Consider the following 288,358-nt stretch of genomic DNA (forward strand, 5'->3'; position numbering starts at 1 on the left):
ACATTTAGCTACCAAGCACGAAACACTACACTGTAACACTGCAAACGCGCGTTACAGGGGTCTTAAAAGGGAGACCCTGTATCATGCGTAAGCTATGATGAAAAGACACACGTGGTGCTCCGTGCAATGCATTTCAATTTAGGTTCATTGTGACTGCTATTTAAAAAAAAAAAAAAAAAACATAAATCAGCTTGAGAGACGCGTAAGTAGAGAGGCCTTATAGCGACAAGTTACATTCCTGAATTAGCCAAATCAATCATAAAGTAAGTGAAAAGGCTCTTGTTACGTATGCAACGAAACTTAGAATAAAGCTGACAAATAATAGAAACCGATTATATATATATATATATATATATATATATATATATATATATATATATATATATATTATTAATAATAATAATAAACAAAAGCGGGGATAAAATATGAAAAAGAAATCTCTTGAAACAAATGTCTCAAAGTTTTCTCATAGCAGCTCACTGCTGTCACAGATAACCCAACCCCTTCACTTCAAAATAAAGACAGCCCTTTCACCAAACACTCCAATGAGAACGCCGGACTTTATCGTGGAAGTGCTGATTAGTGAATACACCTGTCAGTCTGCTTTAGGTGGGCCGGCTGATTGAAACAGTGAATGCAGTCTTCAGAGTCTCAACATTATTGCTACTAATACGGTAGTAGCATATTGCCTACTGTCTACAGTGGGAGAGAAAGTGTATCAGTGACCATGGCTCTATCAGCAACCCCTCCGGTTATCTCCCCCACCTCCAGCCAGGGATCGGGTGGCTTGTTCCGGTCTGATCCCTTGTACACTAGCCCTGCGGAGTCCCCGAGACTGACCAACAGCATGATCAACTCTTTCATCAGCAGCAGTAGTAACAGTACCAGCGGCAGTAATGAGTGTAAAATGGTGGAAGTCCATGGGGTCAAGGTGGCCTCGTTCTCAGTAGATGGACAGGAGCTCATCTGCCTCCCCCAGGTTTTTGATCTCTTCTTGAAGCACCTGGTTGGCGGACTGCACACGGTCTACACCAAGCTGAAGAGACTGGATATATCCCCAGTGGTGTGCACGGTGGAGCAAGTCCGAATTCTGCGGGGTCTGGGAGCAATCCAGCCGGGGGTCAACCGCTGCAAACTCATCTCCCGAAAGGACTTCGAAGCCCTGTACAACGACTGCACCAATGCCAGGTTTGTTGTAAAGTATGTTTCTGGGTTAACTAGTAAATTGTTTCTTGAATGAGACTTAAGTTACCAATTTCAAATACAAATGAAAAAGTTCGAACTTTTTTTGTGCGTATTTTGTTACATTTCTGTTAGCATGTAAGAATTGTTGTATGTTTTTAGACATCTAAGAAGGACTAGCAAACTTTTTTTTTTTTTTTTTTTTTTTCCACTTTCTGGACCCACTAACCTGTCTGAAAGTTTGTGATTTCACCTGAACTACAAGTAACAACCTGGACATATTAAAGTCATAATGAAGTCATTATGAAGCCATGTTTTAGATTTCCCATACATAAGATATTGCCTACCCCAACAGTCAATACCTAAGAGTCAAACTGATATTTTAAATTGGTAAATCGGATTATCCTGTTCATTGTAATATCGGCATTCATTCATGAATCCACTTGTAACACTGTCTGGTGGTACAGTAATTCTGTTATGCAGCGCGAGTTAATCTAATTTAGATACTAGGCATTCGCAGTTGCCCGATTTAAGATTACAGTAATTTTACTCGTGCAGTAAACTTGGACACTAGTGTGGACAATGTAATGTGCGTTTATTACAACTTAACCCGAAAATTAGAGTTTATAGTTTTTGATTTTATATACATGTATGTTTCGGATGTTTCTTTTTAGCTTTTTATTACAATAATGAATCTGTAATATAAAAATATGTAAAATAGATAATAACTAATGAATATCAATTTAAAATACTGTGTTCAAAAAATAGATGTTAGTTATTAAATAATCTATGCAATTTTATATATAGATATTTTTTTATATAATTTATATTTTATGTCTGAGCAGAAAGTTAAGAAACTATATTGTGGGATTGTATTCCTCTGCATGTTATCAAATATAACCACTATTGTTACCAAATCAGTTTATTTATTTATGTATTTTTTTATATATATAATACAACTGCAATTGCCTATAATCGCTGGTATTTGCAGATCAAAATACATTATAGTAGATAAGAGAACTTTTAACACACGTTCAACTTTTTTTGATCAGAACAATGGATAATAAATGTGTGCCGCGTCTGCCTACAGCGCACTTGTGTTCAGTGTCAGTTTACCAGAACAAATGGTTTGGAATTACAGTAAGTTGCACATTTTCAAACCTTACTGTGTTACAGCTATCTTATTAATTGCATGAACTGTCCAAAACTATTGCGTATTGTATTTGTAGGAATCATGATTGCGTCAACACCTGATACGTTTTCAAATCTCAGTTTGCTACAGGCTGTGTTTCTATAAATTCGGGTGATCTTTTAATCCAATTTCTTTTTTTTTTAAATGGAAATACACACTTAAAAGGTGACACGTCATTCAATTCTGTATTAGTTCCAATCTGTTTGCAACGATATTTTCTGGGCAGCATTATTCTTTAGACCATTAAATGTACACTCATGTTCATTAGAGTTTTAACACAAGAAAATACTTTTTCCTTAATCGAAACACATTCTGTGGTAATTTGACTACCAGTAAACTTGTCAACCGTATACGTTTTACCGTATAGCGACATCACATTAACACTTAAATCGGGTTGCTTTAAGAAACGTATAGCAAACACCCATTCAAATCTGCTTTTACTTTTACAATTAAACATTTAATTGCAAATACACAGCATTTGCTGACAATCAGATTCCCCAAATAAATGGAGGGAAATGTAACATTTGCAGAAAATAAACCCGATTGTGGAACTGCATGCAAATTGTGTTTTGATTTATCTCCCTGCACTTTCTTTCCATTTGAATTGATCTTGAATTAATTTTTGCAGAGCGGCTCTGTGAGGCTGCAGATGTTGCCGTGTGTTTAATAAATCAATGAGACAGATCTGAATGAATCACTTCAGATGGATTCTCTGCTCGGTTTGATGTCTGGATGTTATTCTTAGCTTCTTATCATGACAGATGCATTAATGTTCCCATGCACTGCCAGCAATGTCAATGAGAAAATAACTTTCCAGGCTCCACTTAAACAATGTTAATCTCCGGAGTGTTGTTCAACTGTCAGTTAGTTCATACTGTAATTGCTACGTTTTGACCTGCGGTTTTAGTAAACTAAAATGATAACAGTGTTAGGAGACGTTTATGTTTTGGACGTTTTGTAACTGTAAAAAATAAAAATAAATAAATAAATTAAAAAAAAAAAACCTCAATTATTCTATGGTATTAAATGATGGGGGAAAGTGAAAGGAAATGAATATGTTAAGTAGGCCTAAATTGTATTCAGTTCGTGCCCCACTATTACTTCAGATGTTTACCCAGAAACCAGGAAATTAGTTTATTTTACCTATTAAAAACGTACTTTGTTTAAAGTTAACCAGTGTCCAGTTTTGGTGCCAATACATTTTGAAGGCCTTATTATAATAGTGCCTGAAAAAAATGCAGCTTATTTGTTTCTTAAATTAAAAGTCAGTAGACAAATTAGCAAGTATAGTACCCATAACATAATCCTCACGTGTGCAGACATTTACCAAACATAATAGAATTTGGAAAACTGGCACACTACAGTTACAAAGATTTGGTTTGGCACAGCCCAGCAATGTTGACTAGTCTGGTCAATAGCCTATATATCCGGTACCTTTCAGCAGTGCCTAGACCAGTACTATACAGCAATATCTTCTACATTCTTTGCATGTTGTAGCAGCAATGCAGTTGTATATTTCTGTTCAAGATATTATCATCTGTTTGATCAGGGCTCAACCAAGTATTTCTCATGGTCCTGTAATCTTAAATAAATAATAATAATAAAAAAGCAGCACAAGAGATGTGAATCATGGTCTTAATAGAGGGAGAAAAAATGAGTAAGTAAAATAAAAGACTTCTCAAGCAATTAAGTTCCAAAGGGATCAGAGATATTATTTTTTTAAGGCTGTTTTACGATTTTATATTCATACCAGGAATTGTAAAAGTACTGTTAAGTTAACATTAAGAACACTAAACAAATTTGTTCATTGGTGGAAGTGAATGTTTAGAAGTTAGTGCTTAAGTACTGTTTTTTCTTGAACAACAAAACAAAGCCTTTTATGAATGTCTTCAGTTCATTGACTTGTAAAATCTGGACTGACGTAAAAGGCAACTGTATTGCCAAAGAAGATTACATCCCTTTTCAGGGATTCTACGTGCAAATTACAGATGGCGCTTCTGCAACAAAATGTATTTCATTTGGCAGAATCCCTCCCCCTTTATTTCTATGTACAAAGCATACGAAACCCAGGTCTTGTTTTCTTACATTTAGAGTTTTTGGTCGATCAAAAATTAACACCATTACTGCAGTTTAAAATTCAACTTCATTTGTAGAAAAAAAAAAAAAAATCTAATGTTTCATCACAAGAAAGCAAACACGCTTGCTGAATCTAATGACCAGATGGCCTCTTTTGGCACAGAATTAACCTTTTACATTTAGCTAGCGGCAAATAAAACGCCACAATGCTGCTTCTGGCAGGTCTGGTCATCAAGCTGCAAAGACAGTTTTAGACACAGTCAGTGCAACAGTACATTGTGTTTATTGCTTGGGGAATCTTTTTTGTGTTTCACCAGATCCGTACACGATAATAGAACAGAAGATATATTTTAACAATGAGCCTCTAATGAAGTGTACCGCCAATTATGTTTTTTCAGACCCCCACATAAATTGTCCCATCAAGAAACAATTTTTTTGTCATATTTAATCCTACTCCACCTCAGGGTATCCAGATGTTTATTTATACTTTATTTGTAATTAAGATTATCCTATTTTATTTCAGAGAAAACAGAACACAACACCTTTAATTAGCAATCTCATTTTAACCGATGATAGACATATAGAATGGGTCCTGAAAGGAAACTAAAGACATCAGGAAAGTAATCAAAACATTTCGACATGATCTTTAAAACTGACAAGACCAATTTGAATAAAGGAAACTTTCTGAATCAGCAAACATCACTGAACACAAAGGGCTCTTTTTATGAATTCTCAGCTTGCAATTGATCTCCTGGTTTTATTGCATTCATTATTTATTAAAAGAATTTGCAAGCTAAACATAACGTTAAACTAGTTTGCACTTGGGGACTGCACTTAGGAAATTGAATGGAAATTGCATTAGAGATGAACATCTGTGCTGTTTTTCCACTCCTGTGTTTATAGGCTTTTTTTTCAAAAGGTGTATTGGATTAGCAAATTTAACTGTTTTGACTCTGAGCAAAACATGTCAGTTCTGGCATTTTAGTTTCTACTTAAGAGTGATCTACAGCTACTGTATGGCCAAACGTTTAGCATCACCTAGAATTTTAGGATTCAGACATAGTTTAAAAATATATATATATAAACATAATTTAGATATTCTGTTTAACATCATGTAATCAAACAAACTACGAAATGATATTGCAAAAGACTACGGAAGCCATAATAGTAGTACATTATTTCATGTTAGATTTCAAAATGCCATATTTTTTAACATTTGTCAGTTTTTCGTTAATTGGCGCTCAGCCAATTGTGTGCTACCCAATGGGAGCTCCCGTCCACGGTTGGCAGTCCAATAACCTGGACTTGAACCGGCGACGTCCAGGCTATAGGGGGCATCCTGCACTCCATGTGGAGCGCCTTTACTGGATGCGCCACTCGGAAGCCCCCCTAAAACTGATGTTTAAGATAAAACCCAAATGTTTAAGATAAACCCAGTTCATAATAGACATACATTTACGGAAGTGTTTTACTCCTACGGAACCATAGAGTAGAAAATATTAAACTAAGAAATCACCCTTTTCTCCTGAGAAATATTTGTTACCAAAATGAGCCGCTTTAGTATCTTCTTGTATTCTTGTACACTTTGTACAGAAGGAGGGTTAATCTGTCGAAAGTCTTCAATATAGATTGATGCCTGGTTGCAACAGTAGTCATCTGAGGGGGAAAAAGGCAATTGAAAGTCCGATAGTTAGAGTAGCGAGTTCCCACTGGCTGACAGGTGGTCCCCATTACCACTCCTCGAGGCTTTTCAGACTCTTTACAATATACCCGTCCTCAGCACCTGCAATACATTGTATCCCACTCTACAGCTATTTCCACAATACCTTGCCATGTTAGACATTAATTATCAAATTTTAGCATCGCCTTTGGCTAATTCACAGTTTAAATAATAATGATTTAAAAAGCAGTACTCTGAAAGGCAGTGCTGCTGAGAGTTCAATTACATATACATTAGTTATTTAACATTTAAGGTACCATTTCTTTACATAAGCTACTATACTAGCTGTTATTTTATGTTCATGTTTTTAAATATTCTGCAGGATTTGTCTGTAATCATTTCACAGTTGATCTACATTTTTAGAGCCTATAGACCAATGTCCTTTTTCTTGTATTGTATCAATGATTCATTTACTGTATAAGGGGACTTGTAGCAATTAATTTGAGCAATAATGTATCTATTTTGACTTGGCTATATTTGAATTGACAGTTCCTAAAGATGAGAAGATCAGAATAACCCTGTAAGTGACAGGAGAGATGTTATTATAAAACTCATTTTAAGCAAATGAGCTGACACAGTATTTGTTTTTCTGTGGAAGACACAACACACCATTTTGCATATAGTGACCTTGTGCTCTGTATTATTTATTACATTACAACATTGACTCTTATGTCTCAGCTAACATATGCATGTAGATACTGTACAGTACATTTGAATTGGCATCCCTGTGGTGCAAGAAAAAATGAATTAATCTTAGAACCAGCTTGTTTGTGCACCACATTTCAAATGAATTAATCTTAGAACCAGCTTGTTTGTGCACCACATTTCAAATGAATTAATCTTAGAACCAGCTTGTTTGTGCACCACATTTCAAATGAATTAATCTTAGAACCAGCTTGTTTGTGCACCACATTTCAAATGAATTAATCTTAGAACCAGCTTGTTTGTGCACCACATTTCAAGTTACAAGTCCCACACACAGCCTATAAAAAGTAACCAAAAATAAACATGTGTTCCATTAAAAATTGTAATAAGACACACACAACATGTAAAGCAATTTCATTCATTTTGTTAAAATATATTCGTTATTTGTATAAAGAATGCTCAACATATGTTAAAACATTGGTATTTATTTGTGCTTTTTATTGGTAATTGGGATATTTTTGAGAAAATATCTTTATATTTGTGAAAACAACGCATTCTCCCATTATAAGCTTACAATTTACTGTGTGTATGAATTTAGACAAAATACTTCAAATTATTTGGAATATGTATTGGATTGAATAAACTAACATAAATGTCTGAAGTTTAAAGCATTTCAATTGAAATAGATGGAAGCATGTATGCCATGTTTGGCATATTAATGACAAGCCACTGAGATGTGCTACAGACAGTGTTGGACAAGTGTGTGTCTATATTTTTGAAAGACTGCTGGACTGAGCAACAAAGAATACTATTATAGCAATGCTGAAAGTTCAGACAATCTCTTAACAATAGTCCTTTTTTGAAAAGAGACTATTTCTAACTAGTCCTGATAGGAGAACATGCAGGAAAAATATTTTGGAGAGTAAAACACGTCAAACAATAAAGGCAAATCATGTCCCTCTTCATCTAAACTCAAGCCATTAGTGTCATTTTGACTTTGGTAAGCTTACTCTCTGAGATAAATGACACATCTGCAGATGGGCTATATTTATTACAGTCATGTAGAATAAAATTGATTGTCTCTGAAAATTAATTTTTCGTTTGCCTGTAGCACTGCTTAATAGAGGACACACTCATCTGTGTGCAGAAGTATTGTTTAATCACATTAATATCACAGCCCCCAGGACAGCAAAGATAATTGTACAAACGAACATTGAAATATGTATCTCTAACTTTTATGATTGAATTATGCAAATGACTTATCTCCTGGCCTTCCAAGCACTAATCATCTAATTAGGAGTGATGTTTTAAATGGTTGGTTTTGGATAGGGATGTATGGAAGCAGAAAATTTGAAATTACATTAAAAATCGTCAAAGTAGTTTGTACCAGAAAGAAGAGCTGGTATTTTGTGTTTTAGTGCTGAGATTAACCTAAAAGACCATTAATGTAATTTTGTTTAGCATTTCACTTCATTGTTTAATGAGACCCTTAATCTTTAATTTTCCAGCTTTGACAAACTAGGTTTATTAGTCAAAATATTGAGTTGGCATTGCGTGTATAAGCCTCCTTCTGTATACATTGGGAATGGAAGCTTGGTGCACAGGTGCATAGCAACAGTGTACCCATGTATAAATACTAACTTCTCATTAATAGAAGTTAATATTTTGTTATGCATTCCACAGTGTGTTTTTTCAAAAGGGTGATTATGATGGCTTCATTAGTTACTTTGAGCAGCATGGAATTCCAGAATTTAAAATAATATTGTAGTTCAAGAAAACACTTATCATAAAAGAATGTTGTTCTGTTCAAGAAAAAGTTGAAAATGAATGCAATACCAAAATGTGTAGGTTGGTGTTTTCAAGATAGCTAAGGATTGGTTAAACAAGCGAAACTAAAAGCAATATTTTAAAATAGTAAAGTTATATTCATAGAAGATTTCTTGACTAAGAAATTAGCATAACCAAGAGCAGCCTTAGCTGTAACTACCTTTTCTGACTTATTCCTATTCCCAAACATAGGGGAGAATTAATTCAAACTGAGAATACATATGAATAGATATCTTAAATATTTCATTTCAACTTCCTGTCAATTCATATTTGTAAGTGTGATTCTCATTGCAAATTTTAAATTGTTTCTGCTCTAACGTAAGAGAATAGATGACGATACTGTGCAAATTACTATTAGCGTAGCTAATGGTAGAATACAACATGTACAATTGTAAGTAATGTTCTTTCATTTACGTTATTTGCAATTAATTAAGGATACAAATCAAATCCTAATTGTTTTACCTGTAAGGGAAATTAGTTTTACTGAAATATACAGAATCATAATAATGTATTACACATTTTAAAGACCTACTGTATTTGTGTTCTTTTGTGGCTGTTTATCTGTATGTATTATTCTGTAACGTGTTAATTCATATATGCCCCAGATGATACTTCCTAGAAAACGGGATGGCAATTATATTTAAAATAAATTAACAAACATACATACAAATAATTGGTTCTAGGTAAATATGTGCTAAAATCAATGTCTACTGACACACTTTAACCCTGGCTGCACCGTCTGCTAAGAAATAAATAATAATAATAATAATAATAACCAATATTGTTACATCTGATTGTCTCGTGCTACTGCTCAATAGGGTCTAAGGTTGAGAGAAAGGTTGGCAAAACTATTTTTATTACAGGAGATTAAAATAAAAAGCAAAAAAGCTGACTGCGTTTTTAAAAGTATTTAGAGGAGAAAAACTGGAAGCTTATAGGACAACCATAAACTAGTTTATTGTGCACATCAGTCTTTTAAAGAACCCTCTTACAATGGGTTTTGGTGAAGGCATTACAAGGTGCTGCATGAGTTCCATTTGCCTACAGTAAATAGAATGTCAGAAGTGTCAGGAGGAAATAAATATCTGGCCGGTTAAAAGGGAGCAGAGATGGCTCAAAGCATCGTTGAGTGGATTGATTTATCTGGCATGCAGTAATGACTGCAGATGTGGATCTGTTATTTTAGATGAGCAATGAATTTGATGAGCTGATAACACAGGGCCCAACCAGCCTGGTTTTAATTACTGATGAGGAATTTATTTGTGAAGCGCAGTGATTTACACAGTTATTCACCCCACCTCCCCTCTCTGTTATAGGCAGGTGACCTTGGGTTTTGCCTTGTTTTATATATCGGACTATACTTTTTTTGGAAGCCTTTAGAATTAGTTAGGTGTTAGGGCTGTGAATGCTGTTTTAAGCAGTTAAATAGGTTCAGAAATCCAGTTGTTTTAAAAATGTTTTTACTATGTCCATATTGTAAGCTGTGAAATGCAATTTTGTGTTAAACATGTCTATACTACACCATATATCTTTATATTGTCTACAATTCAGAGATGCTAGTGTTACTGCAGGTGTGCTTGCAGATTGCTTCCTTGGCCCCCTGTGTATTGTACTGTTGCATTTTCAGTAATGCTCAAGGCTCAAATTATTCAAAGTAGACATGCCGTAAAAAAACATTTTACCAAGGCACTGTAGGTTTTGTGGTACTCTAACTGTTTGCAAATACAAGCCAAGGAAAATAGTTCTCTTGTATTTGTAAAAACAAGGCCCACCATTAATAAAGTCAGTCTGTACAATACTACTAAATGTATCTTTGCAGACAGAGTAAGTAAGCAATGTTCTTCTGGTGGTGGAAGACAGGTTTGGGTACGTTGACCATATTTCCAATTAAGGTTTACCAGACCATATTCTCACAATGTGCCATGTTTAGACAGGTGAAGAGATATCATGCTTGTGTGATATGCAGTGTAAATGGGAAAGCAATTAGGATAACACATCTCTACTTCTGAAAATGAAGGCACACCAGAAACAGAAAATGGAAAACACTCCAAAGGTAAGGATTCCTGATATCACTGTCTTTTCATTAACTATGCGGATTTAAAATAATAGTAATGTAATATAAGAGTGTAACATTGGAATTTGTAAGGTGGCACAGCATGGGTAGAAATGATCTTTATGTGCCAACAGAAAGGGTTGGTTTTATTAATTAAAGCTGCCAAAACAGGGCTATAGCAGCCAGGTCTGATTTTATACTTGTAATTCCTTGGTCATTTACCTCAGTAATGTGACATTCTACACATTCTTTCCTGTCATTAAAGCAACTAGCTGGTTCGCCTTAATACTGACCTGCTTTGTTAGCATTTACCTGAGAAGTATAATAGCAGCCTTTAAAAGTAAGGTATGCTAACTGTGAGCTTTCTTTAACATAGGATGATATTCTCAGGTATTTACAGCATTGTCACTGTCCTGGAGATTCAATGTTTAAATTCCACCATATTTGTTGCTCCCTGTTCTATAATAAAATTGGATGTGCTAGCCTGGAAATATTAATATTCCTTATCTCAGGTCGCGGCACCAAAAATTGCTACGATGGTATGTATCAATACCTCATACTCAAAGACCCTAAACATTGTACAGTGCCACCAAGGATCCACAGTTAAATCCCTAATTCCAGTAATATTCAGCTGACACTTTTAAGTTAATTTGCTGATCCATTTAAAGCAATCTTGCTTCTTTTGCAAACGTGAGTCGTCTCACATCGTAATTGTAGCTGTCTGTAGCTTTTATCTGGCTAAAAGCTTAAAGTAGAAGGGGGGGGGGGGGGGGCTTATAAAAACAATCAGCCACTGTGAGGTTTCATTACAGGCTAATGTCTCACGAAATTGTTCTGGGTTGTTAAAATGAAATGAAATGAATTAAGGAACATGAAGGAGAGCATGCAGAACACTTTATTGCTTTCCTTTGAAGCCACAATAGCAATAATCTCCTTTAGCTATAATTCTGTCTTAGATAGCATTTCACTGTGGGAAGATTTAAGGTGAGAGGGACACTTTGTTTATGTAGTTTAAACTGCCAATATATTTTTTTCTATCGTCACTTATTCGCCACATTGACTTTTTTTAATTTAAGGAGACATTATATATGTTTTTCAATACAATTACCCTGTTAGAAAAGTGTCTCATGCTGCCAGTATACTGTATACAGTAATGCTTCTTGTTGATTATTGTTGCACTCTGCTGCAGTGCCATGTTTGCATGTTAGGATAAATATTTATACAGATTTCTGGGTGGATTTCCGTGGCCAAAATTATAAAACAATTTGTAATACGATTTTAGTTCCCAATTTAGTCCATTTATGGCTTCCATCACACCTTTGTTCTCGACTACATATTATGACCTATTAACATATTTTAAACAGTGAGGCATTGCTTTTTGCCTTATCTTGTCTCTTTATTCTTAATGTCACAGAGGTCAGTTCTCCATTGATTTTGCCTGACAGTTTTTAAGTAATGGCTGAACTGTGTGCTTCATCAGCACTTGCCATTCAGAGCATCTGTTCACCACCTTTACTCACCACAGTGGGCTGTCAAATCATCCTTCTTGAAAATAGTCATTGAAGATTGTGGCATTATTCATGTGGCCATTATTGTTATTTTTTGAGTTTTGCCACAGTGCATCATGGTGTCCAGATGTTTCAATTAATTCAGATTTATTTTAATCTTATATTTTTGCATCAGATGAAAAAAGTGCCTCTATTTAAAACTTTAAAATACATTGGTTTTCCCTCTGTATCCCTTATGGGGAGTGAATATCAAGGCAACAAAAATTATGTTGACTTCATTTCTTCTAAGTTTCATTGAGTGTTTTGTAGTTGTGGATGACTTAGTGAATAACTCTAGAAGGTAGAAGCAACACGTTAGAGTTCAATTATATTGTCTGAATGTATGGCACAGATAGTTTACAGTGCTGCGAAAATGAAGATTTGTGGCACCCAGAATGGAACGCCATTTTTCTAGAATTGATGTCATTGTACCGCCATCGTACCGTACTTTTCTGTATTTTGGAAATGCACCTTCCAAATCTGGAACGCCTGGAGGGGGCAGGCCAATCTGATATGATCAACATTGTAGCAATAGCCTTTTGCACAGCACATTAACACATCTCTTTTGTCCTACGATGGACACATTTAACCATCCTCGGATAATGCAATGCACATTTACTTAACGGTACAGCTCTCGTGATGAGCAACTTCTGAAATATTAGCATAGCCCTTCCTTAATTACCATAAAATGACACACACTGGTGCAGCACTTAGCAGTTTATTGTGAATCTATGTCTTAATAAAAAAGGACAGGAGGCAAGTGGATTTTCTTCAGGAATAGTAACGCTACAATCATAGCATTTACAGTGCCTCTGTTTGTGTTGTAGCTGTTGACTACAATTCATTGATACTGGGTTTTAGCTTTCCCTTGAGGGTGTTGGGGAGTGTGGGAGCTGTAGCAGTTTATTCTCCACTGGATTTGAACCTTAGCCTGCAGAAGGGAAAGGCTTGTGTGTTAACCAGCACCACCAAACCCGTCCTGTTTCATGACATCCAGTAATACCAAATGACATTTACTTTCCCCAGTCAGTAAATCAAACACACTGTAGTGTATAGTGAAGTATGTGCATGCTCCCGTCAGCAGCAGTCAGAAAGATGTTTGCATCTCTGTTGTTTAACAGAAGCTTGATGTTGCTGACAGATGCCCAACAGTGGCAGAGGGGCAGTGTCTGCCTCCTGGTAATGGATGGCCCCCTTTTCATTGAAAGATCACTGTGCTGGGCTGCATTTTCACTGGGTTATAAATCAGGGACTTCGGTCTTTATTTTATCCACTGTCTGGTTTAGGGCTGTTGTCTTTTCCTCTTCCCAGGTTCATGTACTGCCAGTGAAATCTTGTGCAGAAGCTTGAAACTGCAGCTTTTATGATAACTGGAGACTTTTTATTAAGGAGTAGATTCAATCCAAAAATATACCACATTATTTTCATTTAATGGTGTTGTTCAAACAGCATTCCAGACAAGGAAGGATACTCCTCCAAATACACCACAGCATTAGCTTAAAAGCCAAAAGCTTACATTACAATTCTTGAACCCCTTAAGCTAAAACAAATATTGTACTAGTCTTTGACTGATTAATGCAGCCATAGAAGAAGGGAATAACTTGTGTGCTGTATTTTTTATTGACTAACCGGTAGTAGAGAACACAGATATAATGACAACGTTTACATTAAAAATGATAAAGCACAAAACACAAAAAGCTGATGTGAGATACAGAGAAGACTATAAATGCACCTCCATGAAAAGTAAAATCATTACATTTTAGAAGCCATGTTGTCTGGAGGTATGACTTTGGCATGCTCTCCATTTCTTTCTGTAATTTTAGCAATTATCATAACTAAACAAGTTTGTTAATGATTATTTTTGTACAAATTTGAGTGATCCAATTACATAGAACAGTGATGATGCATTGTGTTTTTTGTTTGTTCAAAAAAGCTGTATTAGAAAACAAATCAGTACCATCAACCAATCAGCTTCCAGCTCTAGCAGGCTTCTTTCAGACGGTAGATGTCTGCTGCTACTGTATGTCAAAGCCAGTACTGGCTTTTTCATTTTGACTTGCTGTCATGAAAGCTCAGTTTGGACAGCAAATACTAAACAAAGACACAAAGACACAACCAGCCAATCAATACTTTTCAACTACGAAAGCAGCCAGTCCTGTACCCGCCACTGTCACTTCAGTCAATCCATAGCCTGTCAGCTCAACTGGAACTCAGCATCTTACAACAAACTGAGACAGTTCAGTAATATTGCTCCATTCAGGTATCCGGACAGTGAAACGTTATTTGTTTAATAAAGTTCTTAGTTTTTTTTTCTCTCATTATGTATGTGATCCTTTATGAACATGTTCAAGACTGTTTTCCTAAAACTTTTCTCAGCGGAAGGGAACCCGACGAATCATTACAAGTTTAAGGTAACTGAGGAAAATAATGAGAAAATCGTGTTGTATTGTGAAAGTGCCCTCTCGATGAAGGCTCTGCCTTGTGGTAGTTGACCTTGACTTTCATTAGAGTCCTTCAGTTTGAGATGCATTACTCTAGTCACAGTCAGCTGCCACATGGCAGAGCTTCATCAATGGGCACTATCGCTTAAGCAGTTTCCCAGCTTATGCTAGTGGAGTTCTGTATTTATATATTGTTTTGGTCAGTACATTCATACTGTACTCTGTACATACTGGATGGTATAGTTCCCTAGTTGCAGTAGTCCTTGGGAACAGGGATATTAAACATACCTGTTATCCCTATAATTTATGTGAAATGGGAAAGCATTTTATGGTGTCTGCAGTAAGACACCGACTCGTCTCTACGCATCACATTAAACAGCTGATACAGCACATAAATACCATTTTCTCACCCTGTACAATGACTGTTAATGGCATAGTTGATGTAGTTGAACATTTAGTTAATACATATGCCTACATTTTACCACAGTGTGTGTGTGTGTTTGCTGTGTTATACAATTGCAATTAGTTTTAGATTTATGCTGTGATGACAGACAGTGCTGTATAAATAGAGGTTAAACACACAATTTACATATTAATTTCATGATTCATTTAATCAATGATTTATGTGGATATAGATTGCTTTTAATCTCTCTCGGCTGTAGTTTTTTTTTTTTTTTCAAGCATGACAGAATTAACTCGTCTACTTCAGTGCTGCAGTAAAATGTCTCTTATGGTGCAATGAATTGTAGAAAATTAGATCAGAATTAGAAAACACTAGTCTTAATTTTTCAGATCTTTCCAAAATGTATGTACTTATATCAATGTATAAGTAATTACCTTAGTTAATAGCATGTAAAATATCTGTTCCAATACAATCGATTACTTAATAAATCATAGGAATATGTGATAAAGACCAATTATACACAACACTGTAATTATTATTAAATTCATAAATTCAATAAATAACACATGATATAAAGTAGCAAACATTTTTGTTGAAATAGAAAAGTCAATGAATACCAAGTGTGACAGGTATTCAAATGTGTTATGGAGGGGCCAAGCAAGTCCAAGGTTTAGACAATGCTCAATAATTCATTCATTCATAAAATAATAAGTGCTTCAGATCACAAGTTCATAGCATGGTAATGTCAATTTGAAAGTTTTAAAAGAAACTGCATTAAAAACAGTTTTTTTCCATTTAAAATAAGGAACATGTTGTATTTTAAATGGAAAAAAGAGAAACTATAGAAATAACTGTCAGAATGTCACAAATACATTTTTACATATACAGTATCTACAGAATCCTTTATTAAATTATGAAGAAACTTGATTTGGACATTCTTTCGCATCATAATCTGGGGGTACATGTCCCCATCATACTTACATTTTTTACGCAAGTACTTTTAGAAAAACAACAAGCGACATAAATTTTGTAAGAAATGACCTCAGACACATTCCCTGTGTGGGATGTTGACAGTGTAGACTGATGGCCCTCAGAAAGCAGAGGCTCTTAAGTAATGGGAAATCATCCCACTCCACCCTCTTAGTAATAGGACATTAATTTTTCCATGCTCTTCCCCCCTCCCTTATTTAAAAAAATAAGAATAACCAAAAAAAACCTGAAGTTTAAAATGAATTGTTAAAAAATAAACTTGTTTGAAAAAAAAAAAAGATTCTGTTTTCCAGTGTTATCCTCAACACGTCTTCTTCAATTGTAGTTCTACAATTTCTGTCTGGTACGTCCCCATGTGTTATAACAAATAATAGACGCCAAAACTGTACATATAAGGCTGTAATACTATCTTGGGTTTCTGGTGGCATGTAAAAGTATGAATGTCACCAGAAACCCAAGATAGAATTACAGTCTCATTATGCAACGTTGGGTCTACATTATTATACATGTTAAAGTTGTTATTATTTTTCTCCGTCATTGTGAATACTCTTAGCATTAATATAAAATATGAGGTATGGGCGCCCTCTCACAGACACCAACTGCACTACAGGGTTAACCTCTGGTTGGATTTCTGGAGCCAGATTGAAAGATGATTCAATAAATTAGCAGCTATTTGCAATTTAAGATAAAAAAAATATATATAAAACCACTCTGTCTCATCTCTGATCGAGTAATGGCTCCCTGAAAAGCAGGATCCCCGCTCATTCTAAACCCGCTTTGACATTTGTTCCCAGGGAATTATTCACACTTTATCTTCTGAGCTAGAGCGTTTTTTTTTTATCAAGACAACAATTGGATTGTGCAGCAGCAGAGAAAAAAAATGGTAATTGAGTATTTTATCAGACGCTTCCGCCAAACGGACTTTTGTAAGTCGTAAAATGAAGATTAAAGCCCTTGTTGGCAGAGAAGGAACAAATTGGAATGATTTATTTATGGTGACATCAATATGTCACTGCTGTGAAACTAAATGAAAAGAGGGAGGATGAGGGAGAATGAAAAAAGCTGCTACTGAGCAGTGGAAGGTAAATAACTAGTTTTAATTATTTGTACCCAGAGCAGTAAAATGGTGAAATGAACTTCTCATTAAGATGGCACATCTGTTACTGCGAACTGCTGTGTAATTTAAAGAACTGGTATTAAAACAATCACGTCTGATCCAAGGAACAATGAATACCAAATGTAATGATTTCGAATCATGAAGCAAGGGTGAGAATTAAGATGTTTAGGCAGATTGGGTGTGATTTTCCAGGTCAAACCTTGTTCCTTTTCAAACATTTCAGTGTCTCTTGTAAACATGTAGTGTATGTGTGTGTGTGTATACAGATGCACCAATATTTATTCAGATAGTTTCTGCAAGTTTTAACATGTTCAACTGTTTAAAAAGGTAGACTTTTCCAAATTGCTTCACAGGGAATGTTGCATGCATGTGTTACAAAATTAAATTTTAAGAAGCATCACTGGCTGATTGAAGTTGTCAATGCAAGTACCAGATTTCCTCTTCCTTTGCCAGAGCAAAGTGGTCAGCCTGAGCAAAGTTCAAGGGAAGTATCTGTGGCAACAAAACACATCACTCACCATTGCTGCCTGTTGTGTTGTATGTATTACTTCAATGTCTTTTTTCAACATAATCACGATCATAATTACTGTCATACATCTGTTTTGAACATTTGTTTTGTTTTTGCATCTGGTCCTTTCTATTAAAATATCTATGCATCACAATATTTGTGGTTTTTTTTCCCCAATGAGAAACAGTTCCCGACTCTTGTCTTTCCAAATCGATTTCCTGTAATGGAGTTCAGTGTTTTTATTGGTTTGTCTGGCTGACATCTTTGCCAGGATTCCTTGCTGGGACATGCTTTTGAATTTGGGTCAAATAGTAAGAAACCAAAAGTTGGTATGCGAACAGAACAATAAACTAAGCAAGAACTTGACTAACTAAGCCACACAGCAGTGCTTAGCTAATCAGTGAATTTCTATGTGATAGTAAAATTGTATGGGCAATTTGAAGACACACATGAATATTCATATTGGAGGTATGCCATCTGTGCCAAGCATACCCGGACTGGGTGGAGTTTGTGATTACTGTGTTGCATCAAGAATTTTTAATGGCAAGGGACTCAATGTGTTCAAAACTGATTTATTACAAAGGACATGTAAAAAAAATATTGCAGGAATACATACAACACAAAGGGCAGCAAAGTTAAGTGAGTTTTATTGTTTACCATAAAGCCTGTTTAGTAACACTTTACATCCAAATCATGTAATACTGCCTCATTAATGAAAGCATGAATTGGTTACAGAAGTTTTAAAATAAATCCTAGTAAATAAGAATCCTTGTGAGGGAGCTTGGATGTTTTACTCAATCCATTTCAGATGGCGAAATCATATTTTAGGGTTATGGATACTGTGGTCTTGTGACTTTCTGAAGGGTGAACTGAGAATAAACCCTATTTAAAACAGTTGAGAAACCTAATTTAATTAATCATTTTAAAAACATTCCAAAAACTAAATAGTCCTTAAAGCTTTGTGAATAGGGCCCATTTGCTTCATATTCTGTATACGTTATGATTCTCATGGCCTAGTTTGAACCCTTATGTACCGGGGTATGGGTATGCTTTGTTTTGGTTCACCCAAAAAATAGTTTTTTTTTTTTTTTTTGTTTTTTTTTTTAATGATATCTTTTCAGATATCATTAACTATTCACCAAGTTACAGCTGCTGTTCAGTACTAATGCATATTAAAACACAACCTCACTCCTTTATCTGACCATGCCTCTAAGTAATATTGTTTTAGTAAAACTGTAGTTACTTTAATCTGCATGGCTGACGTGGGCTCTGTGAAGTAGTGAATTTAAAGACTACAGGGATAGTATTCTGCCCAAATAGTTGAGACCATTAATCAGTGAACCATAAGAAAATTTATGACCATTCCAAAACCAATCACACTTTTTATGAGCTTATTCCTGCTTTATGTGTGTGCTGCTGAATATACGTGGACCCACATGACTAACACACAAGATTTGTGACTGTGCCTGCTGTTTCAGAATACCTTGGGGCACAGTATTTGTGTGCTGGAGCAAACTGTCTCCTATATGTACACAATTAATGCAGACTGCTTATACCTAAATCTACTTGTAAATGTGACTGGGTCTGTTATTAAAAGCATTATATATAACATATTTTGAGTATTGGACCTCTTGCATACATTCAGAAAATAATTAGTTTTGTTTAACAGACATATCTCAGAACAGCATTTAAGAAAAAACAAATGCCAAGTAGATTCAAAGTGACATTTTGTGATCAGTCACGTCTGTATATGAAGAGAGATGGTTTGAAAATTACCACTAGGGTCGTGCATCAAAAATGTCTATCCCCTCTGAAACAAATTTTGTTTAGAAATGTTCAGTTTACTCAGTTGCATGCCCCTACTGGTCATTTCTAAACCCACCTGTTTGCAAAGGACATTATTTACAACAACCACAGAGATTGCAATTCTGCAATAAATGGCTAAGACATTAAATATTGAGAAAATTCTTCAGATGGTTAACTGAACCATAAGTTATCTGCTGATAGCGTGTGGTTAGATTTGTATCACCATAAATTGATGCAACTTATTGCTGTATGAACCCATGTGGGTAAGAAAGTAATGTTGCAAGCAGCGTTAAGAAAAAAAAAAAAAAAAAAAATTCCTGGTATTCATGTTCACTTTTTGATGTGTTAATGCTTTGAAATAGAATTGTATGCACATACAGCAGGGCTCTGTGGAGATACAGGAGCTTTGCAGGGGGGTATCGTAGGCTTCATCATTTTTTTTTTACTTTACTTAATTCATTTATTATAATGCACATTAAATAGGTGAGGGTTCACAAAGCCACCCATAAATGAACCATCATCTACACCTCTAAGCCTCTAATGTCTTACTGAAGTGCTGTTTTTTTATTGTTCACACTACTTCAGAGATCTGGTCTGAGATCCTCTGCAGTTCAACTTGCAGCAGGTACTGCCGCGCTCTCTGTTAGAATCTTTTTATAACAAATACGTGCTGATCCCAGGTGAAATCTTTGAAATCAATTGCTTTTATAATAGGCGTGATAGGTTCTAAACACAGGGAATACATTTTTCATTATAAAAATAGCCTTAAACATTTTTTTTTAAATGAAGCATAAAACGTTTAATTATACCTCTCTTATTTCAATCAGTCAGTTTCATTTTACCAGGTATGTCAACCGAGAACAAATTAGCATTTTGAATAGTTATGAAAGCATAATCTTAATGCTTAAAAGAAAAGTCATGAAACAATTTAGGTACATGAGAAGTCATATAAACCAAAAGCAAGCCGTGCGTGAGTTCTACATATATTTATTAAATACATAAATAAACAGATGGGTATGTTCGGACCCATGACTGTGGGATTATAAGGTTGTTATGTTACCACTGTATCAAAGTGGGTCAGAATCCGAAGATGATTGCTGCTGTATTCCCATTCACAGCACAACACAACACAATATAAAATGTAATAGTGGATGGTTATAAACCAAATATCTTTGTTCCATATTGGGATAAAGCGTTTGACAGAAACTGATTGCTATGTCAAGTTAGCTTCTGTGGTAAAGGATTAACCTCCTGCGAAGTAAGAGTTTGGGACAATATTAGACATTTTAATACCTCATTCATAATGCTATCTTTAAAATCATAATTAAGTTATGAAATGATAAATAATAAAGTGAATATGGGTCATTGTTCTTTCTTTTTGTCAGTTTAATGTAGTTTTCTATCTATTTTTTCTTACACATTTTCCACAGATGACACAACATTTCCTCTTTACAGTAGATAATGAATTAAACTCCATTTACAACTGGGTGGAATTTGAACAGGCTGGTTATAACAACTGTTAATCTGAGAGGTTTTAAATTGGTTGCAAATTGACCCCAATTTGCGATAATGAAGTGCGATCCCCACTGAAATATTAATGAATTCTTCAGATTCTGTTGAAAACATACTGTACGACTGATTCTGATAAACAAACATCCTTGAATAGACCATTATGATTATTAACACAAATGGATAAAGATTACCAGAATTAATTGAAATAAAAAAAACACAGGGTATGGCTGTCGCCTAACAGAAAAAAAACTTGTAGGTTTGTTTTTCCCACTCAGGAATCTGTCTATTAAGCTTTAATCACATCTTTTAAAACTTCTTAAATACAGGTAAAAGTGATCTTCAGTCAGTGGCAGGCAGTGAAGTACTTGTCAGTTTGTCAGGCTATTTAATTATAAAATAATGTAGCCATTAAGTGTGTTGTCGTGGTAACTGACAGCTCATTTTGGACTAAGAAACTCTCAGCCACCTCTTTCAGAATGAGAAAAGCTCTTGCTTAACTCGATAATGACAAGCTAGTTATTATCACATTGTGTGACTGAAAACAAAATTACAATAATATGAAAACTAATAACAACAATAGAGTGGCAGCTATAATTGCTTCACACAGAAGTTGTCAAGTGCCTTTCATGTCCGTTGACGGAGTTTTCTTTTCATAATTGTGTTTTTTTATTGTACTGCATTTAGTGTCCTCCTTATTTAGCTGTAAATTGAATGTTCTTCACGTTGAGCTGTGTCCTGTATAATCATTTCATGCTGATCTGTGCAGAACTTTAATTTAACTATGCAAGTTAATGCAATTCAAAGGAGAAACACGTCAAGAACTTAAACACTTTGAAATTGTTTGTTTCTCAGTTTTGTAACATATATTTTTTCCTTTTAAAAACAGAGTGTCCTGTATCACCAGAATTACAGTAGAAACTCCATGATAAACTCTGGCAAAAAATCAATCCAACGCCATGTTTAAGCAATAGCACTACTCAAGACTGGACCTTATTCTGGTGCCACAACCTGTTTGGTTTCATTAGTATTTCCACAGCAGCAGCACAATGTGGCAAGTGCCTTCGAAACCATAACATTTTGTTGAAGAAATATAACCTACTATACTATACAGGGCATGGAAAATGTAGCCAGGCAAGAACGTTTTAATCTAGTATAGCTTTAGAAATCCCAGATGAGTTTCTACTGGTGGATACGCTTTTGTTAACACAGAGTTATCACAATAGACTCTGAGAATATGTCTACTGGCAACAGATTAAATGATCTTGTTTGATAACTACAGGTTAACAGGATCACTGTAACCCAACACCACCACTGGATGCCTGCCCAGAACCTGAGCTCACAGGTCACATCAAAGAAGACGAGGTGTTGGTTGTTGATTACTGTTAGAGAACCAAACTTCAGTTAACCTAGAAAAAGACATTTAACCATAAAAGGAAGTCAGTTGTATATTTCTTGTCTTTCTGATATTAGCTGCTGTGGTGGAATGAAGGGCATTGTCTTAGTAACTTATATTATATCCCTAACAAAGATCTTATTGTGCTCGGGTTAGAGCTTAGAGCTTTTTTACAAAGTGATATTCTAATACAAAAAACACTGTTAGCATTTTTCCATTTCCATTTCTCTGTTTGGTCAGTACAGTACTAACAAATAATTGCAAATGACTAATATTAATTAAAATATTCAACTGTAATTTCTAATTCTGAAAAGAAAGTTTGTAAGTGTGGTTTAATGGTCAGAGCAGTGGACCCCTTGAGTGTTAAATCCCAGGTCTCAGACTTATTAGATCTCAATTAGGTCATTCTACCTAATAATACAAATTAATAATACAAATACATGGATCAAACTAAATCTAAAAGGATGCATATCACACTTTTCTCTAACACTTTTTTGCATTAGTTTAATTAAAGCTAACTGTAAGAATTCATTTAAATACTGTCATCACTTTATTTTAATAAGAACAATTTTAAAATAAATGTATTTTAAATGCAAAACTACTAGTGGAATAATCTGCATTACAGTGAGATTAAACATTGAAGATTAAACAGTTGAGATTAAACACTGGAAGTCCCTGCCTGTGAAATGAAAGGAGCTTATTGAATTGGCTCTTTTATGTCTCATGAGATCAGCCAATGGAAGTGTTATAACAACTGTGACTGGGTGGCATACTATACTGGAGTATAGATGAGAAGTTAATTAACTAATTAGCGGCATATTTCAAAACAAAATATATCCATACACTTGTAGTGTCCATTTAATTGAAGCAGATTTGTTTCCTTGACATCAGCAGTAGCCCATTGAGCATTCTATTTATCACATACATGCGTCATTTCAATTACAATTAAAATAGAGGTAGCACGCTATGATTGTAGTGCTGTTATTCCTGAAAAAAATATTCTTGACCCTGTCCTTTTTTATTATGACTTGGGTTTACAACAAACTTCAGTGCTGCGACGATGGGTGTAATTTTATGATAACTAAGGAGGGGCTAGGCTAGTATTTTGTATATTGCGCAATATGAGAACGTATCATTAATTAAACGCGCACTGCATTAAAAAGAGTGTTTACCGCAACTTGGTAAGATTTTAGAATGATATTACAGAAACGAATTTGACGTACCTAATCGTGGTCATTTGGTTTTATAGCAGATCTGGAGCATCAACTCTGCCTTTTTTTTATGTCCGAGGATGGTTACATATCATTAATTGTTCAATGTTTCCATTAAGATTCCCACATAGCATAAATACATTTGTTAATGTGCTGTGCTAAAGTTGTGCCATTCCACTGCAGTTTATTTTTTTAACTATGTTCTATTAATATGTGTTTCATGTAGTTACCCTTCCTACCCACTCGGCAATGCGATCATCAGCATCAGTAGCTTCACTTTAAAGTGAATTTCAAGTTAAGTACATTTTTTGTATTAATACTTTTTCAACAGAGGAATCCGATGCTATGGTTGGTTGGTTGGTTGGTTGGATGGTTGGTGAAATGAAATGCTTATCTAATTTTTAACTAAAACACAGTGAATACTTTTGGATCTGAAAAAAATGGTTAGATACTGGGTAGTGTGAGAACACACCTAGTATCTGAACCATCAAAACACCAGTTAAAAAAAAAAAATTACAATACAATATAGGATCTATTCACAAATCACTATTTAAAGCCTTAATTAATGTTAATGTTTCTGAACTGTTTAAAATATTTAATTTCTACATCCCCACAGAGTGTAGGCTCCTTTTCAAAGGCCTATAAACAGCTATTATGAAGGTCACAACTGCAGCCTGCATCACTCAAATCCATGGCGCGCGACTCCTGTTTTAGGGCATCTTAGGATATCTGTAGAGAAAGAAAAAAAAAAAAATGCATGTGGGAGTTGCATCTGCAGCTGGATTCATCGACAGCTGTATACTTCTGGGACTACAATTCCTGTCTACAGCTATGGCTGCATTAACAAATTCTGCTTCATAAAGTTGAATGAGACCTGCTGAATAATGTTAGGTTAACATATTGAATTATATATCACTTTGTAGTTTTCCATATACTTAATGAAAAAATGACAAAAAGCTGATGTTAAAAGCCAGTCAACAAAATTGTGGAACCAACAGGTTTTTGTTTCTTTCATGCTTTCGTTGCTCAATGAATTAGGTTTAAGAGATTTTATTTAAGCTCTATAGGTGGTCACTCAAGCCTGGTGCTGTCGGTAGCTCGCAGGAGATCACTGGCACCAATTCCCAGCTATGCTAATTTAATACATTTTGGAGTAAAAACGTGACTTTTTTTGTCCTTGGTAGGTACCCGTGATGGTTACTTCTACATTTTAATTCATATTTCCCTGAGCTTTAAACAGAACCAAAAATATAATAAGTGTGTTGCGCTTTCGAGCAGAGAGGCCAATATGTAATCACGTTAATGCACATGTAGTTATATCCACTTTCTAAGTGTTTATTGCCATCTGTCTCTTTGTAATCTGCTGCAAGTGGCCTTTCTGAACTCTCACCCTGCCTTTCAAGAGTTTCTATGGGAATAAGATGAATGTTTTTACATTGTTGGCAGTATGAGTGGGCAGACACCAACAACAGAGATTAAAATACCCCGCAGTGTAAGGCTATATGTAGTTATAAACTTACATTTGGTATTATTTATACATATAACAGACTCCTTGCACAGTTTATATTTTCATTTTTGTATATATTTTATTTATAAGTCATTAGGAACAGAAAAATAATAATCAAAATCATGAAATGCTTTCTGATTGTTTTCAAAAGATGCATGTATGGGAAACTATAAAGTAGATAGCGTAATAGCATGGGTATGTTAAAACAATAGAACTAAAATAAGTAAGGGTTTTACAAAACCTTCCTAGCACACATGCTTCAATTGTTTGTCTAACACATTGTAATGCAAATATATTTAACCACAATATAACTTTGTGATTCCCTGCTTATGCACTCCATTCCAGAGTAACTAATTATTACAGATAAATTGCAGATTACATTAGTTTTAAAGACCATGATCAATATAGACCAATTTATTGAGTACCAGCAGTAGTATTCCAATATGAAACCGATTATTTAAGCATCATATTTGATCTTAGATTTAATGGCATGCCAATCCTCCAAGTACTTTCCCTACTTAGACATAAAGTGACACCACTTTCTGGTGTTAAAGTGTTACGCTTTAATCCTTCCCTGTAAACACACATCCTGTAGATATTTCATAATTTCATATTAAACCTTGCATTTTTCCAGCAGACTGGGTATTTAATTACGTAGCTGTACCTGTTCCAGTGTTTTTGAGCAGATACATTTTAAAATGTTTATCAAGATAGATGCGCTTGAATATTTTTCATGTTCATGTCTTTCAGTATCTACAGGACATTTTAATAATCCTGTGCCGCCTGCTGGATGCTACAACTGTATGAATAAAAATTAATATTTAGTTGACATTTTGGTCACACATCATGCAACATAAGATAGATATTGTAACAACTCCTAATTATGAATTTTGTGGGATAGAGGATGGTATGATTAGGTGTACTGTAAAGAATGGGCCCAATTTGTGTTCAGTTTGCACCAGTAAAAAGGCCCACAGTTCCTACTATTAATTGTGTGTATATGAATATGTGTGTTTATACACTATTGTCTTCAAGTAGTTGTGTGTGAATAAGACTTTTGTGTATGTGTCTTCCAAGACTTTTGGAAATTAAAATAAACCACATATCTTACCACATGAACATTGTTTACAGTCCAGTCATATTCAAGTAAATTGTCACAACATTATGTAGAAATGTATGCAGGTAATATCTGTCCTATGTAGTTTTCACTGTAGGATTGAATTGTCTGTGTGAATTCCTGATTCGGCATCTACCTATAGTGTAACACTGCGTGGGGTGTGCGCTGCTTTGTTAGAGCTGCTGTCATTCAGCTTCATATACAAGGGCTTGTCTGCTTTGTGGACACTGAAAATGCTTGTTAAACAAAGAACATAGGACTATTGACAAATGCTCTGTTGGGGGACAAGGCCTCTGTGAAAGTGAGCACATCTCTAACACCATGTTGAATTGTTGGTTGATACAATATTACGATTTAAATATTTAACTCTGTGACAGTCTGGCTCAGAGGATAGAGAAATCAAAAAATATATAAGATCCTTTACAGAATTGATAAAGATCAGCTTATTAATAGCATGGCAGTGTCATTATTGAAACCGATTCAAAGAGATGGCAAAAGGCATGCAGTCACACAGGTTGTCTGCCTCTGCAGTAGAGCACCCACAGCAGCTAAAGAAAATCGGAAGACAAGATAAGAGTAACAGTGGTTGATTTGTAATAACAAGTACAGTGTAAAGAGAGAGATAAAAGAGATAGTTTCACATGGAGTTGCATCAGGCAATTCTTTTCATAAGAAATGAAGACATCTGAGTTGTCAAAACCACCCATTAGGGAACACCTGATAACAAAGCCTTTGGTTTATTTCTTCAGCCTTGATGATAAGAACAAGTGGATTCTTGGGTACTGTAAACTGAAAATAATGCATTGGGACAAACCTTATTTTTAATATAAAGGCCACTAAAAAGCCAGTCCCTAAACATGAATTACATTTTTTGAAACACAGGTTGGAACTTGTCAATACGAGTGTGGTCAGATGAAAAAAAGAAAACGTGTCTGATTGCTTCTCTGTGGGCTTGGACTGTCATCTCTGAACTTTGTCTTCATCTGTGTAATCAAACGGATGAGCCCCGCTTATATACTATACATTCAAATAGGAATTACCTCAAATAAAATAAACATTTTTTTTATGGGCAAGAGTGTATATGTTTTCTAGTATGGATGTTTGCTTGTTTATTTCTTGTGAATGACTTATTTATCAACAATTAATAGATCTATGAGCTTCATCAATAGACCTAGTAAGCTGATAGTTCACCAGTACCCTTACCAGTAATCTTACCAGTATATATATATATATATATATATATATATATATATATATATATATATATATATATATATATAGGCTCTAAGAGCCAGATGGACCTCGTCCTGGCTCACTCCTGTGGCCTTCTGGGGGATGTAGTCTTATATCCAGCCCCAAGACTACATTTTTTTCTCTCTCCTCCCCCTACTCTGCCACAGTATATTTTGATTTAATTTTTAAGTTAGTGGTCCTGACAAGGCCAGTTAGTTCCATTTGATCTAATTCTGCTAACCAGGCTTTACAGACCTGTTAAATGATGGATGGAGCTGTAATTTTTTTTAACCTTGCTCCTATTCTTGCTCTTTGCCCCGGAGGACTGCCACATTAAAACTAAAAGAAAGGTTCATCCCGATATTGAAAACTCCTGAACAAATATTGAGTAATTGCTTTTGGCTAGCAAGGTAATTGGCTTGTACAAGAGAGGGGAAAACATGTTGATAGTGCACTGTTAACATGATGACATCAGCAGACCAATATTACAGACACTGCACGTATAAATAAATAAGCATATCATTAGCAGGATCCTTACACTAAATATTCACAAAGACATGAGCACAAGCTGAACACTCAGTTCTGCCGAGAAGGGAAAGAAGACTGGATTACATACAGCTGAATAAGCGCTTCTTGTCTCTGAGGTCACTTGTCTCCTGCTGGCCGTGGGGGTCTCGGTGTGAAATAATTACTGAACAGCGTGTAAACAATGCGAGTTGTGAAGTTCGCTCTTACAGAGGCAGACACAGACATTTTATTCTTTTTCTTGCGTTGGTTCCACAGGGACAGACAGCAGAGAAATTTGATTAAATGGATGCCCAGGGGTCACGACCCTGTCTAAGCACACTGCAGCTCTCAGCATTAATCAAATAATGTTAAAAAATGTTGACCTTGCAGTGTTTGAAAATTGAGTTGATACAGAGAAAACCTGTTGGCTCTGTGTGTGTGTGTCTATATGTGTGTCTAAGCATTTTACAGACCAAGCTATTGCACCCTCATAATTGTGATGCTTTTTAGCACACTTCTCACATTCTTGATTAAAAGTTCAAAGCCTTCTGCTTTCATTTTCATAATAAATGCACTGTGTATATGTTATTTGGACCTCACCTAGAGTTAACCAAGCTGGATGTAACTCAAGTCAGTGTTAAAAAGCCTGTTTCTCCTCATTAGCTGGTGGGGCTCATTGGGATACACAACACAGCCCCATTGATCATCCTCAGAGCAGATCGAGGACTCTCCACCCAGTATCCTAATCAATGGCAATGACTTTATATGCTGATGGGTTTCAAAGTAGCATTGAGAAATACAAAATGTCTGCAGTTGTTGCAGCTCTTTACTTAATAGTTATGAACATTGTCATTTTGAGTAAATTATACTTCATTATTTCAATATAGGATCATTTTAAATCCATTTTAAAATCCCAAACTGGATTTGGGCCTACCCAGCTGGACACCAGAATCTCCACTGAACATATTCTAACTCAGTTTTTTTTTTCTTACAACCAAGAAATGTCATGCATTTATAACTCAAAATTCAAGATTCAGGATTTCCTGTGCTGTTACACCACCTCAGCTTGCATGAGTGGAACCCTCACAACACAGCAAGTGAGTTTTAACAAGAAACATTTATTTTAAAGCGAGATAGAGTGACAGTTTATTTTGGTCCCTATGACAAAGAGTCCCATGCTGCACACCAGTCACATTGCTTTCTTTGAGTTGTTACAGTACTGTGTTTGTACATTTATAGTGTTATCTAAGTGAGACACACATATTATTTTATAGTCTTTGGAGAGTAAATGCAGATGCATATATCACCAGTTTACAGGGTTGTGGTATGACTGCCGAACAATTCTCTTACCAAGAAAACACGTTATCATAGATACAATATCTTGAGAAAGGGTACTGTTTCGTAATCCTGAGGTGCAATAAGTGACCTCAGTAAAGTGACCTCTGATTCCACCATCTCCTCCCGTATCTCTACCTGTCTGTCTGCTATTTCCTCCTGGATGCACTCGCATCACCTCAAACTCAACCTCTCTAAATCTGACCTCCTTTTCTTTCCCTCCTCCTCCCCCTCCTCTGATCTCTCTATCTCTGTTCCTCTGGAATCTACCACACTCTCTCCCTCTTCCTCCGCTAAGAACCTCAGAGTCACCCTGGACCCCTGCCTCTCTTATTCCCAGCACATCTCCACTCTGGCATGCACTTGCCGATTCTTCCTGAGCAACATCCGAAGAATCCGACCCTTCCTCACCAACTACTCCACCCAGCTCCTGGTCCAGGCCTTGGTACTCTCCCACCTAGACTACTGCAACTCCCTCCTGGCTGGCCTCCCTGCGTCCGCCGCCCGTCCGCTCCAGCTCATCCAGAACTCCGCTGCCCGCCTGGTGTTCTCTCTGCCACGCTTCTCCCAAGCAACTCCACTACTCTGCTCACTCCACTGGCTCCCGATCACCGCTCGCATCCAGTTCAAGACTCTTGTACTAGCCTACAGATGCCTTGACCAGACTGCACCCAGCTACCTCCAGACCCTCATCTCTTCCTACACCCCCACTCGACCTCTCCGCTCCGCCTGCACTAGAAGACTGGCTCTACCTCCGCTACGCTCCCCTGTCTCCAGAGCCCACTCCTTCTCCACCCTCACTCCGCAGGTGGAATGACCGCCCAGTCCCTGACCACATTCCGGCGCCTCCTTAAGACTCACCTCTTCAGACAGCACCTGTAGAACTCCTCTGTTTTTCCCCTGGGACACTATCACCCTTCCCTAAATGCGCTTTATTTGCTCTTATCTGCCCCCTATTTTACTGCATTTAATCCTGTACTTCAGAGTACAGTAATTTGCCAAGTGTTTAATCTGTAGTATTTTGTAGTTAATCATATCCTGATGTAACTACCACTGTCACTGTTATCTGCTGTACTATTGAATTGTACTGTCATACTTGTACTTGCTTGAACAAAAGTCATTGTATTTATCTTGCTCTTATTATATTATTACTTGTACTGTAACACTTGAAATGTATTTGCTTACGATTGTAAGTCACCCTGGATAAGGGCGTCTGCTAAGAAATAAATAATAATAATAATAATAAAGAACCTCACATAGTGGACTGTCTTTTGTGAACCTATGCACTGCTTGTGAAATTATCATTTTATGCATTTACCTCTATAGATGTGTCATACAATAAATGCTTGATAGAGATTGTGTTAAACAAACATCTGAAGGATTTATAATAGTTTATTTACAAAAAATAACTTGAAAGATATGTTCCATTTTTATTTCTTCTCTGTAAAGTTGCAACATTAGATTTAACCAACATAATGGTCACCTTTATATATGTATATAGCCATACCATTACAACTGAATTTAGGAACAAAAATGAGTGGAATGTTCTTTGAACAATAAGCCACAACTGAACTGCAGAATACCTGGAAGCAAAACCACAACAATGTGATAAAAAGGAAGTAAAGCCACTTAGGTTTTTCCATGGGGATTATTCCAAGCACACTTTTTTCAAATGGGGGTTTAGCCTTGATTATAACAGGAGGGAGGGATGCTTTTCAAATTAACTTTTCAAGAAGCTGCCATTCTCTGCAGGTTATTTTTTTTGTTTTTAACAAAAGACTATGTTAGTAAAATAAGAACTGCTACTCCAATGCTTAATGGTTCTGTTTGGTTTTAATCTATTTTGCAGTTGTTGTTTTTCATTTGCACTACCTTGTAAACCAGGTCCTTTGTTTTAGAATATAAACTGTTTGATTTAACTGGACGCCTCCATTTTCAGGTTTTTAAAAGAAGGTGTAGTTCAGAAACAACTGCTGAAAATGTACATACAATAAAGGGCTAAGTACAAATGTCTTTGGATAACTAATAGCTACCACAACAAGGTTATTCTTCTGGACATTATTAGGACATATGTGTTCTATTTAAATAGCTTGCAAATATGCTGATAAAAGCAGCAGTTAATTTATAGTACCATAAAGTTAACTTCACCTTCACTTATTATCTGAAAATATTTATTGCTTACTGTTAAAAAGTCTGGAATTAAATTATTTATTGCCGTTTATTCAAAACATTAAGTAAGCAGCCCCAAGCTGTTATTTTGAGTCAAATGTTTGTTAAAAACAAACTGAAATAATACAGATAAGAGTCTAGCATTGGAAACAGGAACTGTCAGCGTTCTTGAGTAAACATGCTGCTGGCTGAATGAATCTCAGGAAACACAATGTGCTGTGGGCTTTCTTTTCTGATCATGTATGTATAGTGTTTGATTTTTCCATTATCTACTTATTGAATACAATTATAATTACTTTTTTCAAAGGCAGTCTGTATTTAAGGGTGTTATATTCTAGAAATGATTGATATCTTGCAGATCTTGAAGGAAACAGAAGAAACCCACCTGTACCCTATTACTGTACAAGACAATAGAAATATTTGTCTAACGATAAGCACTGCTGTTTGTAAAACAATAATTGAAGAAATGAGACTTAGCTAATTATTCAAAGTTATCCCACTTTCTATCAACACATCGTTGCCAGCACTCTTGTCCGCTCCTTAATGTTTTTGGTCATGCCCTCAGCGCCAAGTGGTTTGATGCACTGTATAAATGAACCAAAGGCAAACCTGTGGCTGCAAATCAGATGAGCTAAGTTGATGTTCTTCCAGTCGCACATCCATGATTACAGCTTGCACATGTCGAAGTCACTACAATAGATCTGCCTTAGGGTCAGTCATACACCAGCAATGAAACCATCAGGTGTAGAGGCTATGCTATCAGAAAGCTGCCAAAAGTGCTTACTTTTTATATACTGTTATAACAAACCCAGTTTGAATCACCTTCATAGAACACAGTTTTAAGGTTTTATTTCTCCCAGAACTACAGGCAGAATATGTTAATCAGCCATATATTTTGAAACCAGATCCCCAGGGTATTGCAACAATAATATTTGCTCCTCAAATCATGCAGATAACCCTGAATGTAATAGTACAGTAGCACAATATATCATAGGATTTCTTTCTTCTGTAATCCTGTTCCCACCAGTATATATTTCTCCTTGTTTGAATAATGAGCTGTAAAATTTAATAATTCACTTTGTTCACAATGTCTCGTGCTGCATAAAAGCAGCACCTTTTATAGTTTAGTAGCCCCTGGGGGGAAAAAAAAAAAGAGTTTTACAAATATGTCTGTAAAAACCTTAATTTTAATTTAAAATTGTATAATGTTTAATAAAAATAGATCAAACTGCTATGTAGCAAAAGCTTAAGCCGAGTTTATCTTGAGAAATAGTAAAGATTTATCTTGAGATAACAATTCTGTGTACAGTGCTTCTCTTTTTTTACCATAGTTTTAACTGAAAATATTCTGACTTCCCCTATATTGAATATCGTACATAAAAACATGTTTTATTTCTAATACGATTTAAGCTTTCTGGTGCAATGTAAAAGGAAGCAAAGGGGTCTTATTTTAATGTTGGCAGTCTCTTGTTTGTTTGAAACCATTAGTTTCCTCTTTATAGATGCCTTTTTTTTTAGCACAAGCAACCCTTTCCTGGGATACTATATTAATATTAAGTTATAGTTTCAGTTTCTTTTGGGGGGGAGGCAACAGCAATACTTATTAATGTTTATGTCTGTCCACTATTTGCTTATTCAGTCTCATGGAGTGTTTTGTTCCAATCAAGTGCGATTTAGATTTTCCCAGGCCCATAAAATAAGCAATGAATCAGCAGGCACACACAGAGAGAGGACAGGGCGACAGGAACTCTAAATGATGATGGCGGTAAATGTACCTAATCCGGTTAAAGACCTCGGCACATCTCCTTTTACATCCCAGTCCAGATGTTTGGCTCTGGCTAATTGGATATTTGTAATTAATCCATGTCATCTCTGAAGTTCACAAGTTGATTGAAACTGCCCCCCCCCCCCCCCCCTCCTCTTCCCCCACTTCTTGAACCCAGACAATGAAAACAATGATACTGTAGAGCTCATTTTCTCCTTTCTGATTTCATGCACCAGCTGCTGGCCTCTTTGTTACTGCATTTTATTTAACCCTGTGGCCAACTTTTTAAAATAATAATTTTCTCTGACCATCTGGTTAATGTTAAAAAAAAGTAAATGATGCCATGCAACCCGGTTTAACACACAGACACAAACACAAACACAAACACACAAACACACACACACACACTCACACACAAACACACACACACACACACACACTCACACACTCACACACACACACACACACACACAAACACACACAAACACACACACACAGACAGACCAAGGTCAAGTTTATAACCTCCAATTTGAGGACTGGTTTGCCAGAATGATAAGCAAAGGCCAAAGTATAAGACTTCTAGGGCTGTCTAGGTAAAACTTGAATATGCATTTGCATTGTAATGAAAACAACCAGCTTCCAGGTCTTATTCTTGCAGCTGCTTAAAAGTAAATACAAATGGTGTTTTTACATGGAAAGGGGCTAAAAAAAAATGTGAATTTGAATTTAATAATGAACATATTGTTATCTAGTTCTAGTTTACCAAGCTGTTGTCTGTGTCTGTCTGTCTTTATTTATTTATTTATTTATTTATTTATTTATTTATGTGTTTTTAATCATTTATTTAGGCTTGTTTCATTGATTTGAGTGGCAGCATGGATTGTTCATGTTTAAATTTGTAAAAATATACAACACTTTTAAAATGTCATAAACCTGTGAATTGGTTTACGTTTTTGATTCTTGCGGGATTGTGAATAAAACTCCAATTGGATGTTCTGTAATAGCGTGTGCCAGGTTGAATGAATACAAAGCAGGTGGATTAGCAGACAGATACTATAGTGTAGCAGAATTAGAAGAGTGTACTGCACTTGAAGCGCCCATGACTGTTTATCTGAAACAAAACCCCAGTTTAATAATTCAGGATCTCTTACATGTGGTCGTCATTATTCCAGGGCCCATAGCTGCGGTTATTTGTTTTTTTTTATAATGTAAACATTAATAATAAAAGATGCAGTATTACTTTACATGGGGTTTGAGTTCTCACAGTGAACAAAGGCAAAGGCTAGATAGAGAAGACAGAGCCTTCAGAAGGAGAATAAATTAGAGACAGAAAGAATGAAGTTGCTCATATTAAATGTGTGGTTTGAAATTGTACTGCGTGAGCAAACAGTTAAAGATACGTGTTCCATAATTAATGAAAAGTGTTTATTTAACTATTGATTTTTATTCATTACATTTTTTGAATATGTGCTTCTTGAGCGTATAATTATGACTATTTGCTTTGTATACCAATTGTTGAGGCCCACTTATATACCATGGCTTTCCTTTAGGAACACGTTTTATAAACTGATGCTCTCAGTTTATATATGTGTTTATATGAGTTGGGAAGCTGTTGATTTTTTCTCAAGACATTTCCGAATGATGGGTAGTAAAATTACTTTGGTAGCCACACCCCTGTTAAAAATTGGCCCAAGACTTGTGGATAAAAATGGCAAAACATTTGTGATTATGTTTAAAAGCCATTTGCCACAATGTGTAGTACACAGGAGATAACAGTTGTCAGTAAAAGTAAACCAAACAGATAGGTCAGGTTTCATTTTTTTTGGTGAACAGTTTGGCTTGCTCGTTCTACTCTGCAAACTCTGTAATGGCAATACAAGACATGCAGTACACAAGAAGCCATTACAAGCACAATCCCAGCCTCTTGCTGCCTGGTAAAGAATCCTGGAATGTTGCAGCATAATGATAGCTGTGGTATTTTGGGGGGCAGTTATCATACTTGCAGACAGATTCTCATGCTGCTAGTGACTTACTGCAGCATCACGCAATATACACATCTATATAAAAACGTTTATAATTAGTTGATTGTTGGCCATTGAAACTCAACACTGCACAGCATGTGGCTGGCCACGTATAATGTCTATCCCCAGCCCGTAATCATTTTTTGAAGATGAATTCCTAGATCTTATAGCTGCTTTAAATTATTAAAGTTGTCTCTCCTTGTTGTTTTATTGAACTTGCAAAGCACACTCCAGATCCCAGGGGACCCAAGCAGTGCACATGTTAGGGTCTAATGATGTATTGCATTTATCTTCATTCATCCCACTAGGGAGACACATTGTTGCATTTGCCTTTTCTTTTCACAATGATCAAATGAATCGAGGTGGCCCATGCAATTTTAGTTCCATGGTCTTGTGAAAGGTCAGATGTATCTCCATGGAGCACGGTGAGTAGATAGAAGATTATCATAGCCAACTGTCAAGGCAGTTGATAAGAACATTGATTAGCAAAGTGCATGAGTACAATGGAGGAGCCTGATTTTAAGAGATGACAGCAGCTGATTCGTAGATGAGTTTGGTAATCCGACTTTGTTACTAGCAGGATGTTAGTATCAGAACTGTATGTGCTTTCCCTTGGCTATTTATTTATATTCTGGTATTGCTTTACAGTGTGCTGGAAAAATACACACACACACACACACACACACACACACACACACACACACACACAAACACACATAATGTTCACAATTTGGAAAATACCCTTTACAGAAACATTTTTGTTGTGTACGTTGAAATGTGTCATACTTTGATTAACAGTCTAAGCTAGAACGCTACATGGTAACTTCAGAGTTGTACTTTGTTTAGTTTTCAAGAACTTTGTTCAGTGATGGTAATATATTCAGGGTTCTGTTTGACTGGAATCAACAAGAAAAGCCAAGTTCGCACAACGAGACAGTGACTAAGCTGGCATTCGAGTTATATGAAATAACAACAAGTAAACAAGAACACTCCCCCCCCCCCCCCCCCCCCCGAATGTAAGATTTAAATGTAATAAAAATAGTTAAAACCTCATGCTTCCCTTTTCTAGTTATCAATAAATATAGACAGTATTAGTGTGTCAGGGAAACATGCAAACTTTCTTGGAAAAAAGCTGAATAATTACAAAATTGTCCCATCTATAGTTGGAAGGCATTGCGGCATTGATCAGACAAGTTGAGTGCCACAATGCTGCAGTGATACACAATAGTGGTTATCAACTGATTGAGTGCACTGGACTGTCAGTGTATAAAGAACTGCTCCCCCCTCCCACTGCTTGCCCACCCTGAGACCCGAACACAACCTCCCCTGCAGTGAGCCTGCGGTGACCTAGAGATGCCCTCTTCATTAACAGCATTCCAACACAATATTTGTTTAAAAAGGAATCAATTAAATTCAAATCTCTCTGAAACCTGGCTTTGGAAGGAAAACACAAAGCAATCAATGTTTAGATTGTGCAGCAACAGCATCTTTACAAAAACACACACCGTTAATTGCTTTATGCAAAAGCTTCAGCTGGCGGAATGTATGGTGTCCAACTTTAATGTTTTTTTTTTGTGGTTGCTGTTTATTTTTGAATATTTATAAAACAAAAAAAATTAAAATGTTAAAAAAGAAGAGATTTTTTTGTGATTTAAAACAAAAAGTGATTTTTTTTGTGCCACATTAGATATGTGCTATAGTACTGTACATATAGTAGGGTATATAGCTGTATAATAGCTTTGGACCCAGTGAATGCATGGTTCAGTAAACATTCACACGCTTGTATTGTATTACCTTTAGAAGTGATTCCACAATTTACATCAGCATTAGCAGTGAAACGGTTCCCATTTTTTACGAGGTAAGAAGGTCATTTTTGAGCAACTATAGTGTTATGTACACAGTACGCTATTCTGTTCCAAACAAAACTAATGTAGTATGTGCAGTGGTATACATTTAGAAAGCAAAACTGAGTTGGTTACAATACCCAAAGCTATTATTTTGACACTACTGTATAGCTAGTATCCCTATATTGTTTGTAACCAGAAATACTTTTTTAAATCTTTTAATTTATCTTAGGCTTCCTTAAGAATGCCGTATAATAATGGTGATGGAATGTGTTTTTTTAAATAAATTAAAGCTTGCCATACACACATTGCTGATGGTCTAATCAGCAGTAAAATGATTACACGTTGATACCAGTATCTCCGCCGTTATGTATGGAACTAACATTACTCTCTCTTCAGCCTAAGAAAGTGTTTTTGAAATGCACAGAATGAAAAGAATGCACTTTGCGAAAAGGGGGATGCTTTGTTTTTGTTCGTTTGATCACAAGGGGTATTTTCCCCAGCTTATAAAAACAAATCTTGACTGCTGCTTACTGTAACTTACCCCTCACCGAGTCCCCAAGGCAAGGTGCTCAGTGTGTCTGGGAATTCAACAGATTGCTGTTTGCCACTTTGCTGCAGTGGTGTGTCTTCTGGATTGAGCCATCAACCTGCCTTTTTGCTTGTAGGACAACACTGCCGACACTGACTACATTCTGTCCACTTTGACCTTGAAGCTCTGCAGCACAGTTGGTAAAGTAATGCACTATGACTAAGATAATGTTGTTTACATATACTTTAAGTGGAGTGACATTATACTGAAGCAAGTGTCACATCACCCCAACGTGAAGAAGGACCTAATTACCATAATCCTCTGAATACTAAAATGTCTTGCTCATGTTCGGAATGATAATTGAATTGTTCTTGTCATTGGGGCTCTTATAGGAAGTGTGTTTTTGTATGAACATCAGATTTCAGGTACATAATAATTACTACTGGATTCTCATACTGCATTACAATTAAGCAGTAAAGAACACTGAGGTGTACAGCTATGGCCAACAGTTTTGCCTCACCTACAATTTTTGGATTGAGACATTCATTAAAAAAAATGATATCTATATATATATACACACACACACACACACACACAATGGTATGCAAAAGTCTTAGACATGATGCTTTATGAGCATCAACAATTTACTCCACTAGTGTTTTCTACTTTTATAACAACCTTGACTTGCATAAAGATGGAAAAACATTGAGTGATATAGCTTGCATCACTTGATTTTCAAGCATAATCAACAAATACAGAGAAACATCATCTGTAATTGACAAACCCAGGACTGGAAGATCCAAAAAGCTGTCTAACAAGGATGAGAAATACTTGAAGATAATATCCTTAGGGAATAGAAAGAAGACAACTATTGAATTGACTTCGGAGAAAACCGCTTCAGCAAGTACAGTAGAATCTGCCAGAAGATAATATCCTTAGGGAATAGAAAGAAGACAACTATTGAATTGACTTCGGAGAAAACCGCTTCAGCAGGTACAGTAGAATCTGCCAGAACTGACGGACGCTGTATTTACTAGGTTTACAAATACAAAAGAAAAATGAGGGAAACACAGATCTTTTCAAGAAAGCTGGGAGACTTTGTATAAATGGATTTTATATTTTTAAACGCTGCAATAACAGTTCTGCTTGTGAAGCATCCACACTATAATTTGACAGAACAGTGATTTATTTGCACTGTGCGGGACCTTATTTTCCCCCATTGGTGCTTGAGCCCCGGAGATCTCACGGAATGTCCCCCTGTGCACCTATTATCAGTGATTAAAGCCTGGTTTTCAAACAAACTAATTATCGCTCACCAATACTGTATTGGTATAAGAAAAGTGTGTTTTAAAAAAGTAACAGCACAGGGAGAACACAAACGTAAAACACCATTAAATGGGGTTGGCATTGCAGGGGAGATGAAGGGAGGTTTCAGTTCCGAGTGACTGTTTTCTAAGCATTATTTGTCAATGCTTATTCACCACTGCTACACCCGTTAGAAAATTGACTTCCTTGCATTTTTTTAACACAGGACTGAACGTGAGAGTATGTGTCTACATTTGTTTTAAGTATTCGCCCAGAGGACTACTGAGACACAGACATCAACTAGTCCTCATCAGATTTAATTTGCCACGGCAAGCGTGTTTCTAACCCTACTTTATACAATTTTTGCAAATATTCGAATCAATAAATGCATGCAGTTTAATACTACTTGTTAGTAAAAAAAACAAAGATTTATATCAAGCTGGATGGTTGAGCAGGTTAAATTGTTGTCTATTCATGCAAGTGCATCCAAACGATCCATGCACAATCAAAAATAAGTTCTACAGCCCCATATGCTTTTTATGTGCCCATATGGCAGATTTCTCTAATTGAATCCTGTTTTTAAATACAGTTTTAGGTGACAGTGAGAAGTGTTCCTCTCATCACATCTTGAGCTATAGTACACGCAGCTGGCTTCCACAAAATAGAAACTCAATTACGCTGAACTGGCAGTTTTTACATTTATTGGATTCCTAATATTTGGTAAGAATGCACTCAGCAAAGCTGGAGTGTCCTTGTGGTGACTGGAGTAGGTTAAACAGATCAATTGCACATGATTTGCATTTCAGTACAACATTAAATAGCATTGTTTTGATTACAAGTCTCAAATGTTTAAGCAGATGTTGTTGCGAATACTAAAAGACTTTGGTTGTGCCGAGTAACAGGTTTAACGTTTATTCATAACGAGTATGCTGACTTCCTGTTTTAGCCTAATCTAGTTTTATAAAGGCTAGATATTTCTTGTGATTGTTCAATTTCTATTAGCAATGCAATTTAAAAACTGTAGGAGAAATATATTATTTTTATTTCATTATTGCTCGTTTTGATATTTTTATGATGGTTGTATTTTTTATCTTTGTAATGTGTAAATATATGCTTGGCTATTACTGCTGCTTCTAATAATAGACCTTGCTCATATTTCACTATTTTACCTTGTAGGGGCACAATTATTTTTTACTACCAGTACCTCACTACACCACTTGTTTTTTACAGTTTGAATGTTACCTTACTGAGGATATTATTCTTTTTATAAAGACCTTGGTGTTGTAATAGACTCATCGTTGTCAGCAACCAGAGCAGGGAAGCAATACAAAGGCAAACAGAATGCTTGGGTATCTAGCCCAAAGTGTATACAAATCCAAGGAGGTTGTTATGAGGTTGTGTAATACACTGGTAAGACTACACTTTGAATACTGTGTCCAATTCTGGTCACATTACCAAAAGGCCCCAGAAAGAGTCCAACAAAGAGCAACCATAAACCCAGGGCATAAAGGAATGAGCTAAGAAGATAGGCTGAAATAACTGAATCTGTTTAGCCTAGAACAGATACAAATTAGGGGGGGGGGGGGGGGGCATTAAACTGGAATTTACATAGTTAACCCAAACCAATATTTTAAGCGCAGCACAGTAACCAGGACCATGTTTTATATAATCCATTGTGCAGTCATTTTGACTGTATTATGAATTCCACAGAAACTGGCAAGGACAAGGCCACATTAGTCAGAATGAAGCTTTATTTCTCAGTCCCAGTGTGGTAGTAATGTATCTCAAAAAACACCTGACATGAGATTTAAACTGAAAAACTGCCTACCAGTAACCCTGACCACTTTCTGGATTCCCCCCTACATGTCTGTGGGAATCCTGTGTGAAAACTACAGGCAATATTACAGCAGAAGTTATCAGCTGGAGTCATTGTGCAGTGGGTGTTAAAAGTGGTCAGCGGCCATACACTTAGAGGCCTAAAGCAAATATAGAGTCTGCACTTTAGCTTTGAAATGGATACCATTGAGAAATAGTCAATAACGTCAGCCATCAGATTATCCACAGGCTAAAGATTTCATATGATACTGTTGATTATTTCAAAGTATTATTAAAATGTACTGTACCAGAACAGGTGCAATGTGGCTGTGCTGGAGGGATGGTTGCTATGAGACAGCCACACCTCTATGGGAGTTATACTACCTCAACGGCATGTTTCCAGGAGCATGTACACATCAATATATTACTAACCTTTAATCATAATTAACTTAATGCAATCATTAACTTAAAGTCACTATAAGGTTGCAAAGTTCGTATTCAGTCCCCCTAGTAAGTCAATTAAAATATTATTTTTTGTACAACAGCCATCTAGACAACCCCTTATCCAATTGGAAATGAGATTGGTAAGGACATTCTTTTGTATACTAATGTAAACAAAATAATGCTATCTAAGCAAGGTAGTTACAGTATATAATTATTATATTCTTTGAGGTTTTTTTTAATTTAACAATAAAGTACTTTGTGGTAATTTTGTTCAGTTGTCTGCAGGTGGCTGTGTAGTTCTCTATTTTCTACATAATCATGCCATAATTCAGTATCTAATACAATAAATTATTCTAGTATGTGCTTAATTTAGTATTGTCATACTATTCTTGTTATTTTGGTGATTGAAAACAAGGCCTTGAAGAGGCCTGGCTATTTGTATCCCTATTTATTCCAGTATATACTGTATATTTATTACATATATTGTTGCAAGACAGCTGGGCCCTGCTTGGTTGATGGGAGTGCTGCTTGAATTGTTTCTTGGATAGGGCATTCTTGCTCTGCTAACAATTCATGCACTCCTCCTCCCACCAATCCGCAGCGCTAAACCTGCACAATAACTGAGATTTATCATGTCATCTGGAGCATAAATCTAATCTAATTTGATGTGCAACAGAAAGCAAGTGCAAACTCATCAAGCAGCAGCCCTGGAAAGCCTGGCCCACACTACTACTCAGGTCAGTTTGGAGGACAAACTTTGAAGCAGCCTGCAATAAACAACAACAAATAAAGCACTGAATCCAGAATGGTGTTGGTTTTTCTGTTTGTACAAAATTTCCTCTGAGAGTTAGCAAACTGCAGAGGTTGGACTGGTTTTAAGTCGATCAAAACTAGTGTTTGGACATGTTTCCTGCTGACCCTGTTAGCTCAAGCAAGACCTGGTTGAGACAACAAATGTAAAGTCGTTTTCTTGGACAGCACATCTGGAAACCCCTGTCTGCCTTGAGGAGTGACACACCTGTGAGTGCAGGCTGTCGGGCTGATTGCAGAGCCCCTGGAGTCTTCCTGCTGCAGGTGCTCCGTCCACAGGACCTCTTTCTTCTCTTTGCTAGATAGATCATGTTGCAGCATCGAATTCCTACTATGTTTTACATTATATTGTTGTCATTTCATCACATTGCATTACTTGTTTAGAATCTGATGAGCATTTGTAAATGCACTGTGACTTTGCACATTTGTGGTGGGCGGTTGGCAAGTTTTTAAAATAGAAATATTCAATAATTTCCAATTGTTGATCAAATTCAATGTTACTGGAGCCCTTTGCGAATAGAGCAGCATTTTTGCAAAAGCCTGCAAATAATAGAAAAGAAAATTATGCTTCTGACAGCTGTTCTGTGCCAAAGCACAGAGAAGCACTGAAGTACAGCAAATGCAATGGGAAAAGAATACAGTCAAAGTGAGCTTGATCATTGTAAAGTAGAGTAAAGCAGGCCAACTTATTGAGCTAGTCTGTCACGTGGTAGTTTAAATGTATTGTTTCTGTACAGTATTGTTTAGTTCAGTGCTTGGATTAAAAAAAGATCCACTATACAAAATATGTGCACAAGACATCAATGTACCATAAGAACCGGTGTATAAGTCGAAAAACACTATAAAATTATTAATGGAATAAAATGTTGCAAACAAGGGTTATTTCAAAACTAAACCCATGCTTATTTCTTTATTTATTGGTGTTGAGCATGCAGGGAAAAAACATATATATTGTAAAAAAGCTATTTTACACAAAAATTGTGTTTTTCTAAACTTGAAGTCTCAAAAAGGGGGGAGCGACTTTTACGTCGGTGCGACCTATAAAACGATTTTTACAGTAATATAATATATATATATATATATATATACATACAAAAGTTTTAGGCAGGTGTGAAAAAATGCTGTAAAGTAAGAATGCTTTCAAAAATAGACATGTTAATAGATTATATTGATCAATTAACTAAATGCAAAGTGAGTGAACAGAAGAAAAATCTAAATCAAATCCATATTTGGTGTGACCACCCTTTGCCTTCAAAACAGCATCAATTCTTCTAGGTACACTTGCACAAAGTCAGGGATTTTGTAGGCATATAGTCAGGTGTATGATTAAACAATTATACCAAACAGGTGCTAATGATCATCAATTCAATATGTAGGTTGAAACACAATCATTAACTGAAACATAAACAGCTGTGTAGGAGGAATAAAACTGGGTGAGAAACAGCCAAACTCAGCTAACAAGATGAGGTTGCTGAAGACAGTTTACTGTCAAAAGTCATACACCATGGCAAGACTGAGCACAGCAACAAGACACAAGGTAGTTATACTGCATCAGCAAGGTCTCTCCCAGGCAGAAATTTCAAGGCAGACAGGGGTTTCCAGATGTGCTGTCCAAGCTCTTTTGAAGAAGCACAAAGAAACGGGCAACGTTGAGGACCGTAGACGCAGTGGTCGGCCAAGGAAACTTACTGCAGCAGATGAAAGACACATCATGCTTACTTCCCTTCGCAATCGGAAGATGTCCAGCAGTGCCATCAGCTCAGAATTGGCAGAAAACAGTGGGACCCTGGTACACCCATCTACTGTCTGGAGAAGTCTGGTCAGAAGTGGCCTTCATGGAAGACTTGCGGCCAAAAAGCCATACCCCCGACGTGGAAACAAGGCCAAGCGACTCAACTATGCACGAAAACACAGGAACTGGGGTGCAGAAAAATGGCAGCAGGTGCTCTGGACTGATGAGTCAAAATTTGAAATATTTGGCTGTAGCAGAAGGCAGTTTGTTCGCCGAAGGGCTGGAGAGCGGTACACGAATGAGTGTCTGCAGGCAACAGTGAAGCATGGTGGAGGTTCCTTGCAAGTTTGGGGCTGCATTTCTGCAAATGGAGTTGGGGATTTGGTCAGAATTAATGGTCTCCTCAATGCTGAGAAGTACAGGCAGATACTTATCCATCATGCAATACCATCAGGGAGGCATCTGATTGGCCCCAAATTTATTCTGCAGCATGACAACGACCCCAAACATACAGCAAAAGTCATTAAGAACTATCTTCAGCGTAAAGAAGAACAAGGAGTCCTGGAAGTGATGGTATGGCCCCCACAGAGCCCTGATCTCAACATCATCGAGTCTGTCTGGGATTACATGAAGAGAGAGAAGCAACTGAGGCTGCCTAAATCCACAGAAGAACTGTGGTTAGTTCTCCAAGATGTTTGGGCCAGCTTACCTGCCGAGTTCCTTCAAAAACTGTGTGCAAGTGTACCTAGAAGAATTGATGCTGTTTTGAAGGCAAAGGGTGGTCACACCAAATATTGATTTGATGTAGATTTTTCTTCTGTTCACTCACTTTGCATTTTGTTAATTGATAAATATAAACTATTAACATGTCTATTTTTGAAAGCATTCTTACTTTACAGCATTTTTTCACACCTGCCTAAAACTTTTGCACAATACTGTATATATATATATACAGCAGGGGCGAGTACCTATCCATTTTAAGCATTGGATAAAAAAGCATTACTCTTTGCAATCTATGTATACATTTAAATGAGTATACTGATTTTCACTGATAAATCATACACAGTGGGCTTTTAGGAGCTGTCTTTGAATATGTGATGCCTAATGATAATGACAACATCCATTTAAATGGATATTCAGAGTTAGATCCAGCTAACTATATGAGGCAATTATATTATACTACTGAAGTACCAGCAGCAGAAGTAGCCACATCAAGAAATGAAGCTCCTGTTTGCAGAGAGGAGGAATAAAGTGCGTTTAACCTTGACAGTACCCTGACTTGAAATGAAGACAGTAAAGCTGATGAAGCTTCAGCTGCGAGGAGTGACACACCTGTGAGTGCAGGCTGTCGGGCTGATTGCAGAGCCCCTGGAGTCTTCCTGCTGCAGGTGCTCCGTCCACAGGATCTTCCACAGCCTTGCGGCCACTCCCTCACTGGAGCTCCCCCGGGCTCTGCTGAAACGGGGATATGAATCCGTCTGTGCGTTTGTGAGACATGCCAAGCCCCCTGTTTTGGCCAAAATGTTTGGTTGAACTATTTACCTGTTAATATCATATCTCCCTAAAATATTAGCACATATTTAGATCTATCAAGTGTGTCAGGGTCTGGTGCCTTCCTAAATGACTTGCTGCTACCAAACAACCCGGGTTGTTCTTTACAAATGTTGGAGTTTTGTGTAAAAAAAAATATCACATTGATTTGGATGACAAATTGATAATTGAATTGTTGAAAAACAGTCACACTGAGAGATTGAGGTTGTCATATAATATATATGATAGAACATATGTTATTTGGCTCTCGGTTTGATATGCATGAGTGTCTGCTGCATGTACATTTCTGACTTTTATTTTGCAGCATACTTTGTGTTGATTAACTGGAGTGCTGCACTGGTGAAAGGTCCCATGCGGCGTGCTTATTTTTTTTTCTCTTTGGGGAAGCAGTGACAGGAGTAGCAGCCCGGAGGGCAGGGACAGTCAAGCGATCCCCTTTGAGAGTATAACAGCCCTTAATATTAACCAGGGAATAACAGTCCCTGATCTCTTACTGTCCTCAGGGCCTTTGAGAGCGCAGTGTTTGCTGACCTTGATAATACACAGTACTGCAGATTCCTCATATTGCTGCACAGCCCTCGCTCCTGTGTAGGCATACTGGTAAAACAAAATAGAAAATTGAAACAAAATGATACAAATATCTCACTGACCTACAGAATTAAATAGAACATACAAACAACATTAATTTCTCTGTTACACTACAGTGTCAAGCAGAAACTTACATTTACTGTACATGTGATTTTGAAGGGTAGTAGTTGAGGTTACAAAGACCTGATTCTCACAAGCCTGGCTGTACTTGCCTGGGATTCAGGGAACCAATAAATGTGCTACAGAAGGTGGAGATCACAAAACAGTCAAGAATTACAACCTGTGGTTAGCTGGTATTTTAATGAAGAATATGCTTTAGAAAAGCCATATCACAATGGAATATGTTCATTTGCTCTTAGCTGATTTAGATTTGCCATTGTTTTGATCATTAAAGCAGGTATTAGTGTACCAATGTCATGAAAATGAAATATCTAACATACAATGTGCATCTCTTCAGTGTATTTCTGTCAATAAAAATGCATAAAACTCCAATGGATCCACCACCAGAAACAGACCCCAATGTTTTATTGTTATTTTACATTATTTTGATAATAGTTTAAATACTCTAGTTGGAGTCATTCAGTAAATAGTATTGGTTCATTCTGATGCATCTTCATTCTGATACATCTCTGATACATGATACATTCTTTTCAACCTAATATTTGATTTTACCAAGTGCTCTTTAGTGTGTCAAAACAGGTCCTTCATTGTGACAAAAAGCCTTCACTGGCTAGTGGGGGTAAACAACATGGCAGGAGTTTTAAAAGGGAGAATATAAAGTGTGGGAGACCCTTTTCTTTAGTTTGGTTCAGAGGAATTTTACAGCTCAAGTCTAGTTCTGAACAAAACCAATACTTTCTCCCTCGGGCTGCTTTTGCTGCAAGCCTGCCATAGTAACTTTGTTTATGGAGATGGAGCAAAATAAAGGGGGAATCAATAGGGGGACATTCGAGGTAGTGCATCTAGTGACATCACGTGACACACGATTAGCAGTTCTAGTTTAAGCCTAAGCTAAACTAATGCACAATCAATATATTGAAAAAGTCTAGAAAGGGTTTCTAGTTTTGCTGCTCACATTATATTTAAAGGGAATTTTGAAGAAATGGTAATGAAAAATGTGTTCAGTATGTTTATAGTTATTTTTTTAAATTGTATTCATTTCAATTTGTTTGGTTTTACAGTGTATTTCTGTACAGCTGAGGAAAACATTTTTTATTCATACATAAACTACATTTCCTAATCAGTATAATGCAGTCAATAAATATTAATAATCTATCCTTCACTTAAACTGATTGTGCCCATCAATTCTATTTAATGGATCTCAGAAATGTGTTTTGTCATTTTTCAAAGGATCCCAATGATTCAACATGGTAACCCATTCCATATACTCACCACTCTGTCTCTGTCTCCATTTAATTTCCAACTATGTCCTTTGGTCCTGGTCTCCGTGCTACACTTAAAATATAGGCTTGGGTTAACAATGTTAACTATTTCTTTCCTTTTTAATATCCCATTACTGTATGTGTGTTTTTGCTTAGATTAAATGTAAATGTTAAGGCATAAAAAGTGATGATGATCTGCAGTAGGACAATTTTTGTCCTACTTTTTTATGGTGTGATTCTAGAGCCAGGAGTGGGACCCTCAGTCATCTCATATTAGTTAATAAATCAACCAATTGGCCTAATTATCCACTTGATAAGATTCTAAAGAAATTTCATTCACACACTACTCGGAGTGAGCTCAGAGGTTTTTATAATAGTAACAGGCCTCAATCATTAAAGCTTAATAAATCTAATGTACAGGTTTAGGTGGTTTTTTCACTGGAAAATAAACTGAAACTTATGAAATACAAGAGGACTAATGTTAAATGATAAATTAGTTATGCACCACTTTAATCTGTAAACTAAATACGTCAGCAAATGGCCAACATTAATAATTAGTATTTATGGCCACAGAGACTGCCTTGGTTAGAACAGTGACAGGAAATTGATCAGTTTAGGTCACCATGGCAACCAGTGGGCCTTTGGATTCCTTTGCTGCCTTTATCCTCTTATGCTCAAGCCATGTTTAGAAAATGCACAGATAAACTACTCAATAATGCAAAGAGGCAGGGATGCTTGAAATGCCAAACTGAGGGGGTCCTAATGAACGCCTGAGTGCCTGATAACAAGCTTAAGTGTTCCGTGGTCGTCATGACATTTATTTTACAAAACAATTGATGTATGAAAACACCTTAAAATTAGCGGAGAAATCCACTGAGCACAAGGGCAGTGTGAGGCCGTCACGTTTATAATAATAGAAAATATCCAATGATTTATGAGGTGTACCCATGACAACAAACTATAAAGACACTATTTTGGTTACTTTATAAAAGAGTTTTTTTTTATGGACATCTTGTGTGCTGCTTGGATTTTTGTCAAGAGGCCCACAGCAGCTGCAGTTAACTTCCATTAGATCTCTGAAAAAACAGGGCAAAACTGTCAGTCATACTCAAATGCTGTCCTAAGGAAGAATGAAAAAAACATGTAGTGCAATGTTGCATAGGGACTCTGTAATTATCCATTTAGTAGTCAGAAACTCTTGCATACAATTAAATAATCGTGCCCCCCTTCAATCTTTTGGCTATAGTATGTATGTATGTAATTAAAGGTTGGGAATTGTAGTTTTCTAAAAAAAAAAAAAAAAGTATTTTCACCCCAATAAGAGATCCCCGGCCCTGATATATGTATTTACATCTACTTACTTAGACAAATATAATTGGTCTTTTCCTGTTGCCTGTTGGCAATAATGACAATCGTTTGACTCTAATGTATATGAAAATTATTCATAAAACTAAAGTAGAGCACTGAATTCACCAATGGTACAGTATTGGGCTTATACTTCAGCACATGAAGAGAGTAGTGTTTCACCTTTTTATATTAGGACAGTGGTGTTTTCTTTATTAAAGTTGTTCATTTGGTAAAAGCAGGGCCACGTGGTGTGCAGGGTGAGTCAGAAAGTGAGGGGAGCTCAGGTTTGCATCCTGGCAGTCTTTGTGGGGATCCCAGAGGAAGGCTCGTATTGGCTGTGGCGCTCCCAGGGGGTTAGGAAGGCAGCGACTGTTTCTTCTCATCACAATACGATGGACCCTACTAGCCAGGCGCCTGGTGTGCTCAAGCGGACACCTGCATGGCTGGCCTTTGTCTTCTAGAGAGACTTTACAGAGTGCATATCGATTATTATGTTTAAAAAAAGGTTTGGAAGAATGCTATACATTACTCAATGTACCAGGGTTTGACAGAAAACATTCAACAATATGTTGCACAACTTCTGTAAATATTCTACACAACACTAGTTATTCATTTTAGTTGATTTGAATTTTTTAGAGATTTTTTGGTACTTTTGATTCTGAACTGATTTCACCAGACCTTTCCGTCGTCAGTTTCAGTCTGAGTTGCATGTAAACCCATAACAATAGGTGACCCATTAGAATATTCTGTAAACCAAGCATTCCGTAGAGAGTATCATACATAGAAATGATAATATTCTGTATAATTGTTTAACTTCCAAAATATTTTCTCATGGGAACTTTTTAAATGTATTTATTATAATCTCGTAAATAATTAAACCACAAGTTTTGAAGTGTCCTCTCTCTGAAAGTTGGATTCAGGATTTCATTTCAGTCAGTTTGTAGGTACAAGAAGTAATAAACTGGATGTTTATAGCTTCCCATGACATTTCCCTCTGATGCTGTTTTTAAACAGATTACTGAACAGAATATTAAACAAATAAAAGAAAGTCGTTCATGTTTCCCAGTTCCCCTGGCGCTGAGTGACAGTAATCCGCTCTGAGATGCTGAGAAACAAGGTTTGTTGCCATTAGTAAAATCCTGTTATGCAGTCCTCCTGAACAGTTAGTCAGACAGGTTGATAATGTCAATTTAATCCTGCAGCTGCATGCCAGCACTCTTATTGTTTGAAGATGAACTAGCAATCTTGTGTGTCAAATGGGATGCCCATCTACTTGATACCTAACTTGAGTAAAGGAGGGACACAGAAAAATGGATTGCTGTCAGCTTTCCTTCATGTACCTGATTGGATTTAATTGAGAAGGACTGGAGATATTAAAGCAGCTGTACTCCTATTGGGGCCCTAATTTAGACATAATAAAATATAAACCTTGAATATAAAGCTGTTGATTTCTAGTTCTCTTGAAAAATAACATGTACGTAGTGCTTTGGGATCCATGCTTGTTTTGTAAGAGTAATGGTGACACAAAGAGCATTTTGCCTACTTGTTCATTTTCACACAGGGAACATCACAAACAACATGTGTTACAAGCTTCTCCACACAATTGCAGGGATCCAACGTGAGGCTGTGTTATGGAACGCTTCGCACTGAATTATGGATTCCAGGTTTCTTTTAAACTCTTGAGCCTGTTAAGAGTTTAAAAGCTTGTTTTTATGAAATGGCATTTTTATCTTAATCGTAAACTTTTTTTTAATTTTATTTTGGAATGGTTTATTTTAATAGAGGGTCTTGATAAATACCGGTATATTGTATTATTTTCAATTATTGTGAGGTGCCTTTGGAGATTCAGAAAAGTTTTTTTTCAACACAGTGTGATGTGACAGAAGGACCTAATAACCACTGTGGCTGTATACAGATTACTGAGTTAGTGTTGCTTTAACCAAAAGACCTGTCTGTAGCAACACTACAGTAGAACTGTAAGAGGGTGTGACAGGGATGGCTGAGGTGGTGACATCATACCAGAAGCAGGAACAAAAACAGGCAAGGTACTGCGGTGCAAAAAGGCGCTGCAGCGACGTTTATTTTTAAACAAAAATAAATCAGTGTGGAGTAGTGGTTAGGGCTCTGGACTCTTGACCAGAGGGTTGTGGGTTCAATCCCCAGTGGGGGACACTGCTGTTGTACCCTTGAGCAAGGTACTTTACCTAGATTGCTCCAGTAAAAATGGGTAATTGTATGTAAAATATAATGTGAAATAATGTATAATGTGATATCTTCTAACAATTGTAAGTCACCCTGGATAAGGGCGTCTGCTAAGAAATAAATAATAATAATAATAATAATAATAAAATAAACAGTTTTAACAAAAAAAAAACAAAAAAAAAACACTGCTCACAGAGCGCAAAATAGAAGTTTTAAACAAAACAAAATCACGAACACAAAAACCACACTGAATCGATAACTAAGGTCAGGCTGGCAGTTGCCTTCACTGTACCTTTTTTACTTTCAGTTTCGCGCTCCTCTGTCTCTCTCGTTCTCTCTTTCTGAAACACTCCCACCCAGAGCGCTGAAAACTGCAGGCTTTTATACAGGTGACCATCTCCCGATTAGCAACAATGAAATCAACTAATTAACTCGGGAGATGGCCACCTTCTGCATGAGGTTTTTAAAATAAACAATCAAAACAAAACACACAGCTTTTCGTCGTCATTTATACCTAAATAAATCATAACAGTAATAATAAAAAGGCGTGTTTTGAACTAAACACAAAATACGTTCAAATCATACAATACATTAAATCACCCGTTTAGAATAACCAAAACTATACATTTTACAGGAGGGCTTTGCTCTGCCCCCTCTAATAGTGTGCAGGGCTCTCTCCTGCTGCCCTGCTACAGAGGGTAAAAAAAAAACAATCTTAAAATGGAGTTACCCTGCTGAGTCTGGGTGTGTTGCAATATGATTAATGAAAAAGATAATGGACTGCAGAAATCCACACAAAGAACATCCAGCACTACCCATCTGGACATTAAGGGAAGAATATTTGACATTTATTCAATACCATCAGCAGCTCTGAAATGCGTAATCTGACCAGGAGATATTATGAGCATAGGCTACTTAAATTAAAAGCTGTGCACTGTCCGTATACAGTGGCATTTAGGCCACTCGGGCACTGTTTCTTTCCCAATTGATACAGGCAGCATGTTTAGTGACTAACAGGCAAGTACAGTTCCACCAATGTGTTGGTCATTTATCACAGCCTTTCTGCATTATTCATGCATCCTGTAAGGGGGTATCGCTTATATTAAAGAAAGTGGTCTAAATGGATATTTACTTGTTATTATTGCACCTTGTGAAATGCAATCAGCTGGTAATAAGTTTATAAAAGACATCACAGAAAAAAATAACAGTAGAGTTTCATTAGTTCTTCAGATATACTGGAAGGGTGACATACAGTCCTATAGTCAGTCAGACAGACAGACAGCCTCCATATACCCCGAATTATGCATTCCCGGTGAGGGATATTAATGCACTAGCCTATTTCTTCTCCAAAAAATGTAATTCACTACAGTAGCTGACATCATACTTGGTCATAGCCTATTAGACAGACAAATGCTATTATTTAAAATTACTAATAGTTTTAACACAGTATTAAATAATAAATCAGGATTGGTACATCAAGCCCTGTAATAGTGACATTACAGGGACTTTAATATCTTACTGCTTTCAGATGCTTTCCATATTCAAAATGGCTTAATCTGATTTCAAATTAAATTGCTTTAAAAATCCAATTCAATAGCAGACATGACACGGCTTAAGTAACAGTAATCCCACATAAAGGAACAAGTGATTTCAAAGCTGCACTGTTGCTGAAACTACAATGAATTAATTGAAATCCTTTCACCTGTAGGTACTGTAGCAACCTTGTGCTTTATTTAAATGAGAGGTGTCATGCATTTAGCAGTTTACAATAGCATATCATCTTCCATGCATTGGCAAAATCTGTGAAGGCATTTTCAAGTCTATATGTTAGAGTGGTTTATTGATATTTAAATTTCCTCTGTGTATGAACATTTTATCTCCTGTGTTTTCTTTTCAAAGATGGAAGAGTGTAGTAAACAGTTTGGTTTTAAATACATGCTAGAAATACACTTTTAAATGTGTATTCTCAAGGTGACATTGTTAGATTGCTATTGGAGATTTTAATTGAATAGATTAAAAAAAGAAGAAAAAAAATGCATGTAAGGAGAAAGCCTGACATTTTTAGTGCTAAGATTGATTATTTTACTGGAGGGTAAATGTTTCCCTTTATTCACAGAAAATAAATGAAAACTTCAATGAAAACCTGGTTTTAATTACAAAAAAACCATACTGCTTATAGACAGCACTGGAGAATGAAGACAGGTGTGTCCACAGCCTAGTCCTCTTTTCTGGTGTCTACGGGGTCCTTACTATAGAGAAAACCTTTCAGGGACTCAAGACCGGATCATCTGTGGAAAAAATGAACAATTGAAATAGTTACTAGTTATTAATGTTGATTTAAGGGTTACCATTATAATGAAAAGGTTTTTAAAAGCATACAAATAATAAGGTACATTTTTAAATAATAAAAAGAACAGAAGTATGGGAAAACAGCTTAGCCAACCAAAATTCTAGCAATATTATCATAAATCTTTCAATAAAAACGAAACTGTAACTTTTAAACTTGGTTTTAACATTTAGCACTTTTTTTATATAGTGAATTCTGTTACACTTGTGGTTGTTTCTGTAACAGCAATTAGCTTTTTGGCAAATGATCTGCTGTTTTATCTTGTGATGTAACTATCCTAATGCTGGGATGGATATGTGAAACAGACAGTATCTGTGTCCAAAATGGAATCAACTTTATTTAGGTGAATATAAAAACAGGCACAGTATTTCCTGCATTGTTTCCCAAACTTTCCAGAGGGGCTGTAATTTTTAATTAGTTTTTGGGAGGGGGTGTTCTCCAACATCTGCAATGTAATTACCTGTTGTGGCAACTTGTCTTGTTTACCGTCATTTAGGGGGGCGAATACCAGTCTTCTAGAAGCAAGAATAATACTCAAACAACAGAGTGGAATTCAAAAACAGGGCGGTACCTGTGTGTTTATTTATATACAGTGCGTCCTTGTTCAGAGGACGCAAGTTCAATTCTTAAAGAATTTAAAAAACAAAACAAAATAAAATCCTAACTCTCTCACGGAGTACTAACTAAACAGAAAACAACTAACTAATAACCAGGCAGCTAAGCTGCTTGCCGGTTTAGCACAATTAAAACATTAAATGCAATGATTTAATACCCTTAGGGCCTTGTTTACGAAACGTTTACCGTACACAAAACATGATTACCGCGTGCAGTTCTGTCCCTGTCCTATTTACTATTCCCATTTCCATTAAAAAAAAACTATCACATCTGCCAAAAATTCAGGACATGTCATAATTTAGAAAAAAAAATACTTTGTATTTTCGTTTTGTTTGGCAATGCTGGTAAACACATTTCCATACTCACACATACGATTTCCATTCTTAACTGCAGGACCAAAAACTAATAAACTAAAAAAACTAAACAAAAAAACACTGTAGGAAGACATTTGAATAATACTGTAATTCTAGTAGTAATAATAATAATAATAATAATAATAATAATAATCATTTTGAAAACTTAAATGCTAATCTTACAAATTCTCAACTATTATTATTATTATTATTATTATTATTAATAAACCCCGCTTAAAGCAGGGAATCAGTCGGGCGAGTTTATGTTTATGAATCAGTGAAAGTTTCACACCGTATTGCACATTGTACACAAAATGGATCGTTTTGTGGTGCACGGAAAAAACAAAAAAAAACACTCCCTTTCGAACACTGATCGTGCCTTCGCACTGAGGCTCGATCAGTGTTTTTTGCAATACCAAGCAAGCCCAAATTTCCCACCGACTGCAGCACTGGTATACTGTATATTGTAACGCTCCATGAAAATAAACAGGTTCACAGGCAGTATTCATCCAAACTGTTTATTGTGAACACAGGTAAAAGAAGTAAAAAGAAAAGGACCGCTGTCAGCCACGGATCACGGCAAAGAAATAATAATAATCAAATAACTGTCTCTCACTTGCTCTCCGCTTCACAGCACTGTTTCAAAATGATTATTCTGGAGAATATGTTCTTGTGTGAGTATATATTTATATTAAACATGTTCCTTCATATAAAGCTACAGATTTTTTTTTTTCAAAATAGGCAGTGTTAATCACGGGTATGCCAAACTGTATAACAGAGCAAGTGTAGTAATAAAATAGGTCTTTAAAAAATAATGTGCCAAGGCTGTCGTTAGTTTAGACATGACTAGAAAGCGTTCACTAACTCCTAGTTATCGACAGCATTTTGCTGTCGTTCACTCTTATGAATAGCAGGTTGACGCTCAGGACCGATAAAAACTTTCTGCTAATGAAGTAATCGTTAATGTTTCTCTCAATTTGTTAAAAACATGCCTTCATAGACGAAAATCGTTGGGGCTTAACGACGCATCTGAATGATCTCTTATGAATAGCAACTGCCGTTAAATCTGATCATGTGCTCCTGTTTTCTCATTTCGACAGGCGTTAACCCTTTATTTATAGACCCCCCTGTCCCTATTCATAATACTGGAAGTTTAGTCTCGCACAATGTATTTGTTGGGTCAAATTGACCAATAAGGTTATCTACAGTTTCCAAAAGTTTGTACTTTTTTATATTTTTATTACATTGCATTTTATGTAACACTTTACACTATAGTTATAAATTAAACTATAGTATAGATATGCTTTTTAAAATTAAGTTTAAATTAGGTATATATTTTACTGGAAGCACATGTAATATTATAGTGTAGTATTTTTCATGTATTTGTTTACATGTTTTTCTGATGTGTTTTGTTTTTACAACTACAACCTGTGTCAGAGATTGTGTTTTCAAAGCATACAAGGTTCATATTCAGACTATCTATCTCCAACAGCAGATGTGTGCTCCATAAAAAATGTGTCAGGGGCTCTGAACAGAAATCAGAATTATGTATTTGAAGTTCGCAGCTCACCACTGTGAAAATGTGACCCGGCAGCAGAGATGCAGGTAATTAAAAAGGTTGTGACTGCTAAGCATGAAATTATGGCCTTTTGAAAGACTTTATTGATGCATTATCCTATTTATACATCATGAAAGGGTTTGAAACCAGTGTAAAACCATAGCATTCCCAAAGCTGTTTGCAGCTATTCTGAATCGCCCCATTGTGAATTGAATTGAACATCTAAACAATATAACAGTCAGGTGCTGTGCTTTTTTCTTGAAAAGGTGCAAAAAAGCAAGAGCACTGGATTTTTCTTATTTTTATCTGTGCTTAGATATACATATATGAATCTACTGTTTAGAACATGCTTTCAGTTTGACAGTAAATTTAGAGAAGGAGACAACAACCGCACTACTGTGGTAAATCACACAGCTGCTAAATGTCAAAATGTTACCAGGGTGGACGCTCACAAAGAAAACAGAATCTCTGAGGAGGACTGCTGGCAGAGCTGTTAAGGTGGCAGGTTATGCAATATCTGAATGTTTGGGTCAGAAAAAAAGTTTGACTGTTCTATGCCTATGTGGCAGTCTGGCTCGCAGTGGTGAAGTGGATGACGTCACGGACCAGGAAGTAACTGACACCAAAACAGTGGATGGGCGGGTGAAGCTGAATGCTATTGCACTCAGCGTATTTAATAACAAACAAAACAAAAGATTTAAACAAAACAACAAAACACAAAACAAAAGGGCACGAGGGCCAAACGAATAAACAAACAAACAAGTAAGTGTCGTGCTGGACAATCCAGCACGTTTTAGCAATTGTTTTTCGAATGTTGCTCGCTCTCTCCGCTCCCCGTACTCTCCTCTGTACACCCAACCTCGAGTGCAGAGAGCTGCAGGTTTATATACTCTGGCCGAGGGATTAACTAGTTGTTAATTATCTTATTATCCCTCGGCCAGAGTCTGCACGCGTTTGGTAAGGATGCATGACTGTCAGCTAGTTAAATAATCAGTAGCTGATCAGCCATGCATCCTCACAGGGTTTTTAAATATAATAATAAAAGACGCGGCGCTTTTACCCGCGCCACAAACAAAAATACAAATAATAATAAATAGGGGCGGGACACTCCGCCACAGCCACTTAAAGGTATTTCTTATAGATTTAGAAGGGCAAAGAAGAAATAGATTATTTTTAATCATTTCACATCTGCCTTCTTTATACACAGTAAATGCGTACAAGATTAAGGTCAGTTAAGTTGTTTTTTAGCCTGTAGTACTACATAAATGAGATACAGTAAATGCTGATCCCAAGACTCTGAAGTCAGAAGTGTCCAGCATAGATTTCAAATACAATATAGCTAATATTCACCTTGCCTAAATAAATGTACGTATTTGCCAATAAGAACAGTTAACCTTAGCCATGGTAGGGATATGAAGACTGAATATGTAACAGTAAACTGATTGTGTATATCCCAAGCTAATATAACCCCCTAAAAAGAAAGAACCTGTTATATATTGTAATTAATTTAAGAAAACTGGAGCACCAATTCAGGTTTGGAGTATGGAACATTATATAAAACTGCTCACTAAGAACAGTATCCAAAATATTATTTAGGGTTCCTGTGTTCTCTTGTGTGGTATAATTTTCCTGACCTGTAGTGGCAATTTTATAAATTGACCCGTTATCTGGTGTATTTATAAAGTTACTGGATACTATTTGTTTTAGAAAAGTAATCATTTCATATGCAATTAATTGAGATATGATAGGCTTGTATTGATTTGTTGTGTTATTCCCAACACACATAGGAATTATGAACCTTAACTGTAACAAAAGCAGTTTTTTTGGCAGCATGCCCAGCCGGGAATAGGCTCAACAGCTTCATTTCTCGTTTAAAAATAAGAGTTTCCATTTGAGAAATCAAATCTTAGGGTTGAGAATGCCTGAAGTTAGTTGCACTCACCCATGACATTATTACAGATATTAATAAGACGCACAGAATAGTTCCCTGTGCTGGTTGTATTATCGTGTCTAAGTTTCTGTCAATTTTTATTATTGTTTTTCAAAGCCCAATGCTGCACATTAAATGTTCCACCTTCAGCTGACAGATTGAGATAAAAAGAGTGCATCAGATTGTTGTCAGTAATCCTGAGTGCAGTATATGGTGCTGGAGGGGGGGTTGTGAGGAATGGACATATGGAGGCAGCCTTCTCCTGGGTACCAGTGGGTACTGCATGCTTCTCATTCCGCTTGCTGGCACAGTGGCAGCCAGCTCCCTGGGAAAGGCAGTGCTTTCAAACATGAGTAATTGATGAATTGTATGCAATATGCAAATGTGAATGCATAAATCTCCTGAATGACAGCTTAATTTATGTGAGCCTTTAAGAATGCGGGATTAGATTTTAATTAAATATCTTCAAAGGCATCCTGACTTGTACAGTTTTTTTGGCTGCAGCCTTTGTTGTTTAAACAATTTCCCATTTAAAATTTTGAAATGGTGTTTTTTCAAATTTTCCAGACCCCCCCCCTCTCTTGTTGGCTGGGTCTCTTCTAACCTGAAGGGTTTTAACAGGTGGACTGTGCAGGTCTTCCACTGATCACCAGATTAATGTGTTTGTACTTCTGAGGAAATATTCTTAAGAAATGGTTCAAATGTAATTTGGTGTGAGGGTAGAAACTTACACTAAGGTGAAGCTGTGGCACCAAATATAAACACGAGAGATGTTCTACCGTAGTCTTTTTACTCTGTTTTAACAGTAGTCTTTGTGGCTGGTGATAACATTCTGAAATATGTTGTTGTTTGAGATATTACATTCTCTAATCTAGCACAGCAAGTTTCCTATATTCATGTTTGCCTTTAAACGGTTTGAATGTTTCTGTGTGTATTTACTGCAATTGTATCCTACAATATGATGCCTGAAGTAGATGTGGGGAGGGGGCAGGATTATGGAAGTCGGTGGTTGTAGATCGTGAAAAAATGTAAACTTTAAAAGATCCTGTGATAAACATATAATACTCCAAAACACAAGCTTGTTTTGTAAAAAAAAATGTATTTTACAACCTGTTACAATTTAAAATGTTGCTGCTATCGTCATTGTATTGTAGACAATTTTGACTTAATTCAGACAAGTTTTGTCTCTGTTCAGATGCCTATCCTGCCCTCAGCTGGCTTGAGGTACAGTGACTCACAGTGTATTTGTGTGTTACCTGTAATACAAAAGACAACAATTGGAATTAAGGAGCCTTTTAATCAAGTCCAAGGGAAGCACCTGTCCATATAAAGGAAGAAACCCCTTAAGGTTGAACAATAAGCATCCAAATGTAACAATATAAGTAAATAGGATTATTACTCCTAAGGGAAACGGCAAGCTTGTTACAGGCACCTTATGGAAAATATTCAGTAGAAAATATGCACTCCAAGGTAAATGTCTCCAAAGCTGTGTCAGCAGAGGGATACATTTGGCTTAGTCATTCCACAACAAATGCATTTGTATTACTACCACATGAAGAACAAAGGACCATCATTACGTTAGTAAAGAACACACAGCTACAGAGAAGCCTTCAGCTCTAATGTGGAGTTTCAGGAAGAGTATTGTTAAATATCTAAAAATAATAATTTGACAGTATCCATATGAAATGAATTTTAAAGTAAACAAGCTGGCCAACTATTGAATTAATTGTAATATTTAAACGTACTGTAGTCCTTTTACTTGCTGTAGTCCTCTTTTTAACATTGTGTCCTCTGTGTAAAATTAATGGGCATAATTGGGGACACAAGTCAGCCTAGCCATTTTCTGTGTAAATTTGATCTTGAAGAAATATTTGTCTTCTATCTAAATTGTTTTTAGAGTTAGATTTTAAAAACAAAAAAGTCGCAGCTGTTTTATTCCTGGGACTCACACATGTTTTTTTGTTTTTTTTTACTGTTAGCACCTCATTTACAGATTTCAATATGTTTATTTAATCACTATTGTTCTGTTTTGGGCACCTGCTAATCCTTCTTCCACAATTAACACCCACTGTTTTCAAAACAAACTGGACAGATTTGTTGCCACGCTCAATGTGTGAGAGTGACTTGTGATGTCACAAAGCAGTCTTTTTGTAATAATGGAAGACAAAGAGAAGGAGATGTGATAGCTTTTATTGGACTTTATAGACTTTTGCCAAGATAAACCATGCTAGTGTTTCAAGGGTTAACTTAATAATTTTCAGCTCTAGGCATTTATGTAATTTTGTTTAATGACGTTTTAATTATGTTGGCTAATCTTAATGTGCTTTCCACTTTCCTTTTTTGCTTCTCTGAAGCGCAATGGCATTATGCATGGCTAGGAATTTCAATAGATTTCAAATGTTTATTTGGCACAACAGAAAGCTGGCAGGAGTGAGCTTGTTTAAAAAAAAAAACTGTGATCCTTCTAGCGCGGTCAAGAGGACTGTATCTTCAAACAAACATACATTCGATTAAAGTTCAAAGGAATAAGAACCAAACGATGCTTAAAGGTGTGTAGTAAATGGTTTCATTGTAAGAGGATACAAGATGTATTTGCTAGTGTGCTAATTATTTAAAAGATGTAACATTTATAATAATAAATAAAGACAAACAAACATGTGGCATTCAATGTAGCTTAGGAAATATTTCTTATTTGAATCTTGCGATAGAATTTGCCTCAGATAATCTTTTCTTCATCGGTAAGGACTCAAATTCACAGCCTTTATCGGCATCAGCGATAGCAATTTAAACATGTAGCAACTTCACCTCTAGTCAGGAGTATGAACGGAATCATCTTGCCTTCTGAAGAAGCATGTGTCAGAATTAGTTAAACAAGGCACTGTAGCGGTTGAAAACATTTCCATAAATTAGTCAAATTTTACTCTTTTTCCAATCATTGTGTAGTTCAAGATATTATTTTCGATTTTGTTTAGAAGGTCAATATAAAGCAGCAGTTATGGTTATAGTAAATATGAATCTGAAGTGTAACAGTGAAAACCTGATATGCATAAGGCTACGAGCTGAATAAAACACAGCAGTCTATGAATAACAGGTTTGTGTATACAGTGCAGTTAACAACGTGAAGGTTCCAGTTACAGGCTAGAAAACCACAAAAGTGATTAATGTTGAATGCTCTTTTTACATGGGTGGCTGTTCAAGCTGTTAATTGGATTACTAATGTAAAATTGTGTGCTGGTTCTGTCCTCAGATCAGTTTACCGTGAGCCAGTCACAGAGTGTCAGGTTGCTACAGGGGATAGTAATATGTTTCACCTGAGAAACACCAAAAGGTCAAGTAAAGTTTAACGATCAAAATTGTAGACGTTAGATATTGAATAGAACAGTAATTGGATAATTGAATTTGTTTAATGCAATATCAATTGCTTAAAATGTAGCACTGCCATCTGTAGATTAGAGCACATGATACTGTAGCCAGTAGACTAGGTTTGTGGTGTATATAATAACTACTGAGCTGTTTTACTGCAGTATACGCCACTGGATGCTGTTATATAAATGAGCTAATCATTGCAGAGTAGAATTGTGCTCCGTAACACTTGATATAATAGTAATTAGAATTCCTATAACAAATTACTTTTAATTAAGTAATTGTAATTGGTATTAGACAAGTGGGCAATAAATACCGACCATTCTTATTGCAGACCAAGGTATCAAAATAGAGGGTTAACTAAATTTGCTATGGTACCAAAGGATAATGTATTTTATTTGTATTCATAAACGCTTCCCCACATGAATAACCTTAAGAAAATTAAACTGCAAGTTGCAGACAACCAAATTCCTTTTTAATTACCTGTACATTTAAACAGATGTATTTTTACTTTGAGGTAAAATGTATGTTGATCAGCCTATACATTGGGGAACCAACTATCTTTGGTTAAATTGCTCATATAAATAGTTGTGGCTCAGCAGGGTACAGGCATATCAAATCAACCTCTAAGTCACAGAGAAACTTTTCTACTAATGACTGTTTTACCTCTAGTGTTATAGTATGTCTTCCTTCCATTGACCAGATACTGTATCAGTGGTGGGTTCACATTTTGCTTAAGGTATATTGTTATTCAAGGCTCTTCTACAGTAAAAGTATATATATATATTAAAATTCTCCTCGCTTTCTCACAGCTCAAGACCTGGAAGACCCCCGAAGCGTTCGCTGGGTGTTGCGATGCAGGAGAACTCCCGCCTGCTGCCCCACAGTGTCCACGGCCTTTTATCACCAGGACTTATCTCCCCGTCAGGTAATGAAATCTATCAAATCATCACGCTCTCTTTGTCTCCCTCTCTGTTTGAAATGAACTAATATTGATTTGACCAGCTTGTCCTTCAGGGCCTTTTTTATGTTGTACCAGAGGTTGGAATATTGGATTTTTAGTTTTTTTTTTTTTTTTTTTGTATTCATTTAAAAAAAAAAAAAAAAAAGATTTTGTGTGTTACTGACCAAAATCAAATGCAGTTTAGATTTTGCAATTCAGGCTTTCTGTAACAAAAATTGCTTAGTGTTTTAACGTGTTATTATCGGAAAGGGTGGATTAAAGGGCCAATCTTTCTAAAAATGGATATCCATCTATCTATTCATCTATCATTCACATCTGTAATAATTGTATGCACAAACTGTTGTTTAAAATCCTCAAAGCTATTCAAGCAAAAGTGTCACAGGAACGCACTGTTAATAAGGAAAATACTGCTAGTATTAACAAACATACAGTAGCCAAAACAGGGGGCAAAAATTGGGCAGTACTTGGAAACATGTTTTTGGATTAGCTAAACCAGCTTGCTTTCAAGAGGGAACTCCTGTTATTAGAAAGCCATTGATGATACTGTTTGTCTCACTTCAGGTTAATTGTGTTAACTCTTTATGTCTCATATCAGAGATTAATTTATTTTTGCAGTTTTAATTACACATAATAACCCATACAGTATGTTATGCTTTATCACAGTTAACAGTACGTGCACATTTAGAGTACAAAAATGCACATCTTAAGCATAGAAGGCAATGGATAAGATTAAAATATCAATACATGGATCACATACGTATTAGCTTGACAGTGCAAAACCCAGCAGACACTTTGAACAGCACAGTCAAATCTAAAATACCAGTACTGTAAAACCTTATCCCAAAGTTTTATAAACCTCTCTCGATAATCATTTGTCGCACAGAGAAAATATTTCAACCCTCAGCCCTCCATGTCTGGTATTGACAGTACAACTGTACATTAGAATATATTTAAATATATTGGCTCATATGGTAATTATATCTGGAGTTTTACTGGAATGCCATATTAAGAAATCCATTTCCCCAGCGCTGAACCACTGTAATTCGGGTATATACTGTAGGGCTGTGCTGCTATAGGCAGGGGAAAAGGGGATGCAGTAATATAGAGTTATAGGATGGTGAACGCCTGTGTGTGGCATAATATCGGCATCAGTAGAAGTGAACGAACCAAGGCTGAAAGCTGAGGTCAGTTTAAGCACTACGAGTGCTGATATAACCCATTGACAGACACTCACAGTCCTGTTCATCTGTTATATACAGCTTTATTAATACGTTCAAATCCAGCTACATTTGTTTTTCTAATCATTACCAACCTTTATTTTATCCATTGTTAATTGAGTTCGATGAGGAGAATACTGTAAAGTGGCTAATGTACGAGGCCAACTGCAATGTCCCTGTTTTGGATGGACTTTGCGGTTGAATGGAATTTCGAGAGGTGCCTCAGGTATGATTTTTTTAAAGCGGGTGACGTCAACTGTGCTGATCTGGAGAATGCAGCACGGTAGAACCTGAAAGTGGCACGGTTGATGTCATGAATAGGGTTTCTCTGTGATGTGTCGTGGAATGCAGAAGGCAAAATGTGCTCTCTGATTGGCTGAAAGATCCTGAGCAGTCTATAATTGTAGAATACAGAAGGTTCTCCTCCCTTATTGACTCATATAATGCCTTTCTCCTGCTTGTGCAGGTAAAATGTGCCTTGCTTTGCTAGATTTGTTATCAGGATCTGGCATAGAAACAGATGTCACCCGCTCCCGAGAGGGGCTCGCTTTCATTATTATGTGCGTGAGCTTGCAGCTCAAAGACTGTTTTTATGTTCTTACATTTGGATGCTTGGATGTTTACCACAGATAATCGAATGTTTGACAAATACAATTCCAAAGCGATCCCCCAAAACACAGCAAACACCCATCCAGTTCTCTAGTTTTCTAGAGACATTTTTATATCTACAACAACTGCCTTAATGTTTAACAAATAAATTCTGATTTTTGTCTTACTACATTGTGTATAGAGAATCTTTAATTACCTTTCCTAAAAGTCAGTCATTTTAATCAGTGCTATTCTGTTCCATAATAATGTATTTATTTTATTGAAAGAATTAAAACTCCATAGGATACATATTTTTGATGATATGGGCCCAGTTCATTCCAGAGCTGTCAAAAGGTACCCTCCAATGTCTGTTCATAAAGCAGAACAAGAGGGTGGAGTTAAAGGTCATGACCTTGACCTTAATACCAAAATGCCCACAGCCTACACACTACAAAAGGATGAATACAAAAAGAAAACTTGGAGGACTCATCATGCAACTGTTGCAATTTAAGATTGTGAAATATTTTACATGACACACAAAATAAATATTCCAAAAACATATTTCACACTAACATGTGAACATAACCCCCCCCCCCCCCACACACACACATTTTCTAAATACAACACAATCCTTTTTCCTATGGTTCGGTACTGTTATTTTATCTTTTTTTCTCGTGTTTGTATTGATTCACACAATTCAGAATGGTAAATTCACTTTGCAGATCTACCTTTTAATCTGTATATTCCTTTGTTTGTACATTTACTATGCTTGTCTACCAGGTGGGAGTTTAAATCCTTCTCTTTGTGACAAGGCCATAGTAACTTGATGTGATGTATAAGGCTAATAAATTAATATGATGAAGTTAATGAGAAGTGCAAGTGTTGCCAAACTGCACTAGTCCAACTCTAATGGGGCTGTGACTTAAATGCGGTAACTCTCCCTGTAGCGAGCTGAGCCCTGCTACCTAGCGACTGTGACTATGATAAATGACATATCCCACAGTGCTGTGCATCCCATCTGCTCTGTCCCCAAACCAAACCTAAAGAGAATTGCTCTTTCATTCAAATACATTCTGACAATTTGTTTTTAACATCATTTTGAATTTAAAAATGCAGGTATTTATCTTTGTGTTTTATAGCTGTCGGGCACATCTCAAAATACGTTATACATTCTACATTATTTAAGGATTTACTTGTGAAATGTGACATTTAGAAATACTCAAATAAACTTAATAAAATCAATGACAAACATTTCAACTAGTCAAAACATTTGTCATTTTAGTATTTCTAAGTTCAGCACTATTGAGCGTTTCAATAGTTATTGGTAAAATGTGACATGAATAGATATTTACTTATTTACTTTAAATGTAATAAGAAATCGTTTTTTTTGTTCATATACTATTACACTGAAACTATTTTTTGGCACAATAATTCATTTATATAAAGCTTTGTTTATAATATGTGTCTTGCTTATAAATAATACGTATTGTAATGAATATTTACTTTTCTGTAGTTTAGTTGTATTATTTTTGTAGGCTAGCATATAGTTGTCACCTCTAACCAGATTGTTAATGTAGTAATTCAATGTATTTTTTACATTGCTTATTGTATTTGATTGTTTGCTGGAATAGTGTTTCATAGACCCCTGCTCTTTAAAGTATAAAAATAAATCCTTGGGAAAATGATCAGAAGAGATGCAGTTACAATGCACATGAGCAGTCATACACAGTCTTCAATATTATTGAACACATATTTGAATATGAAAATACAGACTGACATGCATTTGCATTGCTATGTAGCTTCAGTTAGAAAGAGAAAAAATAATGTTTACACTAAAAGTGGATCTGCAAAACACGTCATTAATTAAGGCACCTGGGATAGAAAAAAAAAAAGAAACTACAGCAATTCCTTACTTTGGGTGGCCGTTACATTTAATTGCAATATCTACTTTCATCTCAAACTTTAACATAAATAAAACATAGAAACCTGGTGGCATATGGCCCATCACACTTGCCCTGCATGTAAATGAGCATTGCACAAAGCAGCAATCACAGCATACAGCTCTGTACATACTAGAAATACAGCTGTGACTAATGTTTAGTTAGCAGGTTGCGTTTTAAATCATTTTCACCAGCGAAATCCCTTTATTTAAGAAGTTACTGTAAGATGAAAATCTTGTGTCTTACCTATATAGAATGGCTACTATTCATAGCATTACTACATCTGATATGAAAGTAGTGGTATACAGTATGAAGCACAAGACAATTACTTACCAGTTGCTGACAAATACACATGCAGTCAATTCTGCATTTCTCAAGTGTTATTGGAAAACACCTCTGTCATTAGAGGTTGTAGTGGATACTGGTAATCTTTTCTAGTGATAAAGAGCTCAAACTGCAAAGAGTACAAAAACAGTAGGTGGCCTCAATCCTTATTTAATGAAACTATTGAAATCAAACAAATATTTTAATTTGACTGTGAAGTTCTTTACCGAGGATAGTCTATGGTGGAACCTGCCCCATGTCCCACTTCCAACCCAGTAGTCCCCATTCAAACCAGCAGGGGACCACCGTAAATCAGCATATTAAAATGTCTACATCGTCCGAGCCATCTGTGCCAGCAGTCGGTACTGTACATGGGATCTTCTACATCAAAACATAAAATATTACCTGTCTCACTGCCTACTATAATTCAGGTCAGCAGATCATGTTTTGTGCCCTTACCTCAGTCCAGTGTTATGACTGATGGTGTTATAAGACTATTACAGTCAATGAAATACCCTCCAGATCACACTGCCTCCCCAGTATGTATGGATCGTTACAGCACATTGTTCTAGTGACTGCTTGCTACACATAGCCAGATGTATTGTTTTTCTGAAGGTCTGGGTTCCCCCTTTTCCCCACTTTTGCTCCCTGTAGACAGTATTTGTTCTTTGTTGTGGTGCTGCAGCAATTAGCAATGTCAGTCTTTAAATCCTATCTGAAGATAGCTTTCTGCCTGTTACTTCTGGAGTTGGTTTGGGATTTGCTGTTTCCATGAGTGGGAGCATCAGGTAGTGTTTCATCAGAGCCCTATTACCCAAAACTCAATATTAATCCCCTTCATCACATGCTCCCTAGTGATAATGCAATAACATAACATAAAGGTAGGGTCTTAATTTAGCAAGGATACCCCCCCCCCCCCAAAAAAAAATAAAATAAAATAATGACTTTAAGCATAGATAATGATACTGAGATGTGATGGGCAGGATAGCATTCAATGACAAGAGTAGCATTGAATATGGCAGAGTAAATGTTTTCTTTAGATATTCAAGGTTATTTTTATACTGTAGTTTGAATGTATTGGGAAAAAATAAAATGACAAAAAAACAACAAATGCTAGAAATATTACTACTTACTTCCATGTTTTATACACTGTGGTAAGTAAAGTTGATGTTTGAGATCACTGTTTCCCTAGTCCAATAATCACACTGCGTACCTTTATTTTTATTCTTTCAAACATGCTGTCTGCTTCTCTTCTCAACACAAGTATAACTTTTCCAGTCAGACAGACAGGGAGGAAGTCATTATAACACATGCTGCCGACTGCAATTACTGTAATGTATTTAACACTTATACCACATTTTTAAAAATCTTTTTTTTTTGTTGTTGTTTTTTTCATACGCAGTCCTTTGTTATGAAGATCCAGCTGTCCACCTCAATCAAGATTTTGTGATTTTAGATAACAGATTTTAATTTTCATTTTATACGATTCTTTTTAATCCCTGTTAGTGTTTGACTATGAAAAATGCTAAATATTTAAGCAGCCTGAAAGCCTTAATGAATGGGGACAGAAATCCACACCGGGAGGCCCGCAACCCGAAAATATTTCCAGGAGGTTGGCCACAGAGAGCCAATATCCCCATGTCGACAGGGCCAGTTCAAAGAGTTTAAGCCTAGTGTTCTTCCATGTTGTTGGCTTAATATTCTTTCAAATACTCGAATGTACATGCCTCAAAAATTGAAATTAAATTCAAAGTAACTTTAAAACTACAACTCCAATCAAATTCTAACCACCGTAGGAAAGTCAGTAGAGATTATCGTGCCGCTATAATGAGTGAAAATACTGACTGCAATTAAATTTAGTTCATAACAAAGAACAACATTGTATTTATGTTAACCCATTAGATGGTGGTTTGCACTTACTGGAAACGTGATAACCAGTTCTAAACCATTCTCTACTCTCACCACTAAAAAAGTGTCTCATACGCTATGTCTTATGCCTGTCTCCACTCAATTTCCAATGGTGTCCTGGTCTCCCTGCTTCAGTAAATGTTTTTAGGTTAACTTTGTGATCTGTTTTTGAAATAATAATAAAAAAACTTCAATCAAGTCTCCCCTCATTCTTCTTTGTTCTAGTTAAATAGATTCACTTCTCTCAACATATCTTCATAACTCATAACTTCTAGCCCTTACATTAGTGCTCTTTGCTGGACTCTCTCCAAAGATGCAGTGTCCTTTTTGTTATGCAGGGACCAGAATTGGCCATAGTAATCTAAGTGATTGGTTGAGTGGTTTTGCCAGTGCATAAGACAGTCTTGTCACACCCTCCCTTGAATTGCTCTCTAAACTTTATAACCAAGCATTATGTTTACATAAGGCATTACCTGGCATTAAGGGCTGTTTTTGTATATGTAATACCCCTCAAACTGTTCTTCATACCTTACTATCTTTTCCTGAGCAGCACTGCTTCTACTGGCTATAACATGCTGTGAAAAACCCTCCAGCTGCTACAGATTTCTAAATCCTATCCGAATCTTTGTTATCACGGCACTGGAGTATTTGTCTTTGATCATATTAATAAGTGGATGTTGCATGCTTATAAAATGCTGTAATGTTGGTAGAATGATGTTGTTTTTACTGTGGCACTCTAAAGGATAAAGGGTTGCTTGATTACCTCTTTTTTAAAGCCGGATTTGTTGAACTAAAGTTAAACTACCTTATATTTTTCACAGAAAGAAGCATTTGAGATGCAGATTCCTATAGGCAAAATTAGTAATTATTTTTCTATTTAATAAATACATTACAATTTGATCTCCAGAATGCCCAAACTATTTCATGAATATCAACATGCACACCCAGTTCCACTCAAGTACCTAAAAATATATCCCTTTGAACCAAAGTTTAACAAACAACAACTGAAAAACAAATACTTATTTATTTAAATGAGGAACGGGGGTGGTTGGTGTTTGCAGTGGATTAAGAGAAATAATCCCCACCCCCCAATGACATTGCCCCACATTTGCCTTTAGGTTGTGGATTAAGTAAATTTGGCATCACAAAATGGATTAGCTCTTGTTGCACAGCTAGGATGTTGTATCCTATTCAACTAGTCTGACAGAGGGAGGGTCCAAACTCAGCAGTGGTTGAGCCAGCCTGGAGCCAGTCGGGATTGTGGCTGATTTATTTACTGTCCTCACTTTCTCAGTATTCAAGCACACAATTTGGTTGACTTTTCCAGGTTTAAAATGCACAACTCTTGTTATTGTGTGTATTCATTCTCCCCACATATCCATGCAGCTTGCACACACGTCGACTGTCTCTAAAAGGAAAACAAAATGTTCCGTTTTAATTATACAATGGCGAGGATAGTGTTTTGTTTGTCTGTTATCAATAACTTTACTCATTCACTGGTGGTCATGCCAGATTAGAAACAGTTGATTCTGAATTTAATAAGGGAATGGGCACGTATGCCGAGGGCCATATTCACCAAGCATTTACCAGTGTGCTAAATTTGCACCATTTTTTGTAAAATGAAAAGAAAACTGCATCTGTTGGCAAGAAACACCTAAGCTTTATATTGCTTGTTAACATTTATTTTTTCCTTTTAGGAAAACTTGATAGTAAATGCTTTGTGACTGTAGCCCCAGCTGTTTTTCTGAAACATGTGTCAGTACTATGAAAGAGGTCACACTGACCTAGTACAATACATGCAAGTCTTGTAGACTAGAATATTACAATAACTGCCCATGCAAAGTTATATTACAGTTATTCCCAACATAAAAACCTTTAATAGTTTAGCCGGGTATCTGTACTATGAGAAGAAATTAAGGGCACTATAATCTGAATCATCCAATCACAATGACATGCTTGTTGTTAGCAGCTGTAGAAGTCAAACTTCATTATCACAATCAGGGCCGGATTAAAGGACGAGGGGGCCCTACGCTAACCCATATTTCGGGGGCCCTATGCACAAGAGCTTGTGAAACGGTGTTGTAATTAACAGCCTGTAGATAAAGTGTATCTGCAAGGACAGCTTTCAGTTCTACGTCAGATGTATGTTCACCATTTAGACCTTGCAAAACAAATACAATGTGTAAGTGACCACTGACAAGCAACCAGACTGTTTTTTACCAATTCCATAATCTCCTGCTTGTGATACTCGGTAACTTTAGGTAAGTATTCCTGTCTCAGCTGGGCTGATGAAGGAATCGCTCCACCATTTGCTACCCTCAACTTGAAGAATTTAAATAACTTTTGGTTGTCCAATTTTTCAAAAGGGATATTTGCACAAACAAACGCCTCTGTCACGTCAAAATTTAATGTGTTTCGTGCTTCACGGCTTTCAGTGGACTTTTGGAACATGGAAATCACCGTTTTTTGTTTCTTTGCAAGTAAAGCAGTTGCAGTACTGCTCTAGATTTCCGCCTTTCTCTTTCTGTGAATACTTGAATCTAACTGCATGTCAACAGACGATTTTTGGTAGTGGTCTACAGTAAGGTTGCAGGACGTACAGAAGAGCTTACCTCCATCGCTGTGTAAAACTCCTGCTGGATACTGCTTTACGCAATCTGCTGCAGACACATTTTTAGAGACATCCATTTTCTTCTTTACAGTGTGTAGTATTTAAATTTCTTGCCTAGATTGCATTTACTGTAGACACATGACATAATCACTGCACAGCACTATGTGCATGGCGAATGTTACACGCAGACACACAGCAGAGCTGTACAGTTTAGTTAATGTGAATTTTTCGGTAGGAAATGCAAATAATAATTATGAATATTGAAAAAATCACAGTATTGGGCTAATTTCACGATTTCCGCGCAGCATATAAAGGGAGAGAAACAAATGGTATGGACTTAAACTCCCTAATTAAAAAAAAAAGTTTCTAAAATGTAAAGAGGCATACTGTGTACATTTGAGACAGGACAGGTTTTTAAATTGGCCCTAAACTGAAATAAATGAATGCGTAAATTGAACGTGATTCATACATTTTATCCTGCACAGACTGACGACTCTGACATAGGACTAGGGACGGGTCTCTCCCAGGAGGTAGAAGGCGAGTAGCATTTCGTATTGTGCCTTAGCAGGAAGCTGCTTGTGTGAGAGACTCAGACTAGGTATGCTGTAATCGAGAAGGAATGTCTAGCCGTCATAAAATAAAATAAATGAACCGAAAGCAAGTTTCTGTGCACCTCTCTTCCTGTGTGTGTGGGCCCGGCCACCCGCATTCAGTTTTTGTAAAATGTCCCAAAAATGTCGACCTCGCGGGGGCCCTACTCTATAGCGTAATTTTCCTATAGGTGAATCTGGCCCTGATCACAATTCTATAACAATTGTGTAAAACATTTGCAGCTTCGTCTGTAGTTGCATTGCTACTTTTGTATTAAATATAATTGGTGAGAGTATCAAAAAACATAAAGGCATTATTTTACTATGAAAGAGATCTGCACTTTGAGCAAATCACTAATCTGAGCAGGGTTCGGTCCTAATTGGTCTGACATAGCAAGAATCTACTGTACTTAAATTATATCTAAACTAATAGTGTGCTTTCTAGAAATTACAATAATAGATTACATCTTGTTTTAAACCGTGGCACACCGTGTTTGATTGAGCTTACTAACAGTAACCTTTTATCTGTCAAAAGGGCTTGCAAGATCACACCAAATCAGCAAGCAGCTTTGTGAATTGCTTCTGCTATGACCCGACTACTCTTGGCTGGTGCTTTTTTTTTTTTTATCCCTCAGATGGGGGTTGAGTTTTTCTAGAGAGAATTGACTTAGTCAGTGCTATGGAGTGGGAGGTAAATGGGTTGAAGAGTAACCTTTCAGTAACCTTTTACATGTTGAAAGAGCATTTCTGCACTGATTTATTAATTTAGACAAGGTCATCTTTTCATTTTAATACCAGATTAGCTGTGGCGGATCTTGAACTTTGATGTAGAAAATGTGCATATGAGTGCAGATCATTGGGGCTGTATTTTAAAAAGGGAGAAAAAAAGGTTTATTGATATATTATTGACATTCAAAAAAAAAAAAAATCAGTCAGGGAAATATAGGGAGTAGCATAAAATATACGGCACATAGGACATACAGCATAGGATATACGGTGACACGTGTCTGTTATGTATGTAGGAAATGCATTTTTGCATCTATCTAGAGAACTTCTTAATGTGGAAAACATTTAAAGACATTCTTAAGCACAAGTTGTTGATAGAATCATGATCTGGGGGGTATATTGAGGTGCCTAGGTCTGTCTGTCCCAGGGTACACCCCAAGATTTATTTGAAGGCGGTTTGCTTGGAAAGCAATATTGTTCATGGCTTCAGAGTTGTCAGAGCTGTAGCAATGATCCTCGCACCTGATTTCCATTTCCAGGTGTAATAATAGATTTCTCAAAACATTGGGTCTACTCTGTTAAGCATTTAACAGTATCACAAGAAAAGATGCAACGTTTCAACTTGTTAGGATACCCATCCTCAAATGTATAGCTGTTTGGGCATTGAGAGCAAAAGTTATGAGATTCAAAATATTTTTTGACTGAGATCAATTGCATTTCTCAGCTTCTCAGTCAGCAGGAGCAACACTGCATACCAGTTTTTAGATATACTATAATGCAATCATCATATGACGTCACAAGTTGTGTTCTCAATATAATAAGTGGGTACAATATGTAGACAGTGCACAGTGAAACGTGTTATATAGTTCCAGATAAGAATTTGGGTGCTCAAGAGTTAATTTGTTCAACATTACCGCTAACAGTTGAGTAATTTCTGCATATACAAGCAGAACACAAGCTAGCCTACCTCGGTACGCTCAGTACTCAGCAGAGTATGGTTAACTTGGCCTGGTAATCACTGAGCAGGTGACTTGATTACATTGAAATCAGGCAGAAAATGTCCACTTCTGGCCACTCAAGTGAATCAGTCAAATTATCGATGGCTAAACTAATTCTGTGCCTTGGGCCACTGAAGCTGCCACTTCCTATAAGTCAGGCTTTCACTCAGTGTAAAATTGTTTTTATTTTATTCTCAGTTTCATTTATTATGGCTATTCAAGCTAATCCAGGCAGTAAACTGGAGCCAGTCAGCCTGTCAGTATTGTTTCAGTGCTCTGCTTGCTAGCCTATACAGAGTTTCCACAGGGAGCTGTTTCATATAGGCCTGGAGTGCTGAAGACTGAATTCCGAGACAGAACATCTCAGTGTCTTGTTCATCAATCATATTCAAATCTTTCTACTAGAGTAATTGTTTCCTCTTTTCCTCACCACACCTGTATTTATTTGTAATTATCAATATTACTGTAATACACCATAGTATGAACGGTACTGTATTCTTGTACAAGTTACTGAAAAAAAAATAAAGAGTGATCGGTAATCAAGGTTGTTATCAGTCAAAAAATAACGTGGACAAAGGTGCATTGGACATATTTAAGAACCATTTAGAATATGCTGAACTTATAATAGCCATTATGGAAAAGTGAAAACTGGGACACACATCTGTGAATACTGCAATTAAAAACAAAGACACCCAATCTGGTTAAATATAAATAGTTGTACAATTAAATAAATAACAGTCTCAGATTTATCGGAAAAAAATAACAAAGTAATATGGCCAAAAGATGAACCTCAAATAAATATTGTCATAACAGATAATATATATTTGTATTTGAAATTTGCACACCTCTCAGTCAACCCCTCACCCCTCTCATTTTTTAAACAGTGGAAGGCATGCCAACACAAATATGAATTTAAAGGTATCATAGATTAGATCTTTAAACATATACACTGATATCAAAATGATAATATGTGAAATGTTTTGTTTTTTTCCAGTACTGTCTATTCAAAAACTTTCAGGGCAGAAATGCTGATGTGGCCTCTCTTTTCATCAGTCTCTCTTTTGTCAGGTGATGCTGGGGGAAGGGGACAGGATAGAACCATCTCTACCTCCACCCTGCCCACAGTTTGTAGTTAAACCCTTGTAAAAGCGGCCTACGAAAACCGGGCCAACTGCCGTTACAAAAAGCTGGTGCACATGAAACAGTAATCACCGTCTTCCAGTCTATTATTAGATTAACTTCACAGGGATTGCTTTTCCTCTCCTGTGAGCTGATGCATAAATGACATGTTTTACCCTCCAATAAATCTAATAGCGACACAGCTCTGACATGATGTTCCTACCTCTCAGTCTCCTGACAGATTATTTCTGATTGCTGCAGGCGTTTACAGCATTTCCAAACCATCTGACTTTTAAAAACGCTGATACAATTTCACTGAGTAAATGTCACTTCCTCTATTAGTACTACAATAGATATTAAAGATGAAGTTGTTTAGGTTGCTTGTCAGCACTGATATAAAATAAAGCCACCTGTGTAGTAGGAAAATAAGACAGAGTGTGAGAGGAAATGCGAAAACATCCCATTCAATTAAAAAGCTTTTTGCAGATCCACTGAAATGTTCATTTGTCAACCTGGATTCATATGGCATTTTTTTTCCTTTTAAACCCTAACAAGATCATTCAGAAAATATGACATGTTTTGAAATCAGGAACATTACTGAGAAATCACACAAGAACCCTTTAATAAGATGACATTTGTTGCATGGATTCAAACAACTGGCTTGTAAAAACCTTTAGAGGTACAGTATGCTGTCAAAGAAGCAGGAATAAATCTCTGTCATGAGTTCAAATTGCGGGCAATCGTACCCATATGAACTGAACAGAGCAGGCACAGTTCATCAAGAAGACAACAACATGCCTAATGCCCATATCAACACGATGGGCAATTCATTTAACATGGCAGGTGTACCCATGGGTTTCCTGGTACACAGAAGTGCAGGTCAACTGCAACCCTATTGCAAAACACTCCATGTTTGAAAGGTGCAGAGCATGCATGGACATGCACAATACTTCAGTTTTTTAGAAGAAAACATGTTTGCATGTGTAAATAACGTAATTACAAATATTATCGAACTTCTGTATCGTCAGTACAATAAAGAAATACTACTAAACCTGGGGCATTGGGAGTTGTTTTGTGTTCTACCTAAATATATTTAACAGTTCTTGGGCCCTAGTCATGACATTTGAGGGCTATTCAAGGAATGTTTTGTTGAGGCTGGTTTTTAATGCCCATTTGATTAATTCTGTCCAATTTTTTAAACCCCTTTCAGCTGTTTGAAAGAGGGTTTATGAGTTCGTTGACGTTCGTACTGTTTACGCTATATAAAATGTAAACAGTCTTCAAAAAACTATCATCAAAGAAAATTCCATGTTTGAAATAACAATCAAATGATCTCTAACTAGCTTCCCTTGGGTTTAAAAAAAAAATAAAAAATTGGAAGCAGTCTATTGTGTGTATTGACTGTATAATCCACAATAAGGTTTATGTAGACTTCTACATAACTTAAATACCTTCTGTCCACTCTCTACTGGATGTGCGTTAGGCAACCAGCCCTGCAGGTGTCTGCTTCAGCTTACCAGGTGCCTGACTAGTAGGGTCTGTTGCAGCACAATGAGGAAAAACAGTCCCTGCCAGTTTTGCCTCCCTAACCCACACAAGAGAAAATCCCTGTGGAATCCCAAGTGTAGACCAGCAACTTTTCACAGCCAGGAACGACTCGGGGACTCCATGGCACAATTCCTAAAAACACAACAATTTCTATCAGGATCTGGGGTATACTTCATGAAGACATCTATTGACTGTAGGAAGAGGGTCACATTGAAAGATCTTATACCACCATGTTAAGCTAACATTATGTTAATTTAAGAGCTCCTTCATAGATTTTTCTATAACACATAGTACAAAAAAATGCAAACTTTTAGTAGCATGGTGCTAAATGCTTTGTGAATATGACCCAGAATCTGCTGGGGTTTGAGAACAGAATTTTGAAGAAACACAACTTTGTTTCTGTTGGAAGATCTCCAAAGTAAAAAAAAAAAAAAAAAGCAAACAATTGAGTCAACTGCTTTATTGACGTAGTCTTTTCCTCTTGCTATTAGCATTAAATGCTATAAGTGCCTGTCCAATTGTTCAGCACTGTGTCGGCTGATGGTTGACAATCGTTGCAAAGAAACAGCCTGCTAATTAAAGCCAGGCTATTATACGTTATCTCAGTTGTTTACCCTACCATGTTAAGAAACATAAACGATGTGTGTTTTTTCAATTTCCCCTTCAAACCACTGCCAGGTAAATTAAAAATGCCTAAAATAGTAAGTAAGAGGGAAATTAATTCAACAGTTTAATCTAGAGCTAATAACAGTTGCAACCTCAAAAAATATTACAACAGTGGGGAGTTACTTAACAGCTTATTCCCCATTTGATAAAAGTAATCCACTCTAATTCCAGTGTAATTTTACCTTGATGTAATATAAAACCACAAGCTGCTGAAGTTGCTAGTAATTATTAGCTCTGTCCTGTGGCCACACTGACAATAAAGTCAGCAGTGAATTAATGCTAGATTGCTTGCTAAATGCACACAATTAAAGGCGTAACATTAAATCGAAATGTGGTGCTTTGCAGCCAGTGACAAATGTATTGACACAGTTGCTCAGCTCTGGTGGCTGTTAGTTATAGGATCTGTTTAGTTTTCTCTGTCTTTCTTTTCCCGTTTTAAAATTGTGTTTATGAGGAGTTTGTCTGAGCCCCTCATGAATTTTTCAGGTTAAGTGCCAGCCTGCTGATTTCTAGAAATATTTACTGTATAGTCATTTGGCGGATTTTGCTCTGCAGATATTAATTTAGATACTTTAACATGGTTCAACAGTTCAACAAGTGTCAATTGCTGCCAATGAATACTTCTGTTGTCACCTTTATTTGCTTTGATATTAAAAATGTCTGTGACAAGGTCATCCCACACATTCAGATTTTGTCAAATATATTTTGTTAATTATATCCAGCAGGTAAATGTCAGCTGTCATATTTGAAGAAGTCAGACAGAGCATTAGATAATGTAAAAATAATAATATAATACTCTTTATTTTTATATAGCACCTTTCATAAGTGGACCACCATCACAAAGCGCTTTACAAGATACAAGACTAGGGTGTGTGAACTATGCATCAGCTGCAGAGTCACTTACAACAACATCTCACCCGAAAGACAGAGCACAAGGAGGTTAAGTGACTTGCTCAGGGTCACACAATGAGTCAGTGGCTGAACTGGGATCTCCTGGTTACAAGCTCATTTCTTTAACCACTGGACCACACAGCCTCCTGTTGTCCTTCTATCCTTTTAATAAGTACTTACTTTGAACAGGAGCATATACCTTTTTATTCACAAGTACTCTATTAATCAATTACATTATTGCTGGTGAAACATATTTCATTATTATGAATGTAACATACAGGGGAGTAACAAAAAAAAAAAGAAAATCACAAAAGCTAAGGAGAACAAGCAAGAAAGAAAGCATGTCCAGTATCCAGTGAATATTCTCTAATCCTGTAGCCTGCAATCCATTATCATGTATGCTTGCAGTTTCTAGCATGCAACCTATATTTTGTGCTGCAAAAAACACAAAAAAACAGGCTAGAAGGTGTAAGTATGTTAATCACTGAGTAAAACACCTTTAAGCAAATGTAATTTAAACCATTTATAACAGGTACAAAGTTTTTCATCTTGTCCTAATTCTCATCATTTAAAGTCTGGGGGATACAATTACAGCTTGCAGCGATACTCTTGTGTTCGGAATTCATTTCAGCCTCTTTTTTGGAGTAGTGAATCAAACGCTTTTCTAAAATCTCAATTTACTGAAAAAGAATAGGGAAGTAATATGGCTGTTCACAAACCAAGACCCCCCTTTCTGAAGTTTATAATTCGTCAATGTACATTCTGTACACTCGCATTGGCTTATTGTCGATACACAATAGAATCCATTTTGAAAGGGAAAAAAGTATGCATTGTTTAAAAGTGCACACATGATAATGGTTGCATAAAAACAAAAGAACAACACAAATGACAAACAAGCTGCTGTGACAGTTATGAGTTTTTGTTTTTTGGTACATAAAGGTCAGCAGAGCTGTACGTTGTTAATCACCTTACTTGTGGTACATTTGATCTTGAGTGTGGACTAAAATGATATTTTGTAATTATTTTGACTGAAGTAATCATGTATTCATAAGTAAAGTCCATATATTTATGTGAACAGTCTTATTACAACCCCTATGAACACAGCATGCTATTGTAAAGTGTTACTTTAATGGTATTTGGAATTCACTCGGTGAGAAATAAGTTAATTAAAATATTTGCTCTATGAATCTGCTCAAAGGGCTTTGAAAGGAAATACAACTCCTTAAGACATGGTAGAATGCTTTTGGTAGACCACAGAGATAACTGAAACCTTGAGTCAGAGCCCAGCAACTTTAAATATGGCTGATATTAGCTGAAATTGAAGTATTATATGAAAACTAAACAATAAGCAATCTATTTAGCTTGGCTGGAAAGCTGCAGCTATTCCTTCCCTTTCATCTTCTGTGTTCCATTTCCTAGGGTCATGACTTCAGTCAAACATCAAGTCCTGTGACTGTTTGATCTTGGTCCCTTAAAAAGAGTACCTTTAAAAATTCTTGCAGAGACAATGACACTATTGTATATTTTTATGCTCGTAAAGGGTTGGGAGTAAATAGGACTGTCTGATCTATGTGATGGAAGTGGGCTGTAATGGTACAATCAGTTTTGTTTCAGTGACAAGAATCAAACAGAGTCATTCTTCAGAGTCTCTTAACTGTAAACAATACCCCCGAGGTCAATAGAAATGTGTTAACGACTACTCAGTTACTGGATTTTGTCCTTTAGATGAAAAGGGTCTGTAAGTTTATACTTGACATTACTGAAATACATTTGCTTCTAATAACTCTCAGCTACTCTGTAATTAATCATGTACAATAGTTGCCCTTTTATCTATACATCTTGCTGTACTATTCAGTTGCCCCTTCTGACTCATTTCAGCTCACACATCTATTGCAGTCACAACAACTCCCTAGTATGACCACTTTTGTGTTGTTTTAATTAAATGTATTAATTCTACAGGGAGAGTCTAGAAGGGTCCTTAGTTGCTTTATCATGGTCACACTGGCAGCAAACAGACCTCTTACAATTCTGAACAAACAACAGCAAAATAACTGCATTGCAATTGACTAATGTATACCTGCCAAATATTAATACATTAGACTGAGAATAAACTGATTTTAGGACATTTTTGGCCTCAGTTTAAGCAATAACTCCAAGTATTGTACAAGGCTAAATGATAAATAGATGGTAATACACCCTATTGAGCTTGATATGAAAATATAGTTTCCTCAGAAGAGCCACCTACCCAACAAGAATCATAAATGTCTTTTGCCAATTAAGTTTAACAGTTTGTTCAGTTGCCAGATACATCATACAGTACAGATGAATAGCCTTGAGATTGGTTGAGGATGAGAGCAAGTAGCCTAGAATAGAGTGTTAGCAGTGAACTGACCTCTGGCTGTAAAACTCAGAATATCTAAGTTGTACAACAGAGTGAAAAAAAAAAGAATCCTATTCCTACTTTTTCAAATCTCACCAATGTTGATCTTCGAACCATTGCATATCTGCTAATGTTACAGTGGAATATTCAGAAATGCTTACTGAGCACAGGCTACAATTGAACGTTTTTCAATGAGCTGGGAATCGCCTGTATCTTCCTAAAGATGGTGCCAGATTTAAGGTGCATATTCAGCAATTGTTATGCACAAAATTGTAAGTATAATGTAATGTAATGAACATTATCAAGCTTTATGATGCCTTTGTATACCACTAAATCTCAGATGTACAGAGCAGGGGTAGCTTCCCAAAGGAACTGTGCATGTCCATGCTTGTCCAATCTTTGACCTCCCATACTGGTTTGTACCAAGGCCTCCAGAGGTTAAAAGTTGGTACATTGTGGCACTCCTGCACATTTACTGGTTTATTCAGCGTATCCTACCCATTTACTGGTTTATAATATGAGATATTTATATTTAATTTTGGAATCATTCTTGCATTTATTTTAATCAAATGACAGCATGACCATGCAAATCACACTGTTTCAAATGACTCTACATTGCTAAGCAGATGCGGAGCTTGATATAAGGAAAGTCATTCTCAGAATTAAGCTGTTTAAATTTAGGTTCAACATCTTTACTGCGCTTATTGGTTAGGGTTAACTTTGTCAACTCCTTTTAAGATTTTAAAGTTCTTCAGTCATATTCCCTCGCCATCACACATTTCAAAAATGAAAAACGACAGCATAAGCACAACCTGACCTGCAGTGTCTTGTTTGCAGGTCTTACAGCGGCCGCCATGGCTGAAGCAATGAAACTGCAGAAGATGAAGCTGATGGCAATGAACAGCTTGCATGGCACGGGGAGTCAGAATGGAACCGAGTCTGAGAATGAGGAGCTCAACTCCAATGCAGGTAAGGCTACACAGGGGCTGGAAGGTAAACGGGTGACACTTTCAGATAATGGCTGCTACTTTACACGACTTCAAACACTGAACCAGAGTAGTAAGCTCTTACAATTTCAGTTATTCATCTTTGTTGATTTTGTGGCCATTATTAAGTGTTACTGGTTTATTACTTTGTTTAATTCAACTTATTTGAAAGTTGCAAATACTAGTGTATTACAATAACTATATTAATTACTAAATTATTAAATGTTTTATTTATATTTTTTCACAAATAAACTGTATCAGTACAAAGCACAAACATATTATTTTCTCAATATGGTGTTGTGAATATGGGTTTTAAAATAGTGCAAATGGCAATTTACATTGTTCTTATTATATAGTAATCAACCTGTAGTACATGTAACCTGTCTGAAACTTCACCACAAGAAAACAAAAGATAAATACAATGCTTGCTACAAAGATATATATATATATATATATATATATATATATATATATATATATATATCCATTGACATATAATCACAATTTACTGAGTGTTCCATGATTTGTAAACTGATTCTGTGTTGGATTATATTGCTTGAGTAATTTTATGTTCTTGGCGAAACAAAGAGTTTTACCACAGAACGGCCTGTTTCTCCAATTACAGAAATGTATTGTAAAGGGACTACCGATTTAAGGTGTTGTATTTCCTTAGAATGTATTCTTTTAAAAGTAACATTGTATTGTATATATATATGATACTCTACTAACCTGTGTAAGATGTTACTGTATTATTATTTTGTAACAAACAAGTACATGTCTTGATAATAATTAGAAATTGACATTATTTTACTCATACAATGGGATTTTTCTAATGGAGTCATTACACGCCTATTAATATTTATACTTTGACTTTCAAATCAATATTCTCTATATAAAACCCAACTGGCCCTAATAGGTATTGTCACTTTAAAAACTCAGGCAACTCTACCCCATTTTGAGGACATTTTAATGTCACCTGTTGGTAACCCGTAACGATATCTCTTTGACAACCTAGGAATCAACCCACAACTTCTGAGGGCTCTACAAAACAGCCTGCAGATGCAAAGATGGCTTCAGATGGCTGATGACTCTTTGCTGTTAAGCAGCGGTAACCAGCTGTCATTTTGGGGGGGATCACTTTGTGTTGCTGGATTTTCTAAAGTCCACCATACACTATAACCGTTAATATGACTGAAAGAAACGACCACATTGCTTTGAGCAGGATTTGTGCTAAATGTATGGTTCTTGCTGTATTTCCGGACAATATATATGACAAGGCCCGCTATTCATTATTCATTCCACATGGTATCACAAACTGTAAAGATAGAGCATTGCTGTATTTGGATGCAACATACAATTAGCGAATTACTGAAAAATTTGAATGCAACAAAATATATCAAATAGTGTATGGTGGGCTTAAAAGGGAAAAGGCTGAATTTATCCAGCCTATATGCACCACATACCAGACCGTTAATTATTGTGTTGCCATATTGTAGACATTAAGATATAATTCAGGCCACACTGGTGGATAATTCAGATGGGATATTTTATAATAACAATTTAGAATGAAATATCTGATAGTTAAAAACAACAATGCTTGGAATCCCTATTGTGTACATTAATTCAGATTAATTGTTCAACTGACAACCAATGATACATTGGGACAACATGAGGTTCAACCAATGGTTACAGTAAATTACAGTAGCTTTTGGTGTCCCTAAGCATTCATGCACTGAATAAGGGAAGGGAAAACTGTTTGCACAGCTAAAACCTCTGCACAGCCAGCTTAAAAGTAGTGCAGGCAATTGCTGTTGCTTTTTATAGTCACAATTTTACGAAGGCCCGAAGTTTCAAAAACAGGAAGGAGTTGGCATTTGTACGCACAGCTATACAGCATTGTGCATTTTCTTAAGCATACCGTTTATTAGGCATACGCTATTACACATAAGGGACATTTAGGCATTTGCTGCAATTTAGAAAAGCTAAATCAGAACCAACAGTTTACTTAAAAAATCGAATGTGTTTACATATAAATCAGTCATGGCTTGTCTTACGCTGTCATTCCAGTTAGGAGTGGTTCCAGGTAATTGGTTTGGGCTATGTGTTCCTCAGCTTTGATATTGTTTTATTGAGGCTGATAGCCTTCTTAATAGCTGCAACCTGACTCTGCATCTAGATTGCGCTGTAACTAACTACCTGCTTCAGTTCCATTCATCTTATAAATGAGAGATGCAGTCTTTTATTGTTCTGAAAAATGGGTTATGTCCTGTTGCATAGTGAGCTCTAAAATAATAAAAAATATCTCATTAACAGGCAAAGCTAACTGCAAGCATTAGTCAAACCTTATGAAACCATGGAGCCCAGTATGTCAGTCTCAAAATGCAGATAGCTGGAGATGTCTACAATTTGATATTTTTTTTACTTGCTTTGTTTGGGTCTGCTTACTGGACTGGGGTTTCATACGTTATACAGTGTATGCATTCAGATACTAGTAGTCTGAGAAAATACATTGACTGCATGTGATTGGGGGGTGGGGGGATTCTTATGAACTAAAAAAAATGTGTATACATTATTTTGGAAGGCACTTGAAAATGTCTTGTCATTGGTTATTTGCATTTGTTTTAATTCAACAGTCACCTGATACGATACAAACACTATGGTGAAAAAAGAATGGCCTGGTCATTTTATGCATAGCACAAAACACCACAGGTGGCCAATTGTTGTAACTGCAGTTTTCTTAGAATTACTGTACATTGCCACAAATTATGCAGATGGATTGATTCATTGATTAACTCCAGTGCACCGATTAAATCCTGGCAAACACTCTGGAGTAAATGTTGAGAAACATATTGCCTAGATGTTTTATGACATATCAGGGGTGATTACAAATGTCAAAGAGTCCGCAGCATGTTTAAAAGTATAATGCTGCGATACAGACAAAACAGGCAAATTGCCCAATGTACTATAAACATGATTTTACTTTTGCTAACTAAAACTGATGCTGTGTAATTTTGAGTTAAACTGTGGATATTGTATAAGGGTTTTTAAAGTATACATATGCACTGCCCTTGGTGTGGTATCTTCATTGAAATGTATGATGCAGAGTATAGGTCAAGATACTAGTATGAGCTTCTGATCTCACTGCTGCCGAGCGTTCAAAGCGGTCAGATCTGTGTTCAATTTATTCCTGGTTCTTATTAGTAGATTTAAAATGAATCATATGTGCTGCATAAATAAAACATGTTACTCTGTAAATGCAAAGTAAGTTCAGGCGTTAACTCTTTGTGCATTTTAAACAGCTGTGGCTGTCCAAAGATGCCAACTGCAAATGCAAGCATTTCTGAATTTACTTGGGGCTATTTTTCTAACGTCACACATCCATGGCAAGCAACATAAAAGAACATCAAAGTAGGTCTAATCTCTGTACGCTAGAGATCAGTGCACACTCTGATAAGTAAGAAATATAACTGATTCCAATCTCCCTTTTCACACTGCTAGAAAGTCATTTTAGAAACAGCTTTTACTTTCGTTATTAAAATATGCATGTTATAGTCTAATTATTAACTTGACATTATAAGTAAAAATGTCATAGCTACAGTATAGCCAGGACTAGGTGCTGATTCAAGAAACGAGTAATTTTATTGTAAATTCTGCAGAGGGCAGAGTAAAGGTACAGTATATCTGAAGTCCACACTAGCCATAGTATCAGTATATTGGAAGAGGACCTACAGTATAATATAACAGGTGGTCCTTAATGTAACTTTTGCTCTATTCAATTATTTTAAATACTAGTAGCTGTACTGAATTTTTTTTTGTTAGTTTTACAGTATTCCTTAAGTGCAAAAACTATCTTATAAACCTTCTGTGAAATATAAATATACCTCTAATATTCTATTAAAAAAATCAACATCGGGTCACATAAGAATTGGACTGAAGTGAAAAGCGCATTGGTTTAATGGAGCACTGTCAGAGAAAATCAGCATCACAACTGACACCAGAGAAGAACTGATATTTTTTTCACTGACATGTTAAAAGAAAAATCCCATGCATTATTTAAGAAACCCTGCAGTCTGTCAGATGCATGATTGCCGAGTTAGCAGAAGCAGGTGCTTCTTATGCTGTTGAAGTTAACAGGACTGCGGAGGCACAGATCCATATTGTGTAACCTTTTATGTTCGACACCCACTACGAATCACTAGCTATTACTCAGTCAGCATTTTTCTTGCAGCCACTTCTCTCTGCATTCATGAGGCCTGCAATGTCAGGACGTGCTGCTTTGTTTCTTAGAAAACCTGCTATGTATTTCTATGGCACAAAGTTAAGGATAAATGTTGTGGAACTGGTTATCTTTTTTTTTCCCTAGAAAGAGCAAATGTTTTTTTCAATATCGACCAGTAAGTACAAATCTATTTTGACATATCAACAAATAATATCTAAAGTTTTTAAAAGCCATTGTTTTCCTAAAATAGGTTGACATATATCTGGGGCAATAGCCCTTTTAAGGTCTCTAAAGCTATATCTGAACTAGTCATACTTGTATACGGAACATTGGGACATTTGCTTCAAGTTCAAGTATTTTAGGTCATTATCTGACAGTAACGCTTGTTAATGTAAAAAACAAAACAAAAAAAATCTGCATTAATTACATTCAACACATTGGTCAGTTTAAGAAGCTTTGAGGAGGATAACAATCTGCAATAGCTAGGAAGCCTAACTACTATCAACACATACCCAATACACTAAGAAGCAACAATGTCTCAGATAAGAAAAAGGCAGGATAGACTGGCAGTGAACGTATTTACAAGTGGCTCTGGAAACATCTTGCCTAATTAGCTGCCCAGGACCAGATCATTCTGAATTATCGCTGGTAAGCGATGAGCAAGATGCAAATGATGCCAGAGAGTAAATTAAGCAGAGCGTTACTCCTTAAACAGGCCTCTTTAATCCTTGTTAGCGTTGACTCGAGCCTTCTGCAGATGAGATGGAATATCTCTGTTAGGCGTATCTGTCTACTTGCATGTGGTTTCTGTAGGTTAGTTATGCAGGCAGTTGTTTGACAATATAATGGTGTCATTTTAGATAGCGGAGGGCAGGACTGAACTGCTGCCAGTTGCCTATAAGACCCCGAATTGCTGTTTCACAGAAAGCTGCTGGTATTTTGTGCTACCACAATCAATCATTTGTTTTTGTTAGATGCATCTTTTTTTTAAGATCTTATAATAATAAAAAAAATCCTTAAATACTGATAGGATACTTGTTTTAAAAAAATAGAATACTGCTAAAGATAAAAAAATAATCAAAGAATACAATCATTCTTACACAAGCCCCGTTCACACTTGCATTTTTATACCGGTATCGTTGTGGAACAGTATCGCAATGCCTGTTCACACTGGCGTTGTTACCGCCGTTGTACCTGTATAACTGTATCGATACGAAGCCCAGACAAGAGCATGTTTTGTACCGGTAGTTGCAATGTGACTCGGAACAGTGAAGTGTGGACAGGTGGGTCGCTATGACAACGGAATGGAGGAGTCTGAAGCATGCGCACACTTACACCAAGGATATTCTATTACCAAGATTCTCAACTCCGCCCTTTACTACAGTCATGCTTGTTTAATTAATATGTTGTGTTTTATATTTACTACTATTACTACTACTATTTATTTCTTAGCAGACGCCCTTATCCAGGGCGACTTACAATTGTTACAAGATATCACATTATTTTTACATACAATTACCCATTTATACAGTTGGGTTTTTACTGGAGCAATCTAGGTAAAGTACCTTGCTCAAGGGTACAGCAGCAGTGTCCTCACCTGGGATTGAACCCACGACCCTCCGGTCAAGAGTTCAGAGCTCTAACCACTACTCCACACTGCTGGCCTTTTACAGGTAAAAACATAGACTAAAGACTAAATCCAAGTTTTATAATTGCACCCTTTACTCTGGTACTGTGTGAAACGCTCATCTCCGTTTTCTGGTACTGTGTTCAGAAAAGTGCATTTTTCATATAGATTACGGTATGACATCATTACCACGGGTTATGTTGTTCGTCAAGACACCCTGGGCAAGAGAAGTATTTTTAAACATTGATAAAATAAGCTCAAAGCAGCTCAATCCGACACCGCTCCATTGACGGTCAATAGAGAATCTTCTCCTGGTCCCCTCAGAGAATCAGTATCTTGGTGTAATATACAGAATATCTGAAGCAAGTGTATCGATAGAAACCATTTTAAATGTAGACAGGTATATCGTAACAGTATCGGTCTTGTACAGGTGTTGGAAATAGGACAGAAAGTGTTATCGTATCGGTATATTCTAAACCGAAACTAATTTTACCAGTATCGTTCCGATACAAGTGTGAACAGGGTGAAATTAAAGCTAGTTTCCTGCCTTTGCATTTGCTCTTCTGCTTCAAAATTTAGTCCAGTGACTTTAAACAAAGTTCTGTTGTTACAAATACGTTTGTTGCACTGAGAAACCTTTTTCCATAGCTTGTGTTTGTTTGCAAGACTGATTCTCTTTCTGTAGGTTACATTTTAATAAAAGTATGAACTATGAATACTTGTATCTTGGGTATAACACCCACAACAGCAATTGGAAAACTAAAGAAGTTACATACAGCAAAGATATTAATTATGGATAGAATAAAGAACATTATTGATGGCTCTGAGTGGGTAAAATAAATAAATAAATAAATAACATAATCAAAATCAGTGAGAGAATGAAAGGTTAAGACAATATCAAGAGTGTGGCATCCCAAAGGTGTCATCAATAACCCACCTACTAAATTCAGGCTTTGAGCAAGCTCTAGTGACTAGAACAGTGTGTAGGGATTCTTTCAGTATACTCATTTCCAGTACATGTTTTCTTGAATTATCAAAGTGTAAAAGTTAAGTGAATTAAACAGTAGGCATATCATTTTGCCTCTGCTAGTTGGAGTAAAAACCCGATAATTATTATTAAATCACAGCGCATTATAAAATGTAAATACAGTTTTAATAAAAGTGGGACTTAACAAGTACACTGACGGCTTCAATCAAGAATTGTTAAAAAATAATTGCAAGATAATCCAGTTTTGGCCCTTTGGTGATGGATGTATAACTTTTTGATTTTAATTTGTGTGTCTGTGTGTAGTGCATGGAACTAAATGTGAGCTGACAGGGATTTAAAATGTGTTTTTTGGATTGAGTACCAGCCAAAATTCTAAAATAGCTTTTAATACACATCATTTGGAGAAGACTTATTTCATTTTAATGCAATCCCTCCAGACCGAAATCATTCCTGCTAGTTTACACCTAATGCAGATCTATATGTGCGCACTTGCTTGCTTTCAGCAGAGCGCTGAGCACTGGTTTCACCAATACCATCAACTACTTAATGAGCTTTGAAGTGCAGTCTCGTGCTTTCTGTAATTAGCCTCATGTCACAGTGAACCAGGCTACAAAGAGGTATGTGTTATTTACTGTATACAGTATGTTTTCACAGAATATGTGTTCTTAGTGTTCTCGTATGTAAAGCCTATGGGATATAACCATTTGAAATAAAGCTTATAGGATTGTTTCCCTTAGTAACACTTTCCACACTTTCCACACTTAATTATACTCAACTATAGTAGCAGGTAGGACAACTTTAAATAGTTTTGTGGTCATAAGGGGAATTTAAACACTTTCATTGAGTGATTTACATTTTTACAAACGTGTGATGGGATTCCAGACTTTAATAATTTTGTTTAGTGTGTTAATTCAGTCGATTTATTAAAGAAAAATGCACAGTTACACTGAATCGCCCGGTTAGTTAGTCCCTGTAAAAATAGTTGTGTAAGTGCAAAGGCAATAGGTTTTAATGAGAGCTTTGGGTTAATACAACAACAGTCTGGTGAATAGCTTATTGTGTTTCTTTAAACATGTGTTTGATTGATGTGTGGAATACATTCTAATGCTATCTTTTTTGTTGAAGTAATGATTGGAAAAAGCAGAAGGAGGCTTATGAACGAGGAAGAGTTTATGAGTAAGTCTGATATTTAGTCTGTGTTTTCAGCCAGACTAATGGAAATGTGTTTTGTTTAATGACCCTGAATTCCTGTTTGTAATTAGATGTGGGAATTGCTTATACTTTGGAACAGATGATACTGTATTAACAATGTGAGTGGAGCTACACTGAGACTGTTATGCATCACAACATGTATAATTTTTCATTTTATTGACATGTGAGTGTGCGATTGCACCAAAGGAGGCTAAAACAGATTGGTAATGAAAACTTGAAACATGCTTTAATTTAAAATATGAAACGATTTGTTAATTAGCAATTCAAAGGATGAATTAACTTTCAATATGCAGTGTTTTTCTTTGGAAATCTGATCATTTCCCCCTTGCTACTTCAAAATGGTCTCTTTCAAATGTATTGGAGGGAAGATATGCTTAAGTGGTGAGGGACTGCTTCTTTTGCATTGTATACTATAAGTATACATTTTTTAGCTACTAAATGTTAACACTTCATAATGTGAAAGGGTACTTTTTATAACAAATCTGTAAATATAACAATTGTAAAGTCTGTTTTGATGGATTAAATAGTTTTGTACACATTAATCTGTTCTAGACTGCTACATAAATCAATAGTCTAGTAATAATTAAACTGGAACAGTTCACTTACTATCAACAGTTTTGTTATAATAACTTGTGGCAATGTGCCCCGCCCCTGTGTGCATTTGTGTGTTATGTGTTGTATGGTGCGTGTGTTAATGTTGGTGTATAGTCATTGGTACACGGGATATAAACGGGTCTGTGTTTCACGTGTATTTAAAAATGTATAATTGTATTTAGGCACGGGATTGCACATCACTGCACGTGCATTTAAAGTAAGTAATATGAGCGCACGAGGTTGCACATAATTAATTCACGTGCTGGGATTCAAGTGAATAATTAATTAGTAATTGAATCCCAGCACAACAGTATAAATAGATGCACGTTTCATTCACTCGGGGTTGTGTGTTCAGGGCGAAGGAACGGGAGAGAGTGAGGAGATAAATTAATAGTGAACAATTGCTACGTGGTACGTGTTTGTTTAGTGTTCGTCCCTGTGTGTCAGTGTCTGTTCGTTTTGTTTATATATTTATTTTGGCGTAAGTGCCGTGTCCTGTTTTGTGTTTAAAACCTTTTTATTTTGCAATAAACCTTCTGAACGCTACCATTGGGTCTCAGTTTCACTCATCACCACCGTCTGTCTGTGTGTTTCTTCCGGGTCTGACGTGTCACTACCAGCCAGGCTTGTGACATAACTATACATGTATTTATGTGTTGGGCCCAATATCATGACCAAGGTTACCAGAAAAAAACATTTTAGTAATCATAAATGTTTGGAGTGCAGCGTGAGTCATGCGATAGAGCGTTTGCTGGTTACAGCACTGAATTGGGCTGGGGCACACAGGGAGCATTGCGTTGGCTTTTGCGCTACAACAGGCTGAGATGGAAAATCTTCTGGGGTTGGTTCACCTCACCACACCGCAGTGACCCTAGTGGCCAGACAAAGACCTGTCAAGCTGGACTCCTTTAGGTCTCAGTTGCTTGACAACATCAGCTCCTAATGTTCAGCAGTTCAAATAAGTGAAAAGAGGCTAGATAGCAGGCATGAGATTGCTGGTCAGTATGGTCAGCGGTCAGATGACACTCAGGTTGGACATTTCAAATTGGAAAGAAAAAAAGACTGTAAAATCTGTAACAGGTCTGTCAGACTCACGCATAATAAAATAATAACCGATTCAAATGCATATAAAACAAGAAATGAGTATCAGTATGTTAAAAAAACTTGTAATACATCGGACAATAACAGTTTTATATTGTATTTACAGTATTATTCTGTACACATGTTGCCTATGTACTGTGGCAAATTAGTGAGGATACTACATTCCAAATGCAAAATCTAGTACATGAAAAAATTCTTCCTTAAAGCTATATTGGCCAAAACCAATAGTTTTTTTTATAGCCTAACTGTGTCTGCTTTTGTTACTTGTTGTGCTTTCCTAGGTGCTTGTACCATGATTGGACTCGGTCAGTCAAGTCTAGCCTGGAGACCGGTAATCCAGTTATGGGTGACGCTAAGTGAAATGGATGATAGGCCATAGGGATTTGTGTTTCAGGGATGAGGGTATTGGTGGGATGCTACAGGTTATTAAATGTATACTGTGTCCTGTGTGTTTGTACTTCAGGAACCTGATGTGTTGGACTGCACCTGGTGGAAGGGACTCCAATAGTATAGTGTAGTGTATAGTGCTGGGGGAAGACAGCTGAAGCCAGGACTAGCAGTGTGCAGCTGTGGGTGACCCTGTTGTAACGCTGTATCCCCTATGCTGAAATACAAGCAGTCCAGTGAATAACATCGTTTCTAGTTATGATTAAAAGATTGAGGGTTTTCCATTACCGTTACTGTTTGCAGTAAAGTAGCCTCTTCTTACATGTGCTGTGTAAGCACCTCTAACTGAAGCATAATAAATAATAATAATTGTTCTACTTGTCTCTTTGATCAGTTTCATTGATATGTAAAGATAAAATCAAAGAGACTTTTTTGAGTAATACTGGTTTATGATCAAAGCACTAAATCATTCAGGGTAAAACCTTCTGATGTTTAGCATGTTTCTGGATAAGGTTAAGCAGTAAAACATTAGGTATGCCAGGGAAAACAATCAAAAGCAGTTTAGCATAAAAACCATACAAATGTGTGAGCTGAATATGAAATAGCAGTATGATGATGCCATTATTACAGATCAAGATTGTTTTACAATTATTGTTTTTACTGCTTTTGTACAGTTGAATGGTTTAAAATGTTACACAGCCAAGTTGTGTATGCTATCAATTCACACGCTCATTTTCTTCTGTCAGTGGAGGCTAACTTGTCTTGTACGCTGAAGGATTTGGTGGGAATTACAGTAGCTGACTGGTGTTTATTCATTGAGCATTTTGCACTTTGTTGTCCATTGTTTAACCTATTGACCTTAAAGGATTCTTTTCCCAAGGGGTCATGGTAATCTTTTCTAAAGGTCAAGTGGTGTGGAGCTTGCCTCACAGTTTATACCAAACTGGTCTTGACTTTAGGCAGTTGTCTTTGACTGGCATTGTGTAAAATTATCCTAAAACCAAAGCTGTTATATTTACAAGTAAATCAACCTAAGATAAGCAATGTGTCAATAAGGTCAATACAGTCTATACTTCTGCCATCTTGAAGCATTCTTGTTAAGCTGGGTTTTCAATGATGCATAACAATTGTTTTTTGGCATCATTGAACTAAGTCTGCTTTAAAGGAAGAATTACATTAGAACTGAGCTTTAACCTAAATCAGGTTTTTCATTCTTCCCTGTGAAACAAGTACATAGGGGCACATAGCTTTGCAAGTAAGCATTTATCTGCAACTAACCCACGGCAGATGTCATATCACTGTGGGTTACTGTGATCTGTAAGCCTTAGAATTTGTCTTTTTTGTAAGGACTAACTGGGGTATACAGGGCTATTGTGGTCATAAATTAGCTGTGCACGTGTGCCTGATAATTATATAAGCGGAAAAAGGGTGTGTGTGAAGAAAGTCATCTGTGATTGGTTTGTTAGCCCCTGTCTAGGGGGAGGGGAGTGGTAGTAGTTTTTTATTGCTTGGAAATATGAACCCTGTGAATGTGTACTGTAGCATGCTAAGTCCATGCAGCCAGACAGCAGAGACGGAATATGGAATCAATTGATAGAATTGTGTCTGGATCTCCTTACCTTGTTTATTGTGGTTCTTTCATTGATTCCATGTGAAGGTGGCTAAAAAGCAACACAATTATTACAACCCAGAGCCAAAAGTCTAGTGTGCTCTGCTCAGTACTTTGGAGCTTAGGCCTAGTTACTTCCATGTGGTCAAACTGATCGTGCTTGCCACCCAGTGTTAAGCTTCCTAATTGTCAAGCATGTTAAATCATAGAGAACTGTTGTGTACTGTATCATGGTTAAAACATTGTAAATTAGTAAGTATGGAACAATTATACATTCGGTAGAATTAAACAGCAGTCCACGGCATTGCTGTTTTTGTACCAATTATAGCACAGTCATTGCAGTTGTTTGTCATAAGTGATGTTTACTGTCTCACATTTCACCAAGGAAGCAAAACCAGACCAGAGCAATCGAGATCTATGTTCTTATGACAATTCCAACCCCCTCTGTGGCCTGAATCACATGTCAGTGGGCACAGAGGGACTGACACAGTTTTATTAGGAAATCTGTTTTCTTTTCATACGTTTTCTTTTCATCCTTAGTACCAGAACCGGAATGAGCATTTGATCACCAAAGGCTATAAAAGCCAGAGAAGCAGCCATGAGATGTCACCTCTGATAATGTCCCTGCATGGATTGTGTACTGATCCATTTTAAGACATTACAGTGAGAAGTAACCTTTTGATGCTTTTGTAGGCTAAAACTGGCCATTATTACGGAAGCTATTTTAACTGGCTGGATTGTAAAAGGATTGTATGAGAGGGGGGGAGTTTAATAAGGACAAGGTTTTTGTATTTGGTTAATACCCATGCTCATTTTAAAATGCGTTTCATGGGATCATAATGAGCACAAATCATCAGTAGTAAAACATGGTGCCCCCATTTTAGGACAGTTGCTGAGTTCTGACCCCCAGAAATCCACATCCACAGTAGTTTCTGATACAGTTTTCTGAGGGTATCTCTCAACGAAGCTTTATAAATTGTATTGGCATTAATTATGTATTTGCAAATATTTCTGAACCTGTATTTTACGATATTTAAAGGAGACATCAATTTGTACAGTTTGAGAAGCCAACCTTTTGTATCGGCACAATACGTGTTGTTCAGGTACTTTAAGTAAATACATACAGTACACAATCTTATTTAGCAATGATTTTTTTCCAATTGATATTATATTTAAGTTCATTAACTGTGGAAATGTGAGATCATAATTATTTATTGAGACAAGATATACTCTTTTAGAAAAATATAATCAAATACTCTGTATCCCGAGCAGTCACATTTCTACAAATACTCTTTATACTTGGAGGTGGGCAAGGCTCAAGATACAAGTGTAACACATTTCTGGTACTGAGAAAGTGACCAGACAGTGCTTTTAATGTAATTTGATTTTGGTTTAATTTGGTTGCGTTCCCAAAACATAAGAGAGAGCCTGTATGAATACTGCATTTCCAGCATTTATTGAATGATGTTCATCTGTATATCTATATATTTTCTTATGTGTATATTGTTACAGATATGACACCAGGCTTTACAATGGGTGTTTTTAAATTGCTCAATGAACCCCATTGATCACGGACCATGGTGTAATAATGTATCTATGTTTCAAAGCCATTCTGCACAATAAATAGATATTTTTTGAAATACTGCCTTTAGTTCAGGAGTCCTTCCTTGGCATGTGAAACCTTGTCTTCAGGCCTGACCCCTCCCTCCTGCAGGAACAAACAGTGTACCAGTATCAAAAATGTTATTAATATGAATATGTATACAGCTTGTAGTATGGTATTGTTTGTTGGTGACAGTGGTATGTAAGGTTTTCCATTAATTTCCAGTAACTCAGCACTGTGTGCAGTACGACAACAGACCCTAAGGGGTCATATTTATCAATGACAGTGATAGAAGTATATTTTAGAAGTGACATTAATTAAGAATATTTTTTTTCAAGCACTTTATACTTATTTCAAGTTCTTGACTGCTGTAAAGCACATTTTAATATAAAAAGGACTGTACACAATGTTCTTTTGTTGATAAGGATGCAAAAAGGGTTCACTGAATTTAAAGCTGGTGCCACTTCATTGTTTTGTTGTTATTTCTAATTTCAAATCCTAAAGTCCCTTATTCTTAAAGGACAGAAATAGAACATATACGTTTGGTTTCCAAGGAGTCCCATGCTAATACACGGTAGGCAAAGTTTTAATTCCAATTAATACCCTCATGGGGAGGGGGGACCCTGAGGAGCTGGTGACAGCTGGGTTTTCTTGGCTGGACCCATGACAAACCTGCCAGTCTGTGTCAGTTGGGATGGCAGCGCATGCACAACACTTTTCCTCATAAACATTATCAGTGACTGATTTATCTGCCTAAAATAACAGATACTTACCAGCTACGTATCTTTTACTGCATGATATTCCCTGCAGGAAAAAATAAACACTTTTTTCTTGATGTCACTACCTTTTATTACCTTTTCCAGAAGTGAAAGTATTTCCAACTTTTTTTCAATTGTAAGCACGACTCGCTTTCACTTTCGCTCTGTACAGTGGGTGATTTTTGTCTTTTTTCTTTTTAAACCGTATAATTTTGGGCAAAATTACTTATAACAAAAAAAACCTACAAAAAAAAACGTAATAGGTTCCTGTTTTTTGTTGTTAAATGAACGTTTAAAAAACACACTATTCTAAAAACATTATACTATCGGAAAATGTGTTTAAATATGTATATAGTATATGGTTATATCTTCAGTAGCAACTTTAATTACAACCAAAAATATAAACTTTCAATATATACTTTGATGTGTATGTGTTTTATTTATTTATTTATTCATTTATTTATTTATTTTTTACTTTGCAATGTTAAAACTTTATTTGCTTATTTAAGGTTTATTTGCTTAGAAAATACTAACCAGGGCTGTCAGTGTCAGAATGTAATATAAAGGGTGTGTATGTAGATTTGGTTAAAACGTTTAAACGCTGACATTGTAAAGAGTTTAAACGTTCATACAAATTTTCCAAAAGCACATCCCTAATTATCAGACTCAATGTGGCACTGATCCTGTCTCATGGAGTGGTGCGGTAGCTCCTCAGGTTGTCCTGGCTTGTAGGCCCATTTCCTCATTGAACATCCTCTGCCACAGGTCCAGAAGTCATTACATCAGTGGAGGCTCCTAAAGGAGGCAAGGAAGACAGTGCCTCCTCAAAATGTATTTATTGTTGTGTAGCATTATAATATAACATTATTATAATATAATAATGTTCAATAAAACTAAAATATTGTCTACAATGCAAGAAAAAATGATATTTTAACCTAAACCCTAGATTCAACATTCCTATAGCAACAGCAGTTCTGACTCCTCAGAGGAGGCAAGGCTCTGTTATAAACGCCTATCTGCTATTAACCACAGTACTAGCAGTAGCAGATCACGTGATCTGAGCACAGGTTTTAATTGGACGGGTCCAGAGATTTTTTTCAGAGAAGACATGCCTCTAACTTCTGTCTGCTATACCCGCACACAGTACAGTACTAGCAATGGCAGATGACGTAGTCTGATCCCTGGTTTTACTTAGAAGAGCAACTCAAACCCTCCCACCCCCTGCTGAAGCACTGCTTTTCTGAGTATGCACAATTATTAGTTGAAGGAGATTTTGAACAGAAAAAATACACCATAACGGTAGGAAAATTTAAAAACATCTGGGACGGTAGACAAAAAATAAACTGCATCGTTGCTCGATAGCGTAGAAAATCCCTTGATTGTTTAGTCCTATTAAACCAAAGTTTAAAAATGAAGACAGCATTGGTGACATGCGTGGATTATGGGAATTGTAGTTTTCCTCTGCATTTCTGCATATACCAGATAAACTACTATTCCCAGAAGACACTGCATGCCTGTATGACCATATTTTCCCCAGCGCAGGCAAACTCTCACCTGTACGGTCGGTATAATTATTTTCTCGGTCATTTATTTAGGTCAATATAAGGTGATAGGATGTGCATGATTTTTTTTGTCTGCCTTTCTCCTGCCTTAACAACTTTGTTTAGAAAATATTGTATGCAAAGTGTGTTAGTGACGTGGTCTTGAAATCTAAAAGGTATATTCATGTTGCATTTTTCAACATACACTGGCAGTGCGTAACAGTTACGTTATTAGAATAAACTATGATGGGCTACTGTTTTCTTTTCTCTCTTGGATAGTGGAGAAAATGTGTTTAACAGCCGAATTGGGGTAAAACCTGTTTAGACTGTACTTGTAGATCTCTTGGTCTACTATGGACTGGACTTGCCTGACCTCAGCACCACGTTATTGGTTCCTCAGCTGATGCACTATCCTTGCACTATTGCACTACTAATATGTCATTGTAGATATGACTTGTTGTAATCCTAACTTATTGCATCCTTGTTAGGGTTAGCATTTATTGTTCATATTGCATTTTCGTAGTATTATTTGCATTTACTGTAAAATATACTGTATTTAAATATTAATCTTGCATTGTAACCCTGTACTGTACTGTCCTGTAACACCTTGGATAAAGGTGTCTGCCAAATAAATAAAATAAATAATAATAAGAAGAACATTGATTCTACTGTTGCTGGGGGCTTTATGTAATTTTATGAATTTCGACTGAATACCGCTGGAATAACACCTGAATATCTTATGCACTTCCTACAGTAATTCATTATAAATTCAGCCCTGTTAATTCATCATGATTTAAAAAGCATTTAGGATCTCCTTTCCCCTCTATCCATTCCTAATGAATTCACCATTCTTCACTTATTCATACCCACTAGGGGATTGTGAGAAGTGTTAATTTATTCATCTGCTGTTGCACCCCTATTTGGACCTCTCTAGTCTCGCACTTGACCCCTCTTTCAACATCTTTCATCTCCTAACTCTTGCTAGACCATGCCACATTCCGTACAAATCGTCCTCAATCTTGCCCCCCCCCCCCCCGATTGAACTGTCCTCAGTATTGATTTTCATCTACATAAGCTTTCCTTTGCCGCAAGCACAACGTTTCCAAAGCTAAATACACATTTTTCCTGGTGTTGAAGTAACTGCTGGGCTCTCCAGAATGTGGGTGTCTGCACTGCATTTCATCAAGCTGTCATTTCCTCTCTCCGACATCACTGATCATCAAGCACTTTACTCACTCTGACACCAGTTGTTGACTTGTTTGGGGTTTGTACGGCTTGGAAGTGATTGTAGTCCTTTCATGTATGAAATATTCAAAACAGCTGAAAAAAAGTAGTTTTGGACACACAATAAATATATTTTTCATTGAAAATATTTTCACTTTTGCTCTGTTGCTTTATATGAGGCTGTCATGCAGTTGTGTCTTCCATGTGCCCCCATATAAAGACTAGAAGAGAGTTTGTTTTGTATCCGTCCCCATATGAGGTCGTCATGCATGAAAGGGTTAAATAAACTGATAAAATAAATGTGACATTTGCACTGGATTTATTTTTATGAAATACGCTATAAAAATATATATTTTTAGTGAACATTGGAGATATTTTGTATGTTTGTTATAAAAAAAATAAAAAAAACACCTAACTGTACAAAAAGCATCATTGGCATTATTTTCTATTTCATTGGACTAGCAAGACTAAATGCATGTGTGTCTGTTTCGTTATGGGGATTGGTAAAACTGTGCATTGAATGCAAGCTAAAAGTTCTCTAATCTACAAGGGCTCTGGATAGCATATTTGTCATTAGCTGGAATTTGCATGTACCTTGTTGAGTAGAGGGCCAGGGGAACTAGGCCAGAAGCACAGCTGTAGAGCCTGCTGAACTAATTGCCTCTCCATCCTCAGCCTCATTTATCTTCATTTCTTCCCAATTACACCAAATTATCAATAGTCTCAGTTGCATTACCATCTTAATCCCCCTTTTTTCAGGCAGCATTAGGCAGTGGCAGATGATTCCTTGGCAGGAGTCAGGGTAAACAGCCATGAAAATGCCACCTCTGGCAGATGGCATGGCTCATAAGAAATATGACAAACAGAGGCAAATGTGCAACCGAGCACTGGTACATGAAAGCAAGCTGTCAATTTTTTTCTTAAATAGTGTTTAGGTAAGGGTTTTTACAAGATGTATTTATGTAAAAATAGAATTAAAGATGTGTGCCCTTCGGGTTCTCGAACTGAATGCAGTTTTAACATACTAGTAAACTTGAAATCTTTTTTTTTATGTAAAGAATAGTAATTAAGCTGTCCTATTATTATTATTATTATTATTATTATTATTATTATTATTATTATTATTATTATTATTGTATTGTTTTTGAGCAGTAAGCCAACCATTCCAGTTGTGATCTTTACATAAACACATGGTCTCAATTTATAAAAATACTTTCTGCTCTAGTAAATTAAATAAAAAAACTAACCAAAGTCTTCTAGATGGATATTCATAATTTGATATATACATGTAATGACAATTTGGGCTTACTTAAACTTTTCTTTTGATGTAAAACACTTGTAAATGTAGGTAAGTTGTACGTTAACGGCTTGAATAAAGGCATCTGCTAAATAAACAAATAATAATAATAATAATAATAATAATAATAATAATAATAATAATAATATTTGAATGTTTGCTGTCCTAGTGTTTTGCATTATCAGCCTCACTGTAGGTAGTTAGCACCCATTTTGACATCAATGCTCTGCCTGATTCCGAACAAAACTGCTGTGTTTTTCTTTAGTTTAAACATGTAGTTTGTAGGTTATATGCCTTCACTATCGATATGCAGCTTTTTATCTACATATCCCAGTATCTCTTTAAATAGATTTGAGGATTTGTATTTGTTTTCATTATTATGGTATGTCTTTGCGCCAAATAACTATTGTGCTTGAAATCCCAGCATCCCTGACAATAGATACATTAACGAAAGAGGGTATATCTAATGTTGCTTTGCTTTTTGTTTTTATTATAATTACTTTTTTAAAGGTTGGATTTAAAGTTTGCATAATCTGCATGGACCCTGCATCCCGTTTCAATCTCCTCAATAATAATAATAATAATAATAATAATAATAATAATAATAATAATAATAATAATAATAATAATAATAATAATTTCTTCTGAAGAGAGGTTGACTCTGTTAGTATCATGCCCTGTTTTCGGGGTTAGTTTATTATAATTAATGCAGAAGCAATGACACGCTCCTTGTTATAAACCTGTTGGTAAGGGTTAGGGCTGCTAAGATTACATCAAAAATCGATTTTTCGATCAATTCAATTCCTCGTTATATACCTTGATATAAATACTGGACAATCGATTCAATAATTACATTTTTGTAACATGCATAGTTAATAACATTATTTAAGTTTATCAACGAAACTGCACTGAACGTCCTGCCTTGCTATTTACAGTTTTTCTGCCAGACAAGCAGTGGGCGTGCTCTTCTTTTCCTGCTTGTGTTAAGTAGCATCTGATTTGCTGGTCCCATCCTACCAGCGAATCAGTTTTGAAAAGTTTTGTAAGTACGCCCCTCTTTGTATTCGATGTAAAAACGCGCCGCCTTGAATCCAGAGCAGGACGACAGGCTTGTATTCTTGGCAAACAACCTGTAAATAAATTGCGCACATTGAAGAAAACTGACTGTATATAGTTTACACTTCTTTGGAGTTTCAAAATGAACTGTTATTTTATGAATATTTAACAATATTCAATAACGTTAAAAGAAAAAAAGAAAAACATCAGTGATGTTAAATGCAATTTTGGAATAACGATCAGTTTGACCTCTATAGCGGGTATGCATTATTATTATTATTATGATGATGATGATGATGATGTTGTTTTAGTCAAGGATTTCCGCATTGTGTGTTTCACAGATAGTGAAGGTTAGGTGGTACAGTATTATGCAAATACGGTTTTCATAAACTGTTGTCTAGTTTATATAGATTACATTCCAAAGTACTGTAATCTGTTTGGAATAAATATTTTAGTAACACCCCTGCAGTATTTTAAACTTGCTTTAGGCTTGTTGCGAACGCTGTTGTGTTTTTTGTTTCTCCTGACGCTACCAAGGTGTAATTACCCCTCGCATTCACAAGCTTTTTATTTAACTGCAATGATATTAAAATAATCACGTCGGGGGGAGAGGAAAGGAGCAAAAAAAGTATGTGGGCCATACAAGCATCGATATTTATTCGAACGATTCGATTTTGTTTGCCCAATTAATCGATTGCAATTTGGAGGCTTAACTGACAGCCCTAGTAAGGGTCTAGTGAAGCAAAATTTCTTAACATGATGATAAAAAAAATGTCACAGACAGTTTCAATCACTCGCTCACTCCTTGCCTCAGCTAATGTGACTTCTGCCACTGAGTCGCTCGTCCGGTGTGAGGAGGGCTTTATACTGTAGTTCCGACCTGTTCCATGACTAGTAAAAACAAAGCAGATACCAAATTCACGATACAATCTCAAAATTGTATAAAATGCCTTTAAATAGTTTCTCAATGGAGAATCCTTTGTCATAGAGAGGGTCATTTGAGCTTGCCCATTAAGCTCTGCCAAGTGCTCTATCCTTACCAGAACAGTCTTCCATTTAGTCTTGAATAAGACCTTTAAATGGTGACCTCATGGAAATGATGTACCACCTCGACCATATGGCAGAATTTTCTTCATTGGACCTCATGGCTAGGGTCTACACAGTGAAGTGCCTCCCTGTGGTCCAGATGCAGAGGTCACCTGACTGCGCTGACACCTGCGTGCTCTCCTTATCTCCTACCAGGAGGCATATGCGTTTACATCTTTAAATGTAGCAGGACCATAGTGAAAGGCAGAGATGGTCTGAACACAGTGAAGTGAGAAAGAGAATGATTTAACTATTCATTCTTTCAGTTATTGATTAGAAGGAGGTTATTTACCAAATGGCCCCTAAAAGCCACCTACACAGATTAGATATTTTATACAAGGTTCATCCAGGCTGTGAACATTAACAACAATCCCAGCTCTCTGTATCCTGAATTAGAATGACACATGGTAATATACTCAGTTATTTGTCAGATGTCTTAGCTGCATCAGATACAGCTTATTCACCCAGGTGACTTTCAATTACCCGAAGAAAAATTAAATGTTTCTCTTAAAGTGCTACACCCTTACAGTGTTTACAACAATCACACAACAAACCATTGCTGTCTCTGGTGCTAGATATTGCTGAAATATAATTTTCAATATAATATCCTGTGTTTTTATATTTTTATTCGCATATCTGGGTCATAAATCAACTGGTGGAAAGAACTTCTTTGTCAGTAAAACGGCAAAAAACACTGTGAGCATTACATCATACTTCGGGCAAAACAGGGATGTACCTATTGCGGATAAAGTGCACTGATGTTATTATTATTTGTTTATTTAGCAGACACCTTTATCCAAGGCGACTTACAGAGACTAGGGTGTGTGAACTATGCATCAGCTGCAGAGTCACTTACAATTACGTCTCACCCAAAAGAAGGAGCACAAGGCGGTTAAGTGACTTGCTCAGGGTCACACAATGAGTCAGTGGCTGAGGTGGGATTTGAACCGGGGACCTCCTGGTTACAAGCCCTTTTCTTTAACCACACAGCCTCCTTAGAGTTGCAGATCCTTGCTGTACGCTATGAAGATTTTGAAAAATAATTATAATATTTTAGTTGTACAGCCATTTAGTTTAGAATTGAACATCTTAAAGTGGTTCACAAAACTGTAATGGATGCTTGTAGACTATTATTATTTTTTGTTATCTATAATTCCGTGATTCAGGACCCCATTGCTATTTGTACTGTCGCTGACCACTGACATAAACCGATACAGACCTCATTGTATTTAATTATATGTAAATATAGTGTTGTATCTGCATGTTAATATCCTTGGTTAATAAGTTAATATCCTTGGAATGTCTTGATTTAATCGATTTATGCTGGTGTTAAACAATGCTAATGATGATTTAAAAGCTGGTTGTAATTGTATTCAGATTTAGAAAAGCTTTTTAAATATAACTGTCAGCATGTAACCATGCCCTGTTCAATGATGGACACATTTTCAAAGTATGACTGACTGATGGACAGATCAGGGAATTGCTATATTAATGGCTACATCTCACAGCTTTGGCAGTACTGTTCACTAATTACATTGGCAGGACCATTTGAGAAGTTCTTGGAAAGGACCCAACAGGGCCCTCAGTAGAAGGCTTAGATTTTAACACTCCAGTCAACATGATTTACTGTTAACTTGACCAGAAAATATGATCCGGATAGATACCAAATGTGACAAAAACACAGAAATTTGAGTTATTACTCCTTAAATATGTTAAGACACCAACTTATAGTTTTCTTTTGAATAAGAACATATAACATAAATTACATCAACAACATGGCTTGGTAACCCATTCCATACACTTTTTTTTTTTTTCTTTGGTGAATAGATTTTATGCAAGGTCAGGAAATAAGACTGGATTGTTTAATAATGAACTGGAATGTACTGCGTTTCTGTTTATTGCATGTAACATATCGACAAATGTGTTTTCAGTACCCCTGCCAAACAAATTAAGGATTTAATATACGTTTACTATAATGTTTTACACTGAAGATCACGGTGTGTGTGTGTGTGTGTGTGTGTGTGTGTCTACATATATATATATATATATATATATATATATATATATATATATATATATATATATATATGTGTGTGTGTTTGTGTGTGTGTTTTTAGTTTAAAAGAAATGACTTGACTAACCATTAACAAACAATCAAATAAGACTAATTTGGTGTAGAGGTAGAGTTCCTTAATAACTGTGACTTTTTATTTAAAAAAGAGAATCTCTGTAAGAGACCATCCTGTTTTAAAAAGCCCCTTGAATAAGGTAGAGCACTGTAAGCCATAAGGGCCTCCTTTGTGTCTGTATCAATGCATTTGAATAATGGGTAAGATTCTTAAATAAATTGTGCTCAAGATTCATTATTAGCACAATTTATTTCTTTAAAAAAACACACACACAAATTACAATCCAAAAAACGAATAAGAAAGAACCTCAGACTACTTTCAAGTGGCTGTACTGAGTCGTGTGAAGTATGTTAAAAATAGTAAGGGACTAATACAGTATAATAAAAGCACCAGGTCATGATGAAAGAAAATAACTCATTTCAGCGTCTGTAATAAACAATTCTGCTAAATTCAAGATTGATTTTTGGTCTCGTCTAAATATTTACTCCACAAAAAATTCAGTGTCTAAATTGTGAATGACATCCATCTATTATACAGTATAACACAATATGATGACAGTAGAGTCACTACGGGTTCTAATTACTTGAACAAGCTCTGTTCCACCATCATGCAGTGCCACTTGCAGTCATTACCTAGTGAAATACCTTGCCAGTTTACCTCTAACAATAGGCTGCTATAACATGGTAGGGGTATACTAGCCTCAGGTGTTTTAGTAAACCATTAGTAAAGTTGCATTTTTGTTTTATTGAAATTATTCCCCAATGAAAAAGTCAGAATCCTACAGAGGAAGAATGTAATTCCTATTATTATTAAATTAATCAGTCATAGCAATCTGTTACAAAAACACCATCTGTTATTTCACTCGCAGGACTTCATATGCTTATTAGGAGGAATTATACACATTTTTTTTATTCATTTTGCATTTTACCTTAACCCGTTTTATGATTCTGTGTAATAGAGTGCAATTTTTGATCTAGTGTTTACTATTAAAAAGGCTTTCTCAATGCACCTCTTCATCCCACAGCTGTGGGTGTTGTACCACCTGCAACAGGACATATTTTCACTGTACAACTCAACAAAAATGCTGGATGTGAAAAGCCTTTTAAATAAGACTTTATTTATTTAAAAATCATATTTTCTGTGCATCAGCATTTCTACCCAGAGTGAGATAGGTGTACATTATAGCAATTATTTTACCCCTAATTTTCTTCCCAATTTAGAATATCCAAGTAGGCACTGCGTATTTGGATATCCCCACAACAGCTCAGAAGAACTCAGAAGCATGCTCTGATCCCACGACCTAGCCAATTTCCTCTTTACACCCAGGAACTTGGGAGCAGATATCTGCAGTCATTCCACCAACCACCTATGGATTCATCCTTGGTAGTTCTATATGTCGCTGTATGGATGATGTAGGGTTTTTGCTGCGTCCATGTTGAGCCTGCATTAGAGACGTGAAATGACAAATCAGTGATTTTCTGATTCTCCAGATATTTTAGTTATCGCCCGGCTCCCTACACTTGGCAGGTTTTGTTGCACTTATGTTTATTCCATATACTGTAGCAAAGTGGTTTGTCACTAAGTAGTCAGCTATGTGATGTATTCTCTTGTTGTCTTTTGTTCTCCCCAGGTGGGAGCGAGTCGTCCTGGGATAAAGAGAAGCTGCAGTCCCCTCCTTCCGCAGGAACGCAGCATGGGGTCAGTCATGCTGCTCTGTCTAGCCAGCACAACCTGGGAGCAGCACACCCACTCAGCTCCCTGCAACAGAACCATCTGCTAGCTAACAGTAAGTGCTGCATGAACAAGACACTTTGCTCAGTGGTGTCATCCTAAATCTGAAGGTACCAGAACGCCACTAAAACACGGACCATTAAAGTACCACAGAATTAGAGTAACAAATTGGGGTGATTACCTGTAAATTATAGTAAAATGATTACAAACAAAATGCTCTGTTCACTGTAGGGTCATAGTGATCGTGTTTCTCATGGTACTGATGTCTGATTGGCACCAGATCTTTTGAAGGATATATCTTGTGAAACATTCACCCACATTTTGATCTTATTTTGCTGTTATTTTACAGTATGCATCAACAGTAACACATGATTTGTGTTTTACCTGTCTCTTATTAAACACGAGCTGTGAACAGTGAACATGCACGCCTATTTCCTGTTCCTCTAGTTCTTGGTGATTAAGTCCACATAGACCTTTACAACTACATTGTTGCTCAACTTTCTTCTTTAACGTAGCACTGTATAAATCGAGTGTGCCAACTGAAAATACAGGTTACTTCAAGTAGATGTAACGCTGGCTCAATAAAACAGTATGCTCAATGTAATATTGCATATATTCACTTGCAAATATAAGATTTTCGGTACTACTAAAAATAAATGAAAAGACAAGCATTTTGTTAAAGGCTTAGTGGACACGATCATCTATATACACTCAATGTATTTGTATTACTACCTTTTTAAAATGTACAGTTTTAAAAAGGTGCTGTAACTAAAGCCCAGCATAATCATGGAACCAGGTTCCAGTGTTTCAGTAAAGCAGGAAGAACAACATGTGCTCAGTGAAGTTTGAACTATAATCGGCCTCTCTGTCTAGCAAAGAAAGCTAGGAAGGCTCCTCCATGTGGCTGTATTGATAAGTGAGGCAATGAAAATATAACTGAAGATAATGAATGGCAGGAAACAGTATTTCAGTTTACGATTCTTGCTGTTCACAGCAACTCTTCTGGACAACTAACAACCCTGCAACATTTCTGGAGTCTCTTGCAGGGTTGTTAGTGTTATTTAGGACCAAAGTGTATGGAAAGATGCACAATTATTAGCAGTTTTAGCTAGCAGATTTTGTTTTGTAATGTAAATATTTCCAAATGTATATTTTTTTTTTTTTAGGACTTGACTTGCCATTTATGATGATGCCCCACCCCCTCCTTCCTGTTAGCCTACCTCCTGCATCTGTTGCCATGGCGATGAACCAGATGAACCACCTGAATACCATAGCAAACATGGCTGCAGCAGCCCAGATGCAGAGTCCTCTGTCTAGGGCAGGCGCTTCTGTTATTAAGGTAAGAGAAGATGCACCCCTTTGTTATGCCGAGAAACAGAGAACAGGCTTAGCTGGGATTAGAGCATTGACAGGATTTGACATTTTTTACAATATAAATAGAAATTAAAAGAAAAAAGACAAAAGGCGTGTCAATGTTTCTTTAGTGAAATATGTTTCTGAAAATATTCATGATTAGTATGTAATCCTTGCTTTCTAAAAATAGAAGGGTCACACTTAAAAATAATACATTTAAAAATGACTAGTTGATTTAGGATGTAATATGAACATGTTTAGCAGCAGTGTGGAGTAGTGGTTAGGGCTCTGGACTCTTGACCGGAGGGTTGTGGGTTCAATCCCCAGTGGGGAACACTGCTGTTGTACCCTTGAGCAAGGTACTTTACCTAGATTGCTCCAGTAAAAACCCAACTGTATAAATGGGTAATTGTATATAAGAATAATGTGATATCTGTATAATGTGAAATAATGTATAATGTGATATCTTGTAACAATTGTAAGTCGCCCTGGATAAGGGCGTCTGCTAAGAAATAAATAATAATAATAATAATAATAATGTTTAGAATATGTCCTGAGAAGATTTAATTTACCTCAACTAAAATCAATATGAATTCAACAGGAAGTCATGTGTTGGTTCCTACATTGCATACATTCCATCATTTGAATTGCTGACATGTGTTATAAAAAACTCCTTAAATATACCAGCTGAATAAGGGCAAAGAGATGGCAGAAGCAGGCCAGACATTATTAGTTGCTTTTCCCAGGAAAGCAATTTGAAGCTTTTCAGTGTACATTTCTAAAAGGTCAAGAATATAAGGTTTGCTGGAAGGGTTATTGCTAAGGGGTGATATATATTATCAGCCTTCAGGTAAACTCTAAGATGCAATGCAGCAGTGGACACCTTTATATATGCTTTTCCATGGTGATCCACCAGTGCCTTATTTTAAAGTGATCCATATACAGCAGTACATTACATCTGATTCTGAAGACAGTAATATCACCATGACAAATGAGGTTACATACAGTATATTTTTAGTGTAAATTCTCTGCTGGTTGCTGAGCTCTGCTCTATTTATATATTGCCATCGGTCCTGCAGATGGGGCTGTGTGGGAGGTCTGGGTAGTATGCATATAGAGCCTACTTAAATGATTTATTTTTTCTAAATATTAGAGTTAAAAATGTAATCCCCTGGCTCAAAACTGCTTTTATTGTCCAGAGACATTGTGGAAAAAAATCTCTTTCGTAAGAGACACTGTAGTGTGGGAATAAAATAACACACACCAATGTGCGGTGGGTGAACTGTCTTCCAGGAATGTTACTGCCTTAGTCTGTTTTTATTTTATTTCTATTTAAGATATTATTAATGGTTCATTATCTTTAGCTAGATGTTATTGGTGCACTGGGATAGGGGGTGTCGGTTATCCGCTGACAGACAGGGAGACACATGGAGGTGATGTTGACAATCCGCTCAGGCATGCGGGATTTATTTACAGAATACAAAACCACATGACACTACCAGCAGTGTTAGCGAATGCTACTCCGCTAATCAATGGAGGTCTCGCTTACACACCTCACTCCTCGTTGTTCCTTACACAATTAAACAAACTCCGACCCCGGTTGCATATGCGGTCGTCGTCGGTTTTTGGCTTGTTAAATTACCAATTCCTATCCCGGTTAAACACACGGTGGTCAAAGGAGGTGGTTTCTTCTTCACAAAGCTCCAATCCCGGCAAAGACACATGGTGATTGGCAGAATTCGTCTTTCACAATTCGTTGTCCAGGCAGCGTGGACAATCTTAATCCTTTTGCTTGGTAGGGCCTTGCAGCATCACCAAGGTCTGTTAGCTGACCCTTTTTATCACAAGACGCACTGCAGCAACATACCTGCCTGCTGGTTAGGGATCCACAGTTGGCCAATCGCCAAATAATTAACCCTGCAACCAAACAGCAGATAGTGCTGTTTTCAGGCATTGGTATTCGCATTGTAATTATGCTTGACGCGAGGCACTGTGCTTATGACACACTCTGCTGGGTTATCTTGTGTAGGACATTAAATAGGAGGAAAAGAAAGCACAACATCAATGTCCTTCTATGGGCAGCATGAATCCCATACGCAAATTCAGGAGAGAATACGAAGACAGTCACAAAAAGAGAGAGGAGCAGAAGAAATGAATTAGCCAAGCTTAAACTGTTTTACAGGGAAATGTGTACATTGTATCTTTTCAGTGAATGTTGTCGTTAGCAGCCATTGATTAAAAAAGGTTTACTGTGGTCAATTAGCAAGGTCATTGTACAGAGTTCTGATCATTTATTTTCCGTGAGATTACCAGGTCTTGCTACATTGCTTTTATAAGGCTACTGTATATGTGCTGTCATGCTTTTATACAGTGGCAGCCAAAGACAGCTATAAAAATGACAAAGAATGGTGGTCTCCACGATAAAACTGAGGTGAATGTACAGTTTAGTTAACCTGCTCAGCATCTTCTGCACGCTAGAGGGCGTTATCTGTCACAGATTACTACTGAAATACAATGTTTCACCAGCAGGTGTCACACGCTGAAGCTTGTGAATTCCAAAAGCGCAAAGCTTACATTGAGTTAAAGTCATTGTTATTGACTGCTGCTCCATTTCTATAAATGCATTGTAAATGTAAACCACTCCGTGACACTGTAGTTTGTCTTGAGTCAATGTACACATGAGGTTTCACGCTTATTCCTGAATGTTTACTATGCTTGATAGCCTTGACTAGTGCAACCACATATGTGAACATTATGTGGAAAATGTGTTGAAAAAGCTGTTCTTGTTAATTAAGTCTTTAGATGAGATGGGATAGCAATAGAGTTGGATCCTTTGTACAGTTATGTATAGCGGATTAGTCTCAGCCTTTATTTTCAAAACATGATGGTCATTTTCCCAAAGGAAAAAACACAAAACTAACAAAAAAAAACTGCTCCCAAAAATAAATGCTCTGCTCTTAGCGTGATTTTTCTTTTTTTTTTTTTTTTTGCTGGAATTAAAATTGTTTAACGCCTTTCAGAAAATATGACTGGCATTGCACTTGCTTGAAAATAGGGTCCTTAACCTTTGTTGCTTTTATCATATTTCTTGTTGTTGACATGCAGAGTTCGTCCTGTAATGCAGCTTGTACACAAGTGGGCTTTGTGTTGAAGAGTGTTTTTTATAGAGTTTTGTGTTCCTGCAGGAACGGGTCCAGGACAGCCTTTCCCCAGCTCTGTCTCTGGAGGAGAATCAGCGCCCTGGGAGCCACCCCTCTTCACACCAGAGCAGCAGTGCCTCAAGCTCCCCCTCCCCACATGACACGTCCGATCGCCTAGGTAATCCCTCAGCATAGCAATGCTTCCGACCCTTATTGGTCAGTGTAGTGAACCAATAAGAAGACATTCTGCAAGACTAAAAGAAGGTTCTGAATGTTCTTAATGAGGCTCAGATAACAACAGTGTCAGAAGTTTTTTTGTGGATCATTAGAACCTCTTCAAAAACAACCTGTCATCTTAATATTACTGTATTCTGATATAAAAAGATGTTTAGATTAATGTGCTAGCATAAATACATTGATAGGTAGGTAAATATTAAAGTAATAGTGATAATAAACATGTAAATTAGTATATTGAACAAATGAAAATGAAAATATACAGACGGTGTGTTGTATTTTGATAATTTATATTTTTACTCTACTGTTAAAAATCTAGAGCTGTAGAGACTTTAGATTTAAAGGGACATGACTAATTTGGACTTCAACAAAACCACAATCACAGAACAATTAATCAGTAAAGCAAATACCATTTTATTATGCAACCATCATTTTAGCAATTAGTAAATTATAATATTACACATTTCAAACACAACCCTTATTAAAAGCATTTGCAATTTCAGTTTAGAATTTCATAAGCATAAAACAAAGGTATAAAACAATACAATTATACATCAACTTGTTAAAAAAAATAATAATTCTGTCCGAGAATCACTTGTATGCTTGTATGTCTTTAGCAATGCTGCCTCGTCCCAGGGATGGAGAGATGTCTGATCGGGATGCAGCTATAAACGTGAAGAAGATCTTGAAAGAGAAAGGTGCGTTTCCTTTCTTGTCCTCATGCATCCTTTTAAAATGAATGTTGAATGACAACAGGAATAGGGTTTGGCATTGGTGTTTGTAGAGGCTTGCTTTATGATTTTCTTTCGAAAAACAAAACAAAGATATTCAAGTACACATAAAACTTCTGCATGATACTGCAAAAAACACACAAAAAACACATTCAAACTGGATTCTATTTATAATACATTTATGATAGTAAATTGTAGGAAAATGTGCTTATTAAGTATGCAGTTCTGATCGTAGAATGTACATTTGTAATTATTGCTATAATTGAGGTGAACCTTATTCATTAATTTATACATAAAATCAGGTGTGGATCTTTGTGGAATTTGGAACCTGGTCAGGGGAATATAATACGAGGCAAACGTGTTTGAAAACATAAATTATATTGTATCTCTGATTTCTAATCATGCATCCTCAAAAGGAGGGATTGTATGAATTTGCAAATCCTCCAATGCCAATGCAGCTTTCAAACTGTCAGTCAGTGTTATGGAATCGGACAAAACAGCACTTTATACTCTTGTTGGAGTCATGTGACTTGTTTGTCTCCAGATGATAAAGACCTATCACTTCCACATATTGGGTTCATACATGGTTGTCACTATGTTGTGTAGTCGCATTTGATGTAGAGTGAGATTCTCAAATCTGTTTACACCAAATCATCATTAGAGCATTTCTTTTTTGAAATAAAAAAAATAAATAAAATCTGTGACGTCACCCTTTGGTTAATTTGAAAAATCTTCAACCTGAAAGAGGCTGTGTGGCTTTGAAGAGAAGGAGAGTGTGGGGTAGGTGTACTGTTGGTTTACAAATCCACAGTTTGTGCTACGAATCCACAGAAAACTGTTGATTTGTCAACAAGAGCAGTCACAGAAAAATTAATCAGAAAAGCGAAAATCGTTTTCTTACGCCGTAATCATTTCAACAATTAGTTAATTATAATATTACACATTTCAAACACAACCCTTATAAAAACTTTTGTGATTTCAGTTTGTTATTTCACAAGAATAAAACGAGAGTATAAAACAATACAATTATACATTAAAATGTTTCTTAATTACAAATTCAATTCTGTTTATGACCAACTGATTGACTTCTTGGTTTCTTACTCTGAAGTATTTGAGAAATCTTGTTTCTTGTCAGTTTTCCTCTTGTATTCACATACAGTATTGGATCCATACCACAAATGAACTATTCACCTCCTGTGATTATATAAATGCATAGCATCTGTAGCTCTCAAACTATGGTTTGTATAAACCCTTCAAATCTAGCGTGATTCGAAATACATTTATCTCGTTACTGAACAAGTATTAATTAGGAAGATATGTTTTGAGTGGTACATGCATAATGGCACTCAAAAAGTGGATTATTTTTACCGATTCACCACTTATTATTATTATTATTATTATTATTATTATTATTATTATTATTATTATTTATTTCTTAGCAGACGCCCTTATCCAGGGCGACTTACAATCGTAAGCAAAAACTTACCATTGTTTACAAATAAGAAACCACATGCAATTAAATATCTGAGTTGTTTATATTTGATTTGGGTGCGTTTTTCTTTTCTGAAAGAAACTGAGCAACTAAAATCTGGAGTAAATAGCTCTGAGAATCTAGCCCCTTGTCTTTATACTGTAGCTGGTACACAGCTGGATTCTGTGATTGTCAATAAAGTTCCATTGCAGGTGGTTTCCAGTGAACATTAATAGTTTCAGTACCACATGTTTTAACCTCTGGGCGTATTAACAGATCTTTTTCACATATCCATTTTACTTCAAGGTTACAATCATTTGATACCCCTGGGGATGCATTGTTCTTGTTCACAACAACTCCCATTTCCAGTTCCTAGAAAAAACAAATTGCCATTAATTTAAATTGTGACTGAGTAAAACACAGTTATAAAGCAACAAAAAACACAATATGGTACATGTTTCAGGCACAGGCCAAAACTGTGCCACTTTTTATTGAATAAGACCCACATGAGTTGTAAATGTGGCAACCCTTATAACAGTATATTTTTGTACAGTTTGTTTGCAGTTTACCACACTTTTCCATGGTTATACTATGCATTTACCATAGTTTACCCTAGTTTGCCATGTTTATTAATATGCTTTAGCATACTTTGCTATTGTTTACAATGCTTACCTATGCATTACCATGCTTTCACTATGCTTTATTACACTTTGTTATGCTTTTACTATGGATAACTTTTATAAAGGAAACAGGACAGCCTAATGATCATTTCAAATGAAAGCAGAGTAGCAAAACAGACAGGAACTCTTAATCTGAAGCATACTTGGTGTTTCATGAAATTGTTTTGTGTAATTAAAGGTAGTTATCTATTTAGTGTTCCTCATTTTCTGGTTTTTATCTTTAAAAAAATTTCCCTGGAATGTTTCAGAGTTATATATTAAAATAGGGATCAAATCAGTAAAAAAAAACACATTTTAATTGAAACATCTGTAAAAGCCATCTGTAAAAACTTTACTTGTGGAATAGGATGCATATCAGTTCTGGTTTCTGATTAAGTTTTGTGGGTACTATTGTAGGCAGTTAATATATTCTTAAGAGCAATAAATTAAAGGACCTCCAAAAACTGTAGGGGATAAAGAGATACCTTTGATAGTCAAGATCTCGGTGGGACCTCTACAATAAACGGTGTCCTATTATAATGTACAAACCCGTTTTTAATATCACTCTCTGAAAACGATGGCGGATTTACACGTTACAACAAGCCAAAAATAGACCACATTCCAGACTGTTCAAAGTTCATAAATTGTGTTTGTTCAACATGAGCGAATGACTCAATACTGGGAATCTCTTCTTAGAAAGATGGTATTTATTAAGCATACAACAATATAAGTTTGAAAATCACACAAAACAGTTACACAATTAATGTCACATTAAAAGCATTACAATGAGAACTAAGGTTTAAAACAACAATTTACCAAAGAAATACTAGTACATACTGACACAACAAGGGGTCACACAATACCTGAATAGATATTTAAGAGTATTGTTACCTAGCCTGAAAAGCATTCACTTTCAGCGTTCTGTTACCTTGTGTTTCTCCGAGTGTCAGGGCCCCCAACCTTGATGGATAAATACTGAGAGCTGAGGGCTCCAGGTGCAGTCTTGTAGTTTCTTAGAGTCTGAGCAAGCAGGGATCAGTGGTCGGTCTGGGGCTAAAGCAGGGGCTATCGCAGGTCTGAATAGAGCTGGGGACTCAGATAAGAGGGCTAGAGCTGGGGACTCAGATTAGAGGGCTAGAGCTGGGGAGGTAGAGCTGGGGACAAGGAGCTGGGGCTAAAGCAGGGGGTTTTATACTTTTCAAACAAAGAGATTATTTGAATTTCCCGTTGCATGCTCCGATTGGCTATTTGGTAGCGAATGGGCTTGAAATCTTGATTGATTGCTCCCCTCTTCCTCTGTCTGATTAGTTCATTATCATAATCTGGAAAGGGGAAACTTTTAAAACGTGCATAACTTTTGCTAAATAATTCAGATTTTATTCTGAATTCCCGTTATTTTTACCATAAGAAATTACATTTCTTTAGACACCAAACATGTCGGGTTGCGACTTTGGTTAGACATTGCAAACAGTTTAATTCTCTTAGGGATTTATTACCTGGGTTATTCTATACTTGTTAGGCAATTTAAGAATAAAAACGCTTGCATCTTGTACTCATAGTGGTATTAAATCAATATGATGTGAAATTTATCTTAAATCTCTAAGCTATTTTTCTCTCTTTCAGACTCCTATTCTAAACCACCTCTCTTACTAGACGGGTTAATTAAATCATGGAGACAGTTTTGATTAGCCTTTTGTTTCCTGAGTGCCTGGTGCATTCAAGGTGTTAGGTTGATCGTTATCTCTAGGCAAAGCTAGACAAATTAGATTAACGTTCATTCAATGTAGATTCCTGATACAATATCATAAGAACATAACATAAGAAAGTCCATGACATTTGCAATATATTTGAGATGACAATGTCTATAGAACCTACAGTTTAATGTTGCTGGCATGTATGTTGAAGCAGAATCTGGTCACGTTGAAGCCACATTTTTCCAAGTTAGCTGTTACTTTGCGAATTGCTGTGCTGAGTCTGACGGAAATATCTACAGAAGGTATGAACATGACATCAGCACAAAACAAGCCAGGTTTATTCACCTTGAAATCATAAAATGAAAAGAAAATTGACAGAACTGGACGATGCAAGCCATCAGGAGACGCATCTAAAATCACACTGGACATTTCCATCAATGCGTTCTATAAGTTTACCAACTAAAGCATCACCATTTCTGTCAAATATTTACGATTAAGATTGTCGGCATTAGGCAGTGTTTTAGCTGTTGGACAGTACTGTCGCACAAAGTCACCAATACATACCTCTGCAATAAACAGTAGCTGTCCAGCAAAGCAGAGCGCTCTGACAAACTCATTAACACACTCATTCTGTGCTCTTTTATTAAAGCGCATGTAAAAAAGCTGCATAAATTGATTGCTTGTTTCTCAGGTCACGTTCTTGTTTTAGTTCAATGGGTTGCTTATTTTTCAGTATGTTCTTTTATTGTCAGAGCGAACATGTACCTCAATGCAGCAGTATTTGCAGCACTAGCAGTTACCAAGCCTAGCAATTGCTACAATAATCAGACTTTGATTGGCCAGTGTAATCAAATGATAATGTTTGTGAACAGAGAACCACGTTTGAACGTTATTTGATCCTCTGACGTCTAAACGTCTTCTGTATCCTAGGATACAGTGTAGGGCTGCTTATTACAATGTCGGAGTCAAAATAAAACAGCATTTTAATCAAACTATTGTGTATTTCCTAGAAAATACTATTGGGAAAATATTGAATAGTAGACAGAAATCGTGTATAAATCAGTAAAAAACTGATGTTCAGTTAAAAAAAAATCCTATAATTTTTCAGTAAAATTCAGAATAAACTGGAAATGCGGAACACTAAGTATATTTTAACATGATGACAAACTTAAAGTAGTACCAACATGAAAGTATTCTTCTAGATACTACTGTAGATTTATATTCGCAGTTGTGGTTGATGATTACAAAAAACAGGTAATTTATAACCGAGTCTTAAATTTTGATAACTTGCCTCTAACACAGACAGGCTTGTAGTGGTCTGTCAGTGGCATACTAGTTAACTGTGGGGAAACTGAGACTTGTCAAAAAGATACAACTGCAATACATGGTATTATTGAATCTGCCCCTTTGGCTCTGTATATTCTCTGCTATTCAGTTCATGCAGCAGGTCCCTATTATTGTCATACACAATGCAATAAACCTAGTTTATCACTGTCAAGAAGAATTAGGTTGATTGAGAGCAAAACAGATGCAAAAAACTTGGAACACATGGAGAAGGGGAACATATGATGTGGAAGTGTAAGTTATTTTTTAATTGAATATATAGCATAGCTGTGTAAAATTCCCTGGCCATTTCGAAGAATGTGGGTATTTCAATGAAATACAGTATTTTCCTTGTACACATGGTCTTTGTACGAGACATTCCAGCCCCCAGTGCCTCTTGTATGGGACTTAAAAATTAACTCTTCATAAATTACTAATTTGCTTTGACTCACATGTTATCAGTAGCATATATGCTAGAGCTACCTGGGCTATTTGAGTATAAGACTCAAGTCTTATACTCAAAAGCTTGATACCCTTCGTAAAAAGGCTCCTTTCGAGCTCAATGATTGCAGCGCTTTACACTATGTGTGGGCAGACCATTGCATGAATTGATTCCAGCGTCTCGGATCACATACTGAATACCTTTGCTTTTGGTCAATTGCACGTATACCACATACATTTCACCAAAACCAATTCTGTTTTAAGTACCGTTTTCTTTACGACATTGCTCAGACAAACAGAGCTGGATTGAATTTAGCCGACTTAATTAAAATATATTGATTAAAAAAGGAGTCGAACTGCACAGTTTATACAGCTTGAGGTTCAAATTTGAGATGCTAGCTCCATTCAAGCCTTTTTTTACGAATAGTGCTAGAAGCTCGGAAACTTTGTACGAGGCTGTTCGTATTCCAGACAAATCTGTTCTCTGCAGATTTAATCTGCGTGTTCAGGGAGCTGAATCTATCATTGATTCTAAAGTATCAGCAACCAGATACCAAAACTACTGTACATGTGAACTCCCATATAAATGTTAATAATGGTATTTGCAGTGTATCCATGCTTTTGCAATGCTTATGCTATGCATTTAGCATGTTTTGTAATACAGTATGCTTTACTGTGCTTTCAATATGTCTTTTTACACTTCATGTATATTCATGTATAAGAACAAGCAATGATTTGTTCTCTCCACTGTGCTAGCAATAAAACAGTCTTGTGCCTTCTTAAATCATGATACCAAGATTGTAAAGAGCAGTAGTAATGTTTCTAAAAATACATGGTCAAATATTGCGTGGTTAACTTTCAAAGGAACAGTGCCAAAAGCAATATCTACTAAAAAGGTTAAATCTTTTTTCGTAATAATTATTGTACTTGGCTTGTTTACTGGGACATATTTGAGACTATGGAAGAATGATCTTCTATGATAAACAATGTGACACATTTGTACATAGTGATAAATGGGCAGCCTCTGGCAGAATGTACCTTTGTGCAGGAGTCCATTGAATGAACCCAACTTCAAGTCTATAAATCATGTTTGCTGGTCAGTAAATGTGCATACTGCCTAAGGCAAGGTCTCGTTTTCTATTGTTTGCACACTGGTGTGAACTAAGCACTGCTAAACCTCTGTGTTACATTATATTTGAAATTCACTCATATGTAAACCATTTGGGAATCATTGCCTCATTTTCTAGCATGAAACTACAGTAGTTTGCTGCCTGAGACTTGCTCAGTGTGCACCTTCTTTCACTGAAACTATTGACTGTTTTTTTTTTTATTTCATTCACATGAAGGGAGCTTGTATGAGTTTGCAAATCTAGTGCCACCACACCTGCTACTGCTAAGGTCTCATAAACATAATAAGCTAGCACCTTATTTCTTTCAGTAATTTGAAAACTCTGATGTCATCTTTCACTTTGACCTGTGACCTAAGATGGCAGCAGTGTGGAGTAGTGGTTAGGGCTCTGGGCTCCTGACCGGAGGGTCGTGGGTTCAATCCCTAGTGGGGGACACTGCTGCTGTACCCTTGAGCAAGGTACTTTACCTAGATTGCTCCAGTAAAAACCCAACTGTATAAATGGGTAATTGTATGTAAAAAATAATGTAACTGTATGTAAAAATAATGTGATATCTTGTAACAACTGTAAGTCGCCCTGGATAAGGGCGTCTGCTAAGAAATAAATAATAATAATAATAATAATGGCTGCCACATTGGAGTAGTGTGACGTTTTGGTTTCCAGATCAAAAAGACCTACAACTTTGAGACATTGCCTTCATACTTGGTACCAGATTGTATTTTAATTAAAAATAAATTCCAGTCTGCTTCGTTATACTTATTCCTGTAGTATCTCTTTCAACATATTCACTTCTGTCATAAAAAATCTGCATGTAACGTTTTCAGACAGAACACTGTATAGACATTAAGAAATCCGCTTACCGGCTAAAAGCTTCTGTGTGGCTTAGGAGTAGAGTTCTCACTGATATTTATTAGTCACTCACATAATGTGTACTGTTGATCCTTATTCCTGTTCGTGCTCATTGTAAATCAAAACTAAGCTGGTCTATCTAATGTGTCATTTCACTCTCAATTAGAAAGTAGAATGACTTGATGAAAACATTCCTGTAAGTCTTTAACTATTTGCGACCAAAATATCTGGCGAATCAACCATTTCATTCCAATATGTTGATGTCATGCTTTCAAGCAGGAGAGTGCTCTGACTATACAAGGATTTGCGAGCCACAGGACTCCACACATGTCATTTTTGAGATCAGTGTACCATGTAGATCTAGTTTATTTAGTTTGTTTTGTTTATTTGAGGTGGGGGTAATCATGTTTTTCTACATTTTGTCATTTTGTCAATTATTTGTATTTAAATGTTATCATCTTTCCACTGGCATTGTGAAGGTAGATATTACAAAAATTAAAAAGTGCATTGGAATGGCTAGTTTCTTACAGAGCCAGACTGAATAAACTTAGATTTATTCTTCTATAGTTGTGTAATAATTATACGAAGCATGCTATAGGATTGCATTTGGCATGTTGAACTGAAAAGCTCAGATTTCTATCACCCCTATGCGTGTCCATTGTAACAACAGAGCCAAAGATTAATTTAAAAGGACAGTGCTCAATTCAACAGAGCAATGTTTGGAGTACATCCCCAGCATCCCCAGTGAAAAACCACACAAATCCATGTATGCATTATTACATGCATATTCACCACACAGTAACATTGTAAATGCTTTCCTGCATTAGTTGGTGGAATTTATGACAATTGAAACCCCAATGCCAATAACCAAAATCCCACTTCAACAAAAATCGCTTACTAAAAGTCTTGCAAATAAATATGGATTCACAGTGTACAGTACTATCAGTAATATCAAAAACACAAATAAGCTACTCAATGTTTGAAGTGCAGCACAAGTATTTTGCCAAGGCCATATTTCAGGTGCAGTAACCCCCTTGACCATATAAGTGGGGACTATATGTTAATGAACAAGGTACTTTTAAAATGCTAACAGCCTTGTCTGTTAGATACCTTACTATTCTAATTGCACTGCAAGTACTATAAAGGAGATAGCAGCATCTGGTTACAATCAATGTTTCCTTCTGACATTATGAAATTAGCTATGCGGAAATGATTAAAATTGGCCTGTAATGAATTCTGCTAGAAATGTGCAGCATTGTTTAGCCTTAGAGATAAGCAGTTGGCAAATCAGTAAAATAAACCTAAAACCCATTTCCGAAAGAAAAGATAGCAACTTTCTGTTTTCTGTGCCAGGAAACTGCTTGAAACACTGGCAGTTGGCTAATTTTCAAACTGATAGCTAAAGATGTTGGCTCCAGTAACAATTATTTAAAAAGAAAAAAAATATATCTAAAAGGACTGCATACATTTTAGTTTGCCTGTAAAAGCTTGATGTTTATGTGGAATGGTTATTAAACGTGTAAAGGAATAAATCCACTTGCGCTTTGAAAGCTCTTTTTGATCATTAAACTGATTGCTGTTCTGAGCCAGTTTGTAATGGTTTAATAAAACTTGGACGCTTGGTTCTGCCCTGCAGCTTTTTAGGGGTCCCCGGTAGGACGCCGCGGCAGGTTGCAGTGGATCTAATGCAATGCCTAGTTTAATGGTCAAAACAAAAAAGAAAACACAAATCACTGTTCAACTTCTACTTCTAAAATGTATTTCAGAGTAGACTGGCATTTTTATTTAGCTTTCAAGTTCAGGACAAGGTTGTTAATGACTGAAAGCCATTTCCATCTTTGGTTTTGAGGCCTGTATGAAACATGTTCTGGTAGTGTGAACCTGAATTTCTAATATCATAACATTGGTCCTTGTTTCTCTAAGAGAGGCCACAGAATAGCTGCGTATTGACATTGATGTAAAGCAGATCCTTCAGGACAGGGCTGTGACCTGCTGGCACCCAATGGAGGTAAACTGGCACTGCTGCTACATGTGCTAAACCTGCAATGTGAATCGTGTGGTTAGAACAGTCAGGATTGTCAGTATTTATTACCTTGAAAAAGATATATATTAATGCGCTTTGTGGTTCTGAAGTTTTCTAGTCATCTTTTGTATATGTTAAAAAGGCAGGCTAACCGTGGGACAGCAGTGTGGAGTAGTGGTTAGGGCTCTGGACTCTTGACCGGAGGGTCGTGGGTTCAATCCCAGTTGGGGGACACTGCTGCTGTACCCTTGAGCAAGGTACTTTACCTAGATTGCTCCAGTAAAAACCCAACTGTATAAATGGGTAATTGTATATAAAAATAATGTGTAAAAAAAAAATAAATAAAAAAAAAAAAAAAAAAAAGTAATTGTGTGTAAAAAAAAATAAAATAACGTGGTATCTTGTAACAATTGTAAGTCGCCCCGGATAAGGGCGTCTGCTAAGAAATAAATAATAATAATATTTGGACAGACAGAAAACTGCTTTTAAAAAAAAGTGCACAGAAGGGTGAAGTAATGAAGAGATACTATCAAAATGAAGAAGCAGCCCTACATTTGGTCATCAATTTAATTGACATAGTCAGATTTCCCACCCAAATTGGCACATTATTTAGCCTGATATGTATTTGTAATGTATATAGTTTATGTGCTCAATGCACAGATTGTTACTTTTGCATTTCTTTGAACGCGGTCAGATAACTTCAGATCTGCCATGTTGCAGTTTCCAATAGCTGATGCAAGTAGTCTTGCGTCCTGTCAGCAGCACCTCCACTGTGATCTCTGTTTAAAAAGCTGTTCAAGAAGACGAGGGCCTGATTGACGTAGCTGACAAAAAGTGAATAAAGATGGATAGCACAAGATTGAGAAAATATGCAGTGTTTACAGATCTCTTGGCTGTTTTTTTTTGTCTATACTAACACAGCAGAGTCTATACTCCATGATAAAGATCAGTGTTGCTTTGCATTTTGCTGGTACAGAAAATGTACTTTAAGACTACAAGCCATACAAATTACATGATAAGATACAATATGCTTTGTGTGTTTGGAACTGTTGATATCAAGATTAATAATCATTATTCCTTACCTGTAATTTCTGAGAACATAGGTCATTAGAAGATGGACAGGAGAATTACTGTACTGTATATATGACAAACAAAAGACATGGTGGGTGTGTTAAGTTTTGGACTGCATCTCACAAACTGGAGTTGTTATTTGGTAGTCACAACAAGAATGTTGATTGTTTGGGTGTACTTTATTCAATGACACGGCAAACAATATAACATACTGTCCAACCGTGTGTTTAAAATACATTCATACAGTATATTTCCTGGTTAACTGGGGAAATTTGACCTACTAAAACTGATACTTAATATTCCACGTATGACTTTAAAATGCTAATTGGATGAGAAACTTATTAAAGTTAATTTCATCTCAGAATATTCAACAGCTTCGAAGGTTGCATGTCAAGCATGCAGCAACGTGCTACAATTGGTTTAAATTAATTAACACAAGTTGTTAGGGTTTTTCTGGGAAACTGAAATGCAAGATGTTGCTAAAACACTTGTGATGTTGATGGTTGAATTTCTGCATTTGGTAGGCTGTGAGAGTTGGCATTATACAGTATCTCTAGCTGTGCATAACTGGGGACACCTGTAAGAGTTATGGGGTTTGGTATTGTCTTCCACAGGGACAGCTGACAGCTAATAAGGGGTTGAAGCGCAACCATTAGGGATGAAACTGACTCCAAATGGTAGCTTGAAAAATACTGTCATAATCACTTCTCTTTTAGAGAAATGTATGTTTTTAATACGGAAACAAACCAAAAAAAAAAAACAATATTAAATAAGGTATATTATTCATGGAAACAGAGCGTAAATGAAAAGCAAAGTAAGTGGAGATAAGAAACTGAACAAAAATACAACCATCGCTAACTGAGGCTGTACACAATTGTTAAAAAAATAAATACATGAATAAATATCATGTCTCATTTACATCTTGTCGCATTATCAGCATACGGTTGATGATCATTATGTAATTCATGGGTGAATATGTTTTTTGATTTTGGAGCACATTAAGTTTGACATTGCTTTTTTATAATATTATGTCTAAAAGAAACGACTACATGTATCATTGAGTTTAAGTTTTTTCAGTATTTCTAAATTCAGCACTATTGAGTGTTTAATAGTTATGGATGATAATATTATGTTCCTGACATATCTCCTTCTGTAGTCTATTCGTTTGAAGCAGATATTTTACAGCACTCCAGTCCACTCGGCATAAAAGATGCAAATGTATGGCAAACTTTTTAAACATGTAATCCACAATTTCTGATATCAGCAATTCTTTACTGATACTAGTAGTTTTTTTTAATATCAAAAATATCATTTTTTATATCAAAATTATAATTGAGAAATGCTGATATCAAAAATCCATATGCATGAGAGAGCTTCAGGGCTATTTTTCTATTGAGTGTCAATAGAAATTGGATTGGGCTGATTTTCTCAGTGTTTAAAAAACACACTTTTGAAGTCTGTTTCATTGTTGCCCAGGGTCCACGGAAGAAATATATTAACCTGGTGAAAGATGACATAATGTAATTGATAAGAACAATTAACCTTTCTAAACACAGTTAAGATCACATAATGTCTAGTGCTGTGTCAAAACGTTTTGTGATTCCACTGTCATATTTACATGTAGCAAAATACTTTATATTTACTGCAGTAGTAAACATTGATAAAATCATCTCAAAGCAGCTCAATCCAACAGCGCTCCATTGACTCTTAATAGAAAACGTCTCCCAAGCTCTGTTTAAATCCCATAATCCTTTGCATGCAGCGTGGCGGAATGTTTTAATTTTTGATATCAACAATTTTTTTATATCAAAAAATGTATTTTTGACATCTACGCAAGTATTGACTATCAATGTAGAACTTTCAACATTTTCAAATATTAATAATTCAGTTTGTAATGTATTTTATATGGCAAATCATTTTTAGATATGAATGCACTACTAGAAAATATATTTTTAATGCTTGAACTCCAATATGCAAGCATATGTGACATTTCTGGGGTTGAATTACAAAACACAAACACAACAATGCGTTCTTCCTGAATCAATCCTGTAGAAAACAAACTGAGTTTGCTTGCAAAGTGTAATGTAAGCACACATTAACTCAGTCTGGAAAAAAACATGAACGTGAACCTTAGAAACAGATTTATTTCACAACCAAACTGGTTATGCATTCCAGATGCATCTGAACAACAAGCACATTTTTCCATTTATTATACCAATCTAACTGAACTGGGACTGTTTGCAACAAACCCAGTGCTGGCATTGTGGGAGTGTATGGGCACGGCTCTGTCTTTCCTCCTTTATTTTCACTATAATACACTGTAGCTTTCATATTTTACAGTGAGCACAAACATTACTTTTATGTAGTTTTTAAAAACTTTAGTATAGCCTCATGGATTCCTCTGGTTATTTTGCTTAAAATAAACTGAATTTGGTCCTACAGTCGACATGGAATGAAACCCCTAACCTATCTTAGTTTATTGTCTTGCTTTCATGTTCTGAGAATAATTACCTTTGGTATTCCTTCACTAGTTTGTTATGCTCATTAACTTTGCTTTAGCTTTCTGCTCAGAAACCTGTTTTTAATGTACAGCCAGATTGCAATGATGGCAGACTGTTAAAGTCAGCGTATTTAAAGCAGAACTAATGTTGAATACTCACTGCTATTTGAAGTAGTTCACTACACAGATTAATGGCTGGGCCAAGGGCAACTCTTACATTACAGAACCCCTTGCTTGTATTGGTAGCATCATCAGTGTTAATTTCACATGATTCTTGCTGAACCATTTACCTGTAAGATGAACATTCAAGTATATAACTGTTGTTATTTTAAAAATAAAATTATAAATGTATAAATTCACAGGGCGATGTCATAAAGTGGGCCTATAAGTATTGACACCCACCCTAATTCCAGTATGTTTCCTCTGAGTAGCTTACAATACAGGTTGATTTTGTTTGGTCCATACCCTCAACTGCTTTCAGTTGTGCCTCCAATGCAGCATTGCTGGATTGAGTTGAAATGAAAAGAAGTGAGCATTTATCCTGTGTTATTTTTATAACTAATATATTGTTTCAACATTAGCACGATTTTTATATTTTCATTAACACATCATGAGGGCTTCAGTTGAACATGGTTGGATCTAAATACCAGCATTGTGCATCCAGACCATGCTCCCTCCTGCAACAATTCCTCTTTTTGTGTTCCAACTACACACCATTAATTTCAATCAGCTTCCTCTAGCATTGCTGCAGGAGGGAGTGTGAACTGGATATTCTACAGTGCTCATAAGAGAAAGGACTCTTCTGGCCAGTACTCCCGAGTAACAGTTGAAGAACGTATTCCCCAGTTGATTTATGACCCATGAAACATCAAAACAATAACTATTATGTTGAAAAATATATCGCAGCACTGCAGTTTATGTAAAGGTACGTGTTTCTTGTAAACACTGCAGGGTTTGTATTTTAGCTGCAGCGGGGACACCAGCTGTATCATGTATCTACAAGCAAGTGGCAAATCTAAAAAACAAACACTGAGCACCTGTGGGATGAGCTGGTGCACTGATTTCTTCAGTGCCTACAGACACCACCATCCCAAGCACAAGTATGCACTGCACTGATAAATCAATGGAATGGAATTCTACCAAATGTCCACATTACCCTGGTTGAATCTAGACATTGTTGTCAGCTGTCATTTGTTTGAAAGAGGATCAATTTCAATATCTCCTTAAAATACATTAAAAAAATAAATTAATATCAGCTCCTGATAAAAACATTGTGGTTGTTGTTTACAGAGGCATATTTTCCCAGTAGTCTGTATTATTATTTTTTTTAAGTATTAAAATAACACAAATACATTGACAGTAATTCCCACCAGTTTTATGGCTCCCTGAATGCAGCATGTCAAAACCTGGTCTCTCGTTCTACGTATGTAAATAGAAACAGGATGCGCTGCACACTTGTTACTTTAATGTTTATTTTAATACTTTGAGTACTTTTCTGACTGATGCTTTTTAAAATAGTTTTGTGACTGATGCTTTCAAAAATGTACTACTGTAATTATTTTACAATGTGGTTTACACCAAATAATGCATATCTGAGGCTAATAAGAAACCATTTGAGACTACCTACAAACTCCAAACTTAATTATCTGAGTAGTTTATTTCTTGTTTAAGAGCTTCATTGGAAGTGTGTTTATATAAAGAATACACAACATAAGTATGCACCACCTTTATAAATCATTAAATACATAATTGGGAGTAATAAAAACATACTAAAAAGCTGAAGCTTTACAGCTAGAAATATATTTATGTAATGTCTTTACTTTTGCATCTGTTTATCCATATGGGTTCATAAATACTTACATGCAGTAAAAACTGTTCTGAAAATATCTAAAATACTACACTAACTGTTATCAGAATACGTCCATACTGATTCTGTGTAAATATTTGTTTACATTTTCATATAAAATACATGTAATCCTGTAATGCAATAATATACTCATAACATACAAATTCAAATCTAAAGCCATTCTATGAAGGCTGGGCATGTCTTTCCTTTAAAAAATGATCTTAGCATCTCTGTTAAGGGAGCTTGTATTGTTTGTAAAATCTGCTGCCATGTATAACTGCTGATAAAATGTCCCTAAACTATTTCAGACAACAACTTGTTATTTTGAGTGTTATAATAATGTGTCAGGGAAAATGTAAAGTCATCCTTCGCTTTGACTATGGTAGCCATATTGGGGTCATGTGACTTTTAGCTTCCCGGATGATAAAGACGCATATTCAGTATGCGACTGTGTTCTATGATTTACTCTTGTAAAGTTTGACTGTGGGTAAAATATAAGAAAAGTGAACCCTATAGTGGCAGTTATTTTATTCAATTAGTATTTTCAAACATTTTATTTAAAGCTTATTTCTGTGATGTCATCAACATGACTTTTAAATACTCGGAATGCATCGGGCTGCTAACATCATAAACTAGTTTTGCAATTGTCTCAGTCACGTACTGTATGTACGAAAATACCATTGTTAAATCCATTAAAATAGAACCCGGCCTGGCATTTTGCATATTTATAGAAACACAAAAGAGACTGACATGTACAGTTAGATGTTGCATTTTCTGAACCTTAATACACAAAATGACCTAACATAGTAATCTAAACAGTGGCAGGATTCAGACTTCATTTAGTTGCTCAACAAAACTCAAAAACTCAAATATTTAATTTGATTCACAAAAAAATGAACAGTTACAGCATGTGCATATATCTTGTTCTGGCTTAGATGTGCATCAAGTCTCTAAAAATGTTTAACCTACATATCTATCACTGTGCTCACTGGTGACAAATTCCCTGCTGTTGCTGCTATGGAACTGAACTTGTAAGCACTCCCTCATGCTTTGCACTTTAAGGATAGTATCTTCGGGGAGCTTCTGCTGCAGTTATTGGGTTATCGCCTAAGGTAACAGTTGCTTGGTTGCTGGAAGGTCCACAGGGAGCCTGTCTTCATGCAGCTGTGTTGGGAGATCCAGAGAGATTGCTTCTCCTAGATTGCAACACTTATCTAATACAGTCAAGATTAACCCCTTTTGTAATGAACTGTATTGCTAAAGTTAGTAAATTGCTTACCATAATTAACTATCTTTGCAGTGAAACCAGTGTGCAGTGACATTTTGAGATTAATGAACCATCAAAACATAAAAAAATATAAGCAGTGAAAAGTTTGACATTTTTACATAGGAAGGGTAAAATGAAGGATGGAAATTAAAAATCACCAGGACACTTACTACTACTGCTGTGGAAAAAATTTGAATTTTGTACCACCAGCATAGGTCGGTAGGCATCATATGTTGACATCGTTCATTTTAGTGCTAGTGCTGACTAACAATTCAATGTGTGGTAATATATAATTCATATGTGGTAATTATTTAAGAATTCAAATACAGCAACACATTTTATTAGAGCATTGTAACACTATAAATAACCAAAACCACAGTTTTAAGAAAGGCTTTAATCCATTACCACACACCCTAGATATGAAATGCTAGTGTCCTTCTCAAGGTGCAAACCTCTTTATACCAGCGTGTGTTAATCAGTCATTCTGCAGATGTAATCATTTTTATTTGGGATCAGAGCCCAAGATCCAGATGGTCTCAACTTAAATTCTATTAATACAAACCTGGGACAAGCTTTAAATAAAATATTGATTCAGATTTAAACCTGCTAACCTCTTAACCCTGTTACCCTTCACGACTTTCAACTTACGCTTTATTAAACATGATCATTTTCTGCTTCCTTTTTTCACACTAGACTACTGTGACCTTGATCTGCGAACCACTTTTGGTCTGTACAAAAACGTAATCACACACTGTCAGAAGGAGAATTCTTTTTCTACTGTATTGCCCTTTCCAGCAGCAGGAAATTTATTGCTTGCGGGACAGGTAGAATATGAACAATGGGCAAAATGGAGTACAGGGTTATCTCATCTGTGGAAAAGTGCAGCTGGAAATCGATGTGACCTCTGCAACACTGTCATCCCAATTCCCACCCTCGGTGTCCTATTTGTCTTTCTGGGGAAGCTCAGATCGGTGTGTCATCTCTTGGGGCAGATTATCAAAATGAGTCATGGCCTGCACATCTCTTTCCCAGTGACTTGGCCCTGTCGAGGGGGGAGTGTGAAATATGATGCTTTTTGCATCTGATCCTTTTCTGATGTGGATGCTTTACCAGTCTCAGTTAGTCCTTTAAATATGAACTATACATTATAGGAATTTTCAGTTGCACAACCAATACTTTACAGTAACTATGAAGTGATATGTCCACTTTGTTGTTCTTTACAGTGGATGAAGGACACCAATATTCTAGAACTACACTAAGGATGAAAGAGTTCCACATAACAAGTGGTGGTTATGTCAGTACATGCTATTAAACTTAGGTGTTGATGACATCACCCCTTATGGCCTGCTTTTGTTTTTGATTTTGTCACATGTTTAATCTTCAGTGTTTATCATTGTATCGAATGATTCATTTGAACGCTGATATTCTTTCTTTGTGTCAGTCACTCTTGTGTAATGGGACAATACCATGGATGCATTATATTATCCATTCAGTAAGGTTAGCAAGAACTATAATCCAAACGATGGAGAAGTAGCAGACCAATTGAAACAAGAACAAACAGATGCTTCACCAGACCTGTGCCTTGTTGCTATAAACCAAATCACAATTACTTTGGGCTGATGCGATGTTGGAAATGTGGTATTTAACATGCTATTGCTATATTCTTGACACCTCATATTCTGCCAGCAACTGCAGTGCATTTGAGGAATCATCTACAGTATATTGACTACAGGAGCAGCAGCACATCTACATTTAATGGGCGGTGTGTGAAAAACATGTGGTTCTGTGCAGAAAGCTGCAAGTCTGGTCACCAAAGGGACATTGTGGACCTGGAGAGAGTGCAAGAAAGAACAACTAGACTAATCCCAGGGGTTAATGGACTGAGCTGTGAAGATGGGCTGAAATAACTGAATTTATTTAGCTTAGAACAAAGAAGAATTAGGGAGACGTGATTGAAGATATAGTTAACCCTAACCAGTACTTGAAGCACAGTACTGAAGCCAGGGGGCAGTACAGAACAGCTTTTATATTTTTTCAAATTTTCAATTAATCACAGCTGTGAGAAAAGCTTAATGAAGCTGCCATACCTTCCATATAATGGCTTGGTCTAGTACATCCATAGAAATTCATTGAATTGGGGTAGGCCGTCCGTCTTGCTTTCAACACTCCTTTGCAAGCTGTGCATTGGTAGTAATTCAGTATATAGCACACTGCTTTGCGATCAACCACTAAAAACGGCATTATTTTCAGTCTAAATAGCATCTTATCAAGACCAAATGCAGCAGCATAGGTCAGCGTAGAAAATATTTAACAGAAAGAGGGACAGTAATTAAGCAAGATTTTAAGGAAGATTGAACATCATCGTCCTGTTTCCAAAACAGCAGTATGTTAAACATGGATCTCACCACTGCAGCGGTTCAGAAGTGAAATAAAACGATAGTCATCTTCTGTGTTGGTCCAGTAAAAGCTATGAGCTGCAACATTGCTCCTTTTTGTGTCTCTGGACCAATGCAGCTAACATAACAATTGTTTCACTCACTATAATACAGTATAATAAATATGTATTTAGGTTTTAGATTTAGTCTAACCAGTATTAAAGTACTTCCACTACAAGCATGTTCCTTCTTCTCCAGTGAATGCACTGTATGTCAAAACCACAAGCATACCTATATAAATAGTCTCAACTTAGATTATGTATGCAGAAAAGGAAAAGGCTTTGTTTGCTTTATTTTTTCCTCTAGATGAGACCCAGCTGGTATTGCCCATGATGAAGCCCAGCTTTGACAAGCTTCCCTTGACTGGGCAGACGCTGCCCGCTGGATTCCCAGGTCCCTTCTTGTTTGCTGATGGGCTGTCCTCGGTGGAAACCCTCCTAACCAATATCCAGGTAGTGCTGTTCTCCATTAAGTAACACTGCTTTTTTGAAACTGTATCAAAGAACACACAGAAGATTTACCAACAAGGTAAACAGTATATATTGTTTTAAAAATATCAAATGAAAAGGCTTGTTTAACTCTCCAATTCCATCTTGGGGATCTGATGGGAATACATAACAGATTGAGTTCCCTTCATATTTTGTTCTCCTACATACTGTATATGGGTTTGTACAGTACAGCAGTATTCCTAAATTATAATATATGCACCCTTCAATCTATTATTTATTTATGCATTTGTTATTTGTACAACACACACACACACACACACTATATATATATATATATATATATATATATATATATATATATATATATATATATATAATGTGCTACCATAACTACAAACTTTGTAATTAAAACCTCTAAGGTTATGAAAGATGTAGGTTTAATTTTACAGGTTATAACCAGGGCATAATGCAACACACCTCAATCCTTACCTGAGAAACGGCCCTGCTTTTCATTTGTATAAAGAAACAGTAAAAGCATTACATATGCAGTGTCTCTGTGTGTGTGTGTGTGTGTGTGTGTGTGTGTGTTCAACTCCTTTTCTTAAATGCCCACAGGGCCTTCTCAAAGTAGCTGTGGACAATGCCAGAGTCCAGGACAAGCAGATACAGCAGGAGAAGAAAGATTTAAAGATGGAGCTTTACAGGGAAAGAGAGATAAGGGAGACTCTTGAGCGACAGCTTACATCTGAGCTGCAGAGCCGAGGTACGTGCTCCATGCTGGCCACGCAACTGACCATTTGAACATATCTGTGCTCTGTCACAACTGTATTGTGCTCAAGCTTTTAAACAGACCCAGGCAACATTTTGGAATATAGTAGGTTTTGGACTTCTAATAAAACTAGCTAAACATTGTCTTTATTACCAGGTTATATTTGTTTAACTGTAATTTACAAGGTCATGTTATTTTTTAATTTAATTCTCATCCCCCCCCTCCCTCCCCCTCCCACCCTCCCCCTCCCACCCCACACACACACATTATGGTAATTTATGTCCTTAATAAGAGGTCATAGCCCTAGTACAGAGCGATACTTGGGCACCTGGACATTGAATGTGAATGTAGGTTATGATGACCAACTTTTTCAATGTACTGATGCCAGATTGGCTAAACTATTGAAACCTTGTCATTTTTTAAATAAATATGTATGTGTATGTGTTTTGAGATACTTTTCTACATTCTATACATTTTAGTCACCATGGCCTCATTTTTTATAGTAATGACATTTGATTAGCTAAGATACTATATTCTGTAAATTGCCCAAATATGATGACATTTGTCAGAAAGTCCTGTAACGTGGTTTCTTTCCTCCAGCCACAATTCAGAAGCGACTGAAGAAAGAGAAGAAGGCAAAGAGGAAACTCCAGGAGGCTCTGGAGTTTGAATCCAAAAGAAGAGAGCAAGTGGAGCAGGCGTTAAAACAGGCCACTTCGCCCGAAAGTTTTAGGATTTTAAATGGTAAGTCTCTGTAGGATTTAGAGAAATGTCAACCACTGAAAGCAGCTGTCAGAATTTTGCTTAATTTGTATTAACATACACACAGCTGTTCCCCTCCTCACTAAAGACTTCAATAAGAGTTGTTTTTTTTTTATTTCACTGTTCAATTAAGCACCATTTAACATGTATAGACAACAGGCTATGGGTAGCAGAGTTGTCAAAACCAAAAATCTATAACTACCAAAATAAAATAAAACATACACAGAGCTACACAATAATTTCACTAAATTGTTATATAATATCCAGTCTATTATCATCCTTTTTGTATGTCTCACATTTACCTTTACAAAATACAAAATATCGTAATGGCATTTTTTTCAAAACTACAAACTAAATGTACTAATTGCGCTTTCTTGATATTTCATTGCTCTTCCGATGTGTTTCCGGATTTTACTTCATATATATTTACCATAATGTGTCTACTTTATATTTACCATAATGTGCCTACTTTTGAATTGTGTTTATGTTATTATGCGTTCCTGTCTATCATATGAGGATTCCAGTACCATAGCAAGGCATAAATGTATCATCACAATCAGCAAGTACTGTACTTTGGAATTGATATTGCAAAACACTTAATTTTCTGCTTACTCGCAAGAAATATATGAAGGTCATACGGGGAATCCCCCATGACAGCCCCCTCGCGGTAATATTAAAGTGAAGTTCCTCGATACAGCCCTGCCAGGAGGCATCCGCAGGCCAGACGACACCTGTCTGCGGGCCGGATTTAATAAACAACACTTATCATCATTTCATTAACTACCATCATTTCTTTTCACTAGTCTCCTGTTATAAGTTGGCCCATCCACTCCTGTAAATAGCTGTGATACTTAATGAATGATGTGAACACTGATAAAGACATTGGCTGAAATGTTTATCTTTTGTATTGTTATATTCTCTCCTGCTTTTCAAATTGAAAAATTCAAGATCTGGATTGATATTATCAATCACTTTTTTAGATGCAGTTATCCCAGAGGTGGAGACAGAACACAATGGGACTCAGCATGAGAATGCAGCTGTACAAGGTTCGTTTTTGATATATATATATATATATATATATATATATATATATATATATATATATATATATATATATATATATATATATATATTACTGTTATTTGAATTCTTAAGTGTCTCAGTATAGTAATACAAAAGAGTATTGTAAAAAGACTACGCATTTAATTTTGTTATACTATATCTGGGAAGTGACATTTGAACAGCAATTAAAGGGAATGTATTACTAATTGAAAATATGCAATCAGTTTCTGCAGTGGCAGCTGCTGCATCAAATTGCGGGATTTAACCAAATTAGATCTTAAAAAAAGTTTAACGGTATAGAGCAGAGTCCCCTTATTATCGTTACTGATTTACAGCATGTAAATAAACATGGTCAGGTATTTCCATGTATTACATAGGTGTAAAGGAGTCATTTTAAAACAGGAGATTTAGGTGCATTATTATTATTATTATTATTATTATTATTATTATTATTATTATTATTATTATTATTATTATTATTATTTAATCAATGTGCTTTATGTAAGAATTTTTTTTAACCAAAATTCAAATCTATTTTAATATTGTTTTAAATTGTTTATTAAATATGTATTTACATCATACTGTACAGTAGTGGTCAGCAATTAAAATTGATGGCGGGCCAAATGACCCGCGTGCAGCCACAGAGCGGGCCACTTGCAATACAGCATTCCCAGGTAGGTAAGCGTTTTTGTCCGTGATCCGTTTTCAGTCAACCCCGATGGTGATTTCTCGCCCCATGCAAAGCAAGAGCTTCCCGCAATCGACGAAGCAGCAACTAGAACTATTGGTATATTTGCAGACATCGTCGTTGCTGAAAACTGAATTCATTAACAAAGCAAATCTGGAATCATTCTGGTCTGCCTATATGTGTCCAGACAACTACCGCTGGCTCTGTTTGTGCTGTCCATGTTTGGATCTACTTACACATGTGAAGCGGCTTATTCCACAATGAATGCAGTATTAAAAACAGATGCACGAAACAGGCTGACACAAGAATCTTTGGAGGACTGCCTGCATATCGCCGCCACATCTATCACACCTGGGGGTCTAAAGCTGATCGCAGAACGAAAGTGGCATTTTTCTCATTAGAAATATATGAAGGTCATACGGGGAATCCCCCACAACAGCCCCCTTGCGGTAATATTAAAGTGAAGTTCCGCTCTCGCTCAGCTCTTGATACAGCCCTGCCGTGGACAGGTGTTGTCTGGCCCGCGGGCCGCCATTTTCTGACCACTGCTGTACAGCACCAGCTTTACTTTTCATTACAGTGTAACAATGGGTCCCATTTTACAATTACGCTGTGCAGTAAGCAGATAGTGCCACTGCACCTTCATATAATCTAATTCCACCTCATTTTTTTTTTACAAAACAAGTAATGAATAAACACGGTTTTCTTCTTTCGGATTAATAAATGTGCTCAATGAGCTTTAATATTCATGGCAACATGAATATGCAAACATTACTACCTTTCATAGCTGGCAACTGTAGTGTGAGACACTTTCTTACATTAACAGGGGACATTAATAATCTTTTTTTAAAAGATTGTGATTCACTGACTTGAACTTTAGAGCGAGGAACGATGTTATACCAAATTATTGTAACGTTCATTTTTCACTATATAATTGTAAGCCTTAATCAGTACCACATAGTGGGAAAACTGTACACATTGCAATTCCTCCACTTTCATTTCTTAAGACGGAATGGCTCTTAATTTTGAACTTTCACTGAATATAAAAGTGTATTTTTCTAAGCTGCATGATGCATTCTTATTTTCTGTGTGCTTATAAAACGTTACTACAGCTACCAATACCAATGAGGAGCCTATGGTTGCCTTTTTTAATTTCTATCAAGTTAATGGAGGTGTTGACATATGACTTTTCCATTTTATATCTGAGGTGTTAAGTTACAAATTGGTTCTTAAACGCATCAGCTGCTTACGAGGGGGCATGAAGAGGCTAGACCGAGATGCTGAGTGGTTTCATCAAGCTACGGGGGTGGGGTTGGTTCTTTGTTTTGTTTTAACATAAAAGCTAACATACACTGTGTTGACAGCTCAACAAAAAAAACTGACCCAGTTTCATCACTTGTGAAGTTTAATTATGAACTGCATAACCACCTATATACCACATACTCTGATAAACACAACTAAAAGTATGGATATTTTACATATTGTTGTTACGACTATTAAAAAATGTTTAAGCTGTAACTTTTCTTTTGGGCAAAGGTGCTTTGTACTAGAAAATGGCAGCAATTGGAATACATTTTATCAGTGGTTGATTTAATCTAGCATGAGGGCTATTTAATCTTCGGAACAGATGCAACTAGGATGCTGTTAGGAAGCTTTGGATTGTGTGGGAAGTGGTGTGCAGCAGCTTAATTTGGGGAATTTTTCAAGGACCGCCTGGGATTTACTCAATGGAAGCAAGTGGTCCCAGGACAACAGATTGGAAACCTTTGGACTAACAAAACACAAATGAATAAGTGCTAAAACCTCATTGCATCATAGCAGTCGAGTGAATGCTGTAAAAAACAAAAAAAAAACAGTTTATGTAAGGGCAATTTACATTTTTAAAACATTTCAAAATTTGTCTTTTGATGGTCATTTTCACAACACAGAATTTGTAGGTTCCCTGACACCTGACCTAATTGTATATATTGGTTCATATAACAGTGTAAGTAATTGCACAATGTCACAATACCATTGCTATGCATTGTCACTAAATTAGTGCAGCTATAATTGTACTGATTTTATGCTGCCCATGAAACAATATCCGTTGCCAACACTGTCATATATTCTCTTTACTGCCCAGCACCATTTATCTATAACGCTAAAATAAATCTAATTACATCCTTTCACTCCCAAGTTGGACCTCACAGTTTTGCAAGCTTAGCACTGGCAACTGATTTAATTAAGTCTGATTGCCCTTGCAGAGAATGGCTTGATTTCACTTAAAGAGCTAAAAGCATTTCATGATCACAATGAGAGCACTATGGTGGGCTTGTTATAACTCTCTAATGTAGGTGTAATTACATGATCACTTCCCATTTCATAACAACTGTTGAATATAACACAATACAGTGTTCATTAGTAGTTTGCTAAAGAAGCACACGTTGTCTCCTTTAGTACCTTTTATATATAAGTCAGGTCCCTGGGTTTAATCTCTCTGAAAAGTTTGTATTTAACCCCTGTAATTAGTTCTAGAATATAATACAAACTGTGCAATATATACATTAAATAACGGGGCCATGGAGGCATATCCTTATTAATTATGGATAATACTGTATAAATGAAATAAAGGAAGGGTGATGTGAAGAACAACAGTGAGTTAATGGAAAACCGCAATGAAAAATCAGTTTAGAAAAGGACAGACATTGTAGCTACTTACCCCTAGTGGCAGTTTTTTAAACCACCTTAATTCATAAATTCATCTTTCAATCTCTGTGGTTGAAAAATGACATTAGTTAGTAATAAATACTGATCTTGCTATAAACTGTAGGGTAGAGAATTAAACAGGTAAAAACACAGGCAACAAATACTCGTCAACATGTACAAAAACATTATATTTGTATCATAGTTGCAAATGCTCTAATTTGGTCTTTGTTGTAGCTACATAACAATATGATTTGAACACTTGATACTTACCAACTTTCTGGCTGCAGTTTTGAAGAAACCAGAATCTGTGCTTTTTAGAAACCACTTCTGTATTTTGATAGTTTTTTAAAAATAGGTTGCAGCGGGATTAGATTAACCAAGACTAGCCAATTGGGTGAAAAATCATCAGTTAAAGATTTGTGAACCATAGTATTATCCATTTTTGTATTTGTAATGCAAGGTTGTTTAGCTTCTGAGGAAAATGTTTTCTAAAATTATTTTTTACCCCAGGCACCTAAACAACATGTAGTGGGGGGCAGCAGGTGCCCTTGCTCCAGAATAATCCCCCCCAATGTAAATTCTCAGGACCCAGAACATTCCCCTTGGGACTTCCTGCTCCCTGGTCTTCCTGGTTTCTATTCGTGTTTACATCCTGAATACATATTAAGTCATCTGTTCAGAGCTCAAATACAAACCCATCGAAAATACAGAACACTTACTTACTAATTAGCTGTTTCCTGTTCTTAATGAAGTGAACACACCATGTTCAGATTATAATTCAGCTGCTGCTCCCATTTGCTTATGTTTCCAGCTGTTTTTGTTTTATCTAGCCTTTCTTGTTGACAGCTAATGCTAAATGATAAATCACTAGTATTACGACCGATGCAAATTATATTAGACTGGTGGCAAACTGTAGGATGTCTATAAAGCATAGTTTCATTTGGAAACTATACAGTAAATGCTATTTGAACTTGTATCTGAATTACAATTGTATGTTTGTGTTGCGGGATTAAACTACACTGTCAATGTACTTTGTCTGTCACATTGTAAGAAAGGGGTTCACGTCAACTTAACACAGAGTTCTTAAAAGGTTAGCATTTCATTTGGATGCCATTAAATCATGTCATTTAAATGACAGGAAAGGCATGCTTTTAATAATATATTATTACTAACCACTAAAGAATATTGTCTAATGTGCCATCATGAAACTTTTTTTTTTTTGCTATAATCAGGAATAAAGATGGTACCTCTTAGTTAATCTGTTTTTACTCACTTCCTCCATACCTGGAGCACTATCCAATGCTCTCTTAATACATGTTACAAGAATATCAGCCTTTACACTGAACACCTAATGTTTGGAAATCTGAACCAGTTATCGTGATCAAATAGGACAACTTGTTCTTAACTTGAACTCTGCTAATGCTCTGGTGGATTTAAACTTTATCTCCTGGCAGGTTTCCTCAATGTAATGCTGTGTGTAGATTGAGCAAGCTGTCATGTGATAGCTAATACAGCCTCTGAATTTGCATAATATAAATATTTGTATCTGTTTTTTATCCTGTGTGCTCTTAACCATAATCCTTTATTTCAGTTCATGTTTAAGCTGCTAATGGGAAGGGTTAGAGGTCAGCTGTCAACATGATTATAATACAATGCTTTAATACCTCGAGAATGTGTACATTACCGTAACAGAAATGCTAGTAGTGTGCAATATTGAGTCGTATTTTCATTCATTGTTCTTTTTTATTCTTTTCCAGAAAACAGACCATACATCAAGCCTCCAATCATGTACTAAATGGAATTATTTTACCATAAGGACAGGACTGATGACTGGTGCAGTGCCCTCTTGTGAACATTTCTACTGGTGCCCTTACCAACTTGAAGAGATGTTTCATAAACCTGTAAAGTTTGTTCAGTACTGTCACAGCATTGCTACAATGACTTGTAAAGACTTTTTTTTTTTTGCTGTCTTAAGACTGGATCTTTGCAGTTTTTTGGGGATTACAGTACCATGTTAAGCACATGAAGAAGCCAATACCCTCTCGACCCTCCTCCTGAAATATTTTTTACTACCACAACTGCCACAACTGTCTACAAACAGCACAATAGTTCTTGTATAGACTGTGTTGTCTTTTCGTTGACTAAAGACCGTTGGAGCCATGAAACATGGATCAGAATCAACTGCAAACATGTACATTTCTACACTCTGCTTTGTATACTGAAAGTGATGCTCAATATATTAACATACAAAAGAAAACATGTGTGATTTTTTTTCTCTCTTTTTGGAAAATAATGATGTAGAAAAGAAGAAAGCTCTATCATTGGATGACTGATGCAATAATTTAGACTCCTGATAGCAAAATGGTTGGACGCTGAAAATGCTTTGTATTGAATAGCTCAGCCTCAGTAATTGGAAGACATTGACTCATATACATTAGACTGTCTTGGTTGCTCTGTTGTACTGTATTAATTTCAAAATATTTTGTTCAAATGTTCTTGCTAAAAAATACACTATTCAAATCACTTTTTTTTGTTTTACCCCTTGTTTGTCAAAAAAAAACAACTTGTAAAAAGGTTTAGTTTCTGCTGTTATGATGTCAATAATAACATAGATTTCTAGTGAGAAAAGAATGATCTTCTTTCAATCATTAGCAAGCATGGCAAATCATGATCTACTTTAAGATTCCAGGTGATACTATAATCTTGGTCATTAGTTACTTTCTTGTTAAGGCGTTCTGGACATCTCTATAGCTATAGTGTCTAACACTTCTCTGAAAGTCATTTTTGATGTCTGTTGGCAGCAAGTAGGCACTGATGAGCTTGTTTTAATGGTGAAAGTGCCATGTCTTTATTTCTTTTAAAGCCCATAAAGGCATTATCTTCAAGCAACTTCACAGATTGTTTTTAGAAATAAAAAGTGAACTACATTGTTTTTGTTGAAGTATTATATGGGACCAAGATAGGAGGTTAAATGTAAATTCCTAACATTTTACATTTACTCTCTGTGACGATATTTTAATATTGTCACATTTATTTTCAAAGTATGTGGGTTCTCCCCTTAATTTTCATGTACAAGTTGTATTCTATATTTTCATGAACAAGTGTGAAGTTTTACTTTTATTTGCATTCTTTCAGCCACATTTCGAAAGTTCATCAGTTGAAACCATGGTCCCTCTCCAGCAGATTTGAATTATTTTCTATGGAAAATAGTAGAAAAAAATGCCTCCAATACTCAACAGGTCCAAACCAAAAAAAAGGAAGGCAAGTATATGCCCCTAAATTGGATGATAGACACTTTATTGAAGAGAAAATAACAAAGGATTTTTTTTTTTGTATGGACAAGGTAAGTCCACTCCTACAAATGAGTACCTTGGATTCACTGGTGTTAAGAACTAGCAAATATGTTGTGAAAATCAAGGAAATATCAACTCAAAGAATGGAAGGAAATGTTTATGTATGTACTGTATCCAAATATAACAAGTGAGTGAGTTTGCGGAAATCTTCTGAATACACTGGAGTGCTTGGATCATTGCAAGTTCTTTTTACACTAAATGTTTGCAGACATTCTTTTCACAGAAGACTGAGTCCACTTGACACACTGTGCCACTCCTGACTATTAGTTACACTTGAATCAGTGGAAGCCAATGTATCACACTAGTTGGGATTTTCAACCCAGCTGCAGACCGAATCAAAGAATACATGGAACAAAAATATTTTTAAAGATCTATTTCATTCAAAAATTCTTAAACATTCTTTGCCCACACAAAGACGGGATGCTTGCAGAATGGTATAACATTTCAATTTGTATTTTTTTATAAATCTGACCACTCTCCCAACTCTCTAAACATACACTCCTACAACGCCAAACACCAACTGGTTGTACTCTCATACTCACAAACATACACCACTTGATCTAAGGCTGGCTTGCCCCCAGCTCTCTGACTTGCCTCCCGTCTCCACCGGGGTCTTCAGGGCGGAAGCGCCTTGCCAGCCCCAAAATCATCCCTCTAACCGGTTACAGATGGAGTTGGAGTTGAAAAAGCCACATAGAATTGCTTTGACAATCCATGAAATGCCATCCAAAAGTAAATACTACAAGGGATATGCTTCGTTGCTAACACAGTAAGTGTCTAAATAGTTCAAAACAATGTTGGCATTCAAAGTATATACTCAAAATTTAAACTTATGAGCCTTTCACATGTTTGTAATACCAAATAAAAATGCCACAGCATCACAACACATTACCTACAGGCATTGTTAAAAAGGCTTCTTAAACCTGCTCTGTAAAACCTAATGATAAATGGCTAACGTCTGGATACTCCTCACAGAAGAAATCAAATCCAGCGCAAGTCTCACTTACTGGTGAAACAGAAAAACAAAGTTTAAAAAAAGCCCTCCGAGTCAATTAATGCAGCATTCTGCTGGGTAATGCGGATCATTTATAGTTTAGCTTGAACTAACTGCCTCATTAATGATTTATAGATATGTATACAGCTGTGGCAACTGCTGTGTTATCTAAGGCTTGAAGAGAATAATTACTATTGAGTATACATACTTCAATTACACCACAGAGCTCTAGAATTCTTTAAGTTTAAAGGAGGGGTACACATATACTGATGCACAAAAGAAATGCAACACTCAGGTTTAATGGATTTAATAAAATATTCTAAACATGATATCAAACAAAATCACAGAAAATGTGAACAAAAATACAGATCAAAGAATCATGATAAGTTTTCAGTATGAAACGTGACAAACTGTCAAAATGAAAACATTACAAAGTTAGCATCGGGTATGACCTCCCTGAGCATTAACACAACCCTGGCAGTGTTGACGCATAGACCTGATCAACCTCTCTATAGACTGCTGTGGGATGTTCCGCCACTCTTCCTGTGCAGCTGCAGCTGGCTGGTCGCGGTTGTCTCCTGTGGATGGCACTGGTGATTTGGTCCCTCAGATGTTCTATTGGACTCAGGTCAAGTCAGGTGGATAGCCAATAAACATCGGAAAACACCATAAAGACTGTGGAAATGGTTAATCTATTCACGTTGAATTTACCCTTTTCACATTTAAAAAAAATAAAACCTACTACCAAAATAATAAATACATTTCCCTGTGCTGCTGGGCAATGTCCCGTCTTCCTGACTTGTATCTATCATTGATTGGTTCTGAAAACTTTAAACCCGCCCCAACTACTGAGTGACGGCACATTCCTACATTTCTATTGGAGACTCCGCTTGCGAGATTTAAAACGAGATTACAATCAGGATGGAGGCTTGTTAGCAGGATTTAAAACTGTATTACAGTCAAGACACAGAGGATTTAAAACAGAATTGTTTATATATGTGAATACGTGTGTGTGTGTGTGTGTATATAAAACCCGAAAATCAGAAGCCCTAATTATAATACTTGTGAAGGAATATCACTTTTTAGAATTTTTTTGTGTGATAGATTTCAAAGCAGACACACTTCAAACCCTCATCAATGCTAACATCTTTATCTAGCACATATATGTGCGTCACACATTATCAATCACGTCATATACAGTATCTTCCCCAGTTTCAGGCACGGGTGTATATCGCTGTTATATGAATTATTATCTGTGCAGTGTAGGGACAATAAATAATTAGGTCGTTTTGACCAGTACCAAACCTGACAAGGCTTCCTTACAACCTTTAACACCAACAAATAAATAAAGAAATCTCCTCGTTTCATTCTCTGTAGATACACAGGCATCCATTTTTCACTCGTAGCTGTGTATATATTATTATTATTATTATTTATTTCTTAGCAGACGCCCTTATCCAGGGCGACTTACAATCGTAAGCAAATACATTTCAAGTGTTACAATACAGGTAATACAATAAGAGCAAGAAATACAATAACTTTTGTTCAAGCACAGTATAAGTGTGACAAACCACAATTCAATAATACAGCAGATAATAGTGATAGTTACATCAGGGTATGATTAAATAGTGATAGTTACATTAGGATATGATTAAATACAAAGTATTTAAGTATTTGAGTTCTACAGGTGCTCTTTGAAGAGGTGAGTCTTAAGGAGGCGCCGGAATGTGGTCAGGGACTGGGCAGTCCTGACATCTGTAGGAAGGTCATTCCACCACTGCGGAGCAAGGGTGGAGAAGGAGTGGGCTCTGGAGGCAGGGGAGCGTAGCGGAGGTAGAGCTAGTCTTCTAGTGCAGGCGGAGCGGAGAGGTCAAGTGGGGGTGTAGGGAGAGATGAGGGTCTGGAGGTAGCTGGGTGCAGTCTGGTCAAGGCATCTGTAGGCTAGTACAAGAGTCTTGAACTGGATGCGAGCGGTGATCGGGAGCCAGTGGAGCGAGTGGAGTAGTGGAGTAGCGTGGGCGAAGCGAGGCAGAGAGAACACCAGGCGGGCAGCAGAGTTCTGGATGAGCTGGAGTGGACGGGTGGCAGACGCAGGGAGGCCAGCCAGGAGGGAGTTGCAGTAGTCTAGGCGGGAGAGTACCAGGGCCTGGACCAGGAGCTGGGTAGCGTAGTTGGTGAGGAAGGGTCGGATTCTTCGGATGTTGCTCAGGAAGAATCGGCAAGTGCGTGCCAGAGTGGAGTGCTGGGAATAAGAGAGGCAGGGGTCCAGGGTGACTCCAAGGTTCTTAGCTGAGGAAGAGGGAGAGAGTGTGGTAGATTCCAGAGGAACAGAGATAGAGAGATCAGAGGAGGGGGAGGAGGAGGGAAAGAAAAGGAGGTCAGATTTAGAGAGGTTGAGTTTGAGGTGATGCGAGTGCATCCAGGAGGAAATAGCAGACAGACAGGTAGAGATACGGGTGGAGTCAGAGGTGGGGAAGGAGAGGAAAATCTGAGCATCATCAGCATAGAAATGGCATGAGAAACCATAGGATGCGATGAGGGGGCCCAGGGAGCGGGTGTAGAGAGAGAACAGGAGAGGACCCAAGACTGACCCTTGGGGGACTCCAGTTAAGAGAGGGTGAGGTGTGGAGGTTGCTCCACGCCAGGTTACCTGGTAAGTGCGGTTGGAGAGGTAGGAGGAGAACCAGGCCAGAGCAGTGCCAGAGATCCCCAGGTCAGCAAGAGATGATAGTAGAATAGAGTGATCAACAGTGTCAAAGGCAGCAGAGAGGTCGAGGAGAATTAGGACAGAGGAGAGAGAGGCAGCTCGGGCACACTTAAGTGAGTTGGTGACAGACAGGAGGGCGGTTTCAGTGGAGTGGGCAGAGCGGAAGCCAGATTGGAGAGGGTCAAGCAGAGAGTGGTTGGACAGGAAAGCAGAGAGCTGGCGGTGTACAGTCCGCTCGAGGGTTTTGGAGAGGAAGGGTAGGAGGGAGACAGGACGGTAGCTCTGGAGGGAGGTGGGGTCGAGGGTAGGTTTTTTGAGGAGGGGAGTGATAGAGGCTTTTTTGAAGGCAGAGGGAAAGATATCAGAAAGTAGAGAGGTGTTGAGGAGGGAGGAGATGAAGGGGAGTAGAGCAGGAGCAGCAGCTTGAAAGAGGTGAGTGGGGAGGGGGTCCAAGGCACACGTGGTGGGTTTGTGACCCTGGAGCAGGGAGGAGAGGTCAGAGTCTGAGAGGGGCAAGAAGGTGGAGAAGGAGGGCGAGTTAGTAGGGGATGTAGTGGGTGTAGGGGTTGGAGCAGGAGGGGGTGCGGGGGAGGGAGAGGTGTTAAAGAGTTTGCGGATATCTGAGATTTTAGAAGAGAAGAAGGAGGCAAAGTCATCAGGGGAGATAGAGGAGGGAGGAGGAGGGGGAGAGGGTTTAGGAGGGAGGAGAAGGTAGAGAATAGTTTACGTGGGTTGTTAGTGGAGGCTTGGATTACAGATTGGAAATAAGCATATTTAGCAGAGGAGAGAGTAGAGGAGAAGGCGGAGAGGAGAGTGCGGTAAAGGTCTAGGGCAGCAGGGAGTTTGGTTCTCTTCCATTTCTTTTCAGCAGATCGCAGTGTGATTCTTGCCGAGCGGAGAGCAGAGGAGAGCCAGGGATGGGGAGGGGAGGGGCGAGCAGGTCGGGAGGTGAGGGGACAGAGGGAGTCGAGGGAGGAGGTGAGTGAGGAGAAGAGGGTGGAGATAGCAGAGTCTACGGAGAGTTGTGAGAAGGAGTCGATAGGAGGGAGGTGAGAGAGAGCAGTGGAGGCAAGGACAGAGGGGGAGAGAGAGCGGAGGTTACGGCGAGAGGTGATAGTGGGGGTAGGAGGAGCAGGGAGAAAGGGGGAGAGACAGAGAAAAAGAGATGAAATAGTGATCAGAGAGGTCCAGGGGGGTGACAGAGAGGGTGGAGGGGCAGCAGGCCCTGGAGAAGGTGAGGTCCAGTTGACGGCCAGCTTTGTGGGTAGGAGGAGACGGAGAGAGACTGAAGTCGAAGGTGTGAAGGAGAGGGAGGAATCCAGCAGAGTGGCTGGGGTTGGAGAGATGGATGTTGAAGTCACCCAACAGGACAGTCGGGGTAGACAGAGTGGGGAGGGAGGAGAGTAGATAGTCGAGTTCATCCAGAAAGTGAGTGAGAGGCCCAGGGGGGCAGTACAGGACAATGAGCAGGAGTTGACAGGGAGAGGTTAGTTGGACTGCATGAAATTCAAAGGTATTGGATGGGACGGGAGGACAGAACAGGGATGTGAGAGACAGACATAGCAGAACAAGCAAGACAAAAGGCACAGTAGGAGCAGTAGGGTGGAGGGTACAGACCTGACTAGTAGATAGCTTCTTCTAGAGGCCCGTTAGGTTCGAATCTAGTCGAACAGCGTCTCAGCGCAGGCCTCCCCTTGCTGGACTCCCACAGCTAGACTCCCGGCTCTTTTGTTGAGGCTCTTCTGTTTGCTGGCGCCAAAATAAGCTGCTTGATTAAATGTTACACCTGCTTGGCAAAAGAACCAACTAAACTGTGTGGAAACCAATCAAATAGCAAAATCAACTGCTAATCAATTTAGCCACTCACCTGGTACTACTCACACACTAACTCAGCCAATTCAAACACCACCTTACAATGTCACCAAATGTAGTTAGTTAAAATTACTAGAAGCAGGAACTTATCTAATCTGCCTCTGTCCCTGGTTACCTGTAGACTGGTATATACAGATGACCCGGTCTGTCAAGCACATTTCTTAGGGACTGCTGCCTTCTGCCAGTAAAAAATAAAATTGCATACACTTTTACAATACAGTTTTCTTATTTTTTAATTGAAGCACGTTAACAAGACGTGTTAAACTTTGCAGATGCACTTATAAGCGCCTGCACGCTATTCTCACGGGAGTGACAAATTTGGACTCGCAACTGGGTGGTTAACTGTTCTATTTATAAGTGCATCTGCAAAGTTTAACACGTCTTTTTAACATGCTTCAATGAAAAAATAAGAAAACTGTATTGTAAAAGTGTATGCAATTTTATTCTTTAGGGCAGCAGTGTGGAGTAGTGGTTAGGGCTCTGGACTCTTGACCGGAGAGTCGTGGGTTCAATCCCTGGTTGGGGACACTGCTGCTGTACCCTTGAGCAAGGTACTTTACCTAGATTGCTCCAGTAAAAACCCAACTGTATAAATGGGTAATTGTATGTAAAAATAATGTGTGAAAAAATAATGTAATTGTGTGTAAAAATAATGTGATATCTTGTAACAATTGTAAGTCGCCCTGGATAAGGGCGTCTGCTAAGAAATAAATAATAATAATAATAATAATTTACTTGACTTTAAGTCATAGTTCCAGTAAGTATTTTACACACACGACGTGTGGCACTTAGAGCTGAATATGTTTATTCAGTCAATACTGGAACTCTCCAGGTACAATGCCCTCAAAACATACAGTTCAAAAACATCATTCATTAACTTTACCTGATTTTCTCTACCTTGCTACTTTTAAAAACCTGTATTGTGATTTATACTTTTGAGAACTGTGTAATACAATTTGACATTTTCCAGCTGAGGAGTAGCCTAGTTCCAACTCCATGCTTCATTACATTGCACTCCCTTAGAGAGGATGAAAGGAATTAAAGCTATAATAATAGCTTGGGCTGTTTAAAATGTAAAAAGTGCAAATGAATTCACACCAGATGCCCTTTTCTACTGTCATTCCTCTAAAGTAGCAGTTGATACACTTCTATAAATATTTGGTGAACTTGATTGTGTTTCAAATGCATTTTTTGGACACAATATTAACCTATATTAAATACTGGAGCTGAATTTTGTGCTACTAGGAGGGTCCATGGCTACAGGCAGGTATGGTGCCAGGAGGCACCATTTGGACTTCTCCTTGTATCAGAGAGCAGATCAAAACCTGAACAAGCCTTCCACGTAAGAGAGCTAGAGAAACTTCAGAGTTCTAACCCTGTTGTCTCAAAATGAGTGAACTCTGATAGCTTCCAAATAATCCAGACAGAATACAGTTGTCTTCTCCTATTCTCAAAATAACGTGTAGTGTGGTGACAGGATAAATATCAAGAAAAAAAAATATACAGATGCATTAATCACACAGAACATTGGTAATCAATTGAACTAAATCCAGCATTAAATGTAGCCATGCCTTTCCTTAATATTCCATAAATAATATTAAATTGGAATGCTCATACCTCTTGCAGAGAGCTGATCTGGCAAGCTTCTAAACCATATAAGCTATCCAATTCCAGGCTGTGTATAAGCTGTCATTCAGTGATGAATAGCATCATCATGAGTAAACCAAACAGAACAAACAGTGTATTCCAAGAAATGTCTTCACTAAGTGGATATGAACATTTAACTACACGTCACATGTCTCAATGTGATAAGCAGTGGTTAACTGTGGAGTCTAATGTGTTTGTAAAAGTTACCAAATTACGTGTGAGGTGCTCTTCATCACTAATTTGTAATCTCTGCATAGCAGCGAGACAGGGCCCTATTTTTTTGGCCAGAGCAGATTCCCATTCTGCCACTGTTCTAGAGTATCAGATCTGGCACAAACCATTCACCATTCATTGTTTCTCAGTATGCACATTTAGCATGATTCACAGATAGAGACGAAGGTTGCTATATGTAATAGATTAAGGAAGTTGAAATGATTAGACAGTTTGTCCCAGGATTGCGTCTTCCGGTCTGGCAGGAATCACCCTCGACTGATTTAATAAAGGGGCCAAGCCTCGCCCCTAGAATTACGATGCACCTCCACTTAAATTGCCACCTAGATTAATATATGTCACAGGAAAAAAAATGCTAAAAAAACATTTCTTTAGTGTTGTCTGAAAAAAACCCATGCACGGTTGCTGATCACAGTGTTTATACAACTGAAGGATCATTTTGGCGCAGCTTGTAGAAACAGCAAGTAATAAATTGTGCATTAGAAGCGGGGGGGGGGGGGGGGGGGTCAAAGGTCTTCTTTACGTATTATATACTTTCATCTGCATTGGTTGGTAAGAGTCAGCCACTGTGAAGATTACAGCCAGCTCCCTTTACTTCTTCACATGCAATATGATTAATGAGATGAAATTACCAAGCAGCGATTCGAGCCAGTCGATGGGCAGATGGTCATCAGAGAATAGGGAACAGAAAGACACTGTACACTGCTAAAAGTGCTGGGTGTGTATTTACTTGTTAGGTTTTTCTGCCTTATTCCAAATGTTTATGATGTCCGCTGATGCAGTCCTTTGATTGCAGGTTTGTCATCCCCAAGAGAGTTCTCTTAATTTTAATCACAGAGAACAACTGTAATACGAAAAATGCTGGGGGTAGGAGAAGGCCAAAGACAGAAACTGAAAGTCTTTAAGGGCAGATAGATAAACCTGATGCTTGTCACTGAGACTCCAGTTCCCAAACAGGCTAATCTATTATTTCCTGATAGAGGCTGCAAAGCTTCTCTTTCTGAAAGGATGACATGTGAAACTTTGCTATTTAATGTCCATCGACAGGACACAGGAATCATATTCTTCTGCAGACAATTCTAGCCAACAATTTACTTTGTTTTTATTGAGTAAAACATGCATGGAGGACACAGGGTTCCAAAAAAAATGATGTGTTTCTTTGATGCAGAATAAGGTTTTAGGCAGTGGGTAAAACAGTGTACAAACAATTTGAGGAGCCTCAGGTTTTATTAAAGCTTGCAAACCTCCATGCTAACCAGCCATCACCATGGCACCATCATATGACTGAGACACAAGTTTTGTTTCGTAATGATATTTTGAAATTGCAGAGTCAATGACATGCTTTAAAGCAATCCCTGTTTTCTCACGAGTGACATCTTTAAAATGATCATATTTGTACATCGCAGAATCAATGATGTGCTTTAAAGCAAACGCCCTTTTATCAGCACTGACATCTATAAAACCCATTATCCTTTCCTCGGAATTCCCATTCCCATCCACATAACACAACACCCCCGGCAGTTGGCTTAAGTAATAAATATCAGTGGTTTAGCTAAGAATTGTTGTCTACCTCACAGGCACAAAAACCATAAACATCACAGTCTTTGTACAACATTATTTCTTTAGATACACCCACAATCAGTTTGTTTGGAATCATCTTTGACAGTTCAGAATAATTGTATATTTTCTCTGCCAGTGGGATGTCAGCTATTCATTATGGTGAAAAAAGTCATCAGATCTGTAATTACCCTGATTGGTTGAATCCTCTGTTTCATTATAACCAGGGAATACAAGCTTATGATGAGATAGAACTATAGACAATATCAGACAGGCACTTCTAAACTTCACATTGTACTGTAAAATTACAAGACAGCTGCTCTCCAAGCAATGAATCAATGGGAATTTCCAATGCTTCATTCTCTAATTCTACTGTATATTCTATCATGCAGTAAAATTATACATTTCACAGTGACGAACTGAAATGTATTGTCTATAGGGTGACCACCTTTTCAAAATGCAATAATGGGATACCTGCCATATTTGATCACTATATGTATGTTTACTTGACTACATATTCATGGTTATTATTATTATTATTATTATTATTATTATTATTATTATTATTATTATTATTATTATTAATAATAATAATAATAATAATAATAATAATAATAATAATAACACAGAGGTGTTTTTGGCAGTTCATTTACTTTAAATCCTTACATGTGGTATCATTTTAATTAATCTTGTTAGCATTGTACGTTTATACACTGGGGAAGTAAAGCATTTTCAAAAAATGCAATAAAGCAGAACTACTGTATATGGTGGGACTGGCAATATAGTCGTTATTTATGAAGATATGAAGACCTGCAGCCTCTAGCAGGAACAGAAATTAATTTCTGAAACATTACTTGTATTTATATTTGTAGCTGATTAATTCCATACAAATTAAAAGTAAGCAAAGGTTTTAAACTGTTTAATTATGGATATCAGGCAAATATATGGATATCAGGCACTTGATAATTACATTTCAATATTAGTCTAACTGCTTAGTGTAATTTGTCAGTGATTGTAAATATGATGGTCATAAAACCCTCAAAGTACAAGGCTATTTATATTTAAACGGTATCAGTAAAAATGGCAGTTTCCTGTTATAAAATAGAAATAGAATTGTTGTGTCCTTCCACTCATACTTTTTAAGGAATTTTTCCAGTTAACTCCTACTAAAATCCTCCCACCAGAGCTTAGCAAACATCTCAAAATTATTAAAGGATGTATTTCTTCTGGCTTTGCCTTTGTTAATACAACTACTAATAATAAAAACATAAATCAACTCTTAAATATATATCAACACTTTAAAAAATATGTGTCATTATTCTTGTGAAGTATTTTGATTTAAAAAACATGTGCTGATTATGAAAAACACAGTAATTAAATTCAGTGAGGTCACTTAACCTATTGTTAACGCCTGGCTCTTGAAGAACCAAGCCAAATGAACAAAAGGTTCCCTACAGAAAGTGTGTAATACAGCGTATATTCTGAAACGGTCACGTCCTGCATTTCAAGTTTTAAAATACATATCACCAATAGGCCAGAACGTTGTGTTCTTTAAAATGAATAATATTAATATGTTGTATTTATATTAGATATAGGGTGGTTATAATAAAGGTTCCTTGATACCCTGTGCTGCGATTGTAAAGAATTGTTCTTCACCCTACAGTATATCACCAAGATCTAAGTGTTGCATTATTTGTTCAATACCACCAATGCGGTTAATATTAAAAACGTCAGAAAGCAATACTTCTGCATGGATGCTTCTGCACAGATAGAATCATTTGCTTCGTGTCATTGCACTACAAACATATCAGAAAGTGGCTAAGATGAATGAATGTTTTAAAAATATATATAACAAGCTCCAAACTGGCTTTGACACTTCTGGTCACCCCAGCCGTGCTATCTCTTTCGCTCACAGTATTGCAAGCTCCCTGGTTTGAAAACAACCACTTAACTAAGTATACAAGTGTCAATTACATGACGGCCAATTCTATATATTTTTACAGAAAAGAAAAAAAAATCCTTCTTCAGACCACTGTCAGGAAAAAAGAACTGTATTATTCTGTGTTAAAACAGAGTAAGTTAGCAAATCAAAATACATGCATTTTCAGCTTTTGTTATAATGTTGAAACTCATTGATCGTAGCAACTATAGAAGTTAGGCATTGTCCCTGTTTTGCCTTTTTTGTTGCTTTCAAAGTAAAACCTGAATCCAGTCTACTGTCTCAATGCAGTTCTAAAGCTATGCCAGTGACTGTGTTACACCAACCACACCTGTAGTTTACGACGGGTCAGCTGCTGCTGCGCTCTGCATTATTTGTCCCATTTTAAAAGGTTCAGGACCAACCAGCTAGATGGCAGCAGTGTAGGAGTCTAGCCCAGTGTGCGTTTGCTCTTTGGTGTTTGATAGAGCGGTTACATGAACTGCGCTCTGGATGCACAGCTGCAGTCACTGGACAAGGAGCTAGTTGGGTTAGCTATGTGCGATGCACTGTCTTGTAAATGTTAAGCGAGTTTGGCTTATAATTCAGTGGAGGACTTTGATAGTGTCAAGTTTACCCTCAGTTTGGGCACAAAATGACTTTGCCAGTGCCCGTGCATTGTGTCAGCTTTAAGACATGGCCTAATGTTTCCAGACTATGTCCTTATCATCTTGGTTTTTCAAATGTGCTTAATTCTTGTGGTGAAAATCGTCTTTTCTGCTAAAGGATAACAAGATTCCAGGACTATGTCCAATGTGTTGTAGTTAACATTTGTAAGTGTTATTCCTCAATATGGCAACCAGTTCTTTGTATAACAGTACAAAATAGTGAACTACAGCATATCCACAGAGACAGGTGGTATTAGCTGGCAGATGATATTTGCTGTATCCTTCAATTTTGCTTGGAGATGGAGTTTTGTGTGTGTGTGTGTGTTTTTTTTTTTAATCAAATGTCTCTCAGACTGGGAATTGCATTTATAGCACAGGGCAGTGGGTTTAAGAACTGTTCATGTAACTTAACCAGTCCTGTAAAGCCAAGTACTTGGTATCTTACTGCTGTAACATATATTCTGTCACTGGAACTAACTCAAGGAAAGCAAGGGTCCCCCCACCTTATATATTCCATATATAAGGGTGAAATGTCTTCTAAATATACAGCATATAAAAAGAAACCTCACTGAACATTACAGTGCTCATGGTACTTGATAGAAAGCACATGAAATGAGTATAGGTTTTAAAACAGCAGGGAAGCATCGAAAGCTACAATTAGCTGGTAACATATGCCACTGCTGCGAAGAGGATTTTCCTTTAAACATTAATGCAGCTTTTCTGCTTCTGTTGCAATAATGAAGCCATCTGTGTTTGGACCTGAAGAGCACTGTGCCAAGGACACTATCATGTAGCCTCTTATTTATCCACAGTGTATTGTAAGAGACTTGCAGTGTGTACTAATACAGTGCTTCCAATAGAGTACAAGTTCAATATTTTGCATGTAGGATGATGCCAGATTTTTGTATCATGCAATCCCAATATCTAAACATATTTATGCTGTTACATTGTAAATTGGCAGTGAAAAGTATACAGATGCAAGTGACATCGCTCCCAAACAGTTACAATACAGAACATTTGATTTGTCGTTCTCTATATGCCACTATAACAATTCATTTTAAACTGTCTTTGAAAAGATGTATATATATATATATATATATATATATATATATATATATATATATATATATATATATTTATTTATAATATGTGATCACAATAACTTTCAGTAAAAGAACAGACAGCAGGGGTACTGTAGTAGAGGATGATAAAGTAATAAATATTAAATTAATGAAAATACATGGAACGGAGTCACCAAGAAAACACACAAGTGTTATTACTGCTAGGGTCGTGCTAAGTAACAAGTACAAACATCTACTCGTAATGAGTATGTTTTTTGTTTGTTAGTTTTTTCCACCGAGTATGATTAAGACACTTTTTTTAGTGACGGTATTTCAGTCATTTGTTTTTATTTATTTAGAGAAACTGTGTGGAATATTGTCTTTTGTCTGCCTTTGTCTGAGCTGGGGTAAACATCATCCATTTTGTGTGTCTATGATAAAGCTTTAGTATGATATATTTTATACATATTTGTTGAATAATTTTGTTGGTAATTTATTTTGCACCACTGTGTCTCTGAATTCAGTCCTTCGTTTCTTGTTTTAGTTAAAGCAAAATAATCTATTTGCATAAGAAAAATGTAACCCTTTTCAAGATGGCATTCCTTTTTAGTTACTGTATCTGAGATAAGGTGGTCGATTTTATATTGTACTAGAAGTACTAGATTACACAAACGCCATGACGCCTGTGTCTGCATTTTTTAGCTATATATGTGTTTTGTAATAATCAGCCATCAGTCATATATTACATTTGAAAAATAACAGTCGTTTTCTGAGTTGTCTATTGAACTGTTCAGCTGAAAACACATCAATAAACACCCAAAACCCCGATAACTAGTCAGTAAAAGTCTTGCAGATATGTTGTCTTCTCATCACAAAAAATAAACCATGTGAAATCCCCAAATTAGGAAATAAATAATAATGAATATATCTTGCATCTGGCAATCTGCTCTAAATAGTCACATCACACTTCAACTGTGTTCATAAGCACTTCCCTTCTAACAATAATACAAAATATATTTTGCAATCTTCTGCAGCTATGAGCTGTCAGTGTTAAGGACATTTAATCACAATAAAAAAAAGAATATAATCCCCAAATTGATAAAAAAAATGTTCTTGTTCTTGTAAATAGTTTGTCTGAAAATAATTAAACAGCCTTACCAAGAAAATAAAACCACTAGACTTGTGTTGTGCAATGCAGACCCTTCTCCTGTTGCAATGTGTGGCTGCCTGGCTGTACTGCCTTTATAAACACCCATCATTTTTCTTGATCAAGTGTTAATAACGGGAACAAGTAATGGGTTCTTTGCACACCCCTACTATTAAAGAGGATGTCAGTTGCTTGTTATTTTCTAGCCTTTCTGTCTCACACTTTTCATGGTTTGCCCAGTTATCCAATTTGTGCCAGTGCCCAGAGCAAGTACGGTTCATAATCACAATATGAGGGAGAACGGGAGACACAGTGCAATTGCTTTGAAGTTTGCAAAAAACTGTGCTGAAAAAACAGTTAGATTCTGTTATTATTGTACTGACCCCTGTACATTGCAGGTTATCACAACTTGTATTAAATTAAGTTAATACATATAATTCTCAAACCTGTGTTACATGAATCAAATAATATGGTTCTATTATAAAATGGCATTGGGAAATGGAGCTTGTGATTGGCTGTCGAGGCATTATAACCATGCAATCATGTCCCACAGGTCTTAAGTGCTTGTGCCCTATCATGTTCTTAACACTGAAATTAACTGCATTTAAGCATCAAAGCACGTCTTGCTCAACATCTTTTAAAAATGAACTTCACTGGTATTGTTCCTGATTAAAAATTAAAGGCACTTAGCTATTCAGATTTGTCATAATTATTAATAAGTATAATAGTGTCAGAAAGTAAACAGCATTATATACATTTATAATGTTAATCAATTTCCTTGTAGGTCTTGTTTTTCAAATCTCGAACTCTTGATCCACCAGGTTTTAGTAAGGAATGCAGCCTATCTCCATTGTCTAAAACTGGAGTTGAGCGTGGTTGCGTTGGACTTTAGCAAAGAAAGAAATGCGTATGAAAAAGCCAAACAGAAACAACTCAGCTTAGATTTTAAATTATTCACGTCAACAATGGTCCTGTAATTGCAGAGATCATTGTGTTTTAAAATGCAGTAATCAATTTGTTTGTGTTGACTGACATTCAGCAAGCAAGCAAGTCTGCCCTTCTGAGTTCAGTCTGCAGCACTGGTGGTGAAAATAAACAAAGGCTTGGCGATTAAAATGATAAGGTGCAGAGTGTGAGTATTTTAGGGAAACACTAGGAATTTTATACTTCAAATCTCCATACATAACATGTAAATAAGGTTTGTGCTTACGTTTTTGTAGTTCACCCTTACAGAAGAAAACAATACATTCAAGCTGCAATAATACAAATAAATAAACAGGTACATAGTTGTGCACATCTACAAAAATAAATGAACAAGCAGTAATATATCCTTCAAGCCAATTGATAGTCAATAAAGCTAAAGTATAGGGACTATTTTGCACTGGTGGAAGGATACATTCCATAAAACATCATTTACAGTTTAAAATGTAGTGTTTTTATTTTTTTCAAGCCCAAAAACACACTCCAGGGTGTGCAGTCGTCGTAATATACCACTTCTCTGGTGTGTAAAAGACCTCACCACGCTAGAGGTACGGTATATAACTTGACAGCTGCACACCTTCTCATGTGTTACTACTTTCTTGTTTCCATACTAATTAAGTGTGCATATCTAATTTACGTTTACAATTATTGCTCTAATTGACGTCAACAGTCTTTTATTTTTTTCAACATAACATGTACAGTATATATTGTTAGCGTGTGTAGCATAACTCAGTCTGACACTGCTCATTTGACTCTCTACAAATAATTTTCCTACAATCCTCAGTGCAGCATTTAAAAAATCTTTGTCAACAACAGTCATAGAGTGTGTGTAAAGCATACGATTCAGATGGGACCCTGGAACATACAGAGTCAGGAACTACAGTACTTCAATTTAAGCAAAAATAAGTTGGAAAATGAAAAGCTAAATGACAAGTAGACATTTGAGGCTCTTTCTATCCTAATGCAAGGCAGGAGAATGAGTTTTGAATTGTTGTTTACCTTTTTAATAACTGGATTTCATTTTAAAAGGAGTTTCTTATTATTTTCCTTTTCAAATCATCCTTTGCCAATACAAACCTGGCTGAGTACTTGCCACACTGTGACAACTTCTTATTAACTTTGACAGCTATAATTTTTCATAATTTATGGCACTTTCTTCCTGTCTGATTTAACGTCTCTGGAATACATGCTGATCTTGCATTAGATCTCAATTGTCACACTCTACATGGTTTGAAACATTTTCTTGTGTTTTTAAATAACCTACAACTTCAAAATCCTAGTGACACCACTGCTTTTAGTGACACTTTTGCACCAACCTGCGTAACAGGATGTTTGTATTGAGGTCTACATTTTTATAATATTGATTTCCTATTATGTACATTATTTATCTTTCTCTATTGTTGTTTTTCCTGGGAGACTTGTGTGACTAAGTGGCTGTGGTACAGTGGGAGTAGCAAGTTTCTTTTTCCATACTGCAGATTATTTTCTGAAAAACTTTGATTCAGCAGCACTTCCTTATTCCTGCCACCAGGTGGCAGAAGAAAATGGAAAGATTTATTAAAATAACAGCAGGGGCCGCTGGAACCTTCAACTAAATGCTTTTGGAAGACAAAACCTGAAACAAGGAGGTAGCTATAGTTCCACTGAATGTGATTTATCTTTAGCATCTGTCCAGGTCTGTCACAATGCGAAGTGACACGTGGATAATGTCGATAATGTTCCTGATGCATGGTATCACTGCAGGACGTACCAGACCGTATTTGCAGCTTAACATTAAATAGACAAATTTACCCTGTCATGTAATAATGATGAATGATGAATGGGAAACAGTTGGATTAATATATTTATATTTATGTCTGTTACTGTTATGCTGCATACAATTACATGCCAGATGAAAATATATAGTTAAAAATAAAAAAGGCAGTTATATGCTCAGCACAGTCAAAAACTGATAACATGAAAATTACTAAGACTACAATAAAAAATATTAAAGTAATGGGTTTAAATATACTGTTGTTTACTGTACTGTAATAGACTGTCTATGAATAAAGATTTGTAGTTTGTTAATTAAGGGAGCACACGAGTGTAAATGTATTGTCAGAAAAGGTGTTTTAAAATGTTTCCTTAAAATGAAAGGCATTCCTCATATATCTATATATATATTCTGTAACATTTTCCCATTAATCAATTAAGTGTTAATGACTAACATGGAGGTCTCTAACTGGCAGATAACGACCTAAGGGGGTGGTGGTTCTCAGCAACCCGCAGGTCATTATCTGCCAGAGAGAGCAACACGGAGGTCATTAATACTATTATAAACCATATTATTGTGACATTTTGGGGAAATTAGCCACCCTCACACCATTTTTAATCTTTACAAAAATGGGTTTAACAAAATATTCTTTCACAATTTAAAAGAGAACATCTGAAACACTCACATTGATTGATTGATTGCTGAAATCATTTAATTCATTGCTGAGTTGATACTTCAACAGTAGTTAAAAAAAAATACTATATTAGTTCAAAATTAATTCAAAAGCAAAAATGTATTTAGCCTATAAAGAAATGATTACGTAAAAACAAATAAGCAAAGATCCTGGTTTCGGTTCAGGAACAGTAACTGCACTTTTTTCATTTCCTATTTCTGCTACAGACAGCACTAGATTTGTGGGTGTGTTTTGTACCTGCTGTAGCATTTAATCCTGGCAGCAGTTTTTTTTTTCTTCTAACAAGACCCAGCGTCCAGTTGCTTCGTATTGAGGATTCATCTGTATGTTGTACATACAGCCACGGCCTGTCGATTTTCTAGCCCAGCACAAGAGGAATTGTAATGTAGTTGCATGAATGGAATGATTTGTAAATCCAGCTTCCACTCTTACAGTATATTGGCCATCATCTTCCCAAGGATATTTCTCTCACAGGCCTGTTTTCATATACTGTACCAGGAGTTCAAACACCAATCAAGTAGGTGTGGAGGGATGTTTTGGGTTTTAAGTAAAAACAGACAGGGGCTTTAGGCAATCAGACAATGTTATTTTCTAGGGTTGTAACAATGCAGTATTTCTTACACAGTACACAATCTCCCTGTATTTAGTTGTGTTGTTTTCAAATTGTTATTTTTAATTTGTGCATGAAAATCAAGTGGAAATGTAGGACAGAGGGAAGGACAGTGGTGTAGGTATGGAATGGGTTACCTAGTCATGTTGAGGCAGAATCACTTGGATTCTTTAAGACCCAGCCTGGCAAACTTCTGAGATCAATCAGCTCCTATACACCAGACAAGCATAGATGGGCTGAATGGCCTCCTCTCGTTTGTAAATGTTCTTATACAGTATAAGAGCAGGTTAAGCAGTGTAGGCAGCAACAGTTTTACTTTGTATGTTTATAATCACCCTTTCTTATTATCAGATCTGTGTTGGAAAATTAATGTTCTCTCATTTGGTGTAAATTAGAAATGGAAACTCTGTGATTTTTTTTGTGTGTGTCAGCTTCCACTGCAGTCTCAATACTGGTTGCTTGGAAAATGGGCTTCAAATCCTCGGTGATTTGGTACAGTTTGTTGCATTTGTTCATGGTATTCTAGCCAACATGTTATAGTTACCGGGAGTTTAGTTTTCTATGGTTGGCTTGTATGATTTTGTACTACATGTTTTATAACTCCGTCAATAAGGTATCCCTGCTTGAATTGTATTTTCAGGGTCAAATTGATGCTTGTTTAAATCTGGCCTGTTTTGTTTTAAAATCTAGAAATTTGGTCCTTATCTGTATGTTTGACATATAGACTCTAGTATCTATCAAGTTTATCTGTTCTGTGGATTTGTTGAACTCCAGTCATAGTGTGGTGGATGTGGTAGTATTGCTGTGTAAATTATTGTAGTGCTTCTTCACTACCCTGCTAGATTCCAAAGATATTGTCAGTATATCTCCTTCAGCAACAAAAATAAATTGCAAACATATGACCAATTGTCCTTGCAGAACAGTCATGCCATTTTACCAAAATATCTACCCCAATTGTATCTATCTGTTATTTCGATTTTCTTCTATTTTCCTTCCATGTGCACTTTTATTCCTTTTTCAATATAAAAAATGCATAGAAATACAAACAAATTAAAACATACTTCCAAGAATGAATCGCAGAGGCAGTCTCTTGGAGCTTTTAAAAAGGCATTTTCCTGATACAGACTCAGACATGCTCTTTAACTGCACAGCTAATCTCTTGCTTTAACACACTGAATAGCAATTGCAGTATGTCCGCTCTGTAACAGCTTACTCCACAAACCATTCCTTCACTTTACCAATCTGAATGAGCCCAGCCCCACTTGCTGTTTATTACTTAATCCCAATTGAGGTACAAGGATTTCTTTCTTATACCGTGTGCATACTCAGGAGAACAGGGCACTTTCTAATACATTTCAATTACACAACAATGAAACAATGCTTACATTATTTACACTGGGGACGCTTGTTCTTTGTTTTACAAGAGGAAGCACCTCTGACTCTACTCAACCATGCCTGCTGTTAAAGTCCTGTGCCTCTGTGACTGGGACTGACAATTTTGCCAAACAACATGGAGTTTGGTGGTTTTGTTGAGGAATATAATCCCCTGTGGATTAAGTATTGACCACCAAACTTAATTAGTTTGTGAAAGGCTAATTATTTACCCACTGTTCCAACAGCTCCCATAAACAAAACAAAAACATATTGAACATCAAAGTGCATCACTGGAAACCACATCTCACGAAACTAAGAAAGATTAGAGTCGAATAAAAGTGATGGCTGCTGGAGAATATGATTGGAGAGGAAATAGAAATAGAAGAAAAATGTTTGACCCCTTGGACTCAAATGAAAAGAGAGAAATGGAAAGTATGTATTGTGGTCATCTTGGGTGGCCTTTTATAAAACTTGGTGGGAAGGCAAGAAGGACAGAGTTAGGCACTGACGTAATACAGTCAAATCCCCATGGTCATATCCAGAAATAGAGGGAGCAACAGCTGCTTCCAAATGACTACAAAGACAGGGGGAGTTCAAAAACTTCACAATGTCACGGAATCACATCATTGTTTTTACTAATTGATACATGTAGAATGCATAAAATAAATTCTAATGGGGGGGGGGGGGGGCTTTTTTTAATGATCTGAACGATGTTGCATATGAATACAGCTACTCCATTTTTTATGTTGTAGATGATTTTAAAAACGTGCTTTAAACCCATCAAAGGGGTAACCCGATGTCATCACGGTTTTCAGAAAAAAACAAAAAAGCTCCCAATGTGACATTACTTTAACAAACATCAGCTTTTTAAACCTGCTTCTGAAAAACAGGTTTACTTATGCCATTTCAGAAAATGCAATGCTTTTTTTAGTGCCCAATACTTTATCTGAGTGTGGCAATGTGCCCCGCCCCTGTGTGCATATTATGTGTTGTATGTTGCGTGCGTGTGTTAATGTTGGTGTATAGATTGGTACACGGGATATAAACGGGTCTGTGTTTCACGTGTGAGTTAAAAGTGTAGATTTGTATTTAGGCACGAGGAGGGCACAAATCACTTCACGTGCTGGTTAAATGTAATATGTGAGCACAGGGTTGCACAGAATTAATTCACGTGCTGGGATTCAAGTGAATAATTAATTAGTAATTGAATCCCAGCACAACAGTATATATAGATGCACATTTCATTCACTCAGTGTTGGGTGTTCGAGAGTGGAGAACGGGTGAGAGAGAAGGAGAACGTAAAAGTGAAGTAAAATAATAATCTAGAAGTGTTTGTACTCACCGTGTTTGTTTGTCTCTCCGTGCACCGTTTGTTAAGTGTTTAGTACGTTTTGTTTGTCTATTTATTTTGGCGCAAGTGCCGTGTCCTGTTTTGTGTTTAAAACCTTTTATTTTCTGTTCTGTTTATTAAATGCTGAGCGAAAGCATTCGCTCAGCTTCAACACATCTGTCTGTTTATTTCCTGCTTCTGGTCTGACGCCACCCACTCCGGCCGTCTTTGTGACACTGAGTTAAAGGTTTTTTTTCATTAGTGTACATTGGCAGACACTATAAAATCGCAAATGATATAGATCAAGGATGTAGCCAGCAATGAAAAATCACAGAGGCACAAGTAAGTTACAGTGTACCTAAAGTGACGTAATAATATTCACAACCTGGGTCCTCTAACTATTGTTAGAATTGTTAAAATTTGAATAAACTGCAGTTTACAAGCCACTTCCACTAGCATTTTAGAATTGGAATATTAATAAGATGGATTTGCTAAACTGCGGGCTACCAAGGGAATTTGTTATTCCTTATTATTAGGCTGATATGTATTTATTTTAAATCAATATTATTACTTTGCCTCACATTGTTTAAAAGTCAGTGATAATCCTTTGTTGTTTTGGGGCTATGAACTGAGCTGTATGGTGTCGCTGTAGTCTGCAATGACAGTAAAGATTTTGAAGAGCACAGAGGCTATAGATATCAGCAGGACTTGTATGCACACAACAAGGGATGAAATGCATTTTATTTTGTAAAGCAACATGTAAAAGAGCCAAATAAATAATTATTAGTATGATTTTAACCGAGGCCCATGCCTCGGGTGCCTCATAGCTGGCTACGGACATATATTCTTACAAAATATATTGGAAATGAAGCGAGGATTTGTTACGGTGTTTTTATAGTGTTTAAACTGTTTTTCTAATTCTGTACCACCCTTGCTGTGTTAGGGTGATTTTTCAACATTATGTTCCACAAATCAACTAATCATGGAAAATGTATTACTCTATCAAGTGGTTTCTCACGAGATATATCAAAATATGTATTCATAGAATCTAGTCTTATTTGGTATGTACATTGTTAGCATTTCCTCTCCTGAGAGATATTACATAATTTCATGCACAACTGCTTGAAATATTTTTTTAAACAGTAAACAAGACACTGCCAATTTCTATATTTCATGTATCAGCATCCCAGGGGAGAAACAAAGGAACAAAACATTTCTGTTTAAGTAATTAATAAGTACACATGCAAACACAGAGTAGAATCATATCCTTCCATGTGTCACACCCTATCATTGAGATGTTTCAAGCATTTCTGGTGAAGATTTACAGAAACAGGGCAAATAATGCCATGGATCTACATGCATTGCGATTTGATCATATTTATTTTAAGTGGCAACTAATCGATCTAGTCGACTATTTTTTCCTCAATTTGTCGACTGTCAAATTATTAGTCATCCTATCCCAAAGCCACACAGCTCTCTGTTCCCATCAGTTGTATTATTTTGGTTACAGCCCTTAACGTATAATTACATTCCTTGTGCAAAGTTACCTAATATTCAGTCCCTACAATACACCATAGACTTCAACACTGAAAGTAACAACCTCACTAATTAAATAACAATTAGCTTTTTTTTTTACTCAAGTGATTGGGAATTGAATTCTGTCAGTAAAATGCCCAAATGGGCCTGAATAAACCAACCTGCAGTTGTGAGCAACTCGCTCATTTCAGGAAGTTTTGGATCTTTGCTTTTAAGCAGTCTCACAGAATTGGCAATGCATTTTTATTAAGAACTCACACTCATTTTGATGACCACATATCCACCAGGGATGTTGAAGTGTAGACTATATGTATATATAAATTCTAACTTATTTTTATTATGTTTCTAAGTATGTAAATAATTGGACATATAGGGTCCCACTAACAACACTTTAAAGACTCTTAAAGTCTTTTTAAAGCCCATATTGATAAATTCAGTCAAACTTGCAGTTTATTTTCAGTGAGTCAGGAAAAGTACACAGAAAGATGTAATACAAAGTTTACAAAGAACTACAAGCTACATTACCTGCCTACTGAAAAACATTGTACCAGTTTTATAGGGAAGTCCTTGAAAAGATTTTGCTTTAGCATCCAGAAGTAACGACACCAGTCCACCGAGAGGCCTACAGTAAGTAGACCATTTATCTTGTGTATGTTTTAGAAGACATTAGCAACGTGATATATTTCTTCCCAAAATAAAGTGATAAAAAGGGAAAACAGATGAAATTGACGATGCCGTTGTCTTGCTCTGGGGTGTGTTAAAGCACTAGCTGTGGTGCAGTATTTCCTGCTGTACTGGGTAATGTAGGTTGTGATGACGTGACACACAATCAATTGAGTTCACAGTTTATTTTTAATATATAAGGCAAACACTTTAGAAACTCAAGAAGGTAGTGATTAGGAGAAGGGTAAAGGTGTCAAGGAGTGTGAAAGATAAGGAGGGGTGAAGGGAGTAGAGATGCTCCTAATCACCTGACATTAACCGATAAATCAGAATGATGAGTACTGTTCACACCTCTCTCTCATAGTGGCCCTTCTAAATGGCACATTTAATTCAAAGTGCAGTTCTTGTGATGCATCACCTCCAAAATATTAGCAGACTTTCTCTTTAACCACCTAGCTGCCCCTTTATTTTAGCAATTTCCATGTTAAAATGCTCTTTTTTTGCAGATTAATCATTCTTAGCCCTCAAATAAGCAATTTGGACAGTTTTCTAAACAATTTTTGTCTTATTTTTTAAAATACACACTTTTTTATTGTTATTATGAAAAGCGGAAATATATTATTTCAATAGAACTTAAGTAACAAAATAACAAAAATGTGTTTACAATTGTAGCATTATAATATAGATCACAACATAACCACTGGGGAAGATACTGTATATGACGTGATTGAAAATTGCTTTGGATTTCACTTGTCTGACTTGACCGGCTGCACCATGCCTACAATACAACGAGCATCCAGTTAACCTACTGAAATGGTAATAACTGGGAAATGCAAACACGTTCATTTTGAAAGGAAACATTACAACTATTTTTAAAATTTTGACAGCGGGAATACGGTATCTGGAATTGTCAACGATATTTAAAAAAAAAGGCCAAGAAAAAAAAGTTTGAAAGTCTTTCAAATCATAACAATATGAGTATTGCATTACTGTGCTGTATCCTTGTATTATTTGCCAGATTAAGACTGTAGATAGCAGGTGTACACATTTATCAAAACCACTGAAAACTAATTTTCAGAGTTACAGACAACCTCCATTCCCAAGGTGTTCATAACTCTAAGATTCTGCTGTATGTAGTAAAACTTTATAGAGCATGATCCAGGAATAAAGTAATAGGTACATGTAAATAAACTCGATTAACATAGAAGCAACCTAACTGACTCTTCTACTGCTCTATATTTCATAGCATTGTCTTTGTGAACTTTACAGCTAAACTAATTACGTTTTACTGAAATATGCTATGCATTAATATCCTAAGCAGCATAATACATCCAGTCATGGTCATGCTTCTTTTCAGAAAGTCAGCAGTAAGTCACTTTGAAGTGTTTTACTGAACAATTTTAGTTAACAAGGTCCTTTATAAAATATTTCCTTTGAAGTGAATACCAGTTGCAGCTGCACTGTATAGGTAAAGGTGCCTCAAACCATTAGACCACGAAAGGCAACATAAGGAAATGTGTTTTCCGAATGTTTGTACCTTCCCAAATCCTATCGTACACCTTGAGAGACTCATTCAAATGCACAGAGTATTGTATTACATTGGAATATTTGTTACTCTTATTGTTCTTGATCTTTTTGAGAATCAACTTGAAGTAAACTTGAACTACACTAGTTACCATCAGTTCAGTTCCACTGCATACACATTTAGTGATGACATTTTTGTATCCATCCTATCAAGTATGATACATCCTTCATTTTGTCAAATTTCTCCTTATTCTTCATCTTATGTTTTCTTCAGAAATCTTTGATTAGTTTTACATGTGGTTAATGGGTATTTGTGCTATAGACCCCTATCAATTTAACTCGGTAGAATCTGCATTAATAATTTCATAATTCAGGGTCACTGAGGTTAAATCGGGTAATTAATTGATGAAGCACTTTAGTACTTGGTCAGATTTCCAGTTATCCTGTCTAAAATTATTAGTACTGAGTTTGGTTGTTTTGGTATTACATAGACATTTGAGTTTGAAAACCTACACAACTGGTAAATGTCAGTAGCACCAATCACAGAAAACAACGGCTCCCTGTAAAAAAAAAAAATCTTACAGGGAGTGCTTGGAGGCTAAGGGTTGAAAAAAATGTTCATTTGCTGTTTATTATCATACACCTTTAATCCTTCCAAACATTTAGGGAACTGACACTTACAAATGATTCAAGACATGAATGTTGCTCTGTAACCACTAAAAGATTGCAAAGGGCATTCATTAATAATGGGATAGGACTGATGCTATAGGGCACTTGTTCTATCCAGACCCAATAACACATTAAGCTATGGTTCAGTGGCCTGTGCCGTTGTCATTTTTGTTATTTAGAACTAACATGTTGTTCACTTGTAATAAAAAGTGAAAATAACATTTTGATAATCTCCATGATCCTTTCTAAACCAGGAATAACCCTGTGACTTTCCAGGGTTGAACACATTTTGCATCAGTTCTTTTGGGCTGTTTTAAAAACATTTTTCAAACTCTACAAATTCTGTATATTTAAGGACCACATTCATAATTTCAGATTGTATTATGAATTAAGAATCTGTGGATTCATTTAAATCATAGTAAATACAATATTTAGCTGTGCCGGATATACATTCTGAGATAGGGGTAGACCCTCTTCCATCATATCCCTGTCTCTAAGGCTATGCATCCCCAGCAGGGGATATTAATAATGTACTTCATGATTGTAGACTAGGTTATTTGAAAGAGACAGTGGATATGTCAGATAGTCTTAGAAGTTATACTAGTGAGGGAGACCGTTGTCTCCAAATATGCTTGACGTGCCCTTTAGTTACTGTAGCTAATGTATGACAACTTAAACGTGTTGATCTCTTTTCTTATTTTAAGGTCCTTATTTTTTAATATAATACAGTTTAGTACCGCATTCGGCTTGGTGACAGGCTGCCGTTGCTAAGCTGCCAATGTGGTCTTTATGTTTATGCAAACTGTACTGTATAATTTTATTACAGGATAACAAGATTTGGAATCCAAAATGAAAGAGAATGGCAAAGGGATTCAATTAACCATATAATGATAAAAAACTAGAGAAAAGTTATGGATTTTATCATTTCAATGCACTATGCAAGTTTCAAGACTGCAATGGTATATGACATAATAAAGCTAAGTTTACTTTGTGTAAGTAATAAACAGAATTTTGTTTTAGGAAAACCATGCTGTATGGACAAAAATAGGCTACCACAGAATATGGTTAATGAATACTCTTGTCTTTCGCCTTTCTTGCATGTTTTATAGTGAAACATTTCTACATGTCATTTTTTTGCACAGACATTTTGATTTCACAGTTACATCCACCTCTGTTGCTTCAGCATTCTTTGAGGGTTAATACTGGATGCTTACTAGAGTAGGACTTCAAAGTCAAGAGCAGAGGGTGTTCATAAGTCAGTCCCTCTAGGATTCTGCGATCGCAGAAATGAAAGTAGACTTCAGCGATTTCCACATGGAAAAACCTTTTTCCCTTCAGAAATATAACTGCAAAAGACCCCCAAAACCCTCCATGAAATTCCACCGCAAGAACAGTGAAATGACATTGGTTGGTCTGAGATGTCGTAACATGATAGATAGGAATAGTCACCTTCCAAATCACACCTGACATGGAATATTAGGGATATGCCACTTTTATTCTCGGTCCTTCGTATAAATGTGTGTGTGAATGTGTTAGTGTGTCTCAGCCATTAAATGTGTTAACTGTCATATCCAAGCCTGTAATGTGGACACCCTTTTTACAGCATTGCTTGTCACTGTGTTTGTATAGGAAGAATGCTCTAAAACCTTTTTACAGCATTGCTTGTTGTTGTGTTTGTATAGAGAGAATACTTTAAAAGCCTTGCAGTTCTATAAATGCCCACTCATACACCATTCCTGGCAGAATATGGGTCTTTATATTTTAAGAGAAGTACAACATCTGTTAAAAAATTCACAAGTAGAAAGGTAAAAGTGTCTATTCAGCAGAGGTTTAGTGGAGGCAACGTGTGCATATGTTACCAAAACACATGGATCTGGGCCAAAGTGTAATGGCAATGATGCATATGTCCTAAATAAGTTATCTGTACACTGTTTGAAAGGCCACATGTAAAAAAACACAATGTTTTATAATGGGCAAGAAGTACTATATGTAATGGTTTTTAAAACAGATACCTGCTGGAATGCCTCTCCAGGGATTTTAGAGAGAATGGTGATTTATCATTTATTTTTAGCTGTGGTCTTTTTAGTGCTATTCTCACTAATTCAACGAGAAGGTATCAGTCCTTTAGCCTCTTTCCCCATTTCTTGAAAATATTCGATGCTTCTAAAGAGACAACCCACTTATCAACAGAAATCACCATCACCATCTGCTGGCTTTGTAAATACGCTTACAAATATAGTTTATTGCTGAAACACTAGTCATTAATAACAGGGGTCTCTTTTGACAACTGTTTTCATACTTTGGTTAAAAAAGTCTACTTCAACCTTTTTATTTGTTTTCAGCTCTTAAACAATTGCCAATTTCAAGTGAGCTATAACATTTGATAAGTAACTTGAACTCTACAACGGTTTAAGAGCTGAATGAAAACCAGCAGACACAGGGGCTTAGCTTAATTTGCATGTGTCGCAAAGTTTTTGGCTTACTCGCATGAAATATATTTGCTAGACGATTTTCCATAAAAAATGTTTTAGTTTCTCACTAGTCTACCAAGTAAACATATTAAACTTGTCAGCCCCTATTCCTAGTAGTTTCTTGCTGTGATGGATATATATATATATATATATATATATATATATATATATATATATATATATATATATATATATATTTAAAAATGCACAGCGATGTACACAAAGCATTTACCCCTATATCAGCAGGACTTAGGAATTCATGTATGCTCACAATGCGGGTTGAAATGCATTTTATTTTGCGTCAAAGCAATGTGTAAAAGAGCCAAATAAATAATCATTGGTATGATTTTAACCGAGGCCCGTGCCTCGGGTGCCTCATAGCTGGCTACAGCCTTGTTGTAATAACACTATTTTTACAATAATATAGAGTGGTGCCCATATGTATTCGCACCATCTATTAATTTCAGTATTATTTCCTTGCATTATTGCATTCCCTTGATGCAATAAGTGTTGATTTTGAATAAGTATTTTAGAATTGGAGGAGGCATCAAGGTGCTCGATACATTAGCCATTGCTGGATCGACTTGAAACTGATCTGTTGTGAAGAGTGTTGAAAGATATCCCCAAGACTTCTTTATAATGTTACAAGTTGGCTGGAAGCTGTGATAAATCCAAATAAGGTCAAACCAAATCTTAATAAAGATGTATTGCATGGGTGTCAGTACAAGATTTTACTAAATTCAAGATTTTATTTTTATTATAAACTAACATAAGTTCATATGTTGTGTGCAGGGTGTTTCTTATTTCTGTACAGCTGTCATCTCATCCAGTCCGAGTGAGAGGACTGCGAAGCTGAGTGGTTAAGGCCGCTCAAACTGTGAGAAATGATCTGTTATAACAATACATATTAACTGATTATAAATCACAAAGTGGTTAAAGGTTCATTACTGAAGCCATAGCTATGGGTTATGGATATCATGGTGAATGTTAAATATTTCTGCATATCTCAAATGAAGTTTGAAGCTGAAAATGTTGGTATGTTTTAGTGCTGTGTATGTAAACATTGCCCCACAATTCCAGTGCTAACCATGTGATATTTCACGCTATCACAATGCTATCAATTGAATAAAGCTTCTTAAAGCCACACATAGTTTCAAGCACAATTGTTCCTTTTAGTTTAATTATAATTGAAAAGATGAGAAATAAACATTGCGTTCAGTTTATCATTACTTTCTTCTTATTATATATGTTTTTAATGCCATAAATCACTGTTTTTACGTTTAATAAAAAAATGACTCCCTACAAAACCCACATTTAATGTAACCTGCTGTAGTCGTGTAGTGTTGCTTACTGCTCAATAATAGTGGCTTACTTTAAGCTTTTTAAAATTTTGTGCGGCAACTTTGTGTGATTGTGTGTGTTTTTGTAAATAAAGTTATGTTTATTTGAATTTAGGTTTGTCATGGATGGGGTTAAAATCCCCTCCCCTGCAAATACAGGTGTGGAATGTGGCCATTACCCAAATTGGTTGACTGCCAATTTGAGGAAGGCCATCTGTATAAAAGAGGAGCTGGGATATAGATCCCTGGTTAGTTTAGGAAAAGGGCTGGGGCCCACAGGTTGTGCTCCCTGGCTCTGCACTGGTATAGTGCTGCTTGGGTGCATTGGTTGATTTAGTTTTGTGTTGTTGAACTGTTTATTTTGTTTGATTTGTAAATGAAAGCGCACAGCTGTGCTGAACTACAGTCTTCCGTTTCCATGTCTGCTATTCCTGCCGCGAGCCAGCCTTGACTGCAACGCTACCCTATCACATTGTGGTTTAACTGACATGGAAATGGAGAGAGAAAAAAAATGCAACAAAATTAAACAGTGTAGTGCAAACAAAACAGGGTTGTAACCCGTAGAGTCTAAAATGTGAAATGTCTTGGTAACGTTATATCAGTCGGATGGGGCTATTATCCAAGCATTATCCAAAGTGAGGAAACAAGCCTTGAACTGCCAATCCTTCAGTGAACAAATACACGACGGGTCCATTGAAGGAAGACTTGCTCACAAACATCCAGAGCAAAGGGACAAATGTGGTCCTGTTTACTGTAAAACCAAGGAACAAAATCAAGGGTCACCCTGGAATGCTGAATGTACGCAACATGTACACTGCTAATCCAGCAGTGAGAACATATTTTATAATCTCTTGAGAGAAAGCAGGACCATGAGGTTCACAGTCAAGCGCTGAAGAGAAAGTGGTAGGTAACTCCTGCCAGATCTTGAATGAGGCATAACATGAATTACAAGTGCTTGGCAAGAGCAGACATTCACCATGCTAATAAAAAAAGCAGAAAGCTGTCTCCAAATGATGCTGCAGTAATAAAGTAAATACACTCACAAGTGTTTTCTGCATACAGCATTTGTGTATAATGCATATTACTTACAGTCTTATTAACATTTCCCTGTGCAGATTTTTTTGTATGTGTTTTGTGTTAGATATTTAATTTTAATAAGAGCAGCTAAAAGCTTTTAATGTTCAGATCTGACAAACAGCATTAAATAAAAGGAGCCATTGCTGGGCAAGGGGCTCTCTGCCAAATATTTTTCTAAATGGCTTGTTGTGCTGAAGCAATCTGAAGATTAAAAACATCTCTTGAATTTCAATGACACATCAGAAAACAGAATTAATGCAGTATTTTCATTAGGAGAATTAACTCCCAGTGTGTTTCCCTATCCATTAGAAAGAAAAAAAAAAACACAAGGCACTACAATGATACTAGTGTTGTAGGCTTTAAGGCAAATACACAACATCACACCACGATTGCTTCAATTCAATCAAACACTGGTCTTTTACCTAACTACTGTTGGAAACTGATAACCAACTTAGTTAAAAAATCTAAAATTAAAAACCTCTAGTAACCCCACTATTCCCCTGCACACACAATAGTCTCCAAGTCAGCAAAATAATTCAGCTACTATGTTTTTTAAACCCTCTACAAATTTAATTGTCCTAATTCTACAAACATAGTGATTATGTATATGATTAAAATAGCCATCATATATCATGCTTAAAAATGTCAAACAGCGACGTAGTTGCCTCAGGGAAAAACACACATTCCTTATTAAAAGGCTTAGTATATGTATATTTGCAAGTCAGCAGTGTCTACTTTGAGTTAATTATGAAAAATGATTGTTTAAAAGCTGCAGTAAATTAAAGCAACTCCAGACTTTGAATGTAAATACAAATAATAGATTATGAAAAGAAAAAAAATGTCAGCAGCATTGGGGTTTTCTATAAAATGTTAAGGAAGGTTGAGTACAAACTTGATGGAAGCACTGATTAGGCAGAACATGGGTACAGAGCTACCTCCAACTATTTCCTTCAGGGAGTCATCGCTTTCAAGACTGTACCTCATATCATTTATGTAGCCTAGCGCCGGATAAGGAAACACCTGCCAATCGAGCACATACTGTTATCAGTCGTCCATCAAAGTCTGTCAGATCTTTTGCCCAAGGCAACAGGGAGATGCAACTTGTATATATTGCTGAATGAATGTTGGATTCTATTTGCATAACAAACTAATCAGTCATGTGAGCTTCAGCCCACTACACAAAATATAGGTTTACATTTTTGTCCAAACCCTCATCACTTTTTAATCAAAAAAATAAAAATAAAATAATAATAATAATAATAATAATAATAATAATAATAATAATAATAATAATAATAATTACTGTTATTTTAACTGTTGAACTTGTTTCTTCTACATATCTAATACAGGCTACTCTAGGATAAGTCTAGGATTTTGCTGTCTTAAATATGACAGTTTTAAGTTTTAAGTTCAGAAAATTCTTCAGAAAAACTTTTGTGAATAGAAGTTCTTCTTACCTTTTTTTTTTCTCAAATAAAGATTTTTTTAAGAACATTTCAAGAACACAGCCCCTGCTGTCAAGCCCAGTGTGATGAAGCAGACATTTATCAGGTAGATAGTGTTTGTTTAACAGGTATTACAAACAAACCATTAAAAGCACAACAATTGTGTTAATTGTTACACAAACTGGTTTGGCCTTAATGTTACATTTAACACAGTAACTCTTTTCTTAATGATATATATATATATATATATATATATATATATATATATATATATAGAGAGAGAGAGAGAGAGAGAGAGAGAGAGAGAGAGAGAGAGAGAGAGAGAGAGAGAGAGAGAGAGAGAGGGAGAGAGAGACCAATGAATATAGAACATGTGACATTAACATGCAGCACTGTTCTACTGTATCCTGTTTGCGAACAGTAAGCCTAGAAAAATATATCCCTGACCAAGCACGTATTAATATAAGTAAAACAAGCATTCATAATAAAATAATACAAACATTTTAACAAAGTGATACAAACCAAATGTGTCAGTTATGAGCTTAATGAATGCATTTAACAATAATACATGTTCCTGTACTAATCTAGCTTAGCATTAAAACAAGCAAACAACTTTAATTTTAGGCAGTAAAAATTTAATATATTACAAATATACCACAACTATGTATATAATATAATGTGTATTCTGATTGACATATACTAACACACAGCCACATATTCCATATAATAGTGTCCACACAAACATGTTTTAGAAAAATAACTGTTATCTCGTGTATATACATATATATTTTTCCCACAATTCTATTATCAATTGTACAATACAGTACAGTTTTTTTTAACAATGATGTTCTCTATTTGTTTTTCAGCATGCAAGTCAATAGTGTACTGCAATGTTAACCTTTGAAAATGTAATAGAATCAAACAAAGCATATTTGTTTTATTGACTACGCACTGTTTCTGTGTGTTTTATGTAAAGCTGTGTTTTGAGTGAAACACGTTTCCTTGAATTCTGAACAGCATAATGCTCAAGCGGTCTATCAATTTCTCCATTGAAGTGGTTAATAAACACACTCTTAGCAGAAAAGCACTTGTTCAGAGAACTGCTCTTGAAACAAAATAAAATCAGATAAAAGACAAAAAAAATGCTTTAATCTGAATGTGTATTAATCAGCTACATTTTGAAGATAAAAGCAAAGATATTCTTTCACACACACACATATATATGCCTAATAATCAAATTAATTGTACATCGAGGTAAAGGAATTTTCCAAACCATCTTGATACAATTGAATGAAAGACCATTTAGCCTAATAAGAATAATGATTAAATCGTTTACCTTAACATCAAAGGAGATTTTAATTATGTAAACACATTGTTTCATAAACAGAAAATGTTCCATTCCGCTTCATAATTAAAGTGTACAATATTTATGAGGCGGTATTTTTCTTATTAAACATTAAGCGCATTTACAACAACAACTCAAATCGGTAGATGTGCTGATTGGGTTGGGAGAGAGTATTTTTTTGGTCATAAAAAATAAGGGCCATACAGAAGATTTTATTGCGTTGTTTTTTTTTCTCTCTCTTCACTTTAAAACACCTTGTTACCAGATGTTCATTACGTGTGCAAAACAATAAATTCAAGTCTGTATTCTTTCTCAGCAGGACCACAAAGAGTAACAAGTTACAGGGAAATCAACACTAAAGTGCAGGTACAAATGTATGTATACTTTTCCTGTATATAAAACCAAAATATATTGACAATAGCTCAAGCTAGAAAACAGAAGTATTTCTAATAAACCTGGTTGTTTAGGTCATATGTTTACATACATTCCCAAAATAAAAAAGAACTACAAACTTCGAATTATGTTTTTGGTTGCATGGTGCAAATGTTTGTGTATTTGTGATAATATGAATTTAATTTCCAGATATGCATTACAATATCTGTTATTCCTAAAAAAAAACAGTTCTTAGCATAAATAGTTACATAGTTTTATATTTCAATTGGATTTCACTTAAGTTTGCAGTTTTTTTGTCTATATTGGCTTCCTTAAAGAGTAGAATGAGCTTTTATATAAAGTTTTGACTTTCATTAATGAAAACAGTACCTGTCAGACATGCGATTCAGTACAAAAGCTGAATGACATTCTTAAGTTGTGCTGCCACCCGGTGTATTACAAGGTGTATAGCATTTACTGAGAAAGAACAACTAGGCAGGTAGTCTTCTATCATTAAATAAAGGATACTTAAGTGCTGAATTAACAAAAGTGGTTTAACAAGAAAATGATAACTAGCAGGTCTTTAATTTAACATACACAATGCAAGCCATTCAAGTACAGATACATGAAATACATGCAGTCACACCATATTATAGTTTCCATTTGGTAATATGCACTACATACACAAAGCACACGGATGTGTGTTTGCAAGAACGGGACTCTAAACATTAAAAACAAGTATTTAGAAATTATTTTCCTGATCGGATAATTTTGTTGTAACTCAAAGGCTTACATGGCGTTTCATAATGTGACAGGGCTCAGTTTCTATCATCTGCAATTATACAGACAGTCAATAATTAGAATAGAAATAACAAGTACATTTCTGTATTATTCCACACATTGTTTTTGCTGATGAAAATTAGACAGAATAGCTGGTTTGTTTCCGCACACACACATACACACACAGATCCACTCACAGTTGCACACCCGCTTTTCTATAAGTGCTCACTATTTGCAATTTTGGTTTGGGCCTTTTTTTAATATAATATCATTGCACAGTCTCTTGCACTAAATGGATTAGTCAACATATTTTTCAGTAACATTGTGGCGGCAAAGTTTGCGTGGCTTGCTGTTCCATCAAGGATGATTCAATTCTACAGTTGCATGCCTTGCCTACTTTTTCCAACACACATAGGTCAGCTGTCATGTTGCCTAGGCAACATGATGCAACTTGGAGCATTGCATGTGTTGACCAGCAAAATAAGAATACAGCTGACGTGAACAGATTGCTTACATGCGATGTGTATTTCATATTCTTAAAAATGTTGTAGACAAAAACTTATTTTTTTGTGACTTCTGGAGCCTGCAATGCATGCATTGCTTACATAGACGGTGCGTCACTGATGAGCAATACATAGCACTATGGGTGGTTCAGACACGTGCAACTCATGCTGTAAGATGTTTAGGCAGAGGGCTATACTGTGAGAATGTGTGTGTGTTTTTTTTAACATCAAATGCTTGCTCCGAGGGATGAAACTAAAATGCAACCAATAGAATGACTTTGCTCCTCACATTATTTTATTTATTTTGTGTTTAAAAAAATAAGGAAAACATATTTACAAGGTAAGATGGATGGTTAGGGTCAAACAAATACACATAAAGTTAACAAACCAAACATAAATAAAGCCTTCTTCTGTGGAGTGTGTGAGAAAGATGGAAATCTTCATAAAAAAAAAAAAAAAAAGATTCTCCAAGTAGAAAAATAATCAGGACCGAAAGTAACAAAATTAAAGTCTTCCTTTTGAGGTAAAACAAATTAAACATAGGGGGGAAATGTGGCTTTCATTATGTATACAACACAACTTATAAGGTAGCCAAAGTATTACTGCTATTTGATTATTGCAATATACAGAACAGAAAGCATGGCTCTTAAAGGTTATATATATTATTACTAAGACCAATAGATTATGTTTAAACATTGCATTAAACATCCAGTAGGTGGCAGCAATAAGCTAGGATTAGCTTAACGGCAAACTAAACAGGGTGTATACAATTAAAGAATGATCATGTTTTCATTTTAGTTCAGCATGCTTCATGGTAATAGTTTCTCTGTTAAAACCAATAAAACACCTCACCTTCAAAAACTATGCGATCTTCCCTGTAATGAAAAAAAAAATCATCAGGCTCATTGCATCTCATTAGCAGCAGCAATTAACTCAACTAGCCCATCACAACGCCACTGTCTGCAGGGAATCCCACACAGGTGTAGAAGGTGAGACTAATAATCAAAATAGCCCCAATCCCTTGCCTTTAGTCTCACATTGATGAAGCAAAAAGCCCTTGTGTATTTACTTTTCATTTTATTAATTTGCATGGTAATACTAATAATTATACTGTACAAGTATTGTGCTTTACTGTAGTTAACACATTGAGTTTTACAGTGCTTGTCATACTTTCTGCTCTTTACTATTAATTGACTATATTTTACAATTATTTTCTATGCTTTCATGTTATACTGCAGTACACTTTTATAAGGGCAGACAGTGATAGCAACTACCCCAAAAACTTTCAGAGAAGAATACAATCTTTTACGCACAAAACACATGTATACTGAGCAATAATGTAACTTCTCTTAGTTTTATGGTATTAGAATTCTTGCAGAAAAGGATGGCTTGCAGCCTATTCTTTTCCCCACACTCCAAAATTGAACAAAACATTGTCACATATACCATGAAGGAAACAGCATGCGTTAGCTCACCAGGTGACTCAGTCCAATAATGCACATGGGACTAGCTGTGATGGCGTGGACTGGCGATCACAACCAGCAGCTGAATTGCTTAATCATCTTGATTTCGCTGGTCAGCTCTTACCCACCAGCATCAAGGACATTGTCTCCATGTGATTCAGCATGTGTCACTGCAGGACAGAGGCAATGTGGGCACAACATCCCACTTTTCTTGGCTGCAGACCTGCACTGCAGTACCAGGATGTTATTAGATGCATGTGGAGATTCTGTGAAGTTTCACACGTAACAGACCACCATTATCTTCGTGCCACAGAAATGCACATGCTCCACAGTGTACGACCTTGCCTGCTTCACTAGTCATTGTGTTGACTTACACGATAACACAGCATACCCTTAATATTGTGGGCCCAATACTTGATTTTTTACTCAAAATAGGGCCCCTAGGGCTTCATAGAGCTATAGGCTCCCTCTTGTGGCAGCAGTTCATTATTTCTCTTTTATATTATTTCTATTTGTTTTAATGGAACAGATTTTGAGTTGCATTTCAAGTAAGTCATTTATAGCTTGTTTTAAGTTCTTTCCAACAATTGCTTGACACAAGTCAACCTCTTCTCTCACAGTTATCATCTAGAGTAAAAGTCATACATGAACCCAGTCTACCATCTGCACCAGCCAATAGCAATAATGTCAAGGTTTGTTAGATTTACCTTGTAATATGTATTAAATGATACAGCAATCAGGCCCAGCAGTGCTGAATTTGCAATGAAGTTACCTGGATCTCTTCCAACAGGTTATCAATTAACAACAACAGATACCACTTGTATACCACTTCTCACAAAAACAACACCCCAGAGCACTTTGAAAAACACTTGGTTTCTACTGCGAGTGAAGTAAATCTATGAAATGTAAAAGGGTCAAAACAGACAGCAAAGATAGGCCCATACTGTGTTCCGCCTTTCTCAAATTAGGAACCTGAATTCGATCAAATTTATTTATTTATTTTTTTTGTTATGATTTTTGCTCCCATTCATTTTCAAAGGAAAATTCTTAAATGGGAGTAGGTCATGCTTGCCATCTATCATAAGGTACAGTGGAAATGCTGGGACGGGGTTGGCTGGGATGCAGATAAGTAATCAGAAGATCTCATACTGGTTTTCAATACACTGGAACAGGTGCCTTCATTTGAGCAGGATGCATGAACAAATAAAAAATAATTGAAAACAATAACTTTTAATTGGCCATACTTGACCAATGATGGTGAAAAAATGTCACTAAATGAAGGTTACTATATGAAACTGTGTTGGCAAATTGTATTGTTGTTAATGTAACTATGACAGCTATTGGGTACCTATGCCCACACAAGTGAAGCACTAAAATGACTGCTGGACTTTATTTACTATATGGCTCATATGGTACTGCCGGTGTTCCCAGGTGGTTTTTGAAATGAACCTGTGGCAGTGAAACCCAGCAGGACACAATCTTCTTGTTCACTGATTCTGTATCCTTCTGGCCTCCAGTCCCTCACACAGCTTGCAGAGTTAGAACTAAGTTAACCTTGGGGTCAGCAAACTTCAAATCCAAATCACGTGTTTGGTGCCTGGTGGGGTCTGAACTGAATGTAGTTTATGTGTGTGGGGAATGGGGATATACAAGAAGGATTTTAAAATTTAAAACATAATCTGCTGACATATGTAGTATAATGCAGATATAGACTTAGGTATAAACTGTGTATTATATTGTGCAGCATATTTACATTACCCTGGATTTCTAAATGATTATCTTTTTTTTTTTTCAATTTTCGGTTTGTTTTTCCAATTGTATTTTTTCAATCTAAGTGCCGTTCTGGCAGGTTCATTTTTATGTAGTTGTTCAACACTAATCCAAGCGAGGGCCCATTATCTTACCAGATGTTTTGTTTCATATGGAAAGACAAATGCTATGTGCATAATTTGCCTGAATAATAATTTTTTAGTATCTTTTTTTACAGTGTCCTGCGGCAGTGAGCAGATACACAATATTATCTAGCTTTTTTATAAATCATCAAAAGAAACATAACAGACAATTGGGTTCACACAGAGAACACCCCAGGAACTTATTGAGGTCATCTTCATTTGAGACTCTTATTGCAGATTGCCATTATTATAGTGTAGATCGCTTAATGAAAATGATTCAATTTGCTTCTTGTTAAAAGGAGGGTTTCACCTCATTGCTTTAACTAAAAGGGGCAGGCTTGTGGAGCTTAATGGCCTTTTCCTGTTCCTTACGTTTAATGTTCTTAGAAAATAACTTGTCAAATCACTGTTTCAAAGCACTAGTTAATATAAGTGCACCTTAATTCTTTTGAACTTCATGGCCAATTGTTCACTTTCCTTCTACCATATAATATCCTATTAATCCTATTATTATAAACTCTGGGTCAATACGGTGTTTGTACAGTACCATTGAATCTGTGAGAACTGAATCCATTGGAACTATTATGTGTTGGTTAAAAAGTAGAAAGCCAGGAACTCAGAGAGTGATCTCTGGAGTCCTGCGTGTTTAATGTAACGTTGAAGGAAGTACAGCGGAAAGCACTTATCAGGAATTTCCTTTCAAAGAGGAAAGTGTTTTTTGGAGGGAACATGCAAATATTTGTCAGCAGACCAAGGGCCGAGAAAAAAAGGAAAGAGGTTACAGAGTTCCCTGAAATAATCTGTCACTAAATGTTGAAAAAACACATTTTATTAGTACAGCTTACTTCATGAAAAAAACACTGTCCCATCAAGGAACACAGAGGCACCGTGTGAGAACTTGCCATCTAAATAGAACACATAAACTGGTAAGACATACAGTTCAATTTCTTAAAGTTTGCAGTTATTTAAATGTGTGGTGCTCCGTATGTGATGAACAGAGTAATGTGGACATATTTCAAGTGCTGTACATGCGTCTATCTTGGAAAATAATCTGCAGGCTGTATTAGGTTCTGGAACTCTGCTTGGTGTGTTTATATATATATTTTTTTGTAATTGCCTGCATTCAATTGCTTTTAAATAAGTTGAGAGCTAGATGACAAACTAAATAATTTGAGTGCTTCTATTAGAAAGATATGTTTTGTGTTTATTTGGGATTTTTTTGGCTCAAGTTAAAAGGTAACAGTAATCAGACACCGTTGGTGGGTTTAACAGTTTTACAGGGAGACATTAAGAATGATGAAACTCTCTGTGTGTTATGCCACATTTCCCACTGTATCACAAGACCTGTCTGTAAAGCTCTCAGTTCCAGTTTAAATCCTGCAGCTGCTGCTGGAGTCTACAATCCAGACACAGCAGTGACTAGTTAGAATTATAAATATAGAGTGTCTATAAATAATATAAACATGTTCAGTATGATCCGCCTTATAAATAATGTATATTTAAATGAACTACTGCTTGTTTTCCAAAGACTTCAAAATGTTATGTGAACATTAAATAATGGGTACAATTGCAAATGTTTTGCCTTTTGAATGCGTATTTGTAATGTCTATGCTGTGAATACAGTTCATAACTAGACATTGCCCTCTAATCTTATTTTCATATTTGCACAATATTTATTTTTTGTATCTGTTTGTTATCCCCTGGTATATGTTCTCAGTCATCATTCATTACTGTTTCTGTACTTCTGTATCTGGCATGTTTAACAGTCACAGCATTTTACCTATGGAGAAGTAACTGAGCAAGCAAGGAAGTGCTATAATGAAGCCAGTGTAATGGGGGTGGGCACCAATAAGACCTCCCCGAAACACTGAGTTTGTGATAGAATAGACTATTACCTTTTTAGTTAAGTTTACATAGCACTAGTTTTAAAATTAAATTGTAAAGCATAATTACTGGGTATAAATTCCTCTGAATTGTTTAAATTTGGAAACAATTGCTAAATGCTTGTTATAACAAGACATATAACAGTAACTTATATATATATATATATATATATATATATATATATATATATATATATATATATATATATATATATATATTATATTTTGTTTAATTTCTGTACGAGAAAAGCGCCTGCTAAATAATAATAATAATAATAATAATAATAATAATAATAATAATAATAATAAGTTTATAAGTCATTGTCAATCTGGTGATCCTACAGGATGTTATTTCTTTACTTGGCCTGAGGCACATTGGAGGCTTGGTTTGTCTAGTGCTGGTAGGATGCTTGTGTTTTAGGGACCACACAGTTAATCAAATAGTTTATGTTGGTTATCTGATTAGAGTAATCACAATCTCAAAACAGTATTAGGATTAACAGATGAATTCTAGTTATGGTAATGAATGATATTCTGAAGACATTATGACACGCTGCCTTGTGCTGCCCATGGCAACAAGACAGGGTGTTAGCACTGTTTGCCCAAGCAGTTAAGTGACTGGTTCTTTTTGTTTTTTTACATGAAATGAAAAGTACATCAGTAAATAAAATCCTTCAGCAAACTTTAGATAGTCCAAGGCCAGTTACTGACATTTACATGACAGGAATTTACTGTGGAAAAGTCACTATCCTTCAGGTCGCTTTACTCTCCACAGCAGAAAAAAAAAACCTTCATTCCTATCATAAATGTATTTATTAACAATGTAAACCGCTGTGCTATTCCTTTTATCAATGATGCATTTAAATCAACTTCAGAGATTCTTTCATTGCAGTTAATGGTAGTGGTAGTGAGTTTATCAGATCAATTCAGATATGAAGGGTACTTTACCCTTGAAACAATGCTGACAGTACACATATCTGCATTATATTCCTTACCAGCTTTTTGGTACTGTACATAAGTGCAGCTGCTATGCATTTCTTAACATCTTTAGTAATACCAGGACATACATTTTAATGATGTTTTTAAATATTTATTCCAAACACAAAAGGAAAGTCTTTGATATTGTGTTCTGTGATATGCTAATACCTTTTGAAAATTGTCCCTCGTAACTGGGAAAACGTTGGCTATCCCTCGATTCCCTGGGATCAAAGCAATATTGTAAGCCACCTGATTTGTTCAGTAACCACCATGTTTAGTAACACAAACTAGATGTACCTGTTTTTCGAGTCTTTGTGGGTGGAGATATACCAATTTTTGAATGAAATGCTTGGCTAACAAACATGTTTAATGGTTTTATATATCAGCAGATTAATGGAGTTTTTATTTTCATCATGTTGATGGTGTAATGTTTTATTAGCATATACAAAATCTACATTTAAAGTGACATTGGGGTCTATTTTATGATTTAAACAGCGGCCTGGGTTGCCGTTGTAGTACTGTGAGATAGTAAATTGTAGTAAATTGGATTTAATAAAATGTATCTGGGAGCATTTGTGATAGTATGTAATCATGGCTTTACTTCACTAAATATAGCCCTTATATTATAACTGTACTGGTTGGTGATACATTACATTTTATTTTTTGTAACTGTCTTTTGGCTGTCTGCTGTATTTGCTTCTGCCACATAATTAAGGTTTCTAGTTGCTGCACATATGAACCAACCTTTTACACTGCCCCTGTAACCTGTAGTATACAAGCAGATATATAAAGACATATATTTAGAGCTTGCTTACACATTTTCCCAATCGAAAGAACTCAATATAAATAAACCCTATACCTTATAAATAAGTCGCTACTTTTCTATTAATAGGTATCGGATCAAAATATCAGTTTTTCCAATTAAAAATGTATGTGTGCAATTAAAAAGATCATACCATGTAAAATCCATTCCATTATTGTACTGGTTGGATAAATAATTGTGTTTGTAGCTCATGTGGTGCCTCAATAACACATTTTACATTAGAAAGAATTCAGATTGTCATTCAGCTATTCCTAACACATTTACCTAGTCACTGTATTTGTAAGCTTTTTCTGGCTGTGCTGCCCTGCATGAGCGCATGCATGTCCACGTTATGAGCAAAATTAATTATCTGGAACACAATAAAAAGTGGATGTCATGTGGAGTGTTTCTTTGGGGAGTCTTTAGCAAACGATATTACCATACACAGTCTACGATTCATAAAGATATATTTATTTTGCTTTATATCGTCACAAAAACACATCTGGAATGTCAAAATACCCCAAATCCTAATACATCAAGTTCTTGCAGCAAGTTCTTATATTGTTGTCCTTGTTCTTGACAATATTGCCGTAAAACTAGACAGCGCAAATTGCGACAAACGTCATCACGTTTCAAAACCAGTATAAGACCTGACCACAGCATAGTTACAGCACAGCAACAGTTAAACAGCGAGAGGTGGCTGGCCTTGGCAGTCGGTGTCAGTCAGTGTGGTGCACATTTTATGCCCAGGCTGGAGAAAAGTAGGTGAGCTGGTAAATAGGTTTGAGGGGATTAAGCTCTGTTGGCCCTAGCCACCTGCTGCCCATGTGTATTACCTAGAAGGGTTTATCCAATAGTCAAATAGTATCAAAGCCATTTTAGCTTTTACCATTGGTTATTTTTAATCCTGCAATTCCGTTCCAGTTCCAGTATGTTTGGTTGGCTCTCAACACTACTTCCTCTCTCACCACAGACAGTCACTGTCTCTATGGGGGGCTAGGTACCTATTAGTCTAGGTCTTAATGGTTTTTTGAGAATTCCCGCTGTATTCATATCTATTTGTTTTCTCAGTCAACAGAAAAAAAGAAGTGTACCTGATACAGGACAGTTATAATGGATTGGCAGTGGGATATGAGGTCTTTCACAGTTCAGTGAGTCAGTTTTATCCCATGTTGGTAATGAATTATCATAGCTCATAGCTGCTTGGGGAATGGGAGAAATTAGAGACACTTTTCTTAGTGGGTAGGTGTCAAGCCCACAAATAACAATAATTAGAAAGACAATCTTAAGAAAGGGAACTATGTAGCTTGCATCCCAGTTGTATGTATTGTAGCACAGTGGGGATGGGTTGGAAATCATCCCTGCAGTAAAATGTGTGGGTTTGTTTAAATGTTATTGTTTGATTGTATTGCTGTATTGTTTGTTTGATGGTTTTGTTAATTGTTTAATTGTTAGTTATTCCCTGCACCTGGAAACAATTGTAAATTAGGACCAGGTGAAGGGTATTTAAAGAAAGCAGTTAGTTTGCTCAGGACTGCTAAGAAGAAGGAGGCAGAAAGTTGTACTCTGCGTCCTGGCAGTCGGGAGAAAACAAAAGGAAAAGGTGTTGTAGTAAACCTGTGTGTGTTTTTGTTTACTGTTTTAGTGGGGAAACAACCTAGCTGTCCCACTTGTAGTCAGGGTGTTCTTGTGTGTTAGTTAGTGCTCGTGCAGAGCTAGGTGTTTATTTTGTATTTTGTTTTGATTTCGTTCTGCATTAAAAATTCGCACAAAAGCGCATTCAAACCCTCCATCTCTGTGTCTGGTCAGTATTTTAAAGGGGCAAAATGAACCCGAGCCGCAAGGCTCATTTACAGTATACATACATGTAGGTGTGTGTATGAAATATATATATATATATATATATATATACACACACACACACACACACACACACAAATGTGGTATAGGGTTGCCCATAAGTAGAAGATCGAAGCCAGGGGCTTCTGTGTCGGGTCTTTCACAAGGTGTTTGTTTGTGACTTCTTGCGAACACCATTCGACTTTCCAAGCATCATCAGGGTTGAAGTCGCATTGTCGAAAGGTTAAGCGTGTGGGTCCAAAAGGGCTTGCGTGACTTCAAGCGGTGGTGAGGGACGTTGTTGAGATCCTGGTGGACAAGGAGACGTTCGTTATCCACGATTCGCTGGACTTCCCGGAGGGTTGCGGCATCGCGGTGAATGGACATGGGAGCGAAGTCCGACAGCATAGGCAGCCAGGGTGTTGGGGTCGGCTTTCTACAATGATGACTGTACAGAATTCAATGTGGTATCATTATTGCCAGTCACCATTGCAGTAACATATGTTTTGGGGTACAGTTAAAAACATGTGGTCCGCTTGGTAGTAAATGGATACTGTTTGGGGTACCATTGCACTTGTGGGATGGATTGTTAATTAAAATACGTATATTTGAAAAGGAAACTGTATTTAGGATCATGAACTTCTGAGTGTCTGTCAGCTTCTTATGGGTCTAAACTTACCTTTGCCAACAAACACAACCCTGTTAAGTTGTTGTACTTTAACTCTGCTGTTGCACAACTCTTGAGAATTGAAGAAAAGTAGCTGTTACACTAGCAGTAATTACAACAAACCATTGAAAATAAATAAAGTCAATGAAAGGTACTGGTAGTTTACACACTTGCAATGAGAGAGATTTCTGTCAAATCCTGCCTGGAAACTGATTCACAATTGATGTCCAGGCACAGGATTCCTCAGCACGTTACAAACTCTTGAAACAACATAACCTTCTAGGAAAGAACAAAAATAGGGTTTTCTTTTGCTGTGAAATACAATGGGAATATGATAATTTCCTATGAGAACATTTCAAGCGTGTGTGTTTTGAGAGAAGCTGATTTCTCACAGTGTTTTATGTAACCATTGTTTATAAGAGTAAAGGTGGTTCAGAATGTGCAATCCGGAATGGGCTCTTATCGAATGCTCAGAATTCATAACCTGTTTCACTTTTACAATCCAGTGCCCTAAAGCCTCACATATGTTTCTGTGAGTATTCAAATGTGCTGGATTAAAGGCACTGAAAATGTAGGCTTGTGCAGCACAGGCTAGGACAATGTACTCTTCCCCACACAACCCAGCTGAATGACACTGCCTGTATGTGTGCCAATTTTAGACATTCCACTTTAGTTGTTAAAATATATACTTTAAGATCAATATCATTGTCAGGCATGGATAATCACTTTCTGAGTACCAGGGTTGTACTTGGGTTTTAGCACTGTCAACATCAGATGGTAAAAACTCAAGGACCACATTACGATCAAGCAAGAACTGTGCAAGGACACCACAAGGATATGGAAGGATTCCATGCATGCCACAAAAATGTTAGGGTTATGCTTGGATGATGCAAAGGATACAAGGGCCACACAGGGAATTTGCAAGTCTCTGAACTTAGAATCAAATTACTGCAAGGATTTTGCAAGTTTTGCGTAATGCATGCATGACATTATTGTATATGCTTTAAACTTGCACTGGATTAGAACAAACCCTCTGCGAGCAACACACATAGTTGGGCCATCAACAACCACTAGGTCTGAATTACTTGTGTTTACTACTAGCCATGGGTCATTTTACAAAACTAGAATGCCATCATTACCATGAAAATAAAACAAATAATATTATATTAACACCATATGCTTTAATGGGGATTCAGTTCCCTATATATATATGTGTGTGTGTGTGTGTGTGTGTGTGTGTGTGCTTATAAGAGAGTGGGCAAGAGGTGCCCATTTACTAAGGAGGGTTCAGAACAGTGGGATGCAGGACAGAGTTGCTTATTTACATAATAAACAAAACAGATAGTTCTCGCTGCAGCCTGGAGTTTAATCGAGCATTGGCAGTTTTGTTTGTATGGGTTCCTGCAGCGTCTTGCTGTGAGTAGTCATCTTAACCCCCCTTGAGTCAGGTGGGAGATATTTCAGCAGAGCAGAGGTATTTCAGCAGAGCAGTTTCAGGGTATGGCAACCAGCGGGACTTAAGGCAGCAGCAGCACAGCAATCAGCGAGTGCTCCTGTCAGTGCGGAACAGGTGAAACTGACTACAGAGAGTATACATTCATTTATAAAGGTAGGCCTGATGAGGTGATTACTACTAGCTAAGAACATCAGGGAGCAGCAACCACTCCAGGTTACCCATTGTCTAAAAGACAGATGGGTTAAAACCACGCCACATGACAGGACCTGCCTTGTCACAGTGCTATATTATGAATTATTTATAAACACAACCCATTGTTCAGGTCCACTGTTAAGCTGTTCCATTTAGACTGCAGTCTTTTTCCTCCATTGGTTTTTGTTCAGCTCTGTCAGATTCTGCTTTTTGCTCTGCTAGCTGATATACATGTTGTCACTTTGGAGATTAGAAACTACCCTGTAAGTTGCAGTAAAAGTGGGAATTACAGTATTGCACATGTGAATTACAAATAGTCAGTACAGCCCAATTTCTATTTTGAACAAGTACTGTTACCATCCTTTAAACTGGGTCAAACTTTTCACTGGCCCCAAAACTCATAATGAGATAACATGGACATTGGATAAAACTGATTTTATTCTCTTATTGCACTAGGAATAAACTTTCACATAACAATTTTTTAAATCATTGATCTGATTTAACACTGTACTATACTTCAGCACAACTACAGTCTATAACTTCCAGCTCACTGGTCCTTGATAATTCAATATACTGGTAACTTGTTAACCTATCATATATTAAATTGGAATGTGAATTGACAAGAAACAGCTTTTTGGCATCACTTGAATTGAAATATTCTGAAGACACTCACATTCACTGTTAGATGGTTAATGTTCACAGCCTTTGTTTAACCCATTCCTGCCTAAATAGAATGACCATATACGGGTATGGATATGACCACTTTGTGTTTTAGCGCTTGTAGTTTGGCAACCTCAAATCAGAAATTAAAACCCAACATATCCACAAAAAGGCCTTACGTAGCTGTTTCCAATTATATATAGGCAAAGCAAAATATCACAAAGTACATTTCCAAATCGTATGTAAAACCTTTTAACCTTGAAATATATTAATAAAAACAATTCCTTTGTCTTTTTTAACATATTCACCTTTGCAACAGAGAGAACACTAACAACACGTATGTACAGATAGCAGAGTCCATACGTTAATGGTCTACTAACCTGAGATTTATACCGGAATGCAGAGCTTTTTTTTATTCCAGTATTAGACTGTATAGGCTTCCCACCCCAGACTTGCCTATACCCAGAATAGCCTAACCCATTCATAGACACACTATAATGTGTTACAGTACTGTATAATGCTTTTATAGCCAATGCAGAAACTGGCAATGCCACGTCATCCTTTTTCTTTTACCATTGTTGCCCAATCATATCCGTCCATCCATCCGTCTCTCTCTGTCTGTCACAATACATGGTGAACATGATAACTGGCTTGGTTTTGAGTCTTCACCACACTTTTATCATACACTCTTAGTCTTGTAGAGATGATTTAATTGATTTGGCTATAAACCAATAATCCAATACATCTATACAAACATTTTAAAACTATTTTTTACATGCACTCTTTCACTTGCTTACTTTACAAGCAGCAGTGGCCACAAGTATCTTTATCTGTTGAAGAGAGCAGCTGGACATATTAACTTACAGGATAACTTAATCAGGCTTACTGATAGCACAAGAGTACCTTGGTTAGTTGATAATGATGCCTCCTTGTTGTCTCTGTGCAATACAGACATGCCTCTGTATTGTAACCTTAAGCAAAATAAATAAATAGTAATAACATTTACAAAACAACAACAACAAAAGTATATATATATATTTGTTTATTTTCCAACATACAGTAAAATATCAATAGCCTACTACAGGTAGCTAATCTATGTAAACAGTGTGCATATGGTTTTATTAACTTTAAAAAGTCATTAATTTTAAAGGAAACCATTCACACAAAACAATAAACTATTTGTGTTGACTTCATAAATCAGGTAAGATCTATTTGCATGTCTAGCTAATAATCGCCATTTTAATGACCTTAAGATTACTATATCAAAGTGCTATTAAAAAATAAATACCTACTTGAAGCATTTTGATTCAGCAGAGTTCTGCACACGACTCAAGTCTACACAGAATGTGCTCTTCTCTGTGATAAACACTGCAGAACAAGATTGAAATTACATTAGATTGTTTGGCTGATTTGCATTACAGTACCTATAAAATCACCTATAATAACTTCTGAGTGCATGTGTTAGGAAAGCCATCTGCTACCTTTGAAAATTAATCACACTCTGAACCACATGTCTTGCCATTGGGAATGAGAAATATTGAAAATATATCTACCAGCTTATATACAAAGCAAAGATTTTTCTTGAATTCGGCATTCACTCTACAAAACCTGTTTTTACAACTGTCAAAGAATAGCAGAACCTAAAATGACTAAGTTTAAGGATAACACATGCTGGTACTTGCCGATAGATTACATTAAAACTGCACACCATTGTAGTTAATTTGTGATTTACCTGAATATATAAGGGTATGACGTATGTCCAAGGCCATGAACATACTCAGAGCAAAGAATATCACAGTATTGTGTGTTTTCTGAATTATAAAATGTACATTTCCATTCAGCAATGTCAGCAGCAATCCTTCTCTTATCTAATTACTGTTCTCAAAATGTACTTTTCTCCGAAGGATAGAAGCTAAAACAGAATCTTCAATAATAAAGGTTACTATATTGAAATCAATACTGGGTATGACGGTTGATTTAAAAACAGTAAACATGTTTGCAGACACTTTCTTTATTTAGTACTATATATGTGATGGATTAATTAATGCAACTTATCCAACCAAAGTTATGTTCACTAGAGGTGGATAAAATATTGTCAGATACGCTATTTCTGTGAAATTTACGCATTGCCTTGTAATATGTAGTTCCCATTGCCATGTAATATGTATGATTGAAAATGACAAAGAACAAGTTACCTTGTTATTTGTCATGTGATTGATAGGAAATATGAACAATGTATATTTTTGGTGTCTGAGGCTATGGAATATCACGTCTGCTTGCTTTGGGAGCTCCGTAAGGTCCTTTTTGATAGAATATAACAGGAGGTTTTTGAATTAAGCACACAAGTCTTCTGCACACAACAAACAAAAGGCTGAAATATCCGGCAAGTAGATGTGGAACATGCACTGTAATCTAAATCACATCTGACCTTGCTTTATATGTTCTTCTCTCTCTCTCGCTGTGGCTCACTATGTTTATCATTAGATCTGTTGTGTAGTGCACCTGCGGTAGCTCTGATCACAGAGATTCACAAAAGGAAAAGGTTTTTTTTAATGATGCCAAGAGATGATTAATTAATTAATTATTGTTTAAAATATTTTTCAGTATAACAGTTATTTTTGGTATAGTAATAATCCCTAAGAAATCAGTCCGTTATTTTTGACCAGTTTACATTTCATTAACTACCAGGCCAATTACTCTGGGATTACTATTTAAATATACCCCTCCTTGTTGTTACGCAGAATGAGACTTATTGAGGCTACAAGGACAGGTCTGTGTAGAAATCCAAGAAGAAATAGGTGTTGTGCAGTGTCAGGAGTTGTGACTGAATTACAGTCTGGATAAACCTTACACTTTGTCAGCATTTTAGAAGTGTCTGCCATGAGATGTTCCAGCTCTATTAATAAAATTGTCAGGGAGCTCAGCAGTCACCCAGCTGTCCTGGAATAAGTGTGTTGGTCAGGGTAAAGGAAATACATGTGTTGGTCAAGGTAAAGGAAATTAATACAGTGTTTGCCATTGACACACTACCTGTAACACTGCATTAGGAACCTGGCAGCCAGTTTAGTTTGCTTCTGGTAAGTTATTGAACACACTGCAGAAAGCTGCATGATTTCTTTAAAATGTCTTTGCGAAAAAGACACCATCAAAGATTGGAAATAGTGCTACTAAAGATTGCTCTGTCCAGTACAAGAAGGAGGCATTTTATGGGCCTGTTATATTTTACATTTATTTATGTTTTTGTATTTTGTTTGACAATTCACTGATGGTGAAGATGTCTTTAAAAGGTGGACATAAAAAGGAATTTAGCATTTACTGCTTTTCAGGTAAGCATTTAACTATTTAGGAACATTTGTTGTATAATAACTCTAGAGAAAATGATTAATTTTGAACGCTATCTTTTTCTTTATATGCTTTAATAAATATTATTATTATTATTATTATTATTTATTTCTTAGCAGATGTCCTTATCCAGGGCAACTTACAATTGTTACAAGATATCACATACAATTACCCATTTATACATTTGGGTTTTTGCTGGAACAATCTAGGTAAAATACCTTGCTCAAGGGTACAGCAAGTGTCCATCACCTGGGATTGAACCAACGGCCCTCCGGTCAAGAGTCCAGAGCCCTAACCACTACTCCACACTAATCATGAAATATCTTAAAATACTTATTTTTAGACTGTGAAATAAGCCATTTTTACAGTGAAAAAATATAACCCTCATGATATCAAATGACTTAAAAGTTTAGAGATCAGTGGGTCCATTTCATTCACTATTGCTCAGTGATTGATTTAATTGTCACCCAGTCCATTAAAAGATGAATGCTTTTCTTTTCACTGTTGTTTAAAATCCAGTAAATGGCTATGCCAGATATTACTGGTGAAGCCTTGTTTAATCCATGCACAGATTACTTTGCCATAGCAGCATCCTCACTTGGAACTTCCCTTATGTAATTCTTGAAATTATATGTGTTGTTTTATTCAATTTTGTGTTAGTAGTATTACATTATTATATTTTGTGTTGGTATATGGTAATTTCATTTTTAAATATACACTGTTCTTCACAAGATTATTATTATTTTTTTCTAATTTTTGTTTTCTGGCCATCTGAAAAATAATATAATACTATTCATTACTTTTGATTGTTGCTGAGAGCAGGTACTAATTTGTATTTTTTTTTTGGTTAAATAAATATATTTTATATCCTTAATATAGTACCCACTGGTTTAAAGTTGAGTCTTCACTTATGCTAAATAAAACAATAAAGACGGTGTAACAGGGGGAGACCTGTGCTGACTCTGCTGGCGTGTTCACAGTGCTGCAGGAAGAGGGCAGCAGTCGTCCAACAGCCGCCTGTCAGTCATGGCCGTGACACGGGGAGGTGGGAGTGTGTGTGTGTGGATTCTCCCTCTCTCTGAATGGCTGGGAGGCGGGTCTTGGGGGGATTGTTGGCCCTATAAGATAATGCTCTACTGTTTCCTCAGGTCTGCCAGATTTTAATGAATGGGCCAGCAGAGACCCTACGGTCGGACAGAGCGGGGCTGGAAGAGAGCCGCGCGCAACTTGAAAGAGAAAAACAAAGACGCCGCGCACAGAAAGATTAAGTGTAGCGGGGAACATAAGTGGGCAGAACCCCAAAGTATATAGCGTAGCGAGGGAACAGTGGGAGTGTAGGACGGAGTCCCGGGCCGTGCGGCTAGCGACGGTTGGGGTTTGTTTTGCTGCTGAGTGCAGTACTTTATTTTGTAGGTTTTGAGTATTTGTTTTTGTTTTCGTTTGCCTTCTGTTTCTTGTGATTTATTGCCATGGCGGGTGCGCCATAGGTGAGCACTGAGACACCTTTACCATCGTTGGTAACAACGGCGTCTCAGTGCCACCTGGTGGCGAGAAATAAATAGTGCACCCAAGGGGTGTTTAGAACCCAAAACTTTCTGTCTCCGGTGTCAGTGATTTCCCCCACCCTTCCACACGTGGTGTCAGAAGTGGGATTCACTGGCATTGCCCATTAAAAGCAGTGCAACCACAGGAGGTGCCAACATGGATGCCACACAATTTGCGGCGATGATGGACTTGTTACGTCAGACCCTCACTGCTGCGGTGCAGGGGGCTGCTAGACCCGCAGGTCCAGATCCCAGGTTGCAGAGACCCACCAAAATGACGGCTGATGATCGCCCTGAAGCCTACCTGGAGGTGTTCGAGGCTATGGCGATCTCGGCCGGGTGGGACCAGGCACAGTGGGCTACCTGCCTCTTACCCCAGCTGACGGGAGAGGCACAGGCAGCCGCGAGGGCGCTGTCCCCGGAACAAATGCTGGATTACCCCACCCTAAAAGCGGCCATCCTTAATCGGGTGGGGGCCACGCCAGAGGGATATCGGCGAAAGTTCCGGGAGGCGCAGTTTTCGGCGGAGGAGCATCCCAGAACCATAGCCCACCGCTTAAAGGATTACGCTCTGGGCTGGTTGAACCCGGACGCGACCACCAAAGCCAGGTTGGTGGAGGTGATCGTGGTGGAGCGATTTCTGGAGTGCTTGGCTCCGGGACCTCGGCTATGGGTACAGCGGCAGGCCCCTGCCACTTTGGACCGGGCGGTTGAGTTGGCAGAGCAATACCAGGCGGCGGAGCCAACGCCAGCGAAACCGTCTGGACGAAGTGGGGCTACCGGATCGTTCCCTCAACTGGCCCCGGAGAGGGCGAAGGGACTGGGGGGACGGGGTAATCGAGTATTTGGTCGGGGGGTGTCGGCGGGCGCTCCCGGCCCGGGAACTGGGGCAGGGTGGGGTTACCCACGGGCTGCTGCGGTGTCGGACCGGGGTCTCGCGCGGACACCTTATCGGCGAGCCCCTGTTATGGCTCCGGTATTTCCACCTGCTGTCGAAGCCTCGGGGAGAGAAACTAGCCAACCGAGGTGTTGGACGTGCAGGGAGGTGGGCCACCTCGCCCGGGACTGTCCGGTGATGGAGTGTGACCTCGGCCGACCAGGTAAGCACGTTCAATTACCTCAGTCACTTCAGCACAAGGGTTTTGTTATTCCTGTGACCGTGGATGGTGCAAAAACCCAGGCTCTCCTGGATTCAGGGTGTGGTCAGTCTCTAGTACAGGAGAGCCTAATCTCACCGGGGCATAAACATATACTGGGACGGGTGCATATTAAATGTATTCATGGGGATGTACGCTCCTATCCCAAGATCAGTGTGAATATGACGATTGGCCAGCAAGTGACGCAGGTGCAGGTAGGATTATGTCCTCAATTGCCAGTGCCGGTAGTTCTGGGACGGGACTGTGAGCAGTTTAAAGATTGGTTAGCTGCCCTGACAGCCCCGTCCTCCTTATTGGCTAAGAAAGAGGAAGTAATTGGAGAGATTTTTCCCTTTCGTGATCCGGAGTGGTTTTGTCATAAATTTAAACCCCGTAAAACTAAACGGGAGCGTCGGATCGCTAAGAATGAGGGCTGGCAATGGAGGGGGTCGGAGAAGTTTCAGGTGGGGGCGGTTGGTGAAGAGTCTGGGGGGGAGACCGCGGAGCCAGCGCAGGGGTCTGGCTCGGCTGCCTCTGCTCGGGACCGATCTGACCCCGAGTTGGAAGCCATGGGAGCTGATTTCTTAGCTCGCTCCCGTGACTTCCGACTCGAGCAAGGGCGTGACGACGTGCTGGGCAGACTCTTTGACCAAGCAGCGGTGGTTAATGGTCGGGTGGTCGAGCCCAGACGCGCCGCCACGTACCCTCACTTTGAAATCAATCGAGACCTTCTGTACCGGGTTGATAAATTACCCCAGACCGGGGAAGTGCGTCATCAGTTGCTCATTCCTCAGCCCTTTAAGGAGGATTTGTTGCAGCTTGCTCACGCTATTCCCCTGTCTGGTCATTTGGGAAGGGACAAGACTAAAGCGAGGCTCGTGACACGGTTCTATTGGCTGGGGCTGGATGGTGACGTCAGACGTTTTTGCGAACGCTGTGGGGAGTGTCAGAAAGCTAGCCCTAGAGCCGTCCCACGCGCCCCACTGGTGCCATTGCCCCTAGTGGAAGCTCCGTTTGAGCGTATTGGAGTGGATATAGTGGGTCCGTTAGAAAGGAGTGCGGCGGGATACACACACCTATTGGTTATTCTGGATTACGCTACGCGTTATCCCGAAGCCATTCCCCTCCGATCTGCGTCCGCTAAATCTGTTGCCAACGAGCTCGTGAAGGTTTTCTCCCGGGTGGGAATCCCCAAAGAAATACTGACCGACCAGGGTACCAACTTTATGTCTCGGCTAGTCCGCGGAACATGTAAACTTTTGGGTATTAAGACCATTAGGACCTCGGTTTTTCACCCTCAGACTGATGGTCTTGTGGAGCGATTTAATAAGACCCTCAAGAACATGTTGCGCAGATTTATTGATAGTGACGTGCGCTACTGGGACCAGCTGATTCCGCCCCTTCTCTTTGCTATCAGAGAGGTACCCCAGGCGTCCACCGGTTTTTCGCCATTCGAGTTGTTGTATGGACGGAGACCACGGGGTGTACTCGATCTGGTTAGAGAGATGTGGGAGGAACAGCAGGACAATTCGACTAATACTGTCCGGTATGTGTTGGACCTGCGCAAACGTCTGGAGTCGGTGGGAAAGTGGGCGCACGACAATTTGCAACAGGCTCAGCACAGACAGGAGACCCAATATAACAGGGGGGCTCGGTTACGCACGTTTCAGCCGGGGGATAAGGTGCTTCTATTGTTACCCAGTTCAGAGTCCAAACTCCTGGCAAAGTGGCAAGGTCCGTTTGAGGTTACACGCCGGGTTGGGGCGGTGGATTATGAGATCTGCCAGCCGGAGCGACGGAGAGAAAAGCACATTTACCATATCAACCTGTTGAAGCCGTGGTTACAGCAGGAGGCTTTGTTAGTGGCGCAAGCAGATGACGTCACGGACCTGGGACCTGATCTTTCTGTGTTGGCGAAAACAGGGTCGGTACAGATTGCAGAAAATCTGACACCAACACAGAAATGTCAGGCTCGGGCGCTAGTGGCGGAGTTTCCTGACGTGTTTTCTCCCGTCCCGGGGCAGACTCGAGTAGCCCATCATCACATTGAGATTGAGCCGGGGGCGCCAGTTCGCCAGAGGCCGTACCGCATACCTGAGCGTAAAAGGCAGGTAGTGAAAGCGGAGATTGATGAGATGCTTAGACTGGGTGTAATAGAAGAGTCCCAGAGTGACTGGAACAGTCCGATTGTGTTAGTGGATAAGCCGGATGGATCAACTCGATTTTGCATTGATTTCAGGCGAGTTAATGAAAAATCGAAGTTTGATGCTTATCCCATGCCCCGAGTAGATGAATTGCTGGAGCGTCTTGGTACGGCTCACTTTATGACGACACTGGATTTAACGAAGGGGTACTGGCAGATACCCCTGACTCCGGAATCCAGAGAGAGGACGGCGTTTTCGACTCCCTTCGGGTTGTACCAATTCAGGACCATGCCCTTTGGGTTGCACGGAGCACCAGCCACTTTCCAGCGGATGATGGATCGCATTTTGCGGCCCCATCAGCAGTACGCCGCTGCTTACATAGATGACGTGGTGATCCACAGTGAGGATTGGCCGGGTCATCTGTGTAAGGTAGCGGCGGTATTGCAATCCTTGCGGGAGGCTGGGCTCACTGCTAACCCAAAGAAATGTGCCATTGGGAAGAGTGAGTCGGAGTATTTGGGGTATCGAGTAGGGAGCGGCCAGATCAGACCGCTGATTGCTAAGGTGAAAGCCTTGGCTGACTGGCCGGTCCCTACGACCAAAACCCAGGTGCGCTCTTTCTTGGGACTGGCGAGCTATTATAGGAAGTTCATCCCGAGCTTCGCTACGCTCGCTGCTCCCTTGACAGACCTCACCCGGAAGGCTGCCCCAAATACGGTTCAGTGGACGGAGCCGTGCCAGAGGGCCTTTCTCGCCTTGAAGCGAAGGCTGTGCAGCAAGCCAGTGCTGTGCAGTCCTGATTTCGGCAGGAGGTTCACCCTGCAGACGGATGCGTCAGAGACAGGTCTCGGGGCAGTGTTGTCTCAGGAGGTACGGGGAAGCGAGCACCCGGTCCTGTATATCAGCAGGAAGCTCCTGCCCCGCGAGAGAAACTACAGTACCATCGAGAAGGAGTGTCTCGCGGTAAAATGGGCAGTCGAGTCACTCCGGTACTACCTCCTGGGACGACACTTCACCCTGATTACAGATCATGCCCCCTTAGCATGGCTTCACCGGATGAAAGATAACAACGCCAGAATCACGCGGTGGTACTTGGCCCTGCAGCCCTATGCCTTCAGGGTAGTCCACCGAGCAGGGAAACTGCATCAAAATGCAGATTTTTTCTCTCGGGAAGGCATGGGGTTGTAGGATTTTCGAATGGACCGGTGGTGCCATTCTGAGGGGGAGGATATGTAACAGGGGGAGACCTGTGCTGACTCTGCTGGCGTGTTCACAGTGCTGCAGGAAGAGGGCAGCAGTCGTCCAACAGCCGCCTGTCAGTCATGGCCGTGACACGGGGAGGTGGGAGTGTGTGTGTGTGGATTCTCCCTCTCTCTGAATGGCTGGGAGGCGGGTCTTGGGGGGATTGTTGGCCCTATAAGATAATGCTCTACTGTTTCCTCAGGTCTGCCAGATTTTAATGAATGGGCCAGCAGAGACCCTACGGTCGGACAGAGCGGGGCTGGAAGAGAGCCGCGCGCAACTTGAAAGAGAAAAACAAAGACGCCGCGCACAGAAAGATTAAGTGTAGCGGGGAACATAAGTGGGCAGAACCCCAAAGTATATAGCGTAGCGAGGGAACAGTGGGAGTGTAGGACGGAGTCCCGGGCCGTGCGGCTAGCGACGGTTGGGGTTTGTTTTGCTGCTGAGTGCAGTACTTTATTTTGTAGGTTTTGAGTATTTGTTTTTGTTTTCGTTTGCCTTCTGTTTCTTGTGATTTATTGCCATGGCGGGTGCGCCATAGGTGAGCACTGAGACACCTTTACCATCGTTGGTAACAACGGCGTCTCAGTGCCACCTGGTGGCGAGAAATAAATAGTGCACCCAAGGGGTGTTTAGAACCCAAAACTTTCTGTCTCCGGTGTCAGTGATTTCCCCCACCCTTCCACAGACGGACATACTATGAGGAAATTATTAAGGCTTGCAGTTCTGTTATATATATATATATATATATATATATATATATATATATATATATATATATATATATATATATATAGATATATATATATATATATATATTTAGCTCAAAGAGCCAGCTGCCCAACGTTTCGATATGTTGTACATATCTTTCTCAAGGGAGCCTGTGTTTGAATCAAAATATTGGAGGTATTTATAGGTTTTTGACGGCATGACAACTACTTGTTATTGTTTACATTCAAATCCGTGATTTATTCTCACATGATGTAATGGTGTTCTATATATTGTGACATCATTTTTACTTATATCTTTGAATCTGTATTAATTCTAATTAACACTACTTTATATAAACTTATATTTTTCTTATATCATGCACAACTTTTGAATGAATTTTGTTTATTTATTTAAATGTTATATATTTATTGAAGTTAATTAGTTTATTCTTATATATATTAGTTTTTGTTGTTGTTGTTGTTGTTGTTGTTATGTTTCCAAGGTGTCAGCATCTTTAAGGAATAGCCTTTTAAATGTGTTACAATCTATAATGTATAAGCCCCAAAAGAGCAGAGCCTGCACACTCAGTATCTCTGGGTCACATAATGAATTGTGCAGCTTTACCAGGGAATAGTGCTCCCTGAAGTGGAACTTTATATTGGATTTTAGCTTGAAGGTGCAATTTCTGTGAGTACCAAAGAAGAATACAGTGCTCAGTGAAAAAATATAAAGTGCTCAAGAAATGTTAGTCTGTGTTTAATTTTGACAGCATAAGAAATCGCCAGTCTCAGAATGACACCTTACACACCCAGCCAAGTCCAATACCCTACCCCTCTATACTTTATGCCTGGTGTTTGCCACATAGAGCCAGGCATCCTCTTAGAAAGCTAAAAGGAGATCTTAGAACAAACAAAATATTCTACAAAATATAGACATGCTATTGTTGTTTGCAGTATGCATAGTGTGTGCTATGAAAATGTAATGTCCACACACTACCCCATGCAGTGTTTTTTTATAATCTCTTCCTGAAGCAATTGCTTGTTGTGGAGGGATTTCTCTACTTAGTCCACGTCAGTAAGTTATTATATTAGTTTGCGCTGGGGGCATGCTCTGTTGCTGGTGTTAATAAGCCTGTTTCCCATAACAACCGACTGTTTATTACAGGAAATATCAACTGGATGAATCCATTAAAAAAATTCTCACCAGTTATTATATCGCAATAATAACATGTCAACACAACAAGTTCTTGCTCAACTAAGTCTCAGCATTGCCTTCAGTCCACTGTGCATGAACCTGTCAAATCCAGTCAATACCACAGGCTGCAATTGTAAAAGGAGTTAATAGGTTCTTGCACTGACAACATACTTTAAATACTGCTCGGAGGGCTTTGATAACTTGGCATTAAACTTTGTTTCTATCTACTGTTAAAAGTAGTTACTTAAAAGACTTTGATAACTTTAATATATGTGACAAGGTCAGAATGCATGGGTTGGCTCCTCCTCATTTTGTGTCAAACATGACCTGAGGGATATTTATCTGGTGAGGGGGTAGCTACTGCAGGTTTGTTTTCTTATTTGGTGTGTATCTTCCTTACATTAGATTATGCCTTTTTAGACAAACTATGACAAGAGCTCACTTGAATAACACAATCATTTTACTAATAACTACAGCTGAAGCTGCTCCTAAGACCAAATTTATATAGCATCACATGTTAACATGTTTGACAGCATCCATTGACTTAGTTACATGAATGTTAATGTAATCAGAATTATCAATAATAAATACCTGTCACTTCCATAAATGTACATTATAAAGAAACTATATATTTTCTATTTGTCTGGTTATTTAGTAGCAACACACAATATGAATACATCTGATTTTGTTTTGGTATTCATGTTATATTTGAAGGAGCAGTTATTTAATATTACCCATAGGGGGGCTTTACCACAATATGCAGTGTGTGTGTCTGTATATATATAATCTGTTTTAGCTACCTAAAAAGCCACATCCGTGGTTAAATGCAGAGAGGCTGACTACATGTAGTTCCAAAGCACTACACAACATGCTGAATAAACCCTATAGCAGAGATGCCACTGTTGGATAATCTCAACGTGTCGATGCTGAAGACGCACAGACAGATGACAAAACCAGGAATTTTAAACTGAGCTTTTGAGTATGATGTAACCGGATACAGAACTCTCTACTTTATTATTTTATTATTTGTTTATTTAGCAGACGCCTTTATCCAAGGCGACTTACAGAGACTAGGGTGTGTGAACTATGCATCAGCTGCAGAGTCACTTACAATTACGTCTCACCCAAAAGAAGGAGCACAAGGAGGTTAAGTGACTTGCTCAGGGTCACGCAGCGAGTCAGTGGCTGAGGTGGGATTTGACCCAGGGACCGCCTGGTTACAAGTCCTTTTCTTTAACCACTGGACCACACAGCCTCTCTACTAATGGAACTTTAAATATACTTTCTTTAGCATTTGAGAGAATAGTTTATGCCATTTTTGTTTACATCATCAATAATAATAATAATGCTGTAATGTTCAATATACTGCTACTATAGCTTCAAGACAGTTTAAAACGTACCTCCCAGTGCAAGCCCGAGTATTTAAACTATTGATATTTAAAGTCAAACTAATTCCAGCTTGTGGATGGAAAGAAGGAAGCACATATGAAAAACCAATGACTGTGCATCATATTACATACTGTGGCAATTTCACACAACCTGTGCCCCCCCGACAGAATAACTCACCCAGCACACCATCACGTCATGTTTGAAGGGTGATGTGCAAACTATGAATCTAGAAACAGGTAACTGAACTGCAATAGATTTTTATATTTCATCTGTCCCTTAGATTGATAAGCGAGTTCATTTTGAATCCTAACCCAGTAGCAGGTTTACAAGGTTGTTATATAGCATTAGGAAGAAGATGCTAACACTTAAAAACATTTTCCAAAAACATCTTGCCAGCAGTAATATGACAGCACTTCAAATCTTCCATTTGTCAGCAAGTCTAGAAATATATTTTATTAAAAAAAAAAAAAAAAAAAAAAAAAAAAATCCAGTAAAGTGACTCTATATACTGGCAATCATTTTTCACATCAATTAAAGTAACTCAAATAAATATTCTTTGCATGCATTATATGTGCAGTAACATTAAAAGTGAATTGTCTGAGATAAATATATTTAATATTTTCCTGTGTTTGAGAGAGATGGAGCTAAAAGTTCTTTCTGGCGTGTTACTTCCTCCTTCCACTAGGCGGACATGAAGATGGACAATTTATCTGCAAAAGCTTGTGATACACAACAGTACGTACAGTAACAAAAAATACAGGAATACCATAAAAAGGGCTCCCTGCCACTAATTCATACAGTCGTTTGTCAAGCGTTTATTAAGGGATGTCGTCAGGGAATGTCACAGGTCACTGATAAGATGTCAGTAATATGTAGTAATAAAATAGAGGGTCAGATCCTCTATTTTAAATGCATTTTTTCATTAATCAAAAATAGCAGCTCCCACAGTCCAAATAGATTCATAAGCAATATGCCCAATTGTAGCTGCATAATAGGATTCTTTTTTTTCTTCAAAAATGACTATTCAGATTTATTACGCTCCGTTTGATCTGTCACTGTTTCATTAAAAGTAATGAATATTAAGATATCCTGCTGATTATGCAATGAGTTTAGTTATTATTATTTATTTCTTAGCAGACGCCCTTATCCAGGGCGACTTACAATTGTTACAAGATATCACATTATACAGATATCACATTATTTTTACATACTATTACCCATTTATACAGTTGGGTTTTTACTGGAGCAATCTAGGTAAAGTATCTTGCTCAAGGGTACAACAGCAGTGTCCCCCACTGGGGATTGAACCCACAACCCTCCGGTCAAGAGTCCAGAGCCCTAACCACTACTCCACACTACTGCCCTTGTGTCACCGCATTATACTAAGATTAAAAATGTGCTTGTGCATACACTATTAGTAGTTTATATAAAAGTTATCTCCCCATAAAAAGTCAGTGGGGCAGTTTTACAATTTCTGCACATGGAAATTGTGTTTTTTTTTTTTTTAAATTGTGTCTTAGTTATAAATAAAGTTTGGTGAAATTGAAGTTTGGGTTGAATATAGCAGGGCTGGGAATAGAACCCCCTCCCTGATAAGACATGAGTGGAATGTGGCCAGGTGTTAATTGATTTATTGATTATCAATTAACCCTGTCCACATGCTTAAAAAATTAGCTGGAAATAATAACTCTACAATGTTCTCTACAAGCCTGAGGTGAAGGGCTGTGAATCGGCGGAGTCCTCACGCCTGTGTGTTTGAACCAGGGTGAGCAACTAGTTATCACTGTGTATAGACCAGGATCACCGCAACAACTGAGGATCATCGTGTGTACACCGGGATCCTTGGTGTTTAAGAACAGGGCTTCGTTTAGGGGAATTCAATCCCACACAGTCTATTTTAGTGTGTGTCAGGGAGAAGGTTAACTTTGTCAACTCCTTTTAAAATTATAAAGACTACAAACATGAATACTAATGAAAAGAGCTCAATCTGAATTAAATGTCACTAATGGAACAGAACATTTGCCTGTGGAGTTCATTTTGAAATCTAAACGATCAATGATAAAACATTGAAGATCCTCCAATGCATCCTTTAGCCAACTTAAAAGTTGTACTAAAATAAAATCCTGCATTTGCAAGATCGTTGCTGCTAAACATTTAATTAAATGTGCAAATGTCATTAAATAATTTATGTTTATTTAGGGTGCTGAATACATGCTGGAATAAAGTACCATTAAGGGGACGAACAGCCTGGATGAGGTTGACTGCTTTTTAGTCATGAAACTTTACAAACCTTTTTGGCATGAATAACATATTTAGAATATTTGCAGTACTTAATGTGTTAATCACAAAGCTGTATTAGCATATAAAATATAATGAAATAATTACACACCCATGGCTACAAGGATCGAGTGCAGCTTTCCCTAAATCTCTACATACGTCAGAATTACATGACTGTCACCTCTACAAAGCTATTTTTAAATACATGCTATTGTGAACAATATAAATACTGTATATATATATAGGTCATGATAATCTACTTATAGGATACTGATACATCTAATTTTGTATTTACAGCACGGGTATAGATTTATATGCTACACAGTTCAGAGAAGTTGCCATTACATTACTAGCAGAAAACATAATAAAGGTTGTGATCCTGGCTAAAGAATTAGGAGTTCGAGATCGGACAGTAACGTTTTGGTTCGTCTTTTCTCGGCAGTCAGTCACGTTGCTGTTTGTGTAATTGGGTAGTCATGTCTTTTATTGGCGATTTTAATACATGCATCACTATACTGTACTCGAATTTAAGACAAAGACTATTTTTGGGAAGCAAAAAGAGATTCTTAAATTCGAAGGAATATGTTACATTGTTTGATATTTTATATTCATACCAAGTCTGGTTAATGAGCTGGTAAATAGTACATTTCTAATGTTAATCAATGTTTGGCTAAACTGAATACATCTAATAGCTTTATTGAGGTACACTTGTTTATATCTGCTGGGTATCTAGTAAGAAAAACATACTAGTTCCTGGAATTTTCAGTTAAACTTTGAAAGTATATTAATCACCCATGGGGAATTTTTACATCCAATATGGCTGCCATTCACCTTTTGATTTAAAACGGCACAATGCATTTCCATGTATTCCATGTACACCAAAACAGAAGTTTCTTTAGTCATAATCAGTTAAGTAGGAACATCTAAGACAAGCAGTTCTTTAACACATAAGGCTACTATATTGTTTTTTTGGCTTTTCCTGCAGTTATTATTTATTTATTTATTTATTTATTTATTTATTTCTTAGCAGACGCCCTTATCCAGGGCGACTTACAGTTGCAAACAAAAATACATTTCAGTTTGCATGAGGCATGTTTTCAGATGACATCATCTTTATCTGGAATAATCAGGGCAAATAATAGTAAAGATATACCTGTATGTAACATTCGCCAGAATAAAATGCTACAGCATGTACAGTATGTACAAAACAAACAAAATACAAGCTTTCATTTCATCCAGTATATTCACCTGGCTGTCTTCTCAGAAGCAAGACCTTTGGAGACATAGTATGATGTACAGTATAGTTTTTTTTTTGGTGCTGTCTCTGTTTTTTTGTTCTAGTGTGATTTGGGGAGCTTAGATGCTTAATGCAATTCATTCGGTTATGATTACAAAATATTTATAATACAAAATGTTAATATTTGAATTAGGGGGAATTGCTAAACTACAATAGATTTGGAAACAATATAAAAACAGTGCTGTGCATGCATATGAGAAAATCCAAGATACTAACTTTAAAGATTAAATAGCTTCAAATTGAATTAAGTTTATTTTTCACCTTTACCTTAGCTTTTTATGATGTCAGTATTTAGGTAATATAATCTAGTTTTCTGAAGGTTTTGTATTCACCGTCAATAAGAAGAAAGGGATCATCTGCCTGAACCGACTGTCTGTTTCTCCCAGCAAGGTAAAGAAGCAGGTGGCATGCACAAGTGTACACTTCCCCATTGAGGCAGATGTTGGAAGATAATGTAGTTAGCACACGTCTAGCCTGACATATCATGTTTCATGGAAATTTAAAGCAGATGGTGTCCTTGACTCCTGGAAGAATAGGCAAGGTTATTGAATGATATAGGTTGTTACAATCCACAATAGTAAATTACATTATTCTTCTCGCAGTCTCTCCTGTCAACTTTGCAGTTTAAAGTACACTCCCCGCTATCCAGTGTCACTTTTAGAGATAAACTAATTTATTCATAATAAATCTGAAGACAAATGCAGCTTGTATTACTGTTTAGTAGTCCTGCAAGGCTGTTGAAAGACATGTGGACTGCTTTATGATTTGCAAGGGCTTCAACACTTGCTGTTGCAATGGAATAAATATTTCTAATCAAATCAATGGATGTCATCTATCAAGAGGTGCTGTGTCCATGTGAAAATGTTGCATTCTGCTGTTTCCATGTAACATGGCATTTATAGAATGTTTGGGGCCTCCACCAGCAAAGGTTCACCGATTTCCAGCAAATGATTTTTATACAACAGCAGTGTCAAGTGACTACTTTCATTATTGCAGGTTTTGTGCAGTAAATTCACAGGTTTTCATCACATGTTGTCTCTCATTACAGTTACATTTTCCCCTTTTGACAGTGTGGTGCTAGTGTAGTTGTGTTTTTAGGTAACTTTACATATCTAACAAGAGCCAAGTGTGGGTGGTATAGAACTAGAACAGGGCCACCAAGAGAAAGACCTTAGCGTTGTAAGAGACTCATCGGTGTCAGCAACCAGAGAGTGTAAGGAAGCAATTGAAAAAGTAAACAGAATGCTTGGGAATCTAGTCAAAAGAGTACAAATTAAATGAGGTTATTGTGGGACCACACTGTGCTTAATTCTTGTCACCAAATTACTGAAAGAGTCACTGTGGCCCTGGAGAGTCAACGAAGAGCAAGTGGAGATAAACTCAAGACCGCGGGAAGGAGATACTTCCTCGCATAGAGAGTGGTGAGGGTATCAAGATATGTTATCTAGCCATGTTGTTGATGCTGAATCATTGGGATATATTAAGACCCAAATTGACAAAACTGCACATGTCTACAAATTAATCAGCTACTAGGAGCCAAACAAGCGTTGCTAGGCATTTTCTTATGTTATTTAAATTTGCAAATGTGGTGTATAAAAACATGGCACAGTAATAAAGGAAAATGGCATGCAGTTGCAGAAGGAGGCTTACAGCTTCTCTGGTACCTGTATCAGTTACCACTGCAGTACACTACCAAAATACACTAGAGAGAAATATTCAGATGCAAAGAGATCAGTAAACCATGCACCCACGCAAGCTCAGAAATTCGCAAGGTATCAAAAAATTTTATATGAAAAGGCCCCCAAAACACCAGTGAAAAGGGCATTTTTTAATTAATGAGGAAACCACGGTGTTATGTGATATTTGGTAACATCAGTGGTGTTCCAGTCTGCTTATAGGTTTTTTGATAACATGGTACTGTATATTTCAATCTAAGTAGTCAATGTAGTTTTCATTTAAACTTTCACAGTCTGCTGTGAAATGCTTGGTTAATATTGTATGTACTGTGCATGTGGAGGACTTCAGTGTTATATACACTATTAATTGAGATCGTAAAATAACTAAGATGCCTCCTACCAGGTATTATCCCTGCAAACACTGCGTAACCCTTGTTATGGAGATGGAGATAGTGAAGGTGTCATTCATAGTATAGGTCTATACATGTACAGTGGGTCCCATAAGAAATTTCCAGTCAGTTACCGTGGAAACTGTATTTTTTTTTTTTTTTTTTTTTTTTAAATCATGCGTCAACTACACATCCTCTGAGGAATTGCCAGGTGGCAAAAATACAGTTTCAGTATTTAATACAGTATTTAATAGAGTAGTATGCATGATTTATTAAGAACTGTTAATTCCTTTATGACACTGAACGTTGAGTTCCAGATAATGAAAAGATCAATCCCTTGATGTCAAGCAACTAGGTGTATGCTGGGGGTGCCATATATGCTTCAAGTTCTCATCTGCTTGTGGGTTTCGTGCCTTTCTGTTGGTGTCAGAAGCTGCATGCCGACCTTTACCTGAACATGTTTTAACATAATCTTCAGGATTAAACAATACCAGTATTTCCACAGTAACTGACTGATATATCGAAGTGTATCCTGGTTGAGACAAAGCTATCATTTGGTACATCGGCATGTTACAAATGTACCTCTAATAGGGGAAAACAAGTGTTGTATAACATTTAATGTGTTTTTAGATGTGTTTACAAGCCAGTTTGCATGATCACTTGACACTGGACGCTTCTAGTTCATATAATTGCTTATATCTTTGGTATTTTTTTTTTAATGAAAATACAATTATGGTACCAAATTAAAGCTTTAATCAGCTGGCCAATACATAACTTTGTAATTGAACTTTATCAAGCTTTGTTTGGAAAATAAAACCATGTTTTTCTAAAACCTAAATTTAGTTTTAAGTAGCCTGTATATAAAATCCAGCTTTTGTAGGCCCATAGACACTCAGTTTTACAGGTATGGGCAGGCTCTGTACATTTAGAAATAATGAGAACTATGTGAATTTGGCCATGAGGCTAATTCATGCTTGACTGATTCCAAAACTGTCTGTTCAGCTTCTAATGGATCCCAATGACTCAATAGCAACTAAGTGGCTTGGTAGCACATTCCAAACACACAATCTAGAATCCCCCTTGATTCCAGCCATTATACTCTATTTGGGCACAGTTCTTGTCAGGTCTGCACAAGTTAAAGTTCATAGCTTTTTGAACAGGCTCTGTACATTTAGAAATATACAAAATGTAAAAGTGTTTTCTAGGTTGCAGAAGACTTAACAACCACATATTTATTTTAAAATTCTCATCAGACTTGGCATTAGACTTGGCACAAGTTACACACACTAGCTCTCTGATTTGCTAATTCTATAACACACATTCATGTAGGCTATTTAACAATGATGGGTTATAGTTTGATATATACTGATTCATTCTGGTGCTAAATTATTTATAACACCCCCATCTAGTGCTGAGTAATAATAAGTACAGTCCTTAATATTATGATATTGTTCCCTATGGGCTTTTGATCACTGCCTACACAGACCACCTCTGATTAAAAACGGAATATATAAACATCTGAAGGGACAACTTGCCAAACAGGAACATGTAAAGAAATATAGTGAACATGTAAATACAAATACAAACAATAGATAAAAATAGGTGGCTTTGTCCATTATAAATGGTAAACTATAGAAAGGGGATTTGGAAGATGTCGAGTGTTTTGGTCATTCAGATAACCCAAACTACTTTATCTTTTACCAGCTTAATAATGGACATCTGTTATTATTGTAAATATAACAACATTATCACAACTATGCATTCTAGAATAGTAACATTATAGGTTTGGGAATAACATACTGTATACTATTATACGGAAATTATTCAAGGTAGTTAACATGGAAAACCAGGTGTCATATACATCATGGGTATTTTAAATTAAATTGAGCTAGAGAAATACAATACCTTATGGTAAATATACTGTGCAACTTGTCTGATAGCATCTCCCCAACTCCTTGTTATATAAAAAGCTAAGTGAAAAGCAAAGTGATGTACAGAAAAGGAAGTTCATAAAAATAAATAATAAAACACATTCATGTCATTCATCTCTTACATTTCCTATGTTCATCCACATGTGGATTACTTCACAGTCCATTTATGGTAGATGACACATTATGACAGCTCAAACAGCTCCAACCCTATCTAATGAATGACATCCGGCCCAATTCCGGCTTGGTTTTGGGGGACAGCTACTTCAATAAAGGTTGGTTGTGACGTTTTGGGGGACCAATGTAGACCTGAACACTCGGGTATTAAAACTGAACGCAGCAATTCAATTTTCACATAGAAGATTTGGAAGCCTTTTTCTGAAGGGAATATTAAAACATAAATACTATTCATTGTTTTTTTTATATATTTTGTTACATTTGTGCTTTCATTAAGTTACATTTAGTGTTGCATTGAAACCTTTTAAAACTAGTTACTTTATCAATCTGCATCAGTTCAAGTTTGTCCACAGTTTCCAACAAATTGTATATATACACACACACACACACACTCACACACACACACATTATCAAGAAATAACAAGTGCAGAAAGGAGCAATTTGACTTTGCTTGCTTGTAGTTTTATAACATTAAAAAACCTTTTCCTTGATAAATTGTGAACCTAGAAAAACAAACTTGAAATGCAAAATTAATACAAAATCTGTTGAAGGTCGCATGTACAGCCGAAACGTCAAGATGTTTTTATTTTTAATGCAGATAGTATAAAGTATTTATTTTAATTCAATGAGCGAGTATTGCGCTGTTCTTATTTCCTAATTATTATTATTTTTGGCTGCACCTCGTCTCGGATTTTGGTTAGTGGAGCACAATCCTTTACATGCTTGAATACAAAATTAACAAAACAATTCACAATTGTGTAACGCCCATTGCATAGAAACATCACATTATCTTAGCTTTTACAGGTAAACAAACAAAAAAAAAGAATAATTGAGCAATATGCTACAGGCAAGATCTCCTCAATGTTGTGCACTTGTATCTGTTCAATGCATTTCTTCTTCTTGGTAATGAGACTCTGGCCACTTTTAATGTGTCTAAATTGATGGGCAGCTCAGAGAATAGCAACAAAACAGGCCGATTTGAATTTCCTTCATGTGAGAAAGTTAACAAAAGCCTTTGGCAGAGCAAAAAAAATGTCAGGATGGTAATTATATTTACATTCCTCCAGGGTGGCTTCTCTGTAGAGTAATGTATTCTGCTAGAAGGAGCTTTTGATGCTGGGCTGTTTCTTTCGTGACTTATGCAACAGTCCCAGATAGCCCTGAACCCTCCATTTTTGTAATTGATGACACTGTCATTTCATTTTTTTTTTTTTTTTTTACTTTCAGGATCTAAAAATACATAGCTAATGAGAAGTTAGAAGAGACAATTTATTAGCACTGGCTTTAGCACAGTAGCCTACTTGGCAGTAAATCTCTAGCAACTTCTTCTTGCGATTCAATTCAAAAGACAATTTGGGGCCTGTCAAAAGTACAATTTAAAAGAATGGCTTTGAAAGCCAATAGACTGGTACATGTAAAAATTACCATTCAGGGACCCAATGGCACACATTTAACAGCACCTTCACTCATTTGTCATTCTTTTGCTGTGGGCTATTTGGCTCCCGTTCCTAGCCACTCTTGTGATTTAATCATTGAGCAGACTTGATGTGATATTGATGTGGTATGTGTACTTTTTTCTTAATAAAGTAAAAGGTTACTGCACACAGTTTCTCTCATATTAGGAGGTTTAGCCAGGCTCACTGCTTTAATTTGCAGATTAATCCATTCACCGGTACTGTTATTTGTGTGGGAAAATGTGGTAAGTACATTTTTGTCAATGTTGCTTGGCTTTGAAATTGTTGTTTGTAGTAATAATTTGGGTACAATCCAATTTTCTGAATATTTTCTGGCATTTTACAGAGGCATCCCTATGTTGTAGGTATCAAGGTGAGTAATGTGCTCAATCTGCATGGCTGGTGGTTAATTTGATGCAGTTGCAGCAATGCAGATCGCACGTGTGGACCGATGACATGCGTGATTGTTTGTTTTTTATAGGACATCTTTTAAGGTGAATTCCAGTTTATCTTCAAGTATGACAGAATAACATGAATAATAATAATAATAATAATAATAATAATAATAATGATTCCAAAAATAATATTAACTGCCTGTTTAATACAATTACTTATGAGGCACTATGTAACAATGTACAGCTGTACACTTGGCAGCAAGAATATAAAATATTGTATTTTGCCTGTGCAATGAACAATGCAAACAGATGGGTTTTATTCTAGATGAAATGTGTCTAGAAACTCATAGCTGTACTGTAACTCTAAACACAGCTCTAATGCCATCCTGTGTGTGTTTTAAGATGAGGCAGTTAATACACCCTAAGTCAATTAATTAGTTCATAGCATATTATGGTAAGCACACAGACAATAGCTGTTCTTCCTTTGATATCTTACATAGCCATATAGATATGTGCTGCACAAAATACATTACAAAAATATCATATATTAATCAACTAACAGCATGTCTTTAATACATTCACTATGAATTGGAAATGCTAATTTTCTTGTTCGGTGGGCAGGGACATATTTGAAAGAGATTTTTCTCTGAAATAAGGGTGTTCAGAGCTGTTATAAATTGGATATCTGTAGAGCTATTCCACTAGAACAGTGATGGACTTGGATATGATGAAGTTGCTTAAATTTGATATAAGTGAGTGGAAATCTCTGTGTGCAGTATCTCTGTCAGTTAGTGTATTTATAGAGGTGCATCGTACATACATATGTATGTCTTTACAAATACTTCTTCACACAGGGAGTGGCGAGGGTATGGAATGTGTCACCTAATCATGTTGTTGATGCTGAATCACTGGGATTCTTAAAAACCTACTAGGAACCCGGTGAGCTGATGGTCAAAATGGACTCCTCTCATTTGTAATTTTCTTATGTTATTATATACGGTATGCAGTTTATTTGTCACACTAACATATTTGAATATAATACAGATAACTGGTCATTCAATGATGATGAAAATTGTTGAGAGCATCAGAATCTAGGGATATATGGAGGTGATTTCTATGTGTCCACACAGAGAAACAGTTAGCCAATTGTGATGAAACTTGCAAAGTTTTGCAAAAGTTATTGATGACATTAATGAAACCGATAGCTCTAATATGGTATTTCCAGCAGTGACTGGAGATATGCACTACAGGTTAAGGGAATTGGGCAGAGTGGTTCTGAAAGTTCCTGGAAAACTTGGCTCTATTTCTGGAAGGAGAATCCACCCACAAATCAACACATCATAACCAAGCTCCATAAAAACTCTGTGTGGCTTGCATTCATGTCACTTCTTTTTTGTTTGGCCTCTCAGTCACACGCGGCGAGGCCGTCTTCACAGTCTGGAAGAAGGGCTACCCTCAGCCATTCCTCCTACCAGCAAGTAGGGTTTTTTTTCCTTACCTGAGTCCCGAGCGGTTCGTATTTAGTTTCTGCAGGGTGCGTGGCAGACCGTCGGTGCATTTCATGCGCGGGGGGTCGGGCCTGTGTTTCAGATGCTTACTTTTCATTCATCCTTTTCCAGTTTTTGGGGGTAGGTGGCATTGCGCCACTGCAGTTGTTGCATTAACCATTCATCATTTTAATTGTTCCAGTCATGGTTTGGCAGCTTTGTCTTTTGGGGGGAGGTGTCCCTGCGAGCCACTTCCTATCCGCAGCATTAGACTACATGATGTCGTTGTGTTTTCGCTAGTCGGCCAACATTGCGGATAGCTGTCAGCATCCATGGACAAGGTCTGCGGCCAAATTCATTATCATCATTAATTTGTCTGTTCAGTTGCAATTTAAATCATCCACATTGTGGATTCTCAGTACTGAATGGAAAACTTGGTTGTGTTTCTGGAAGGAGAATCCGCCCACTAATCAACACATCATATCCAAGCGCCATAAAAACTCTGTGTGGCTTGTATTCATGTCGCTTCTTTTTTGTTTGGCCTCCCCTGCCACCACCTTGCAGCATGCTTTGTCTTTGGGGGGAGGTGGCCCTATGAGCCACTTCCTATCTGCTCCCTCTATTCTATTCTTGCCATTTTAAAATGTCTGTACCACCAAACCACTGAATTACTACTGTAGTCTTGCTGCTTTGGCTATGGATGTCATTTGGGTAAATCTGCCTAGCAATAATGTAACAGACGAGTAAGTAGTAAAATGAGTGCTGCCTATTGTTTTTGTGTTTGGCACAAATTTAAAACATATTAGCTCAAGAAACAAAGTGTAGTAGCTATCAAGGAACCAATGAGCTGGCTAAGCACACATTACACAATTAGAAAGATGCATAATTTAGGATGCTATTCCAGTCAGGTGGCTGTGAAGTATGACAAATGAAATTAGGTAGATGAGTCACTCTTTTTGACTGTCATACAGATAACTTCCGAGCACATTTAGATGGAAAGCCACTGCACATTAGAATTCCATTAAGCAAAGTGCGGCAGCTAAGATTATTGTCATGCTCCAATGCGCTAGCACACAGAGTTAATATAAACTAATTATTTTGCCACATCTGTTTAGCTAGAAGCTGTCATTTCTACGTGTAAGAGAGCAAATTGTGCAATAGAGTAATTTTGTGGCAAAAGAAAATAATATGCCTAAGCAAAAGATTGTCATCAATTCATATGATGCGTGCCATTCAAATGATTAAGTTGAGATAAAAAAAAGAACAGAGTAAAGTGGTTTTTTTCCCAGGAATAATAGCACAACTATTGGAGTGTACTATCTCTGTTCTAAACAAAGACAAAGCCCATTGGAGCCTGGTTTGCAAAATCACAGAACTGTAATCACACCTGTGCTTTCTTCAGCTTTATTCGCACCATTTAATACAAAACAATGCAACATAAATTGGGCCCATATGCATCCCCTACAGGGGATAAGAGCTAATTTTATATATTGTCAAATTCCTTGCAATGGTGTATTCATTCAAATATAGCTGTGCACTTTGATGATAAAAGTGTATCCTTACATAAAAGATAATTAAATAAGAATTAATAAACAAACATTTCAAAGTCTAAAATATGTAGTACATTGTATTGCTTTTTAGTACACATTTCCATGTGAATGTAATACATCTTGATTTTAGGTGACGATAGCTGATTATTCCTGATTCTGAAGTGCCTTAGATGGGCTCAAAGCGCTGCTCAAAAGAAACATTAATTAGCAGTAGCCCATTAATATCAATGAGAATATTTAAATCATGGCTCGTATTTAGTCTTATTTATTCTTATTTCTTACACAGTATTGCATATAGTCATTTTTAGGTCAGCTTAAAAGTATGGAAACAAAATATGTACTTTTTGTCTTTAGAGCCTTCTGTTCATAATGTGTGCATTTTTTAAGAAATAAAATGAGGTGTATTACTGGGAGATTGCAATATTGTAATTTGTAATAAATGGGGAAATTCATATGCAGGCTTACCTATACAGGTTCTGTACTTCAATAAAACAAACAAGTGGGTATTGTTAAAATAAGCTGTGATCACAATTGGTATCTCTTGAATTGGATTTATTGGCAGTAAGTATATAATATTACATTGGGTCACCTTGGTAATTTTGAGTTTACTTAAAAAAAATCAAAAAAAAAAAAACCATGAAAACATTGCAGCAAAAATACTTCTACAGTCCTTAAGCATCTTAATTTATCTTACATAGATCCCCCTCCCCTTACCCTTACATTTAAGAATGACCCCATAAGCCATTCTGTTTTTTAGCACTTCGCCACCTCTTTTCCAAAATGCTGCCTTTGACGAATGTAAATTGCGACCAGGATTCCATGATGTGTAAGGTACAATAGGAATATACATGCTTATTAAATACATGTTTCTATGGTAATTTTTTTAATGTTAAAATCTTAGGAAGAAACAGATCTGGTGTGCAATGGCTTTTAGTCTTCAGATTGCTGGAAACTGACTTTTTCAGAAGCGCATCATAGGAAGAAACAAAGCATGCAAGGAGCAGGTGTTCAGTGAGTGGATGGTTTAAAGCAGAGATATATTATTATCATCTTCATTTTGTTATGACCTTTTATTAGTTTTATATCAAATTAAAGGCTTTTAACAACCATCTGGCTGTGCCATCAGTCTAGCATGACCCAGGGCTGATGATGTGATTCTGAGTTATACCACAAACAAGGCAAACATGATGAATCTTTACACTGCTAAGACAAATGCAGTCAGATTAACAACTGGCATGCACATTTATAACAGAACCCATCAATAAAAGGGGGAACAGTTCCTTTTTGTTTTCTCTACAACTGTAGTAATCACATTTGTTTATGTTTTCAGTCAAAACTGTTACAGCTGTGGTAACGTAATAGGTCCCAAGGATTTAATATATGGCTGGCTAGTGTAATACCAATTGAACAGTTGTTCTATAACGGTTTGCCATAGGGCTCAAAAACACATTTTTTTGGTAGAACCATGTCTGTTTAAAGTATTTAGTGTTTTCCCAAAGCAATACTTTAAATGCAGTGTAGACTCAGGACAGAAGGAAAGATTTGTGAGGATATATATATATATATATATATATATATATCAAAGTGACTTATATGATCATCACCTTTTTTCTTATTAGCTTCAGTTGCTGTCAGCAGGCTCATAGCTCAATATGCTGGTGCCTACTGACATACGTCATATTAACATTAGTATTAATATTATATTAATTCATATATCTTTGTAATTTTCTATTTATTTTATCCTTTGCTCATCAATTAAGGATCTTTGTTTTTAACCCTTTTAACTCCCAAAATGCATCTGCAAGGACATTAACTTGACAGATGCTTAGAGCAACATGAAGCAAATCATTACTTGCACACCCAGTTTAACTCACCATAACCTGCCAGCCATGGAAATCAACCCTATTATTTTGTTCAGACACCATGTGGGGAACAGCCTGGCCACATCTGTTGAGCTGCCATTGTCTTTGGTGGCACAGATACGCTGCTCGTTATTCTGCAGCTAATCAGAAGTTTCACAGACTAGATGTCATTTAAACTACATTAACTTTGTGTTGCAGTGCTTTTAAGTATGCTAAACACATAGCCACAAAAAACACAAAGAATGAATTACCCTTGATGATATGCAAGTCATGTGCTGGTGACATCTATGCCCATGATTAATATGCTGCAACTGTGATTCATAAATTGAAGACCAGTTCAGATAGTTTACTGCTAATAATGGTTGGTTTTATTTGTGTAGAATATTTGAATGCACTGTTTTATAGGTCTTTAAAAGGGTTTCAAAAAGTCTTAGGGCTCAAAGTAAGTTTCAAAACATAAAATATTATGAAATAAACAAAATAAAAAAATAAGCTAATTGGTAAAATTCAAAAAGGCTCTTAAATCCAGAAATAATTAATTTTGTACCAATGTTATCTCATATTTTTTTATTGTGACACACTGCAGTACAAATGTATTCTATTGTGCCTTAAAGAGGGCTTTCATACATAACAACAAGGAAGAACGCAGCACTTCTTTAGTGCCACTCTGTACTTCTTGATCGATATCATCTTGTATTTGGCTTTGACTGCCTTTCCACGGTAGCATGAAAAGTGATTTTAAAGCCATCTTAATTATATTCATGCCCTTTTTAATTTTGTTGACTAAACAAACACAATATCTGTCTTCATTCATTTATAAACTACTTGCATAGAATGAAACCTCGACATCATTTAATTACTACTGTAGTTTGGTTTATTGATACTTTGTCATCAGATGACCCATGGAGTGTCACATGTATTGCTTTCTGCCTTTCAGTAATTTATGTTGGGCATATAGTGTAATCAAGGTCAGCAAAACTAATCATTGGTAAACATGTCACTTTAACTACTGGCTTAAACACATATTTTTGTCTCACCTTTTTCCACTTTATGTCTCTTTAGAATTTTTCAAAAACATGAGAAATCACAAAAAATATAGAGCCAATGAAATAATTTGTCAAGCTTTTGATTTGATATGGCAGAATTCCCATGTTACAAACCTATATGTAGTTGTACCTAGTCTTCTAGTAATGTCCTTCTGAATATGCATGATTCCATAATGTTGCACGTCGGCTACTGAGACGCATTTTGGAGTACATCTTAAACAACAGACAGTGGAAAACAGGTGCAGAAAAAAGGGTAACGGTCTGCTCGGATTTACAATAAATACAAAAAATGGGGGTGCCTTCTTTATCAATTAGTAAAAAATATACTGTATATATTAATCTGTGGTTATTTTACACCATTCTGAATAGGAAAGCATAACGTGTAATCTTCAGTGTTGTTGCTGAAGGTTTACCTGTACCCTCCTCATGGGAAATCTCCTGTTGTACAGTAAGTGGGTTACAGTTGCGGCTGTTGAGATTTATAACGTATAAGGTGGCGCTAATAAGGGTTGCCCATGATTCTTTTGCTTGAACCTTTATATTTCAGCTCAGCATTTTATTTTCTGGTGCTAGATTAGGAGTGAATGGTGGGAAATTTCTTGTTCGTGTTCCTCTTCTCCTTGTTGAAGATGGATCTTCATGAATCTCAGAATACTATAGATTAATATTAACTAGAAATGTAGTCTGAACTCTGCAAGCACTTTTTCATGAAGCCAAGCTTGGATTTAAAAAAATAAGCCACAGAAATTTGGGAAGTCAGCATGGCATATCAGTGATGTGACAAAATTATTAGAACCCACATGGTGACGCCAGGGTGACAGTGGAGCGAAGCAAAACAAATAGGGTTGAATCTTTACCAAGCAATAATAGAATCTAAAAATAACATGTAATACATTTTTTAATGTTTAAATGTATGGATTATGAATGATGGAATTCAATTTAATGATCTAAACAGTGGTGTGTGCCCAATGTAGCAACTGACCTTTAAGAATGGGTTATCGATTGGTCAACTGGAGTCATGTGATGACTCCCTTTCTGGGAAATTGGTATTTTGTTCATTTGACACATTGGTTGGTGCTAGGTAATCAGATTGCTGGACATGGTAGTGAATTTCTGTTGATGTATGATTATAAACATGAGGGGAGTGGTGACAAAAGGACATTTAACTTTACATGAGAGAGCGGCTGGAACAATGAAATGTATGCGTTGTGGACACAATAAGCTGCTGAAATCAACAACCACTGCTGACCACAATGAAAGACAATGTTAAAAGACCTTTTAAAGAAGCAGGCAAATTAAGGTTGGTCAGGCCATGTTAAACTGATGTCATTTTCTCAGCATGGACAAAATGAAAATGATCATTCTCTTGCATATAGACCTGCCAAAAAACGCCCAGTTAGTGCTATCAATACTTTTGAAGTGATCGCTACGAAGATTGATCAGGAGCCAGTTCTGTTCAAAGACTCTAAAGCAGTGCCAGTTTATACTTTCACTGCTTTATTGACATTTAACACAAGAAAACACGTGTTTAGCCTAATTGAAATGCATGGGAGATGCACTGCAGAAAACCTGTCAAATGCAGTCATTGAATACTTTAGACATGAACATTAACCAGTGGTAAAGATAGCTGGATTAACTGCAGATGAAGCATCTGTAATGCTCAGACACAACCAGCAGGGAGCTTTCTACAAAGCCTAAGGATCAATACAAGAAACTGATTATTCAACACTGTATGTTCCACAGGCAGGTTTTGATGGCAGGGAACGCAATGCGTTTCAATAGTCTGGCAAGAAAAAACAGTTTGTTTGCATTTGTGAGATAAATTATGTGGAATACACCCACCTAGTAATCAGGGATAGATCATTGCAGCATGCAATTACCTGTTTGGAACTCTAGGAATTCAAAATGTCAGAGCTTCAAAGTTTGAAAAAATATCAAAGGGAGGAGAGGGTTATGGTTTTGATGTTTAATTTCCATGTCATGTTCCCAATCACTGTTTTTAAACATAAAGTTTTGGAACTTTTTCTGGTAAATACAAAATACAGTACAAACCTATGCACTCTTCAACATAAGGCTATCAACTTATGAGACACCACGTGGTACCCTGGGTTAGCGTTGTAACATGATTTCTCTCATTTTATGTCATGAGAATATTTCTCATGGCTCCCGTATAACCTGTATAAACAAAAATAACGTTATACGCAGGTGGATTCTCGTTCTAAAACAAAAGAAAAAAATAGAAAAAGCACTGCAAACAGCAGAAGACAAGTTCAGTACAGATACATAGACTGAGCAGCATATAAGGCTATGATCTTCATTGTCAGTGAAGCATCATTTGTATTTATATTTAAATTAAAAACAACTTTAAGATTTTATTTTCTTGATACCTAATACAAATTACAGTAATACAATTTTTATCATCATATTAATAGGTCTACTAAATACAATGGTCAGTTTATTTTAATTTAGTGCAAACTCATTACTGTATTTTGATAATAGTTTTGGAGGAAACTGTCAGCGAGTACAAATTTCAATGTCTGAATTTATATTAGCAGAGACAGATCGCACAATAACATTGGGCCAACGTTGAGCCAACATAACATGTTATGTTGGGTCCATGTTGGCTTCCAACGTTGGCCCAGTGTCATTTTTGCTCCTTGGGCCAACTTTATCAGCCAACCATGTATTTACCATGGGCAACAAGAATCCAATAATTATCCAACATTGACTTTTGGTCTCTTTAACTCTGATTTAATGTTGCTGGAGCTCATTTATTGACCCTCTTTATAACATTACTACATATAATACAAATAAAAAAATACAGTTAAACAAAGTCTGGTTTAAAAATGTTAGGGCAGCAGTATTAAGATTCACCACTGTTTGGATCAAATACTGTGGGGGGGTCAAAGAAATTTATATTGTGGTTGTGACAGTATATCACCACTTTATTGTGATATGTACAATATTTTATACATCATCAAACAGTATAACATTGATGTATATATAATTTCATTAAAACACCAAACACAAGCCAACGGCCCGCTGTGTCCTGGGAAAGCTTTGGAAATGATAAATGATGCTTATTTTCTTAAAGACCCAACCCAAAAAACTTGTCATACTACACAGAATAAATCCTCTCAGGAATTCTGGGCCTCAAACATCTATCAAACGAGGGAAAAGCTTTGCCGTCCCACTGATTCACTTTTCAGTGCCTAAAGCTGATATGGCTTAATGTTTTCTTATTTCAATGACCGATTGATTTCCGTTGCCACCAATCCCATCTTTGTATCGTATTTGCTAGTGTTGTTAGAGACATAAGCAATATGACTGGTGCATGTGATGGATGTTGCCTAACATAAGCACCTGGAAGTTCATTGAATTGTGATTTATACACAATGAGAATCGGACCAGAGAGCTGAACAATGATTTCCAAGTATGACAACAGTAGTGACATATGAGGCGGAGGACCATGATGTGCTTAATGTTTTTGGAGAAGTTCTTGACCAGTAATATATGCCAGAATGGCCTAATCGTACACAAATAATCTATTCCAGTCCATCTTTTTATTCAAGCCGGTCCCTAACGATCCAGTGTCAATTTCTATTGCCTTTCAGTGTCTGTGGTAATTATTTGATGTTCTGTAGGCGTAACTATTTAGGTAATGGATGGTATAAAAACAGGGATGGAATGGAAGTTTGGTGGCAGATTTGGCCATCCCTGATATGAATTGAAGACTTTTTGTTTTTGAGAAGTTGTAAAAACAATAAAAAAAATGCAATATCTGAATTGAAACAATCCATCCATCAAGATGTGTTGAGTGTCCCTATGGAAAAAGCGAATGCTGATTTTTATGATATGCATGAAAGTAAGGGAGCCCTCCTTGAAGGATGACATGATTCAGCAGTTAATGGAATAACACTTATATATGTCTCGGAAAGCACAACAATGACCCATGGTGAATGTCCTTCAATCGTGTTCCTTGTCATCAGTGTCTCCACATGCTAGATTATATTAATCTATCATGAACACTCATTCTGGATAAAAAAACTACTCTCCCACATCCATAAAATGTGGTTGATGGGTTTCATGATTTAGACAGCTACAGTAGATTGATTACTGTCTAGATCAATTTCACACAAGCTCATTTGATTAGTTTTATTAATATTTTAGAATAAAAAAGACAAACTTAATGCTAAATAAAACTACTGACAAAATAAAAGGGTTCAGTAATGAAGATATCCCATTTGAACAGAGAATCCAGTCCAGGACACCATACAAGTCAAATTAAGTATTCCTCCCTCAAGTTTAAACCAATTTTAGGTGAACCCTAAAAAAAAAGGTAGATAAAAAAGAAGAAATGCATTTGCCAGCCAGTAACAAACAAAGGGGGCAATTTCTACGGAAGCGTCCTAGTGCCAATGAAAAAAAAAAAAAAAGAAAAAAAAATCTCCTAGCTAGGAGAAAAAAAGTCATAGCTAGGAGACAAAAGTCCTACGTAGGAGGGATGGGGTAAAAGCCGGAACGAGCCGGAACGGTACTTTAATGAATTCAATTGCTTTAAAAAACAGCATAGAAAGTTACACACACGTGAGGAGAATATTTTTACAATCAGAACCGATTAGTAACGCGCTGTCATTAACGCGTTCCGGGCCAGAACCCTCTATTTATCACCAAAAACCTCCCGGAACACTGGGTTCCGAAGCTTCAAAGACGACGAAAATGATACACACAATACAACTAAGTGAGGATCTCATAACACTATTGAGAAAACCCACCGAACCGACCTTTAACTGCCCATTCCAGGTAATAAAACAGTGTATTTATTTTGTTTGTATATGATCCTCTCTCTCTCTCTCTCTCTCTCTCTCTCTCTCTCTCTCTCTCTCTCTCTCTCTCTCTCTCTCTCTGATTAATCTGATTAAGTTAAAGATTTGAGGTTGTTAGCACCAGGTTCTTTCATTTGGGCCAGAGGATAAGGTCTTGACCAAGTACAACACAAGCACACAATAAAAATGCCAGGGATGTAAAATAGTCAAATTTATTTAAAACACAATTTCGTTTCAATTCTCATATTGCACAAACTAGTGCTATCTGTTAGTTACAGCGTTTCAGCCAAATACTTCAATTCGATACATTGTTTCAAGGGTTCAGTCGTGCTTTCTCAGGCATTACACTGTTACATAGTTTAATACAGCAGCAACTCATTTAGAGCAAGAATACATTGTTTCATTTCTCTCTCGTATTCAGACAGTAGGTTCCCAAATTAAACACAAACACGTTAGTTTGTTTATTCTGTTTATTTTATTTATTTATTTATGCATATGACACACAATGTAAAAACGAATTATTTTTTTTGAAGAAGAAAATGGGAAATGCATCAAGGTTTCTGTATTTGAAGTCACCCTGCATAATATTAAAATCTAAACTGTTTTGCTTTGTTTGCTTGTTTTTCCTTACATGTTGTAAACTACCTAATTAATTGTAAGATAGTGTGTTTGCTTGCCTTTGCACTGAATTGCATTGTATCCATTTTGTATCAAATATAGCCTATGTACATATATGAATATGTTAAATACATTTAAATACTTTTTTTTATCATTGTAAGTAAGAAGAACAAAAAAATTGTGCAAAAAATAAATGTTGTTTTACTGTTGCAGCTATATATACGTGTTATTTTTATTTTTTAATCACATATAACTGTTACAGTTAGGGGCTACCAGCAATTCTAAACAATTCGAGAGAGAGAGAGAGAGAGAGAGAGAGAGAGAGACTTTTGACTTTTAAGATCCTTTATTTAACATTCCAAATAAAATCCATTAAAACTCAATAAAGGTAAAACATAACAAAATTAAGATTTAGCAATATTAAAAAATCCTAAAATACATCATGTTCTCCTTAAAAATAGATTTTACCAAAATAAAAGGATCATAAAAAATCAATTAAAAAACACAGTGTTTTCTTTCTGTTAAAAACAGATTAAAGCCAAAATTAATAAAAACACTGTAAAACAATAAAAAATAAAATTAAAACTAGAACAAAAACTGGAGCTCCCCCTCCTCACTCACAGCACACAAGGCGTCTCCCACACACCACCTCTCCTGGAAGTCCTCCGGGTTATTATTTAGTTTAAAAAATTCAAAATCCACTCTTATCCGGCTGACCACCAAAACCCTGAACTGCAACACAACATCAGTCAGCCCGGCGCCAGAGATACTGTTCTTTCTGGATTTTAAAATGGCCAATTTTGCCTGACCCATTATAAAATTAATTAAAACACACCTGTTTCTCTTTTTAAAACTGTAGGGAACCCCAAAGATAAAAAGCTCTTTTGTGAACTCCTCGCCTAGGCCCTGCAGGAGCTCCTGTAGGAGATGGAAGAGTGGTCCTAGCCTGACACACTCACTATACATGTGAAACACTGTTTCCTCTGCAGAGCAGAAACAGCACTCTGAGCTAATGCTAGCATCAACTCTGTGGAGAAACCTGCCGGTGGACACAATACAGTGCAGGATCCTCCACTGCAGGTCCCCCGCTCTCTTGGTGAGGGGCAGTTTATACAGCACCCTCCATACTGGCCTGCACCCCTCCTTTACCTCCAGACATGCCCTCCATCTTGAATCCACCAACCCCCTCAACTGGTGGGAATGTGATGCCTTCACACAAATTTGGTAGATCTTCTTACTCTCTGCTGTATGAAGAGTTAGATCTTTAACTGTGTCTAGGTTTAATAACATTCCCTCGTTTCCTACACCCTCCTCTCCTTCACCTACTGCTGGACACACTAGCAGTCCTGGAAAGATGAAGTCTTGTCTCTGCCCTGTGCCGCTGGACATCTCCTCTCTCACAGCCTCCCTGAGCTCGGGGGAAAGACAACTTCTCAGTTCACTGACCATTTTCTCTGCCAGTCTCTCAGAGTGCCAGCCCAGCCACCCAGCCAGCTGTGTAGCAGTCAGCCAGCAGGAGAGCTCAAAGTTGATAAGATGTCTCAGCCTGGTCACTCCTGCCCTCACAAAGCTGGCACAGAGCGTCATTGACTGAAAGAAACGTACAGGGAAGAGCGGATTGAAAAATAGGGGCTCCTCCAACAGGACCCTGCCTGTCAGGGACCCCTCATCTCTCGCCACCCTCACTGCCCTCCAGGCATCTAAAACACTCAAGTAAAAAGAAGAGAGACCTACTTTAGCTAGTCTGGCACTCTCAATTAAAAACAGGTGTTTGTCTATCCCCAGCCCCCCTACTCTGCTGAGGAAAAAACAAGCTAGCCTCTTCCAATGAGCCTCCTCCCCAGCGTACAGGAGCCTCTGAACCGCCTGCAGTCTGAAGGCTGCCACCCTGCTGGCAATGCAGACCAACCCCTGCCCCCCTTCATCAGTGGGGAGATACAGGACCGCTGGCCTCAGCCAATGTCTCCCGCTCCAGAAAAACTCCAGCAGTATTCTTTGGATCTCCTGCACCATGCCCCGGGGAGGGTTCAGACACACCAGCCTGTGCCACAGCATGGAGGCCACCAGATTATTAATCACTAGGACCCTTCCCCTAAAGGACAGCTGGGCCAGCAGTCCCCTCCATCTCTGCAGCCGCCCCCTCACCCTGTCCACTAGGCCCTCCCAATTTTTCTGCATATATATCTCCACTCCAAAAAACACCCCCAGCACTTTTATACCTGTCCTGTCCCATCTCAGCGCCTCAGGCAGGACAGGGGGGGTGCAATCATGCCAACTGCCTGACAGGAAGGTGTCACACTTTGCCCAGTTAACTCTTGCTGTAGAGGCTCCTTGGAATGTGTGCAGGCTCTGCTGTAGTGCCTTGATGTCTCCGTCACTGCACACAAACACGTTCACATCGTCTGCATAAGCGGACACCTTCACTGCGACAGAGGAGGGTGAGGAGGGCACTGCCCAGCCAACCAGCCGGCCCCTCAGCAGGTGCAGCAGGGGCTCTATGGCCAGTGAATAAAGCATTCCAGACAGGGAGCAGCCCTGCCTAATACCCCTGCACACTGGGAAGGGCTGACTCAGCCCATTGTTAATCTTTAAAATGCTAAAAACATTCCAATATAAAAGCTGGATATAAGAAATAAAAACAGGGCCAAACCCGAAGGCTTCCAGGGTTTTAAAAAGGTATGTGTGGTCGACCCTGTCAAACGCTTTCTCCTAATCTAAAGAAACCAGACCAACATTCAAATCGCATGTCTTAGCCATTGATAAAAAGTCTCGAATTAAAAACAAATTATCAAAAATGGAACGTCCCGGTATGCAGTAAGTTTGGTCCATGTGTATTACAGCTCCTATACACATTTTTAGTCTATTGGCCAGACATTTTGAAATAATTTTAAAATCAGAACATAAAAGCGAAACAGGTCTCCAGTTTTTGAGTAAACACATGTCTCCTTTCTTGGGCAGTAGTGTGATTACTGCCCTCCTGCAGCTGAGGGGCAGTTCTTTATCTCGGAGGCTCTCTCCCAGCACCTGCAAAAAGTCCTCACCAATCACAGTCCAGAAATTTTTAAAAAATTCAGTGGGCAGTCCATCAATGCCAGGAGCTTTTCCATTTGAAAGCTGTGTAACAGCAGTGGTCAGCTCCTGATATGTTAGTGGCTTGTCTAATTGGTTCTGTTCTTCCTCGCTCAGGGTGGGCAAATCCTGGAGCAGCAGGTCTGTATCCTTCTGCTCACAAGGCTCTTTGCTGTATAGTTTAGAATAGAATTTTACTGCCTCCCTGCTGATCTCCTCCCGGCTGTACAGCTCCCTGCCGCAAGGCGTCCGGACGCAGTGCATCTTCCGGCTGTCTGCTCTCCTCCTCTCCAAGCCAAAAAAGAAACTGGAGGGGGTGTCCATGTCTTTAAGCTCTATGAAGCGAGAGCGCACCAGCGCCCCCTTCACTCTTTCCTTCAGCAGGCTGCCCAGCATGTGTTTCTGCTCCCTCAGCGTTTGCAGGGTCTGCTCCTGGTGGTCTGTGTCCAGGCTGCTCTCTAACTGGAGAATTTTCAACTCCAGCTCTCTCACTGCTGCGTTCAGTGACCCGGTTGAATTGAGTGTGTACTGCTGGCAAAAGATTTTAATCTGCGTTTTGCCAATGTCCCACCACTGCCTAATATTTTTATAATTTGTTTTTTCTTTTTTCCAAATGTTCCAAAAATCATTAAACTGTTTTACAAAAAGTGTTTCCTGTAATAGCTTTAAATTAAAATGCCAGTAGGAGGTGCTGTGAGAGTCAGTGGTGAGTATTACTGTAACTAACAGGCAGTGGTGGTCAGAGAGGCTACTGGGGATGATATTGGCTTTAATGAATTTATTCAAATGTGTGTGTGATGTGTAGAGGCGGTCTAACCTGGCTCTATATATTTGTTGTGCGCGACAATGAGACCAGGTGTACTGTCTTGCATTGGGGTGCAGACACCTCCAGACATCAACCAGGCCACTGAACTGAAAAACTGCAGCTAATACACTTGAGGATTGGGGATTGGGTTCCTCATTATTTCTATCCATTGTAAAATCAATAGTGCAGTTAAAATCTCCTCCCACCACCACCACATCATCATTATCAATATTTAAAAGAGCTTGCTTTAATTTATTAAAAATTAAAATGCGTTCCCTTCCTTTATTTGGTGCATAAATATTAATAAAAACAAATTCAGTACCACCCAACCTTGCTCTCACTTTTAATAACCTCCCCTTTTCAATTTCTTCAATATCTAAAATTGTTGCTCCTAGGCTGGGCTTAAATAAAATTGCCACTCCTGCACTGGTGCTTGAGCCGTGGCTCAGCACACACGGCCCCCTCCACTCTGCCAGCCACGCCGCCTCATTCTCCCTGTCTGAGTGCGTCTCCTGCAGCAGCGCGACCCCCGCCCGCTTCTGCTCTAAAAACTCACACAGCTGCGCTCTTTTAAAAGACTGTCTGCAGCCATTCACGTTAAAAGAAATAAAAACGCACTTTTCCATAGCGGCTAAAAAAAATAAAACTGACAGAGTAAAACAAGCAACAATAAAAAAATTCTTAAAAGAAGTATCCATTTTTAAAATTATTGTTTGGCAACATTAGCGATCTTTTTCTTAATTAACATATTTTTTAAGACGGTACCTTTTTTGCTGGTCAAACTCCTCTAATGTTGCCTTTCGTGTGACGATGTGTGCTGAGTGGAGGAATAATCTCAGATCTGGGAAGAAGTTTTCAATTTCAACCCCCCTTTTCCCTTTTGTACTCTCCATAAACTGTTTAAATTCATCTAGGGTATAGATTTTTTTCCCCCTGTTAACGGGTTGGCTATCGGGGATGTCAGAGATAAGCGAGGAGTCAGAGAGCTCCCCCTCCATTTCCTCTGCTCCGTCCTCGCTGTCTGCTCCGCCATCCACGGCTGCCAGCTCCTCCGCGGCTCTCTCCGCCTCTACAGCGCCGCTCTCCTCTCCTCCTCCCAGCACAGCCACAGCCGTCACCGCTGCCTCTGCCTCCGCTTGCTGGGGTTCAGAGAGAGAAGAGCGCTGCACCGCGCCGGGTTGTAAGCCCGTCGCCGTGCCGCTCCCCTCTCCCTCCATATCAGGAGGGACAGACCCCCCTGCCTGAGACTGCAGGCTCCCCTCCAGCACAGGCTCGGGGCTCTGCTCCGTCCCCCGCTCGCTGTTAGGCAGATCTGCAACTTTGTTTTTTTGTTTTTTAAGTCTTTTTTTAGCTACCATCAAAAACCCCTCATCATTTTCGGTAGTTTTATTTTGTGACGGACCGTGGCTGAGTCTCTTCAGCCTCGGCTGTGGTGTGGGCGGCTTCATCCCGATCGGCGGCTCCCTGGTCTCTGCAGACTCCGGCTGGCACTGCGATGGGGGAGCAGCCCCATCCTCCCGCTCACCCCCAACATCCCCAGCCTCCTCCCTGCCATCAGTACCCTGCTCCTGCCTTTCCTCATTTCTGTTTTTTCTCGGGCAGGCTCTCCTCTGGTGTCCCTGTTCCCCACAGTTAAAACACCGCATTGTATCCGAGCTGACAAACACTACGCAGCCCGTCCCTTCCACACTGAAGCTCCAAGCAACATCAATCACCTCCCCCGGGTTATTCAGCAGCAAAAACGCCTGTCTCCGAAAAGACAGGACGTGCTTAACATTTGCATTTCTGCACCCTAATGGTAAATTTTTAATTGGGGACACCAGTTTGCCATATCGGGCAAGTTCATTTGCCAAGGTCTCGTTTTTTAAAAACGGCGGCACATTAGACATGATTACCTTGGTAACAGGGGTTACTAAGGGGGATACTTGAATAAAATCTCCTTTCACTGAAAAACCTTCCTCCACTAGTTGATTGACCAGCGATACCTCTTTTAAAAACACGACAAACCTTTTATTCATACGGGATGCCGATATTATATTATCACACCCGACCACCTCTCCCACTGCCAGCAGGCACTCCTCCACCGACACGCCGGCATCGGGCAAGCAGCTGACCCCGTGTCGGCGGCTGAGAGCCCCCAGCCCTCCAGAGTGAGATCCCATAACGGGACCTACACACACACACACTACTCTATAAACGGTAAAGTACAAACAAAGCAACGAAACAAAGATATATAAACGAACTAAACAATTAACAATTAAATATATAAATTTGCAAAAAATATAGTAGCGAAAACACTCTCCTACCGCACCAGCGTTCAAACGCTACCGCCTCTCCGCAAGCTCCTCCCACAATCCCACAATCCTCCGAGAGAGAGAGAGAGAGAGAGAGAGAGGATCATATACAAACAAAATAAATACTGTTTTATTACCCGGAATGGGCAGTTAAAGGTCGGTTCGGTGGGTTTTCTCAATAGTGTTATGTTGTTCCCACTTAGTTGTATTGTGTGTATCATTTTCATACTCTGTGCAGCTTCGGAACCCGGTGTTCCGGGCGGTTTTGTCTATACAGCTGTTTATGCACGGAACAGGCAGTTAAAGGTCGGTTCGGTGGGTTTTTTCAGCAGTGTTATGTTGTTCCCACTTAGTTGTATTGTGTGTATCATTTTCATACTCTGTGCAGCTTCGGAACCTCGTGTTCCAGGCGGTTTTGTCTATACAGCTGTTTATTGCACACAATGGGCAGTTAAAGGTTGGTTCGGTGGGTTTTCTCAATAGTGTTATGATGTCCTCACGTAGTTGTATTGTGTGTATAATTTTCGTCATCTTTGAAGCTTCGGAACCCAGTGTTCCGGGAGGTTTTTGGTGATAAAAAGAGGGTTCTGGCCCGGAACGGGTTAATGACAGCGCGTTACTAATTGGTTCTGATTGTTAAAATATTCTCCTCACGTGTGTGTAACTTTCTATGCTGTTTTTTAAAGCAATTGAATTCATTAAAGTACCGTTCCGGCTCGTTCCGGCTTTTACCCCATCCCTCCTACGTAGGACTTTTGTCTCCTAGCTATGACTTTTTTTCTCCTAGCTAGGAGATTTTTTTTTCTTTTTTTTTTTTTTTCATTGGCACTAGGACGCTTCCGTAAATTTCACACAGAAGGAGAAATATTTTTTTAAAATTTTGTATAACCTAGAAATAACCCTTCCAGTTTCATAGCACCAGGTGTGTGAAGCTGTTATTTCTGCCCCCCTCTGGTAACTGCTATTTTGTAGATTTAATATATTTTCCATATCAATTACCAAATGAGATGTCATGGTATTAATTGTTGAAGTTTCATAAATCTGGGTTGGAAATATCTTTCGATTGGAAATGTCAGGACACAGCTGGAAATTAAGGAGAACCAAAGATAGACGGAAGCAGACACATCTTCACATAGAAAGTGGTAAGGGTATGGAATGTGTTATGGTAAGGAGGCAGTGTGGTCTGGTGGCTATTGACTCACTGTGTGACTTTGAGCAAGTCACTTAACCTCCTTGTGCTCCATCTTTCGGGTGAGACGCTGTTGTAAGTGACTCTGCAGCTGATGCATTGTTCACACACCCTTGTCTCTGTAAGTCACCTTGGATAAAGGCGTCTGCTAAATAAACAAATAATAATAATAATGGAATGGGTTACCTAGTCATGTTGTTGAGGTAGAACCACTTGGACCACTTGGATATGGCACCAACTTTAATTGTACCGCAAAGTCTGATGGAAGATTTTACGCCACAGCGATCAAAACATGCGGTTCCCAATGTATGTCCTTTTGAATTGGTAAAGGTGTGACTTCTATTACTTGTTCTTGTGCACATTCTCATGCTTAATAGGCTATTTCCCTGGACCTATTACATTTTAAAATGAAAGAAATTACCTTTAAAGGTATCTGGCAGGTAGCTGTCAATGAAGCATTGCATTTAAGAACATTCCAGCACCAAAGGCTGATGCAGTCACACTTAATTCATCTTTAACTTTTAACTGCCTGTCACATGTACAAAAAAGCAAACATGCATGCATATATTTATAAACATGTATATTTACACATGTATACGTTCATTTACACAATACATTCAAGCAGTATATTATAATGTTGTGATAATGCTGTAATTGCATTAAGGGGATCTCAAGTTAAACTCTTTTTTTGTGAATCCCCATCACATCATGAAGATAAACAGTAGGATTCAAAAAAATAAATATAAGGATTCCTTTTGTGAAGTTTGTGTGCAGTGATGAGGCATATATATGTATTAACACTGTAAATAAGTTGACATTCATTTTATAAATCTCTATGCAATTGATGATCACATTAAATCTACTTTGTGTGATGTCATTTTAAAGTGAGTTAGCCTGTAAAGAAGAAACAACATTTTAGAAAAGAGAATCCCTTATTTATTGTCTTTCATCTTAATGTACAATGGGAAATACATTATAAAAAAGAAAGCAGCTCAGAAAATCTTATTGTAAAACATCTGCCTTATTGTTTACTATATAGCTTATGATACAGGGTTTCAAATCATCAGTGAGATATGTAAGTTATAAATCAGTGATATCTGTAGATGTTGTTTACTCACCCTGTGGCAGTCTAACCCTGGGGTTAATTACATCTAAAACTAAGGTGGCATGTGTGTTCTGAGAAGCTGTGAGGATTGTGCAGGTTTCCAGTTTTCTCTTATGCAGCATCACATCTCACAATTTTTGGGAGGAAACTGAAATCACATTTTCCATGAACCTGACCCAGTATTATTGAAATAAAAGAAGGGTCTGGTACCGCACAAGCACCTGCTCAAGGAGGATGGCAACAACAGAAGGAAGAAACCATGTTACTGACTCTTTACATGTATCAATTGAAGCATCTCGCCAAGATACTGATATGTTATAGGACCGCGAACGTCTGTGTATCGTGTAATATAATATAAGGAGGGGGCCTCAGTTTGGAGAAGGCCTCAGAAATGGAGGTCAAAAAGGCACCAACCTAGGGCAAGACCAGTACATATGGTTAAGGGACGCGGGACTCTGCTTACATCTGTCACAAGTTTGCTCAGTACTAGTGTAAATCTTTGCAAGTCGAACTTTGGAAAGATGAATACAATGTAACATGTTGAACTGTATCAGTCCGTGTCTAGCACAGATATAGAGTAGGACTGCACCTGAGAGACAATGGAAAGATCAACCCCAGATCCTGCTCCCATTGAACCTTCAGGAATCTAGTGGCATTGTGAATTTGCTGGTTTAATACCAGCATTTAACATTTATCCCACCGTAGCTAAGACGGCCCACAAATGTTTGATTTAGACTGTCCCATTGGGTGTCTACCTCTAACTATCACACAGTGTGTTGTTGTAAAATTGCCCTAAGAGACTTCTATATTACTCAGTTCTCTGCGAAACTATAATTTCCTGTCATATATTATCTGTTGCATGCTTTGTCTGTCAGCTTCACTTTGTGCCGTTTGTCACCAGGGACAGAGGGCCAGTTTACCTAATGTCCCCATGATGACAGGTATCCCTTTTGATAATTATTGCTTACACATATTGATGCCTCACTCGTCGATTTGTATTTCCTCAAGTGGCATGGTTGGAATTACTTGAGGGACAGCTTGATCTCGGGTCTTGCATTTACTTGAAAGCTCCAGCAGTTTAGAAATGATACAAAAAATCATTATTGTGCAGTTTCTTTTTTTGTATGAGGGTAGCTTGTCTGACTGTACTGTCTGTCAGGCTTACCCTGGCCAGAGCCAAATACATGGTGCTATACTGTAAAATATGAAAATACATTTTACAGTTTTTCTTTACTATACCTCAGTAAAGCAGTTTGACCCTGTTCGGTGATACAAGCTTTAAATAACATGAAGTATTAAGCAAGTTTATTCATTGCCAGCGGACCATTGTTTAGAAATACATTTAAGAGAATAATAGAGGGCACATTGAGCGTAAAATTATATAAGCATATTTCTGAGTGGATGGACGATCTGTATGTGTTACCTGATACCCAATATACATTCTGCATGGCCATAGATTTTGTATTATAAATGTCCTCTGCATTGGTATATCACAAGGATCCATACTGTTCAACTGTTCAACCAGTGTGCTTCAGTTGTGCCCTAAAAGTTTATTATCGCCCTCTGAGGATGCATCTTCCCACTGGGGCATATAGTGGAGGTCCAATTGAGATTAAATTTGCTGAGGACCTTCTTCTACTTACTGAATCCTTCATAATCGAGGGTATTTGGAAGTTGTTAGTCTGTCTCTGTCCATTCAGTCCTTCTTTACTGACCTCTCATTTTGTTTTTCAAAGATTGCACTTTTGTGGATTTAAAAAAATCCTAAATCATATGCTTAGATTTCATTGTAGTCTATATCTCTTCATTGGATTCACACGGTTCTGGCTTATTGGACTCATATGTCGATAATAGACCAGCCTGCTGCTCTTGGGTATATCATTTTCTAATCTGTATGGTTGAATTTTGTATTTACATATTGCTGCTTGTTGTTCAAATCTCCAGAGTTTACTTGAATTTTATGCTGTGATATATGACACATTTCTTGGCATCAAATTTCTTGCAGCCAAATTCTTATATGGTTATGCTTTTGGATTCCCATTACTACATAAACCAGACTCAGTTGTGTGTATTACTCTTGATGCAATTTACATTTCATTTGCTACTGAGATAAGAAATAAGTGCTACTAGACTCAGAATTTCTGTAATATTGCATGGTTATGTCCACGTTGGAAACAGTAGTTCATGGATTTGTAACTTTATTGTTTATCATTCTTCTAATTCCATCCTTATTTTAAATAGATACAAACTGCTGTGACTCGAATGCTGACAAAAAAAAAAATGCAGTTTTGGAATCTCACTATTGTCTCCTCTACAATCTAGACAGTTGTGAAAGGTGCTTTACAAATGTAATATAACCCCAAAATATGAAAGAGCATATATAAAACCACACTATAATGGTACTTTTGTGCACAGTGGTTTGTCCAGTAGTCGTGTTGTTAAAATGTGTATGCGCACCTTCAGTAAGCAGAGCAAATAAATACATATCCTGCTTCTCATCTGATGTTTAATATTGTGTGTGTAACCTACAGTAGTAAATATACTTACATTTATTTTCACTTACCATGCACCTGTGTTCATGTTGAAGACCGAGAAGTAATGAATGGGTTTCTTGTCAAAAATTTCCCAAAGGTGACGAAAGTCGACAATATACAGCAAAAATGTAAATTTCAGGATGACTAGTGAGTATAATAATTAATTATATGTTATGTATTATTCTGTTTCTCTAGTTTAACTATTGTATGACATTTATTTAGCTGGTTATACAGAACTAGCATTGACCCCCCCCCATTAAAAAAAAGTATGAAATTTATTGTTACTAGAATTACGTACTGAATCAGATGGCACAGTTGTAGAGAAATGTTTCATTCCTAGTAATTATGATTCAGAGCAAGCAGGATTCCCTGCATAGGTTCATATCTCTTTATAGGTACAGTATTGCTCTTTTCATAAACTCACAGTATTATCTGAGTAATCATTGCGCTTGACACTATCCTACTGGGCAGCCTTTGCCTCTGTTCCTTTGGCCACTGAAGAATATCAATGAAGCTACTGCTTTAGATCACACTGTTCATTTCCCTGGAATTAGCATGTCAAATCTACAAACCTTGTGGAAGGCATGTCTGCAGGCACTGCATTAATGTATGCCCATCACAAGAGTGAAAGGCCTGCTTTATTTATGTTTCAGCTTTGCACGTAAAGGGATTGGGGCAAGTCACATTGTAGATCACCCATGGAGAGTGCTTGCTCAATGATACTCCAGTAAATTTAAACAGCCTCATCCCCAGTTTAATCACATTACAAGGCAGCTTAATTGACCCGCAATTTGCAGGATCCACCTATAGCTGACTTTTATGTTCGGCTTGCAACCCTTGATTGCTGTTTTATTTTATTTTACAACTCGTGAAAATGCTTCGCTCTAAGTTCTACCATGAAGCTGGAAAGCCATGCGTTTCAGTAAGTATGTAGTTATTGTTGAGATGAGTAAAAAAACCAAAAGCACCAGCATTATGGCTCCCTGAAAATACTGCATGTGAAGACTAGAGTATAGGGATTGGGTGTATGTCTCCTCTGTCTCTGATTGTTGTTAATGTATATTAGTTCTCACATAAGAAACACTACAGTTTACACAAACATGATCCTTCAGCTAAATCATAACATGACAATTATTAACTAACTTGTGAGAGACTTTATTTGAGATTCCCTCTGCTATAAAAATAAAAATGGATACACACTTTAATCATACTGAATGCCGCTTATTATTTCTAGAAAAAACTCAATTCCTTAAAGAGAATTTCCCAGTGAAATCATTTGTATTTGAGGGGATTCACAATGTTAAATTGTGTAATTAAAAAAACAAATCATGTCAAACAATATATCTATCATTTGCGTAATTAAAAAACAATCATGTCAAGCAATATATCTATCCTACTTTGGAAGTTCATCAAATTGCTGTCTGTCACAATTTCTCACAGGAAACAAGCGTATGGGTTCATCATTTTTCCTGCTTTGTGAGTTGCAGGCTTGGACTCCCATGGGATCCTTTCAGACTTGGGGACTGTATTAGTGAATGTGTGTGTGTGTGTGTGTGTGTGAGAGAGAGTGAGTGAGTGCCGAAGACCCAGCTGCTGGGGAGAGAGTGTTGCTGGTTGCCGCCTTCCTTTGCTAAGCTGATTTACTTGTTTTAAGGTCTGACCTCATCATCCTGTCGGTATGGTCCCCCACCTACTCAGTTAGCAGCAGCACAGCATCCGTGCAGAGAGAAAACCGTGCACAGCTCAGAAAGGACTAATTGTGTGTGTATATAGATGTGTGGAGAAACACAGGAAGAGAGACTGCATTGAGAGCTTAGGCACCTGAAGAAAAATAATTGTTCTTTTATTGCTGGTTAAAAAGGCTTTTTGCCTTTTTTTTGTTGCCTTCACAAACATGTCGGTGTCGGGGAAGAAAGAGTTTGATGTGAAACAGATCTTGAGGCTACGCTGGAGATGGTTTAGCCATTCCTCGCAAGGCTCGGCAGGTAACGGAGGCTACATCCAGCAGGAAGGTTTCGAGCACAGGGGCACGCCAGTTCAAAACCGGCTAAAGAGTCATTCTCGGGACAGGAGTGGACTTCGCAAGAGCAGCAGTCCCGTGCACAGCATACTGCCGCCAACCCTGGCTCCATCACCAGTCTGTGCTAGACCTGCTAATCAATCACGGAACCAGCAGAACATCACAGAACACTTGCAGGTGAATGATGGGCTGTCCAAAATCAGTTCGCAAGAGAATTCCAGGAAGGAAGATTCCAAAAATGGCAAAGAGGATGTAAATTCAGCTGCTGAAGACCCTTTGGAGGAGGAGGTAAGGGAGAGGTAAGGGGCGAGAAATACATGATTTACTGTAACAAAGATGCGTAAGGAAGCTCTGTACAATGTCTTTATCATATATTTTGTACCAAACCACATTATCTAGTATTCTGCAGATAAAGAAGGTTAGCTCATCTGTATACTTGAATTTTGATGCTTGTGCTTCATTGTAAGGTATTGTGCAAACTATATGACAAATTACTATTGTGTAATACTTTAGCATTGCCCCAAATGCTATGGTATGCAAACTGTGGTGATCCATATATAAGGAAGATTTATAGAAGACTAGCTCTATTTTTATGTAATTCTGAATAAATAAATTATGGGGCATACTGTTAGATAAGCCAATTAATATGTTTTATGGCTTTGCTTGTGCCTGCAATATATTATGAAACATACAGCTGTGAACTTCCTCTGGAAAAAGCTCATAATACAGTAGGCGGGCTTCTAAATCGCTTTGAAGCAGTCATTTTCAAGTCCAGTGAGTCTTAATGATGCTGATCCTGTAGCTACAATTGCATATCTGCATGTAGTGTTTATATACTGCATCAAGGTCTAAAAAGTGAGCACACATTTTCCAAATTACATATATATTCCATGAAGGCTGCTTTAAAACTTGATAGTGCATCTTCCTAGAATTGAATTATTGTATAAAAATACAGGAATGCCTGTTTGATAATGAAGTGAAAATCTACTACAGTATGTATGTGATTATTCCTGTTTCCACTTATGGTTTTATTCTCACAGTGTTTCCATACACAATTATTTTGTCAAGCACATTGCTTTCTTAGGAATTCGGTGTATTAGATATTGTAACAGGTACAGTGCACCTTTACAGTCATTGTAACTGGTACGGCAGGAACAATGCTTTTGAATAATATGAAGTACGGTTTTATTATGTAACGATGTGAATACAATGCAAGCAAAGGAATGGGAATTTGATCATCAGTCCCAGCACTAATTAAAAAAAAAAACATCCCCTTTCATTAAATGCGCCTAATTGTAAAGCAGTGATTGTGTTATTGTGCCTGCTACTTGTTTTCCCATCTCTTTGTTGTTATTAGAATTGGTTCAGTATATATGCTGGCACTTAACTGATTTTCTGCAGCAGTTTGTTCTGTTGAATTTTATGGTAGATTGGTGGGTTATCATTTTAAGATTAACACACAACAGAACAACTTATGTGAGGTATGTGACAGGCAGCAGTTGTCTTTTGGTGTGATGTCAGCAGACTATAAGGGTTTTATTAGCAACAGTTTTTTTGTATTCACTAAATACTGAATGCAAAGGAACTGAGTGACTAAATTCTATTATGTATACATTTATACAGCTACTCAAACACATCATTTTTTCAGTGCTTATACTCTTGAGCCATTCTAAATTAATAGGTGAGTCCGTAAGTAGCACCTTAAAAATCATGAGCATGGCACAGCACATGCAAAAAATCCATAAATAAGAATTCTGTTTTAAAATATTGCTTGTAGATTCCCGTTTCCTTGGTTAATAAAACATACTGATTTAAAACAGGAATGGTGCAGAAAGCGGTGCTAAACGATTTGGTCAATGTCATTTAAATATGGAAGTTCAATATCTTCGTACCATTTGTGTCATGTGGCCATTGAGCAGTGTTCTATATAGTTTATAATATATTGACGTTTCATATACATTGAATTGTCTGTATGGCAACTATTTACCATTTTACTTATTATTAATTATTCCATCATGTATGCAAATATTCTCATGTGACTTTTCAAAATATCTTGCTTAAGGAGCACAGCAGGAGAACAGAAGGCACCATTTCTTTTCACTTACTTGGAATTATTGAAGTTCTCTATAACATTAGTCCTTTGGGGCAGATGTTAACTTTACTAGTACCCTGTGCAGCCTATGAAATTGAATAGCCAAGCAACAGATGTCAAATAAAATGTGGTTTTATTAGGAACTCTCTTTATATTTGTTTTTTCTATAGCTTTTGTATTTTATTAATTAGATAGATGCCCGTGCCAGCCGCCATCCTTATTGAATCGATAAGTGAAGTGGTTGGCAGGTGGTCAGCCCTCATTTCACAAGTCTCTGTCTTTCATGGGCCCCCAGTTTCTGAAAAAAACTTGGTATTTGCAAATAATATAGGTTTCACAACAGATGTGAAGACTCTGTCAAGTCCATCTGTATTCAAGCATGGTCAACCAACCTCGTAACACAAGACATTGCTATCTCTATTCTATGAAAGCAACTTTTTTTGTACTCTTTCTGAATGAATTACTCTCACACATGTGAATTGATGGGCTTGTCATGCTTATATACTGAGATCTGGCAGTTTCCTTGTAACCAAGGATAGTAAATAAAATATTTGCCTGATTATTATATATTCATATACACGTTGTTGTATGTGCTTTGATCTGATATTATTATTATTGGTGAAACTGGTGCTCAATAAAACAACATCACTTTTGTAGATTGATTAGGTGAGTGAGTTGTTTAAGAATAAACATCACTTTTTTTCAGAAAGCGAAATAGAGGGAGCACTGTTTCTTTTTGTTGATAAGCTATCTATCTATTTATCCACCAAAAGGATGTTTTCCTCCAATCAGATCCCAAGATGGAATTTCAGTGTTAAACACGCCCTTTCCTTTGTTATTTTATACTGTTGCCTTAGTTTGAGTCAAGTAGGAAGTATTTGCTGTTTTTGTTCAGATGTCAAGCTGTGGTTTACTGTAGATATTTTGATTTTGCAAAATCAGGTTGTTAATGAAGTAGTAGGTGATCTACTATAAGGAAGGATACATGTGTGAAATGCTATTTGTGCTGCAATATATATATATATATATATATATATATATATATATATATATATAGTATTATAATTATTTTTACTTTATTAAAATCTTATGTTTTTTTAAATCTTTTGCCAAATTGGAATGGGATAGAAGATATGAATGGTGTAAAATGAGCTATAAAATCAATTAGCCACTTTATAGTGCTATTGTTGGAAGAAAATAAAAAGCACAACTGAATGTTGCCATCCATTTTGTTGTTCTGTTATTCAGAAATGTCTGGCAGCGATTTATCGTTTCCTAAGTATGGGGAGGAGTGGTGACCTTGCAAATAAATAAATGCAATGCTGTGCTGTGCTATAATGCCCCCTATGACCCTTTGTGGTTGTCTAGAGTCTTGTTTGCCACTGTCTGATGCCTTCTTCTGACAGGATTCATAGTTAGGTCTAGAAATACATAGCCTGCAAGCAAGGAGAATATCCTGTTCCATGTATCTTCACTGCTCAATCTGACCTTTCCCATTTACCTCCTTCTGCAGAAATCTTTCTAAGGTTGTGCACCACAATCTGAAGTCTACTGGATATCTATAATGTATCAGGATCTTGTCTTGCATTTCCTCTGACCTGGGACATTTGGACTGTTCCTGGGCTGTTATAGTTAAGTCACATACTCAATAAATATCTATTAAAAGTGCACAGGTTTAAAAGCTTCTGTGAACCCTTAATCAATGATCATTGCTGCTTCTCGGGACCAGCCACATAATGACAGTGACCGACCAACAAAATCAATCAACTGAACAGTTATGACTTCAGATAGCTCCACAAAAAATCTGCTAAAAAATTACCTCATTAAGCCAGTAAAGCTTTCTGTTGCATTGATGTATCTATACCCTAAAGCCAACAGCTGCATATCTATTGCATTCATTCTTTTACTGAAGTTCCTATTGTTTGTAGAAGATGTGTCTAGTGATATACATATGTTTTTTTTCCATTAATGAATCATACTATTGGAAGCATGTTTTTTTTTAATAAAAGCAGACAATTTATCAAGCTATAGTCTTTTTCTCTAATGTGGTACAGCATTTCAAATTCAATGATGTGCCAAAATCAATGTGATAATGTTTTCTGGTTTATATTAGAAAAATATGTCCCATTCTCCAGTGAGTCCAACCCAAGATTAGCCAAGTATGTAGGGAAAAAGGGGAAGTGTAGTCTGTGATTATATATTATATTAAGTTAAAGGTCACGCTTTATTTTAAGGGCTGTTATTTGTGTTTATTAACTATTAACAAACAGCTAATAAACATGTTAATGTACACTGTTTATTTTCTGTTAAGTGTTAGTAAATATATAATAGGCCAGCTAAAACTGCAGAGCCCTATGAATGTTCAATCAAACACCATAGCCCTATGGATGATCAACACCCAGTCATATGCTTCAAATCGGTTCAAATTGTTACTGTAGTAATGTTTAGCAAATTAAACCAGGTTTTTATTAAGCCTAACCCTAACACTAACCCTAACCCTTAGCTAAAAATGATCAATGTTTGTTAACAGTTAATCAACTAAAAAAGGCCCTTAAAATAAAGCGTGGCCAAGTTAAATTATAATATAGAACAGCATATTATGTATATACTTTTCAAATCAAATGATTCATGTTGGAAACACTTTAAATAGCATTGTCATTGTGGAATCATTTCTGGAACACATGGATAAAACATTTCCCAGTACCTGTTATATCATTTGCATTACAGTCTTTAATTTTTACATTAACCATTACTTTACACTACATATCTATGTATGTAGCTAACTAAAATCCTAAGTATAAACTGAAAAAAATATCATCATAATAGTAACTGTGCTTCTCACCATTTTGTATTTTGTATTTGTTTTTTTATAATGTACCATGCTTATATCCTGGTGAGTGTTAAGATTGCTTGCACTAAAACCAGTAGATGTTTTGACAAAATACACTTATGCAAATATGCAGGATAATGGAGATATTATATTTGTTGCATTTAAAGGATTGTTTAAAGTGGTTATTGGGGCTGGTCATATTGTATAATACTTATTAAAGATGATTTGGAGTCTGATTTTCAGTTGTTACTTTGTAAGGTGTTTTGAGAAAGTCATTGAAGTTGTTTTAGACTGTATCTGTGCTGTAGAAGTTAATAGTGTATTAATACATTAGGGAACCAGACAGCTATAAAGGCTTGGGGGTTTGGATGAATCATAACTAATGAGACCAAACCTCTGGTTTACAGGAAACCTGAAACCTGAGCTTTAAAATAATAATGAAGACAAGATTTATTTTTGAAGGTTTACAGTAAACAGTATGATCATACAAGTAACATAAAACAAAATGGTGCCATTCGTACAGTATCATCTTCAAAAAGATTTTTATTTTGTCTTTGATAAGATATTAGGGTTTAAAATAGAGTGTAAAGCAATATTTTTCATATAATTTGTAAAAAGAGAGCTTTTGGACTTTAATCTATGATTTACTAAGTACTTTCTTACATTGATACATTAAATAAAGTTGAGTAAAAAAAGCTGTGCATTACGTTTTATTAGAAAGGCCCTATTATATGACATGGTTAAAAAATATGCAAAAATGTAAGCAGTTTCAACCCTGCACAGCTGCAATCATTTACAGTATAAGCCAACTCAATATCAAATTCAATTTCCCACTGCTCCTGGTTGATTAAAATCCTATAATGTAGTCCTAATTCATTGTCCCTGGACTGAATGAACTATCTGGCGGTAAACCTAGATCTAGCATTATAACACAATCTCTATGATAATGGAAACATCTTCTCTGAGATACATTATATATTCACCAATGTTTACATTTTTGTTTGAATCATTTTAGTTTTTCTTTTGCCATAAATACATTTCTCTGATGTACTTTCTTCATCAATAGTGTATTTCTTTCAGATTTATCCTGAGCTTTCAGAGCCCAATTTAGCAGGTGGTATTGTGTTGCAATCTCACTGTGAGGGTGTGCAAAGTGAAAAGTCAGGCTACAGCTATTAATAGTATGTATAGTGGTTGTGCACAACATTGAATATCAATGTCACAAGTTTCTTCATTGTACTGGTGTTATGTTATGTTCCTCTAAGTTAGGCCCAAGGGCTGCATCCCATCTGGCGATTTCAGTTTCTCAGCAACTTTTCCACTTGGACCGTATATGCTGACTTCTTGTAATAAAATTCTGCTTCATTAATTAAATGCTTTGCAAAACACGAAATGCTACATTTCAGTGCCAAGTAAAAAAAGGGTACTGCCATTAAACAACTGTGAATACACAATCCAGATATATTTCAGGTTTAACATGTCATTTTTAATTAACCTCGCATTTAATTTAAAAGCATCCCTTTCATTTCTGTAAACCTTTGGATTGTGTGCCTTTCACTGATATGCTCAGCGATAATTTATAAATGGTAAGGTACTGGGTCTTATAGTTAAGGAAGAGGGATAGCATTTTTGTTTATAGACAGAATGTACTAACCTTGATTTACAGTAGCTCCCATATGCTTCAAGTTCTTATCTGTTTGGGAATCGGGGTTTGTGCCTTATTGTTGGTGTTGGTCTGCATGTCAACCTTTGCCTAGCCATGTTTAAACATACTGTAATCTTCTAGTTTGAACAATACCAGTGACGGTACGACTAAACTGATGAACAGGAGTGACAACACTGTTGTTATTAAGAACTTTTTTGGTGCTTTGACGCTTGGGGTGCAAAAAAACGAGTTATCTTCTTACTGATAGACGTTTCATCCTAAAATATATCATTACGGTACACTTTTGTCATTCAATTCATGGAACAGGAAAGCGTTTTCTTTTATTGTACATGTTATGTATACAGTGTATACTGTAGTTCTTTTTTTTTGCAACAAAACTTGTTTTCTTGTATTTTTTTTTCCTACGGTTAATCATTTGAAAACTGTTTAGCTTTCATCTGTCAGATAAAAAGGTACAGGATCTAGGATCCGGTGCAATCCGGCACAAATGAGCCCCTGGATATGCTAATGAACAGTTCTGAATTTTACATAATATAAAAATGTTATTGTTTGCCGTGCATTGCTAAAACATTGCTAGAAGTTAGTATCAAAGGAATGAATGATACATCTACTGCTGGTAGGCAGATGTATTTCTGACTTTCAATTTCACACCAATTTTCTCACAGCTGGTTGTCCCCATTATTTTACACATTATAAATTACCATTTATAATTTGTCATGCGCTGCCTTCTAAAAACCATCTGGTTGTGGCAAACACATATACGTACATTCATTCTACCCTGTGATAATTGCCCTGATATTTTGTTTTCATTTTTAGGAAGAAAATATTAGTACAATATAACAGTGTTGACTAATTATATTATTTGTAATATATTTTCTTCACTGAGTTTTAATGTTTCCTTAGCCATGAAAGTTATTTAACTGGTCAGATTACTGGCTTCTGTGTTTAAACACATCATCATCTTTTTTTTCCCTATTAAAACAGGAAATAATATTAAATTGCCCTAGTTTAGTGTAGCATGCATTTATTTACATGTATACTATTGTGTTTAATATTAAAGTCTCTTCTTTTAAGAACTGGTTTAATGTCATGTTGCTATAGTAACCCAATTTGAAAGCTATTTTGATATATACACTTCTCTTGCGTACTATGTTCAAAAATTAAAACAGATTTGAAATGACACTTTCTTTCTGGCTATTCCCATGGTTCCTGGTTGAGTGGGAGTTCATAAAACATGTCCATGCTGATTTTAAGAGGGCTTATACTGCTGGCAGTTGATGTCCTGCTTCTCCTCAGCAAGAGTGATGGGAACTGCACAGAAAACTCTTTTAGTAGTGGGGATTTTACAATTGACATTACCTTACTGACAAACAACACACACACACACTTGCTCCATTCCCGCACAGACCCTTTAGTTGTCAAAATGAGTAACAATTCTGCCACCTGTGCTGGTGTTGCAGTGCTCATAGTCACAAATTGTTTTAATAAAAACTTAGATACAATAGTACAGCAATATTTCATATCTACTGCCACAGTGTAATATCTTTCATTCTATAAAAATAAATCACAGGGGTAATGCTCCTGCAAACATTTTAAAGATTGAACTACAAGAAGCGTCTGTTTCTCCTCAAATGTCAATACAGTGGCTTTTGAGATTTGTTTTAAGATGCAGCTTCATGACTTTAATATGACTTTCATATTTTAATCCCATTAGAGCCAATATTCTGGGTTTTAAAGCACCCACACACACAGCTGATCTCAGCAGAAACATGCTTGATATGCTGCTTTATGAGTAGCCCACTTACATTTCATCAAGGAACATTTATGCCTCAAAGTGTATGGTGCTTAATCTCCTTACAACCTTTCCCAAGTATGTTCTTCTTACAAAGTATGTTTACCCCTCCTCCCCTTGATCATCAGCTTCCCAGTCCACAGATGGAGCTGCTAAAGGTTCTTGGCTATGCCTGTAAGCAGCATTATTAACAGCTATCATTGCTTAAGGGAAGACTGCTGTAGGGGTTTCTGATAGGGAAGAGGTTAGCTAACTGACAGTAGATCAAATTGGAACTGATCTACGTCAATTTGTAATTATATTGCATTATTTTACTTCGAGGCAATACCTTGTATATGACATTTAAAAAAAAAAAAATACAGACATATGTTGATTTTTTTTATTAAAGTATTTGGACATTTGATTATATTGCATGTACGTAAATACATTTGGTGGTGGATCACAGCTACTGGATGTACAGTATACAAATATATACAAATAATTGTATGTGTAGGGTGCTACACTATGCAAGCTGATATCCCCCATATGTGCAGTCAGAGCAGCTGCACGACTGCAGGCTTCACTGGAATGCAGCTTGTATCTTACAGCAACAAATACAAGCGTTTTAATAATACATTGTTAAAAACAATATAGCTGCAGGCACATGTTTACTGCTGAACAGTGCATCCCGTGTTCTGGAAAATGTGTCTCCATTTCAATGGAAAACCCAAGACATATTTATGGTGAGCAACATATATGTCCTATGCCTCAGATTATTTGGTTCCTCACAGTCTTTCTTGTGGTCAGGCTGGTCCAGGTATTGTTGAATTATTTGCAAAGGGTTTCCATGCAATGTTTTTTTCTTGTTCCATGTTTAGTTTCTCTCTGTCCTCAGCTGACCATGATATAAATCTACATTTTTTTGTAGTTTTATTGTAGTTTGTAACAATCTAGGTAAAGTACCTTGCTCAAGGGTACAGCAGACAGTGTCCCCTACCAGGGATTGAACCCACGACCCTCCGGTCTAGAGTCCAGAGCCCTAACCACAACTCCACACTGCTGCCCATTTATTTCTTAGCAGACGCCCTTATACAAGGCGACTTACAATTGTTACAAGATATCACATTATTTTTACATACAGTTACATTATTTTTACATACAATTACCCATTTATACAATTGGGTTTTTACTGGAGCAATCTAGGTAAAGTACCTTGCTCAAGGGTACAGCAGCAGGGTCCCCCACCTGGGATTGAACCCATGACCCTCCGGTCAAGAGTCCAGAGCCCTAACCACAACTCCACACTGCTGCCCTGTTAATCGTAATGTGATGTCACGGCAACCCAAACTATCCAAGACATTTTAGATGGCTGTATCACACTGATATCAGGGTCTACTATATATTACAGAATGAAGCCAGGTTGGCGTCATCCTGCCTGGAGGTTAAACAGTGCGATTGGTTTGACATCTGGTGATTAGGCTGCCAAGGAGCTGCACTCTTCAAAGCACTGTCCTCTTTGTTGTACCATTCCCCATGAGGAAAAAAATGATGCATTGCAGGGAGAGACGTGTTTGCCTTGATATTCAGGTACAATTACATCTTACCAGCTACAATTAGAGAATAAAATAATCCTAGCAGGATGAATGCATTTAGAACAAGATGAACCTGTGGTTAAAAATACCCCAAAACCCAGAAATACCCCAAAACCCACTGAAAGTACATGAGAAAAAATAAATTAAATTCCATCAGAATTATCTTATCAGGCAAAACACAGACCAGTCATTTTCACAATGAGACTTAGAAAGAGTAGAGTTTTTTTTTATTATTTTTTTTATCTGTCTTCCCACAAGTAACTGACCTCTTTCCCAATAGGGGATTTTTAGTTTGCAGATTTAGCTGGTTTACATTCTTACATGTTTGTTGCAGAAGCCAATAAACTCCTCAGAGGATACCGGAATATTGAAGTGTATTAAATATGTCTTGTCAGGAAAACAAGATAAAGTGTGTTCAAAAGAAAACCCATTGAAATCCTTATGATTATCATTGTTTAATGTGCTTGCATTGAGGTTTACTGCATGGAAAGAGGTTACGGCAGCACAGGTTTTAACCCTACAGTATGTTTTGATAATTATATTAATATTTGTACATTGTGTTTTGCCTCGAATCCTATTCTTGCACATTACTGTTCACTTTGATAAAGTATTAGTGATTTTCCACTGTGCTGATGCGTTATATACAGAGTTGGTCAAAAAAACAAAAACTCTGTCAAAATGGTGCATTGGCTACCGTTAGCAGCCACCATTGATTAACGTGATACTGCCTAGGAAATCTTCAGGGAAGTAGGAGATTGGCACCAACAGTTCTTATTTAAGTCTGTCAGATACCCAGTCCTACTCACCCTCCTGGAACAGGGGCATGCAGCTTTTATAGATAACAAAATACTTGTCAAAGATGCCATTTGCCCAACAAATGAATCAGACATTTACACAAGTGTGTTCTACAGACCATGTAAGTATTCCTTGGTTATTGCGTTGATATACAAGACCATCATTTTGATGTTTTTTTATGCTGTATCTTTCTAAGCTTAGTTAAGAATTGTGTCAATAAGACGTTTCAACTATCATTTGAAAAAGCATGTCTTATCACAAAACCATCAAGCTTCATCTATTGACAACTAGAGGAGCTTAATAATTCAGATACAACATAGGAAATATAAGATAAGCTTATCAAAAAAAGCATGTTTCAGTACTGGTATCTCCAGAGCATAACATTATCCTATAAAGTGTGTAGATATTTCACAGCAAATCGAACCGTGCAGTGTTCCAGATATTTAATCACGCCATTGTTTGATCTTTAATACACTTTAAACAGAAATTATTACCTTTTTATTGTTCGTAACAGTTAGAGCTTGGCAACAGATATTACATCTTTAGGGACCAAACTGCCAGAAACTCATCAGTAATTCTGACAGTCTGGTCTTGTTTGTTTGCTGCAAATGTATGTTGCGTATTAAATAATGTGTGTATTCCCAGCTTCCAGTCCATAAAAACAGCTAAGTTATGATGCACATTTACAGGCGGCTCGTAATAAATACCTGTCTGAGGCTATGCTATATTCCCCTCTAGGATACCATGAGTCCTGGCTTCCCATTGTTCCTAAATTGTGCAGTAGCAGTGAAACAACACTGTCTCGTTGCAAGCACAACCAGTGTTCAATCCCTTTGCGCAGTGCAGCAGGCATGTAGCACTCCTCTCCAACAAGCAATAGCTATCAAGTTTATCTATACAAATTTTTAAAGATGCTTCAACACAGTCATTAGAAGGATGACTTTTTGGATAGACTACAGGTTACTCTGGGCATCTATGAAGGCCAAATTTCTAGTGAATCACAGTTCTTAGGATACAAGTTATATGATCCAATTTTTTTTTCCTTCTACAGTATGTATAATGAAAACACTTGTGATCTTTTCTGGTCAGGGAAATGGAGTGTAGAATAACGCTCCACAAAATAAGTAGTGCAGATCTTCAGTTTCAATGATACAGAGATAATATTTAGGCAGTGGTTGTCACAATGTAGTATTAAATAGAGGATGAACACTGTTTTTATTTTCTTTTTCATAACAAATTATCTTCTGTGTCCCCCTGGGCTTAATTTCCTCAATGCAGATACCACACATCCATCATCTTTAATTAGAAATAAATAAATGAAAAAAAAAGAAACACACACGGAGTATAATGTTCATATCTGCCAGCAGCTATGCAGATATGAAATGACTTGGCTATTTCAAAAGAAAGGGTTTGGAATCCTTTATTGTCTTTTACGTAGTAATGTTTGGCATCAATTATTTTACAGTAATCTGCAAATGAAATTCGTATCGGCTGAATAGCTAGTTGCCAGACAGCTGCAATTAGCATGGCAGCTAATCAATGGATGATTGATTACATTTTGGGCAGATGTGTGATATTTTATGTTAAACTGCTACTGTACAACAGGCACAATAGCATAAGGGGCAATATCACTTCAATTAATAAATCATTGTCAAAGCAGTATAAAACCCATCAACGGGGGTCAGTGTTCAATGGGTATAGAGTAGCATGCATGCACATTACATTTACTTTAATATTATTATCATTTTGAAACCTTTAGAAACATCATATTTAGCATTTCACTTGAGGTTTTCTTTTGTGTTAACTTTAACACCTAATTGCATAGTCTGGTGTTTCCTCTGGTTATGACTACACCGTTTTCACTGGCTCTGTTGGTGCTTCTGCTCATTCATGTAAGACTGACGTTTATTTTAACTGTCTTATAGTGACCTACAAAATAGTGTTTTGTTCAAGTTGTTTTTATAGTTTCATTTTCTTTTTGGTTCTTGGTTCTTGTTTCATGCTCATGAAATGTGAATTGACCCTAGTCCTGACATGAGCTCGTTATGACCCCTGCAGTTCTGAGATATCAGTGGAATTATTAGGAAATATAATTTGCAGTACTTTAATTACCTTTTTGTCCCCTCTCGGACACATGGTTCTTTTTCCTATTAATTCTAAGATGTAAGCCATAGCATGTGGCTGCAGAGGAGCTTAATAAGTAGTCCAATTAATTTGAAATAATTTCTCCCTGTGGTTTTGGCTATATTTAGTTCAGTCTGGACCACTATTGTGATAATAATAATAAAAATAAAAAACTTCAATGAGCCAATAATGAAAAACAGGTAATACAACATTTAGAATGAACGTCTTTTTGAGCACACATAGTGTAACAGCCACAGGAACAATGCTCAGCTGAGGAAATAAGCAGGGACGTCTCCAATGTGGGAGAGAGGTATGTTTACATTTCCCTTAAATGATTATTACAGGTTAAATATTACATTATGGATAGCGGAAATGTTCAGGTGCTATTTTTATTTTTTACATTCACAGCAGTGAATGTCAACCTAGTTAGTGCCTATTGTTGGAAAGGTCTTCCTGAACCTCTTCCAACCATTGTTGGCATACTTGTCAGTAAAGAAACAAGCAACACAAAAGCAATAAGTAATCAATTCCAGATAGAAAAGTAGCCAAGAAATACTGGGTACTAGTACCGACCCATTTGAGAATTATTTATTTCAGGGTGTTTCTGACCAAAGCCCTTCTTCAGCTGTGTAGAAATCAAAGTAAACTGCAGTATTTTCTTTCTACACAGCTGAAGAAGGGCTTTTGTCGGAAACATCCTGAAATAATGTTTAAGCACATGGCTTGTCGTTGGATAGATCAAGTCCAGGTCCCAGGCTTAATGCCTCCCTTACAGTTTAGCGCCACAACAATCAGAAAATGAACAGCTATATATAAACAGAACTATTAAATACAGTATTCTACAGTAGGTTGTAGTGCAGCTGGTAATTTACAGTGATATACACCTCTTGATGTATTTTTTATCTTTGTTTTAGACGTGGCATTTGGCTGTTGGAAACGCATGTTTATTTCCAATGACTTTTCAAGTTTATCTATCAAATGTCAATGCTGCCTCATTTTTCTTCTTGTGTTGGGAGAAGCAGAAATAATTTATTTTTTCAGAGTCACTACATTGACTTTTAAAGGGCAGATTTGAACACGCTAATCACCAGGGCTTTATGATGCCTCAGGAGGCAGTGAATCCTAAAGATACTGCAGAGCGGTTTGTGTTTCTCTCCAACATCACAACCACTTTCTTTCTATTTAGAAGAGGAGTGTTTATCTTACAGTGTTACAGTCATGGCCTTGGCCTCTGTTCCATAAAGGGAGCATTATGATTCTACAGAGTACTTCACCAGATAAAGGGCACTATTGGCTTGACTTAAAAATCTATCTAGTTTATATTTAATAAGCCTGTCCTACTCCCCCACATTGTCCCACACGTCCTGATTAATCAAGTGTGTGTATGCACTCGTCATGCAAATGTACTGTATCTGTAGGTTTCAAATATATTTAATAATGCCTGGAGCTTAATCATTGAGACTCTGTGGTTTTCATAGATATTATGAGTTTGATTGGTGTTTCTTTTGAAAGCACACATAGTTATTTGTAATACAGATAGACTGTAGCACTGTCTGTTACTTAAGGTACTGATGTTCAGAATGAGCTGGAATGGTTAGCGGCACATGCACGCAGTCTATTGCTCTCCAATACATTGGGGAAACCAGAAATGTCATAGAAATGTGTTTTCAAGGCTTGTAAGTACACCCTGCCTTTAGGGAAAAATAGGTATTTGGCTGTTCGCCTCAAAAATGCATTGAGGACAACTGGCAATGCACAAGAAAGCGCTGGGAAATGCCAGTAACAACTGTGACTGTTTAACACTAGAATCGCCACAGCAGTCATTTTGACGGTTTGACGTTTTCAAATTTAAATTACTCTGTGTGTTTGAATGTTATGCAGTTGTCCATTTATGTCTTTTCCTAAATACATGTATTAAATACCCTGACCGCGTTTGAAAGGCAGGATCACAAAACTAAGGATGTTATAATCTCGCCCACCTAGAACCCACAGATAATAATACAATATTATTATTATTTATTTCTTAGCAGACGCCCTTGTCCAGGGTGACTTACAATTGTTACAAGATATCACACTATTTTTACATACAATTACATTATTTTTTACACATTATTTTTACATACAATTACCCAATTTATACAGTTGGGTTTTTACTGGAGCAATCTAGGTAAAGTACTTTGCTCAAGGCTACAACAGCAGTGTCCCCCACCTGGGATTGAACCCACGACCCTCTGGTCAAGAGTCCAGAGCCCTAACCACTACTCCACACTGCTGCCCACAATACATGTTTTTATTTTGAATATAACCTACAATATTCTATTTTTAAATAGACAAGCCAGTTGTTATCTCTACTAGACCTGGCACCCACCAATTCCATTGTTTTGTACAAGGAATGCACCAGGGAAAATATCAGTAGGAGAGATTTCATCTTGAAGCTAGCCACAGCACTTCGGCAGAAACATTTCGAACAGAGAACTGCAAAGCAGCAGGCTGTAGCAGCTCAACCTGGATTCAGTGCTGCACCGAGTGACACACGCAAGAGAAAACATATGTTACTTCCATTTTAAATTAAAAACTACTTTTGATTTTACAGTTTTGTATGTATTTACACACTAGTTTATTTTGAAATGTTTATTTTATTATAGTTTTTCATTTTTTGAAGTAGTGCTTTATATGTGGTAAGTTAGAAAATAAACCCTTTTATGTTTAATTGTTCATTTAAATACGGCATTTTGGCTGTGCAGATGTTTGATATGACGTGCTTGAATTCTTGAGTTGTATCTGATAGTTTGTCTTTAATTTTAATATTGATGTTGTTTAAAATGTAAACATCATAATGACTGCCGGCGGCAGTTTTAGGTATGAGTATAACCGTGGCGGTTCTGCCGCAATTGACTGCAGCTTTTGTACATCTCATTACAATATTTGAGAACCCTCATTTGCACTTTTTGCGAATTTATGCAGGATTGCTCATAATTACATATTCATCTATGCTTGAACCAGAAAAAGAAACTGCTGCCGAAAAGCATTCCCTAAAAAGTCGTGAATAGTATTGCGCTTGTTTAGTACATTTCACCCAAGACTTCCAACTCGTTTGCAACTATTGCGACAGGCACAACTCTTTAGTACACCTACCCTTTGGTCTTCTAATTGTGCTGTTAATAAATAATAATAATCATAAATGATCAAAACTCTAACATTTGTGTTGATCTTTTTATTTATTGTATTTTAGGGTTGTAAATTCACACTTTTGGTTTCAGTATCAAATTCTTTATAAAAGTTAGTCTTTTCACCCAACTAAACCATCTTCTTTCAATTTTAGTTGAAGGTGGAATGTTTAGGCTTTGCAATTAAATTATTCTCTTGTCTGTGTGCCATTCTTTTTATGTGCCTTCCAATTCTGTCTTGCTTCTCTTTTTAATCACTTCCTTGGCACATCAAGATTCATAGCCACATGCTCTTTGAAGACCAAGGCAACATGCGTATTCAAGGACACAGGATGGGGCACAGTACATCATATAGTAAAATCAGTCTCACCTTAATCACCTAAGTGCATTTAGCCACTGACACATGTTTTATTTCATTCTGGGGCCTGATTCAAAAAGATTTAGGAACAAAAAATATTTTCTTTCTGTGCTTTCATTCTGTGAAAACATCTAAGGCAGTGTTTAGTGTGCAGGAGAACTGCAGGGGGGTTTATGAGTGAATTATTTAGAGAACTCCACATCAGTCACCGAATATTAAAAATGTCATGACTAATTAAAACTATTCATGGGTAGAGTAATTATGGTGTAGTCATTCCACCATCTAATTGTTAATAGAGTAAAAGAAACAAAGCAGATTCTGAAAAGTTTTGTAATTCCCAGTTTATCAGTTAGGCCTTTTAGTGGCATTTTGTGTCATTCAACCCAGGCAGAACCCATTATCTGCATGTGGATATCTCAGAAGGGGCACAAACCATCTGGACTAGACCTCAACCAGTGTCCTGGTATGCTGTTTAGGGGTATATTTTTTTCTGAGGAGATGTTAAAGAATGACAATAATTGAATGGTTTTAAATAAATAAATACAAATAAAAAATAAACATTATTGTTCTGGGCAGTTAATTCCTAGTTTATGCCATTAGATACATTTTACCTCTCTGTGAATTGGCATAAAAATAGCCCCTAGTAATTTAAATGAGAGGTATCTGTACTCTTTCAGTCTGGCTGAACAAATTGACCCTTATGATCTGTAAACTGCAGAAGCATGCCTGTGGTCTGAGGTCTGCAGTTTCTGTAGGCACAAGAGAGAAACAGACAGGAACAAAGGGCCCTCCATGGATTTTCATGAGAATGTCGCCATTGGATTTCACTAGTATGGCCATACAGTAAAATAACACAATATCTTTATTCATAAAGCATTAGTGGTCCAGTAAATGAGAGCTGCAATGTATTTACTGGTTCACTACTGCTAAATATTTAACTGTAGGAATAGAAAGAGGATATAGCCTTGACTGTTGATGTGAAAACATCTGGATCCTGGTCATTATTAAACAATAATGAATGTATACAAAACAGTTTTAATGTCTCCTATCCTAAACTTTAGGAACCTATTCAAGACATTTATCCTGCTGAACGCCAGTACAAAAACTGGCAGGAATCCTCAGAGAGTTTCAGTACATCAGAAATAAATACAGCTGTAAGAAGTTGAAAAGTGTACTGTATGTAGGTGTGAAAATGTATTGCTTCTTCAAAAGGTTTAGTATTTTGATAGGTAGGTTAAATAGCACATTTGTGGTACAAGAATAACATGCTTAAACTGATGATATTGAATATATGATATAACATCATTATAACCAATACAATGTGATATTACTATAAATGTACATTATTACACAATGGCTTATTATACCCCATACTAATACCCCCATATAATTTGTATTCTATTTTAATATAAATGTGCCATCGCATAATCTGTGCATTAAATAGTAATTCACTTGGAGACATGACAACCCAGATTTCAGAAGATGGTTATGTTTTGTTTCTTTCTAGTCAGTGAGATGGCTGTAGAAAATATTTATGCTCAATTATTTACAAAATATAATTACAAAATTACACAGATTATTTCCTAATTATTCATTATTGCATTTGTTATCTAATAATCTTTTACTACTGTCCCCCGAAGGAGTGATTTAAACTATTCAGTACATTTAAATTTAAATAGTGTTTTAAAATCGATTCACATTTTTTACAATACTATTTTCCTTTATGTGTTTAATAAGTCAAAAATAAAAACACAGTTACCCCAACACCTGGTTCTAATACACATTACTACTGAGCTTGAAATTAGAAACTGACAACTACTGTAGCACTCGTGTTTAAATATAAACTGTGTGACATTACTCTATCTTGCTCAGAAGAGGTGCAGATTATGTGTAGGCTGATACACCCCACAGGAAGAGCAAAAGTCAGGAAGAAATGCAAACAGGCAGCTCTCACAAGAGAGCTGGAAGAGATGGACTTCACTACACAGCTTAGTAAATATCTTTCAGGAATAAGCCTGCAAGAATATATTTTCTGATTCATAAGATATAATTAGCGTTCCGCATTACCGGTTTATTCCGAATTTTAAAATTACAGTTTTTTGTTTTTTTTTAACTGAAACTCGGTTTTTATTGATTTATACCCACATTTTAGTCTACTATTCAGTATTTTCCCCAGTACTTTTTTTCTATGAAATACACAATATTTTGATTATAATGCTGATTTATTTTGACTCCAACATTGTAATAATCAGCCCTACACTGATACAGCAGGTATGTTTAGACATCAGAGGATCAAATACCATTCAACAATTGCACATCATTGGTTCTCTGTTGCTTCACAAACACATTATCACCTGATTCTGTTGGCCAATGGCCAATCAAAGTCAGATTATTGTAGCAAGTGTTGGGCGTAGTAACTAGCTTGATCAGAAACTAAATTTTGTTTTATTCTGGGGCCTATTTTGGGTGGATGAGGAAGGGGGGGGGGGGGGGGGGGGAATGTAATTCAATTTATGAATATTCAAAAGAAAATGAATGCTTCGAAGTATACAAAAAGCCAAATAGCAGAAGTGGGCCAGATGAGGCAGAGGATGCATGTCCGCGCTGACAGAATAAAAGAACATACTGAAAGTAAGTGACACATTAAACTAAAACAAGAAAGTGAACTGAGAGACAACCAATCAATTTCTGTGGCCTTTACACACGCTTTAATAAAAGAGAGAGCACAGAATGACCGTGAGGGCATTAAGTAAGTGAGACGCTAATAGCAGCTCAGTGAAATAACCCAGTTACAGCACGCTCAGTTCCACTCCCTCTGAGCAGCTCAGAGCTGCAGAGCAGATTTCATCAGTGATCTGAGTGAGCGGGAAAATTCTAGCTCTGAGCTGCTCAGTTACATAACGTTAATGAGTTTGTCAGAGCTCTGTGCTTTGCTGGACAGCCACTGTTTATTGTAGAGGGGTGTGTATTGGTGACTTTGTGTAACAGTACTGTCCATCAGCTAAAACACTGCCTAACACCGAAAGTCTTAATCGTAAAAATTTGACAGAAAATGACAATGCTTTAGTTGGTAAACTTATGGAACGCATTGATGGAAATGCCCAGTGTGATTTTTGACGTGTCTCCCCATGCCTTGGACCATCCAGGTCTGTCAATTTTCTTTTCTTTTTATGATTTCAAGGACGAATAAACCTGGCTTGTTTTGTGCTGATGTCACGGTCATACCTTCAGATACTAGCTCTGTCATCACAGCGATTGCCCAAACGTTCACAAAGGTCAGCTAACGTGGGAAAATGTGGCCTGTTTAACCACAACAAACTAAGTCCTAGGAACTGGAAGACCCATATTGATCTTCTTGTGTAAAAAATACTGTAGTTTATCAAGGTCACAATTTCAACTGGAATTAATAAAATAACCAGTTTCTTACAAACAACAAGGGCATTAAACGGTTAAAGAGTTGTTTGTTTTTTTTTCCAAAAACTGTAAAAGATTTTAAAAAGTGTAATAAAGAACATAGGCCTAGTTTCAATCTTTGACTCTTCTATGTAATAAAATTAAGAAATATTCTTTGGGGCATTGTTTGAACTGTTATAAAGTATGCACTGTACAAGTACAGTAGTCCCCTGACTGCAAAATGTAGCCTTTTGCCTTTCAAAAATAATCTGTATAAGTGTTTTCTTCTTGAAATGATGGCAACCCTATACATACAGTACCCTCAATGTGACACTAAGTAAGGAGACATCTGCAAGAACTACTACAGTAGATACTACTCTGCAAGAGTTTATCTTCTCATGTGCCAGAAACCCATTTGTTCCAGTGCTAGCCTTGTTTCTATGGGTCAGTCACCCAAATTCAACAACTTCTTTCAAACAGACAGACCAGGCCTATGCTCCACATGACTAATTCAAAGATTTGTTGAGGTACAGTATATAGGGAGTAACAAGCGGTTTAGCTTGCCTTAGCAGACACAGAGGTTATAAATAGGCAGTATGCAGACCTGACACTGGGGTCGAATCCAGTCAGATCCAGAAGATAAACATCACTTTACTATTTCTTATGGCCAACTTAACCAAAGCCACCAAGGTTCTCATCTGATTTGCAACCACTGAGACTTTAACTTCTCTAACATTATGACAGCTGAACATCTCTGGACCTCTTCTAAGGAATGATCACAAAAATAGAATGCATAGCAATTACATCATAATGCTACTGGTAATTTCATCAGATTTATCACCATCCATTACTGTTTACAACCCACTTACTCAAAGAAATTCAATCATGCTACTGCTGCACCAAAACACAAGTTTGGCAGAATACGCTGACTGCATTCAATAGTAGCAATGCACTCTAAACTATATGAATCAATAAGCACTAAATGTTACAACAAATTCAAAAACCCTGTTCATAGCAGTAAAATAAAGGGAATGCTCTGCCAGTAAGATAACAATATGGATATGTACAGTACAGTATTTTTTTTAAAAGAGAGAGAACTGTTCTACAGTACATTGACAAACCCAATAAATTGCCAATGAATAAAAAGCGATTGTCTTTGTATTAAAACCAGTCAATTCATATGACTGTAATGCATTTACTGGAGTGCACATTCATTTTAAATATTGTCCATAATTATCATATACAGCATATTCAAAATCCTCTCACTGTGACAGTGCAAATGAGCATCGATTACGAACGCCCTTGTATTATTTATAGAGGACAGTGAAAGCACTGCATTCTCAAGTGTAACTTTGTACTGCCTGGCGGCTAATTGAATTCCAGTTACTCAGGCTGATCTATACAAACAGACCAAAGTGTTGATAATCTCACCTAATGCTATTAGAGATCACACTCCATTCACATGGATATTAAATCTGTGTCAAGGAGACTATTAACTTTTCAGGAGAATACAAAATCCTGCATAAGGTCTATAAATGATAATAATAATAATAATAATAATAATAATAATAATAATAATAATAATAATTAATAAATACATAAATAAATAAATAATACATTTTATTTATGTAGCGCTTTTCATTTAAAACCCATAGTGCACATACGAGTCCTAGGCACAGACAAAAGAACATTGTTACCAGATCTCAATTTTCATTTAGGTATGGGATACTGAAGGAGATCCCTAAGACAGGCAGGTCCTTGAGAACGTAAGGATTTATAAGTTAGTAATAAAACCTTAAAATCAATCCTATATTTGACTGGCAGCCAGTGGAGAGAAGCAAGGACAGGAGATAGATGTTTCTTGGTCTTAGTGAGAATACGGGCAGCACTATTTTGAACATATTGTAACCTGTTGATAACCTTAGAGGAGATACCTGCAAAAAGAGCATTCCAGTAATCCAATCTTGATGAAATAAAGGCATGTGTATGCTTTTCTGCATCTGATAATATAACTAACCTTTGGAATAAAACCCTGATATTAGCTTACAATAAATTGTAGACAACTGTTACTTTTAACAGTAAACGCAGGCATGTGAATTTGTATTATTATTATTTATTTCTTAGCAGACGCCCTTGTCCAGGGCGACTTACAATTGTTACAAGATATCACATTATACATTATTTCACATTATACAGATATCACATTATTTTTACATACAATTACCCATTTATACAGTTGGGTTTTTAGTGGAGCAATCTAGGTAAAGTACCTTGCTCAAGGGTACAACAGCAGTGTCCTCCACTGGGGATTGAACCCACAACCCTCCAGTCAAGAGTCCAGAGCCCTAACCACTACTCCACACTGCTGCCCTTGTATTGCATAAGAATGTCAAAATAATAATTGACAGTTCTAGCAAATGGAAATAAATTTACTGTATCTGTAATTTATTATTTACTTTCAATTTATGTAAATTAGAAGCTGTTGACAATTATTCTAGAACCTTGATAAGGGTCACTGCCTTCTAATACTACCTCTTAGCACAATTTAATTTGGTGTTACCGACGTAAATAAGAAAGTTCATTTGAAAAATGCACTTTAACTTGCATTTAGCTGAAACATAAGAATAGTGGAGGTGCTTCTTCCCACATAGTATGTACTGTATGTCTCAGCAACAGCAGTCATGTTTGCATAAAAAAAGGTACTGTCTACATTAGCTGGTGAAATTTAAACCACTCTCTGTGTTGTTTCAGCAAGTACAAGTAGAAGGTAGAATGGATTTTCAAACAAAACTGCCCAACAGGTCTTAAAAAATAAAATGACCAATATTAAGGACTAAAAATCGAATTAAAAAATAAAGTTCTGCTTCTGTGCTTGCCCTTTCAGTTCATGGCCCAGGAGACGTGTGACCCTGAGTGCACCACTTGCGATCCGTTTAGTGCTTACCTACTGCAAGTAACAAACTGAAGCCCCAAGGCATACAGAACTTATGGAATAGGTAGTTGAAAAATTAAATGCACTCAATCCTGTTCTGCAGGCCCACATTCAGGGAGAAGCAAGAAGGGTGTTTAACCACTATCAATTCTCATTTCTCCATAACTACAATGTAACCTATCCACTGGCACATCCAAATGGTGTTACCCTTTCTTGTCTGCATTGCAATGTACTGTGTATTGCATATACAATGATTTCTTTGTTATCTCATATACTTGGATATGCAGTGTATGCCCTGATAGCATCAACAGGATACAGCTGAGTTTAATCATACGAGACAGAGACTTCAGTGGCTTCTTTTCTTTGATGAGTTTACTGACACTGTAATGTTTCACCTTATAGCCTACTGCGTCTCTGTTTAGGGTTCAGAACTGAGAAATGTTCTGTCTGGGGAAACTGGAAGTGACACACATTTAACCGTAAGGGGGTTAAAACAGGTCTGTCACAGTAGTCATTTCCACTTTGTCATTGGAATGGTATAATAATGTAATAACAACTAAATAGATCATTGCATCTTTTGCAGCTGATTGTAATGTTGCTGCTTATGATTCCATTCAGCTGGTCTGTCCAGTTGGCACGCTGTCCTACTACGATCAGTACTGAATAGATTTGTATGCCAAGGAATATATTACACACTGTTTATGCATAGTTTGTTGAAGACTTGTTACACATCTGAATACAAATTTGTGTTTGGGCTTGGCTGCCATATCTGTACAGCGATGTTCTGGATAAGTATTCATTTGGAGTAGTTCACACAAGCACGAAAACCCTGAAGCCAAATGGTGCCTGATGCACTCCTTCACCTTTGCTTCCCATTGCAGTATCAGACAACCTATTTTAATTATACCAACAATAAATGTAATGATTGATACTCATACGCATGACATTTTCATTTTCCATCAGTCTTGTCTCAGAGAAAAAGAGGCTGAATAAATCTTTGTTCTTATTAGCTCTCAGTATTACTGCCCTGTGTTTGTGTCACAACTTGACTGTAATTCAGAGCTCTTTCAAGCACTGGCAATCATCTGTTGTTATTATTATTATTATTATTATTATTATTATTATTTATTTCTTAGCAGACACCCTTATCCAGGGCGACTTACAATTCTTAAGAGATATCACATTATTTTTACATACAATTACCCATTTATACAGTTGGATTTTTACTGGAGCAATCTAGGTAAAGTACCTTGCTCAAGGGTACAGCAGCAGCGCCCCCCACCTGGGATTGAACCTACAACCCTCCAGTCAAGAGTCCAGAGCCCTAACCACTACTCCACACTGCTGCCCAGGGTGCTTTTCAATCTGCTGCAGCAAGGGTAGGCTTTGAGCATGTGGTGATCACCGTTAGCCAAAAGGGCATTGGAGGATCAAGAACAAATTGATTTGGTTAGATTTCCTGTACAGTACTCTCTGCTCATTAAATGGGCATGAGTGAAAGGCTGGTAACATGATACTGCCCTTCTGTCTACTGCTTCTCATTAGCCCTGCCTGACTTCTGATGAGCTACTGAGATGGGGCTCTCACTGTTCAATATGCAGACACACTGAGTAGATTCAGGGAGAGGAATATGGCATTTTATCAGGTCTGTGTTAGAACCCTTGCAGCGTTTATAGATTTTCAGTCTTAGCTTTCAAAAGCACTGTTGAGTTACTGCACGATTAAAACTGCATGCCTGGGGCTTATAAATAAAATATGTTGACCCTGAGTATCCTGCATCCATCTGTGCTAAGCTTTGGCTACAATGCTAATTTATTCCCTGAAACTCAGTTTGAAATGCAGTGGCCTTAGTTACACACATTGCCTGTTTCAATTACAACATTCAGGCACACTTGCGAAATATGTAAAGGTATGATTCATATATTTCGTAAACAAAAATACATTTCAATAATATATATATATATATATATATATATATATATATATATATATATATATATATATATATATACAGACGTGCTCAAATTTGTTGGTACCCTTCCACAAAAAACGAAGAATGCACAATTTTCTCTGAAATAACTTGAAACTGACAAAAGTAATTTGCATCCACCATTGTTTATTCCATATTTAAAAGAAATCAGACTTTGCTTTTGATTTTTTATTCAACATAATATTGTAAATAAGAAAACAAATGAAAATGGCATGGACAAAAATGATGGGACCCCTAACCTAATATTTTGTTGCACTTTAGAGGCAATCACTGCAATCAAACGTTTTCTGTAGCTCTCAATGAGACTTCTGCACCTGTTAACAGGTAGTTTGGCCCACTCTTCCTGAGCAAACTGCTCCAGCTGTCTCAGGTTTGATGGGTGCCTTCTCCAGACTGCAAGTTTCAGCTCTTTCCATAGATGTTCGATAGGATTCAGATCAGAACTCATAGAAGGCCACTTCAGAATAGTCCAATGTTTTGTTCTTATCCATTCTTGGGTGCTTTTAGCTGTGTGTTTTGGGTCATTATCCTGTTGGAGGACCCATGACCTGCGACTGAGACAGAGCTTTCTGACACTGGGCAGTACGTTTCGCTTCAGGATGCCTTGATAGTCTTGAGATTTCATTGTGCCCTGCACAGATTCAAGGCACCCTGTGCCAGGCGCAGCAAAGCAGCCCCAAAACATAACCGAGCCTCCTCCATGTTTCAATGTAGGTATGGTGTTCTTTTCTTTGAAAGCTTCATTTTTTCGTCTGTGAACATAGAGCTGATGTGACTTGCCAAAAAGCTCCAGTTTTGACTCATCTGTCCAAAGAACATTCTCCCAGAAGGATTGTGGCTTGTCAATATGCATTTTAGCAAATTCCAGTCTGGCTTTTTTATGTTTTTCTGTCAAAAGTGGAGTCCTCCTGGGTCTTCTTCCATGGAGCCCACTTTCGCTCAAAAAGCGACGGATGGTGCGATCAGAAACCGACGTACCTTCACCTTGGAGTTCAGCTTGTATCTCTTTGGCAGTTATCCGTGGTTCTTTTTCTACCATTCACACTATCCTTCTGTTCAATCTGGGGTCGATTTTCCTCTTGCGGCCGCGCCCAGGGAGTTTGGCTACAGTTCCATGGACCTTAAACTTCTTAATAATATTTGCAACTGTTGTCACAGGAACATCAAGCTGCTTGGAGATGGTCTTGTAGCCTTTACCTTTACCATGCTTGTCTATTATTTTCTTTCTGATCTCCTCAGACAACTCTCTCCTTTGCTTTCTCTGGTCCATGTTCAGTGTGGTGCACACAATGATACCAAACAGCACAGTGACTACTTTTCTCCATTTAAATAGGCTGAATGACTGATTATAAGATTGGAGACATGTGTGATACTAATTAAAGAAACTAATTAGTTTGAAATATCACTATAATCCAATTATTTATTATCTTTTCTAAGGGGTACCAACAAATGTGTCCAGGCCATTTTAGAATATCTTTGTAGAATAAGCAATAATGCATCTCTTTTCACAGCTTCTTTGCTTTATTCTATGACATACCAAAGGCATGCAAGTATACATGATAAAATAGCTTTTAATTTCATCACTTTTCAGGAGGAATGAAGCATTATTTCAATGAGCTGTAAGGGTACCAACAAATTTGAGCACGTCTGTATATATATATATATATATATATATATATATATATATGTGTGTGTGTGTGTTTTAAGTGTAGAACTTAGGGACTGTTTTTCACACACTTTTTCTAGTGCGGTGGTGTGTTTAAAGTGGAAAACTCATTCAAAATCCTGCTACGTTTTGAAGTTTGATTAAATAGCGGCAACCAGAAAATACAACAGGAAAATAACACATTCCTGTATTTTAATAATCAACCTATTGCTGCCAAGATAAGTCACATCCAGATTTGTAGAGCATTTTACAGCACAGTAAAATCACCCTCGACTGCATTAAACTCCTGTCCCTGGGTATTTCCATATAACCACTAATGGTGGTTGTTGTAATCACAGTGGAATTCCTGGTACTGTAAAAATCCAGCTTTGACTTAATCAACCCCTTAGTGCAGAGCAGTATACACATGGTAGATTCATATCTGTCAATACAATTAATTGTAATTGTGCAGTAGTTCTAGCTAAACATGATTATCTTATGTATGGATTATTATTCATGTGTTTCCTAACCCAATTCTACTGTAGATCTGAAGGTCATTTCATTCAGCTGGGATGCTAATAATCAGAGCCATATGCACAAAGAAATAATTTGTTGTAGAAATTATGAAGTACAAGGTTTATAATCAATTAAAATGATGCCATCGTGGTTAGAAGGCTACAGTAAATGATTCCATGTCCATTATACACATAGTTTCCATACATCGGTAATATAGGCTCACACTTAAAATGAGAAGGATATTAACTATTCCAAATGTGTCTATCTGTCTATGAATGTTTATAACATGCACAAATAAGCATTTCTATTATTTTAGACACTAACAGAACATGTCTGACACAGTTTGTTGCATTTTTTGTAGATCATGCAATATACAATTCCTTTAGAGGTGCGTGTAAAAGGTTCATGGATGCTGAATGGTGACTTGGTGCCTCTGACCTCAGTTTGGGTGTAAATGTATTTACAGGTACTACATCTTGGTGTATTGCATGGACGTGTGCCTTTTAAAAGTTCACCTACATTTTTGTACACTGTAGTTATATCTTTTTGTACATTTTACCATATGCTGTCAGGAGTGATAACTAAATGTTTTACTCTGGCTTACTAAGCTTCACTTGCTAATTTTTCCTAAATTTTCATCTTGTACAAAAATATGCAGTTTCATAGCTTTCCATACAGGATGTACCATTTACATGATGTGATAACCAATATAAAAGTTGCAAGCAGATTTTCTCCATGAAGGACGTTTTCATGGAGAGAAACACTCTGCATGATTTGCCACCAGTCTAAAGGCTTTTATAATTCAATGCAATGCCATACAAATGTAAAATCTACTAATCTGCTGGGAGTGAGGCTCAGCATTAGCATTCTGCAATACTGCTGGCTCTTAAATGCCAAATTCCAACTGAAAGTGAATGTCCGTCAACTGAGAAATCCGTTTTAATTGGAGATGACACAAGTTGCTAAAATGCAACCAAGGCTTATTGAAATGTCATGCTGTTTTATTTTTATGGAAACAGCACTTACCTGAATGTTGGTCTTAAAAAAAAAAGTAAGTGAGGCGTCTGATATCAAGCAGTTATCTCTCCTGTTCTGAAAGGTACTTATGTGATCCCAAATGCCACACATTATCCAACTAAAGTTAGCTTTAAATGCTGAGAAGAATTATAGGTAATAGAAGGGGAGGGTGAACAGTAACACTCGCATATCTCAAAAATATCCCTTCATTAGAACCTTCAGCCATGGCCAGCTCTGGTTCTAAACTGGTCAGATGTGTAGGCTTTCATCTGGTAGAGCCTGTTCAAGAGATAGCATTGCGGAACATCATTATGTCTGTTATAAAAATAGTACATTTGAAGGCACTTAGGCTGAAAAACAGGTTATTTACTCCATTTGGATTCAGAGCTGGTCCTATTTAAAAAATAAATATGTAAAAATGATTTCTAAAGATTTGTTTTAAAATGGGTTGGAGCTCACCCCCTAGCTTTTGTAGTAAACTAAAAGTGACTAGACTGCTGTCTGTAGTTAAAGAGTCCACTGTGTGGGCTTTAAACCTGTTAAATAAAGCATCTTCCAATTCTTAACTCGTATTAGCCACCAGAAAATGACCTTGCTATTTTTGACTGTGGGGCCCATTCAGAAAGTTTACCTTGTCAGTTATTTAAATAATGATTTTTTTCAAAATCTGGTTTTATAACTGAAACATATTATGCAAGGCTCCCGAGTGGTGCATCCGGTAAAGGCGCTCCATGTGGAGTGCAGGATGCGCCCTATAGCCTGGACGTTGCCGGTTCGAGTCCAGGCTATTCCACAGCCGACCGTGGTGCTCCCAGGGGGCGACGCACAATTGGCTGAGCGTCGCCCGGGGGGAGGGAGGGTTAGGTCGGCCAGGGTGTCCTCAGCTCAACAGCACCAGCGACCCCTGTAGTCTGGCCGGGCGCCTAAGGGCTTGCCTGTAAGCTGCCCGAGAGCTGCGTTGTCCTCCAACGCTATAGTTCTTGGGTGGCTGCATGGTGAGTCCGCAGTGTGAAAAAAAGCGGTCGGCTGACAGGTTTGGAGGACATTCTAAATTGGGAGAAAATAATAAAAAAATAATTGGCAACGATTAAATTTATATAAAAAAAATAAAATAAAATGTAATATGCATGAACAGTCAAAAAATTGTTTTATGAATATAAGATTGAATAAAAAATAAAAAAACACACAGTTTTGCACAATGTATGAGTTAAATGGTATATGTTGGAATCATTGAGTTCAATATTGGCATTATGAGCTAAACTTTCTATTTTAATACCATGTCCTTAAAATGCCCCCATGTTTTTCTAAGCTTAATTTGAATTATTGTTTTAATGACTGCTCTTTTTTTTAAAATCTCTGCAGGTTATCAGTAAGCAGCTACTCTGACTCCAGGATGAACTCCAACTGCTCTGATGAGTTTTTTCAAGCCATGAATCATGCCGAGCAGACTTTTCGCAAGATGGAGAACTACCTCCAACACAAGCAGCTGTGCGATGTCCTCTTGATTGCGGGAGATCATAAAATCCCAGCACACAGGTAGGACTTTAGCTCACTTTACCAGTGTGTTTCACACTGCGTGAAATAGACAAAACTAGTCTGATGCATGCTATTTTAAAATATGATTATTGTATGATTACCTGCAACACATATTAATGTTTTTGCATTCATTTGGCATTGTTTGTTATATCGGGATTATTTTGTTGATCAAAATTGTTTTTTTTGCAAGAAACAAAAAAGCTGATTTCTGAAGTGAGATGCAGTGGACAGCACTGCAGCTGATAGGCCAATCCTTGGTATTCTTCCACACTCTCCAGAAAATCAACCTTGAAGATGCAATTTTCTAGAAAAGTACCTTATATGTTTGATATAGCGCCCAATTCATATTAGGACCCAGTTTTACTGGCAAAAGGTTAATAAGCGCCCAAGCTCTTGATGATATCACGTTGGTTAATGTCACACTCTGCTTACTATCAAGGAAATGTAACAGTCATACAATTGATTTCCACCCCACTTAATATCACTTCAAAATGCCTGCATCAACTGTACTGTATTATCAACACGGGCATGTACACAGAACACAAATAACATTTTCTGTTAGGAGAATGTAGATAATATAAAGTGCTTTTTGAGTTCAAGACATGTTGATTGGTATATTTTATTAACATTTAATTGTAGATAAACTGCAGACTAACTCCACTACACTGCAGCATACACACTGTAGAATCCTCTATTAGCACCCACGGTACTGCATGTATCTTTAACTCTTTATTCATGTAACCAGAAGCCTAGAATAACTCAACTGATTTTTAAAAACATGTTTAAGTAGTCTAAGGAAATACAACACTGTCTCTTTGTATTACTGTTAGGTAAGTTACATTTTCAGCTCACCATAAAACTGAAGACCCCAGAGAAAACAAACGCATATAGAAAAACCACAAAAACAGCCATCTACTTCAGAGAACTTTTGAGAGAGGACTGTAAATCTTGTAATTCAAGAATGGTATTTCTTTTCAAGGATTGAGCATCTGTACCCGGTACAAATAAATAATGCAACATAATTATAACAAATATTTCCAAACCAATACTAGCTCTGTAAAAAAACAATTAAGGGATGTATAAATTAATTGTTTTATGCATTTAAATTTCAACGTTAAAATACATATGACCTCCTATATTCAATTGATCTAAACAGTGACAGATCTAATTACTGTGGCAGGATAAATAAAGAGTCCAGGCTATACAATTCAAACATCCAACAAATCATATTAGTATCTAGTTTATTTATACTGTAAAATAAATAAATAAATAAATAAATAATGGTTCCAATGATAGAGGTATTTATTTAGTAATTGTTTAGATTTATTGAATAGACCTTATGTTGTTTACACCAAGTCCTGAAAGAATAAAATAAATAAACACAAAATGCAGAATGTTAAGAAGCACATTTCAGCTCGTTAGGTCCTCGGGAGACAGATTTGAGAGCAAAATAATGAATCCACTAATTCCTCTGCTGTCTTCTTAACTATCTCTTGAGGAACGGCTTACCAGCTGAAATACAGCTCCTGACCTTTTCTCTTCCTCTTCTGGGATGTTTCCTTGATCCTGTTTTGTTGCTCATTTTTAAACATGGTGTGAACCGCATAGCAGAATGGCATACATTACAGTATGTACAAAAGGAACAAGATTAGTTTGGGTTTATTCCATGTTCCTAATTGGGTTCCTAACATTGATCCTTTTCCTGTCTACCCAAAATATAACCCTTTAGTGGAACATGTGTTTTATGTCGACTCTGGTTTTTCATTGAAACACCATGATACCTGTTAATTGGGCAAGTCTCAGAGGCTTTGCCGCCTGATGTGATAACTTGCAATGCATTGTTTGTTTCAGATCAGCTGCACAAAAACTGCCTCACTGAGTCGGCAGAGCTAAACAATGCTCAGTGCAGGGATGCTGTTTATAAATCCATTCTTAACCTGCATTATAGACTACTTGGGATCTTTCAGTCAATCAAAGCACACGTTTCACCTTCTGCATTCCATAACACACCATGGAGAAACCCTATTCATGATATGAACTGTGCCGCTTTCAGTTTTTACCAATCTGTATTCCCCACATCAGAACGGTTGATGTCAGCTGCTTTAAAAAGTCATACCTGAACCATCTCTCAGAGTTCTCTCTTTATCAACCTTTTCCCTCTTTTCAATGAAATTGACAATCACCCAAATAAAGATTGGTAATGGTTAGAAAACAAATATAGCTGTATTGACTTCTGTATTAATAACAAAGCAGAATATAATAGAGTTATAGGACGGCCACTGTCTGTGTGTGGTTTATTAAATGGACCGAGGCTTTCAGTGCCACCACATCTTTTTTTTTTTTTAAACGAATGACAAATCACACATGTATTTGTAATACTACCAGGATTCCTGGACGAACACAAGGTTGGGAAAATCCACCGCCATAGGCGGAGAACCGCAGCCTGCGACCTGAAATAAGTTCCTGGGTGTTGGCCACAGAGAGCCAATACCCTGCCGATGGAGGATTTAAATAACATCAATATTAAACAACTAAAATTAATTCATTCACATAAACATTCATAAATACGTTAATACATGTAAGAAAATGCCTCCACCCTTCCAGATACAGCCATATAAAAAAATTTGAGGACTGAGCGGTGACTGGGGTGTTAAGGTTAGGATTGGAGTGCACTTGCAGAGCTGTAAAGGAAAGCTCTCAGGATGCCTGCCAGCACAGTCTCACTGTAGGGTCACCTTTTGAGCACTAAATTGACAAAAAAAAAAAATAAAGTTTTCCTTTGTTTTCTCAGTTTCACCCATTTCTCGTGTATTTGTTTTCCGGACGTTATTGTTCTCTTTTAAACCCCTCCCCTTGGTTTCCTCCCCGGACTGGACTGAGGAAGCATCTCTCTATCCTTTGTTGAAATCCTGCATACAAAAAAAACACAGTAGACACAGTTACTAAAGACTGAAATGTTTTGTTTCAGTCACTGGGAATGTGGTGCTCAACAGAGTCACTTCCAGGGTTAAGTTAATAGTTTACATAGTATAACAGCTGGTAATGCTTGATCATATAAAATTGCTGACATTTAGAAAAAAAGGGCAAGTCTGCTTAGACTGTTTATGAGGCTGGTTTCTTTTTTGACGATTATGTAGTGTAATTGAATTAGTTACACTTTACGTTAAGGCATTTTTAGTATCGATTTACTTTAATTTGGGCTATACTTTTTTTTAATTTAAACTGCATGCAATATTAGAGACACTAAGGGGTTACACAATAGTTGCAAACCAGTTGCAAATAAGTCAGAAGTCTTGGGTGAAATGTACTAAACAAGCACAATGCTATTTGCGACTTTTCAGGGAATGTTTTGCGGCAGCAGTTTTTCTTTACGGTTCAACCTTAGATGAATATGTAATTACGGGCGTTCCCACATAAATTCACAAAAATGGGGTGAAGATAGTTATTATAATGAGATGTACTAAAGCTGCCGGCAATTGCCAGTTGTGCCTAATTTTCACTAAAGTCAGGGTGTACTTTTACAAGCCTTGAAAACACATTTCCATGACATTTCTGGTTTCCCCAATGTGTTGGGAGCAATAGACTGAACGCATGTGTTGCTAACCCCTCCCACTCATTCTGAGCATCTGTATAGGATTGTGATATAGTTTGTCTTTATTGTCTCGGTTTGAAATAAAGTAAATGGACGCAGTATGCAGAGTTGTTTGATTTTACATTTCACTGTCATTTGAAGGCAATCATCACATTTTCAGGTTAGCTTAGCTTTGCAGTTCACTTATACTAGTTTGTAATTGCTCAACAGAAATAGTTTTTTTTTTTGTTAATCACAGTTAGAAGAATATTTCCATCCTTTTTAACTTCATAGTAGATCATCTGTAAATGCTGAATTTTCTTTTATACAAATGAGAAATAACTAGGAGGATAACCTTTTTGTTTTAAATGTGATTGCAGGCTTGTTCTCAGTGCAGTCTCAGATTATTTTGCTGCAATGTTCACTAACGATGTACGTGAGGCAAAACAAGAAGAGATTAAAATGGAGGGTGTGGATCCAGATGCTCTTAAAGCTCTTGTACATTATGCATATACTGGTGAGTGCTAATAAAATGTTTATGACTTTGCATGAATACACATTTTAAGTAATAAGTAAAGTACAAACGCAGGAGCTATACATATCTGTAGATGCCACTGGCTCTCGTGTTATTGGATAGGAAATACTAATTTATTTGTACTGTTAGTGTGATAGATTGATGTGAATCATGCTTTTATAAAAGCCTAGCACAAATATTAACATGAGTCCACTATAATTTACAAACAACGGATTGGTTTTCAGAAAGGGAACAGCTGGAGATTTATTTTCACAAATTCAACCAGCCATTCTTTATGTCCTTCCTTTGAGTATAAACCACTCTTAACAGTTGCAGTGTAGGATACTAAATCTTCCTGGAAAACATGTCCAGATTTATTATAGCTGTGCTTGTAAATAGGGATGTAATGGAGCAACTTTAAAAGGGCTGCTCAGGAATTTGACAACATCATAAACGGCAGGACCCCCAGCCATTGATGTCTCCATACCTCAGAAAGTGGCCCAAAAGTATTGGTAACTTCCACTTAAGATAAATAAATACTGTATTTAAAAAAACAATCCATGTCACATGTATTGCTGACAGTTAAACACTAATTCTAAATTTTAGCAGTAGGCGGGAGGGGAAGGGTTTATTTCAAGGGAAATCCGTAATTACAACAGAGCTACCTAAAGTTCCTATCCTTGCCCTTTGGCACCCTTAACCCAAATTCTGATTTCCCAGCCTTAATGTCCATCTTGATGTTCACCCCAGTGTAATTATAAAACCACCCACTAACACAAAATCAGGGACTTGATTCAGCAAGCGTCCCTCAATTAGCAGAACCAGGCCATTAAACCTACTGTACAGTATCTATAATCTGGCTATTGATTTGATAGACCAGACTATAAAGCTGGATTTCCAATGCAATAAAACCCGTTCTGAACACCATTCTCGATAAGAATGCTGTTCCAGGGATTGCCTTCCCCTCCCTCTGCAAGCAGGTTCATTCAAGTTAGTAAAGTGGCTGCATTGGGCAGTGGAATAGCTTATGAGAAACTAGTTTGAGTTGGGATACTAGCTACAGCCAAATGTATCCATACAGATTTGATTGTATTCACTATATCTGAAGCTTCCCAATGCTTTCAGGTACTATAACTATCTGTTTTCTTTAAGAATTAGAAGTACCAGAATGCATGGAAATCTGAATTTAAAAAAACCCAGAAACCTCAACAACTGTCCCGGTGAGCCTGAAACCATGGGGTCACTCAATGACTCTACTGTTATTGTAGACAACAATCCACATAGAGTAAGGGCATCTGGCCAGGCAAAGGCATTAGACAGTGGAGCAACACATTCTGAAATTCTAGTTTTATTTTATTGGTATGCTATGGGAAAAAAAAATCCTTTAGAGTACAATGACCACATTTCATTGCTGTGTTGCTTTTAGAAGTATACGTATAGTGATGAATTTACATGGATATCAGATCTCTCTCACATCTTTAGACCAATGTTAACGAAACTGTGATGTTTTAACATTTAGCATAAGACACTGCTATTTTTAATAATGCTATAGGTGTACTGGAGCTGAAAGAGGAGACTATTGAAAGCCTCCTTGCTGCAGCCTGCCTTCTTCAGCTTCCCCAAGTGATTGAGGTGTGCTGCAATTTTCTTATGAAACAGCTGCATCCCTCCAACTGCTTAGGAATCCGATCATTTGCTGACGCACAGGGATGCATGGATCTGCTAAATGTGGCTCACAGTTATACTATGGTAAGAATATAACTATATATATATATATATAACTATATATATATATATATATATATATATATATATATATATATATATATATATATATAATACAATAATGCATATTTACACAGCAGTGGTATGTTATAAATCAAACATCCCTCATTACAGTTAATATACATTTATGAAGTTGCTATAAATATGGTGATAGACTATTTTTACACTCACATAATATGTCTCTTCAGGAATGATTGGTTCTCCTGTAGTACGTACTGTATACGATCACAAAGGTTCAAACAGTACGATTATTTTAGCCTAGCCATGGTAATTGCACTCACCTAATATCCTCTGTGGCAGGGCAAAAGCCCTGCTTATGTAAGCTAGCTTGTAAGTAATAAGTGTAAGGTTGGCAGGGATGGGGTTAAATCTGCCCCTGCCAACAATCACAGGTATGGACATCACCCAGTTAGGTAACTGCTAACTGGGGAGTAGCCACCTGTATATAAGGAAGACAAAATTATTGTGTGGGAAAAGGGAGTTAGGTAAGTGTAATTGTTTGTGTACTGTGATTTATTTAGTGAAGGTGACTGCTCAGCCTAAGGGTAAATGTTTGTTTGGTGGTTTGTTCCCATGTTTTGTTTAAACCTTTTATTTTGGCCCTCGTACCAGTTGATTTGTTCCTGTGTTTGTTTGTTAATAAATATGTGCAACAGCGCTTCACTGCAGCTTCTACACTGTCACACCAGATTTAACCCCATCCCTACCAAGCTTACAGTTATTTACACAAGCTATGCCCTGCCACATCCTCCATGAAATACTCCCTGAAATCTGAGGTGAATGTTTAAGTGATGTTGAGCAATCATATGCCTTCATTAGTGTTACAACTTTTAATGGATGCAAAATAATACCTTATGGTCTATGTAAACTGTAACTTAAAGTTCAATGTCAAGTTGACTATTGTGTACAACATATATATTCTGTAAAAATACAGCATAGTTCAACAGGAAATGTTTATCTAAAAACTGGCACACCAGCTCATATCAGTGGTGTGAATACAAACAAGGAAAACATGGAAATGTCTTAGATTACTAGCAACTCTAAAGATGACACTGAAGAACAAGTGAGGAAAAAACATCTGAAGATGCCTGGTTATCTGTTAAAGGACATCTGTAGAGCCTGTTTACATTGAGCACCAGCTGCCTTCCAGAGTTCAAAGTTTAATCAAATCAGAGTAAACAAACTGAGAACTTCCTGTTCAATCACTTCAATCATTGCCACAGATTCGTAACAATTTCCTGGCCCAGTATCTTTCACAAACAGATAAAATATGCTCCTATAAACAGCAAGTTATTTTTGTAAAGCCAAATGTATCAGGTTTCCTGTTCCTATTTTGCCTACATAAAGTGTGGGACAGAAGGATGTAGATACAAAAAACATTTGAGGGGGGAAAAACCTTCTGTATACTAGAAAGAAACCTCTTTAGGAAATTAAATATCGGTCCCACAATCAAGTACAGGTAGAGTATAACATGATTCATTGTACAGATAGAGTATAACATGATTCATTGTACAGGTAGAGCATAACATGATTCATTGTACAGGTAGAGTATAACATGATTCATTGTACAGGTAGAGCATAACAGGGTTGGATCTAGATCCAAACAATGCGAGTGATAAAAATATCTGGTATACTTGCAGGCCATTAGAAAAAATAAAATTGGTAACGTGATGGCAAAGATTAGTATTGCTGCAGGTTTGAGCTGTCGCTACACAAATCATTCAATTAGGTGCACAACAATCCAGTTACTGTCCAACACGGGTTACAAGGCAGGGAAATAATGTCTCTGACTGGTCATCGATGTGAAAGTATCAAGCAATCAATCTGTTTCTTATATAGCACCTTTCGCAATGAATCACCTCAAAGAGCTTTACAGATAAACACAACAAAACAGTTTAATAGCATACAAAACAATTTTGAGAAATTAGTAAAAATGACTGGTCTGTCAGTGAAGAGCAATGCAAAACATGGTCACGCACTCTGTCTGCTGCAGGAAACTCTACGATACTTTGGCTCTGTAAGCTGTGTTTTTGTTTAGAATTTTGACTTAAGAAAAATAAACTTCAGTCCTGAGTCTCCTTTCTGGCTCCTGATCACCATAGGCACCTGGCCACTCTACCACAGAGTGCGTATGTGGAAAGATACATGCAAAATGAAAAACTGTTCAAATAAATAAAAAAGACAATGAATTGTGTTGTAACACTGGATTAAAAAAATAAATAAGACCTTCCACATCGACTTCATCTAAGGTTCCATTACCCCAAATGGCCCATAATGCCTGGTAATGCCCCCTGTGTTGGGTCTTATTGCTTACCTATATGCATTACAGTACATACTGTTTATTCTTATTCTGAAATAAATTGCATTACTGTATGTACAAGTCCAGCAATATGGTGTAGTGTACAGCATAGCAAGATATACCTATACATTTTACAGGAAACCTAAATTTGCTCCATTAGTTATTCCCTGGGGAAATGTCATTCACTGAGCTTTCCTCTGACCATATTCGTGGGAACAGCCTCCTGCATATCCAATGGATTATTTTCCATAATGTATTAACATGTCAAGATCCCCCCTTAATAATTACATATATCTTGGTTTATGTTTAGGAACACTTCTTGGAGGTGATACAGAATCAAGAGTTCCTCCTGCTCCCAGGTCCTGAGATAGTTAAGCTTCTGTCAAGCGACGATATCAATGTGCCCGATGAGGAGACTATATTCCAGGCTTTGATGATGTGGATGAGACACGATGTTCCAGCCAGGCAGAAGGAGTTGGGTCTTCTGCTTTCCTTCATCAGATTGCCGCTGCTGCCACCACAGGTATGTGTATGAGAGGATTGACTTGACCTGGAGTGTGGAGGGGATGTCCTTAGATTAAACATTCTAACAAACCAAGATATTAATGCATGTATCTCAAAGATACCTATTGCCCTTTTGTTGATAGGCTTTGTATTAGTGCATTCCATTGATGGTAGAACAAATAGAAATCTTTGATAAAAATCACAAGGAGGCTTTAGGGCGAGGGGGTATATGGTCGTTAGTATTTGTGATTTAGTTGTATTCCAACTATTTGATATTAGCTGTCTTTAACTGTGAAGTGTTCACAGTCTGTGGCCCGGGGTCTCTATTGGTTGCTTTTGGTCATTGTTTGAGATTTACAATGTTCAATAACCAAATAGCACCATATCCGTTATGTATTTTTTTACAATGTTTGTTTGTCTAGCTTCTGGCTGACCTGGAAAACAGTAAAATGTTTGCTGATGATCTGGAATGTCAGAAACTGCTTATGGAAGCAATGAAGTACCATCTGTTACCAGAGAGAAGGCCCATGCTGCAAAGCCCCAGAACGAAACCAAGGAAGTCCACTGTTGGAGCTTTGTATGCAGTGGGAGGCATGGATGCTTCCAAGGGTAAGTTCAAACAGTTCACAACAGTTGGGAGTGTGTTATTCAAAGAGCAATCAATGCTCCATGTGAGGATTATAAAGGCTTTTCTCTCTGATCAATGTACAGTTTGTTTGCAGTTTATTTTACATTTGTATATGATTACATAATGACACTTTTTGAAATGTCTTCTTAACCTATAACATATGCAAAAAAACAATCCTTTAAGTGCAAAAAATCACTATCATAAAATATTGAGCTCCTCCATGTAATGTATTACTTTGTGGATCAGCCCTTTTTACTGTGGTAGTATTCATTATTATTAAAAAAGGCTTGTCTACCTTTAAATCTGAGAGTACCTGCAATTCTTAGTCTTCACTGAGGTGTTGTGCTTATCATCAACAGCCTGGTCCCCTTCCCTGGATTCTGCTGTCCTTCTAGTCCAAAATACTAGGAATATTACTCAGCTCTAGTACGTATCTTTTTTCAATACCGAATAGCAAAAATCTAGTACAGTGTAGGTATTGCATTATAATTCAGAAAGGTTCTTTACCAATTCATTAATATAACACCTCACAAACACAATATTATACATTGTCTGACTATTTAAAGGAAGCTTGTTGACTTTCATCGGTTTCATTTTTACAGGCGCCACTACAATTGAAAAATATGATCTCCGTACAAACACTTGGATACAAGTGGGCACAATGAATGGCAGGCGGCTGCAGTTTGGAGTCGCAGTGATTGACAACAAGCTGTATGTTGTGGGAGGCAGAGATGGACTGAAAACCTCTAACATGGTTGAATGCTACAACCCAGTAACCAAAGTGTGGTCTGTAATGCCACCAATGTCCACACACAGGCATGGATTAGGTAAGTTCCCTCTCTCTAAATTCTCTCTATAGTGGGTTATGGTACATTATAAACCTAATAGAAACTTGGATACTGCCTCAGCCAGTCAAGATGCAGTATTTAAGATCATTATCTGACCATTTATATGCACGTGGTACAGAAATAATCTTTGGTTAACAAGGTTGTATTTGAGTTAAATGAATACACAGGGGGCAGATATTACAATGTACCTACCAGTAATATCACCAGACACTAGTCAAATGCAAGTTGTTCAGCTGTTTATGTAGCAAACATAACTGTACAAATGACACTTCTTTCAGCTCTTTACAGCTGTGTGTAAAATGTTCTTTTACGCAGTTGTCAGTTGGTCCCCAACATTTCTAATAAAGCGTAGAAGATTACAGTATTTTTTAACAAAGCCACTGAAATATTAGACTTTCCCTGTTGTAAACTGAAATTGGCACTGGGTATGTGTGATGTTGCAGCTTCATATGACAGTTAGCAATATTTTAATGTTTAATGTAAAAGCCTTTGAATTGTGAGGTCTCTGGGCCTTCCCTTTGTTTAACTAATCCATAATTTTGAATTACATTTATTTCAAGAGTCCATTGTTCTATTTTGGAAAGACTGGTTGGAGGTTAAAAAATATTTTAAGATGTGTCATAAAAGGTTGTATTTTAGCATTCTAATTCCAGTAAAGCATCTATGGTATCATCTTTATTGGCAATTTAATGATAAGAAGCCATCACATACTGCACTAATTCAAAAAAGCAAACCTAAAATGAACTGGATAGATAATTAATCTGTAATTATTAGTCTGTTCACATAGTCATGATGCTGTCAGTATATTCTTGTGCAGAACAGATTATCCTCAGTTTAATAGCATCATCTCTTCAGCTTTTATTCAGAAAGTTTTTCCTATACAAATGTTCTTTCTTACTAAAACGAATGATTTTGGATGTTATTTTTAACACAATTCCTTTCAGGATCATTTGACTCTAAAACAGATTATCCACCCACTATGTGTTGACCTTTCTTCCATGAATAGTATCACCAAACCTCCTCTTTATTATGAATGTACGTTCAGAAACATTAGGGAATTATCTTTTGAATTATTTCAAATTACATTTAATTCAGGATCATTGAGGATATAACAACTAGCGCGTGTTTATATGCATCACGGCCAGTGCTTAATTTGTAAATCAGGAGGTCCCGGAACACATAGTGAGCGCGAGAGGGGGGGTGTTCCGGGGGGCTCTGAGGTACCGGAACGCATGAGAAAAAAGTGACAAACACAATGTCGCCAGACAATGTAACTATAACCCGTGTTAAGGTGTCATCTTTAGCCTTGGCTGCAATGCTTGCTGCCGCTAAATGGGCCTTGGTTCGGGCATGTTAAAAAACCTTTTTTTACAGGGTTCTTTGTTGTTTTTTCACGTCGGAGGCAGAGGGCGTTACTGTACATTCCACCCACTCTTTCGCTAGTTTCATCCCTCCCTATGATTAATACTTCTAAGTCATCTTGAGTAAAGTCAGCCAAATTACTAAATAATAATAATAATAATAATAATAATAATAATAATAATAATAATAATAATAATAATTGAGATATACACCTAATTTCCAAAATAAATAAATACAAACATCTACTGGTATTGTAACGTTATTGTACCCAAGTCTTAATTATATAACTTGTGATTACATATTTGACCTTGAGGAATGAATGTATTTTATACATGACGATTTACAACTACGGTTAAATATTTTATAATTTAATAAAGACGGCGGTTCACCTTAGTCCACAAGGTGACACGTAGCAGCTACGCTACAACAACCTTTTAGGAGGATATTGCACACATTCTAACGGATGACGTTCTTAAATGTCTTTTATATTTTACACGCACATTAAATATACATTTTCTAAATGTTATTTTACTGTGTTAAACACTAAAAAATACTAAATATATACACGTTTAAACTTTGTTTTTATAAAATATACATGTTGCGGTTATGGGTGTGCTTCAATGTGTGATTGATTACATGACTAATCCCAAAGATTTACTGGATAGAAGATGAATTGGGCAAGCAGCGTTTTGCTATGTGCTGAATAAATACCACGGATTAGTTCCACAAATACCACTTGTTCGAGCATCTCTTTTTTGTTGTTGTGAAAAACAATGGGTGACTCCAAATGTATAGAAAAAAACACATAAGAAATGCAATTGACTATTTTTTAAATTAAATTAGATTAGATTAGATTGATACTGATGGCTAAACAATGCTAATGGTTCAAACTGTTATGTTATCTCCAGTATTCTAAATATATATTATTATTTTTTTGTTAAACTATATTTAATTTAATGTTTATGAACCAAGTCAACCAAATATAGATTCTCCCTAGCTTTTGTGATGTGCAGTTTGTGAACGACTCGTTCTTTCCAGTTCAAATAAACCTACGTAAACAATCTTAATGCGGTCTATATTGATTGGTTTTGTGTCATTGAATCAGTGAATCAAATGAACGAAATGAATCGATTCACCAAACTGAACTGAATCAAATGAATCGAGTCACTGAAAATAATCAAACTGCCCATCACTAGTCCTCCCCAACCCCGTCCCCCTCTCCCGCCGAGTCTGACTCACTAGTAGGTCTACCAGCTAGTGGAGAACGTGCCGGTGGTGATGCTGAACTGGCGGAATTAAGCGCAGACAGCGCTGCTAGCTAAGCCATTGCCATCAGGAGCAGTTTCCCCCTCATTTTTGATTTGGCTTTCCTTTCCCCACAACACGTTTTAAATTCAGTAGTGATGACTAGCCTAGGCTACGTGACGTGATTACGTAGGGACCCCTCGCTAGCTCACCACCGCTGTTTCAAAATCAGCTGCTTACCTTGCCGGCCCACCCCATAACCTCTATGTACAAATAAGAGAGTAGGTCTGGAATCGGTGTGGCAGGATAGGATGCACTTTTACTGGGGGACGGGAGAAATAACGAGGAGGCAGAAGCAACACTTTCTATCGTTATCTGACAGCTAAGAACCAACGTTGTACAAAATAAAATAAAAAGAAAATACAGTAGTTATGTTTCTTTTTTCTTATTCTTATTTTATAATAAAATGTTGGGGACCAAAGAAAAGAGCATGTTTCATACTTTCAGGGGGAGGAAGAGGGGGAAGAAAAGGAGATCTGAATTTGAGAGGTTGAGTTTAAGATGATGCGAGTGCATCCAGGAGGAGATGGCCGCGAGGCAGGTAGAAATACGGGAGGAAATGTCGGAATCGGAGGGGGGAATTAACAGGTGACTTTTTCATTTTAGAGCAAGTGAGGCTAATTACACTTTGGAGTGGGAGCCTTTGTTAATTTTCTCCAGTATTTGAAACAATGTTACAGCTTAGGAAATTAATTAACAAATTGTTCCCACAGTAATTGTATTGTTCACTAATCAAAATGAAGCTTCCAACACCCTTGAAGGTTTGCCTAGATAAAAAGGTTTAACATACATGTTCTATCTAATATACAATAGAAATAGCGACTATTAACCATATTTTCTTTTTGTTAAGGAATTGCAGTTCTTGAAGGACCAATGTATGCAGTTGGTGGACATGATGGATGGAGTTATCTAAACACAGTAGAGAGATGGGACCCTCAGGCAAGACAGTGGAATTATGTAGCCAGCATGTCAACACCAAGAAGCACAGTGGGAGTAACAGCCCTCAACGGGAAGTAAGTGACTGAACAGACAGTTTCAAATAAAGTTATTGTTTTAGACATGCTGTAGGTCATACAGTAAATGCATTTCACACAATTTCCTGTCCAGTCCAGAATTGGGTTGTTCAGGTTTCTGCTCTTGATCCTGGCCATGACAGATTTTCAAACTTGACCACTAGTTTTCCCAAAAAGGAGAACATAAACGATAAAAGAATCACCCCTTAAACAACAATTAAATATTCTGCACTGAAATAAAATAATGAATACTTCACTAGGAATGCACCCCAGTGCTGAGTATAAAGTGGGTATTGTTTTCATGAGTCATGATTGCCTTTATTCGATGTAACCTTTTTTACAGATAGTGATGAACCTTTAGTTCAAAGGTTTCTGTTTTAATTATCATATGAACAAGATAATTAGTGCATGAAAGAAGATGAATTATAAGAACAGATCAATAGTGCCGGAGTTCTGTGAGTAGGGTGCTCACAAGATCAAACAGTGTGTGTTAGGATTAAAAAGGCCTGTTTATTTGCCTTCAAGTTGATTTATTTATTTCAAAACTGAAACACTGGTATTACTTGCAGGGACAAAAAAAAAAAAAATTTTTTTAGTAAGGCTAGGTTTCTTAATTCCAGCCTTGATAGCATCTGTTGCAGATGGCTTCTGTTCTCACTCCACATTGTCTCTGCTCTGTGGCCTCTCACTGTTTATGCTCGAGTTAGGTGCACCTTTCAGGATTTTCTTTGTGAATGCTTGCTTACAAAAGGAATGGGCAGAGATAACAACAGGTCTGTGAAGTCTTTTGTTAGAAAGCCTGTATCCTTTGTTGTCCCTTAAAGAGAGGCCTTTAACCCAGTGTGTGTTCTCCCTAAAAAGAGAAGGCACAGGATATAAAGGTTATCTCCAGTCACTGACAGTCCTAAAGCAATTTGCATCCGGGTCAGGATGTGACCTCTGCCAAATGTGCAAGATGTTTCCTCTTCGCTAACTGTGTGACTGACATATGGTATTCCATTCCAAGTGGATTTTGCCTTCATAATGAAAAAGCGAGGATTGTTGTCCTTAACTAACTACTCATGCATATAGCCTCCCCTCTAATGGATGTGGTATGTCCATCGGGTGTCAAGCCCACCAAAACCCTAGAAATTAATGTTGATGAGTGTGTTCACCAGTATTGCCTCCTGTGCGAATGGAAATTCTGTATGTTACTAAATCTTTAGGATGATATACTCTAATGATAAAGTGCCCTGCACCAAAGATGATGGCACAGGGACAGGTTGTACAGCTACTGTATACAGATTGCCCTCATTCAAATTTTATATCGAGAGTCAATAATGATGTGCAGAATACATACTGTACTTTATTCTATATTCTTGAATCTAAAAATTATTTAAAAAAATTAAAATGCTTGTCTTGATTGCTATTGGAGCTATCCTGAAAATATATGTATTCTAACTCAAACCTTAAATCACAAAGTTTGAAATTAATTTTGAAAGCTATTTGTGAAAACTGATCCAAAAAGATGATGCAAAACTGGATCACAGAAACACATTTCTAAACATAAGAAGATAAGAACGTTTACGAATGAGAGGGAGCCATTCAGTTCTGTGTATCTGATTGATCTCACCAGCATGAATAGGTCACCCATTCCATACCCTCACCATTCTGTTCGAAGAAGTGTCGCCTTCCCTCTGTCCTAAGTCTATCGCCACTTATAAGAACATAGCAAAGATAGTTCAGTCTGTAAAAAAATATATGTAAAATACCAGGTTAAGTCCATTGTCAAGATTGAGATAGTAGTGGTATTTATCTTCCCTGCTTAAATCAATTGAACAGAAATGTATTTTTAAACTACATTTTAAAACATGTCATTCTGTCTTGTTGTTAAGATTGCAATTCTTATATATATATATATATATGTGTGTGTGTGTGTGTGTGTGTGTGTGTGTGTGTGTGTGTGTGTGTGTGTGTGTGTGTGTATTTCTGTTCCAAAGTCATTTTATTTACACCTTTCTTTTAAAAGTAATTATATTCTTTTGTCAGAATAATTATTAGTATTAAAAATATTCTTCTTTTTTTCTGCTTCCAGATTATATGCAGTGGGTGGACGGGATGGCAGCTCTTGTTTAAGGTCAATGGAGTGCTTTGACCCTCACACCAACAAGTGGAGTATGTGTGCACCTATGTCCAAACGGAGAGGAGGAGTCGGAGTTGAGACATACAATGGATTTCTGTACGCAGTCGGTGGCCACGATGCTCCTGCTTCAAACCACTGCTCTCGTCTTTCAGACTGTGTGGAACGGTAATAATCGCTGTGTTCAAATACAAGTGTGTTTGGGATGTAAAAATCGAAAATGTGTGAGCTGTTGGTCTTGGCTAATGGCAAAATACGTACTTATACGAATGCTACTAATTTGTGATTCTTATCTGGTTTAAAGTTCTAATATTTTTGTCCACTGAATTTACAAAGCGGTATTGCAAAATGTGTAATACTTTCATTAGCTAGACTTGTCTAGGGCTTTAAATAATTATATATTTACCTGCTGCTTGCAGTTTTGTTATGTCTTATAATTTGTTTTTAATTATAATTTGAAGGAAATAGCTAGCTAAAATTGCCTTGATTAATTTGTTTTCTCAGAGAAAAAATTGAGTTGCTGCACTTCAAGTAACCTTTGTAATGACTACATTTCCCCAGGATATCAGTAGGAATGAGATGCTTGTTTTAGCAATTTGTTTCTGCTAGAGGATTTTTCATAATAATAATCAAGTTCTTCACTTGTGTGTGCTTTCTGTCTCTCTGAAAACAATTATGATGGTATAAACTATTTCATTTTCAGTGTCGGAAGAAACAGTAATTAATGCAATTGCTGTAATAGTCACAGCATGTTCTTTAATGCTTCAATGCTTCAATTTAAGAATATAAAACGAATGTAATCTATTTTTGTAGCAAGTTCATTGAGGTCTATTTTAACAATCGGAAAAAAAGTGGATCTAAATATTGCCAGCCTTTTACACTATACCAGCCCCCTTGGTGTTTTTCCTCAGGAGAAATGCATTTCCACCACTTAACGCGATACAAATACAGTGGACAGAGGTGAAGAATGGTTTTGCTATGATCTATTACTGTTTGTATCATTAAAATACACCCTAATACAGTAATTGAAAGACCTGTAACATGTGGTACACAGTTGTGTAAATGGGCTGCCTCTCACATAAGTGATTTGTTTTCTATGCAAATTGATTTCTGTGTTCTACAATAGTTAAACGTGGTATTTTGTGGGCAGCAAATGCCTATTCATGTTCACATTGTGACTACAGTCATGTTTGGTCTACGGTCGATATCTATCAATAATTTAGTCATTCTAGACAAACAAAAGAAAGAAAGGCATTTTTCCTTCCAAGCACTGTGAGACAGTCAAAATTAGCTTTAGTAATCAGTTTCAGTATTAGTATTGGGACAGCTGTTCTTTTTCTTTTTTCCACAAAAAGCCAGACAGCTTGTGGTTGGAGGATGTCTTAAAGGCCATGGCTAATAGTTATTGTTAAGTGTCCTAAATGTTACAACATACTTTCTGTTACACCTACAGTAAAATAACAAATTCTTTCATCTGCCTCCAATTAGCAGTATGTTTGAACACCTTTCGACCTAAAAAATATTTTATAAGCAAGTACTAAGTATGTTTTAGAACTTCAAAGTATTTACATTTGTATTAAGTTCTTTATTAGTGTGTAGCATTAGGGGGTTGTTCTTTAAAACCAACAAGTGGGCCACAGCTAAATATATCCAAATCTTTCTTAGGATTTCTGCGTTTTCACTTTACAAAAGTTAGACCTGCGATATATATACAGACTCAGTACTTGGCTTTGATGCCAGTGCAAGTGCCACTATTTCAGACAAAATGAGGCACTTCCTGGGCCAGGTCTTACAGATCTTGGTAGAGTTAGACTATGTCAGCAGTACTAGATCTATGTAGCTGGAAAATGTTGGTTTTCCCTGCCTTGTTTTCACACACTTGAGTTCTGTATACAAATATCTGGGTCTATTCAAGTGATCTAAACACTGCAGGATCTAAATACCACCACTGAGATAATTAACATGTTAACAATTAACATGTGAGTCTGTCTGTCAAAACATGTAAAATGCCAGAAAGGGTCCCATTTAGTGATTTAAAAGACAGTGGTATTTAGATCCTATCGCCGTTTAGACCAACTGAAAAGATTATTGAGTAGAACACAGAATTAGATTCAATCAAGCTGGCCATTTGTCCTTTATATGCCAATATGAGTTCTGTGGGGAAAGAATGTGGTCACAGAGGCCCTCTGGTGGTGGTTAAGTTAAAATACTCCAATCAATATGCTTCTCTCTTTTCTGTTTTGAGAGTATTACTGATTCATAAGACAAATATCAGAAAATTGATGAGGATGATTTTTATTACATATTATATGTATATAATTTTAAGTACCGGTACAGTTAAGTAAAACACATAATAAAACTGTATCAGGGTTACAGGTATTATTACAGGTTATTATTATCTAAGGTATCAGTATGTCACATACTGTGCTAAACTCTTTAAAGAAGTGTATTTGTTTTCTTAATTATTGTTGTAGGTATGATCCAAAGACTGACACTTGGACAACAGTGGCCCAGTTAAGCGTTCCACGGGATGCAGTCGGCGTGTGCCTGCTTGGAGACAGACTATATGCAGTTGGTGGATATGATGGACAGACTTACCTGAACAGTGTTGAGTCATATGATACACAGAACAATGAATGGAACACGGTAATATTACGGGAAAAAAAATATTAGTACAAAGCTTAATAGTATCTTCAGAATGTTTTTTTTTCTGAGAGAAAGACATCTTTCTTAAAAACAAACTACCTTTTAAAGTATCGTTTAGTCTCGAATCTGACCGGTATCTTTGACGTGATTAATATCCAGCAGATGAGGATGTCTTTCGTTAAATGTCAAAATTCTTTTAGTAATCTTACGCCTCTTCCTGACAGAAATGTATTTAACTACATTACATTTCAAGCTTCAGGCAGCACTCTTTGGTCTTTCATGTTATTTGTAGATATGATCTCTGTTTTGTATTTCTCTGTATGTATAAGTATGAATTTCCTTTGCATGAGGATTCACACACAACACAACACAACAATACATAGCTCATTGCCGTTTCCACATGGGAGACGCACATGACTGGTTTGTTCCAAAGCAACTGGGGCTGGCAAGCTAAACCAAATCCCTCAAACCAATCCATTCCTAAAGTTGTTCCCTTTGAGTCGCACCCTGTGTTTCTGTTTCCATTGATCAGTATATTTAGGGCTTGATGTTTTAGGGTTTTATTTTTGATCACATGACACCCCTTTAAACTTATTTTTAGCCGACTCTGTTTCCTAATTAAACTCAGAACAAGCTGTTACAGAACAATGTCACTTGTTTTTACCTTCATATCTTGACTGAGCCTGATTCTGCTTCTCTTCATTTGTATTTCAAACAGACATAACAAATTACATTAATTGCTCATCGCTGATCCTAATTGCATTTCATTCTTGCAGTCGTTTATCTTATCGGTGTGCTTTTGTTATTGTCACTCATTTAACAGAGTTGTTCTTTTTTATTAGAATACAGAGACAGCTTAACAACTACTAATTAACATTTAAAGGGAGATATAAATTTGGAAATTAAAGTTCAAGCCCCAAGTATATTGTAGAATTCTTTGCTCGCCAAACATCTGGTGTAAGGAGAGCATGATCGTCATGTTCTTTCTTTTTTTCTTTCTTTCTTTCTTTCTTTCTTTCTTTCTTTCTTTCTTTCTTCCTTTCCTGCAGGAGGTGTCTCTCAACATTGGAAGGGCCGGAGCCTGCGTTGTGGTTGTCAAACTTCCATGAAGACGAAACCTTCTCTGAAACAAAAGGTCCTTTGTGCGGCAAGAAAACCTAAAGTCATCTTTTCTGTAACAAAGCACAAACGACATCTTTTGTGAGAGACTTCTGCTAATTTGAGCCATTACTTGATTCATATGGACAGAATGAAACATGTGGATTACATTCCTAACCGGAAACCTGAACAATTGTGAGCAAAGAGAAAGTGACCAAATTATACCTGCTTTAGTTCACTTGAATATCTTTCAGTTATTTAACATGAAAATGTAGACTGTACTGTGTCACCAGGAACACATTTTATAACAGTTGGCAAAACAATGGGGATAGGCTCAAGTTGTATCAAAAATTGTCCAACTTATATATTTTTTGAAAAGCAGAATACATATTTTTGTATTACTTCAGGAAATACAAAAGCGTCAATACCATAAAACTAATGAGAAACTCACTAGTTTAAACAGAAGACTTGGAAGTCCATTTAATTGGAGCAAATAAAACACTCTTGATTACGAACAAATTCTTGTCAAAAGCCTGACTGCCAACTTTTGGTTAAAGCAGTTGACATACCTTTTAGATCACAACTGGTAAAGCTGATGTATGTCTTTTCAGTATCTCTGTACTGTTAGCGGCTGTGAGTTTTTTCCATAATGGCCCATCAATGCTTGTCCAATTCCTAGCAGCCAATTTTCTTCTGTGGTCCTGATTCTGGTCTCTGTTTCGCTTGACGTTGTGACTAGACGTTGTGACTCCTGACAGGATTTTAAAGACTTTGGTTTAAAGTCTTCAGGAGTCCTAACCTTTAGCCCTCAGATTTGTATTGTTGCTCTTTGCTGGACTCTCCAAAGCAGCTGTTTCTTTTCTAGTCTGGGGACTAAAACTAAATGCAGTATTCTGGTGAGGATGTCACCAGTGCAACCTTGTAACCTCCCTTGATTAGTCCAACATTTTGACAATATGTTACGATCGCCTCATTATTTGCTTCTCTACACAGCCTGAAATAAAAACGATTGCTGGGTACATTTTGTAAACATACTCTTACAATGAGATGACTGCACAGATCTTCTTTCAGTGTATTTTTTTTTTTGCAGACGCAGCAGTATTGCGAAACCATGAGTTAACCATTTGTGATTTATCAGATTGTGAAATAGAGTTATCACTGTATCTAGAAAATTCGTATTACTGTAAATTGTAAAGAAACGTATTCAAATGTATGTACATTATCATAAATGTTACATTTTTACATATCTGTTGAACACAAGACATTATTCCACATGCTTTAAATCAGTTTTTCTAATATAATGTATCATGTTACTAACACCTCATTTGTATACCTAATAAAACCTAGGTCTTAAATCCCTAGGTTTTATTAGGTATACAAATGAGGGGGGGGGGGGGGGGGGGGGGGATATATGCTCCTGACTGACATACTTGTTTACATTGTTTATTATCATATTTACAGTTCATAACATTTTGTGGATGGTGGATGACTTCCTCTTTGACACTAATAGACACAAGTCATATTTTATGAGGGTTGTAGATTTGTACCTTTCTTGTCAGTGCTGCTGTGTGCGTTTTAAAGGAAAATAGTTACGTGTTTATATAAATAACAATGCTTTCAAAGACACTGTGAATATCTTTTTACTGATATGAGAGAAAAGATTCAAATTGTGTTTTATTAATGCACAGAAAAATCCAGATGTGTTAGCTTTCGAAGAAGAGCACTTGAAAACAAACAAATGTATTTAAGGTAATGCTATATAACATAATAGGATACTTTGTAAACCTTATAAATAATTGTATATAGCAACATTGAGGCTACAGTGAGTCATGGACACATTATATTTAAGCCGTTTTCAAGTTATAGGTGACACATTTGTTAGCTCAATCACACCAAAGTCAGTAGTATATAATTTTTGTACACACTTAGTTAAACATTTATATATCATATTGATATTGTACAGTTATGTACATTTTTATCTTAGTCTGCTAACAACTACAGTCATGTATGTAATCTCTAAATATCTTGAAACGTATGTGTGTACTATATAATGTGATTCTTTTAGGCATGATATGGTGGTTTACATTTGCTTTCCTCTGTTATTTCAGTATTTATCTTATTGAATGATACTGCTTGTCATTGGAGAAAAAAAGAAAACTGTAAAGGTTAATATAATTTTTGTTATACCTATTATGTGCCAATGTTGTCATTTTTGTGTCGGCATTAAAACCTGTCTACACAGATTAAGGGGTGGAACTGGAAATGACAGGTATTGTTGGTTTAACAGGAATGTTGAGTACAATGTATCTGGTTCTGGTTCCTAGTCCTAAAGCTGCCAGAGTTTGATGTTGAACACAGATGTTTTTAACAAGAGTTAGAACCAGGCTGCAGACTGAGGATCTTATTACCTGGAAGAGCCATTTAAGAAATAACGATGATTTGAAAACTGCTGAACAGTTTTTAATTATTTTAAGTATTTTTGTATGGCATGCTATTCTACAAATAAAGTGATTTATTCTCTAGAATGCATTCATTGTCAGTGGTTATTATTGGGGTCTCTGTCTGGCTGTCTTACACTTCCTGGATCATTTTACCTAGAGAGTGAAACTGTCCTCACCCCTTTACTGACTTCTGTCCTGTCAAGATCAGCTGCTTCCCCTGCTGACTCACTTCGTTTCAGCCAATAACATGCTTTGACCCAGAAGACACTGAATACTGGAGGAGCAGACTTTTTGGATGGTGAAGCAAACTTTCTTTAATCTAGTGTACTACCAGATGTCATGTTTTAAAATAAAATACGTTTGCTATAACCTGCTTCTTTAAAAACTGCGCCTCTTAGAACGATGTGCAATAGCTAATGGGGGTGCAAAATCAATAACATGTGTGGGATTATTAGCTACAGTTACTTTAATCATTTTTAGTGTTATAGAAAATTCTCTGACAAAATGGTACCCATAACAGTAAATTTTGACCTAATATGGTAGCCATTTTGTGATGTGACTTTCTGTTTTTCAGACAATTAACACCAAAAACTTTGATACTGGCTTATGTTCGGCAAACAACTGTCCAGCAGGGGGCATCTGATGGACTAAAAGCGAGCTCCTAACTCCTTTTTGTGACAGTACTCTATTCATGATCGGTGCAGATCGATTAGTTAAATGTTGCTGCTTTTGATTTGCCTTCTTTTTTTTTTCTACATATTCATAGATTTCAGCTCCAGATGGCCTTGGTCCAAATTGTATCTCATGGGTTAAACGGTCATTTTCACCCTATATACAAACTTTTGTGTGTTGCAAGCATGCAATATAACATTTTCACTGGCAATATATATATATTTAAAAAAAAAAAAACTATGCAACGAAAATGCCTGAAATGTATCAGTAATTCCAGAAATTGCTGAGCACACTCCGAACGCTTCCAACATTTCAGTGACGTCAGTTTGAGTACCCGACAGACAAGGAAATAGAGTACAATACAGAAACTGATAGCAAAATCAGCGAGAGGTATTCAGATTACACAAAGATTCCCAAATGTCTGAAGATTGGAGAAATAGCAATGGACCAGTACCTTACCAGTTTGAACCGGTAGCAAGGACAAATGTTTACAGTGATAATGTGCTGGTGAGAAATCAACCACCACCAGCACGCAGACTTGGTAATAATGATAAGTAAGTAACGGCACAATTTTAAGTTGTGTGAAATAAATTATACTAAAATGTGCAGAAAAGTGATCTACTCACATTGTTAAGACTGTTTATCATTATCATTTTAAAGGAGAGATTAGAAAACAATGAGAATGAAGGAAAGTGGCTCCAGGTCAACTATGGTACAGACCCCTAGTTTTTGTTAGAGATATTAAAAGTGTATATTTCATGTATTTAATTACCTTACCCGGAAATACTTTTGATTTATTTGCAGAACCCCATTGAAAATAACTAGTAGCTTCCTACAGTATAGAGCAAAATACCTTCACCGTTTGATAAACAAACCGGATCTAATGCTCGCTTCTGCAGTACACAGCTTGTTTGTTCTCAAACTGACGTCACTGGCAGAAGTTGTCAGATCACATTGTTTTTTGGTTGGGGCGCTCAGTAGAGACTTCAAATCAATTTTTTAGATGTTAAGCAAAAAAATATAAACAATGTATACGTTTTTAGAAAGGTATTATAACATACAGGTAGTGGACAAAAAAATAGAAACACCTGGGTAAATGAGGGACACCAAGTATATTGAAAGCAAGGGCTTCCACACAGGTGTGACTCATGACTTAATTAAGCAAATAACATCCCAGCATGCTTAGGGTCATGTATAAAAATGCTGGACAGGCCTGGTTGTCTATAATTATGGCTAGCATGGCTGCAAGAGGAGACCTCAGTGACTTTGAAAGAGGTGTGATTGTTGGGGCGAGTCTGGCAGGAGCTTCAGTGACCAAGACAGCGCAACTTGCTGATGTTTCACGAGCAACGGTGTCTAAGGTGATGTCGGCATGGAACTCCGAGGGAAAGACATCATCAGCAAAGGGCAACAGTGGGCGGAAGCGCATACTCCAGGATCGTGATATCCGTGCATTAATTGAAAGTGCAAGGTAAAACAGGCGAGCAACTACAGATCAATTCACTGCAATTTCAATGGTCCGCCGAGAACTCTACAGAGCGGGACACCATAGTGGCCCAACGCCCTATTAAGTGACTTTACATTGATGTTTCAATTTTTTTGTCCACTACCTGTACTTTATTAATATGTTGTTAACAAAAAAATATATTTTACATGCTACTTACACTTTAAGCTATTATATAATTCTCTCAAGACTCTCCATTTCTTTGTGCTCTTGCAATTGAACCCCTCTCAATCATCTTCCGTAGCAACCATGATATTCAGGGGTTTTATTCACCTTTCAAATCATTGCCATTGGCAGGTGACCTCCCATATTTTAATATTGATTGGGTCATTTAAAATAGCTTGGCAAAACGGTGAGACTTTTATTCTTGATTGTAAGCCAAGCCACTAAAACACATCATTCAGAGCAGCTAGCAATTTAGCACATCAGTCAAACAGTTCCTTATAAAAAACATTTTACAAATATGGAGATTTCTATTAAATGAAATAATAGCTACCTGGCTGAAATACTTCTCCAGGTTTGAGGGACCAACAAATACAAGACTGTTCAAAAATAATAATTATTTGTCAGCACCCTCTAGTGTGAGTATCAGACATTAAAATGTATGCAACATTTGGCCACACTTCTGGAAACCCTTTTTTTGATACTGATAGTATTGTATGTTCAAAAACAATCAAAAGACACACACCATTTGGTTCCCTAAGCATTATACTTTATTGTTTGTAACTGTAACAGACATTGTGGTTGTGTTTAAAGTACCTGGCCTGACACTCGAACAAGCATTACAGTGATAAACAGCCAAAAAATAATTTACACACGATACAAAAGAGAGTAATGGGGATGTCAGATTAGAAAGGCCATATTGTGATATGATTCTAATGGAATTTGAAAGGCTATTGAGTGCAGGTGCAAGATTTTGATTAAAATGTTGATAATTCAATATTGGATCAACTGAACCCAATACCACTCATGTTTTGCAAAAATAATTATATTGCTCATTGACCTTTATTTCCGCAAGCGTGAAGAAAGCCATGTTATAGCAGGCCATACATTACCTGAAGGTATAGTCAGGCACTCCTCTGACATCTTAAACACCTTGTAGCCTTCAAATCAGCGCTGCCTGAAGCTCATGGTGATCCGTTACACTAAATCTACACTGTTGTAGGTTTGTGTTTGTTTGTTTCACCCATCTCCTGTATAACAGTACTCCTTTGTATAGATATCTGCAAATGACTTATAATAATAATAATAATAGGAATGCCTCACAACAGAGGTTTAATCATCCATGAAACTTCTCTGGAGTTAGAATTATTGTAAGTCACCCTTATCCAGGGTGACTTACAATTGCTACAAGATATCACATTATACATTATTTCCCATTATACAGATATCACATTATTTTTTACATACAGTTACCCATTTATACAGTTGGGTTTTGTACTGGAGCAATCTAGGTAAAGTACCTTGCTCAAGGGTACAGCCTATTTAATGGCCGGTAACAAACAAAGTGGGGGGGTGGTACAGAGCACGCCACCCAGAGCCCACTGGTCGACAAAAGCCGTCATGTCGCCAGTGGACTCCGCGTCGGCGTGCTCCAACGCCACCCGGTGAAGGAAGGAGGGCCCTGAACATGGCCCCACAGTCAAAGAGACCCTCCCCGGTGATCTTACGCTTCCTGGTCTTGTAGATGGTAAGTTTGCCAAGAGCCAGGAGCAGATTCACCAGGAGGTCCCTCTTCCTGGTGGAGCCACGAACAGGGTGCCCGAAAATAAAAAGGGTGGGGGAAAAATGCAGCCAGAACTGCAGCAAAAGGTTCTTTAGCAACAAAAAGAACGGCTGCAGCCTGGCGCAGAGGAGGTAAATGTGGAACACCGACTCGGACTCACCGCAGAAAGGGCATGCGGGGTCCGAGTCGGTGACGTGACGCAGGACCTCTCCTGACACGAGCGCTCCGTGTAGCACCCTCCATCCCAGGTCCCCAGCACCTCTGGGGACCAGCGGGGAGTACAAGGCCTCCCACTGGGGACTCTCGCCCTCCGGGGGTTGGAGGGGCTCCCGCCAAGCAGTGTCTCGGCGGGAGACGAGGGCGAGGAATTATTTATTTCTTAGCAGACGCCCTTATCCAGGGCGACTTACAATTGTTACAAGATATCACATTATACATTATTTCACATTATACAGATATCACATTATTTTTACATACAATTACCCATTTTTACAGTTGGGTTTTTACTAAAGCAATCTAGGTAAAGTACCTTGCTCAAGGGTACAACAGCAGTGTCCCCCACTGTCAAGAGTCCAGTCAAGAGTCCAGAGCCCTAACCACTACTCCACACTGCTGCCCACAGTGCAAGTAAATGAAAGTAGTATGTGCAAGTTACTTTTACGAAGGTTCAGTATAACGGAACACAACAGTGTGGTCTTTGTTGACCAAGTTTAAACAAAGCAAAAATATCATTATCAAAAATATCAATTTATTTATACAGCAACTTAAATTAAATACGTAACAACCGTGGATAGTTAGTTCATAAATACATGTTTATGAAAGTGTACATTTAGTCCTATAATCCCAATATTAACTACAGTTTTTTGCATAGTTTTGCATTGGTGTTCTAATAACAGATAGAAACCATTTGTACTTGTCACCTTTTTTTGTGAAATGTAATTTAACACAAGACATAATCTGTCAGGTGTAGGCAACTGTCATCAGCCAACTAACTTCCAATTACTTAATTTACAGTGATAGATATTTTGTCTGGAGCAAAGTGTTCTTAAGAATGACTCACAGGGTCATTAATTGCTTTTAATACTGTTCCTTTTGAAACATCAACCATTTGTGTAGTGGTTCTTATAGTAGCACTGTCAGATCTGCTGTGCTGCCATGCCCAAAGGAATTGAAATTTCAAGAAATGAGCTTGCACAGGAAATGCTGAACTTATTTTATATCTGTGTCAATCCTAATAGTAACAGCTAGAGGGTGCTAACAGATCATTTTTGAGTTGTGATACAGTGTATTGTTCACATAAATAATGATACAACACCAATTACTTGCCTTGGTTTCAACAATTTCTTCAACCTCTAGGTTTAATTTAACAGGAATGTTTAAATCTTATACCGAATCTGAGCATTCATGTTCCGTCTGTGATTCCTGCTGCTTCCATCACCAGCGCAGCAACTCATTAGGTACGGTCAGGAGTGAGGTACAGCCATTTAAATAAGTTACAATACATGTTTAACTACAGCATTGTAAAATGGCATAATCAACTGCATGTATTC

The 288,358-nt window shown here is 37.0% G+C and overlaps 2 protein-coding genes across 6 annotated transcripts; both read left to right on the forward strand.

Annotated features, from left to right (window-relative positions):
* The first annotated feature begins 622 nt into the window (after positions 1 to 622).
* LOC117412636 (dachshund homolog 2-like) lies at positions 623 to 137,718 on the forward strand. Of its 4 annotated transcripts, none has more exons than XM_058989126.1 (13): positions 623 to 1,200; positions 61,808 to 61,923; positions 80,303 to 80,434; positions 81,467 to 81,559; positions 104,513 to 104,668; positions 105,780 to 105,952; positions 109,152 to 109,284; positions 109,958 to 110,038; positions 129,087 to 129,232; positions 129,845 to 129,992; positions 130,599 to 130,742; positions 131,741 to 131,806; positions 136,953 to 137,718. In XM_058989126.1, exons 1-13 carry the CDS (start codon positions 728 to 730, stop codon positions 136,988 to 136,990), a joined length of 1,899 nt encoding a protein of 632 aa, XP_058845109.1. In that variant the 5' UTR covers positions 623 to 727; the 3' UTR covers positions 136,991 to 137,718. The 4 variants fall into 4 exon arrangements, with proteins under 4 accessions (XP_058845109.1, XP_058845111.1, XP_058845110.1 ...); XM_058989127.1 differs by having other exon boundaries at positions 624 to 1,188; XM_058989128.1 differs by lacking the exon at positions 81,467 to 81,559.
* Positions 137,719 to 176,935: 39,217 nt separating this feature from the next.
* Positions 176,936 to 281,835, forward strand: LOC117411918 (kelch-like protein 4). 2 transcript variants are annotated; one of them, XM_058989131.1, is made up of 11 exons: positions 176,936 to 177,098; positions 260,600 to 260,773; positions 264,725 to 264,861; positions 266,411 to 266,607; positions 269,253 to 269,465; positions 269,869 to 270,055; positions 270,677 to 270,901; positions 274,440 to 274,602; positions 276,677 to 276,889; positions 279,196 to 279,367; positions 280,417 to 281,822. In XM_058989131.1, the coding sequence occupies exons 2-11, from the start codon at positions 260,631 to 260,633 to the stop codon at positions 280,474 to 280,476; spliced, it is 1,710 nt and encodes a 569-aa protein (XP_058845114.1). In that variant the 5' UTR covers positions 176,936 to 177,098; positions 260,600 to 260,630; the 3' UTR covers positions 280,477 to 281,822. The 2 variants fall into 2 exon arrangements, with proteins under 2 accessions (XP_058845114.1, XP_058845113.1); XM_058989130.1 differs by lacking the exon at positions 176,936 to 177,098 and adding an exon at positions 230,904 to 231,648 and having other exon boundaries at positions 280,417 to 281,835.
* The last annotated feature ends 6,523 nt before the right edge of the window (positions 281,836 to 288,358 follow it).

The sequence above is a fragment of the Acipenser ruthenus genome, chromosome 16 (genome assembly GCF_902713425.1).
Source record: "Acipenser ruthenus chromosome 16, fAciRut3.2 maternal haplotype, whole genome shotgun sequence".
Taxonomy (NCBI): domain Eukaryota; kingdom Metazoa; phylum Chordata; class Actinopteri; order Acipenseriformes; family Acipenseridae; genus Acipenser; species Acipenser ruthenus.

Coding starts and splice junctions, on each gene's coding strand:
- LOC117411918 (XM_058989130.1), top strand. CDS start 231,224: ATGTCGGTGTCGGGGAAGAAAGAGTTTGATGTGAAACAGATCTTGAGG. Junction 231,649..260,599: donor GAGGAGGAGGTAAGGGAGAG/GTAAGGGGCGAG, acceptor AAATCTCTGCAG/GTTATCAGTAAGCAGCTACT. Junction 279,368..280,416: donor AGAACAATGAATGGAACACG/GTAATATTACGG, acceptor CCTTTCCTGCAG/GAGGTGTCTCTCAACATTGG.
- LOC117412636 (XM_058989126.1), top strand. CDS start 728: ATGGCTCTATCAGCAACCCCTCCGGTTATCTCCCCCACCTCCAGCCAG. Junction 1,201..61,807: donor AATGCCAGGTTTGTTGTAAA/GTATGTTTCTGG, acceptor GCTTTCTCACAG/CTCAAGACCTGGAAGACCCC. Junction 110,039..129,086: donor GAAGATCTTGAAAGAGAAAG/GTGCGTTTCCTT, acceptor TTTTTCCTCTAG/ATGAGACCCAGCTGGTATTG.